At 41.9% G+C, this 271,464-nt stretch overlaps 13 protein-coding genes and 1 long non-coding RNA gene across 27 annotated transcripts; 6 read left to right on the top strand and 8 right to left on the bottom strand.

The window, feature by feature from the left end:
* Nucleotides 1–35,453: 35,453 nt before the first annotated feature.
* Nucleotides 35,454–46,094, bottom strand: LOC124297215 (hemolymph lipopolysaccharide-binding protein-like). Of its 2 annotated transcripts, XM_046747989.1 has the most exons (4): nt 45,871–46,094; nt 45,529–45,607; nt 45,183–45,444; nt 35,454–35,676 (listed from the first exon to the last, which is right to left on the bottom strand). In XM_046747989.1, exons 1-4 carry the CDS (start codon nt 45,992–45,994, stop codon nt 35,536–35,538), a joined length of 606 nt encoding a protein of 201 aa, XP_046603945.1. In that variant the 5' UTR covers nt 45,995–46,094; the 3' UTR covers nt 35,454–35,535. The 2 variants fall into 2 exon arrangements, with proteins under 2 accessions (XP_046603945.1, XP_046603944.1); XM_046747988.1 differs by lacking the exons at nt 45,183–45,444; nt 45,529–45,607; nt 45,871–46,094 and adding exons at nt 36,023–36,101; nt 36,365–36,558 and having other exon boundaries at nt 35,454–35,938.
* Nucleotides 46,095–50,917: 4,823 nt separating this feature from the next.
* On the top strand, nt 50,918–88,470 carry LOC124297214 (obg-like ATPase 1). 3 transcript variants are annotated; one of them, XM_046747985.1, is made up of 12 exons: nt 57,917–58,045; nt 60,411–60,592; nt 67,152–67,212; nt 68,312–68,439; nt 70,397–70,572; nt 72,718–72,795; nt 73,111–73,208; nt 73,730–73,870; nt 76,743–76,839; nt 77,453–77,575; nt 77,662–77,799; nt 88,128–88,470. In XM_046747985.1, the coding sequence occupies exons 2-11, from the start codon at nt 60,412–60,414 to the stop codon at nt 77,770–77,772; spliced, it is 1,194 nt and encodes a 397-aa protein (XP_046603941.1). In that variant the 5' UTR covers nt 57,917–58,045; nt 60,411; the 3' UTR covers nt 77,773–77,799; nt 88,128–88,470. The 3 variants fall into 3 exon arrangements, with proteins under 3 accessions (XP_046603942.1, XP_046603941.1, XP_046603940.1); XM_046747986.1 differs by lacking the exons at nt 57,917–58,045; nt 60,411–60,592; nt 88,128–88,470 and adding exons at nt 50,918–50,922; nt 64,051–66,567 and having other exon boundaries at nt 77,662–78,048; XM_046747984.1 differs by lacking the exon at nt 88,128–88,470 and having other exon boundaries at nt 77,662–78,011.
* Nucleotides 60,804–64,085, top strand: LOC124298289 (adenylate kinase 9-like; the record flags this gene model as incomplete). Its single annotated transcript, XM_046750093.1, has 1 exon — nt 60,804–64,085. A coding segment is annotated over exon 1 (3,282 nt), but the record flags the coding sequence as incomplete, so codon positions are not given.
* Nucleotides 77,797–78,970, bottom strand: LOC124297822 (hemolymph lipopolysaccharide-binding protein-like; the record flags this gene model as incomplete). The annotated part of the gene is made up of 2 exons (XM_046749141.1): nt 77,797–78,770; nt 78,918–78,970. Coding segments are annotated over 2 exons (444 nt in total), but the record flags the coding sequence as incomplete, so codon positions are not given.
* A 34,034-nt stretch (nt 88,471–122,504) lies between the features above and the next one.
* On the bottom strand, nt 122,505–123,143 carry LOC124297821 (hemolymph lipopolysaccharide-binding protein-like). The gene is made up of 2 exons (XM_046749140.1): nt 123,043–123,143; nt 122,505–122,895 (listed from the first exon to the last, which is right to left on the bottom strand). Exons 1-2 carry the CDS (start codon nt 123,141–123,143, stop codon nt 122,505–122,507), a joined length of 492 nt encoding a protein of 163 aa, XP_046605096.1.
* On the bottom strand, nt 122,778–135,518 carry LOC124297820 (uncharacterized). Its single transcript, XM_046749139.1, has 9 exons — nt 135,341–135,518; nt 134,979–135,051; nt 134,464–134,891; nt 133,202–133,421; nt 132,184–132,370; nt 124,220–124,367; nt 123,407–123,561; nt 123,043–123,303; nt 122,778–122,895 (listed from the first exon to the last, which is right to left on the bottom strand). The coding sequence occupies exons 1-8, from the start codon at nt 135,447–135,449 to the stop codon at nt 123,226–123,228; spliced, it is 1,398 nt and encodes a 465-aa protein (XP_046605095.1). The 5' UTR covers nt 135,450–135,518; the 3' UTR covers nt 122,778–122,895; nt 123,043–123,225.
* LOC124297417 (hemolymph lipopolysaccharide-binding protein-like) lies at nt 130,053–131,387 on the bottom strand. 2 transcript variants are annotated; one of them, XM_046748420.1, is made up of 3 exons: nt 131,223–131,387; nt 130,859–131,119; nt 130,053–130,711 (listed from the first exon to the last, which is right to left on the bottom strand). In XM_046748420.1, exons 2-3 carry the CDS (start codon nt 131,011–131,013, stop codon nt 130,276–130,278), a joined length of 591 nt encoding a protein of 196 aa, XP_046604376.1. In that variant the 5' UTR covers nt 131,014–131,119; nt 131,223–131,387; the 3' UTR covers nt 130,053–130,275. The 2 variants fall into 2 exon arrangements, with proteins under 2 accessions (XP_046604376.1, XP_046604374.1); XM_046748418.1 differs by having other exon boundaries at nt 130,859–131,075.
* Nucleotides 135,519–135,986: 468 nt separating the features above from the next.
* LOC124297819 (uncharacterized) lies at nt 135,987–141,056 on the bottom strand. The gene is made up of 7 exons (XM_046749138.1): nt 140,779–141,056; nt 140,505–140,586; nt 140,004–140,400; nt 138,314–138,426; nt 138,126–138,223; nt 136,674–136,929; nt 135,987–136,450 (listed from the first exon to the last, which is right to left on the bottom strand). Exons 1-7 carry the CDS (start codon nt 140,882–140,884, stop codon nt 136,051–136,053), a joined length of 1,452 nt encoding a protein of 483 aa, XP_046605094.1. The 5' UTR covers nt 140,885–141,056; the 3' UTR covers nt 135,987–136,050.
* A 1,393-nt stretch (nt 141,057–142,449) lies between these two features.
* LOC124297818 (uncharacterized) lies at nt 142,450–146,275 on the bottom strand (the record flags this gene model as incomplete). The annotated part of the gene is made up of 5 exons (XM_046749137.1): nt 142,450–142,979; nt 143,128–143,214; nt 143,503–143,672; nt 145,596–145,998; nt 146,103–146,275. Coding segments are annotated over 5 exons (1,233 nt in total), but the record flags the coding sequence as incomplete, so codon positions are not given.
* An 847-nt stretch (nt 146,276–147,122) lies between these two features.
* On the bottom strand, nt 147,123–153,717 carry LOC124298077 (uronyl 2-sulfotransferase-like). The gene is made up of 6 exons (XM_046749659.1): nt 152,479–153,717; nt 151,109–151,318; nt 149,417–149,577; nt 148,945–149,022; nt 147,967–148,127; nt 147,123–147,783 (listed from the first exon to the last, which is right to left on the bottom strand). The coding sequence occupies exons 1-6, from the start codon at nt 152,665–152,667 to the stop codon at nt 147,635–147,637; spliced, it is 948 nt and encodes a 315-aa protein (XP_046605615.1). The 5' UTR covers nt 152,668–153,717; the 3' UTR covers nt 147,123–147,634.
* Nucleotides 153,718–154,831: 1,114 nt separating this feature from the next.
* LOC124297655 (protein kintoun) lies at nt 154,832–159,311 on the top strand. Its single transcript, XM_046748908.1, has 3 exons — nt 154,832–156,654; nt 157,464–157,867; nt 158,040–159,311. Exons 1-3 carry the CDS (start codon nt 154,957–154,959, stop codon nt 158,422–158,424), a joined length of 2,487 nt encoding a protein of 828 aa, XP_046604864.1. The 5' UTR covers nt 154,832–154,956; the 3' UTR covers nt 158,425–159,311.
* Nucleotides 159,312–160,702: 1,391 nt separating this feature from the next.
* On the top strand, nt 160,703–163,852 carry LOC124297649 (uncharacterized). Its single transcript, XR_006906650.1, has 5 exons — nt 160,703–160,933; nt 161,773–161,899; nt 162,089–162,215; nt 162,488–162,573; nt 162,755–163,852. It is a non-coding gene; the product is annotated as an uncharacterized LOC124297649 (long non-coding RNA).
* A 941-nt stretch (nt 163,853–164,793) lies between these two features.
* Nucleotides 164,794–248,115, top strand: LOC124297648 (potassium voltage-gated channel subfamily H member 8). 8 transcript variants are annotated; one of them, XM_046748898.1, is made up of 16 exons: nt 164,794–165,377; nt 194,490–194,600; nt 222,595–222,828; nt 223,902–224,033; nt 225,361–225,488; nt 229,117–229,345; nt 232,716–232,879; nt 235,746–235,959; nt 238,659–238,838; nt 239,562–239,770; nt 241,384–241,633; nt 242,108–242,376; nt 242,469–242,623; nt 243,242–243,407; nt 243,510–243,879; nt 244,181–248,115. In XM_046748898.1, exons 2-16 carry the CDS (start codon nt 194,525–194,527, stop codon nt 244,402–244,404), a joined length of 3,000 nt encoding a protein of 999 aa, XP_046604854.1. In that variant the 5' UTR covers nt 164,794–165,377; nt 194,490–194,524; the 3' UTR covers nt 244,405–248,115. The 8 variants fall into 8 exon arrangements, with proteins under 8 accessions (XP_046604854.1, XP_046604856.1, XP_046604851.1 ...); XM_046748895.1 differs by lacking the exon at nt 164,794–165,377 and adding an exon at nt 178,893–178,909 and having other exon boundaries at nt 239,562–239,761; XM_046748893.1 differs by lacking the exon at nt 164,794–165,377 and adding an exon at nt 178,893–178,909.
* A 780-nt stretch (nt 248,116–248,895) lies between these two features.
* LOC124297645 (syntenin-1-like) lies at nt 248,896–252,050 on the top strand. 3 transcript variants are annotated; one of them, XM_046748887.1, is made up of 8 exons: nt 248,896–249,113; nt 250,040–250,109; nt 250,271–250,471; nt 250,770–250,883; nt 250,983–251,218; nt 251,297–251,450; nt 251,569–251,678; nt 251,750–252,050. In XM_046748887.1, exons 2-8 carry the CDS (start codon nt 250,059–250,061, stop codon nt 251,802–251,804), a joined length of 921 nt encoding a protein of 306 aa, XP_046604843.1. In that variant the 5' UTR covers nt 248,896–249,113; nt 250,040–250,058; the 3' UTR covers nt 251,805–252,050. The 3 variants fall into 3 exon arrangements, with proteins under 3 accessions (XP_046604843.1, XP_046604842.1, XP_046604844.1); XM_046748886.1 differs by having other exon boundaries at nt 248,896–249,177; XM_046748888.1 differs by lacking the exon at nt 248,896–249,113 and adding an exon at nt 249,721–249,741.
* The last annotated feature ends 19,414 nt before the right edge of the window (nt 252,051–271,464 follow it).

Below are 271,464 nucleotides of genomic sequence, written 5' to 3'. Positions count from 1 at the left end.
TGTCCAAGTTATCCTGCAGCGGGTTGTTGCCACGCAGTCACTCGACAGCACGTGTCTGGCGTCAGATATCACAGCGAAGTCCGCCCCCGAGACTTAACGATCTTCGTTATTGAATCCCTCTCCCCGAGGTTACCGCGGCGCGTCACCCTTGCCACATCATTGTGTCAACTTCTTCGTGGCGGACCTCCTTTGCAGAGTGTCACGGGCCATCCGCCCACCGCAAGACTGATCGACCCTAATAGATGCCTGCATAATGAAGCCGGGCTCGTAAGAAACCGAGGACCGATATACCAGGGTACGATCCATCGAACGTCGAGATGCGCCGAGATCGACGTTCGTCTTCGTTACAATTTGTCAGACCCTCTGCAACTGACGATCTTGTCCGACCCGTTCACTCGGAAGAAACTAATCGGCCTCTTTCCAGAGATAAGAGAAGTGCTCGAGGCCGAAACCCGTTTGCAAAGGTATTATCGCTATTATCGACTAGGATAGAAGCGCGCGCCACGGCAAAACGGCGACAAAGGCTGACCACATGCGAAACATCTGGCATTTAACGTGAAAGAGTCGAAAGACGACTGTTTGGAACGAAACACGCCCCCTGTCACGCCTGCAGTGTGCGCACGATGCAAGTACCGGGGAATTTATCGCCGTGCCACTATTGTTGGAACACAAGTAAATACGTCCGATTGTTCACCAATCTAGACTTTAATTGAGAATCAATGAGATCGCTCATGCGGATATACCTATTATCACCCTTGTTTTACGGGGACAAAAAATTAATTTTCGCATTCGCGAATTTCTTCTCGCCGTTTTGTACCGCGCGTCCGCATCGAATCGGAATTACTCGTGTTCGAGAAATTTCTCTAGAGGTGAGGTGAGTTCGCTCTTGGTAATATTTACTGCGAGAATTCTTCCTGGTTAGGATATCGTGAGTGCGAATTCATTGGCGAAGAAGAACTGCAAGCAGAAGTTGGTTTCCGAGCGAATATCCATTGATCGTGATCGCTGGGTGTTAATAACGCGGTAAACGATGGCACAATAAAGAGAGGTGTGCTTATGCGGAGTGGGAACGCTGGTCCATTATGCGTCAATTAAAGGCATTTCGCTCATTGTTTTTCGGGTGCCACCTGCCAGTTTTATTTTCCTCAAACACTGCACGGGCGCGTTTTAGCCCGTTTGATACGTCAAGCGCGTTGAGAGGGACCCTGTACAAGATTCGATCTGACGTTCGCTCGCTTTCACTGCACAATTCTGCAGTCAGCCAGCCTGCGGTTCGAGGTGTGTTTACAAAACGGCCTGATCTCAATAGTGCAACGAGCCCTAACGCACGCGGCAAACTGCAGTGCTAACTGCACTCCGGTTCGCTTCTTACAATTAATTCTCAAGCTCGCATATTGTAGGTACACACAGTACAAGGTCTAAGGCCGATGGTTTACGAACGGAGTTCCGTTGGTCTCCTCCCTCCCCAGCTTTGACCTACGGGGTGGAGATGGAAGCAACTGCCGATCGGCCAGAGGACGAGCTTCTTCGTTCTATCGTCGTCCGTAATGATCGATAATCCGCAGGCTTCCGTGATCGAAGTCCCGAAGAAGACTATTGCAGTGTCATTCGCTGGGCCCCCCAGCTGGTAGGGCAGCTCCGGTCACGACGAGATGGTGCCGACGACCCTTTCACCCGTTTACGCGAACAACGTCATGCGGCGGGGTGTACTATCTCCTCGTCGATGAGAGCTTCACCCCCTTTGTTCGGCACAGGCTGCGCATTGCGCAACACGCGACGCCGAGAGCCAAGAAGGACGAGAGTACGATGTAAAACTAACGCGATTCCCATGGCTTCGGGAGTTTCCGAGATGATGAGGGAGAATTTTACCCTGTTTTCGACTTCGCGAAACTGGGGCACGCATGCGGGGCTCCATTTTTCCGTAAAAACGCGTGTTATGCCTAACACGTCGCACCGTCAACACAGTATATGCGTGATGGTAGCTAGGCTGCAGGAAAACCCACGCCCACAATTGGCATTAAATAACGCGTAACTGTTCCCCGGTCCGTGCAATCCCAGGGGGTATACTTATTCGATTGTTGACTGTATTTTATTGTCCGACGTTTTCCCAGCTACGCGGCACTGGAGCAAATCGCAGTAAACTGCGGAGGGCGGGACTCCCGTCGTCATCGGTGCCACGCAGGCTCCCACGTCGGATGTCACTCGGCCATCATCCGCCCCTGCACGCAGCCCCCGTAAGTCCCCTGGGATTTGTTTACACCAGGGTTCAAGCGGTTTCTGATATGGTTGCGGGATATTGGAAAGCGGCGATGATCCCGCTGGTAACGGAAGGCCCTCGAGAGGTTTGATTTCGGATGTTTGCTGGTCGAACGAGGACTCGGGATCTCAAGGATCCAAGGTACACACTCGACCTTGTTGTTCTGTTTACCCGAAAGTGATCCAGTCACAATGCCCGAGGAGTCGAGTCGCGCTCTCGGTTAGGTGCAAGGCGACAAAACGTTTCGTCCAAAAGAAGTCAATTCACCTTTTCGGGCTTCTGTATCAACCCCATTGTGCCCCGAAGACCCTCCGCGTCGAACAACCATGTCCTGCACATTTTTCACCGTGACATATTAGCCGCGAGAAAGGACCGTGTAATTTGCCCTATTCAGGGTGAATCTCTTCTCGTCACCAGGTGGCAACCTCTATAGAACGGAGGACCAATCACCGCTGGTTATGTGATAATAATTTCCGTATAAGTAAAACAGACAGAATTTCGTCGAGGAGACGAAGACGCCTCGTAAATAGAATAAATTTTTGGACAGCAGAAGAGCCGGCCAGAGTCCCCGTCGCACTTTTCACGACTGTAAGCCTCTTTGACGTGGTTCTCTTTTGATACTTCGCGTGGATCGTGGAGGGTGCAGCTGGTCCCGCTTCGGATCCCTCGGAGCGATTCACACACGGCCTAAACGGTTTTTCAATATTGCGGTCTCGGGCCGTTTCTCGTTGAGGTTGTCGGCCGGTTGAAACCGACCGCACAACAACAGACCCGAAGACGGTTTGGTCCGAGTGCCGATGGTCAGTCGGAGTGTTCGCACGTTGACCAGACGGCTCGCGGTGCATGTGCAGGAAACTAGGAAGTGACGTAAAATCAATGATTGTAATTAGCAGTCGATACACCGGAACAGGAACGGCTGATTACGGTGATCAGTCGCACGCAGAGCTCGCTACGCGCGTAATATGATTCCACGTGGAAAAACTATGGCGGAAAAAAGGGAGATACACGATGAGCGACGTAAAAAATGACCCGCGCGTCTTGATACCCCGGATCAAAAGGGGCCAGAAGGGGGAGGGAACGTATGCGCGTCTGCGCCAACTCGTTCCGTTCCTCCTTCCACCTCTTTCCGTCCGCAACTGTTATTAAGGTGGACACAAAGGGTCCCCATATGGCGACCTCAACGACAACGCGCCTAATATCTGTTATTAGACATTACTCTATGACAATTAAACGTTGGTACCGGGCATTGTTACGGTCCTACTTACATTGCATTATCCGCAACAATGATACGTTTCGGTACGTTGGCCTCGGATGTCGTGAATGCTAGATGCCGTTTCTGGCCGCCCCGACGGTTCATGCAGCGAGCTTTCGAATCGTTCGGCTCGCCATCGCGCATCCGATGGAATCGGAATTACACGCTCTCTATTCAAACCGGAAGCAAAAATTCCTTCGTTCCTTAAAAATCCGCTTTTAACTTTTCGAGCGTTTCGATCCAACCGTCGTGACCCGAATATACGGAGACCGTGCATTGCCAACCCTGCAGTGGTTTTCGCACAAAATTTGCGTGCGGATGACAAGGGTGCAGATGCGAGCTGCGGTCACGGCTTCCGAGAGAGTTAAAGCCGGTCCGAATTTATACACACGCGCATCTGCGATAGCCCGGCTTCGATTCTTCGTACCGGCAACACAGGTGCATTTCAGACTCGCGGCCGCCGCAAGGTCTGGCCATTGAAACCGCAGACTGTTTCGCACTACACGTTATGGCCATAACATGCGCCTCGCAGTCTTCGACGAGTGACCCAATTCCGGAAGAACGGCTTGCGATACGTTATTCTTATCGTCGACCCTCGATATTCTCCAACCTTCCGTACAATGATAAAGGGTAGAAATCGAATCTGAACGCGCGCGCTGCTGCGCGAGAATTTATACGATTTTTGGTATGAAAATTTAGTTCTTTTCCAAGGTACACGCAGCGTAGGGTGGACTTGTCTCGCGGATATAAATAAAGATCGGATTCGGAAGTAAGAAAAGTCTCCGGAGCATGGAGCACGAACTTGTCGTACATTAACTTGGAGAAGTTGAGATAGAAGTTTTACCCACGGTCTGAAATTATTTACAACCCCGCGGTACGTACACTCACCGCAAAACTTTCGACATAAATTTCCGACAACGTCACGCGGCTCTTCACCCCAACTACAGAGGACAAAACCTTGACGGTGAATACGCGGTGCTTCGCACGCACTCGAGCACCCCAAGATTTTGGAAAAACCTGATCATCGGACATGGACGACGTCTGTTTTTCAGAGTCAAAACGTTCGGCAGAAGCTCCCGTATCACGGATAACCGAACATCAAGGTCGAGAAATTTCAGCGCCCGACGTGGAAAGGGACATTTGGCGTTAGATGGACGCTGCTTTCACCCCGGTGAATTCTAATGCAAAATAAATGTCGGGATTACCGGGCGCTCAGCGACATCGACGACGCGCCCACATCCAGGATGATCGCCAAGGCGTACCACCGGGATTTCCCCTGCGAGAGTCGCACCTCGTCGCGATATTTTATTGGGGGCATCTGGTGCGCGGACCCCGCGCTATTCGCAGCTCTTTGCGGCCCCCGCTTTTCGGGTCTTTTCTGGCTTAGGGCGTGGTGGCTCCAGGGTACCGTGGATCGCATTGTCCCGGGTGGTACGCACCTGGGAGTGAGAGGCGCGGATACGCCTCTTCTCGATGGCACATGAGGAGCACATGCACGCAAACGCAACGCGTGACATACCCAGCGGGGCCGGACGAAGGGTGCGTTGCATTGTTCTTTTTTTATTCCCTCAATCATTTCTCTCCTCTCGGTCCTTGCAGTCTTCCACAGTCTGTTACCGACTCGGGGATCTTCTTCGAGCCGCTTCCGGTTCCCTCGACTTATTGTTGCTAGAATAGAAAAGCATAAACCGTACAACGGATGACAGTGGGATCCATCTCTCTCTCGGCGCAGGGAGCCGGGTAATACGTATGTAATTGTTTTTCTCGGCGTTGTTGTTAATGTTCCTATCATCCTTGTCGTATTTCACGTACACATGCAAAGAGCAGGGTATATAGTTATTGTAACAGAGATCTCCGCCGCGTAACGGTAACGCTCATCTCCATTACTGGTTCGTGACGAGAGGCCCACCTTCGCCCAAGGGCAATGCCATTACCCCGCGGTACCGCATCAGCGGTAAAGACGACGCACAATTCCGGTGCGTACACGACGCAGCTCCGCGTGTGTGCGTCTGCGGGTGTTTCGACGTGTGCCGCAGGATATGGGAACCTCGCGGACGCCTCGCACGTCAAGTTCGGCCTCCATACGCCCGGGGGCGGCCAGGGCGTAGGCGATAACGCCCCCAGGTGGGTCAGGGTGGCACCGAGCATTTCTCATCCCACCGCACGTGCATAAATAAAGACTCCGACACCGCCGGGATGAGATACCTACTCGCCTGCAACAATTTCACCGCCGTTCGTATAGGATGATTTGTTACGATTGTTAGCGTCGCGTAGAAGATCCGATGACGAGAAAACGCTATTGCGGACACATCTTTTACCATTTTTTATTTTTTTATTTTTTTTTGTTTGTTTTTCTTTTAAACACATATCGGCAATTTTACCGAAATACATTCTTTCGCCTTGGTTAACAGGTGAAACTTTGTTCGCCATTTTTGAGAATTTTGAAAAAAAGGATTTTTTATTGACAAATAAACGTGGACGATTTCCGAACAAATCGCAGAGACAAATATTTTCGTCCTGCAGAAATGAATGTAATTCTGTAGCTGAATCGTGAGTAGGAATTTGCAAAAATCGGTGCTCACGATAAAAAGTTTAAGAAGCCTCGCGCGTATGCCTGAGCAAATATTGAATGTAAGACGACACGAAATGAACCGTTCTTCGAATCGAATTAGCTTTTGGGTTTCGTGCGGTGCAATTTTCCGCCAATTCCGGAGAGATCCGTCCGTTGGCGACGGGACGAGAGTCGGTGGCCGGCGGTTCTTTGATATCGCGTGTCTGCTGGAGCGGCGAAGTAACTCCGTTTTGCATCTTACGCGAGGTGGTGATGGTGGTGGTTGTTTTATTTCTTTATTATTTGCCAATTTTTTTCAATTTTTTTCTTTTCTTTCCGATTTTACTCTCTTTGTACCTCTCGCGACTTTTTCATTTTTTTCAAGGCCCGGACTTCTCCCGCAGCCCCGGGTGCCCGAACAATGAGTAACTGTAGTCATACACGGCGAGCCTTCGCCAGTCATACCCCGGAGTTGCGGCTGCGGTAGGGCGACCGGTTGAACAGATGGAAGAACGCCCGTCGATACACACGAGTTTGAAAGTGTTTTTCTGAATGCCTTGGCCCACATATGCCTGAAGGAATAATAACACCCGAAGTTTCTCTCCTAGCTATTCGTGCTGCACCGACTTTACACACTACACGGCCGATCGCGTCTTGATTTCTCACGTCGTCCATCCCGCCTCGACTTCCGGCTGCCCCCCAGCCCTCTTTATCTCTCCACCTCCCGGCCCCTCTCTTCTCCTGGCTCTTACGTTTGATACCCCTCAAGGATCCCTCGGCATACCGATGATCTCCGCATCGCGTGGACCAAATTGGTCCGACGTTTTTTCAAACTATGCATAAACCTATACAGGCAATGTAAGTATGCATGTAGATACCTACGCCTCATATCGGCTTACGAACGTTATTCGTGTATTCGCGATTCCCGGTATATTCTCATGGTAATTTTTTTACATAATTTCTGCTTCTCTTTATGTATATCCACACGTATAATATCGTATCTTTATTTCACCAATTTTTTTTCAACCCGGCGTCCTTGTCTAGCGAAATAGGAATCGCGTTCAAACGCAACGGGAAGGATTTGATGAAAAACAACAAGATTACGAATGTATACCTGCACGTATGTCTGGAGGCACGTCGTTAATGCGCGGTAGCCGTTTACTCAAGCTTTGTAACGCGGTACTTTTAGCAGGCCGTTATTATTGCTATTATTATTATTATCATCGTGCGCGTATGTGTATATACCTATATGTAAGAATTAATTCTGACCTACTTTTATGGGCACAAATTCATTTTGCGTGTATTAGCTGGAACCACTACTGGAAATCATTTGAAACGGACCATGTAGGTACCGCGACTTTTTTTCCGGTTATAAAAATGAGGAAGAAATTTCTGGGGCGGCGCGGGGTTAAAAATCTGAACGTGCGAATATCGGAATTTATTTATTTTAAACACCCTAAATGCATAACATAACGCGGCCGCAGGTCTGTCGACCAATTCGTGGGGATGGGAGGCGAGCGCCCGGCTAACAAGGTGTCCATAAAATCATGTTTACAAGGCAGGGGCGATAATGGATGACAAATATTGGCAGATGCTCGACTCGGCGTGTCCCTATATCCTCGGGCAGCATGGCAGCGGATCCTTTATCTCGCTCGGGCCATAACTCCGAGCCCCAAATAGAGAAGAGGAGGACATTTTAGCGGTTTCTTTAGGCCCCGGGGATCATTGTCGAGTTATAAAGGAATGCATAAATCACCCTTCATGTAAATGGCAACAATGATCCGCAGGTCACCGCGACTCGACCGCGCACTTTTCCTACCCTCATCCCTCCCATTTACTCGATTGAATCAGGCTACGGCCTTCTCACAGAGGCGCGACCACAATGCAATGCGATGACAAATCGCTCAGCTCCTTCTACGTGTACGGTGTAGGAAACTCTTACGGAATTTCGTGCGTTTTCAGGTTTCAACCGCGAAATTCGGTCTAGGTACGGCACTTTTTGTCTGAAAAGTTGATTCGGATTTTTAATTCTTGACGAGAGCAAGATGGCGGAGGCTCGTTGGACTCGGGGTGAAATTTCTGTGTGTTATAGGGCCGAAGCGTACGGGCACTTATTTTGGAAATGCCATTCGGAAAGTCAACCTACTGCCGGGGAATATATATATATTACGCATCCCGCGTAAAACCCATCCCGAGGGAAGAGTTATAGGTTCACCGAGCAATAAAATCCGGACACGAGAGAGAGAAAACCCGCCCTCCGGGTCTTGGGCACAAGAAACTGATTTCGGTTTGCGCGCGGTGTTGTTTTATGGTGCGAGCGCTGAGCGCTGTCAAGAGGAAACCAGCCCGCTCTTTCTGCTCCATCTGTGCTTTATGGACCTTTAAAGAATTTACCTCTAAATATTCGTTTATAGATATATGTATATCAGGCGTTAACTAGCCGAACGAGGAGAAAACCGAGACGGTGAAACTGGTTGAGCTCGTTTCTGCGGAAAAAAGAAAAACATTAAAAACCTGCGAGTACGCACAGCTGTTCGCTCCTTCTATTCTCTCCCTCGCGATTTGAATTCCCGTTTCATTTCAAACTCGAAGCGAACTCGCACGACGGAATGAGAATAGCCAAGAGCGGAAAAAATGTTGAAGAATCGTTGCAAAAAACACAGGGAACGATCTCGTCGCCGGAGCGTGTAACGCCGATTTAAGCCTCGACTGGTGCCCGGAGGGTTTCGATAAATTCCTCCCGTCTCGGAGAGGATCCCGAGGGCGTCTTCGCCGAGGAAAGACGGCGCGCAGGTCGAATGTCAGGACGGTGGCTGGGGCGATCATCCCTCAAATGCGAGGAATTTCGGTGCCGGGTATATTTGCCTCGTTGTAAACGGTGTGAACGGGGCTTGACGCCGCTAAAAAGCAATAGCGAAGCGAGAGGAGCATGTGCTCTGGGCGGAACCCAGAGGCGAAGAAGACGTACGGTGCCTCTCGAGTATTTATGGCATATCCGCACTTCGTTTAAACTTCGTATATAGACCCACGTGTCTCTTCGCGCGTGTGCGTCCCGACGCTGCGAACGACGCCGTTTCGGAATGCCCGGGGATCGTTCCTAATAATTGTTTCTGGAAGTGTAAATTGCGCTTATTAACATTTCGTGAATTTTTCCCGGGTACCGAATCAGGAAATCGTACGGGGGAAAAAATAAATCGCTCCATGCGGACGACGGGGATAATTTTTCAATTTTAAATTTACACGCCAAATTTTACTCTACAATATATCCGGTGTTATACCTGCGCACACGGTTCGTAGAATTTATTCTTTTCAATTTTATCTTCAGGATTTTCACTGTGCTTTTTTTTCAACTTTCTTTATAGTTATCGCGCAGGTGTGAAGTTGAACTTTGAGAAAGAAAAAAAAAAACAATAATTTTACTGCCCATGAAAACCGCTCGTATTTTTCATTTACTGCGTCCGCTTCGTTCGTGCGTGTTCGATTTTTTTTTCTTCCAACCTTTTAAAAAGGCGTTCAAATTTTCACGCTTTCCGATCTCCGAAGCGTTTCTTCTTATTCTAGATTTTACCGAGAAAACAGAAGTTTCGAAAGATGTTCAGGTGCCATTCAATTATCACCCATACGCGCGTCCAGCACGCTATTTTCTTCTACTTTGGACCACCCATATCGCCTAGAAACCGTTGATATTACCCTTTGTCACGTATACTTTCACCCTGTTCCTCTATATCTGTAACGTAATCGTAAGTAAAAAATTTTCCACGCTTAGCACCAATTTTTTCATATCATAAAAATTTCCGGTCGATACTCGTAGAGTGAAAGAAAAAAAGTTCCCGAAACATGGCTTGTCGCAATAAGCTGATCGCAGAAAAAAAAAAATCAAAAAAAAAAAATCGTTGAAACAAAAAATTCTACACATATCCGAGCGTTTGCAAGGAGAGTTCGGCATAGGTCGACTGTTTCTACATATCGTCGGGGAGTGTTTTCTTTGAGCATAAGTAAACGAGTGCGCCTTGGTATACCCACGTTGCGAGTGAAGGTGGACGGCCGCTGAGCGTCGAATAGAAAGAGGTGGTCGAGTACAAGCCGCTCGATTATTATAGTGATTAGAAGTGGTTAAGCCGGCGTTGCAAGCTTCTGGGACCGTGTAAGGCCGACCGTGCACCAACCTGAACGAAGCCAACAGTCTTCCTATTCCGTCTCACCCAGGCGACGAGGCACGAGTTCGATCTCTGAATAACGAACTAACGTACACGCGTGGTAAATGTAGCGTACAATTAGCATGATTAATTCAAGTTGTAACATTTGTTATTCCCGTCCTGCGGAGCGGCGGGAGTTGAAGAAAAACGATGACGACAAGGACGCGCGTTGAGGTCGTCGCGACGCATTGCGTCGGGGTCGCGGGACCGAGTCACGAGATATCTTTAGGGGTAGAATTATAATTAGTTCGCTACGGGAAAAGATAAGCCGCAAGTGACGCTGCGTTATTCGATAGCTCGTCAGGTTCATCATGCCGCAGGATGCCGAGTTCTTTCAAGTCGCGCGGCGTCGAACGATTAATCAAACCTGCCGCGGTATTTTCTTTATTCATTTTTATTTTTTATTCTTATTCTTTAATTTTTCATTCAACTTTTTGCCACGTTTTTTGCACACCCATCAAACTGGTACGTGATATAATATACAGGTTCGGTTTAATCAACGGAAGGGATTCACTTGGCGATAAATTGTTTTTTTTTTTTTTTCGTATTCTTTTGACAATTCTTTTTGCCGGCTGTAAGGTGATGCGAAAATTTCAATATCTTGAATAAATTATCCTGATCAATTCGCTACGAATCAGATAAGAAAAATACAGAGGAAGAAAGTACACGTCTACCGTTCGTTCTTGTAACCGTAAACGTGAGCAAACATCGCTGGAGGGATGTTGTGTCGCTTCATACGGTGAAAGGCGTCAAGCGTAGCGGAAATTATACCGATTCAATAACCGATCTTTTGACCGTCGACGATTGACGGACTCTCAGCCAAATTGACGAGGGCACAATGGAATCCGGACGTTCGGAACGAAAGCTGAATGACCTATAAACGAAACTCGTATTGATACAGCATGTGAAACCCATCGGTATACCATTATACACACATGACGCGGAGGTGTAATAAAGAGATCCGCTCGTTCGGGTGAAAAAAAAAAAATATCGGATGAATAAATGAACGCGAATGGATCCGCAAGTTACACCGTGTGTGAGTGAAAATCGTTATTCGCACCGAGAGAAAAATTCGGAATTTCCTTCCTCTTTTGAACAATAATGTATATTTTGATCGAAGAACGAACGGTTTACACAGTGTGAACTAGGTATCCTCATGAAGGATTCAAGCCTATAATTCGAGCCAGGGAATATGAAATAGCGAGTCAAGAGGATATTAAAAAATAGGGAACCAGCGGAGGCGTATTAAACGTCCGTTTGAAACGTTTCCGGTATAAATTATTAAATTCTTATCGCTCGCAGAGCGAGAATATTTCGAGGGGTACTTTTTTTTTCACTAGTTTATTATAAAGAAAAGTTCGGGTGGCGATACAGCCTGAAATTATTCCGTGAGAAAGATCCAGCAGTTCGGAAATCGGCCGGTGTTTTTCCTCTTCTTATCCCACTTTTCACTCCCTTTACCTCAATCCTGGATCAGAAGGACGTTCCGGCCTGTAACCCGACCGATTAAATGATCAAAGTAGATCCGGGTGATCGAGGAACGTAACGCTTTTACAAGAAGCCTGAGCCCGAGACAGAGCTTGGCTAATAAAAAGGGGACGCGGAAAAAGGGAAAGAGAGAGCGAAGAAGGCTCGGAAAAATGTGGAATAAGACACGGAGGAGGGCAACAAAGGGACACCCGAGATGGAGCCGGGCAATTAGTATCAGATATCGGCGGAAATTCACCCTCAAGGTTTCGCGCGCGTACCCACGCAGCCTAGGAAAGGGCCCAAAAGGCTCGCGACCAAGTTTCATTGAGGAGGTCTTTTCTCGATTGACGAAAAGGGCCGATTCACGCGAACCTGGGAGACTCCCTGGATAATATCTCCTGTACTACGAAAGGAGAGAAGAAAGTTTTGTGGTTTTTCCTGATTATTGTTATTTTGCCGGTGCAGCCGCCCCGGGCCTCGGAGGGTTAATAATTGCCCTCCTTTTTCGGGGTTTCGAGATCCACTTCGCCCGTTTTCTGCCCTCTGCTCCCTCTGGTCTGTATCTATGTATCGATACGTCTGTATACTACAACGCGTCATGTGCAGCTCATCCTCTCGTGACTTATACGGTGGCTGATGACTGACGGACTAACAGGTTGTGGACAGACTCGTGGTAAGGCTACTTTCGAAGTAGAGACTTTATGAATCGAAACAGATGCCGGCGGAGTTTGTAGAAAAAATTAGTAGATTAAACCAGTCTTCGAGTCGTCAGACTCACGACTCGCTTATGGCAAGGCGGTATTTAATGCGAAATGAATTTTTGAAAATTTTCAATGTCCGCGAATATTAATCCTTGAAACGCTAGCGCGCTGCGGTAAAATTATCAGGATTTCAAACTCGAAGGTAACAAAAAAAAAAGATCAATTTCTCTTCAACCACTTGCATTTGGTTCGACTGATCAAACCGTATGCTATCGACGCAGAGTTAATTTCCGAACGAATTGGATGCTGATCAATGGTTTCCTTCTGGCTATCCGACGAGGGCACGAATCTACTCTTTTCACATTTGTTTTTCACGATCGGATAACACCGCTGAACAAAAACAAAAATCTTAATTTTTTTATCTGTCACGCATCAAAACAATGGAAAAATGTATCAACACCTCCCTCAAAGTTTACTTTTGTATGTTGGGAGAAATAATAACAATTGAATAATTTCGCTAGCACGAGTCTACAGAAATTTTGTGCCTGGGATTTGTGAACGTGATTATTTTATGTTAAGTAATATCTCGAACGGATGAAAAGTGCTATTTTTCGAAAAAATTAGATTTTGCAGCCAGGAGAGTGCTATCTCAAAATTTAAGAGAATCTACAATTTCAATTATTCAGCTGGTAAAAAACTGAAGCAATATTATTTTTAAATAAAAGTGATTTTAATGTGAAACTGAAGTTTGTTTTATTGTTATTTACAATTCATGTTTAAGAAAATAGGTAATTTTTCTTACAATTCGAAACGTCGTTCTGGTTTCTACAAAAGCAAACTTTATCTAATAAAACTATTTGTTCTTTTCTTAGTTACGCGGAAGAAATCAAAATTTGACATCTAAAACCCAAACTCAAAATTCGCGTTGACCGGTGTAATTGTTATACTTCTCAATTTCTTTATCCGACTACGAGAAGAAGAGCGGGATGGTTCAATTTAGCGTTTACGAGCGCGAGTCCGGGCCGATCACTTTCGGCGTTGTATTATTTATTGAGAATAACGAAGGGCAGAGCCGAGCTTCACGGAGGCAGCTTGGACCACCCCTGGGATTCGAGTGGACTTGAGATTTGCGCGGTCAATAAATATCATTCGTTCCGATACTCCAACCAGCGACGGGCGAACCGGCATACGCATCCCCAGGGGCCGACTGTAACTAAACCGAAGGGATGCTGTTTGCGCCCTTAAGGGTGCGGCCCCCCGGCCCCATGTGTTTGTCTTTCGCTCTCAATGGACCCGACGCGATCTCAACTCCATTTTTTACCCTCGTAAAGCCCTCGCTTCGTCATTAGCTTCGTAAATGATCGCTGGCAACGCAACAAACTTCGTACCTGTGATGTCAAAAATGATACAATAACTTTTTCTCCGATAACTCTTTTTTCAGAAGTTCCTACAGCTGGTTCCTCCAGAATCTATAATCCGTCCGATCGATCCGTCGATTGTAGGAAAGTTTATAAAATCTGTTGAACATTCGGAAATATTAAGAGAGAGAGCAGAGCTGCGGAACAGAGATCATTGAAATAAATCTTCGGTGCCAAGAGCGGACTGTCGATCCGCGTAATAGCCTGAGAGGGAGAAATTGCGGGTTTGTTGCGAGTGGCCGAAAGTCCCGGACAACAATGAGGAGGAGATTGGCTGCCGGATTTCGGCTCCCTAATACTTGAGGTAGTTTCCTGGGAGCGATTGTCCGCTGTGACGGAACTCGGACCGGATCAAATGGCCAGCTCGATATGTGTGCGATCTAGTAGGTCGGAGTCTGCGAGAGATACTTCCGATGGACCAAGGGCTCTTTCCCCTAGAAAGGCAGACCAGTCCAGGACATTGTGGCGGTTCGGAATTAACGCTTGAAATTCGCCTTACGTATTTACTGACAAATTGGCCACGCGATCAAGATCCGGGTGTATAAAATTAAGATCGTTAAGAGGGTTCATTTTACGCCGGAAGTTGGGGAGCGCTATCCATCCGGCGGGAAAATTTCAACTACGTACACAAACTTGACAGTATTGTCGCGGGAATCAAGCTGCAGAGTTCGTATTGTAGACGAATAGGTTGGTCATTTGTTACGATTTTTGAAACTTGGTCTTGATTTAATATCGTAGTCAGGAATGAACGTCTAACACTTTGGATTTTTCCAACGATTGCATTTATATGATCAATCTGGCCGTCTTGTCTTTAGGAATTTGAACGGAATAAGGTGTAAAAAAAATTCTAAACCCGTGTCTAAAATTGACTGACAGGGATTTATGTTGACAATCTTTCTTTGCGCCTGCCTGGAACACTTTACTCAAGTCAAATATAAACGACACTGCACACACGCGATAGGACAGGATATCTGATCTATATTGAGCTTTTCAGGCACGTATGTAGTTTTGACTAATTTAAGAAACACTCCGACGATGATTTGCCAAATTCTCACAATACAGTGCTCGAAAATTGATCTATTTTTTTCAGACGTTTTATCGGTTGTGAAAAAAATTCCGCGGTAAGATTTATAGAATTCGTCGGGTGTTCGCCAAAGCGTCGACCTACTGAATTCGAGAAGCACGAAGTATACCTGTACCCGCAACCTACCGAAAAAACCAATCTGCGGAAATTGGCGCTCCGGTCGAAAAGCGAAGGGTCGGCGGGTTTGGGGAGGGCGCGGATATTGGGGTTTGCTAATCGCCGTTGATCCCGTCGTTAAGAGGGATCCTCGTTAGCGCGAACTCGCAGTTAAATTCGGAGCAGAATTTAACCCCGGTTCCGCAGCGTCGAATCGCCGCAATGGACGAGGAACTCCTTTCCTTTAGATCATATCTCCCGCACTGCTGGCCCTGCAAGCCGAGTACGAGCTGGTTGGAAGTGCGACGCGGAGACGCGGGGCGAGCGGAGACGAGCAGCCCAAAACGTGCAGGGTAATTTGGGCCGAATGGACCACCGGCCGGGTGGATCGCCGCGATTAACATTCCCGAAGCAATTGCACTCGGAGGAACGCCGAGAGAGGCAATTTCTTTGCAGGGCGAAGGAGGCAACGCCCGTCGCTCGCCAGGTGGCAGCACCGAACGACCAGAGTGGCGAGAGGAGAGAGGAGAGAGGAGTGAGGAGGGAGGAGAGGAGCCGAGTAGAGGCGCCGGCGAAACGCGAGGGCGACGTTGGACGGCTATCAAGGTTATTCCGGTTTGCGGCCGCGGCTGAATTCCGATTTGCGATTCGAAACTCGCGAGGCTCGTCGCCTTGGTGTCGCGCGGGCTCATCACGCGAATTACAGACCTCGTCCTCCGGCCCTCGTCATCCTATCTTGCGAATCGAGGGGCGCGTGGGTAGGCGGGGTGCCGCTGACTATACCTCTCCACGCTTCTACGCGACCCTCGCAAGTATCTTATTTGTCTTAGGGATCGTCTTAGGAACCTTTAAGGAACCGCGAATTTCCCAAATGCAAAAATTGTGACACCAAAATTTCGTCGTAGGGTCTGTGTTAAGAATTGTTTCTACGGTTTCTATTTTTTTTCTTTTTTTTTCAACTTATTTGGTGCTGCAATAGGTAAAATTCCAATTTTTAATGGTCTGCTATCCTGTTTATATATTATATTTTTTCTATGCCTACGACATTTCACACTCGGCTATAATAATCCGTAAAGCGACACTGCGAACGGAAATCGTTGATTCTTCGCAAACCATAACGGAGTGTATAAATTTTTTTCGATTATTACTCGCCATTCACCGATTAATCGATCCTCCACGGTACCGTTTGTTCTACACTCTCTTACTACACTGAAGAATAATGAAAAACCTATAACTACATCCTCCATCATATATAGGATCAATTTCGTTATTCCCGTAAAACAAAAATTAAAAAAGAACCGAAAAATCGAATTCCGTTCCCCTGAACACCATCGCAAAATACCTGATAGCCTACGAGGCACAAATCCAACCGCGATCGGTCGCCTCGATGGGTTTTCCTATCTAATCAATTCGTTGACCCGGTGCTAAAGGATCGAGGCATCAAGGGTCGACCGCCGATCGGATCCGTCAGAGGCACGTCGCGACGAAATGACCTGTAGCGGTAACAAAAATCGGCCGTTCCGTACTGGCACGTTCCACGCTGGCGTCGCTTCGGGTGGTTCGACCAAGCCTTTGATCTTGCCGCTCCGGTTGACAGTACCTCACTTGCCCGAAGCCCGAGCCAGCAGCCGCACACCGTTGGATTTATACATCTCTAAAAATCATTACGTTTGTATAATATATACCATATAAGTGCGTAGAATGTGATCTATAACTCTGCTGGATGATCTATTCTATACATATATTCGCCGCGTTCCGCAAGCCTCTTGTTGTTAGCACCGCGAAAAGTAGCGCGAACATTTTCCTCAACATCCTAATCGTGCAGGAAGTGAAGGAGAAAACAACGATCTTTAATCGTGAGAATAAGTAGAAAAAGATATTCTTTTTCTTTTATTTCGAGGGAATCGATAAGAATTATTCGAACAAGGAGAATACGGTGAAACAAGTCTTCTTTCGTTATCAAGCAAAGATAGGTGACTCATCGAAGAATTGTTGATCCTGCCGCGAACGGCACTTATTTTGCTAAAATGAAATGTATGAATAATGACAAATATAAATATTTTCGACCGAATGGATATCCTGTCTCTGTTTACACGGATACCTGCATTGAGTATGCGCAAACATTTGTCACTTTGCGGCAAGAAAATAGAAAACCGTTATATCATACACTATAGGAAAACACGCATAAAAACGATAAAGTTGGGCAATCCAACGTCGTGTACACTGCGTGACGTTTACCGGTAGCACGGGGCTGCGTTATTGCAGTTATTTAGCGAGGAAGAGACGGGGCGGTTTATGGACAGAGTCGCAGGGCCATAATCAGCCGGGCAGTCGAACAATATTATTGCGAATTAACGAAAATGACAAGTATTTGCACCGTGTGCTCGTTCCGCCGGATACGTTTACGTTCTACAGTTCCCGTCTCTGCGTACGTGCAGCCTGTAAAATGACAATTATGCGCGTAATGCGACCCATGGCTATTTATTAGATACGCCTCGGCAACGTCGCTGTGCACGATGTGAAGAATGCAGAAGCGTACGTCACGGATATCAAACCTGCATTGTTGAGCTGTGCAAACTGCGCACGAAATGACGCGGAAAGTTTAACGCTTTACGAATTGTCCAAAGAAATTTTTACAAACATTTCATACACACAAATGTATCCGGAGTTTTTCAGAGACGTCTGACTGTGTAACAAGAGGAAAAACAACAAACAAAATAATAAAGTTACTCAGAGCGACGTGAACGTTGGCCAGTTTCGGACAAGCGTTTATTTTAATTGTCTCTTTAAACTCGTACTTTATCATTTCTGAATTATTCCAGAAAGAAATCTTTATATTTTATGATCTAGAATCGAAATAATCGCACACCTTTGCTTCTATATTTTACTGGAAAATGATAATATACAATGTTTTGCGTATTTGTTGCGTGGATCAGCTTGCGAAACAAGCAATTGATAGCTGCATCGTGTAACTGCGGAGAATCGACGCTGGAAAAAAATAAGCCGGGGTGCCGATGGCTGAAGAAGGTTATCTCTCAAGGCTCGGGTGGAATACATAAGAACCTTTACAGGATTTACCTCAACTTGACTCTGGTGAGGAATTTCTCAACTTTTTCAAACCCGCAGTCTATAATCGTATATGCAAATAGTCACAGAACCAGCGATCGTCTCGCAGTGATCGTGGCTTATTAAGTCGTTCTGTTATTTTCTCCATTCAATCGGAGGAATCTTGATGCCCGCCGGCCCAGGCCTACCTTGACCCCAAAGGATTATTTCAATCTCTTTCTGCTTCTACGTGCGGCAGGCTGAGATCTCGAAGCGCGTTGGCTGTGCTGTTGGAGGTAAAAATGAACGTGAAAAAGTAACGAGGGAAACGATCATCGTGATCGTGTTGTTCCGTTCATTCTCCTCTTGCGTAATTAAAGGCTAACGTTACATACGTTCAAGGCGGATAATAACGATGTTTGTAGAACGTAAAAGGGGAATCCTAATCATCCGTCATCTTATTAATCTTCATGAAAACAGAAAAAAAAACCACGAAGCAAAGTTAGAACCTTATTGTCGTTCCGAAGCGATAAGAAAATCCAACAATTTCGTTCGAGGATCAGGGAAATCGTTATTCTTACTCCCTTCTCACCTGACTTCGACAACCCGTCAAAGTGATTTCATCATCCCGATGTTAACGACTCGAGTCCCGAGCGGTGCGGTTTGCCGTAGTCGAGCAAAAGGCGTTCAGCAATCACGTCTCGACGAGCACCTCACACTGCAGTTTAACCTTTGAGTAAAGCCTTTGATGCGTACGTTACACAAGCCGGTAACCAAACCTGAATCTATACGAGAATCTAGTTAACCGAGGCAGACAGGCAGCGCGGTGTAACGATCTTACGTGTCGGTATGACGAACGGAAAGTGCATCTTGCCCTGCATCTTTGTACGTGTAATAATATGCGCATGAACGTTGCATTTACGGTGCAGGCGCGTATTCCTGGCGCACCTGTTCTTTCAAGTTACTGTTTATGATTTAAATTAAGTCGCTCCGCTGCGCAGAAGAGAGAAAACAAAATTATTGTAACGAAGCGAAAAGCTGGGAGATACGGCGAGGAAGCCTAACGGTTCACTAAACTTTAACGCAGCACGAGCGTGTTTCTGCTTCTACTTCTTTTTCATCTTATTTTCTCTTCATCTCTTGTTTTACCGTCGAAGTTAGCCGTACTTTTTAATTCGTTTCAATCATAAGTGTAATCCAGCGGACACATTGATCGACTAGATCGGATCTACTTAACGCGCCAGATCGAACACGATAAGTGATGATATTAACGTGGCGGATAATTAATCGCTTGACTTGCGTCATTCAATATCTCTCCGTACACACGTATTATATAGATTTTTAATTGACGCTTCTGAGTTCCAGGAGCTGTTTTTCTTGACATCATGATTACACAGAGTGATTTATTTCGCTGTAAACCTTTTCCTTTTTCTTATTCTTGCTTCTTCGATTACGTTTCCAATTCACAGCGTCGCGGTGAAAAAACGTGTTACGTTCCTTCTTCTTACATTTTCTTTTATTCCTTCGTTATTACGACCGTCGTCGTCGTCGTTGTTGTCATTATTGTTGTTTTTCTTTCACCTGATTCAACGCCGCTACACCCCTCGTTCGCATGAATAAAGCGCAGTCAGTTGCACAGCCGGCGAGGTCGTGGCTCGCGCTTTAAGTCTGCCGAAGGCACCCTGTAATTTTGCGGCACCGTTGCTGCAGCACAGTTGCCCGATTGTTTGCGTAAAATATGAAATAATAATAAGCTGTACGAATTTCAGCAAACACGAAGAGTACAAAAGTCCCTGCGACGTGACCATTATTCGCACGCGTTTGTAACAACGAATTCTCGATACCCGCCGCGTTACTCGATGAGGTCTAGTTGCAAGTAAGAGTTTCTACGCCGCAGCTGCGATAACCATAGAAAAAGATAAAATAAAGAAATTCGATGCCGTACGAATGGAATATCGGCGAACTGGATTCACGCGCGTTGTATCAATTCCAGGGTGCGTGAAAGCTCCGCGCAACGTCGAGTGCGTTGCACGGTGAGGCGACACAGACACGCATTAGGGGTGGTGATGCATTGTGACGCCGCGGCCCGTGACGTGGGAATCATTGGGGTGCTGAGAGGGACGTTGACTGAAGTCAGGCGCCCCCCCGCTAATCACAACGTCGCCGGCTCTCAACGCTGACAAATTTCCACCGTCGGTTGGGAGATGATCGATGCGAGTATACATGCGTCGATGGACCGCGCAGCCTGGTGCCGTGTTGATGGAAAATCTCGCCTTCCGGAGTTGAGGTGAAATGCTCAGGGGGCCTGATACACGCGCCGGGTATCGGGGGACCCCGTACATACGTAAATGCCGGGGAAGATCGAACGATATCTGCAGCTCGTTCGCTATTGAAAGGCCTCAATTACCTCTCGTTTGACAGTTTAGATTCTACACGATAAACCGTACGATATAATGTATGGTCGAGTAGGCTTGTTGGCGCGTTACAGAGGCTCAATGGCAAAGCCGGCGCGTGCTTCTCCGTCTTTGGTCTATCGTACCACTTTCATGTTCGCCGTTTTCTTTATACTCTGAGATTAATTTTAATTTAGAACAATGCCGATGTTTATTGAATCGCTTGTAAGTCAATGCTAAGATCTGCGTAAAAGCTGTCGCTTGGTTCCGTGTAGAGCTTTAATCCTTTAACGGTCAAGCCTCTTTCCCATTGAAGTAAATCATTTTTCAAATGAAATTATTCAGTGAAAACTTTATTTAGAGTGCGTTACTATTTGTCAAATTGATTCGTAACTTTCAGATTGAAATTGAAGAAGGTGTTTTGAAAAATAGCTGTTTGGCACATGCAGATAATATGCTACAATGGTAGCTAAATGGTTAAAGGGTAGAAAGACCGAAAATAGTTACCCGCGGTAAATGTTTATATGTAATACCGTCAAGACAGAGCTTTATCTAAACTGCTCGTGAATCCACTCTGTAAGACAACTACGAATTGAACTGTCCCACTGGCGATGTATCGAAATAGTCAATAACTTGACATTTTCAACCGGTAGAATTATTTTATGAAAAAGAAACGGGTTCGCACGCTTAAGCCATCCGATTCTCCATAACCAACAACAAGGAAATCAACGGTCTCTGAATGTAGCATAAACTTCGTTACTGCAACGTTGCCATGAAAACTGATTCGATCAGTGAGTTAATCCCTGCGGATAAAACTTGTGATACGTCGAGTTTATTTTGAGGAACGTGTTTCGCGAGGATATCGCTCGAGTAACGTGAATATAAGGTTCAAAGGTTCGAATAGGTAATAAGCGCGCGTGAGCGAACTTGAACATTGCAGTGTAAAGTTCGCTTCGGAGCATCGAGCCGTAGTTATTTAACGCGCGATGATCCCGGTACGAGTCAATATTGGGCTCGTGAGAGAGATAATGTTGATATTGGATGTTCCGTTCGAAACCCCGCGGGCGGCTCGCGCCTAACTGCCTCCCTTTCATTGTGGGATGTGCGCTGAAGCAAATGCACATTAGCCTGCACCCCAGTGGCTCGGCAAGGTTTCGGGTACGGGTGTCTGGTTGGGTGCCGGAACCGCTTGGTATTTACATATCAAAGTGTCGCCCGGATCTCGACGGGCTACCCTTGTCACCCTGTCGTCCGTTCGTCTTGCAAACCCACCGATCCGAGGACCGATGGGATTTTACGTCGAGGCGAAAAGCCGCTAATGCACACCGCCGACTTTTCCCGCTCGTTCTCAGAGCGAGGATACGCAACGATGTGCGTACGTAGAAGCAGGAAAGAAACGGTTCCGGGCACTTTTGGAACTTTAATCGTACGGTGATTTGTTTTACTTCGTTTGAAGATAAACCGTTTAATCGAAATCGTACGAATGAATAGCTGCACAGTCTACGGCGGATTATTCATTCAATCTGTTTGGACTCGGGGAGTCCTTAACTTGCGGAGGAGCCTCGTCGTACCGTATCAAGCTAAATAATGCGGCTTGTTTCTCCTGCAGTTTAAACGAAATTGGTCTAAATGATAGCCGGGAGTCGAATGGTATCGTTGCATGTCAGAGGGCAATGCCATCGACGTCATTGGACACAGCGTTACTTGCGGTATGAAACGCCGCCGAGCTATCGTTTCACGTATTGCAGGGGTATATATATACCACGTGCACGTAGTTACCACTCGTCAATATCCTCACAATCAGACCTGCTTTTGCCGCAGACCCCATAAACTATGCAACGTGCATTTATGCAGCTAACATCTGATTCACCATCGACGTGGAACACTCGGACTTACCAGACGTACCTGTACTCGGGAAAATTATTCCATCTGGGTATAATCATCCTTCGAACAATTTTACGAATTTAATTAACCTACCGGGGGATCAACAAAGAACGTGAATAGTCATTATCTGTTGGAAGTTCAAATCGGTCGCTCAATCGTGGCGTTATTTTATCGCGCAGATTGCCTTATAAGTTTGATACTCCGATTCAAGCAATTGTTTGTGATATTTCACAGACTGATCCGTGTCTTGATTTCAACGATCCTAACCTCTTTGTGACACAAAACGATGGGTATTGTCTCATATAATAAGAAATACCACCCAATATATTCATATATCACCGATATTTCTTTACATATCGACAATTTTTTTTTCTACATCAAATGCACTGTTTTGAAATAACTATATTACTCCCAATAAATTGAGATATCTTTAAAATAAATTCATCTCCTCCTTCGTGTTGCGTCTTACAATTAGGTTTGATGACCCACCAGTTGGAGTGGAAAGTGTAAACTTGACCTTCGCTCGATCGGCAATTTTTTCATTGCTCAAGGAAATGGGTCGCAATGTACGTAGACCTCTTCCGTACAGTGACAAAAAGGCAAATCCTACCGGAGTGCGTTTAGGTGGAGAATCCAAGGGGTTGACGTGCGTGACTTAGATGACGTCACATTCATGTCAGGTACGAGACCTGAGTCGCAGGTGAGGGGGCGGTACGAAGCCGAGCCAATCGGAATCAGGGGCGGAGTCCGTCCTGAAAACGTGTTTGCCTGATCAGCGCAGGTTACACGTGTACCTCTACCGACATCTATACGTACCTACACTCAATTCGTCAGCGTAATAAAACGAGGAATTTTTCTTCCCCGTTGTGGGAAAAACAACGGGCCAAAAAAAAAAAAAAAAACGAAAACTGCAGTGAAGAAAGAAAAGGGAGAAAAAAATTAGAGGGAAAATAAAAAATGCAAAGGGTTGCTGCGAATGAACTGTAAGCATGCACAACGAAGCTTGAAATCATTTGAGAGAAAAGGAGATAACACGAGTCACGGCAGCTTTTATACTCGCGACTCGTTCCTTGTAAGCTTTTTCGATTAATACCGCTTAAAATGCGCGTGAATTAGCTTAGTTTTATTTTTTTGGTATACGGTAATCTTTTTTGGGGTAAATAAATTATTGAAAAAAAAAAACGACTGAAAAATATCGATCGGAAACCCTAAGAACTTGATCTTGTCATTGATTGAGGTACAATAATATGTCTGAATAATTTTTTTGTATTATAGAGAGATAACCACCGTAAGAATTATGATCGCTGAGCTTATTTAAGCTCAGGGTCGATCAGACGCATCTCTGCACAAAATACGGAGATGTATCCCATTCGTTTGCGCAAAACTGTTTCTGAACGCTGATTTCCGGTGTCGTTATAGCCGCCGTAATACCTGCACAGCCAGTTATAAACTCCGTATCGCGATTCGTGACGTTATTACACAGCTCTTCGGGGACGAAGGCTAGATGACGAATTCAAATTTCGAGGTATGCGGCAAGATAATTTCTTATAGCAATATAATTTTGCCGTGCGGAATACGGTGTTGCAGGGCAGGGGCTGTTCAGCTCGCCTCTCGAGGTGCGGAGTAGCTGGTCCTCCCAGCTGTCCTCCCACCGACCTGAGATTACAATAATTATCATTCTTATTTATCCTTCTCTCCCTTTCCCGCTATTATAGTTAACTCAATCCATCCTCGACGCAATCTCGAGACGCGCAACCCGCCAAGCCGAACTCAGACCACCCCGTAGAGTTGAAATACTCATTATCGGATTCGAGATGACGAGATTCGTCCGGGAAAAATCGCAGGAACTATTTTAGCAAGGCTTAATGCGCAATCGATTTTCTATGCCTGCGCGGTGAGTTTCAATTACTCGCTAATTATAGTCGAGTTGTTCCGTTTCGAGTTGTCTCGAAATCGAGTCAGTCTTCACGTCTGAAAATGTTTTCATAAATTATGTAACTAGCTTAGCGGGATTTTTATGCTTTGGCTCGTTATAAATTAAAGTTGAAACGAAATTTCGAACATTTTTTTTACCGGCGACTGAAATCTGTGAAGTGATCAACGAAAATTCGGGTGATTTTAAAATCATTCTAGCAATTGTATTCTTAAAATTGAAACATTTTTTATTTCAATATTTGGGTCTTGTTACTTTAGAAACTTCCGAATAGAAAAGAAATCAATGAAACTATATACGAATTTTCATAGAATTATCGCGAATGAAAATTTTTTTACGGAAACGTAGAAAAATCTTGCATTCATAAAACTGGACTATTTTGTGGGAAAATATTTGATACACATTCTGTAAAGTGTTAACAGAAAATAGAATATTCTCAAGGGGTGTTTCACGGGAGTAAAAATTGACACCGTGATTACGTATTTCGTGATTATTTACATTTTACAGAGTAATTACGAGAGATTAATTGAGAAATGAATCTCGCATCGATTACGTGATTTCTCACGATTTCTAAGATTTCATACGATTTCTCAAGATTACAAAGAGATTCCTGTAACCGTAAATGCTTTCCCATAAGCACCAATGATCTCTCGTCGATTACTAATGCACAATTTGATTTCAACATTTCCGATTTCATTGCGATCAAGGAGATCAAAAAGCGATATCGGATATTACGGGACGATTTCGAATGACGTTGAGACCCCAATCGGTTCGACGAATCGCCCCTTGTAGATTCTACACGAAATAAAAATTCCCCAACGCGTGTTTCAAACCCGTACGATGTACGCAAGACGAACGACCCGTAAGAATCGAGCGACAAACGGTTTTCCTCGTTGCAGCAACCGCGGTACGTCGTTCGTTGAGCGCGTCGAACCGCGTAACGTATTCCGCACGTAATTTTTTTCCCTCTCTTCTTGTAATCAGATACTTACCTCTAAGCGCGTTCGTTCGTGGAACTCGAAGCAATCGTGTCTCCTGCCCTGCAGAGACCATTCAGTGGGTGCCCAGCTGTTTCCGGTGGGCGTAGACGGGCAAACGGGTTCGCAATTCCTTTCTTTTCTCCTACGGAGAACGCGACTCTGCAGCGCAACCGGTGAAATGCAGCGCAGCGCCGACTCCCAAAGGACTCGAAACCCCAGGATCTGCTCTAGGCCTAGATCCGCGACCAGAGAGCAAAGGGTGCCGCGCCGCGTCGCCCAGGGGCGTAACCGGCGCCCCCTGTTGCGATTTGCCGACGGGGGCCCCTCGGCGCTGGGCGCCCCCCGAATTATCTTACCGGGAGGCATCCGAGCCTCGAGGACGCGTTATTGCTGAGCTCTGGTTTCGTCTCAGCACGCGCTCCGCGGATCGCCCGGTCAGATCCATTATCGGATTTGCGAGGCATTATTCCGTTGTTTGAACCGTATTCAAACCGAATCTCCCAAACGAATTGACTCAATTTATCACGGCAAGGCATTGCGCGTACACATTTTGTTTTGACAAATTATTATGGGCGGTTTCATGCCGCCGTGGAAAGGTAACGAGCATCTGGACGGCGACTGCGATCGATCATAAACGATTTTAACTGTTCTGATCAGACATTTCCGACAAATTTTCTCAGGGTTCTAAAATGGAAAAAAAAATTGTACTAATTTCTTACAAATATGGACATAATTTCAATCAGTCTCATTGCCGGACAATAATTCCTCAAATTCAAGTCTCAACCACACTGCAGCTGATTTCTAACCAACGAACGCCGATTTTTCATCCGACCAAGTGTGCGAAATCTGAAGAATAAATTAAAGCTCGTCCTCGCGAGGATCTGACGAAGTATAATGTATAACTCGCGCAGATGACGGGTTCCCGGTACAAGGAAGAAGAGGAGACCATAAGCTTGGCTCAAGCATCTGTGACGTGTGCCTTGTGGTCGAGACATGCAGTCGGTTGAATTTCAGCGTTGAACATGTGGTGGAAATATTGCCGAAGTCGACACCGATCCTCCAAGATAATTGAATTTCTTGGCAATACCTGACGCGGACGTACATGCGTGCGAATCCATCGAACTATTATACATATAATATGTATGTTTTCTTATGGCTTCGAGGGACAGATGCGACTCGCATATTATTACATGTATACCTACATATACCTACGTTATACATATTTGTGGGGGGGGGGGGGGGGGGGAACTAACTCCGCAAGTTACAAAAGTTCGCGTTTTCGCTTGTGCGCTCGCACAGCTGTGCGGAAAAACACGTTACACACAGGTATTATTACGTTTTGTAGTATAAAGCCTGCTGCAGAAAATTTGTCCGTTCTGAAACAAAATTTTGAACGATTCAGTAGTGTTGTGCAAACTTGATTGCTGTTTTTTAGATAGAATATCGCATACTTTTTTCGATCTCTATTTCAAAATTGTTCGTTATTATCGGTAAAACAGCTTTTTCACTAGAATCAGGTATAATTGTAAAACTGGCTGTGATTCTACTGCATAGGCCTAACGTTTGATCAATTTTTTTACGCATCTGGAAAGTGGTTTGCAAAAATTTAGTGAACTCTGTTTTTTCCGAATTTCCGATTCAGACTAAATGAAAGGGCAAAAAGTGATTCGGGAATTTCCAGCGTAACTGCCATAAAATGAAGGTATTCGAACGTATACGGTCACGAATTAACCGATTCGGGGGAAGAGCGGGCGGTTCGTCGTGAAGATGATCAGAGCGGCGAGGGGACGAGGGGCGAGGAGTCAGGCGCCGGGACGAGGATTGCCAGGGTCATTGTTTCAAACCCTCGCCGCCGACAAAAGGCGGATGAAAGAAAATAGAGAAAATAAAGAAAATAGAGAGCCCGTGGGAGTGGCTGCCCCGGCATTCGGGGAGTCCTGACCTGCCCGGTAGATCCGCGCCGATCCGCAGCAGCGGCGAAGCTTCTCCTCCACGAGGAGATCCTGCAGCGGGGCCGCAATATGCGCTACTTAATACTTGCGGCCAGATTTCCCTTTGTTCAACCGCCTCGTCGCACTCCCGTTGGTCACTTCGGGTCCTTCGGAGGGCGCTGCGGCATCTCGAGTCCTCGGCCATTCGCCCGATCCACGTCCTTCGAGGTCCTCGGTACCTGCAGCCGTTTACCCCAACTCATTAGGCAGTCTTAATGCGCAATTAAATTCAGAACAGGCTTCTCACGTCGGTGTTCCGCGCTTTTCAACCACCTCAAGACTCGCGAGGTTAATGCTGCAGCAACGGCTAGGACAAAATTTTACGACTCTACTTGCGCAGTAATCCTGGAAACTCGTTTTTAATGCTTGTTTCGCTTCAGGGAAGAGCAGAGCTCGTTTGACTTTATTTAAATATTGAACGTTCTTCGAATTAGCGAAATTTGGTCTAAGTCTGACTTATCCGTGGTTGGAATCGTTAGACAGAAGAACGAGAATCGTTCAACAATCATCGGAGAATTTTTAGTCAATGTACGAAAAACGAGTCACGAGTCGATTTGGTTCCCTTATACGAATTTCATCCCAATTTCTCGATCGGTCTCGTCAAGTTTGACCTGCAGTGTTGAAAATTAATTTTGATCTTTTAAAACGGCCCCACACGAAAGGCGAGTATTCCTGCGACATTAAATCCGTTGAATTGATCTTCCCCGTGGCGTGAAGCGAGTGCCTAAAGCCCCGGGATTCGACGATCGCGTGTCACTTTTCTTTTTGACACGGGGCAAAGCTGCAGTGTGCCGAGCGCCGCCTACACACCCCGCCAGGATAATTCCAGCCTTGCCGCACTCTCCCGGAGCTGCACAGGGTGCAGGATAACACGTGCCCCGGGAGTCCTTGGAGCACGCGTCCAGGCGTACCGGGCGTATCGGGAACCTCCCAGTCCTCCGAAGGTCCCCGGGGTCTTGATAGGTGGTCCGGCGTCAGGAGCGGGTTCCAGGACGCGACTCCTCCTCTCGAAGGACCCAAACCCAGCGGCATGTTCGGACGAGATCGGGGCGAAGCGAATGTTTTCATTGACGAGTTTGAGCTTAGATTTACACGCGCGTAATTCGGCAGGTTTTCCCGGTTCGAGGAAGTCAATTATCGACGCGACTCGCTACGGCGACGTTTAACGAAAAAGGCTTCGACATTTGACGGTGATCGATAAGCAATGACGAGAATCGGAGATGACGTTTTCACCGATACGGTCATGATACGGGCCCGGTAAGAGCGGTAGGCGGCCGTTTGTAATAAATTTTAATTAACATAAGGAGCCGGCGGCAGTGAAACGCGTAACAAAGGGATCGGTAGCCAATTGCAGAAGGCATAAACACACACGGCTCATTAGCAGCGGAAGGAACGGATGGCCGGCGATCACTCGGCCTTTATAGTCGGAGGTGGCGGGAACGTGAAACATCCTCCCCTCGGAGGGGCTCAAGATCTTGGTTTACGACTGGCGTTAAACCGGCGAAAACACGTGTGGTCCTTCGCGTTTTTCATCTCCTCCGCACCGCAGCGTTTCCCCGTGTACCATTACCCGCGGCGTGAACGGAATCGCTAATTGCCAAACGAGGCCGCGACTTCGTCTCGTTCTCTCTCCGATCTGCCGCGTACCTACGCGCACCTTCTAGAATTTTTGTGTTATTTCTTTTTTATTTTTTTGCGTCGGCATTGACTGACTCGGTATTCTTATTCCGTTTCCAGCAACTCAGGTGCAGGCATCTAATATCCGAGTCTTGAAGGAAGTTATGGTAATAGAACGGTAAAGGGTCGCGTCCAGAAGCACAGCTGCGGAGAACAAAAACGCGGCGTATCATAACGGAATGGAAGATATAGCTGGCGGTTGAACGAGTCGAGGATTCTTGATTAATAATTGTACCGTAAAAAGATGTAGATCGCGTGGAAAAAGAGACGAGAGCGAAGGAACGTCAAAGAAAGAAAATCAACGGTTCCTGCACCCGTTAACGACGTCGAGACGTTAAACGTCCGCTTTGCCCGGGTCATAGATGAGGCTAGTTAGCGATAGCTGAAGCCGGGTTGTTAAAAATACATGATCCTTGCGAGGCTGATTCGGTGCAAGCGTTATTATGCTAATGGCGGAGATATTCATCACTCGTCTAACTAGATAAGTAGAGACAAAGAAGGATATTGCTCAAAAAATAAGGCGAAGAGGAAGAAGAAAGAAGAAGAGGTGCCCGGTGAATATACATAAGCTCCTCGGGAATTACCGCCCTGTCATTACACACATTGCGCTGCTAGATCCGAATGCACGACGTTGCAGTTGCAGCACGATTTCGACCGATTTGTTAATATCTTATAGGTGCGATGTGCGTCCGTCTTATGGTTTCGCGGCTGCTACACCTGCTCAAAGTTACCACTTCCGAAGGGAATGATTTATTCCAAAGCCAGGGAATACATGCTTCGGCTACCTTCTCATTACTCTCGTCGAACTATGTACCGATTGCTTATGCTGTTTGCCTCTCCACTTAACAAAGAATCCCATCGCGATCCGGCAGCCGAACTGCACACTGCAAGGAAACGGTATTTTCAATACTTTCCGATGCTCTTTGTTGTTCCGGAGTCGCAGATCTCCAAGAAACGTAGACGTGAAAAAAAATATAAAATTTTGATAAGACTTTTTATGAAAAAAAAATAATATGACTCGGCAGCTATTGTAAATTCTTGAGGAGTGACCGTGGTAAAAGATCGGTTGAAATTTGAAACTTGTCTCAGAATTACGCTTAAAAACGAATACGGAGGTATAAAGCTGGGGTTACTTTTTTCTCGAACAACGAGGCATCCCTGCCGTGGTTTTTTCCGTCCTTAACGATATGCCCGTATATGCTAAGCTACAAGGTAAAGTTGCCGAGTCTGGTAATTACACGTTTGTACTGTACCAGTAAAACGTTTCTTTACGCTTTTGCCTATCGAACGTCGATTGAATTTATCGCAAGTAAGAGCTGGCAATTTTGCTGAACGTTACGTACCTGCCCTGCCTCGCAATTAGTTTGCGCAGCCATATTGCGAGCTGGTAATAATTCGACATCGATCCAACGTTTCTACCGCGCATAACTACGCGAATGGGCATCGCAGAGCGGAAGTGAATTGCAGAATACTTTCAGCCGCTGAGAAGCGAGTCGACGAAAAGAAAGCGCGCGGAAAACGTGGATGAATTAAGTCTGCCTGGAGTTGCGAAGAGACAGGGAAACGATGTGAACGATTTTACGGAATTAGTCCAACGAGTGAACAAAAAGTAAAACAGTTCAGCAACGGAAAACCGCTAAGAAGGGGGGGACATAAATATGCGGAGAAAAAGTCTGAGCTGCAATGTTTCGATGAATATTTCAAAGTCTGATAAAAATGGCGGATAACACGAAGGCAGGACCGTGCGGGGTTAAAACGAACGTCTGCACGACAGCAGAAAAGACAAAGTAGTAATCCAATCAGTGTCGAAGGGATGTAATTACATAGCGAAAGGGGTTACCTGGGAGCAATTACTCGCTTGCAATTAATTAAATAATGATATAATTGCGCTCGGAACGCAATTAGCTGATTGATACATGAGATCCCTCGACTATGGCAGGTATATCGAGCAAGAAACGCGAGGGGAATTGTTTCATAGAAATTGCATGCCGTGCGGAAATGTGCAGCACGTTGTACCCGCAGGCAGGGTTGTAATTTATTTCCAATTTGCATTCAATTTCCAGCTTTCTAGATTTTCCGAACTGTGCCGCACGTATACGCTCCGCGCAATTTTATGCATCGAAGCGCTAAGCGGAATTGTCAAACTTAACGATCCCTCGCTAATACCTCAAACCGGCAAAAACAACGCGTCGTGAAAAATGACATGCGCGGTGCGTAAACAATCATCCGCAACGATTCTCAGCAAACAGACCATCGCGGTACTTTTATTTTACCTTTTTTCTTTTTTACGCGGACGATAAATTTCCGAGTCTCCATCGGATCGGTTTACCGTGTCTACGTAATATACGAAGTGCGAAGGGCCGCTTGTTGAGGATTTGGAACATCGGTTATCGCGTGCCGTTACACGATTTCGGGACCGATTTCTTATCGCCGTGCCGATCAGCGACTTTGGCCAAGCCTCTTTTCTCCGGCAAGGATCGCGAGGATGGCTCACCGATGAAGGTGGTGAACCTGTCGCGGCGAGGGGGTTTAGGGGGCGGTTGGTCCCGGCGCCAGCGGGCCCTTTGACGCCGAGCGGCGCTCTTCAGGTAGCCGCAGACGCATTAGTCGCTCTCGCTCCTCGAGGGTTCTCTTCGTTACCGCTCGCTCCCCCGATGCCCCTCGATTCCAGAGCGCGAGCCGCCCCCACGTCTTGTTGAAACTATCTCACACCACGCGAAGAACACGATGAACGAGTTTCCCGGATATGTTATGCGTGTCGATTACGCCGGTGCCAAGGCACCCTACACGATGCGCTGGGAAAGAAAACCATTTATCAGGATTTGGAGCTATCGTTGCTATGGTGGTCATTTTCTACAAATAATAAACTACGGAAGAAAAAGAAATTATGTTAAAATGGTGGAAAATGTCAGTGAGTTTTTAGTGTTGTACTGAAATTCTCGCGTACCTACTGAATTCACTCCTGTAGAATATGCAACCCGAGTTCTTGCGGGTATTTCAAGATGCATTCGAATGCCGCACGGCTGCGGAGCGTCCCATCGTGCGAAATAGCGAAAGGAAGCCGTAGTACTTACGATTGTTTCTAATTTTTTGTCACGAGTTGTTACTCTGTATTGTGATTAATACGGTTTCTCGATTATTCACCTGGCTGGGTTATAAATTTTCCAAATACGGTACGCGACGGAAAATTAGAAAAATAGAAAAACCAGTTTTCTTCTCAACTCTTTAAACGGGTGTATTTGTCCATTAAATGTATTAAATAAGCCGAGTCACCAAAGGATTTCGCCTTGCAGCGGTTCTATTAAATTAATCTCAAGTCGAGAGAATGAATCATTATTTCTGATTAATAATCGTATTCCGGAAAAATGAATCGCATCGTTTCACGATTTTTTCTCTTTCTTTACTTGGCAATGCATGACTTACACGGGCCTACTTGAAATTCGCTAAAAAAAAATAAGAACTGAGCGGAAATCGATTGCGTATATTTTCAAACTACGGAAGAGCGTAACTCCGCGATTCATCATCGCAATTGAGAAGGTAATAAGACTAATTCGGTTTGGATCCTGGTAGAGAGACGAATGGATGAACCGCGATGTTCCTGCACAGCACACGTGTCTCGATCTTGTAGGAGACTTTTTGTGTTATAGTCGTTCGAAAGGAGGCTCCTCTCAAGATGAGCGCCTCTGATCTTGGCGCCGACACAGAGAGCTAAATCATGCCCTCATTATGAAGTAATTAAAACCCATTACTAATGCTATCCTTTATTGGACGCGCGAAGCGACCGCGGCCGACAATGGACTGCCAGTCAAACCCTCGTCTTCGACTAGCTTGCCGGCATGTAGATTCGGGCAGTGCAGCCGAACCTCGCCTAACCCCGGCATGTAATCTAATAACATTACAACGTCCAGTCGTTGCGTAGTGTTATACATTGAACGCCAGGACGAAACCCTCACGCGCCTCAATATCCGCTCTGTGACGAACTACGATGCAGGATCGGATGGATACGCGTTGGAAACAACATTCCGCAGGAACGGCGTTGATTGACTTTCACAAAACTGATGTCAGGCTCCACTCACGGTGTCCACGTTGAATATCCTTGATTCGATTTCGCCGAATCGATGGTGAAGCGATCGACGGTGCGACGATCATAGACTTGCCGAACCGGTGTAAAATGTCAGTTTCATCAAAGGTATCGAATTACCTATGAAACGTCTTCGGAAATTATAACCAGGTGACTTTTTGTTAAATTTTTACCCAATTCAATCGCCGGATCGCTATGAACCGGTTCATCCGCGAACTCGAATAAGCTCGACCGGGATCCTCAGGCGAAAAAAAGCTCGCCGAGCCCGCGCCGGAGGAATTGGAATCCGTGACGAAGTCGACGGCGCCAACGGCTGTTCTAACTCATTACACGATTTTCCGCGCCGCTTCCGTCGCAGACGCGCGGAGCTTTAGGAGAGAAGAGAAAGGAGATGAAGGAGCAACGGTGTCGAGTCGAACTGCCGCAATGCAGAAGTGTGGATGTTCCTAAACACTCGAACAAAGGGCCGGGGAGCCGGTATGTCACGCGCCGCCTTTGTTCGTATCAGATCCTCTGCTTCATCCCCTGTACAAAACCTACCTGGTGATTAATTGCCACGTGTCCTTAGAACTTGGACTGACATTAAACCCCGCGGGGTGTAAACGCAGCGAATTACGGACGTGGACAAGGATTCGGAACCTCGAACTTCACTCGCAAAGCTGCTTGGGATTGATCACGTAGTTGTTGAAATAATGCTTCACCTAATGGATTGTCGAGAAATTGATGGGAATTTCTTTTTTAGCGGATGAATTGGAAGTCTTTGACGACCGAAGATCTCAAGTTTATCTTCCTTGGGTGTCTAGAGCTAATATTTGAGCAGATAGCGAATCGTATTTTCACGTCTACTTTCCGAGGAGGTAGGGAACTATAAAGAAGAAGGGTCTCGGGTGGTGATTAGTCCTACGGCGCTTCAAACCGGCTCAAGGATCATCCCGGGGAACCGATTTCGACGAGGATGATCCGTGGAAGCATGGTACCGGGCTGCGGAGGATAAACAAACAACGTTCATCGATCAACCTAATGGCGGGAACGAATTTTGGCGCCTGAGGGTCAGCTGTCGGTCAGTCAAAATAGCTTCCGAAGTGTCTACTGGAATGTGAAAGAAAAAAGAATTTGAAACCTCTAAATGAGAAAAGTTTCTTCAATTTCAACCACCGTCTGTTGTCTTTGGCGTCTTGCTCTGGGTAAAAAATGGTGAATAATCGATTATGTCTGATCCAGGATTCACCGTTGAAACTCATGGAAGCGGGCTGAAACAATGAGAGAAAAACCACGGGCATTGAGAAAAGTGGTCGTGAGCCGTTGACGGGTACGAGGACGAGACGGAGATCTTATCGGTCTAATGGTCAGAAGCCGTACCCGTAAAGTCAAAAGTCACTTGCCGCTGTGCGTCGGCTTTCTTCTTTGTTGCCGATGAGCGCTACGCCGCCCGGTAGCAGCGTAAAGACGCGAGGAAATCTCAACGCTATCAAATTGATCTTTCTCGGACTCTATTGCCGGAGGAATCAGGCCAACGGAAAGGAAGAGGCTGAAGTTTTTGCGCGATGAAAGCAAGAAAATGCTTTCGATCGTGGCTTATTCGATTCAAAAATCAAAATCGCAAGTCACGGTTAATTCTAGGCGCTCGGGATGATTCTTGATTCTATACCCGATCGTTCTATTCGCTCGACCATTGTGCGAGTATAAACGTAAATTAACATTACGCAAGGTCTGACTGTCGGTATAATTGCCGACTGCTCTAAATTCGTTATTTCCCGAAGTAGGAAACGAGCGGTATACAAGCCAATAACTTTTGAAAGCCGTCATTAAGCCCGTTTGTGAGGCATGAGGAGGAAGCAGATAAACGCAACTGGAGATCAGTATAATCAGTACCGCAGGAGCTTTGGATGATCGTTACACGAATGGAAAACAGTGATTGTTTAACGTGTAGAATTTACAACGGGGTTGAAAATCAGCTCCCACAGAATGAAACAGACGCCTGATGAAGAGCGCGTGGGATGATGGTGGGTTTACACAATATGACGACTGTCATTATCGAGGCAAAAAGTGCGATTGTTAATAGTCGAATGTGCGTTCCGGGATCTGGGGTAAAAAACGTCCGTCGAAAGGCTGGGAGCAGTCCTCTACGGTTATTAATACGAGTTTAAACGAGCAGTGCGGATCACATCGTATCGGTCGTTAACGTCATAATTAACCACGCTGACACAGGCGTGATATTGAGTTGACAAAAACTGGTGGAAATTGCCGGTTGTCGGTGTAAAGAAGAAAGAACCTTTTTTCAGACATTAATACACTAAAACATTTTGTTTTCTACGCTCTATAAAATCAACCAAACTTTTTGGTTGTGTGGAAATAATGTTCGGTCGGATATATATTAACCCTGAAATTTTGTTGATAGGACGAAATTTTATTTATTATTTTTTTCGAGGGTACAAAAATGAATAACCAACTCGTATGTCGCAGCGGCAGGATATATATATACATTATCTTCATTACTTTCATTTGATTTGGGGTTAAGCTTGCAGGTCAATGAATCGGAAGCTCGCATATAAAGCCGAACGGAGTGGTTGCACGGTGATTGTCCAATTGGCCGTTTTTATGGATACATCCGTAGTGTTGCGTACCGTCAACAAAAGGCTCGCCTGGGAACCACTGATTATATCCAGCCTTTTCCAAAGTCTGGTCATGAATGGTGACGTACTGCACGTCTGGTTCGAAGAGACAGTGAAAACCAATGCTGGCAGCATCGGGCCATGGTGTCCCAATAATTGGTTCCGACTTGTTGAAGATCTCCGTCACCATGTTCGCCTCGGCCACGGAGTTTATAATGGCTAAATGACCGCCCTCATCGGCGCAAATCCTACGAGCTTTCGGCCAAACAACCGCGCGAGTGTGAACCTTGTACCCAGAAGCAGCGCCTGACGGGTATCTGATAAAATTACAAAAATGACGGTTATAAAATGTTGAAAAAAATAAAAAGTGTAAGGCTTTGAATCATGCGATGAGCAGTTACATGTAATCGTTTCTTCGGTTCGCTGATTCGCCGCTTCCTCGCCGGATCCACGGCATCGCTGAATTTTCGGTCTTGTAAGCTGTACGGAATGATAAAAATATTATGTATAAAATTATGTTTTAAAAACTAACGTTGAATCTCAGTATAAGGTCCGAAACGTCCAACACCTGAACGTTTCAAATTGCGCAATTAAGGATCCAGATTTCAAGTGGTCCTTCAAGTTTTTCTCATTTTTCGGATAAGCCATTCGACACTGCTTCGCACAGATGTTGACCATTTTTGGACATTTTTCAAATCTAATCACTTGTATACAAGTTTGCATTTCTCGTTTAAAACTCTCACCGATTGTTGGATTATTGTAGACCCAGATGTAGGTGATATTGCAGGACCCTTGTTGGATCAGGGTCAGTGTGAAGCAGAGCAAAACTTGAATGGCTACAGACATAGTAGCCGTTCTTGTGGACATGGAGACACGGTAAAGACTGAAAGTTTCGTCTTCTTCTTCTTCTCTTTACGCAAATAGCTGTTCCCAAACTGTCAGCAAGAGAATTGTAACCGAATTTATAGCTCATCAAACACTCATAATCGCTGGCAATTCCCGCATGAGTTTATCACAAGGCAGCTGCAGGTCACGAGGTTTCGTAATAGTTTGATTATTAATATTTTTGTAATTCTGGGTAGTTCTCTTATCTGTACCGCAATGATGCGGGATATATCTTCGATCGTCACTCCAGACGTTGAAATATTTTTTTCCTCCGAAATTTTTGGTACGATATCATATCTACTTAATTTGTCGTATTCTCTTTACAATATGTAAACAGGAAAATTTTTGAAACGACAAAATTCACCGACACTTGTTATATATGTACGATATAATTTAAATGAAGCACATTTGCCGAAAAAAATTTATTGATCAGGTTCTTTTTCACAAACACAAATATCCTCACCATTGTTTGCACGAACATAGTTGAATCAAATGGACGTAATTGTATGCAGACATTGATTTTTCACTTAAATTTTATTTTTCTTCTCCGTGCTGTCTTTTTTCTTTAAATCAAAAATCAATCGATCGATTTATTCAAATGCCTCCGTGACGTTCTTCTTGATTGTGCGCATGATTTTTGTTATTAAAAAGGAAGAGGCTGAAGTTTTTGCGCGATGAAAGCAAGAAAATGCTTTCGATCGTGGCTTATTCGATTCAAAAATCAAAATCGCAAGTCACGGTTAATTCTAGGCGCTCGGGATGATTCTTGATTCTATACCCGATCGTTCTATTCGCTCGACCATTGTGCGAGTATAAACGTAAATTAACATTACGCAAGGTCTGACTGTCGGTATAATTGCCGACTGCTCTAAATTCGTTATTTCTCGAAGTAGGAAACGAGCGGTATACAAGCCAATAACTTTTGAAAGCCGTCATTAAGCCCGTTTGTGAGGCATGAGGAGGAAGCAGATAAACGCAACTGGAGATCAGTATAATCAGTACCGCAGGAGCTTTGGATGATCGTTACACGAATGGAAAACAGTGATTGTTTAGCGTGTAAAATTTACAACGGGGTTGAAAATCAGCTCCCACAGAATGAAACAGACGCCTGATGAAGAGCGCGTGGGATGATGGTGGGTTTACACAATATGACGACTGTCATTATCGAGGCAAAAAGTGCGATTGTTAATAGTCGAATGTGCGTTCCGGGATCTGGGGTAAAAAACGTCCGTCGAAAGGCTGGGAGCAGTCCTCTACGGTTATTAATACGAGTTTAAACGAGCAGTGCGGATCACATCGTATCGGTTGTTAACGTCATAATTAACCACGCTGACACAGGCGTGAAATTGAGTTGACAAAAACTGGTGGAAATTGCCGGTTGTCGGTGTAAAGATCTCCTTCGCGTTTCCTACACCCGCGGCATCGACTCTACTCACAAGCCATCAACCCGCAGGGTACGTACCGAAGCTGGTGAACTCCGCGACCCGCGACACCAAGAACCGTCGCAATAGGATTGTCGATTAGAGCTGCTGGGCGGATATTAATGCGTTATTAATGCCTCGTCGAATTACCTGCGCTCATGCGCTCTCTGTATGCTTTTATACCTTTCCCAGAGCTCTTTGGATCGTTCCAAGTGTTTGAAGAGTCCGACTAATGACACGCCTCCGCTTCAACTTACTGCTTCATATTCGTTTCTGGCAACACGCGCTCTAATAGCGTCATTCACACGCTCGAAATTATAACCAGCAATGCGGATAATTCAGGGGTATCAAATAAGAGGCGGAGTTTCTTTTCGTTGGTTTTTGTTTCGGTATGTCAATGACGAAACAACGCTGTGTATCTCCTGTGAAGAGACCGAGATTTTTCCAAAACACTTTTAACATAACGGGCGAGTAGTCTGTGAGAGGCAGAAATCAGTTCAGATCTCTCTGCAAAATACACGGGTTTTTATTGAATTCAAACAACCCTGTAGAATGAGAAAGTCGGAATTTACTATTTTCACATGAAACGTTGTAAATTTTCGGCAATATATCTTTGTGAAGCGAATTATACCGTTGGTATAAAATCGAGGTAAATCATATTTTTGACCTTCGTATTCTTTCGCCAATAGTTTGCCCGCTACTGGATACCTGAATATGCGCGTTTCACTTGGCCGACTATCCAAAAAGTTTCTCAAACCGTGGTCTGCACTGAATACGGACTGTAGAACTACGTTGAAATTCAAAAGTGAGATAAATCGCGAAAAGATGATTGTAAAACGAAACCCTAAAAAGTTCAGCATATGAATATATATCTCAGTGCAATAAATTTCGTTCCGCTCGTCCTGAGGCTGAGTTTAAACATGATAAACATCTGTAACACGATGACCATACATCTCGCTTCAATGATTTATGCGGCGGTATCATTCTACGGTGGGTTCAGCATTGAAGAACTGTGTCAAAGAAGAGCGATTATGTGCGAGGGCGAAGGGACCGTTCGTGAATATCTTCGGTACAACCCCTGCAACCGATGAATTATCCCTAGGGATACGGTCCAGATCTTTGGCTCATTCAAGGATCGAAAAGCGAATGCATACATGACCGTAGATTTCTTAGCAAACCTTCCATCCGCGCTTGCGAGCCAACCTCCTCCGGCTCCCCGTTGCACGCGCCATTGTCACAGATTCTCTCGGCCCTTTGAGCCGCGTTCGACCCGTAATTCGAAACTTGAGTAACGCAACGAAGCAAGACCCAGTTAACACCCGAGGGAGCCGGAAGTGATGGAATAATACTGCAGAAAAAATTAAAAACAGGCTTTAGGATGTCGGGTACTTTTCACCCTGCAGTGCTCCAACTCCGCGATATACAGGAATTCAAAGTTTTTGCCGATTTTTCGCCTTATCGTCAAGCCTTCCTGCGATAAGTTTGGCGATCTGTAGTCGCACCGGGTGTTGGGCGAGCGAGTTGATCAAAATGAAAAAAAAATAAATAAATAAATATGCAAACAATCGAAAAATAAACTACGAAACAGAGCGAGGCTATGATTGTTTAGTTGGGGTAAAATAAAATACGAAAAAGAGGAAACCACGGACAGATGCGCTTCCGAATTTGTTTACTACCGAAAATACGGTGGGAAGAAATAGGTGTAAACCATCTGCCGGTTGGAGAGCGGCTCCTGCCGCCGCGCCACAACCTCACAGTTGCAATCAAATATATTTTCAAAACATCGACGAACCTATTCCGTGGTCCTGCTTCGATCAGATATCCTCGTATCGAGCAATGATTGTAGTTATTACGGCCCCCTTCGTTTCCATGAGAATTCAAGTTAGTCGAAGCCTGTTATTTTTGACTATACGCCACGCGCGAGACTCGGCGATGTATCCGTAACTAGCGGGCACAATGCACGTATACCGTTGCGAGAGAAAGAAGTCAACCAATGGTACCGAATTTTCAAAAAAATAATGCTTTCATTTCCGACTAATCGCGAGTCGTGTTAGCTGATTTGTTTGTTCGGTACGTCATTGGCAAGCTTACCGACTTCCGGTGACAAATACGGCGCACGCGTTGCCAATTTTCTCGTAACAACATATGTTTTTGCAAGCTATCCGACTCCGAAAAATGGGAGAAGATAAACAGTCGCGGTTGGTTTCTGGATGGAAATAACCTGGCGAGTCATTAAAAAGAAAGGAAGGAAGGAGGAAACGTAACAACACCCCGCACATGATACATGCACTGACGTTGTCCACTGGTTGTTTCGTAACCCGAAGCCGGCGGAAGGACCTTTGAGGATATCGCGTTTCGGAAAACAAATGGCCAGGACGATTACCTAAGCCGCGTTGGAGTTTACGACCATTTCCTAAAACATCAACGATGCAATGAACAAGAACTTGTCATCGTTCTCGGTTACGTACAGTCGTGTCGTTCGGACAGGGAAGAAGGTCACGATTTAGGAATTCGAGTTAAGCATTCGTCTTTGGCGGCACGATAATTCCACGATGCTGCGACTGAATTTGGACTCGTCAGAATTGGCACGTGGCCATTCGCGCATACATGTGTGCACCACGGTGACATTCCGTTAGGCACAATGAGCCGAATGACGCATCGGTGGGCAAGCCGGCTCTTCGGTTCCTGCCCAGACCAGCCCACAGCCTCCTGTGCATTCGGAGGTTATTCAAGAGTAATAATAAGCCCTGCACCCTTGTACCTTCCAGACGTCGTGTGCCGCTAGGGTGAGATCGGCAGCGGTTCCTTCGAAGGAGCGCCCGAGTTCCGTAACCCCATTACGGACAATCGCTGTTAGCGTCTCCCGGAGGAGGAGCAGCGCCCGTTGAAACCCAGAAGAAGCTCGGGTGACAGGAAGGAGTCCGCGGAGGAAGGTGGCATCGGGTTTCCAGTTTCGCAACGCGCATTTCCGGTCCTCGGGCAACACACCCATCAAAAGTGCGTAGGTTTAATTCTTGCGCAGCGGCTCTCCCTCTTTCTCCCTCCCTCTCTCTCTCTCTTTCTCTCTGTCGCATGCCTAGTCAATCGCAGTCTCAGTCATTATAGGCACTGCACGAGTAGCTCGTGCAGATCTGGGCGTGTACCTAGATCCAAAAAGGGCGAAGAGCCGGGACAGCTGCTGCCAAACCCTCGGCACGCGTTCATAAATGACAAACCAACGCCCGCTCTTGCTAGGCTATTACGGCATCCTTAGACCGCTGCAACGATTCTCGAATTTCATTCGCGAATGCTGCGTCAAGCGTCACTTGTTTCTTTTCCGAAACGCAGTAGCTGTAGGTCATTTCTGTAATAATTTTTAAATATCAACAGGGGTCAGCGTTGCGTGCAGAAACGTTACAAACTTCTCAACAATCCACCAATCGTTCGAAGAATAATTCGTGGTGAAACTGGACCATCCGTTCATCGAGATAACGAAAAACGCTTTCCGATTCCCACGAAACAACGCATAGCTGCGTTATTGGAAGTGGAAGCGAAGCGACGGCCGTCGGCCATTTTGGTACCACACCAGCCCGAGGCCTTCTCCGCATTGCGCCATCTTTTCGAATCCAAGCTGGCATCGCGAAGGATCGAGCGGAGGAGGCAGTCTTAGCTCGTCTAGCCAAGATATGGAAATCCGTGGGTAATAACAGCTCGGAGTGGCAGTCGCAAGGGACGTTGGGCGTGCACGAAACGAACCGGCGGCGAAATGCTAGCGCAGCTCGTTCATGCCGGGAGCCGCGAAGTATTTTCGAGGAAACGTTAGTAGATCCGTGGCTGGTCTCCGCCTGTTCGTATGGAATTAAGAGAGCTCGGCGGACCTATCGTTTATCCCGCATCTCGCCGCCTCATGCAAAATTGCATTTGCCCTCCGGTATTTTTCCCTCCCCCCATAATAACCGAAGGACTGCCGCACCGCAACGTCGAAAACGCCGCGGATTCGTGGTCTCCTAATACGCAGCGCGATTCCCGCGGTGCCTCTTCGGTCTACGCGATAAATGGTCCCGAGTTTTTGGGAATATCCTGGAACTCGTGTATATACATATGTTGCTGGAAATAAAAATATGTAATCAGAGTGGAATTAGGCCGGCTGGATACAGGCTTAGAAATTCGTCGGAGTGCCGCGGAGGAGCAGCCATCGTCTTCTTGGCTCCGCGTACCCGCCTCGAGGAGTATAAAACAAGCCAAGATATCATCGCGAGCTTGTCGAATAAAACTATAAACCAAAGGAAACAATTACCTCGACTGCCTGGCAGATGCGGCTAATGATAAGTGGTCTGACTGGCTCTGCAGCAGCCATCGTCCTTCCTTATTTCCTTCGGCTTATCCTTGCCTGGCTTCGCGTGCTTTCGCTCATATATTCGTCTCTCTAATTTTCTACTTCTTCTTCGTCTGCTTAACTCCGTGGTTTCGTCGCTCTCTTTTATTGCCAGGTATCAACTCCCTGCCTCGTTTTTGATACGTCGGTGCAGACTCGAACGTATCTTTGCAGGCATCTCCTTTAAGTTGCGGCTTCAAACGCCGCAAACTAATCGGTCTATTCCGTTTCTCGTTCCTATCTGACATGCGGCAGCGATCATTCGCACCTCCTTTTCATATCTTTACGACCATCTTTTCTACACTACTTTTGAGCAACCGTTTTACTCGCGAAAAATGCAATCAGCCATTGACCAAGAGGATTCTACAAGCCAAGAAGTGAATGACTAACCTAAACACTGTGAAATTTTGGATCGACGCGAAACAAAATATGATTGATAATACGTATAAAGTTCCAATTTGATATGAGTAATTAACAATTACTGCACTTTGCACACATGAAAAATATTTTCATCGGGGAGTTGCAGTTTCTCAACTGCAGAATTGAACGAAACTGGTACAGACGAAGTGTTCGAAACGAAGGTGACAGGCTATACCAGTGCAAAATTCAGTTGCGTTCCGACGACCGCAGAATGAACAATTCGTAAAAGCTCAATCTTCTTAGGCGGATCGTACAGCGGTAATTATACCTTCGGCAGTTATCGGCAAGGCGCACGCACCGATTATACTCGGCAAGTAAGTAATGTTATAGGTATATTCAAGTAGCTAGAGCTGGGAAAAAGGATCGGAAGAAATTCTCCTTAGCGCTATACGCGTACCTTTGCAGTTAACTGTGCGGACACGGTCGTATGCGGTACCCGCAGCTACTTGGCCGCCTGCCCGTAAGTTAAGGAGGATCTGATCCTTGTGGGCTGCGGATCCTCAAGTACCACGAGATAGACAGGCGGGTGTATATATAGTCGTGAGTTTTTATGACAGGCGTTCTACGTGAAACCGGTAATTACACGCCTGGTAGATTCTGCACTTACACCCATCAAACGATGCATGTAATCAGACATACAAATCCGGACCTTACGTGGCATTACTTGCCTACGTGTAACCACGCGCAATCGCCTTTCGTGTATATTCATGTCTTAAACGAGAAGAAGTCTTTAGTGCCGCACTCATCTCTGCGTGTGGCATCTCGGTTCCGGTGCATGGGCACGTTGGATAACTTGATAAGAATTTCGACGCAGAATGTTGCGGTTAATTCGTTCGCGCCAATTGTACTCGGGCATCTTGTATGTCCTTGTCAACGACAAACCACTGTTAAAATAACCTAGGTGCACTTGGTTGTAAAAAATTATTTCTGAAAATTCGTGCAATCGCGGCAAATCATTTGATTTAGGCATAATCAAAGCTGAATTAATTAACTACGACTAGACAGAAGCTCGATAAGATCTGCAACTGCAATCAGCTCCAGCCACTGAGATCCAACATTTTTATCAGCACTGAAACATGGTATAAGTTAAACATGCTCCAACGACCCGTGATTACAGTATCATATCATGAATATGTGATTGATAACGTGTCATACACGTTTTACACTGTGTAAGAAATATTTTATTTACCCAATTCAAATACGATCGTTTATCACTCTACGATGTCCTAAACTTGTTACAGTTTCCAAGTAAACATGAATCTTTTTTTGATGGGGTATTATGACTTTATATGCTTTTGCACTGACCTATAGTCAGTAGACTTCTAGACCGGAGTTTATAATGCCTATATTCAGAGACCGGATTTCTGGAGTGTAAGTAATGTAAATGGATACATCGTTTCCTAATTGGGTACGGGACTTGAAACTGTTGGCACTCATCGAACCACAATAAACATCAAGCTTAACAGGAATGAAAGAGTAGGGATAGAAAGGAAGCAGAGCCAGTACACCCAGAGAAAACATTTTCCGTTTTTAAGCAGAATCAATTTTTAGACGCATTTTGTAGAAAATTTTCCCATGGAAACACAAAATTAATGAAATAATTCTTCCAAAATTGCAACAGAAAGTAATTGAATACCTACAATATACTTATAAATACGACATCCCGATATTAATTTAGTTAATTTAATGAAATATTACTCTGGTAGATTCGCCTAAATCGCTTCATGCTGTTCATTAAACTATTGCGTAGATAAAGATTGGTAAAATTTACGAAATCACGAGAGCTTACTAATTTATTATCGCTATCCAACGATATTTTACAGCGTACTTCAATAAAAAAAAATTTGATGAACTGGCAAAATACTCTTTGTAACACCATTGAATCAGCCTGTCAATTCACAATGGCATATTTCGTTGTCATTGTTTGACGTGGCACGTAACCCATGTAGCGTAAATTACGATCCAACGATAATGTTTTCAGTCACAATAATCAATCAATCATTTTTCAATCTTTATAAAATGGTTTCACTGTGTAGATCTGATTTCGCAATCGCGACAGAATCTATGGGATTGTGTTGCCAAACCTTTTTTCAGATATAAATACACTAAAACATTTTGTTTTCTACGCTCTATAAAATCAACCAAACTTTTTGGTTGTGTGGAAATAATGTTCGGTCGGATATATATTAACCCTGAAATTTTGTTGCTAGGACGAAATTTTATTTATTATTTTTTTCGAGTGTACAAAAATGAATAACCAACTCGTATGTCGCAGCGGTAGGATATATACATTATCTTCATTATTTTCATTTGATTTGGGGTTAAGCTTGCAGGTCAATGAATCGGAAGCTCGCATATAAAGCCTAACGGAGTGGTTGCACGGTGATTGTCCAATAGGCCGTTTTTATGGATAGATCCGTAGTGTTCCGGAGCGTCAGCGTCAACGGTAGGTTCGCCTGGGAACCACCGATCATATCCAGCCTTTTCCAAAGTCTGGTCATGAATGGTGACGTACTGCACGTCTGGTTCGAAGAGACAGTGAAAACCAATGCTGGCAAAATCGGGCCAAGCTGACCCAATAATTGGTTCCGATTTCTCGAAGATCTCCGACACCATGTTCGCCTCGGCCACGGAGTTTATAATGGCTAAATGACCGCCCTCATCGGCGCAAATCCTACGAGCTTGCGACCAAACAACCGCTTGAGTGTGAACCTTGTACCCAGAAGCAGCGCCTGACGGGTATCTAATAAAATTACAAAAATGACGGTTATAAAACGTTGAAAAAAATACAAAGTGTAAGGCTTTGAATCATGCGATGAGCAGTTACGTGTAATCGTTTCTTCGGTTCGCTGACTCGCCGCTTCCTCGCCGGATCCACGGCATCGCTGAATTTTCGGTCTTGTAAGCTGTACGGAATGATAAAAATATTATGTATAAAATTATGTTTTAAAAACTAACGTTGAATCTCAGTATAAGGTCCGAAACGTCCAACACCTCAACGTTTCAAATTGCGCAATTAAGGATCAAGATTTCAAGTGGTCCTTCAAGTTTTTCTCATTTTTCGGATAAGCCATTCGACACTGCTTCGCACAGATGTTGACCATTTTTGGACATTTTTCAAATCTAATCACTTGTATACAAGTTTGCATTTCTCGTTTAAAACACTCACCGATTGTTGGATTATTGTAGACCCAGATGTAGGTGATATTGCAGGACCCTTGTTGGATCAGGGTCAGTGTGAAGCAGAGCAAAACTTGGATGGCTACAAACATAGTAGCCGTTTTTGTGGACATGGAGACACGGTAAAGACTGAAAGTTTCGTCTTCTTCTTCTTCTCTTTACGCAAATAGCTGTTCCCAAACTGTCAGCGAGAGAATTGTAACCGAATTTATAGCTCATCAAACACTCATAATCGCTGGCAATTCCCGCATGAGTTTATCACAAGGCAGCTGCAGGTCACGAGGTTTCGTAATAGTTTGATTATTAATATTTTTGTAATTCTTGGTAGTTCTCGTATCTGTACCGCAATGATGCGGGATATATCTTTAATCGTCACTCCAGACGTTGAAATATTTTTTTCCTCCGAAATTTTTGGTACGATATCATATCTACTCAATTTGTCGTATTCTCTTTACAATATGTAAACAGGAAAATTTTTGAAACGACAAAATTCACCGACACTTGTTATATATGTACGATATCATTTAAATGAAGCACATTTGCCGAAAAAAATTTATTGATCAGGTTCTTTTTCACAAACACAAATATCCTCACCATTGTTTGCACGAACATAGTTGAATCAAATGGACGTAATTGTATGCAGACAGTGATTTTTCACTTAAATTTTATTTTTCTTCTCCGTGCTGTCTTTTTTCTTTAAATCAAAAATCAATCGATCGATTTATTCAAATGCCTCCGTGACGTTCTTCTTGATTGTGCGCATGATTTTTGTTATTAAAAAATTTTAATACGCGAGAATGTACAAAATGTATATACAAATCAACAAAAATCATGAAGTAGAAAGAAATAAGCTCATATTTTATATTAGCTGGATCAGATACACATATATGAATTATGCAGATCATATTGTCAAATATCTGTTTGGCTGGGAATGCGAAAGCTGCAGGTGAAAAAGCAGCTATAAAAAGAGTGCTGCTCAATGCTCCTTGCAAGCGATATCGTACTTCACCCCTGGATTTTTTCCCCATTTCTCATGATTCTGATCGGGGTAATTGAGGGAACGATATTTTTATGGAAAAATATGGTACGAGGGGTACGATGGAGCGGGCCGTGATTGAGGTAGGTGCATTAGGCTGATGAGGGCTTTCGTAAGGAGTAAACCTGGTAGCTCGACGACCCCGTGATTAGAGCCTCATGCTTATGCCGTGACCCGTACCCGACCTAGAACGCTGTTGCAATTTCAATACCGCCGGAAACACGATCTTCAACGCTAAAAGTACAGAGAGCGTGCTGCGATTCAACCCCCATTCCTTTGCGCCAAGTTGGTGAAACTTCCCAAGAATGCCAAAGAAGCTTGATTCGGACGAGTCAAAGAAGGGCTCATCTGCGAGATATCGTAACACAGTGTGTAATTTGAAAACGAAAATCGTACCGAAGGTGTTCGAAAAAACACAGTAAGGCATTTCACGTCCTGCTGATTTTCTCAGCTCGAGGACAGAGAAGTACATGAGTCGATCAAGCGTGAAAAACCGATGTGAAAAGTTGGAATATCTGTACAAGGTACGTAATCGCCGTCTGACCGAGCTGCAGGGGATTCTTGGTTGTGTGGCAAGAAAAATACCCGCAGAGATGTATCCGGCGTTTGCGTTGAACAGGGCATTACGTATGCGCACGCCGACGCCATTTTGGTTCGACCATTTTTGCCGATCAAATCTTAATTGTTGGCTGCCGGCTGTCTAAAGGGGCGTGGTTAACCACCGAGCCACGCGATGCACCGCGAACGCATCGACTCTCTTTCTCTCCTCTCTTCTCCTCTCTTCTCCTCTCTTCTCCTCTCTTCTCCTCTCCACACCGTTCCTGTCTACGACGCCGCGGCTCCGACTCGCGTTTCGATTTCTTTTCCATCCTGCTTCGCGGCTACCCTGCATGTACGTACCTACCTACCTTGTTCACGTTATTCCATTCACCCTGTGTACAGGGTGGTCTTTTTTAAGCAGTGTTGTTTTCACCCCGTGTCGTACATAGGAACGCAGGGATTGTAAACCAGTGCATCCATTTTCCATGAAATGTTAAAGCAATGCTGTTAACTGACCAATTGAATCACTGTACTGATCTCTTTGCTTTTCGATTTTTCGATTGGACCATATTGACGAATTCGAAAGACTAAAAACGATTTTTATATGACCTGGTCGAAATTTAGCGCCTATATTTGACCCTGCAAAGGTTCGTATAAACTTACTTTGAAGGAAACTGAACCTAGAAATCCTACATTGACCCTCTAACTCTTGAAAATTGACGTACAAACCTTACATCCAACTTCCAACTCTTAAAAATTAAAGTATCAGAGTCTATTTTAACGCTCTCAGAATACGATTGAACCTATATTTTGACGTTTTTCATTCTACAGTTCCTCCATTGGACCTGTAACTCCTCCTCTACGGATATATTATTACAGCGACATGCAAGTGTTCACAGCAAACAATCCAATGGCTATTCTATTCATTGGGATTTTCGTTCGATTTTATAAGTTTTAATCGTATTTTTTGTTTTTTATTTTTGTATTTCAATCAAAATCGAGGGAATTTATCCTCGGAGTAGAGTTTTGACCGTTAAGGGAGGGTTTCAAACAAGCAGGTGTAACCCTACCTCTGAAGATATAAAGAACGTTCTAAACAGACCCTACTTTGAGCCTAAACGTGGTAAGTCGGCAAATTTCGGAGATTTAAGTAAGGCCTAATATTGCATTGAAATAGAAGATACTTTACTATCTGTAAGCCCTCCGTAGGAACTCCCACGTAGGGTTTGAAGTAGACGCTAAATTTCGACTCGGGTGGACTCAGACTACTACAAGTGACTTCCAGTCGCTTTAAGCCTGCTATCAACAAGTCACTTCCAATGACTTGAAAATTTCAAACGCCCACAGATATAATACTTCAAAGCAGTTTAAATCTCTTGAAGTAAATTTATATGTCACATGTAACTGGAGGTGCAACATTCAACATGAATTTACAAAGCTTGACGTAGGTAATATGAAAGATAACTCCAATCATCTTCATGCAACTGGGTTTGGAGTGTAACTCGGGCTCCGATCAAAGTCGAATATCAAAAAAAAAAAACATATATATGTATATATATATATATATGTATATATTTATCTAAAATTCCAATTACAGAAAAGAACTTAAACCTTAAAAATGACGAAAGGAAACTAAGTAGTCATAATTTCCAATTTGAATAAAAATTCCACGCTCATTTTCCATGCTCCTACACTCTTTCGTATACTCTATAAAAATGATCACCCCGTATAAAATACGGCTGTACAAGTTGCCTGCGTGATATGGTAATGTAACGTAGAAGAGAAATATATGTATACCTATGTAATACCTATAAATAATATATCTATATGCATTTGGTAGAGGCGAGTAATTGGGGAGAAGCGCGGTAGTCGCTGCACTTATCCTCTGCATGCCTCTGCACGTATACGGAAGGTGCTCACTACCTCCGACGCGAAGGCACGCACATATATGCACGCGTAAAAATTTAAATACCGAAAAATATAGGTCCATGAAACCGAGCGTGAGTCGTCCAGACGCCGCCGGTGCATCCTGGTGTCTAGACTCAATCGTGCTGCGTTACCATCAACCCTTCTTACCACATACCCACCTCTCTCCAGCATCTCTATAATCTCTTTAGGTACACACGGGAAGGCTGGGACCACTTTTTCTCACTGTTAACGAAGGCTGAAATCTTAACGGTAATGCTGAAAAAAGTATTCGCCAATTCTTAAAACGCGATTATTTTTATTTGCAACCTCTCGTATATATGCGTGCACTGCATTTGCCTTCCGAGGATGGTTCCAATTTTTTCTCACGATATTTCCAACGGGTTATTAGAACTAATAATTACGATCGGTCTGGGAAAAGTAAGTAGTTATGTTATGAAATGGGTAATTCAGAGCAGTGATATACATTTCGCGTGTTAGGTGAACATTGCATGTAAATCATGTCGACTTGCGTTCTAATATGAGGCGACAGTAAATTCTGACGGTATTAAGGGGGTATTCTAGTGTAGAAATTTGAAAAAATCGATTTTTTTTTTTTTTATATTTTCAAAGCTTAACCTTTTAAGAATGTGTCCTTGAAAGGACAAGTCAAAATTTCAATTATTTTCAGAGATATAGCTATTTTAGTGACACGTCTTCAATACTGGCTCGGCTGGAACGAATACTTTAAACGCGTTTTTCTCAAAACTACATTTTTCAAAACGGTTGCCATGATTTCTCAAGTTCTATTGAACCGATTTACTTGAAATTTGGTGAGAATCTTCTCAATACATGTCTCTATCGCACGAACCATTATTATAACGAAATAATAATTTTTACTATTTTTAAAAAATTCAGAAACGTCCAAAAAAGTCAAAAAAAACGTATTATTTTTTTCGGACAGCCGTAATTTGGCAAAAAAAAATTTTTTTTCGACTTTTTTTTGGTTAGTACGATAGCTGCATTTATGTAGATTAATAATCTTTTTTTTTTTTTTTTTCTGATGACCACAAGGGTAGAAATCGTGGCGACGAGGATACTGCCTTTTGTTTTCCCCTTCCACTTCAAGGACGCATAATTCCATGAAAATTTATTTTTTTGTTTTTAAATTCATTTTGTGTGCTCTTAATATATAAATATATAAATGATAAAAAAATGGATAGTAAAAATATCAATAGCTTTTATTTTATTCACCGTCAAAAAATGCTCGAAATTCGGGCCTCTAGACTAGAATACCCCCTTAATACGTGTCACTTGCGCCATAGACGCATACAACATTACGGTGCTCACCACTGTTATAGTTGTAACAGCATACTTTCTTAGCCGTGCATAATATTCCGGTTTGGTATTAGGTCTGAGATAATTAATTGGCTGTGAGACAGAAGCTCGATAAGACCATTTTTTATCAGCACTGGACCACGATAGATGTTACACGTGTGCCAACGGCCCGTAATTGCAGTTTCGTTTCGTAATATTACGGAATGTTAGATGTGCTATTCCGTGCGTTGTAGATACGCGTTCTACACTGAACGAGAAATATTGTAGTCACAAACGATACGTTACATTGAAGACGATTTATCTTGACCTTGGAGATTTGTTGATTAATGTTATTCTTGGATATGAAGGTCACAACTCAAAACACTTTTTTATCGTGTTAACGTTTCGGCCCTGGTGGGGGCCCTCCTCAAAACATTTTATTTAATGTAGTGATATGAATGTTTTATTTAATGTAACGATACGTTACATTATTCGATCCAATTACGATCCCTTATCGCTTCGCGATATTCTAAACATCCTGCAGCCGTTGCGTCAAACTTCAATATTTATTTGAAAGGAAATTATAGTCTCACATGCTTTTGTACTGCAACGTTATACATTCGTCGGAACTTGTAATAAAGTATACATCCTGAGACCGGATTTCTGGGGTGTAAGTAATATAAATGGCTCCATCGTTCCTTAATTGGCTGCAGGACTCGAAATTGCATGCAACTGTCATCGAACTACAAAGGATACAAAGCTTAACGAGAACGAATGACAGCCGGTACAAGAATCAACATTGAATTAGCACGTCGCCGACGTAGTCGCCGTTGGGGAATCGGTAAAAATTGGAGATTTCTTCTACTTCTTCTCACGCAATTAACTGTTCCCGAACTGTCAATAAGAGAATTGGAACTTAGTCCGCGGCTCATTAGCTACTCATAATCGCTCGTAATTCCCTCAGATCCTTATCGCAAAGCACCTGGTTTCGTAATAATTTGATTATGACTATTCAGCAAGTATTGAAAACTTTATCTTTATACTACGGAGATGCGATTCTACTTAGATTACCACTGCAGCCGTTAAAAATTGTTTTCAAACAAAAAATTTTCCCTACACTACAGCGACATACTTTGTCGTATGTCCTTTATAAATTTCTAACAGGAAATTTCACGAGTACTCATTATATTTTACGATTTTTTTTTTTTTACTGCAGAATTGTAAGCTGCAATTGACTACAAAAATTGAGACTTGAGAATAATTAGCCTCATCTTTTACGTCAGGGAAATCGGTTACACATGCAAATATGAATGCAGAGCGTATTAAGTATCCGTTGGGCCAGGGATGCGAGGGCTGCAGGTAAAAAGACAGCTCTACAAAAAGAGCTCCTGCTGTTCGTCGCGTAGGTAAGCCGCAGCAAGACGCAGTTCATAGCCTCAACACGTATGCATTAATTACGAACGATCAGTTTCGTATATTATAATTATTTTACATACGGTAGTTTTGAACACAGGTTAATAATCGCTCGTTAATGGGGCCTATAATTACAACAGCACGGCGTTCATTGAATTACGCGTCGTTATTTCATTCATTAGTACATACCTAACAGTCACACAATATCACATGCACGAAACGCATATTAAATTCAAGTTGTTGTTACACGACAAGTTCTTCATTGCGAATATGGACTAAGACATGACCCGTTTTCGGTAGGTGAAAAGGAGATCAAATACGTGCCTTTACCGCGAAGCTGCCAACTTGGCGAGATAACATAGTGAAAAATAAATGGCATAGCATTTCAAGGCGGTGGGTTGGTACCGTTTGTAATGAGCAGGAATTAAGGGAAGCTTTCGAGAGTGAGCGGGGTGACGGGAAGCTCGTATGAAGCTATTTAACTCAGGTATTCACCGATGCCAACAATTAGCTTGCGCTTAATGCGACGACCGGTGCAATCAGGCCGGTATAAGGTAGGTACGAACTACAAACGTGCGCCGAGGAGAGTTGCAGCCTCCTCCTTTTATATATACATAAACTTTATACCTACCGACCCATCTACCCGCCTGTGCACCTCGCCTTCCTCAGCTTCTCACGTAATGACACGTATTACTCTGATTGGTAACAATTGGTAAGAATTGACGGGCGGAACCGCCGCACCGCGCCATTCTACCCGCGCACTCTTCAAGGAGGTTACGCCACTCTGCTCGCGTTGTTTATGACCTCATCTCAAACCACATCGTTCCACCTTTTCATTTTCCTCAAACGATCCTGTAGCGGATGTAAATATATATTTAACGCCAACTGCGAATACGTGAAGTATTAAATATGCCTACTACCGTTTGTACGGGTGCGTGTGCTGCGAATTTCAGGATTACACGATCGACGCTTTTAACTATCGAAGGATTCGTAAGCATCCAAAACGATCTGTCTTTGATTATAAATTAAATATAAAGTGTATTAGAAAATTATTAATAAGAAAATTCCCACGTACGCACGCTTTCCGCGGTTAGATTTTCAAAGCGTAGTTAGTCTTCGGCTGACTCGAGGTTACCATGGAAACGTACATCGAGTACCTACCTGTAGATAAATAGCCGTTGAAAGACCATGCGGAAGAGTGAATGAACGGTTGTTGATGGATCGTTATAACGCGCGCAAGAGTCTGAAAGAGAGGCGCAGATCTTCACCTGCAATTACTACTATAATTGAGGATGGTTAATTGAAAAGCGACTAAACTCGCGGTAAATGGTTCTAATAGCGATGTGTCAGCGCTCCAGAGTACTAAGTAGAGCTCGGGGAAGAAGCGATGGACGATGGTTAGCCCTTGGCACCCCGGCCAGTGTACGTGCTGCACGGTTCGAATGAGCGTTTTATAATCTTTCATTTTCATCGTAAAAAGTCCAACAATGGACGAAACGAGATGCGCATGCGGAATTACGGTTTACGGGCGAGTAATGGACCTGATGGACCATTAAAGTCGAGGCATGCCCTATAACGTATCCCGACTTACTCACGAGTTATTATAATATCGTTATACCCATTCTAAACTTTCAGCGTGCACTCAAAACCGTCCCTCTACCATTACTTGTACCAGTTCTAACAGCCGAGCTGCAAATCTTCATTTCTGTAACTTCGGTTCGCTTCAACCATTCGCGTGCGATAATAAGCTTCACTATTTATTCACTTTTCTCGGCGGTGCAATTTAATTCCGCTTCGCAATAAACCCGCTCATGCCCTTAAACAGAGGCGAGTTCTCAACGGAAATTAGAACGAGTCAGTCTATAACTGTTGTGGAAAATTCAAAATCTGCCAGCTACCATGGATATTATTACCCTTTGAAAATTTTTCTGAACATAACTCTGAAGCCGAGGTCTTCGGACGGTATCTGTTACGTTCCGTATGGTGCGGATGGTATTATAGTCCTAGTATGAAATTTGTTACAAAAAAAAAATTAATATGTTTATTCAAAATGCTGAACAGACTTCTTTACGCGTAATTTGAAATTTCTGCAAAGTGTAATAATCGCGCCGCGGATGAAGTTTGGTTCAGGCAAGAACATTTTTGTCATTTGGCAAAGGACATTTCATCAGGGTGAAAACCGATTTTTATTTATGAAAACGACCGCACATGCAGCGTGGCGGAATGCTTGGGTAAATAAATTCTGATAGTAACGCGGTGCGCATATGACGTATGTAAACTCGAGGATGCGAGAGATTATAGCAAGGCAAACCGTCAATCGAGTGTATATCTAATTTGGCGGAAATCTCTATAATCCATCCTCTCCTAATATCGTTTTAATCAAAATTATCGACGAAAAAGGAAGACACCAAGGGAGTATATTACGAGGAGCTCCGCGGCATCGCGGCGTTCAATACAAACCCCGCAGGACGGACATAATACACTTGTTCGAAGCCCACGCTAGCAGCATGGCTGTCTCGTGACGTCACACCAGTGCGGGATGGGTTTGCGGTCTCAAAATTACAATATCGTTAAAACGGCCGAGTCGAACGCGTATGGGACCGACGGGCTCTTCGCCATAGAATAATAGCCTCGTGATTATATGCATTATCTGGACCTAGATTGGTACGAAGCGTAATCAAATAATTGAAATAACCACACGCTACAAATACCAAGACGACTGGCGCGATTTCGTCTGAGCCCGTTTGACGATCCGCACCATTTTCATACCCACGTATCGACTATCGCGTGTTATACCTACGTATACGCAAGCTGTGTGCCACCCACATACGGCATTCAGAACCGGACCTACGTTTCTTCAATTTCAGCCCTCGCACGTCGCGAGCGACTTCGTACATCTCTTGATAATTCGTGCATTAATAATACAGGACTGCGATAACAAAATTGTTGAAAATTTTATAAAACGAGCCAATCGTTCTACAATCTTAAAAAAATTCTGTCTTCAAGCGGTACTTTTCTGAAATTAACTCGTAAATTAACTGCAGTTAAACACCCTTAAAATATTTAAATTGTCGATGCGAAACAGGCAACTTTATTATTGAGCGTGCCCAAAATTCCACCGTCCACCAATACCAGTGTGATTATTCAGTTTTCACGGAAAACTCGCTTCAATCAATTTCTCGACTCGAATCAATTATTTGACATTCAAACTTTCAGAGCTTTCATCGGAAAATTTCCACGAGCATCCCATACAAGTGTATCCACGTACCCAAGCCTGAACAGATTGCAGGGGATCGTGTCCCTTTACCGTGACTCGTGAATGGAACTCACTGGCTGATATTATCCGTCGAGAACCGGGGTTATTCAAGCTCACACGGCGCCTGGTTATAATTTCAAATTCAAGTCAGGATTCAGAGGTTACATAATTGACGCGGGGATTACGGCATCGGGCCATGGTGGATCCAATGTGTGGTTCCACCGTACGTTACGTTCCATTCCGTTCCGTTCCGCAGAGCTCCGAATTGGAGATTTTTGGTCGGCGGAGGGGTGTAACAGAGGAGGGTGGGGAAGGATGAGAAGAAGAAGAAGAAGAAGACGGAGGCTGCGATTACCGATCCTCTCGTCGAGCTCCTATCTCCTATCCTCCGCACATCGGGGTGCGCGGCGTCTTCCATCCTTCCATAACCGTAATAGGTAGGTATAATTGAGCTTGTGTGGGAACTCGGAGCGCCATGCCGGCCTGCAGTGGCCTCATAATTCGAAGGATAATATTAAAATTACCTCGGAAATGAAATAAAAGAATGCAGAGCTCATCGCATCGTCGCGGCGTCTGCGGCGTCTGCAGCGTCGTTGGCGCCGAGGATCGTCCGTGGATCGAGGAACTTCAAACGGAACAAGAGACGGGACCATCGCTCTGCGGCTGAGATCGACCCTCCCGATAGAGACGAAAGACACGTTAAAGTCTCCGTCCCCTCCACCCACGTCTCCCTGGCGAACAACAAATCGAATAAAATTAACATACGTTAACGCGCAATTATCCCACACTCCTGCGCATCTTCGCTCTCGCAGGACCCGGAACACATCCTGTTGCGACCTCACCTCACAATAGGCACACCGACTGCAGCTGATCGTATTCAGACGTCGGTCGTATAACGTGCACGTGATCTGAAATTACAAACTTTTCACATCGCCGCGAGTTTATTACACACATGCTTGATGCCGAAAAATGAGGGAAAATATATGATTCAAAATTTATTTCGAGAGATGTCGGTTCGTTCATTCAGGAAACACTTGGTGTATAGTTTTTTATCTCTTATTGTTACACACATGGCTTGTACTTTGCGCAGCTGGTTTCGATGATCGAGGTACCGATAAATCACACGACGCACGGAGACGCAGGGAGTTCGATCAGAGATTCGATATTATCTCAGGATCTTTGGCGGAAACATGTGTCTGATGGGTGGCACGTGTGTGCAGTCACTGATCCATGAATAAAGGCTTGTTACACAGGTCTCGGATACAGATCCAAGCATATTGTAGGCGCAGGTATAACCTGCAGGATTTACCAGCGGTGATCGACGGACACGACGACTTAACGCCGTATTTGGTAAGGACCGTAATGTATTCATAATATGTCGCTGAGATATCATGTACCTTGTACCTTGTAACGACAGCTCTTGCTGCGATATTCCATTATATATGTATATGTGTATATATATATATATATATATATATATATGTATGTACGGTCTGCTCGTCGAGCATCGCTTCGCGTATAATTCTGACGTCGAGCAACACTCCATATGCATAACTGCTGGTCATCCTACGAGTATCACGACGTGTGCCTCTACAAACCATACAGGCACAAGTCCTCGCGTCTCTCCGTATGGGTTTATGATAATATATCCATGTACTTCCTGCAGGGGTTTTTAGGAGAAACAAAGACACCGGTGTTTGGTGGTGAGTTACTTTTTTCTACGATCTCATGTATTTCAAAGCTTTTATTTCCGTTATTCAACAATAACTTAATGGTTAATCTCAATTTCAGATTATTCATATTGCAGTGTAGAAGATAGAAATAAATGCTTTCATTGTCGCACGAATCAAACGTGAGTATGTATATTTTTTTCATTTAATATTTTACCTGTCTATGAAAATTTAGGATTCTGTTAATTTTCTACGAGTATGTCTATAAATCCAGCTTAATCAAACTAATTTTCATAAAATTTCTGTGAAAGATCGATAAAGCTTGCTCCGAAAGTTCGTATTTTAAAAAATCAAAAAGAACAGATTTCGCTCCATTTAGAAATTAACTTGTCGAAAACGGTTCTCACCAAAACCTCAAAATGAATACGAAGATATCTGAATTAAGTCTACTGCAACTGCAGTTACTAAAATATCCTTACGATATTTCGTTTTATATTTTATACAAAATACACGACAGATTCGCAAGATGAAAGTTGATAACTAAGTGAGTGAAAAAAAAAAAATCAAATTGCATGTTATTGCATTGTATTTTTACTGTCTTGAAAAAACGATCTACAATTTTCCAACGTTGGAAAATAAAAGTGTTTTTGCACAAGTATGTAAAATTCACGCGCAAAGCTACAGCGAATTTCCTCAGAGATACATATATCTTTCCCAAACAACCGTCCGTAAATATATTTGGTAGAGCAGCAGCGACGCGAGCAATGAAACTCCTAGAATACCGAAAAGGGTTCCCGCGGGTTTATATTTAAACACATTCACGGCGCGGGTCGCCTGCGTTCCTCGGTCGATAAGGCAGCTCGAGTTACCCGCGGGAGCGTCCTGCTCGACTGGTAGTGACGTCACCTCGAGCCTATCGTTTCTCCGGATGAAAATATTCTGTCTGCCGACGTGCGGCACGTTGTGCGCGAGGGCTGCATTCACAACACAGTTACAGAAACGCCGGCTGTCTGGTACCCCGTGTCAGGTAATATCTAATTCCTCTTATCAATTCACACTCGGCGAAGTCCTTTTCTTTTCTCCCCGGGGCCGTTGACCCGGCGTTAAAATTCGCGGTCGAATAATTAACCCCAAAAATATCCGCGAGTCGTGCCTGCGAGCAGCTGAGGCTGCGACAGGCCGAAATTAGTTTCGATAGGTTTTCCAGCTGTCTGAAATTCGCAACGAACGAATTTTCGCTTGCTGAAAAAAAAAAGAAGGGGCGTCCCTCTAACTCTCGTATCTCAAACCGAGCCACATTCGCTGCGTTAATTGGCAATTGTTAGGTTAGGTTAGGGCTAGGTTAGGTTTTCGACGCTCTTGCTGGACCCGCACCACGTCGCTTCGGACAATGGTTTAGTAGATTGTCGCCAGGCGGCAGCACTGTACAGCTCCTTGATTTCCCGCTCGTCGTTCCAACTTTCAAACTTGAAAAATCCCCCACGAAATAATCTTGCATATGAAATTTATTGCAGGTATAATTATTACACGTGAGCTCGTTTTCATGTTAGATTCGTATTTACCGGTTTACTTTAATTTATATCCGATTGAATTATGTATTCTGCTTTTTCTTGCGAAAATATAATGATTGAATATTATTCGACAGAAAAAGAACGCGTATATTTTTATTTTGTTCAAAATTTACGAACAGAGATCTTACCTCTACGAAACTTAATTATCGAGATTTTTGTAAATTCGCAATACATAGTTTGAGTATTGTGTTTTAATTCGTATTGATTAGATAATTCATTAGTTATGAATCCTCAATTGTGTAAAAAAAAAGAAATTAATTAATGTACCAAATATTCTTGAAAATCAATTCTAATTCACTTGAAATGTATAAAAATTGAAGCTGATTTATTTGTTGCAGTCTTCAATCTTACTTTCCTTTAAGAAGTTGCGGTATTATTTCGAATTTTATGGAATATAAAAATAGCATAGTTATGTAGTATACTTATTCCGTGTTTAAAATAATATTTTTACCATCACCGACTCTCAGAAACCTGAAAATATCTATTACGTGTGAATTCTTACCAACTTTTAGTAAACACGAATTACATCCCATTGTGAATTCTCCTTCTTATGACGAGCAACATATTGAAGGTATGAATTTTATAATTTTGCAAAAAGATTTCGAACAATTCATCTATTTGAAATTTCCATATAACGGCTATTCGAAATATTCACCCTTCCAAGTCTTGACTTGCATACACATAGAGAGATATTTAGCTGAATTTACAAAAAAGGCAAGGAAAATGATTTGGCTATTCGAAAACATGTCATTCGATTCAATTGAAAAGGAATGCAAATAAGAATTTATATTATTCAGCCAGCCACATTTATTCGAATAAACAGAATACATTCTTCGTCACATTTTATCACCACATATGTTACATTCAACAATTTTTGGTTTTTTTTTTTTTATCATCTTTGTGTGTATACAGTATGGAACCCACTCGGGTAACCATTATAATAATTGGTAAATTTCGTTGGTAACTCGCTGCTGGGCGGGTACAGAGCTAAAAGAGTAAAAAACAATAAATAAATGGACAAGCGAACGGTCCACACGCCGATCCGTTCTTCCTCGAGCCGCGGGATCCTCGGGGTGTAGCGGCTGCGAGAAGATCGAATATCGCGGTTAGACGAAAACGGCGTCGTCGCGATCGTCGAGAATCATCGGCGTATACCTACGTGTAGGTGTGCGTTCCTGCAACGGCGACGAGCGTCGCGGCGGAGGCGGATTGGCGGCCTGAGGCTGGGTTGCGGATGTGCGGCGTGATGCCGGTGATTCGCGAGTAGCGTGGTGCCCAGTAATCGGGTACCCGCCCGCCATATTCCGCCCCTCTAATGCCGAGGACCCCTTTGGGGCCGATTTCCTCCGCGTCGCCCTCCCCGCGTGCCATCGTTTCATCGGGTTTCAGATGGAATGATGGAGTCGAGTTGGTGCCTCCAAGAACGCGGCTGCAATCTCACGTAAACACAGCAATTCGTTGATGCTGCGCCCGCATTAATATAATTATTTACCGCGAGCTATATAGCATCGCGCGCATTATCCACCGCTGACGCTCTCCGCGTGTATATATACGCGATCATTTACATGTCCCGTCCGAAGCTCCAGAGAAATATAAGCGACGACGGGGACGCGGCCTGCCTGCCTGCCAAGCTGCCCCCGGCGGGGCAAACGGATTCTGAATGCCGGCCGACTACCACGGAAACCATTTCTGACTTCGTACAATTGGCCGTAATGACAAGCGGGCGCCTCGAGCGGCCTCGTTGCGGAAACCGGCGATGCAAGCTCAGCGCGAATAACTCGAATTAAATCGAAGCAATCCTTTATACTGTTTCCTTTACAGAATGGCACCGAAGAAGGTTGAGGAACCGGAAAAGAAGCCGTTGATCGGCCGCGTCGGCACCAATCTCAAGGTCGGCATAGTCGGGATACCCAATGTCGGGAAGTCTACCTTCTTCAACGTTCTTACCAAGAGTCAAGCCGCCGCTGAAAACTTCCCATTCTGCACGATTGACCCAAATGAAAATAAGTATTCATTTTTCACAGTCATTATTGTAATTCACGTTTTCGCATAAGTATATGACCAATTATACTGACCTTCTTACTCGCCTCGTAACAAGCGAATGAACACTTTTCGTCGATTTTTTTTCGACCATTATCTGTTTATTCCTGATTTCAAACCACAACTGATCATCGCCTGTCACTTGATTGAAATTATCTCAACCTAAAATACCGAATGTGCGACACGGAATTAGAACGGCTTAAACTTTGCGCGAAGCCCTCGACTAGGGAGGGTGAAAAGTTCGCGGTGAGCACGTCCGTCATCACAAAGCGAAAATACCTCGAGCACGTCAAAGGCTACCCTCCTCGTGTCAAGAGTTCGCCGTCATGGCCACCGCCAAATCCGAGGATTTTCCCGAAGGCCAACATGTACTACGCTTTCAACGAGGACACCAATCCGTTCACTCGCGTTTCTGGGTTCATGGAAACAGTTTGTAATTGCTTGGGGCGTGGTGAGGTTCAGCCTCACTTTCCGCCGCCACTGGATCCGTTCTCTGATCGTGATCCTTACTCGGAAGAGGAAGCCAGGTGCAAGCAGCTGCTCACCGAGCCCGTCTGCTTTGCGATTTTCGGAAAGCCGCGCCTTAACAGTACTAAACTGGCCAAGATGATCGCGAAGTTCTGGAACTGCGTCCTGATATCACCCGAGTGCCTTCTCAGGGAGGAAATCGAGGCGAACACCGACAAAGGGCGCTGGATCAAGCAGGTGTTAAGAGTTGGACGTAGCGTCGGACCGGAAGTTGTGATGAATTTGGTCGAGTCGAGGCTCAAAGAAAGAGACATCATGCACCGAGGATATGTCGTCGAGGGACTTCCTCTGATTCCGAACGATCCCGACCTCGACTATGCCGCCTATCCAAACCCATCATCCGTTCAAATTCCGTTCACCCCGACGAAACAGGCCTCTTTCGTCTCGGCGAAAGTCGACAGCGAGAAGAGCGAAGTCGACGACAGCTTGGGCAGTGAGTTGGAAGAGGAAATAAGCGAGATTGCGGAGGAGGAACTTCCGGAGAATGAAGAAGACCTCACTTCGGACAGCTCGAGAAGCTACGATCTTGCAAGGAATCCGTTCGCCACCGAGTCTCTGCGCATGATACTGCGCGACGATTATCAATGGGACATCGGGAACCAGATACGGGATATCTTTAGCACCTGGCCATTAAAGCCTGGTGTTGTTATATACGTTGTGTGTCCGGATCCCGACGTGATTCAGAGACGTGGTCAGTTCAGGGTGGATCCTTACTCGGGCGACACAATCGACACCGGGCTTTGGGAAGCGAGAGAAAATTGGAAAGGTCCGTCCTCCGGATCGGACGATGAAGAGATGATTGAGCTCGAGCGAGAAATTGCGAGTGAGCAAGCGCTCATTCATGAGGATCTGAAGAAGCATCTGGTAACGCGATTGTCGGATATGCGATCGAACGTCGAAGTCCAGTGTAGGATTTTTGAGCAGTACGCTTTGCCCTGCATAGAGAGATTCGTTCTCGCCCACAATCCTCAGCACGTGATTCGTGTCGATGGTCGCACTTCGGCCTCGCGCATGTTCCAAGTAGTTCGAGTCAGACTGCGGACTTTGCAGTTGCCCAGGGTTATCTTGCCGAAAAAGATGTTCGACGTGGATGAGCGCGATTCGGTGGTTGGTGGCGAAGAGACTCCGCAGTCCTCGAACGACAATGAATTCGAAGGAAAAGACAAGCAGGAAGTCTTTCAACAGCTGCGATACAAAGGCGTGGTAGCGTCAAGGTTCCGCTGGACGTTGTCCAAGTGGAAATTCACGTGCCCCGTCGCTCTTTCCAAGGGCCGGAGAATCGAAGGAAGTCCCGCAAACGCGGTTCGGTTTATGAACAAGATGTACTTCATGTCGAGCCCCGAAGCAGCGAGAACGTTCGTTGAAAACCCGCGACCCTTCTTGCTACCACCTAATCCGAAACCGGTATGCAAGATTTTTGTCTACGGTCAGAAACAATCGGGAAAAACAAGTCTTTCCGAGTTCTTGGCGCAAATCTATGGAGGAAAGTTACTCGATCCACAGGCTATAGAAAATCGCGAGATGGATCATCGGAGAAATTCGCTTATCCGGAAAGCTGTTGACGAAATATGCGGCGAGGTCATCGACGAGGTAAATGAAAATCTAGAGAACGAAAGGGATGAACGAGAAGTTGCGAGAATCGCGGCTTTGAGAGGTTGGTGCACGGAAGCTCAATTGGTGGCTGGAAGGCTGCTTCAACTTCTTAAAAATAAATCTGCCAAAGAAGATTACGAACACGAAAAAGATCTTGCAGAGATGCGGGACGAGATTGCCAAGTATAATCTTACTTCTCTGCTCACGGACTTCGAACTCTGCCAACGAGTAGTGGGAGATAAAAATATTCTAATGGACTTTGCGCCGACGGCATTGATTTACATGGAACCTCCGATACGTGAATTGGACGAATACGATCCGGAAGTTGCTGCAATTTTGGTGGAGCGAACTGAAAAAGTTCGTCAAGAGAAAGTCGAGCTCGCTGTCGAAGACGTTGGCAAATTAATCGCAGCCAACATAAACGCTGCACAAACTGCGCCCAATTTTTTAGGTTTGGCGGAATCCGGCTGGGTGGTTGACGGAATGAACGCAAATGTTGAGCTGCTTGAAAAAGTGCTAGAAAAAGGCGTGGAAGTTGAAGAAATTATCGTTCTTCACGAGGCTCAGCCGTACGAGTACTTGATTAAAAAATGGCGTCAGAATTATCGGGACGAGATTGCCAAACAGAGGCTTACGGAAGCTGAGAGTGAGCTGGGAGAAGAAGGAGACCAAGAACGAAAATCTGAAATCTCTGGAGATGTTGATAAGCTAGATGACACAGAAGGAGATTTTGAAGGTCAACCTTCAGAAAGTTCCATTACAGTGAATTCGGAAGATCGAGAACTAACCGAATACATCGATGCCCTGAAACAGTTCGATTCAATCTGGGAGATAATGAGGGAAAAACTACTGGAGAAGGGCTTAAGAATTATAGATGTGAAACTGTCTGCCACGATAAATGTAGAAAGTTACGTGAAACAAGAAATTGACGATCATTATCGATTCGAAGCGACCGTTATGACCGACGAAGAGAAAGACAGAGAAGCTGAAGAGGCAAACCTCGTTGAAGTGTCCTCAGATGTCGAGGAACTCGCGGAGGAGGAAGAGGAAATAGCGGAAAAACCATCAGAGCAAAAAGACAACCGCCGATTGGGTGACACTGGAGTTTTTTGTCCTGTCGCGCTGCGCAAGCATAACGTATTATGGAAAGGAAAAGACGAATTCAGTGCCATGTTCATGGACAAAATTTATCTGCTCTCGAGCCAAGCGGCTCTCAACGAATTCGTGAATCAGCCTCGTGATTTTGTCCCATGTCGAAGGCCCATGGAACCAGTTCCCTTGCCTAGAGTTTCAATCGTAGGACCACTTGGATCTGGAAAGTCTACGCTGAGCAACGCAATCAGTAGCAATTACGGAATGGCGCATATAGATTTCGAGAAACGCTTAGATCGGTACATGCAAGAGCGCCGTATCCCGTTGGTGAAAAGGAGACCGGAGGACGTCGTTGCGCTCGACGATAAAGGTTTGCCATTGGTAAAAGAACCTGAAGGAGATGTGGAACTCCCGGAAGACCTAGGAGATCAACGCTACAATTGTGACAGAGCAACTATTCAGGCATTCGTACGGAAGTACTTGAAAGAGGGAGCAGTTCTTCCAAAAAGAATGCTGAAAGAATGCTTGACGGATTTATTTGAACCACCTTATCGGTGGACTGGCCTTATCTTCGACAATTTTCCCGCTAGCTCTTACGACGCGGATGCTGCTTTGAGTAATTTTGCAGTTCCGGAAATCGTCGTTGAGCTCGTATGCAGTCCCGATGAAGCGCGATCGAGAACAACCTCGAAATTGTACAAAGCTTGGAAAATGAAGCAGGATGAAAGAAAAGCTAACGAGAAGGTGAGATTCGAGAATGAAATGGAAAAAGTTACTAAACTGAGAGAAAAGTGGGTGTTGAAAATGCTGAAAGCTCGCAGAAAGCTCAGGCGCAATCGATTGCTGATCGACCCTGGAAACGGACAAGATGACGAAAGTGGAGACAGCAGAGAAATTGAAGAGCAGGTCTCAACTTCTGACGCGGATATCGATTCTACGGACGACCCCTATGACTCCAGTGATTCGAGCGACTCGGAAGTCGACAAGACTCAAGCTGAAATTGATCGAGCAGAATTCCAGGAGAAATCTCATGCAAGATACAAAGACCCGGTGAAATTTGAGGATTGGGAGCATCCTGCCACTGTTAGAGAGCGGATACGGCGGGAGGTCGACGAAGACTACGAGTTCAGCAGTCAAAAATTGGCAGCAGCTAAATCAGTATTCGAGGAAGAGTCGATACCGTGGATAGAAGTCGACGCTGAGCAAAGCCAGGCCGAAGTCTTGATGACGGTGCTGAAGATTCTGGACCCCTACGTCTTTCGAAATGCTTCATTTTTGGAAAGAGTCGAGGAGGTCGACGTAGAAACTGCCGAAAAGCTGTTGGACAGTGGGTACTACTTTCTGAGCTCATTTGGCAAGTTTTGTCCGGTCCAAATGTTCGAGAATAAAATACCCTTCCAGATGTTTTTGCCTCTCGAGGCAGCCCATCAGATATACCCAGTCCTACATCGTCAATACATCTACTTTCTGGCGGGAAAAGAAAGACTAACCGCCTTCATTGAACACCCGTTGAAATATCTTAACCAGGACTCATGCACGCCCCTGATTCCGGCTAGAATCGCAGTCATTGGCCCTCCGAAATGCGGCAAAACAACAATCGCCAACCGCTTTGCTCGCACATACGGAATGAAGGCGATAACTAGAGGCCAGGTGCTTCGACATACGTTGAAAAATTTTTCTTGGACCGAACTAGCGACGCTGACCAGCGCCCATCTTCGAGGTGGCCACACTGCCCTCGACGAGTCCATCGCTCGATGCGTAGAACTCGACTCCATTGATCCTCGCGGTATTTCCCAGGGCTATATTCTCGACGGTTTTCCCGAGAACCAATCGGAAGCCGAGGAGCTCGCCTTCCTCGGCATCCAGCCGATGATCGTGGTCGACCTGAAGGCTGACCTGGACTTCTGCCTGCGCTGTTTGGCGGCGGATTCCAACGCTCGAACAAAGCCTCCGACCTTTTCGCCCTGCTACTTGTCTCACCAGTACGAAGAGTGGCAGGCAGGAGCTGCAGACTATCGTTGCTGGCTGAAAAAATTCTCTCAAAACGTAGTCACCCTCGATGCCACTGCCCAAAAACTCGCGGTATGGATCCGCGCAGACCGTGAAGTTTGCCGGAGGTTTTCGAGCATAAAAAAATACTTTCGGGAAGCTGACTACGACACGGCTCACTCCCTCACCCACTTGTGCGTCTCTCTTTACGAGTTCAGAGAGAGGCAGAGCCGGTACGAGTCCTACTGCCCGGTGTGTCTGGGCCGCGATAATGTCCTCACGTTTTCTGGTACCCCGCCAAATCACGAGGGCATGGTGCAGTTCCGGTCGCATTACTACTGGGTGTGCGATATTCACTTGGCGGCCTTCCTGGCCAACGCTTCGGCAATCCTTTCCTCGATTCAAGACGTTGTCTTGCCCCAATCTCGCCCCGAGATCGTCGACGAAGAGATCGACGTGAACCACGCTTGCTGGGCGAAGAGACTCAAGGTTTCCGGCTTCTGCCCGGTTACCTACCTCGACAGTCTTCCGGACCGGCGAGTTTTCCCAGGCCTGAACACGCTTGGCGTTGTGTTCAAGGAAGACCTGTACCTATTCTGCTCCACGGAATGTCGCGGAAAATTTATAACCCAGCCGACGAAGTACGCGGATGTTCAGATCAACTTCACGCGCACATTTCCGCCGATAAATATCAACGCTTTGCCCAATCTCGGCTTCCTCGAACAGACTGTCGCCGAACTCGTAATCCGCGCCGTTAACGAAGTCGGCGTTATACGAGTCAAGCTACCGGGAATGACCCCGGAAGTTACGGCAGCTGTTTACATCGGCGTATACCTGAAAATCTACAACACCAAAAGTGATTTGGACGAGGTCGCCGTTTACGAGGAAACCTTGCGGCGGATGAACGCTAGGCGTCATCTCCTTCAAGTCGCTGTTAGAAATGCGAAAAAGATCGTCAACCCCCATGTGACCATTCCCGCCGAGGACAGACTTCCCAAGCGCAGATTTCGATCAGTTTCTCATCGATCGGTTTCGTCGCTTGGCTCCAATCAGTTTCGCCGCAGATCTTCAACTCAGTTTCTCACCGTGGAGCAAATCAAACGCATCTCAAGCCTCAGACAGTCCTCAGTGTGAAGTAATTGGTAGTACTTTACGAATTGCGTATATATGTAAAGTGCGCTGTTCGATTACTTCTGAGTTTGTTGACTCGAATTTCGTTTGGTTCAAATATTTTTTTTTTTTTTTTCATTCCCTCAACCCTTTATTTGTATGTTTTTTATAATGCAGAGTGTGTCTAACCATGTCATTTTGTTCAAGCACGTCGTGTACCGGTTCCGGATGCGCGTTTCGACTACTTGTGCGAGTACTTCAAGCCTCCGAGGTTAGTAAACGAGTTTCAAGGTTACGACTCGAAATATCTCATCGATAAAACGCACAGGGAATAATTCTTATTTGGGGAGAATAAAAAGCTCTCTCTTGTCGAGGAAACCATTCGGAATAAATAGGGAAATTTCCATATGTCTCGCTCTTTATACGAACGACTACGTCGCAGCAGCAGCAGCAGCGACCAGGAAACGTGATCTGCAATGCAGATCAGCGCCCCGTTTTGCCAGTGAAATACCGAGGCACCCTATTCCATCCCTCGTAGAAACTTGTCAGACATTCTGGTTTTCGTAGATTTAACTTATTTTTAGTTTCAGGATTTCTAGATCACGATATTTAAAAAGTACAAAAACAAGCTCAGTTCAGTCGCTTCGGTACTTCGTATCACGGGTTGTGTACAGGATTGATCATCCAATGATACCTAATAGCAAAAAGTTGCACCTCCCGCATACGCGTGAGAAAATAACTCAAAAATATCTACATGAGCTCAGAAAGTGCAGCGTAACAAAATGCAGCTAGTAATTTTCAGTTCACTGAGTCCATTCAAGTCGCAGCAGTTGATCCGCGAAGATTCTACATGCAAAATAACGCGATTGTCATTCAGGGCGGATGTGGGACGCATGGGGGCATTGCGGGGATACATCTACAGTCTGTACGTACCCAGTTCAGAATACGGGGGGCATAACCACCCCGCACACCAAGAAGCGCGACGTGTAACGTTTGACAGCGCTCCGGAGGCACGTGTCGCCTGCGAAGTCGCCAGACTGTTATGAAAGCCCGCTAATGTAGCCTCTGTGCCCCTGCACGCCTCTCTTCAAAGACTAATTGTTTAATGAGGGCGAGATTAGCATTTAAATACAGCTCATTGTCACGGGGGTCGCGCATTCTCTCCCTTCCCATGCTCCCCCGTTTTCATTTATCCATCTCTCTCCCTACCTTGTCTGTACGCAGATCGCGCGTGCCCCTTTGATCCCGATTCGTACCCACAAAGCGACGCGAATACTTGGAGTAAATCTCCAGTTCCACGGAGCGCACGGGTCGAATCACCTCTGACAAATCTAACCACTCAATTCTCGCCTTTTGTTACACCATTTCAGCAAGGTTCCGGGGTTCCTCAACGTCGTCGACATCGCCGGACTAGTTAAGGGCGCCGCCGAAGGCCAGGGGCTCGGAAATGCTTTTCTGTCCCACATCAGCGCCTGTGACGCCATATTTCATCTTTGTCGTGAGTCAAACTTTCCTTTAATACGATAATATTCGAGCCTTCGGAATTGCTTCGAAGCCAGATCCATCTCACGAATCTTATTCACAAAAACTAGCAAGAACTAGGCCTTTGATCCTCTTTCGTCCCAAATCTCTTTGCGAACAACAACACTCAGCTGTAATTACCGCATGAACGGGTATCGATAATTATTGAAATTTAGCGAAGATTGCTTACATCATCTCTGGCGCATGTGACGGAAAAAAGGAAGCAGCTGCTTTACGAAAAACGTAACTCAGAGGTAGATGCGTCGCGTGGCGTATCAGCACAATGGTATCAATATACCGTCACGACAAGTTTCTTTATATTTAATGATTTGTCGCGTACGCCCCCGCGAACCTGCTGCAGTCTGCAGCCTGCAATTTTCGGCTGGTAAATGTTTGATGTGAATACTTCTACGCGGGTGTACCTGTAAGTATAGTCGGTACATGTACGAGGTATCGGTCCCGGAGTCCAACTGTAATAATTTTCCATAAAACCCCCCAATCGGCGAAAGAAATTGTATAAAAATGTTCAAGACTGATGGATTCGTATTAGCTGATATCTCCAACTCCAACCTTATACAGGAAATACCAATGCCGCTCGGTATTGTCTTCGTGACTCTGCAGGGTCCCAGTCGGAGAAACACGGAAGACTGATTGTAAGAATATGAACTAAGTACCCTTGTCGCGCTGCCATATGAATGTCCGAACGTTTTCCGGTCGTCCAAGTCAGTCATTACCTACCCTGCTAGGAGACGTCTGACGTAACGTGTGTTCGGCTTTTTCGATGAATGATGCACGAGACCTATCAGCGATCGGTATTGCGTACATGCATCACTCCGCGTTTGTCTCGCTTCGATTACCGTTGTCCGCTGTAATTCTTTTTCTTTTCTTTCACTTATTATCTTTAAAAGCTTCTTTGATTTTCACTTCAACGCCAGTAGAAAAGCGGGTTGGAGTGCTAACGCACAATATACAGTTTACTCACAGCGTATTTTCACCTCCTCCTGAGACTCGAACGACATGCATAAGCTACATGAAGACCGAAACAAACGCGCGATAAGGATCGAAACTAGGCTCGGTCTGTCGTGAATTCCGAGCAGCGGCCATTAATTCCCTCAGCATCCATTACCGTTGGTACAGGGAAGATCGTACCGGTACGCAGGCATGAAGTCTCGTAATAAACGGCACACCCATTCGATTAGCATATAATACGAGCGCTCGGGTCCGCAGCGTTTGATCGGCCGATTGTATAGTTCGAGTTCGAGGCGTTTTATTAATCCGCGTCGCCGTTCAACATCGCGAAAGAAATTGGCGTGGTACGGGGAACGAGGTAAGAATGATCAGCGGCATGCTTGCATTATGTATAGTTGTGTGATTGCTTTTTATCTAATAAAAACCCCGGCGATTTGCCCCTTTGACTGTGGTGATTATTCAGCAATTTGTTGGCGCAATAGTCTATCGCCCGGTATTATACATCGGGAATCATTTACACCTCGCAGGCTGTTGGTAATTTTTGCGGTCAATCTTCGTCGCGGAAAACGGTCATCGTTCGAACAAAAAATCCGTATAATTGAATATGCCAATGATATGCCAAGAAAGGCCAATGGAGAGTAGGAGCAGAAACCGTGCACCTCGGGCTTCTGAATATCCAACGTACCTAACTGCATCCCCAACTTTGTATCGTCGAGGGTTTTCAAATAATAATGCGGCCATCGACTGAACCGTTTCTGTCCCCTTCGCCACGGCTCCGTCGTCCCCTGTCTTCTTATCTTCGCGTGCAACTCGTTTGGCAGAAAAAGTCACCGGTGTACCTACTGCGATATTCATTGCGGTTGTTACGGAAAGTTGACTTTTCGCGTGCGCAATATGCCGAGTTACGTACCGCATGCGCCACGCGAAACCGACGTTCTTTTAACATCCGTTTTAATTTCATACAGGAGCCTTCGAGGACGATGACGTAACCCACATCGAAGGCGAGGTCAACCCTGTCAGAGATCTTGAGATCATCAGCGAGGAACTCAGGCTCAAGGACGTCGAGTTCCTCAATGCCCATCTCGAGAAACTTGAGAAATTGGTTGTTCGGGGTAACGACAAGAAACTGAAGCCCGAATACGTAAGTGCGAAGAAAAATAATGTTGTAGAATTTTGCAGTTCTCTTTCAACTTTTGCATTCCTTTCAACGTTCCGTAAAAAAAGGTCCTTCCAATTTCATTGGCGAAAATTTCTGTCCAAGTTCGTGGATTGTTTTGGAGAGATTTTTCGACCTGGGGGAAAAATTAGTCCCGTCATCGTAACCGGCGGTTGTACGGAAATGAATCGGCGAAGGAAAAAGACCGAAGAATAAAATGTGTAATTTTATTTATTTATTTTTTTTCCTCTCTCCTCCTTTTTCTTATTTTTCTGCGATACGTGTACAAGACATCCGCGACGTACGTACCGACACACCACCGCTGTTCTTCACGAGCCGAAGAAATGAAATAGGAAAGTCAAACATCGATTTGTTAAATCGATGTGTTCACGACGGGGAGCGTGACTTGCGGACACCTCGAGTGAAGCTAGCTCGAAGATAATGTGAGTTCGAACAAGACCCCGTGCTGTGATTGAGCCGAGCCTCAGCTGCTCCGCGGTCTATTATCGCCCCGTAAGAATTCCGAAACGCCATCACGTCCCATCTGATTGATCATTTTTCCTCTCTTATTTCGAGTTTTCATTCAACCCGAGGTATATACCGCACGGGGCATATAATGTGACGGCGGACAAATCAGTTATTCAATTTATCACCCTGAGGATGAGTCAGTCCCGCCGATCGAACGCCGCAAAGACCTGCGTGGAGAGCCGACCTTATCTCGCCTGAATTGCTATTCCGCAAACGATTGAGGATAAACGATCGCGATGCTCTTCGCCGCGCATCGATCTTTGGGATGCACTTCGCGAAGCGCGTTTTACTTCCCTGTGCAGCAGATGTTACAACGATCCAGTGTTTGAATAATACGTCCTTTGGCGAGATTGTCTCGAGGCGGTGGAAAAGCCTCTCGAAACATTTAATTTTCGTATACCGTCAACGACTCCTGATGATACCCCTCATCTCGTAGATCCAGCGAATGGATCGATTCGCCGACAAATTGCACGCGGTTCTGCTTCGTCGTCGGTGGTTCGTGCCTGCTGAACTTTATCGCATCCTGGACCATTCCATACGCTGCAACAAATCCGGTGAAGCGTGATTAATAGGGATGAAATAACGGCCGGACAACTGAACGGCAACTCCCAGTACAAAGTCGGCATTCCGGATTGCTCGAACTATTACCAAAGTACCGAACAATCCCGAGCGATTATTGTCGAGAACGAAAAATTTGCAAATTTACGTCAACATTTGTACGATTTCCCCCGTTTGTTTTTTGGAACAAAATCTTCGAACTTGAGAATCATTCGGAGCTTCGATTCGTCGATTCAACGTTGTTGAAACGGAGTAGCGATTATTCGACGGCTGTAAAGATTGTTTCGGTGTAAGTGATCCGTGCTCAGGCAATTTCCGGAGTAACCAATTATCCGGAGTGGCTTGCGTCGGCGTGCAGTTGGAGAAATTTACCGACACAGATAGCAATCAGGCATGTTCTGGTTTGCGCGGATGCACTGCCGGAGTTACAGGGTATAAGGTTACAGAAGGTGTGGAGTGTTTGAAAAACTCTCAGCGGATTGCGCCGGAGCGCGAGCCGCGTTCTAAACTACCGGAGTTTCTCGGTAAAGGGTGATCGGCTGTTTTAGCTCTTCGATTGATTTCTTCTGGGAAACTATCCGCACTGGCCCCGTTCCCGACCCTTTGTCTTTGCCATTCGATGATCAAAGACAAGAGTCGAGTTTGCCTTAGGTTCGATTTTCCCCGCTGGTCATTTCGCGGCCGCGTTACTTTATCGCCGAGCAATTCACACGCGACGGATGCACAACTCGCTTTGGAACAAACATTGGAAGCGGTTTAACCGACGGACGGACCTCCGGCAACATTTTTTCCCTGTAACGTTTACACGAAGCCTTATACGCAGGTGGGAAAAAAATTCGCAGTAAAACGCACCTCGGTTTGTTATGGTTTCGCCGATGGCTGATGGAGCAACGATCATCGCCGGAACAACGAAAAGCTTCGAGATGTGCAATATACTGCCTTCCGTTATCATATCCGCCTAATTCAAACATTATTCTCTCAAGCATTCGAATTCTTCGTACACTGTCATCGATTTAATGACGAGATTATATTTTATCCTTCCAGGATACCCTCCTCAAGGTCAAATCCATTCTGGTTGACGAGAAAAAGCACATCAGATTTGCCGATTGGAGTGCAAATGACGTAAGTTTTTTATATTCGTGAATTTTTCAAGCCATTGAGAGCTGCTCCAAATTTGCACCGTTTTATTGTTTTGAATCCGCAAGCTTAAACAAACTTTTGCTACTTATTCCAAGTAAATAGTTAGTGTACTGAAGTTTCGCGAAAGTAGTTCGATACAGCGATTGTTACGAACCAATGGAATCAGATTATATTAGTGTTAAAGACAATCGGCTGACTCAGTGAAAATTGAGACTCAATTGCTGAGTTGGGAAAAAATGTCCCTTCACGCACGTCAATATCAATTGAAATTAAATGTGATACGGTTGATAATTGTAGATTGAAGTGCTGAACAAGTATCTCTTCCTAACGTCGAAGCCGGTAATCTACCTGGTGAACCTTTCCGAAAAGGATTACATCCGCAAGAAGAACAAGTGGTGAGTGAATTCGGAGTTTGTGTTTTACAGTATCGAACCTTACCCTACACCCAATATTCAGCCAGAAGTCCGTGCACGATGTATTTTCGATTTGCTCTGAAGAGGAGATAAGATCCAGGAATCAAATCGCGCATTCGTCGGTGTTCCGATGTGTGTAGTAATAAAAGTAGTAGGATACCGCCTGTGTAAAGGTATGTGTACACGGTCGCGCATTACCGTATCAATTATTCAGTCACGATTTATAGGTATCCGGTTGAGATAATGCCGTGGGAATTGACAGTTGAAAATTAAACGTTCTGTGTATGTCGCGTGGCGCGATTGTCGCAGGCCAATCAGTTCGGCGATTTCGATTTTGATTTCTCGTATCACGACGACGACGACAACAGCGCTACTTTAATACAGTCGACTTCCTCACATTTACAGCAATTTCATTTCCACTTCTCTTTTGTGATTTCGGAATTTTCCCAACGATCAAGCTTGTTCGCGATGTAATCGGACCGCGTTTCTTTTCCCCTTTACAGGCTAATCAAGATCAAAGAATGGGTCGATAAAAACGACCCCGGTTCCGCTCTGATCCCGTTCAGCGGTGTGTTCGAGAACAAGATCTTTGACATGGAGGATGAGGAGCGCGCCAAGTACTTCGAGGAGCACAAAGCAACCAGGTGAGTAGTCCTCGTTTAATCACCAAGATTCGAAAAAAAAAGAAAAGAAAAAGAAACTACGACGACGACGTGGAAAAGTTTTTTGGCCCACGAAAGAGCCGCGATTAGTCGGTTACGGCCGATCGGTATTCAACGTTGCGAATTCCCTCTCGACCAAGATGACTAAATCAATTGCGACCCGAGGCTCTGGGGCTGCTAAATACGTACGTGAGGCCGGACGAGCGGGTCGTAAATGGAGTAAATTCGCGCTTTCTCACCGCTCAATAATCCCCCGAGTTGGAAGAGAGATTTCGCGAGGTCCCAACCCCGGCGAGACTGGGCCGCAGCCTCGGTAATAACGGAGGACTTTTCCTTACCGGAGACCTAGACTTATCCCTTTCTCGCCGGCGTCCCCTATGGAACTATAAAAGTATAACTATACGGCCGTTAGTCTTGGCTCGCTCATTATATTTTTACGAACGGCTATTCAAATTCTTTCAAAATTGCGCAAAAACACCAGTCGTGTATAATCTTGCACCGTGGACTAGCTATTTTGGTCACTCTTAGCCACGGGGGTTCCCGTAATGTCCGACCTCCCAACTACGGATTTTGTGCCCAATTTCTATCCTCCGTTTCAACCGCTTTTCATTACCTTCTCTACCCTCTCAAACCTTCCTGGTATTATTTGTTACCCTCTTACAAATTGTTCGTCGTTTTACGATGTCCTGAGGCAACGGTAACAACAACAACAACAACAACAACATCAACAAGCCCCGTGCACGTTGGCCTAATTTCACGAAGGCTGCCTCGTCCGGAATCAGTGCAAGCAAATTAATGCCGCCGTGAGCTAATTTTTTAAGAGAAAAATCACCCGTGACTTCGTCTTTCGCCCATCAAACCACAATCGGTGGTTCTGGTTGTACGAAAACTTTGATTTGTCTGGATTGGAGATAGGCCAAATTGTTTATCGTATATACAATGATTTACAGCTACTTCGGTCATTGTACTTGGTAATTTTCAAGACTCGTATATTGAAATAGCGAATTTAATTCTATGAGAATGTTGTTCCGTTTATTTAATCCGTGCTTTTTGTTTCGTCTATTGACAACCGCACCGTTTCCACGTTGAATTTTTCATCGCGAAGACTACGTGGACGCAAACACGCGCGCAGGGTTGAGAACCTGTAATTTTGCAATGATTTTGCATCGTTTTCAGAAGCGTATTAGGCCGATTGGTTATCAACTAGCTCGCATGATTCTAGTGCCAAGTGAGTCACGCCCCTTTCCAAATCTCTGCCAACCACGGGTAACCGGTATTTTACCGATTACTTTTTCATCAATGCGGTCTCTAACGCTTAACCAGCATCGGCGCTTTCATATTTCTGCTCCTATTGAAATTGTGTAGTTGTTCTAAAACGCGTTCGTATCGCCGCGCCTCTAATTGCTCGACGAATTCCAACTTGCACAGAATTCAACAGCCTTGTACAGTATTCAGTATTCAGATGACATTTCTGAAATTCTTTCGCCGGCGATGAAAGTCTTTTCAACGATTAAATGCAATTTTTTGTTCCCAATTTTACAGCGGAGAAGTAACGCCGGATCAGAAGTCTGTTAATTTGTTTTTCGAAATCTTAATGTTGCGTGATTTAATCCTTTTAGGTTCACACATTCCTCAGGGTGATGCGGAATGATATCTCATGACGTGTACCGTAGTATCGTCATTTCGTCGCTGGCTGCGTCCCTTTCGGCTGGTGAATATAATGATTGCCGTTGAATAAATGTAATTACGCGATATAGGATCGAATAGAAAGAATTAGAAGCCACATTGGAAAATCATAGCGTGGTACGAAGCTGGATCCTCGGCCCTCGACTGTATTAGCGATGACATAACGTCCCCTAATGTGTGTTATTTCATGAAATGACGAGAGTGAAACCGATGCCTGAACGGCATCTCTTCCCTCGCCCCGCCGCGTTCTCCCAACGGGGGAATTGGTGTCTATGATTACAGGGCTCTCTTGATTTATTAAAAAAATCACATCGCAACCTCGTCGCGTCGCGTCGGGTTCTCTTGTGACAAGCAAAAAATAAAAAAAATAAATTAATAAAAATAACAGATAAAAAAAGAAACGGGTCGCTGTCGCATGAAGTTAGGGTAGAATACCTCCCAATAAAAAGTAAAAGTATTCTACTCCGTCGTCGATATCGTCGAACCGTCGACGCGATAAGTGAGCTGCGATCCTCAAGAGCCAAAAAATAATTCCCCTCGATGCGGGGCATCAGCCGCGGCGGCGGCGGCGGCGGCGGAATAACCGGCAATCAGAGGGCGGGTCGCCACGATTTTATTTCCAGGTCACAAATCGCTGGATTTAAAGAATGGTCTTCGAATGATAAAATTGGGCCGCTCGTTTCGTCCGGCTTTATGTGTATTCCATGAAGTCTGGGGCTCCGTTCGCTACAGAATACACCTTCTAGGCGCTGCAGGTACCCCGTCATTAGGAAATATTTGGCTCGAGACAATCACGTTTCGTCGACCTCGTATCTTTCCTTCCTCGCTTCCCCGCTCTCTCTCTCTCCCTCTCTCTTTCTCTCTTCCATTTTTGCTCATCTCATAGTTTACGTACACCTCTGTCATTTAAATTATTCGTTTCTTAGCTAAACTAATTGAAATGCGTAACGATCATTCGTCATTTGACCCCAGAGCCGACGTTCTTTATACTTCATCGCTTGTAACGTATCATCAAAAATTGCATTAATATTTGTATATTTATAGGTATAATATATAGTTATATTTATCCATCTGAAATTTTCTTATCCATTTTTATTTTAAAAGAACAACATTTTTTAAATGGGAATTCTTCACTTGTAAAGTAATTTTCTTATTTGTGTGTTTGCAGTGCGTTGGACAAGATTATCGTTCAAGGATACAAGGCGTTGCAGCTTCAGTATTTCTTCACCGCTGGTCACGACGAAGTCAAGGCTTGGACAATCCCGGTAAGATGTGGTTAGATATTTAATTCGCATAAGTCTTTAACGACATTAAGTACAGTACCAGGATGAAGAATATCGTCAAGGGATGAATTTGCCGGCGAGCAATGAACCTCGCAAACAGCGTGTTTCAGTTTTTTCCTTAGCCAATTTTTCCTGGTTCTCCACGTTTCTGCTCACCTAACGACTTGCAGTTATTCAAAATATTCTTTTTTTGAGTATCAATGCTTATTTTTACGACGATTGCTAGAAATTAATCCAGCAATTTCTTATCGATGTATTGACTTATTCAAATCCTACCCTGAACCTTCAACTATGAAGGGTGTTTCGGAAGCGCTCTGCATTAGCCACATGAAGACCTTACGCTGGTAAGTATGCCGGATACCGATGCAAGCTTGCCTTCTCCTCACCATGCGTAGATGGCTGAGTCCGGTACAGGCAATGATGCCAATCGTTGATCCTGAGGAACAGAGTTGTTTCATTGGTAAAGCAGTTTTCCACCCGTTGAGATTCGGCGCGGTGTTTAAATTTAGCCTAAGAACCAGCTCGTCGTTGGCTCATAGAATCGCCGAACGAATTTTCATGCGCTATGCTATGTTCGCCTGAATTGGAATTTCAGAAAGGAGCGAAAGCGCCACAAGCTGCCGGAAGAATTCACACGGATTTCGAAAAAGGTTTCATCATGGCTGAGGTTATGAAATTTGACGACTTCAAAAACGAGGGGTCGGAAGCCGCGGTCAAGGTACGCTGGTATTTTTGCAATTCTTCTACACGGAGTCGCTTAACGATATCTCCAGAATTTTTCTTACTCGTCTGTACCATTTTCAGGCGGCTGGAAAGTACAGGCAACAGGGTCGAAACTACGTCGTAGAAGACGGGGACATAATCTTCTTCAAGTTTAATGCAGGCGCGGGGCTGAAAGACGCCAAGAAGAAGTGATGGCGCGCCTTTTTTGCACCGCTGCTGGTTCACCTCTACGCCAGAGTTGATCTTTTTTACAGCGCCCACAGTCGCGATTATGCGAATCGTTGGCTGATCGACTCGATCATGAGATTAGTTTGAGAATGCATTTTTAATTCTGTTATGCGCGAGGTTCAATTTTTCTTCACGCATAAGTGCGAGGTATCCATTGAAATTTTTTATCACGCCGAGGTAATATTTTGATCGATATTCTAACCAGCTAGCGGCAATCCTCTACGCTCCAGATAACGGATAAGCGTAATCCAAGTTGAAAAAAGGATCAGCATTTGTTTGTACTTTTCTGTATTTATTTCGAAATCGTTAAATAAATTAATGCTATCGAATTTTATTCATCGTTACAACGACTTCTTTCGTACATTATACTCGAATCGCTTTACAAAATTGACCATTTATTTCCACTTGAGTTTCTAGCAATATATACCATTGTTCTATATATAATATCAACGAATAAGAGTAACGCTGAATTATGTACTACTTTTCTGGCTTAGCATATTACGAAATTTAATAATCGTTATGAAACTTAATAATCGGAATTTGGGGCAGTTGCCGCATGAACAGATCCTTTCTATACATAGACCTGGGGGTAACGTATCTCACATACGTAGCTGAAGGCCTGTTTGCAATCCCGATCGTCAAACTTGCCATCTTTTTTAACGGCTAAACAATGTTCGTTACTCCCCGCATTGTTTGGCTCTCCTCTTTCCCACATGCTGTATCCTGCTTTATATATCGATTCATCTTCTATGGTTACGAATTCATCCTCGTTAAACAAGTCGTGGGCACCGATCCAAATCGTTTCTATGTCTGCTGTATCGACGAGTTCACGGATGACTTGAGCCTCTTCCACGGAGTTAATGATTGCCAAGTGACCACCTTCATCTTGACAATTATGCCGAGCCGAATTCCAAGAGGCTGCTTCGATGTGCAGCTTGTGAGCGCCGATGCCAGATGTGTATCTGCAATAATTACTGTAAAATATTCGACCCATTTCTAATACCAAGATTCAACATACGGCCGCATCTGGTGCAGAAAAGCGACCGAACTAACACAAAGTTGTCCACCGGAGCGCGAGCAATTTCTGCAGGTACGGAAAATTTACTTACATGTAATTATTGCGTCTAGCGCGAAGCGAGATCAGCTGGTCAATGTGAACTAATACCTCAGAAAATACTGACTACAATCAGTCCCAATGAGCGAAAAAATATCATGTATACATGATGTCGAATGCGTTTCTTTTTAGAGCGACGGAAATTAATCGAGCCAATCAATAAACGATACGAAAATGTCGACAAGTTACTAACTTGTAATCGGGGCGTTTTACATTCTTCTCTGATAATCCCATCTCTCCGCGTCGGCGATTTATTTCTGGGACCAATACTGAATTTTGGTTCCCCTGGAACGGCTGTGTCTTATCCAAGGTCTGGTCGATGGCTGGTATTGCTATTGAATTATCAGATCCAGTAACGGTCGGTTGAATATTTGTTCCGGAGCCGAGGAAATACACTTGTCCGTAAACGATCAGCGATAATACCGGAGACATGATGATCCTGGATTCAACTGAGTAGAAATCCAATTATTCGCGGTGGCGGCAGTCATGCGAATATTACATACTTGTGATGTTAGGTTGGAATAATATATGTATACAATGTCAGATAATGAGTGAAAAAATCAGTTCAATAGTAACCGCGATTTTTAGGTAAATAAACGTGGGATTTTCAATATATGTTATATATGGGGTAATCCATGTCAAATTTACCCCCTTTGTCACTCACCATTTTTGATTCGTTCCGCGATTTTTTATACGATTCTACCATCTAAAAAAGGCACTCTTGAATTTTTTCAAATTTTTTTCGCCAACAGTATTTTTTTTAAATATTATTCAAATCCATTTCGAAATCAGTCTTTTTTAAAAATCTGAAAAAATTCTGAAAAATCAAGTTTCTCATTCCGATCATACCGACACCTGGCCGATGATGGGCCGATTTTTTCTTCTATTTTTTTTTAGCACTTTAAACATTTTCAACAAACGAAACTCTATGTTGCAACGTTACGAAAAATCTTTAAAGATTCTGAAAAATCGAGTCTTTTATTTCAAAATTTTTTTAAAGATTTTTTATAACTTTTCAAGATGGTGCTTTGTTTGTTGAAAATTTTTAAAGTGCTAAAAAAATAGAAGAGAAAATTGGCCCATTATCGGCCAGGTGTCGGTATGATCGGAATGAGAAACTTGATTATTCAGAATTTTTTCAGATTTTTGAAAATGACCAATTTCGAAATGGATTTGAATAATATTAAAAAAAAACCGTTAGCGAAAAAAATTTGAAAAAATTCAAGAGTGCCTTTTTTAGATGGTAGAATCGTATAAAAATCGCGGAACGAATCAAAAATGGTGAGTGACAAAGGGAGTAAATTTGACATGGAATGCCCTATGTATATATGTGAGACAGATCAAACTACGTGAACTGAATGAATCTATTATGTACGCAAAATAACATAAACTAAGAAACGAATATGACAGAAAGTTTTCGTCTCTTGAGCACCCGATGTAAGAATGTATGTAGATGAATGTTTACATGTTGGGAGATGTAATTTGAAAAATTGGTGATTTCGAAAAATTAGGCTAGGTGGTCTAGCGGAGTAAGGCTTCGGTCAAGCATCTCTAGATACCAGGTTCGATTTCTGGCTCCGTCGTTAATTTTTCGAAATCACCAATTTTTCAAATTTACATCTCCCAGAAGAATATAACCTACGTCGCTTCTCCACTTAAGACACACGCTCGCCGTACGATCGCCGAACGACTAATTGGCCCACACTGGCCCCTCTAACGCTCGAGACGCATATATAGTCGCTGCGAGCACTCACACACATGCGACTCACCCACCCACACCGTTCGCAAGCACATGCTAATTTTATTTTTTTTTTTTTTTTTTATTTTGCGTTCCTACACCCGGCCGTCCTGCTCACACTTATTCACCCCCGAATGTAGATTCTCTGGAACATCTTCTTCGTCGTTATCGTCGTACTTTGACGAAGGCTTAATGTGATAAGCCGCGATTGCCTTCGTGCGCACCTACTCTCTGCACGAGATAACATTCGTTGCGCAACACCTTCGATATCTCGTATGGTCCGAGATATTTCGCCGCAAACTTTAACCCTGGTCCTTGCTGCGTTCTTTTTATCGCGACGATATCTCCCTCGCGATATGCTCGCGCTTTCTTGCGCTTTCGATTGTATCCTCGTCTATTTTTTTCCTGGATCCGCTGGAGACGATCTTTCGCGTGTTCTCGAATCTCGTCTCGCTCCTCTTGAAAAATCGTCACGAATTCTTGTTCGACTAAGTCGCCCAACGATTCATTTGTTCATGAAATTTTCAATTTTCAAATTGTGATTTTAATTTTATTTTAACAGCTCAATTAATATTGACCAATTGACGCAGGTGCGAAAACACCGACGTCAAACCGAAAAACCCGCGTCTGCTCTAACGCTGCAACGCTAAAGACATAGACAGAGACAGGGGCTACAGATTTAAAAAAATAACAACTGCAACCCCTTTTCTCCTAATACGGAGCCCCTTTTTTATACACACAGTCAGATAATAGATGAACATCCTTGTTACATTTTGGGACAAAGACATCCACCAGCGTGGTGTTTTCAGGAACGGATCGCTATGTTTAATTTTATGCCATAGTCCGAAACCAGGCCATTGCGCAATGTAGAAGCACAACGAGCAAAATACATATCGTAAAAGTATGAGGATATATTTGTGAAATTATGTCATTTCATATTATTTTCCTCGTATTTCACTGCAGAGCATTTCGGATTACCCGTGATGTCAGAGGTCACCAACCTTACGACATCCAGGCAATTACCGGCCTGCTTACGTACTCAATAATAATGAAATACGTAGATAAGCACATCGCAAATATTGAATCTCACGTATAACGTCGTATTGAATTCAATTTACATATGTTTCACTCGTAAATCGGGAATGAGGGTACAAGGGAAATTACTGTTCGATTTTCACTTTTTTTGTTGCACGTACAGTAATGTTGGTTAATAAGTTCCTAATGGCACACAATTGTTTTGCGATCAAAGCTGGAACGAGTTTCCGTTCCAATAAAATTTTATGTGCCAATAACTAGCGATGCAAGTGACAGGAGAAACAAACGATGTATTGCTCATGGACATGTAAAATTTTTATACAAAGAAAACTGGTCTCAGTTTTGATTCCACAAAAATTAACGAGTCACTGGAAATCTCTTGATGAAGAACACGGTACGTACGTTAGTAAAAGAATGATCAGGTGGAAATTAGTTAACTTCGTCGAATTATCGCTTTAACAGAGGATGCCCCACACTTGTATTTATTATTCATTTGTAATACAATTACATAAGCCATTTACTTAAACGATCAAACGAACTTACCTGTTGTGAAGTTCGATCGTAATTATATGTAGAGTCTCGTTTTCGAGATTACATCGTAGTACCGTCTACTTCACGTTAGTGTGTCACGAATATTCAGAGCTTATAAAAAAAAAAGAGAGAGCGCCTGGCCCCCTGGCGCTGCGGTTGTTCCTTCTCCAAGTCATATTGTTTAAAGTACTCCATAAGGATTGAAAATAATAAAACAAACACATTTCAATAAATAAAGGGGGAGGGAATGATGGAAACGAACGGAGATAAAACGTTCAATGGGTGGGATGTAATCATCTCAAACGAGACTCTACATATAATTACGATCGAACTTCACAACAGGTAAGTTCGTTTGATCGTTTAATTATATTACGAGTCTCGTTTTCGAGATTACATCGTAGATGTTCAGAGAAAAAATTATTTTATTATTTTCTAAACAGCCTCAGGCAACAAAAAACGTAACTTTTATCGAGACCAGTGGTCTCTCGAGAACAAGAATCAGCGGTTTTTTATTCGCTTACTTCGATTCTAACAAAATGTAATTAATGATATCTTATGCATTAACTTATAAATATTATGAGAACACGGTTGCTGCAAAGTCTTTTCTGCCCGATTTAATCGGCCGATTATAATACTCTGCAAATACCTGCGAGTCCTTTGACCAGCCCGCGGTATTTCTTATCGCGCTAATATCCAACCCCTTTGCCAAGGCAGCCGACGTAGACGCGTGCCTTGTACTGTGCGCCGTGAACTCAAGTCCTATGCCGCTCTTTGCCAACACTGACCGGATCCAACGACTTATTGTCTGGGTACTCGCCGATTTGAAGGGTTTTCTCGAAGTGATCAGTACGTTACTGCAATCGCCTCTGAGTGGTTTTGTTATTTCCAAATATCTCTTCAACGTGCTCGCTATGCACAGTCTAGGCTGTTCGCGAAAGTACGGCAATAACAAAAGTGGCCGGAAAGCCCCTGGTCTCGACGTTTTAATGATGTCCGAGATCCTTATCTCGAAGCCCTGTGCCGAGTGAGAAATATTGTCAAGTCTCATGAGCGAGAAAGTTTGCACTCGATGAGCCGTACCTAAAGCTAACAGCGTAACTAATCTCTCTGACAATTGTTGATTGTTTAATGATTAGAGAGGATATAAGTTCGCAATGTACGTAAGTACGATGCCGACGTCCCATGTTTCGTCGTATCGAGGTTTCGTTGGTCTAAGCCGAAAAATCCCTTTAAAAAATCTACCGATAATCCGATCGTTAGTCATGTCGGTCGTCGATATTAACGAGATCGCCGATCGCGTCGCGTTTAATGTGCCATAGGTGGCTCCTGAACCGTATCTCATTTGCAGAAATTCGAGAATGCGGTTCGCGCTCGCTTTGTAAATGTCTGTTTCCGTCTCTCGACAGAAATTCGCCCATAGCTTAATAGGTCCTGAGTACTGCTTCCATGTACTCTCGGCGAGAGAAGCCAACAACGTCTCGATCACTGAGTCCGAGAATTTCTTGCGGCGGTAAGATTCGCCGACAATTTCCCGGCAATCAAAGCCAGTGATTTCTGTAATGGATGCTGGAGAGACCTACAAGGAGACAATAAAAGCCATTTAGCGGGAGCGAAGATCATCGGTTTCTCTACGAGAAGGTCCATAAATATAGGGAACCATGGTTGCGAAGGCCAATTCGGCACTATCGCAATCCCACATGCGCGATCTGCGATAACTTTTCGAAGGAACCTGAGTACCAATGCGAACGGTGGAAATGCATAAAAATACTCCGATTTCCAGTTGATCGTGAACGCGTCAATATCTAAGGCATCAGGATCTCTGTGCCACGAACAATAAGCTTGACATTTCGCGTTAATCCTGGATGCAAACAGGTCCAATTTTGGTTTGCCAAATTCCGAAATTACTTTCTCGTATGCCCAACTCGACAGTTCCCATTCCGTGTCTATATTCTTTATCCTCGACTCCCTATCGGCCTCGACGTTTTCCTTGGACGCTATGTAAGATGCGAAAATCCAAATTTTCCTACACTCGCACCATTGCCAAATCTCTTTTGCTATCCCGTGAAGTGCGGCATATTGAACTCCTCCCATTCGATTCACATATGCAATAGCTGTCGTATTATCGATTCTTAGTAAAATTTCGCAATCGTACAATTCGCTTGCAAAACATTTAAGGGCCATAAAGACGGCAATTAGTTCGAGTTGGTTAATGTGCAGCCCCCTTTCGGTGTCACTCCAAAAACCGTGTGTGCCTTCATTACAACAATACGCGCCCCAGCCCGTTTTTGACGCGTCCGAGTAAATCTCCTTAATAAATCGAAAACTTCTTATCGGACCAAATGACGTTGTAATATTTTGTTTCCACCAATCGAATTCGATCTGCAAATCTGCGGATAATTCGAGCTGTGCATCGTAATCCCCCCCGCTGACTAACAGGGCGAAGAACTTTTCTCGTTCGAATCTCTTGGTGTATAACCATCCATACTCAATTGCGCGACAACAGTCGACTAACTTCCCGATGAGGTGAGCGAATTCCCGAATTGTACAAAACTTGCGATGGCTAAAGTCGTCGATCACGGCTACCATTTTCTTCCACTTGATTTCCGGTAGCTCCAATCTCATTTTTCGAGAGTTAATAACGAATCCTAAAAAAGTGCAATCTTTCTTGGGAATCAAGCTACTTTTTTGATAATTCACTATAAACCCTAGTGACTGCAGTTCTTTAATAGTGACTTCTACGTTTGTGCGACACGCGTTAAGATTCGAGCCGATGCAGAGGATATCGTCTAAGTAAATTGTCGAGATGAATCCTTTCCCTCGTAAATAATTCACTACCGGTTTTAGGATTTTTGTAAAAATATACGGCGCTGTGCATAGACCGAACGGGAGGCATACAAATTCGTACATTATATCCCCGAAAATGAATCTCAAATATTTCCGGCTTTCCACGTGCATAGATACCAAAAAATACGCATCTTGTAAATCTATGTTACACATAAAATCACCTCGCGAGATTAGTTTCGTCGCAGTTCTAATGTCCTCTAACTTGAAATGCTGCGTGACTATAAAGTTATTGAGCTTTTTCAAGTTTAACACGAATCTCATTTTTCCGTTTGATTTTGGTACTAAGAAATACGACGAAATAAATTGTCCCGGGCATGGCAAGCAGGGTCTGACTGCGCCCAGATCTAACAATTTGGCGATCGCCAGTTTCATATGTTCAAGCTCAATCCCAGAATTGAATTTTTGCTGAGGAGGCGGAAGAGATTGGTGTACTGACTGGTCAAATTCAATTTTGTACCCTCTTACACAGTTTAAAATGAATCGATCCCGCGTGATCTTTTCCCATTGTGGGAGAAACTTTTGCAGCCGCCCCGCTGCTTTATTTGTCTCGTTTCGTGGCTGACTCGAAGAGCGATGACGCTACTTCTGCGTTTAACACTGGCGCTTCCAAGCGACAATTGCCTGTTCGCGCATACTTTGACAACAACTCCTCTAGGTCGTCTTTCTTGAGTCCTTCGGCTATCCATTTTTCCCAATTTTGTGCCAAAGTTGAGTTTAGCTGTAATTCTGGCGCACCAGATTTTTCAAGGGCACCCAGGATACGCAGTGTCTCTTCGTCGAAAGCCTGTGCTGCGTCCTCTGTAGCCTGACTCTCAGCATCCGCTGGAGTTTGTCCTTCGGTATCTCGCGATGGATCAACCGATGCGACGGGGAGAACATTTCCCCCATTGTTGTCGTTCGTTGGTGACAAGCCTGCAATGGATTAACCTGCGATAAAGACAGCCTCTCGTATTTATTACGCAAACGAGTCTCATTTCGCAGCAGCCTCGTGATTGACAAAATTACTCTATCTTTGATCGGATAATGCCGTCGAGTTACGCGACCGTAACCTTGGGCTATCTGCCGATTCCTCCATACAGGGGAATCGTACAGTTCGACTCTAAGAAAATACTCTGAGAGATTTCCTTCGTACGGCCTTGGCCGCCGAGTCATGTGGCCATGATAAATGCGGAATATGCAATAATCATTCATTTTTGCGAATAACATTCACAATCGACTCAAGGCAGAACTCTGAGAGTCTGCCTTCGTACGGACAAAACCGCCGAGTCTATGGCCCGCTATTTCCGCGAGCGACACCCGCTCAAACCTTTTTAGGTTTTGTTCGACCCGAGACAATTTCTGTGAACTTGTCTCCGTACGGCAAAGCCGCCCGGTCTACGGAAATAACGAAAGAAAAACAGAAGAAAATACCTTGACGACTTGTCGATGCCTCCTGATTGCCAGCAATTGTTTGCATAACCTCGCGTCTCGGGCTACTCGAGGTCGTATCTGAAGAGCTATCAGGCATCGCATCAACTATCTTCTTCAACTTTTTAAAGAACTTCTCGCTCTTATTCTCCTTATTCTTCTTCCTCTTGTGTGATTTTCCCATGATTTTTCTTGATTAATAAACTGGAACAATGCTCTAAACGTGCTACACTTTTACGCACGAAAAACGTTATGGCTTGGAGAAGGAACAACCGCAGCGCCAGGGGGCCAGGCGCTCTCTCTTTTTTTTTTATAAGCTCTGAATATTCGTGACACACTAACGTGGAGTAGACGGTACTACGGTGTAATCTCGAAAACGAGACTCGTAATATAATTATATTTATACATGTTCTGGGAAGTATTGATAAGTGTTACCTACTGTTTATGTACCGGAGTATATAGCGTGAGAAACTTTGACGCAAAAGTACAGATTTTTAATTCAAATATTGATACTGGTAAATTATCGAACAACCAACTAGTACAATGGTAAAGAAAAAAAAAAACATGAAAATCCAAGCGAATATGAATATGTATTCGCATAGTCCTCAGCAGAACTATTGACAGTGAAAACTCACGTATAATCGTCTCGACTAAACATGTTCATCGCTAACCTTTGACTTGAAATGGCTTGAGTGTAATACGGTGTGATTAACTCGATTTACAAAATACTGTCATCATTCATCATTTGAGACCGCGATGAATCAATGGCATCAAAATGTTACTCAGAGTCATGTGATTTGTGAGTATGAAGTGTTTATTCAAAGTACGTTTTTGGAACAAGCTTCCTTTAATAACTATTATTGTATAATCATGGCTGAAATCTAGCCAATTCTCATATATTAGTAGCTATAGACTTTCATTGTTTGCGAATGAAGATCAGTCACTTTCGGTTCAGATCGTTGTCAATACGCTGGCAGCTCGCATACAAAACCAATTGGAACATCGCAACCAATATCGTTAAGTCCCCCATTTTTGTCCAAGGATCCACAATTTTCCGGCTTTCCGCCGTGTCTATTATCTGGTTGTCCAGGCGCCCATTGCGTGAATCCAGCTTTCGCCAACGTCTGACCGTGAATTGTAACGTATTGACCTTCGCGATAAAGGTCGTGAAACCCAATGCCAGCAAACTGTGGTAGAGGTGATCCAATGATTGCCGGCGACTTCTTGTACAGCTGAGTTACCGCATTTGCTTCGGCTGCGGAGTGAAAGATAGCCAAGTGACCGCCTTCCTCTTCGCAAGTGATTCGAGCTTCGTTCCATAGAACCGCTCGCGTGTGAACTTTGTAGCCACCGATACCCGACGTGTACCTGTGTGAAGCGTAAAAAGAATATCAGGATTATTCAGACACGGTGGCTTTTTTCGTGAAAATTTCTTAATTATTTGATCAACGTTCGAAAGCACGCAAGCTCACGTGTAGTCATCTCTTCTGGTGACTGGGCCGGCGAGCAATGAGCCTCGCGAGCAGCGTGTTTCAGTTTTTTCCTCAGCCAATTTTTCCTGGTTCTCCACGTTTCTGCTCACCTAACGACTTGCAGTTATTCAAAATATTCAAGAACAAGTGATGGCGCGCCTTTTTTGCACCGCTGCTGGTTCACCTCTACGCCAGAGTTGATCTTTTTTACAGCGCCCACAGTCGCGATTATGCGAATCGTTGGCTGATCGGCTCGATCATGAGATTAGTTTGAGAATGCATTTTTAATTCTGTTATGCGCGAGGTTCAATTTTTCTTCACGCATAAGTGCGAGGTATCCATTAAAATTTTTTATCACGCCGAGGTAATATTTTGATCGATATTCTAACCAGCTAGCGGCAATCCTCTACGCTCCAGATAACGGATAAGCGTAATCCAAGTTGAAAAAAGGATTAGCATTTGTTTGTACTTTTCTGTATTTATTTCGAAATCGTTAAATAAATTAATGCTATCGAATTTTATTCATCGTTACAACGACTTCTTTCGTACATTATACTCGAATCGCTTTACAAAATTGACCATTTATTTCCACTTGAGTTTCTAGCAATATATACCATTGTTCTATATATAATATCAACGAATAAGAGTAACGCTGAATTATGTACTACTTTTCTGGCTTAGCATATTACGAAATTTAATAATCGTTATGAAACTTAATAATCGGAATTTGGGGCAGTTGCCGCATGAACAGATCCTTTCTATACATAGACCTGGGGGTAACGTATCTCACATACGTAGCTGAAGGCCTGTTTGCAATCCCGATCGTCAAACTTGCCATCTTTTTTAACGGCTAAACAATGTTCGTTACTCCCCTCATTGTTTGGCTCTCCTCTTTCCCACATGCTGTATCCTGCTTTATATATCGATTCATCTTCTATGGTTACGAATTCATCCTCGTTAAACAAGTCGTGGGCACCGATCCAAATCGTTTCTATGTCTGCTGTATCGACGAGTTTACGGATGACTTGAGCCTCTTCCATGGAGTTAATGATTGCCAAGTGACCACCTTCATCTTGACAATTACGCCGAGCCGAATTCCAAGAGGCTGCTTCGATGTGCAGCTTGTGAGCGCCGATGCCAGATGTGTATCTGCAATAATTACTGTAAAATATTCGACCCATTTCTAATACCAAGATTCAACATACGGCCGCATCTGGTGCAGAAAAGCGACCGAACTAACACAAAGTTGTCCACCGGAGCGCGAGCAATTTCTGCAGGTACGGAAAATTTACTTACATGTAATTATTGCGTCTAGCGCGAAGCGAGATCAGCTGGTCAATGTGAACTAATACCTCAGAAAATACTGACTACAATCAGTCCCAATGAGCGAAAAAATATCATGTATACATGATGTCGAATGCGTTTCTTTTTAGAGCGACGGAAATTAATCGAGCCAATCAATAAACGATACGAAAATGTCGACAAGTTACTAACTTGTAATCGGGGCGTTTTACATTCTTCTCTGATAATCCCATCTCTCCGCGTCGGCGATTTATTTCTGGGACCAATACTGAATTTTGGTTCCCCTGGAACGGCTGTGTCTTATCCAAGGTCTGGTCGATGGCTGGTATTGCTATTGAATTATCAGATCCAGTAACGGTCGGTTGAATATTTGTTCCGGAGCCGAGGAAATACACTTGTCCGTAAACGATCAGCGATAATACCGGAGACATGATGATCCTGGATTCAACTGAGTAGAAATCCAATTATTCGCGGTGGCGGCAGTCATGCGAATATTACATACTTGTGATGTTAGGTTGGAATAATATATGTATACAATGTCAGATAATGAGTGAAAAAATCAGTTCAATAGTAACCGCGATTTTTAGGTAAATAAACGTGGGATTTTCAATATATGTTATATATGGGGTAATCCATGTCAAATTTACCCCCTTTGTCACTCACCATTTTTGATTCGTTCCGCGATTTTTTATACGATTCTACCATCTAAAAAAGGCACTCTTGAATTTTTTCAAATTTTTTTCGCCAACAGTATTTTTTTTAAATATTATTCAAATCCATTTCGAAATCAGTCTTTTTTAAAAATCTGAAAAAATTCTGAAAAATCAAGTTTCTCATTCCGATCATACCGACACCTGGCCGATGATGGGCCGATTTTTTCTTCTATTTTTTTTTAGCACTTTAAACATTTTCAACAAACGAAACTCTATGTTGCAACGTTACGAAAAATCTTTAAAGATTCTGAAAAATCGAGTCTTTTATTTCAAAATTTTTTTAAAGATTTTTTATAACTTTTCAAGATGGCGCTTTGTTTGTTGAAAATTTTTAAAGTGCTAAAAAAATAGAAGAGAAAATTGGCCCATTATCGGCCAGGTGTCGGTATGATCGGAATGAGAAACTTGATTATTCAGAATTTTTTCAGATTTTTGAAAATGACCAATTTCGAAATGGATTTGAATAATATTAAAAAAAAACCGTTAGCGAAAAAAATTTGAAAAAATTCAAGAGTGCCTTTTTTAGATGGTAGAATCGTATAAAAATCGCGGAACGAATCAAAAATGGTGAGTGACAAAGGGAGTAAATTTGACATGGAATGCCCTATGTATATATGTGAGACAGATCAAACTACGTGAACTGAATGAATCTATTATGTACGCAAAATAACATAAACTAAGAAACGAATATGACAGAAAGTTTTCGTCTCTTGAGCACCCGATGTAAGAATGTATGTAGATGAATGTTTACATGTTGGGAGATGTAATTTGAAAAATTGGTGATTTCGAAAAATTAGGCTAGGTGGTCTAGCGGAGTAAGGCTTCGGTCAAGCATCTCTAGATACCAGGTTCGATTCCTGGCTCCGTCGTTAATTTTTCGAAATCACCAATTTTTCAAATTTACATCTCCCAGAAGAATATAACCTACGTCGCTTCTCCACTTAAGACACACGCTCGCCGTACGATCGCCGAACGACTAACTGGCCCACACTGGCCCCTCTAACGCTCGAGACGCATATATAGTCGCTGCGAGCACTCACACACATGCGACTCACCCACCCACACCGTTCGCAAGCACATGCTAATTTTTTTTTTTTTTTTATTTTGCGTTCCTACACCCGGCCGTCCTGCTCACACTTATTCACCCCCGAATGTAGATTCTCTGGAACATCTTCTTCGTCGTTATCGTCGTACTTTGACGAAGGCTTAATGTGATAAGCCGCGATTGACATTTGTCGCGGGCCTTCGTGCGCACCTACTCTCTGCACGAGATAACATTCGTTGCGCAACACCTTCGATATCTCGTATGGTCCGAGATATTTCGCCGCAAACTTTAACCCTGGTCCTTGCTGCGTTCTTTTTATCGCGACGATATCTCCCTCGCGATATGCTCGCGCTTTCTTGCGCTTTCGATTGTATCCTCGTCTATTTTTTTCCTGGATCCGCTGGAGACGATCTTTCGCGTGTTCTCGAATCTCGTCTCGCTCCTCTTGAAAAATCGTCACGAATTCTTGTTCGACTAAGTCGCCCAACGATTCATTTGTTCATGAAATTTTCAATTTTCAAATTGTGATTTTAATTTTTTTTTAACAGCTCAATTAATATTGACCAATTGACGCAGGTGCGAAAACACCGACGTCAAACCGAAAAACCCGCGTCTGCTCTAACGCTGCAACGCTAAAGACATAGACAGAGACAGGGGCTACAGATTTAAAAAAATAACAACTGCAACCCCTTTTCTCCTAATACGGAGCCCCTTTTTTATACACACAGTCAGATAATAGATGAACATCCTTGTTACATTTTGGGACAAAGACATCCACCAGCGTGGTGTTTTCAGGAACGGATCGCTATGTTTAATTTTATGCCATAGTCCGAAACCAGGCCATTGCGCAATGTAGAAGCACAACGAGCAAAATACATATCGTAAAAGTATGAGGATATATTTGTGAAATCATGTCATTTCATATTATTTTCCTCGTATTTCACTGCAGAGCATTTCGGATTACCCGTGATGTCAGAGGTCACCAACCTTACGACATCCAGGCAATTACCGGCCTGCTTACGTACTCAATAATAATGAAATACGTAGATAAGCACATCGCAAATATTGAATCTCACGTATAACGTCGTATTGAATTCAATTTACACATGTTTCACTCGTAAATCGGGAATGAGGGTACAAGGGAAATTACTGTTCGATTTTCACTTTTTTTGTTGCACGTACAGTAATGTTGGTTAATAAGTTCCTAATGGCACACAATTGTTTTGCGATCAAAGCTGGAACGAGTTTCCGTTCCAATAAAATTTTATGTGCCAATAACTAGCGATGCAAGTGACAGGAGAAACAAACGATGTATTGCTCATGGACATGTAAAATTTTTATACAAAGAAAACTGGTCTCAGTTTTGATTCCACAAAAATTAACGAGTCACTGGAAATCTCTTGATGAAGAACACGGTACGTACGTTAGTAAAAGAATGATCAGGTGGAAATTAGTTAACTTCGTCGAATTATCGCTTTAACAGAGGATGCCCCACACTTGTATTTATTATTCATTTGTAATACAATTATATAAGCCATTTACTTAAACGATCAAACGAACTTACCTGTTGTGAAGTTCGATCGTAATTATATTGTTACAACGGGGGGAAATTACGAAAGATCTAAGAGAAACAAAGGGTTCTCTGTGCGATTTAAGCGAACGCCAAGCCAAAGAAGTCTCACGAACAAGGAATATTAAGAAAGAAAATAGATGTATTTGGACACAAGCTCTCTTTTTAAAGTCTAGAGACTGACTGTTTTTACAATAATATTTATTGACCAGCAACCCTATTCATTTTAAAGACATAAGAGGTTTATAAACGTCTTTTATCTATGATGACTACTAGATCATTTAAAAGGGGACAAAACGGGTGATTTCACCCTTTATAACATTACTCCCCCTCGAGGAAAAGAGTCGACCCGACTCGGAAAAGATAAACAATTACAAAAAAATGTGATCTAGCAGTCAGTGCTCGAAGGTGAGTTGGAGCTGTGGCTCTAAAAATTTAAGAACTCCCTTTTTTACTATCTGGCATTTGCCCACAGTCTCAAGGTAAACCACAGAAAACCTTGAGCAGATAGTTGAGCGTTAAATAATCTCAAAAATTTATGTGCCATGTTTTATAAAGGTTAGTGTTAAGGGTGAGTTAGTGAGTTCTTCATGAATTTGAAGACATCAAAATCATCCGGATCGTCGCCGAAAAGAAAATTCAATCCTCTTCAGGGAAAATAGTCCGGTGAATCAAATACAGATGAGTACGACGAGGCGGGAAACCTCGGGAAAACTCTGAGTCCTAGACAACGTAAAAGCTGATTCCCTCCGAGAACCGGCACAGGAAACAGGAAAAAAGAATGGGTGACTGAATCCAAAACTTCTTCAAAAACAGCACACCCTAGAGTTTGGAGGACAAATGTGAGTGGTGGTATAACAATTAAAATTCACCAAGTGAATTTAGGAGAATACACGAATAAAATAAATTAAATATGTAGTCAAAAGAAAAGGAACGATCTTATCTGAATATCCGGAGAACCCAGGCTAAGACCGGACAAACAGTACAGTTGGGGGTAACATCGGGAACAGCCAAAGACGGCAGATTCGTCGGGAAAAATCTATAAAAACTCAAAGAAACTGACATGTGGGTTAGAAAAAATAAGAGAGGATCGACCAAACGCTCACTACTTCATTCAAGCGCAGAACCGAAACACTCTTCAAGCCAAAGAAATCGATGTATCAAAATTTCTCGAATCGAACAACATCGAACTAACCTTAACCTGTCAACGAACTTTTTAACCTTCAGAGAGCTACTGAAACGATGCTCTTGACAGATAAGGAGCTAAACGATCCAGATGAACGACTTTAGATTTCGAACGAGGGGAACGTCTAATTCTAAAAACAACGTCGTTAATCCGGTCAACAATAAAATAAGGACCTTCCCAATTACTTTGGAGTTTGGGACAACGCCCTTGTTGCCGACGAGGTTGAAATAACCAAACGGAATCTCCCTTCTCAAATTTTAAATTTCTAGCTCTAATATCATAACGATCCTTAGTCTTATCAGAGACCATACGAATTCTTTCCCTAGCGAATTCATGAACCTCGTCCAATTTTTGACGGAAAACGGAATTAAAATACACTTGGGACGAAGTCACGGAAGGATTGACGCCCTTTTCTAAATCTGACGGAAGTCGAAGATCCCGACCAGTCAACATCATAGCTGGAGAAAAACCGGTAGTATCGTGAATTGCAGAACGATACGATAAAAGAAATAAGGGAATCCACTCATCCCAATCTTTCTGATCCTGATCAACGAAAGAAGAAAGATAACGAAGAAGCGTCCTATTCAATCTTTCTACCATTCCATTAGACTGCGGATGCAAAGCGGTGGTACGAGTTTTTCTAATCCCTAAAATTTGAAGGAACTCCTTCATCAAATTCGACTCAAAATTTCGACCCTGATCTGTGTGTAATTCAAGAGGAGCTCCGTAACGACAGACGAATTCTCGAACGAAAGCTCGAGCAACGGTGCTAGCTTCTTGATTCGGAATTGGGACTACTTCTAACCACTTTGTAAAATAATCTGCTATCACCAGGGCATAGCGATTTCCTGACTTAGAAAGAGGAAGAGGGCCTAGGATATCCATTGCGACTCTTTCAAATGGAGCTCCTACGTTATATATTTGAAGAGAGCTCTTCCCTTTTTCACGAGGTCCCTTCTTGGCTAAACAAACCGTGCAAGTTCTGCACCAATTTTCAACGTCAGCTCGGCAGTGAGCCCAAAAATACCTTTCTCTGATCCTACCTAAAGTCTTATTAGAAGCGAAATGACCACCGACAGGTGAATCATGAAAGCTTGACAAAATCTCGGTTATCTTTTCTCTAGGAACCAGAAGCTGCCAACGAACCGACCTGGAGTCAGGTGATTCCCATTTCCTATAAAGCAACTGATCGAGGAGAAACAAGGAGTCCCACTGCGCCCAGTAAATTTTCAAAGACTGACTCATAGAAGATATTTCTTCCCACTGAGGCCTGACTCCTGTGGATTTCCAATTCCGAACTAAGAGAAGATCTGAATCTTTCCCCTGAGCGATAATCCAGTCTTCTTTATTTTCAACGAGAGAAATTTGACGAACGTTAAGCGAGGGATCTAGCTGTTTATTTAAACGAGAGCACTGTTTGCAATCGTCCCCGCACGGACGACGAGAAAGTGCATCAGCATTACCATGCAGAACTCCGGGACGGTGTTTAATTTCGAAGTCATATTGACCTAACCTCTCCAACCATCGAGCTACTTGGCCTTCAGGTGATTTGAACGAAAGAAGCCAAGTTAAGGAAGCATTGTCTGTCCGAATCAAAAATTTCCTTCCATAAAGATAATGATGAAAATGGCAAATAGATTTTACCATCGCTAATAATTCCCTACGGGTAACACAATAATTGCGTTCCGGTTTAGACAAAACCCGACTGAAATAACTAATAACGCGCTCTTGATTATCCTGAATTTGAGACAAAACCCCACCTATACCACAGAGAGAAGCGTCAGAATCTACGATGAATTGAGAATCGGTGATGGAATAAGCTAATATCGGTGACGAAGTTAATAATTTTTTAAGGAGAACAAAGGCTCCTTCGCATTCGGGAGTCCAATCGAAAACAACTTTAATTCCTGTAAGAGCATGGAGGGGTCTCGCTATAGAAGCAAAGCCCTTAACGAAACGTCTGTAATAAGTACAAAGTCCTAAGAAACTTTGAACCTTTGCTTTTGAATCGGGACGAGGCCAATTCAAGACCTTTTCTATTTTAGAAGGATCTGTCTTAACACCTTCCGCTGAAACGACGTGTCCGAGAAAAGATACTTCCTTTTTGAAAAAATGACATTTTTTGGGACTCATTTTTAGACCAGCTTGGAATAAACGACTAAAAACCTGCTTAAGATTTTCCAATTCCTCATCAAAAGTCTTACCAAACACAATGATGTCATCGAGATAAACTAAACAAATCTTGCCAGTCAGACCTTGAAGGGTGAATTCCATCACTCTTTCGAAGGTAGCTGGTGCATTACAAAGGCCAAAAGGCATAACTTTAAATTGCCAAAGTCCACCTAAACCTGTGACAAAAGCTGTTTTCGCTTTGTCTAACGGATTCATTTCGACTTGCCAATAACCACTCTGTAAATCAATCGTAGAGAACCAACGGGCACCAGAAATTAAATCAAGGGTATCTCCTATCTGAGGAAGCGGATACGCATCTTTCTTAGTGATCTCATTCAACTTCCTATAATCTATACAAAACCTCTTTGAACCATCTTTTTTATTGACCAAGACAATGGGAGAAGCCCACGGACTAGAAGACGGCTCTATAACATCTGCTGTTCTCATATCCTCTACTAATTTTTCAACTTCCCTGCGACCATTTAAAGGAAGCCGTCTAGCTGCCTGTTTAATCGGAGCGTTATTCCCTACATCTATCGAATGCTTAGCTATGGTACATCTCCCGATGTCGGCAGAGTCCTTAGCAAAAGTCTCTTTGAAATCGTTAAAAAGGCAAACGAGACTGTTAGTCTGAGCGATATCTAAATCTTTAGAAGACCTAGTAAAGAGTTCCGTGAGATAAGAAGGAACGACTAATGAGTCCGAAACATGTTCTAAAACGCGCAAAGACGAGAGGGTTTCTTTCTGTTCAGAAGAGTTAATAAACCTAGACGTTTCGAGGTTGATTTTACGGTAACCAGAACAGAGAGTCGAATCGCCGGTAGAAATGACGCAGTTGTGAGCGGAAAGAAAATCTACGCCTAAAATGCCTTCATCTTCTATATCAGCTACTAGAACTTCATGTGGGGATTGAACACAATCCGCTACTGTTACCTGCACGACCATCTTACCTACGACAGGAGTAATTGCTCCGGTAGCAGTGCGAATAGACGCAGAAGGATTAATTGAAGCAAGAGACGAAATCATATCTGGACGAACAACGGAAATTTCGGCTCCAGTATCTATCACCCACAAACAACTTAGTCCGTTAACGGAACCTTTAGCATATAGGCCGGTACGACGCAGGCCTCTAACCACGAACTGTGAAGCAATAGGGCTGAGGAACTTGGAAGAAACCGATGATATCCGCCCTTTCGAAACATCGGTAGCTAGTTTCCCGAATTCTGAGGAACAGAAGGTTGCGCTGACCAAACTGGATTAGAGGTAGCCCTCTTGGAAGCATTTTTGCGCCACGAATCTTCCGCAGTCTTCAACTGACGGTCGAGTTTAAAACAATTCTTCGCGATATGTCCTCTTACGCCGCAAAACTGGCACTCTGAGACAGGCCGATTGGAGTTTGATCTATTGTAACGAGAGAAACCACTATTTTTCCTTCCTGGAAGAGAATCTGAGCTAGGCTGATTGACTGAAGGACGGGACGAAGAATTTTCTGAAGGTTCAGCTTGGCTCAATCGATGAAGTTGACGCGAACCTAAATCCGCCTCGTTTATGGCTTCTAATTCTAAGCCTTTAATAATTGCTTCATGTAGAGAAGTTGGAGCTGCGAGCCTCAGATGATACCGAAGCTCCGGATTCCGAATTGCATTAATGAATTTCGCCCGAGCTATCTGATCTCTAGCCTTTTCTGTACAATCAGTAAGGGAATGTCGAGCGAGACGTTCGATGTCATTTCCGAGAGAGGCTAAATCTTCCTTGGGCCCTTGACGTCTATTTTCAAACTGAGTAAAATAAAGTTTGGAAAGATGTTCTTCGCCAAACCGGAGTTTAAGAGCCGCACAAATGCTGTCGAAATTTTCAGAATCCGAATCTGAAAGCGAACCAAGAACTACCAAAGCCGGACCGGACAAAGAAGCTGTCAAATTAGCTGCTTTCTGGGACGGATTCCAACCATTAACCTTACTAATCATGTTAAACTGACGTTCGTATAGACTCCAAGCAGACGAACCGTCATACGAACCGGGCTTCAAATTCGATTGTTTCGAGGGCAACTCTACAATACTCGCGGAAGGTACAGAGACCTGATTGAGTCCGAACGAGCTCTGAGTCTGCGGAGGGAGAACATTGACAGTTCCGCGTGATTTTAAAAAGGCCAAGAACTCTGACTGAATATCTACGCTAGGATGAGACGACGTGACAGGAGGCTCAACTACTTCCGAAATATCACGTGACGGAACATCGTGGCATCGCGGAAAAGAGCTAACCTGAGCTTGTCGCGAGACATGAACAGGTGGAAAATTTTTAGCAACAGGGGGAATTTCGCCTCCCCCATAAATAGCGTCAGACCTTGATTGATCCGGAATTGAATGAATGGAGGTCCTCCTTGCCGGAACCGGGACTGAAGGAAGAGAAGTCCTTCTACCTGGAGATGGGACTGGGCGTATCGGGAATTCCTGCGGTCGCTCCTGAAGCTTCTGCACACCTTGCAGGATCCCGATCAACGCCTGGGACACGATTTCTTGTTGTTGACGCTGTTGCGAGAGGAGTTCGTGCAGAAGATTCTGCTGTTCTTGTTGCTGCTGTTGTAGCAGTTGTTGATGTTGTTGTTGCTGTTGTTGATGTTGTTGTTGCTGTTGTTGATGTTGTTCTTGCTGCTGAATCTGACGCATCAGCAAATCTTGGTTTCCCTGGATGAGCTCTGCCAAGAGAGCTAATTGGGGCTGGGGCTGAACCTCAGCTTCCGAACGACGAGAAACGGGAGGAAACGCCGGTTCAGGAGAACGCTGGCACGATGAAACGCGTCCGGCAGCTCGTCGCTCCGCGCGTGATGCTCTCGTCAGAGGAGATCTTTGCATTTTTTTTTGTATACTTCTTTACACTCAAAATCCACTCAAATGGCACAGAAGAGATCCCGCTTCTGACACCAATGTTACAACGGGGGGAAATTACGAAAGATCTAAGAGAAACAAAGGGTTCTCTGTGCGATTTAAGCGAACGCCAAGCCAAAGAAGTCTCACGAACAAGGAATATTAAGAAAGAAAATAGATGTATTTGGACACAAGCTCTCTTTTTAAAGTCTAGAGACTGACTGTTTTTACAATAATATTTATTGACCAGCAACCCTATTCATTTTAAAGACATAAGAGGTTTATAAACGTCTTTTATCTATGATGACTACTAGATCATTTAAAAGGGGACAAAACGGGTGATTTCACCCTTTATAACAATATGTAGAGTCTCGTTTTCGAGATTACATCGTAGTACCGTCTACTTCACGTTAGTGTGTCACGAATATTCAGAGCTTATAAAAAAAAAAGAGAGAGCGCCTGGCCCCCTGGCGCTGCGGTTGTTCCTTCTCCAAGTCATATTGTTTAAAGTACTCCATAAGGATTGAAAATAATAAAACAAACACATTTCAATAAATAAAGGGGGAGGGAATGATGGAAACGAACGGAGATAAAACGTTCAATGGGTGGGATGTAATCATCTCAAACGAGACTCTACATATAATTACGATCGAACTTCACAACAGGTAAGTTCGTTTGATCGTTTAATTATATTACGAGTCTCGTTTTCGAGATTACATCGTAGATGTTCAGAGAAAAAATTATTTTATTATTTTCTAAACAGCCTCAGGCAACAAAAAACGTAACTTTTATCGAGACCAGTGGTCTCTCGAGAACAAGAATCAGCGGTTTTTTATTCGCTTACTTCGATTCTAACAAAATGTAATTAATGATATCTTATGCATTAACTTATAAATATTATGAGAACACGGTTGCTGCAAAGTCTTTTCTGCCCGATTTAATCGGCCGATTATAATACTCTGCAAATACCTGCGAGTCCTTTGACCAGCCCGCGGTATTTCTTATCGCGCTAATATCCAACCCCTTTGCCAAGGCAGCCGACGTAGACGCGTGCCTTGTACTGTGCGCCGTGAACTCAAGTCCTATGCCGCTCTTTGCCAACACTGACCGGATCCAACGACTTATTGTCTGGGTACTCGCCGATTTGAAGGGTTTTCTCGAAGTGATCAGTACGTTACTGCAATCGCCTCTGAGTGGTTTTGTTATTTCCAAATATCTCTTCAACGTGCTCGCTATGCACAGTCTAGGCTGTTCGCGAAAGTACGGCAATAACAAAAGTGGCCGGAAAGCCCCTGGTCTCGACGTTTTAATGATGTCCGAGATCCTTATCTCGAAGCCCTGTGCCGAGTGAGAAATATTGTCAAGTCTCATGAGCGAGAAAGTTTGCACTCGATGAGCCGTACCTAAAGCTAACAGCGTAACTAATCTCTCTGACAATTGTTGATTGTTTAATGATTAGAGAGGATATAAGTTCGCAATGTACGTAAGTACGATGCCGACGTCCCATGTTTCGTCGTATCGAGGTTTCGTTGGTCTAAGCCGAAAAATCCCTTTAAAAAATCTACCGATAATCCGATCGTTAGTCATGTCGGTCGTCGATATTAACGAGATCGCCGATCGCGTCGCGTTTAATGTGCCATAGGTGGCTCCTGAACCGTATCTCATTTGCAGAAATTCGAGAATGCGGTTCGCGCTCGCTTTGTAAATGTCTGTTTCCGTCTCTCGACAGAAATTCGCCCATAGCTTAATAGGTCCTGAGTACTGCTTCCATGTACTCTCGGCGAGAGAAGCCAACAACGTCTCGATCACTGAGTCCGAGAATTTCTTGCGGCGGTAAGATTCGCCGACAATTTCCCGGCAATCAAAGCCAGTGATTTCTGTAATGGATGCTGGAGAGACCTACAAGGAGACAATAAAAGCCATTTAGCGGGAGCGAAGATCATCGGTTTCTCTACGAGAAGGTCCATAAATATAGGGAACCATGGTTGCGAAGGCCAATTCGGCACTATCGCAATCCCACATGCGCGATCTGCGATAACTTTTCGAAGGAACCTGAGTACCAATGCGAACGGTGGAAATGCATAAAAATACTCCGATTTCCAGTTGATCGTGAACGCGTCAATATCTAAGGCATCAGGATCTCTGTGCCACGAACAATAAGCTTGACATTTCGCGTTAATCCTGGATGCAAACAGGTCCAATTTTGGTTTGCCAAATTCCGAAATTACTTTCTCGTATGCCCAACTCGACAGTTCCCATTCCGTGTCTATATTCTTTATCCTCGACTCCCTATCGGCCTCGACGTTTTCCTTGGACGCTATGTAAGATGCGAAAATCCAAATTTTCCTACACTCGCACCATTGCCAAATCTCTTTTGCTATCCCGTGAAGTGCGGCATATTGAACTCCTCCCATTCGATTCACATATGCAATAGCTGTCGTATTATCGATTCTTAGTAAAATTTCGCAATCGTACAATTCGCTTGCAAAACATTTAAGGGCCATAAAGACGGCAATTAGTTCGAGTTGGTTAATGTGCAGCCCCCTTTCGGTGTCACTCCAAAAACCGTGTGTGCCTTCATTACAACAATACGCGCCCCAGCCCGTTTTTGACGCGTCCGAGTAAATCTCCTTAATAAATCGAAAACTTCTTATCGGACCAAATGACGTTGTAATATTTTGTTTCCACCAATCGAATTCGATCTGCAAATCTGCGGATAATTCGAGCTGTGCATCGTAATCCCCCCCGCTGACTAACAGGGCGAAGAACTTTTCTCGTTCGAATCTCTTGGTGTATAACCATCCATACTCAATTGCGCGACAACAGTCGACTAACTTCCCGATGAGGTGAGCGAATTCCCGAATTGTACAAAACTTGCGATGGCTAAAGTCGTCGATCACGGCTACCATTTTCTTCCACTTGATTTCCGGTAGCTCCAATCTCATTTTTCGAGAGTTAATAACGAATCCTAAAAAAGTGCAATCTTTCTTGGGAATCAAGCTACTTTTTTGATAATTCACTATAAACCCTAGTGACTGCAGTTCTTTAATAGTGACTTCTACGTTTGTGCGACACGCGTTAAGATTCGAGCCGATGCAGAGGATATCGTCTAAGTAAATTGTCGAGATGAATCCTTTCCCTCGTAAATAATTCACTACCGGTTTTAGGATTTTTGTAAAAATATACGGCGCTGTGCATAGACCGAACGGGAGGCATACAAATTCGTACATTATATCCCCGAAAATGAATCTCAAATATTTCCGGCTTTCCACGTGCATAGATACCAAAAAATACGCATCTTGTAAATCTATGTTACACATAAAATCACCTCGCGAGATTAGTTTCGTCGCAGTTCTAATGTCCTCTAACTTGAAATGCTGCGTGACTATAAAGTTATTGAGCTTTTTCAAGTTTAACACGAATCTCATTTTTCCGTTTGATTTTGGTACTAAGAAATACGACGAAATAAATTGTCCCGGGCATGGCAAGCAGGGTCTGACTGCGCCCAGATCTAACAATTTGGCGATCGCCAGTTTCATATGTTCAAGCTCAATCCCAGAATTGAATTTTTGCTGAGGAGGCGGAAGAGATTGGTGTACTGACTGGTCAAATTCAATTTTGTACCCTCTTACACAGTTTAAAATGAATCGATCCCGCGTGATCTTTTCCCATTGTGGGAGAAACTTTTGCAGCCGCCCCGCTGCTTTATTTGTCTCGTTTCGTGGCTGACTCGAAGAGCGATGACGCTACTTCTGCGTTTAACACTGGCGCTTCCAAGCGACAATTGCCTGTTCGCGCATACTTTGACAACAACTCCTCTAGGTCGTCTTTCTTGAGTCCTTCGGCTATCCATTTTTCCCAATTTTGTGCCAAAGTTGAGTTTAGCTGTAATTCTGGCGCACCAGATTTTTCAAGGGCACCCAGGATACGCAGTGTCTCTTCGTCGAAAGCCTGTGCTGCGTCCTCTGTAGCCTGACTCTCAGCATCCGCTGGAGTTTGTCCTTCGGTATCTCGCGATGGATCAACCGATGCGACGGGGAGAACATTTCCCCCATTGTTGTCGTTCGTTGGTGACAAGCCTGCAATGGATTAACCTGCGATAAAGACAGCCTCTCGTATTTATTACGCAAACGAGTCTCATTTCGCAGCAGCCTCGTGATTGACAAAATTACTCTATCTTTGATCGGATAATGCCGTCGAGTTACGCGACCGTAACCTTGGGCTATCTGCCGATTCCTCCATACAGGGGAATCGTACAGTTCGACTCTAAGAAAATACTCTGAGAGATTTCCTTCGTACGGCCTTGGCCGCCGAGTCATGTGGCCATGATAAATGCGGAATATGCAATAATCATTCATTTTTGCGAATAACATTCACAATCGACTCAAGGCAGAACTCTGAGAGTCTGCCTTCGTACGGACAAAACCGCCGAGTCTATGGCCCGCTATTTCCGCGAGCGACACCCGCTCAAACCTTTTTAGGTTTTGTTCGACCCGAGACAATTTCTGTGAACTTGTCTCCGTACGGCAAAGCCGCCCGGTCTACGGAAATAACGAAAGAAAAACAGAAGAAAATACCTTGACGACTTGTCGATGCCTCCTGATTGCCAGCAATTGTTTGCATAACCTCGCGTCTCGGGCTACTCGAGGTCGTATCTGAAGAGCTATCAGGCATCGCATCAACTATCTTCTTCAACTTTTTAAAGAACTTCTCGCTCTTATTCTCCTTATTCTTCTTCCTCTTGTGTGATTTTCCCATGATTTTTCTTGATTAATAAACTGGAACAATGCTCTAAACGTGCTACACTTTTACGCACGAAAAACGTTATGGCTTGGAGAAGGAACAACCGCAGCGCCAGGGGGCCAGGCGCTCTCTCTTTTTTTTTTATAAGCTCTGAATATTCGTGACACACTAACGTGGAGTAGACGGTACTACGGTGTAATCTCGAAAACGAGACTCGTAATATAATTATATTTATACATGTTCTGGGAAGTATTGATAAGTGTTACCTACTGTTTATGTACCGGAGTATATAGCGTGAGAAACTTTGACGCAAAAGTACAGATTTTTAATTCAAATATTGATACTGGTAAATTATCGAACAACCAACTAGTACAATGGTAAAGAAAAAAAAAAACATGAAAATCCAAGCGAATATGAATATGTATTCGCATAGTCCTCAGCAGAACTATTGACAGTGAAAACTCACGTATAATCGTCTCGACTAAACATGTTCATCGCTAACCTTTGACTTGAAATGGCTTGAGTGTAATACGGTGTGATTAACTCGATTTACAAAATACTGTCATCATTCATCATTTGAGACCGCGATGAATCAATGGCATCAAAATGTTACTCAGAGTCATGTGATTTGTGAGTATGAAGTGTTTATTCAAAGTACGTTTTTGGAACAAGCTTCCTTTAATAACTATTATTGTATAATCATGGCTGAAATCTAGCCAATTCTCATATATTAGTAGCTATAGACTTTCATTGTTTGCGAATGAAGATCAGTCACTTTCGGTTCAGATCGTTGTCAATACGCTGGCAGCTCGCATACAAAACCAATTGGAACATCGCAACCAATATCGTTAAGTCCCCCATTTTTGTCCAAGGATCCACAATTTTCCGGCTTTCCGCCGTGTCTATTATCTGGTTGTCCAGGCGCCCATTGCGTGAATCCAGCTTTCGCCAACGTCTGACCGTGAATTGTAACGTATTGACCTTCGCGATAAAGGTCGTGAAACCCAATGCCAGCAAACTGTGGTAGAGGTGATCCAATGATTGCCGGCGACTTCTTGTACAGCTGAGTTACCGCATTTGCTTCGGCTGCGGAGTGAAAGATAGCCAAGTGACCGCCTTCCTCTTCGCAAGTGATTCGAGCTTCGTTCCATAGAACCGCTCGCGTGTGAACTTTGTAGCCACCGATACCCGACGTGTACCTGTGTGAAGCGTAAAAAGAATATCAGGATTATTCAGACACGGTGGCTTTTTTCGTGAAAATTTCTTAATTATTTGATCAACGTTCGAAAGCACGCAAGCTCACGTGTAGTCATCTCTTCTGGTGACTGGGCCGGCGAGCAATGAGCCTCGCGAGCAGCGTGTTTCAGTTTTTTCCTCAGCCAATTTTTCCTGGTTCTCCACGTTTCTGCTCACCTAACGACTTGCAGTTATTCAAAATATTCAAGAACAAGTGATGGCGCGCCTTTTTTGCACCGCTGCTGGTTCACCTCTACGCCAGAGTTGATCTTTTTTACAGCGCCCACAGTCGCGATTATGCGAATCGTTGGCTGATCGGCTCGATCATGAGATTAGTTTGAGAATGCATTTTTAATTCTGTTATGCGCGAGGTTCAATTTTTCTTCACGCATAAGTGCGAGGTATCCATTAAAATTTTTTATCACGCCGAGGTAATATTTTGATCGATATTCTAACCAGCTAGCGGCAATCCTCTACGCTCCAGATAACGGATAAGCGTAATCCAAGTTGAAAAAAGGATTAGCATTTGTTTGTACTTTTCTGTATTTATTTCGAAATCGTTAAATAAATTAATGCTATCGAATTTTATTCATCGTTACAACGACTTCTTTCGTACATTATACTCGAATCGCTTTACAAAATTGACCATTTATTTCCACTTGAGTTTCTAGCAATATATACCATTGTTCTATATATAATATCAACGAATAAGAGTAACGCTGAATTATGTACTACTTTTCTGGCTTAGCATATTACGAAATTTAATAATCGTTATGAAACTTAATAATCGGAATTTGGGGCAGTTGCCGCATGAACAGATCCTTTCTATACATAGACCTGGGGGTAACGTATCTCACATACGTAGCTGTAGGCCAGTTTGCAATTCCGATCGTCAAGCTTGCCATCTTTTTTAACGGCTAAACAATGTTCGTTACTCCCCTCATTGTTTGGCTCTCCTCTTTCCCACATGCTGTATCCTGCTTTATATATCGATTCATCTTCTATGGTTACGAATTCATCCTCGTTAAACAAGTCGTGGGCACCGATCCAAATCGTTTCTATGTCTGCTGTATCGACGAGTTTACGGATGACTTGAGCCTCTTCCATGGAGTTAATGATTGCCAAGTGACCACCTTCATCTTGACAATTACGCCGAGCCGAATTCCAAGAGGCTGCTTCGATGTGCAGCTTGTGAGCGCCGATGCCAGATGTGTATCTGCAATAATTACTGTAAAATATTCGACCCATTTCTAATACCAAGATTCAACATACGGCCGCATCTGGTGCAGAAAAGCGACCGAACTAACACAAAGTTGTCCACCGGAGCGCGAGCAATTTCTGCAGGTACGGAAAATTTACTTACATGTAATTATTGCGTCTAGCGCGAAGCGAGATCAGCTGGTCAATGTGAACTAATACCTCAGAAAATACTGACTACAATCAGTCCCAATGAGCGAAAAAATATCATGTATACATGATGTCGAATGCGTTTCTTTTTAGAGCGACGGAAATTAATCGAGCCAATCAATAAACGATACGAAAATGTCGACAAGTTACTAACTTGTAATCGGGGCGTTTTACATTCTTCTCTGATAATCCCATCTCTCCGCGTCGGCGATTTATTTCTGGGACCAATACTGAATTTTGGTTCCCCTGGAACGGCTGTGTCTTATCCAAGGTCTGGTCGATGGCTGGTATTGCTATTGAATTATCAGATCCAGTAACGGTCGGTTGAATATTTGTTCCGGAGCCGAGGAAATACACTTGTCCGTAAACGATCAGCGATAATACCGGAGACATGATGATCCTGGATTCAACTGAGTAGAAATCCAATTATTCGCGGTGGCGGCAGTCATGCGAATATTACATACTTGTGATGTTAGGTTGGAATAATATATGTATACAATGTCAGATAATGAGTGAAAAAATCAGTTCAATAGTAACCGCGATTTTTAGGTAAATAAACGTGGGATTTTCAATATATGTTATATATGGGGTAATCCATGTCAAATTTACCCCCTTTGTCACTCACCATTTTTGATTCGTTCCGCGATTTTTTATACGATTCTACCATCTAAAAAAGGCACTCTTGAATTTTTTCAAATTTTTTTCGCCAACAGTATTTTTTTTAAATATTATTCAAATCCATTTCGAAATCAGTCTTTTTTAAAAATCTGAAAAAATTCTGAAAAATCAAGTTTCTCATTCCGATCATACCGACACCTGGCCGATGATGGGCCGATTTTTTCTTCTATTTTTTTTTAGCACTTTAAACATTTTCAACAAACGAAACTCTATGTTGCAACGTTACGAAAAATCTTTAAAGATTCTGAAAAATCGAGTCTTTTATTTCAAAATTTTTTTAAAGATTTTTTATAACTTTTCAAGATGGTGCTTTGTTTGTTGAAAATTTTTAAAGTGCTAAAAAAATAGAAGAGAAAATTGGCCCATTATCGGCCAGGTGTCGGTATGATCGGAATGAGAAACTTGATTATTCAGAATTTTTTCAGATTTTTGAAAATGACCAATTTCGAAATGGATTTGAATAATATTAAAAAAAAAACCGTTAGCGAAAAAAATTTGAAAAAATTCAAGAGTGCCTTTTTTAGATGGTAGAATCGTATAAAAATCGCGGAACGAATCAAAAATGGTGAGTGACAAAGGGAGTAAATTTGACATGGAATGCCCTATGTATATATGTGAGACAGATCAAACTACGTGAACTGAATGAATCTATTATGTACGCAAAATAACATAAACTAAGAAACGAATATGACAGAAAGTTTTCGTCTCTTGAGCACCCGATGTAAGAATGTATGTAGATGAATGTTTACATGTTGGGAGATGTAATTTGAAAAATTGGTGATTTCGAAAAATTAGGCTAGGTGGTCTAGCGGAGTAAGGCTTCGGTCAAGCATCTCTAGATACCAGGTTCGATTCCTGGCTCCGTCGTTAATTTTTCGAAATCACCAATTTTTCAAATTTACATCTCCCAGAAGAATATAACCTACGTCGCTTCTCCACTTAAGACACACGCTCGCCGTACGATCGCCGAACGACTAACTGGCCCACACTGGCCCCTCTAACGCTCGAGACGCATATATAGTCGCTGCGAGCACTCACACACATGCGACTCACCCACCCACACCGTTCGCAAGCACATGCTAATTTTTTTTTTTTTTTTATTTTGCGTTCCTACACCCGGCCGTCCTGCTCACACTTATTCACCCCCGAATGTAGATTCTCTGGAACATCTTCTTCGTCGTTATCGTCGTACTTTGACGAAGGCTTAATGTGATAAGCCGCGATTGACATTTGTCGCGGGCCTTCGTGCGCACCTACTCTCTGCACGAGATAACATTCGTTGCGCAACACCTTCGATATCTCGTATGGTCCGAGATATTTCGCCGCAAACTTTAACCCTGGTCCTTGCTGCGTTCTTTTTATCGCGACGATATCTCCCTCGCGATATGCTCGCGCTTTCTTGCGCTTTCGATTGTATCCTCGTCTATTTTTTTCCTGGATCCGCTGGAGACGATCTTTCGCGTGTTCTCGAATCTCGTCTCGCTCCTCTTGAAAAATCGTCACGAATTCTTGTTCGACTAAGTCGCCCAACGATTCATTTGTTCATGAAATTTTCAATTTTCAAATTGTGATTTTAATTTTTTTTTAACAGCTCAATTAATATTGACCAATTGACGCAGGTGCGAAAACACCGACGTCAAACCGAAAAACCCGCGTCTGCTCTAACGCTGCAACGCTAAAGACATAGACAGAGACAGGGGCTACAGATTTAAAAAAATAACAACTGCAACCCCTTTTCTCCTAATACGGAGCCCCTTTTTTATACACACAGTCAGATAATAGATGAACATCCTTGTTACATTTTGGGACAAAGACATCCACCAGCGTGGTGTTTTCAGGAACGGATCGCTATGTTTAATTTTACGCCATAGTCCGAAACCAGGCCATTGCGCAATGTAGAAGCACAACGAGCAAAATACATATCGTAAAAGTATGAGGATATATTTGTGAAATCATGTCATTTCATATTATTTTCCTCGTATTTCACTGCAGAGCATTTCGGATTACCCGTGATGTCAGAGGTCACCAACCTTACGACATCCAGGCAATTACCGGCCTGCTTACGTACTCAATAATAATGAAATACGTAGATAAGCACATCGCAAATATTGAATCTCACGTATAACGTCGTATTGAATTCAATTTACACATGTTTCACTCGTAAATCGGGAATGAGGGTACAAGGGAAATTACTGTTCGATTTTCACTTTTTTTGTTGCACGTACAGTAATGTTGGTTAATAAGTTCCTAATGGCACACAATTGTTTTGCGATCAAAGCTGGAACGAGTTTCCGTTCCAATAAAATTTTATGTGCCAATAACTAGCGATGCAAGTGACAGGAGAAACAAACGATGTATTGCTCATGGACATGTAAAATTTTTATACAAAGAAAACTGGTCTCAGTTTTGATTCCACAAAAATTAACGAGTCACTGGAAATCTCTTGATGAAGAACACGGTACGTACGTTAGTAAAAGAATGATCAGGTGGAAATTAGTTAACTTCGTCGAATTATCGCTTTAACAGAGGATGCCCCACACTTGTATTTATTATTCATTTGTAATACAATTATATAAGCCATTTACTTAAACGATCAAACGAACTTACCTGTTGTGAAGTTCGATCGTAATTATATTGTTACAACGGGGGGAAATTACGAAAGATCTAAGAGAAACAAAGGGTTCTCTGTGCGATTTAAGCGAACGCCAAGCCAAAGAAGTCTCACGAACAAGGAATATTAAGAAAGAAAATAGATGTATTTGGACACAAGCTCTCTTTTTAAAGTCTAGAGACTGACTGTTTTTACAATAATATTTATTGACCAGCAACCCTATTCATTTTAAAGACATAAGAGGTTTATAAACGTCTTTTATCTATGATGACTACTAGATCATTTAAAAGGGGACAAAACGGGTGATTTCACCCTTTATAACATTACTCCCCCTCGAGGAAAAGAGTCGACCCGACTCGGAAAAGATAAACAATTACAAAAAAATGTGATCTAGCAGTCAGTGCTCGAAGGTGAGTTGGAGCTGTGGCTCTAAAAATTTAAGAACTCCCTTTTTTACTATCTGGCATTTGCCCACAGTCTCAAGGTAAACCACAGAAAACCTTGAGCAGATAGTTGAGCGTTAAATAATCTCAAAAATTTATGTGCCATGTTTTATAAAGGTTAGTGTTAAGGGTGAGTTAGTGAGTTCTTCATGAATTTGAAGACATCAAAATCATCCGGATCGTCGCCGAAAAGAAAATTCAATCCTCTTCAGGGAAAATAGTCCGGTGAATCAAATACAGATGAGTACGACGAGGCGGGAAACCTCGGGAAAACTCTGAGTCCTAGACAACGTAAAAGCTGATTCCCTCCGAGAACCGGCACAGGAAACAGGAAAAAAGAATGGGTGACTGAATCCAAAACTTCTTCAAAAACAGCACACCCTAGAGTTTGGAGGACAAATGTGAGTGGTGGTATAACAATTAAAATTCACCAAGTGAATTTAGGAGAATACACGAATAAAATAAATTAAATATGTAGTCAAAAGAAAAGGAACGATCTTATCTGAATATCCGGAGAACCCAGGCTAAGACCGGACAAACAGTACAGTTGGGGGTAACATCGGGAACAGCCAAAGACGGCAGATTCGTCGGGAAAAATCTATAAAAACTCAAAGAAACTGACATGTGGGTTAGAAAAAATAAGAGAGGATCGACCAAACGCTCACTACTTCATTCAAGCGCAGAACCGAAACACTCTTCAAGCCAAAGAAATCGATGTATCAAAATTTCTCGAATCGAACAACATCGAACTAACCTTAACCTGTCAACGAACTTTTTAACCTTCAGAGAGCTACTGAAACGATGCTCTTGACAGATAAGGAGCTAAACGATCCAGATGAACGACTTTAGATTTCGAACGAGGGGAACGTCTAATTCTAAAAACAACGTCGTTAATCCGGTCAACAATAAAATAAGGACCTTCCCAATTACTTTGGAGTTTGGGACAACGCCCTTGTTGCCGACGAGGTTGAAATAACCAAACGGAATCTCCCTTCTCAAATTTTAAATTTCTAGCTCTAATATCATAACGATCCTTAGTCTTATCAGAGACCATACGAATTCTTTCCCTAGCGAATTCATGAACCTCGTCCAATTTTTGACGGAAAACGGAATTAAAATACACTTGGGACGAAGTCACGGAAGGATTGACGCCCTTTTCTAAATCTGACGGAAGTCGAAGATCCCGACCAGTCAACATCATAGCTGGAGAAAAACCGGTAGTATCGTGAATTGCAGAACGATACGATAAAAGAAATAAGGGAATCCACTCATCCCAATCTTTCTGATCCTGATCAACGAAAGAAGAAAGATAACGAAGAAGCGTCCTATTCAATCTTTCTACCATTCCATTAGACTGCGGATGCAAAGCGGTGGTACGAGTTTTTCTAATCCCTAAAATTTGAAGGAACTCCTTCATCAAATTCGACTCAAAATTTCGACCCTGATCTGTGTGTAATTCAAGAGGAGCTCCGTAACGACAGACGAATTCTCGAACGAAAGCTCGAGCAACGGTGCTAGCTTCTTGATTCGGAATTGGGACTACTTCTAACCACTTTGTAAAATAATCTGCTATCACCAGGGCATAGCGATTTCCTGACTTAGAAAGAGGAAGAGGGCCTAGGATATCCATTGCGACTCTTTCAAATGGAGCTCCTACGTTATATATTTGAAGAGAGCTCTTCCCTTTTTCACGAGGTCCCTTCTTGGCTAAACAAACCGTGCAAGTTCTGCACCAATTTTCAACGTCAGCTCGGCAGTGAGCCCAAAAATACCTTTCTCTGATCCTACCTAAAGTCTTATTAGAAGCGAAATGACCACCGACAGGTGAATCATGAAAGCTTGACAAAATCTCGGTTATCTTTTCTCTAGGAACCAGAAGCTGCCAACGAACCGACCTGGAGTCAGGTGATTCCCATTTCCTATAAAGCAACTGATCGAGGAGAAACAAGGAGTCCCACTGCGCCCAGTAAATTTTCAAAGACTGACTCATAGAAGATATTTCTTCCCACTGAGGCCTGACTCCTGTGGATTTCCAATTCCGAACTAAGAGAAGATCTGAATCTTTCCCCTGAGCGATAATCCAGTCTTCTTTATTTTCAACGAGAGAAATTTGACGAACGTTAAGCGAGGGATCTAGCTGTTTATTTAAACGAGAGCACTGTTTGCAATCGTCCCCGCACGGACGACGAGAAAGTGCATCAGCATTACCATGCAGAACTCCGGGACGGTGTTTAATTTCGAAGTCATATTGACCTAACCTCTCCAACCATCGAGCTACTTGGCCTTCAGGTGATTTGAACGAAAGAAGCCAAGTTAAGGAAGCATTGTCTGTCCGAATCAAAAATTTCCTTCCATAAAGATAATGATGAAAATGGCAAATAGATTTTACCATCGCTAATAATTCCCTACGGGTAACACAATAATTGCGTTCCGGTTTAGACAAAACCCGACTGAAATAACTAATAACGCGCTCTTGATTATCCTGAATTTGAGACAAAACCCCACCTATACCACAGAGAGAAGCGTCAGAATCTACGATGAATTGAGAATCGGTGATGGAATAAGCTAATATCGGTGACGAAGTTAATAATTTTTTAAGGAGAACAAAGGCTCCTTCGCATTCGGGAGTCCAATCGAAAACAACTTTAATTCCTGTAAGAGCATGGAGGGGTCTCGCTATAGAAGCAAAGCCCTTAACGAAACGTCTGTAATAAGTACAAAGTCCTAAGAAACTTTGAACCTTTGCTTTTGAATCGGGACGAGGCCAATTCAAGACCTTTTCTATTTTAGAAGGATCTGTCTTAACACCTTCCGCTGAAACGACGTGTCCGAGAAAAGATACTTCCTTTTTGAAAAAATGACATTTTTTGGGACTCATTTTTAGACCAGCTTGGAATAAACGACTAAAAACCTGCTTAAGATTTTCCAATTCCTCATCAAAAGTCTTACCAAACACAATGATGTCATCGAGATAAACTAAACAAATCTTGCCAGTCAGACCTTGAAGGGTGAATTCCATCACTCTTTCGAAGGTAGCTGGTGCATTACAAAGGCCAAAAGGCATAACTTTAAATTGCCAAAGTCCACCTAAACCTGTGACAAAAGCTGTTTTCGCTTTGTCTAACGGATTCATTTCGACTTGCCAATAACCACTCTGTAAATCAATCGTAGAGAACCAACGGGCACCAGAAATTAAATCAAGGGTATCTCCTATCTGAGGAAGCGGATACGCATCTTTCTTAGTGATCTCATTCAACTTCCTATAATCTATACAAAACCTCTTTGAACCATCTTTTTTATTGACCAAGACAATGGGAGAAGCCCACGGACTAGAAGACGGCTCTATAACATCTGCTGTTCTCATATCCTCTACTAATTTTTCAACTTCCCTGCGACCATTTAAAGGAAGCCGTCTAGCTGCCTGTTTAATCGGAGCGTTATTCCCTACATCTATCGAATGCTTAGCTATGGTACATCTCCCGATGTCGGCAGAGTCCTTAGCAAAAGTCTCTTTGAAATCGTTAAAAAGGCAAACGAGACTGTTAGTCTGAGCGATATCTAAATCTTTAGAAGACCTAGTAAAGAGTTCCGTGAGATAAGAAGGAACGACTAATGAGTCCGAAACATGTTCTAAAACGCGCAAAGACGAGAGGGTTTCTTTCTGTTCAGAAGAGTTAATAAACCTAGACGTTTCGAGGTTGATTTTACGGTAACCAGAACAGAGAGTCGAATCGCCGGTAGAAATGACGCAGTTGTGAGCGGAAAGAAAATCTACGCCTAAAATGCCTTCATCTTCTATATCAGCTACTAGAACTTCATGTGGGGATTGAACACAATCCGCTACTGTTACCTGCACGACCATCTTACCTACGACAGGAGTAATTGCTCCGGTAGCAGTGCGAATAGACGCAGAAGGATTAATTGAAGCAAGAGACGAAATCATATCTGGACGAACAACGGAAATTTCGGCTCCAGTATCTATCACCCACAAACAACTTAGTCCGTTAACGGAACCTTTAGCATATAGGCCGGTACGACGCAGGCCTCTAACCACGAACTGTGAAGCAATAGGGCTGAGGAACTTGGAAGAAACCGATGATATCCGCCCTTTCGAAACATCGGTAGCTAGTTTCCCGAATTCTGAGGAACAGAAGGTTGCGCTGACCAAACTGGATTAGAGGTAGCCCTCTTGGAAGCATTTTTGCGCCACGAATCTTCCGCAGTCTTCAACTGACGGTCGAGTTTAAAACAATTCTTCGCGATATGTCCTCTTACGCCGCAAAACTGGCACTCTGAGACAGGCCGATTGGAGTTTGATCTATTGTAACGAGAGAAACCACTATTTTTCCTTCCTGGAAGAGAATCTGAGCTAGGCTGATTGACTGAAGGACGGGACGAAGAATTTTCTGAAGGTTCAGCTTGGCTCAATCGATGAAGTTGACGCGAACCTAAATCCGCCTCGTTTATGGCTTCTAATTCTAAGCCTTTAATAATTGCTTCATGTAGAGAAGTTGGAGCTGCGAGCCTCAGATGATACCGAAGCTCCGGATTCCGAATTGCATTAATGAATTTCGCCCGAGCTATCTGATCTCTAGCCTTTTCTGTACAATCAGTAAGGGAATGTCGAGCGAGACGTTCGATGTCATTTCCGAGAGAGGCTAAATCTTCCTTGGGCCCTTGACGTCTATTTTCAAACTGAGTAAAATAAAGTTTGGAAAGATGTTCTTCGCCAAACCGGAGTTTAAGAGCCGCACAAATGCTGTCGAAATTTTCAGAATCCGAATCTGAAAGCGAACCAAGAACTACCAAAGCCGGACCGGACAAAGAAGCTGTCAAATTAGCTGCTTTCTGGGACGGATTCCAACCATTAACCTTACTAATCATGTTAAACTGACGTTCGTATAGACTCCAAGCAGACGAACCGTCATACGAACCGGGCTTCAAATTCGATTGTTTCGAGGGCAACTCTACAATACTCGCGGAAGGTACAGAGACCTGATTGAGTCCGAACGAGCTCTGAGTCTGCGGAGGGAGAACATTGACAGTTCCGCGTGATTTTAAAAAGGCCAAGAACTCTGACTGAATATCTACGCTAGGATGAGACGACGTGACAGGAGGCTCAACTACTTCCGAAATATCACGTGACGGAACATCGTGGCATCGCGGAAAAGAGCTAACCTGAGCTTGTCGCGAGACATGAACAGGTGGAAAATTTTTAGCAACAGGGGGAATTTCGCCTCCCCCATAAATAGCGTCAGACCTTGATTGATCCGGAATTGAATGAATGGAGGTCCTCCTTGCCGGAACCGGGACTGAAGGAAGAGAAGTCCTTCTACCTGGAGATGGGACTGGGCGTATCGGGAATTCCTGCGGTCGCTCCTGAAGCTTCTGCACACCTTGCAGGATCCCGATCAACGCCTGGGACACGATTTCTTGTTGTTGACGCTGTTGCGAGAGGAGTTCGTGCAGAAGATTCTGCTGTTCTTGTTGCTGCTGTTGTAGCAGTTGTTGATGTTGTTGTTGCTGTTGTTGATGTTGTTGTTGCTGTTGTTGATGTTGTTCTTGCTGCTGAATCTGACGCATCAGCAAATCTTGGTTTCCCTGGATGAGCTCTGCCAAGAGAGCTAATTGGGGCTGGGGCTGAACCTCAGCTTCCGAACGACGAGAAACGGGAGGAAACGCCGGTTCAGGAGAACGCTGGCACGATGAAACGCGTCCGGCAGCTCGTCGCTCCGCGCGTGATGCTCTCGTCAGAGGAGATCTTTGCATTTTTTTTTGTATACTTCTTTACACTCAAAATCCACTCAAATGGCACAGAAGAGATCCCGCTTCTGACACCAATGTTACAACGGGGGGAAATTACGAAAGATCTAAGAGAAACAAAGGGTTCTCTGTGCGATTTAAGCGAACGCCAAGCCAAAGAAGTCTCACGAACAAGGAATATTAAGAAAGAAAATAGATGTATTTGGACACAAGCTCTCTTTTTAAAGTCTAGAGACTGACTGTTTTTACAATAATATTTATTGACCAGCAACCCTATTCATTTTAAAGACATAAGAGGTTTATAAACGTCTTTTATCTATGATGACTACTAGATCATTTAAAAGGGGACAAAACGGGTGATTTCACCCTTTATAACAATATGTAGAGTCTCGTTTTCGAGATTACATCGTAGTACCGTCTACTTCACGTTAGTGTGTCACGAATATTCAGAGCTTATAAAAAAAAAAGAGAGAGCGCCTGGCCCCCTGGCGCTGCGGTTGTTCCTTCTCCAAGTCATATTGTTTAAAGTACTCCATAAGGATTGAAAATAATAAAACAAACACATTTCAATAAATAAAGGGGGAGGGAATGATGGAAACGAACGGAGATAAAACGTTCAATGGGTGGGATGTAATCATCTCAAACGAGACTCTACATATAATTACGATCGAACTTCACAACAGGTAAGTTCGTTTGATCGTTTAATTATATTACGAGTCTCGTTTTCGAGATTACATCGTAGATGTTCAGAGAAAAAATTATTTTATTATTTTCTAAACAGCCTCAGGCAACAAAAAACGTAACTTTTATCGAGACCAGTGGTCTCTCGAGAACAAGAATCAGCGGTTTTTTATTCGCTTACTTCGATTCTAACAAAATGTAATTAATGATATCTTATGCATTAACTTATAAATATTATGAGAACACGGTTGCTGCAAAGTCTTTTCTGCCCGATTTAATCGGCCGATTATAATACTCTGCAAATACCTGCGAGTCCTTTGACCAGCCCGCGGTATTTCTTATCGCGCTAATATCCAACCCCTTTGCCAAGGCAGCCGACGTAGACGCGTGCCTTGTACTGTGCGCCGTGAACTCAAGTCCTATGCCGCTCTTTGCCAACACTGACCGGATCCAACGACTTATTGTCTGGGTACTCGCCGATTTGAAGGGTTTTCTCGAAGTGATCAGTACGTTACTGCAATCGCCTCTGAGTGGTTTTGTTATTTCCAAATATCTCTTCAACGTGCTCGCTATGCACAGTCTAGGCTGTTCGCGAAAGTACGGCAATAACAAAAGTGGCCGGAAAGCCCCTGGTCTCGACGTTTTAATGATGTCCGAGATCCTTATCTCGAAGCCCTGTGCCGAGTGAGAAATATTGTCAAGTCTCATGAGCGAGAAAGTTTGCACTCGATGAGCCGTACCTAAAGCTAACAGCGTAACTAATCTCTCTGACAATTGTTGATTGTTTAATGATTAGAGAGGATATAAGTTCGCAATGTACGTAAGTACGATGCCGACGTCCCATGTTTCGTCGTATCGAGGTTTCGTTGGTCTAAGCCGAAAAATCCCTTTAAAAAATCTACCGATAATCCGATCGTTAGTCATGTCGGTCGTCGATATTAACGAGATCGCCGATCGCGTCGCGTTTAATGTGCCATAGGTGGCTCCTGAACCGTATCTCATTTGCAGAAATTCGAGAATGCGGTTCGCGCTCGCTTTGTAAATGTCTGTTTCCGTCTCTCGACAGAAATTCGCCCATAGCTTAATAGGTCCTGAGTACTGCTTCCATGTACTCTCGGCGAGAGAAGCCAACAACGTCTCGATCACTGAGTCCGAGAATTTCTTGCGGCGGTAAGATTCGCCGACAATTTCCCGGCAATCAAAGCCAGTGATTTCTGTAATGGATGCTGGAGAGACCTACAAGGAGACAATAAAAGCCATTTAGCGGGAGCGAAGATCATCGGTTTCTCTACGAGAAGGTCCATAAATATAGGGAACCATGGTTGCGAAGGCCAATTCGGCACTATCGCAATCCCACATGCGCGATCTGCGATAACTTTTCGAAGGAACCTGAGTACCAATGCGAACGGTGGAAATGCATAAAAATACTCCGATTTCCAGTTGATCGTGAACGCGTCAATATCTAAGGCATCAGGATCTCTGTGCCACGAACAATAAGCTTGACATTTCGCGTTAATCCTGGATGCAAACAGGTCCAATTTTGGTTTGCCAAATTCCGAAATTACTTTCTCGTATGCCCAACTCGACAGTTCCCATTCCGTGTCTATATTCTTTATCCTCGACTCCCTATCGGCCTCGACGTTTTCCTTGGACGCTATGTAAGATGCGAAAATCCAAATTTTCCTACACTCGCACCATTGCCAAATCTCTTTTGCTATCCCGTGAAGTGCGGCATATTGAACTCCTCCCATTCGATTCACATATGCAATAGCTGTCGTATTATCGATTCTTAGTAAAATTTCGCAATCGTACAATTCGCTTGCAAAACATTTAAGGGCCATAAAGACGGCAATTAGTTCGAGTTGGTTAATGTGCAGCCCCCTTTCGGTGTCACTCCAAAAACCGTGTGTGCCTTCATTACAACAATACGCGCCCCAGCCCGTTTTTGACGCGTCCGAGTAAATCTCCTTAATAAATCGAAAACTTCTTATCGGACCAAATGACGTTGTAATATTTTGTTTCCACCAATCGAATTCGATCTGCAAATCTGCGGATAATTCGAGCTGTGCATCGTAATCCCCCCCGCTGACTAACAGGGCGAAGAACTTTTCTCGTTCGAATCTCTTGGTGTATAACCATCCATACTCAATTGCGCGACAACAGTCGACTAACTTCCCGATGAGGTGAGCGAATTCCCGAATTGTACAAAACTTGCGATGGCTAAAGTCGTCGATCACGGCTACCATTTTCTTCCTCTTGATTTCCGGTAGCTCCAATCTCATTTTTCGAGAGTTAATAACGAATCCTAAAAAAGTGCAATCTTTCTTGGGAATCAAGCTACTTTTTTGATAATTCACTATAAACCCTAGTGACTGCAGTTCTTTAATAGTGACTTCTACGTTTGTGCGACACGCGTTAAGATTCGAGCCGATGCAGAGGATATCGTCTAAGTAAATTGTCGAGATGAATCCTTTCCCTCGTAAATAATTCACTACCGGTTTTAGGATTTTTGTAAAAATATACGGCGCTGTGCATAGACCGAACGGGAGGCATACAAATTCGTACATTATATCCCCGAAAATGAATCTCAAATATTTCCGGCTTTCCACGTGCATAGATACCAAAAAATACGCATCTTGTAAATCTATGTTACACATAAAATCACCTCGCGAGATTAGTTTCGTCGCAGTTCTAATGTCCTCTAACTTGAAATGCTGCGTGACTATAAAGTTATTGAGCTTTTTCAAGTTTAACACGAATCTCATTTTTCCGTTTGATTTTGGTACTAAGAAATACGACGAAATAAATTGTCCCGGGCATGGCAAGCAGGGTCTGACTGCGCCCAGATCTAACAATTTGGCGATCGCCAGTTTCATATGTTCAAGCTCAATCCCAGAATTGAATTTTTGCTGAGGAGGCGGAAGAGATTGGTGTACTGACTGGTCAAATTCAATTTTGTACCCTCTTACACAGTTTAAAATGAATCGATCCCGCGTGATCTTTTCCCATTGTGGGAGAAACTTTTGCAGCCGCCCCGCTGCTTTATTTGTCTCGTTTCGTGGCTGACTCGAAGAGCGATGACGCTACTTCTGCGTTTAACACTGGCGCTTCCAAGCGACAATTGCCTGTTCGCGCATACTTTGACAACAACTCCTCTAGGTCGTCTTTCTTGAGTCCTTCGGCTATCCATTTTTCCCAATTTTGTGCCAAAGTTGAGTTTAGCTGTAATTCTGGCGCACCAGATTTTTCAAGGGCACCCAGGATACGCAGTGTCTCTTCGTCGAAAGCCTGTGCTGCGTCCTCTGTAGCCTGACTCTCAGCATCCGCTGGAGTTTGTCCTTCGGTATCTCGCGATGGATCAACCGATGCGACGGGGAGAACATTTCCCCCATTGTTGTCGTTCGTTGGTGACAAGCCTGCAATGGATTAACCTGCGATAAAGACAGCCTCTCGTATTTATTACGCAAACGAGTCTCATTTCGCAGCAGCCTCGTGATTGACAAAATTACTCTATCTTTGATCGGATAATGCCGTCGAGTTACGCGACCGTAACCTTGGGCTATCTGCCGATTCCTCCATACAGGGGAATCGTACAGTTCGACTCTAAGAAAATACTCTGAGAGATTTCCTTCGTACGGCCTTGGCCGCCGAGTCATGTGGCCATGATAAATGCGGAATATGCAATAATCATTCATTTTTGCGAATAACATTCACAATCGACTCAAGGCAGAACTCTGAGAGTCTGCCTTCGTACGGACAAAACCGCCGAGTCTATGGCCCGCTATTTCCGCGAGCGACACCCGCTCAAACCTTTTTAGGTTTTGTTCGACCCGAGACAATTTCTGTGAACTTGTCTCCGTACGGCAAAGCCGCCCGGTCTACGGAAATAACGAAAGAAAAACAGAAGAAAATACCTTGACGACTTGTCGATGCCTCCTGATTGCCAGCAATTGTTTGCATAACCTCGCGTCTCGGGCTACTCGAGGTCGTATCTGAAGAGCTATCAGGCATCGCATCAACTATCTTCTTCAACTTTTTAAAGAACTTCTCGCTCTTATTCTCCTTATTCTTCTTCCTCTTGTGTGATTTTCCCATGATTTTTCTTGATTAATAAACTGGAACAATGCTCTAAACGTGCTACACTTTTACGCACGAAAAACGTTATGGCTTGGAGAAGGAACAACCGCAGCGCCAGGGGGCCAGGCGCTCTCTCTTTTTTTTTTATAAGCTCTGAATATTCGTGACACACTAACGTGGAGTAGACGGTACTACGGTGTAATCTCGAAAACGAGACTCGTAATATAATTATATTTATACATGTTCTGGGAAGTATTGATAAGTGTTACCTACTGTTTATGTACCGGAGTATATAGCGTGAGAAACTTTGACGCAAAAGTACAGATTTTTAATTCAAATATTGATACTGGTAAATTATCGAACAACCAACTAGTACAATGGTAAAGAAAAAAAAAAACATGAAAATCCAAGCGAATATGAATATGTATTCGCATAGTCCTCAGCAGAACTATTGACAGTGAAAACTCACGTATAATCGTCTCGACTAAACATGTTCATCGCTAACCTTTGACTTGAAATGGCTTGAGTGTAATACGGTGTGATTAACTCGATTTACAAAATACTGTCATCATTCATCATTTGAGACCGCGATGAATCAATGGCATCAAAATGTTACTCAGAGTCATGTGATTTGTGAGTATGAAGTGTTTATTCAAAGTACGTTTTTGGAACAAGCTTCCTTTAATAACTATTATTGTATAATCATGGCTGAAATCTAGCCAATTCTCATATATTAGTAGCTATAGACTTTCATTGTTTGCGAATGAAGATCAGTCACTTTCGGTTCAGATCGTTGTCAATACGCTGGCAGCTCGCATACAAAACCAATTGGAACATCGCAACCAATATCGTTAAGTCCCCCATTTTTGTCCAAGGATCCACAATTTTCCGGCTTTCCGCCGTGTCTATTATCTGGTTGTCCAGGCGCCCATTGCGTGAATCCAGCTTTCGCCAACGTCTGACCGTGAATTGTAACGTATTGACCTTCGCGATAAAGGTCGTGAAACCCAATGCCAGCAAACTGTGGTAGAGGTGATCCAATGATTGCCGGCGACTTCTTGTACAGCTGAGTTACCGCATTTGCTTCGGCTGCGGAGTGAAAGATAGCCAAGTGACCGCCTTCCTCTTCGCAAGTGATTCGAGCTTCGTTCCATAGAACCGCTCGCGTGTGAACTTTGTAGCCACCGATACCCGACGTGTACCTGTGTGAAGCGTAAAAAGAATATCAGGATTATTCAGACACGGTGGCTTTTTTCGTGAAAATTTCTTAATTATTTGATCAACGTTCGAAAGCACGCAAGCTCACGTGTAGTCATCTCTTCTGGTGACTGGGCCGGCGAGCAATGAGCCTCGCGAGCAGCGTGTTTCAGTTTTTTCCTCAGCCAATTTTTCCTGGTTCTCCACGTTTCTGCTCACCTAACGACTTGCAGTTATTCAAAATATTCAAGAACAAGTGATGGCGCGCCTTTTTTGCACCGCTGCTGGTTCACCTCTACGCCAGAGTTGATCTTTTTTACAGCGCCCACAGTCGCGATTATGCGAATCGTTGGCTGATCGGCTCGATCATGAGATTAGTTTGAGAATGCATTTTTAATTCTGTTATGCGCGAGGTTCAATTTTTCTTCACGCATAAGTGCGAGGTATCCATTAAAATTTTTTATCACGCCGAGGTAATATTTTGATCGATATTCTAACCAGCTAGCGGCAATCCTCTACGCTCCAGATAACGGATAAGCGTAATCCAAGTTGAAAAAAGGATTAGCATTTGTTTGTACTTTTCTGTATTTATTTCGAAATCGTTAAATAAATTAATGCTATCGAATTTTATTCATCGTTACAACGACTTCTTTCGTACATTATACTCGAATCGCTTTACAAAATTGACCATTTATTTCCACTTGAGTTTCTAGCAATATATACCATTGTTCTATATATAATATCAACGAATAAGAGTAACGCTGAATTATGTACTACTTTTCTGGCTTAGCATATTACGAAATTTAATAATCGTTATGAAACTTAATAATCGGAATTTGGGGCAGTTGCCGCATGAACAGATCCTTTCTATACATAGACCTGGGGGTAACGTATCTCACATACGTAGCTGAAGGCCTGTTTGCAATCCCGATCGTCAAACTTGCCATCTTTTTTAACGGCTAAACAATGTTCGTTACTCCCCGCATTGTTTGGCTCTCCTCTTTCCCACATGCTGTATCCTGCTTTATATATCGATTCATCTTCTATGGTTACGAATTCATCCTCGTTAAACAAGTCGTGGGCACCGATCCAAATCGTTTCTATGTCTGCTGTATCGACGAGTTTACGGATGACTTGAGCCTCTTCCATGGAGTTAATGATTGCCAAGTGACCACCTTCATCTTGACAATTATGCCGAGCCGAATTCCAAGAGGCTGCTTCGATGTGCAGCTTGTGAGCGCCGATGCCAGATGTGTATCTGCAATAATTACTGTAAAATATTCGACCCATTTCTAATACCAAGATTCAACATACGGCCGCATCTGGTGCAGAAAAGCGACCGAACTAACACAAAGTTGTCCACCGGAGCGCGAGCAATTTCTGCAGGTACGGAAAATTTACTTACATGTAATTATTGCGTCTAGCGCGAAGCGAGATCAGCTGGTCAACGATGCTGGTTGAAGTCAGGTTTAGTCCGGGAACTACTGACGATTGGTTGTTGTGCATTGTGCCGAAAAAATTAACCGTCCCGAGTACAACGAAAGTCAGTGCGGACGCCATGTTTCCAGTAACCGAATGCAGCCTTGGGCTATCGAGAGAGACGTTCTTGGCGGTCTAAATCACTATGGATAACGAGATCATCACCTTGACCCGTGACCACGTGACACTTTATTTTTGCACCCGAAACATATACGGTTTAGCCAATTATAATCCACTACTTTTCATAAAAATTAAGGAATGAAGTTGACGCCAAGAAAAAATTTTCATACGCATACGATGATGCTCCTAATCCAGGCTTCTCTCGCAAACGAAGCTGCAATATTGATTGACGCAATTCTGGTCGCCGAGTTTACCGGTTGTCTTGTCCCTGGATCCACAACGCTCAGTTCCGTCCTCGTTGGGTTCACCCGCAATGACTGAAAAGCTAGACGAACTGTATCATGCTAATGCAAAAGGAAACTTTGATCCCTAGTTACTGTGTGGTATACAGAAACACGTAACGATAGAAGTGGCTATTATCAACATGAACGTGACCCTGCATTCCCCGTTATCATATGCAAACAATGTGGAATTTATTCTTGGATGCAAAGAAAGTTGTTACAGATATCGTTGTACAGCAGAAGGGTCAGAGAAACCGAAACGATTTGGGATCGTTGATACAATCAAACATGGGTCGGATGTCCTGAAAATATTTTTCAAATACTCAATTCTTACTACGAAATATAGAAAACAGTTTTTCGTTTCAGCGAAGTTTTTTTATTTTATTATTTTACATTTACATTGATAGGTACGAAAATTTCAGCATTTTGCATGTTAATACGCGTATTACAAGATATCAAAATTGTAGAAAAATCTCAAATTAGGTGTTACTTTCAAATGCATATAATAGTATACAAAACGATTACGTAACCACATGATCTAACCTTCAGTGAATTAATATTGCCGATAGTACATCATTTCTGATATAGATTCGTAATGTGGATAATAATATCAATATCCGATAGTGCGAGGTAGCGAAGCTTAGCACAACTCGCAAATGAAGCTGGTAATCGCAGCGTCGCAATTTTGGTCGTTTAATTTACCGTCTCTTATGTAGATCGATCCACAACGCTCATTTCCCCTGTCGTTGTTAGGTTCGCCATGTTGCCATTCGCTGAATCCTGCCTCAAGCAGGGATTGACCTTCGATCGTCACCCACTGGTTTTTCTTGTACAAATCATGAAAACCAATGTGAGCTTGGGCAGGGTCATTGCTACCTATCACAGAACCCGCTTTTGCCAGAAGTTCAACAACGAGTTTCGATTCAGCCTGAGAGTTGATGATGGCTAAATGGGCTCCCTCGTCTCGACATTTCGCCCAAGCGTCCGACCAAGAAGCCACTTGAGTGTGAACCTTATGAGCACCAATTCCCGGCGTGTAGCTACAGATAATAGGAATCAATCATGGTGAGTGAGTCATCAGATACAGATAAATAAGTTGTCGGGAAAAATTTTTACTCTCCAAGGGCCACATGCCACTGATATTCCAAAATTTTTGATCGACGTGAAGCTTTAACTGCAAACAAAGCTTCACAAAATAAATATTCACGATCAGTTCTTTTGAAACTATGTTGTTCATTTCGTTCGGAAATATTTCTTTGAATAACGTCGAACATTGGCGTTCTTAAAAAAGCCATTACTCGGCGTCAACTTTTACTCAGGAAAATTTGAAATAGTTCCGTAACTTCCTGCAAGTTATTGCGTGGAGAAAAAAATACGCTATACGATTTTGCTTCGAATGATTTAATGTAATTGAGAATGCTCACCTATATTTACATTGAAAAAAGTTGATGATTCGGGAAAATTTTGTTCCAGAAGAAACTTTGGTATTAAACTTCAATGTTCTTCAATAATTATATTGTATCTCTTTTATTTTAATCGATCTTCGGAAATTAATGACATATTCTAATAGTTAATCGTGAGGTTGCAAATTGGATAATAACTTTTGTTCCTCGTGCTACCAGGATAGCTGTATAAAATCATTTCAGATTATGATAAAAAGAATTTTGTGGTGCATAGTAGATTTTAAAGAACAACAATGTTTTACGTTATTTGAACTAATACCTCAGAAAATACTGACTACAATCAGTCCCAATGAGCGAAAAAATATCATGTATACATGATGTCGAATGCGTTTCTTTTTAGAGCGACGGAAATTAATCGAGCCAATCAATAAACAATACGAAAATGTCGATAAGTTACTAACGTGTAATCGGGGCGTTTTACATTCTTCTCTGATAATCCCATCTCTCCGCATCGGCGATTTATTTCTGGGACCAATACTGAATTTTGGTTCCCCTGGAACGGCTGTGTCTTATCCAAGGTCTGGTCGATGGCTGGTATTGCTGTTGAATTATCAGATCCAATAACGGTCGGTCGAATATTTGTTCCGAAGCCGAGGAAATACACTTGTCCGTAAACGATCAGCGATAATACCGGAGACATGATGATCCTGGATTCAACTGAGTAGAAATCCAATTATTCGCGGTGGCGGCAGTCATGCGAATATTACATACTTGTGATGTTAGGTTGGAATAATATATGTATACAATGTCAGATAATGAGTGAAAAAATCAGTTCAATAGTAACCGCGATTTTTAGGTAAATAAACGTGGGATTTTCAATATATGTTATACATGGGGCATTCCATGTCAAATTTACCCCCTTTGTCACTCACCATTTTTGATTCGTTCCGCGATTTTTTATACGATTCTACCATCTAAAAAAGGCACTCTCGAAGTTTTTCAAATTTTTTTCGTCAACAGTATTTTTTTTAAATATTATTCAAATCCATTTCGAAATCAGTCTTTTTTAAAAATCTGAAAAAATTCTGAAAAATGAAGTTTCTCATTCCGATCATACCGACACCTGGCCGATGATGGGCCGATTTTTTCTTCTATTTTTTTTTTAGTACTTCAAACATTTTCAACAAACGAAACTCTATGTTGCAACGTTACGAAAAATCTTTAAAAATTCTAAAAAATCGAGCCTTTCAATTCAAAATTTTTTCAAAGATTTTTCATAACTTTTCAAGACGGCGCTTTGTTTGTTGAAAATTTTTGAAGTGCTAGAAAAACAGAAGAAAAAATCGGCCCGTCATCGGCCAGGTGTCGGTATGATCGGAATGAGAAACTTGATTATTCAGAATCTTTTCAGATTTTTAAAAACGACCGATTTCGAAATGGATTTGAATAATATTAAAAAAAAAAAACGGCCAGCGAAAAAAATTGGAAAAAATTCAAAAGTCCCTTTTTTAGATGGTAGAATCGTATAAAAAATCGCGGAACGAATCAAAAATGGTGAGTGACAAAGGGGGTAAATTTGACATGGAATGCCCTATATATATATGTGAGACAGATCAAACTACGTGAACTGAATGAATCTATTATGTACGCAAAATAACATAAACCAAGAAACGAATATGACGGAAAGTTTTCGTCTCTTGAGCACCCGATGTAAGAATGTATGTAGATGAATGTTTACATGTTGGGAGATGTAATTTGAAAAATTGGTGATTTCGAAAAATTAGGCTAGGTGGTCTAGCGGAGTGAGGCTTCGGTCAAGCATCTCTAGATACCAGGTTCGATTCCTGGCTCCGTCGTTATTATTTCGAAATCACCAATTTTTCAAATTTACATCTCCCAAAAGAATATAACCTACGTCGCTTCTCCACATAAGACACACGCTCGCCGTACGATCGCCGAACGACTAACTGGCCCACACTGGCCCCTCTAACGCTCGAGACGCATATATAGTCGCTGCGAGCACTCACACACATGCGACTCACCCACCCACACCGTTCGCAAGCACATGCTAATTTCTTTTTTTTTTTTGCGTTTCTACACCCGGCCGTCCTGCTCACACTTATTCACCCCCGAATGTAGATTCTCAGGAACATCTTCTTCGTCGTTATCGTCGTACTTTGACGAATGCTTAATGTGATAAGCCGCGATTGACATTTGTCGCGGGCCTTCGTGCGCACCTACTCTCTGCACGAGATAACATTCGTTGCGCAACACCTTCGATATCTCGTATGGTCCGAGATATTTCGCCGCAAACTTGAACCCTGGTCCTTGCTGCGTTCTTTTTATCGCAACGATATCTCCCTCGCGATATGCTCGCGCTTTCTTGCGCTTTCGATTGTATCCTCGTTTATTTTTTTCCTGGATCCGCTGGAGACGATCTTTCGCGTGTTCTCGAATCTCGTCTCGCGCCTCTTGAAAAATCGTCACGAATTCTTGTTCGACTAATTCGCCCAACGATTCATTTGTTCATGAAATTTTCAATTTTCAAATTGTGATTTTAATTTTATTTTAACAGCTCAATTAATATTGACCAATTGACGCAGGTGCGAAAACACCGACGTCAAACCGAAAGACCCGCGTCTGCTCTAACGCTGCAACGCTAAAGACATAGACAGAGACAGGGGCTACAGATTTAAAAAAATAACAACTGCAACCCCTTTTCTCCTACTACGGAGCCCCTTTTTTATACACACAGTCAGATAATAGATAAACATCCTTGTTACATTTTGGGACAAAGACATCCACCAGCGTGGTGTTTTCAGGAACGGATCGCTATGTTTAATTTCATGCCATATTCCGAAACCAGGCCATTGCGCAATGTAGAAGCACAACGAGAAAAATACATATCGTAAAAGTATGAGGATATATTTGTGAAATTATGTTATTTCATATTTTTTTCCTCGTATTTCACTGCAGAGCATTTCGGATTACCCGTGATGTCAGAGGTCACCAACCTTACGACATCCAGGAAATTACCGGCCTGCTTACGTTCTCAATAATAATGAAATACGTAGATAAGCACATCGCAAATATTGAATCTCACGTATAACGTCGTAGTGAATTCAATTTACACATGTTTCACTCGTAAATCGGGAATGAGGGTACAAGGGAAATTACTGTTCGATTTTCACTTTCTTTGTTGCACGTACAGTAATGTTTATTAATAGGTTCCTAATGGCACACAATTGTTTTGCGATCAAAGCTGGAACGAGTTTCCGTTCCAATAAAATTTTATGTGCCAATAACTAGCGATGCAAGTGACAGGAGAAACAAACGATATATTGCTCATGGACATGTAAAATTTTTATACAAAGAAAACTGGTCTCAGTTTTGATTCCACAAAAATTAACGAGTCACTGGGAATCTCTTGATGAAGAACACGGTACGTACGTTAGTAAAAGAATGATCAGGTGGAAATTAGTTAATTTCGTCGAATTATCGCTTTAACAGAGGATGCCCCACACTTGTATTTATTATTCATTTGTAATACAATTACATAAGCCATTTACTTATATTTATACATGTTTTGGGAAGTATTGATAAGTGTTACCTAGTGTTTATGTACCGGAGTATATAGCGTGAGAAACTTTGACGCAAAAGTACAGATTTTTAATTCAAATATTGATACTGGTAAATTATCGAACAACCAACTAGTACAATAGTGAAGAAAAAAAAACATGAAAATCCGAGCGAATATGAATATGTATTCGCATAGTCCTCAGCAGAACTATTGACAGTGAAAACTCACGTATAGTCGTCTCGACTAAACATGTTCATCGCTAAACTTTGACTTGAAATGACTTGAGTGTAATACGGTATGATTAACTCGATTTACAAAATACTGTCATCATTCATCATTTGAGACCGCGATGAATCAATGGCATCAAAATGTTACTCAGTCATGTGATTTGTGAGTATGAAGTGTTTATTCAAAGTACATTTTTGGAACAAGCTTCCTTTAATAACTATTATTGTATAATCATGGCTGAAATCTAGCCAATTCTCATATATTAGTAGCTATAGACTTTCATTGTTTGCGAATGAAGATCAGTCACTTTCGGTTCAGATCGTTGTCAATACGCTGGCAGCTCGCATACAAAACCAATTGGAACATCGCAACCAATATCGTTAAGTCCCCCATTTTTGTCCAAGGATCCACAATTTTCCGGCTTTCCGTCGTATATATTATCTGGTTGTCCAGGAGCCCATTGCGTGAATCCAGCTTTCGCCAACGTCTGACCGTGAATTGTAACGTATTGACCTTCGCGATAAAGGTCGTGAAACCCAATGCCAGCAAACTGTGGTAGAGGTGATCCAATGATTGCCGGCGACTTCTTGTACAGCTGAGTTTCCGCATTTGCTTCGGCTGCGGAGTTAAGGATAGCCAAGTGCCCGCCTTCCTCTTCGCAAGTGATTCGAGCTTCGTTCCATAGAACCGCTGGCGTGTGAACTTTGTAGCCACCGATACCCGACGTGTACCTGTGTGAAGCGTAAAAAGAATATCAGGATTATTCAGACACGGTGGCTTTTTTCGTGAAAATTTCTTAATTATTTGATCAACGTTCGAAAGCACGCAAGCTCACGTGTAGTCATCTCTTCTGGTGACTGGGCCGGCGAGCAATGAGCCTCGCAAGCAGCGTGTTTCAGTTTTTTCCTCAGCCAATTTTTCCTGGTTCTCCACGTTTCTGCTCACCTAACGACTTGCAGTTATTCAAAATATTCAAGAACAAGTGATGGCGCGCCTTTTTTGCACCGCCGCTGGTTCACCTCTACGCCAGAGTTGATCTTTTTTACAGCGCCCACAGTCGCGATTATGCGAATCGTTGGCTGATCGGCTCGATCATGAGATTAGTTTGAGAATGCATTTTTAATTCTGTTATGCGCGAGGTTCAATTTTTCTTCACGCATAAGTGCGAAGTATCCATTGAAATTTTTTATCACGCCGAGGTAATATTTTGATCGATATTCTAACCAGCTAGCGGCAATCCTCTACGCTCCAGATAACGGATAAGCGTAATCCAAGTTGAAAAAAGGATTAGCATTTGTTTGTACTTTTCTGTATTTATTTCGAAATCGTTAAATAAATTAATGCTATCGAATTTTTTTCATCGTTACAACGACTTCTTTCGTACATTATACTCGAATCGCTTTACAAAATTGATGATTTATTTCCACTTGAGTTTCTAGCAATATATACCATGTTCTATGTATGATATCAACGAATAAGAGTAACGCTGAATTATGTACTATTTTTCTGGTTTAGCATATTACGAAATTTAGTAATCGTTATGAAACTTAATAATCGGAATTTGGGGCAGTTGCCGCATAAACAGATCCTTTCTTTACATAGACCTGGGGGTAACGTATCTCACATACGTAGCTGAAGGCCTGTTTGCAATCCCGATCGTCAAGCTTGCCATTTTTTCTAATGGCTACACAATGTTCCTTATTCCCCACATTGTTTGGCTCTCCTCTTTCCCACATGCTGTATCCTGCTTTATATATCGATTGATTTTCTATGGTTACGAATTCACCCTCGTTAAACAAGTCGTGGGCACCGATCCAAATCGTTTTTATGTTTGCTGTATCGACGAGTTTACTGATGACTTGAGCCTCTTCCACGGAGTTAATGATTGCCAAGTGACCACCTTCATCTTGACAATTACGCCGAGCCGAATTCCAAGAGGCTGCTTCGATGTGCAGCTTGTGAGCGCCGATGCCAGATGTGTATCTGCAATAATTACTGTAAAATATTCGACCCATTTCTAATACCAAGATTCAACATACGGCCGCATCTGGTGCAAAAAAGCGACCGAACTAACACAAAGTTGTCCACCGGAGCGCGAGCAATTTCTGCAGGTACGGAAAATTTACTTACATGTAATTATTGCGTCTAGCGCGAAGCGTGATCAGCTGGTCAACGATGCTGGTTGAAGTCAGGTTTAGTCCGGGAACTACTGACGATTGGTTGTTGTGCATTGTGCCGAAAAAATTAACCGTCCCGAGTACAACGAAAGTCAGTGCGGACGCCATGTTTCCAGTAACCGAATGCAGCCTTGGGCTATCGAGAGAGACGTTCTTGGCGGTCTAAATCACTATGGATAACGAGATCATCACCTAGACCCGTGACCACGTGACACTTTATTTTTGCACCCGAAACATATACGCTTCAGCCAATTATAATCCACTATTTTTCATAAAAATTAAGGAATGAAGTTTACGCCAATAAAAAATTTTCATACGCATACGATGATGCTCCTAATCCAGGCTTCTCTCGCAAACGAAGCTGCAATATTGATTGACGCAATTCTGGTCGCTGAGTTTACCGGTTGTCCTGTCCCTGGATCCACAACGCTCAGTTCCGTCCTCGTTGGGTTCACCCGCAATGACTAAAAAGCTAGAAGAACTGTATCATGCTAATGCAAAAGGAAACTTTGATCCCTAGTTACTGTGTGGTATACAGAAACACGTAACGATAGAAGTGGCTATTATCAACATGAACGTGACCCTGCATTCCCCGTTATCATATGCAAACAATGTGGAATTTATTCTTGGATGCAAAGAAAGTTGTTACAGATATCGTTGTACAGCAGAACGGTCAGAGAAACCGAAACGATTTGGGATCGTTGATACAATCAAACATGGGTCGGATGTCCTGAAAATATTTTTCAAATACTCAATTCTTACTACGAAATATAGAAAACAGTTTTTCGTTTCAGCGAAATTTTTTTATTTTATTATTTTACATTTACATTGATAGGTAGGAAAATTTCAGCATTTTGCATGTCAATACGCGTATTACAAGATATGAAAATTGTAGAAAAATCTCAAATTAGGTGTTACTTTCAAATGCATATAATAGTATACAAAACGATTACGTAACCACATGATCTAACCTTCAGTGACTTAATATTACCAATAGTACATCATTTGTAATATAGATTCGTAATGTGGATAATAATATCAATATCCGATAGTGCGAGGTAGCGAAGTTTGGCGTAACTCGCAAACGAAGTTGGTAATCTTAGAGGCGCAATTTTGGTCGTTTAATTTACCGTCTCTTGTGTCGATCGATCCACAACGCTCATTTCCATCCTTGTTGTTAGGTTCGCCCGGGTGCCATTCGCTGAATCCTGCCTCAAGCAGGGATTGACCTTCGATCGTCACCCACTGGTTTTTCTTGTACAAATCATGAAAACCAATGTGAGCATGGTTCGGGTCAATACCTTTCACAACACCCGCTTTTGCCAGAAGTTCAACAACGAGTTTCGATTCAGCCTGAGAATTGATGATGGCTAAATGGGCTCCCTCGTCTCGACATTTCGCCCAAGCGTCCGACCAAGAAGCCGCTTGAGTGTGAACCTTATGAGCACCGATTCCCGGCGTGTAGCTACAGATAATAGGAATCAATCATGGTGAGTGAGTCATCAGATACAGATAAATAAGTTGTCGAGAAAAATTTTTACTCTCCAAGGGCCACATGCCACTGATATTCCAAAATTTTTGATCCACGTGAAGCTTTAACTGCAAACAAAGCTTCACAAAATAAATATTCACGATCAGTTCTTTTGAAACTATGTTGTTCATTTCGTTCCGAAATATTTCTTTGAATAACGTCAAACATTGGCGTTCTTAAAAAAGCCATTACTCGGCGTCAACTTTTACTCAGGAAAATTTGAAATAATTCCATAACTTCCTGCAAGTTATTGCGTGGAGAAAAAAATACGCTATACGATTTTGCTTCGAATGATTTAATGTAATTGAGAATGCTCACCTATATTTACATTGAAAAAAGTTGATGATTCGGGAAAATTTTGTTCCAGAAGAAACTTTGGTATTAAACTTCAATGTACTTCAATAATTATATTGTATCTCTTTTATTTTAATCGATCTTCGGAAATTAACAACATATTCTAATAGTTAATCGTGAGGTTGCAAATTGGATAATAACTTTTGTTCCTCGTGCTACCAGGATAGCTGTATAAAATCATTTCAGATTATGATAAAAAGAATTTTGTGGTGCATAGTAGATTTTAAAGAACAACAATGTTTTACGTTATTTGAACTAATACCTCAGAAAATACTAACTACAATCAGTCCCAATGAGCGAAAAAATATCTTGTTTTGCGAGATCTTATTTATATGAATGTGTACGTGCCAATAAAAAAAAAAAAAAACGTAGTTTCATTGATAAATTCCCTTAAGGGATGAACTTTCTTACGTATAGTCATCCCGCTTAGTAAGATCGTTGGTTGGTATCGAGGCGAAATTAGGTGCTACCGCTCCAGCGTTAAACGCTGGGGTGAGGAAATACGCTTGCCCAAAAACTAACAACTGTAGCGCGGACGACATTGTGTTCTTTCTTGAGGTATGCGATCGACTGCAGAAGCCGAAACGAGAGACGGTATGATGAGACTTGTAATCAGACCATTTTAAATAACCTTATCCCCTTGACTGTAACGCGCAGTTAATCTCTATACGTCATTGCAATAAAGTTCACCTCGGCGACAAATATGATTGACCTCCTCGCAATTAAATTTCCTAATGTTGATGGTTCTTGTCTTGCAGTGGGTTTTTCAACAAAAACATCAGCTCGGATGAAGCTGTATTGAATACCACCGATGTGATTAAAGCTCAGTCGACTTGAGCCTACAATACTCGTTATCGCATGCAAACAGCGTGAAAGTTATTTGCGGATACAAAGAAGGATATAACCGTAATTTTTGCGTAGAACTTCAACTACACAGTCAAGAATTTTTTCACTCATGAAACTAATCGTTAAACTTACCACGAATATCCATCTGATCATAATTAATACCTGGCTTGAACGATCGAAAAAACCTTCAAAGATTTGAGCTCGTTAGAATAATTCGAATAAAGAATTGGGGTCATTGTTGTATTTTTCATGGACTTTTTGTGGCAAGATGGTTTATATATAATTTTTATATTTGCAACTGTATTAAATTGTCGTTTAGTGTGGGTACAGTCCATCTAATTGGCTGGTGATTGGAGTTATACACTTTTCATTTTATATTCTTTCACATTGGCATAATTTAGTATAATCCTTTTTTTCCACCACGTGGTAGAATTCTAAAAAAATGACAGCCATGCAAAATATAATTAAATCCACAATCACCGGTCACTTAAACCTTAAGCGTAGATGAATCCTTAAATTTTTCTCACACATTTATTTAACTATTTTTTCTTTACAACTATCTGCCTTCAAATTTTGAGATTATACAAGCTAACAATCGTTATCTAAATATGTATTCGCGAATATTTTAACTGATTTGGAATGTCTCGCACAATAATCGCAACTTTATCATCAATTGTACATTACAAGTACGTTTTTTACATCATGTCTTACACAGGTGAGTCCGATTACATTATCGGATTCAATTTCTGACATTTTCTTAGCATACATTGAAAGACTGCCCATTATCATATGATATAGATGTCTTAACGTTTGATGAATTTTACATTATGCTGCAATGCTGTGGACTGTATCTCGAGCCGCCGGAACTTCGCATATAAACCCAAATAGTTGACCTTTGCACGGGAGGTCATTGAGACATCCATTATCGTGTATCCCTCCACAATTTTGATTATTATTCAAATTGTTGGGTTGATTAGTGTCCCAGAGGTCGTATCCAGCCTTTTCCAACGACTCTCCGTGAATAGTTACGTACTCACCCTCCCGGTAAAGGTCGTGAAAACCAATGAACGCATCGTTCGGAAATCCTGAGCCCGTAATCCGATCTGCTTTTTTAAAGACCAGAGAGACGGCATCTGCTTCAGCGACGCTGTTAATGACGGCCAAGTGACCGCCTTCTTCTTGACAGATTAGCCGTGCCTCAACCCAAGTTGTTGCTCGCGTATGAAGCTTGTAGCCACCCAAACCGTGTACGTACCTGCCGATAATGATTTTGACGACGTTTGTAACAGAAATTATGCCCAACTTGAAATTGAATAATCGTGAACCTTCCTATTCGACTTACGTGTAGTCGTCCCGTTTCTTGGATGATGATTGACCGCGTACCAGACAAGGGGCTGTGTCATTTGCAGTCTGCACTGAAACCAAATAAAGCGATAAGTCACCCCAAGAAATTACAGTGGACAAAATCTGAACCCGACCGCCGTATTAAGGAACTGTGTATAATATCTGATCACGTACAGATTATACGTATATACACCTTAACCGACCATAAACGTTTATCTGGCAAATAGATTTTGCTTGTTGCGTATAGGTATAACAAAGTAGTCATTTTTCCAACTTCAAAATTGTAAAATAAGCTTTCGCGAAGACTTTACAAAGTTCAAATGACAGAAACTCACATAATGTTCAACCAAAACTACTCACAAGGTATGGCAACCAATAGGGCTCCGTTAGTCGTGGCATCCACCTGTAATTGTTTCACCGTTGCCGCCAGTGCGAGGAATATGGCTCCAATTACAACAATACTTGCCATATTTTATTGAGTGGTCACTCGGACGCTTCGATGCGGTAGACTGACACGTCTGCTTAGCTGGGTTCTATGCTTTGGAATAATTTTGTGTCAAGTGATATTGTGGGGATCATATCTTTCATTTAACTTCGGTAGTAAGAATGGAAGAAACCGCAACGCAACTGCCTGCGTGCAGCAGTCTTCACCCCAGCGCCCAGAGTCAATACATCTTGTTGTTATAAAGTTGATAAAAATTCACATACCTTCGTACATATAATTTTCTTAAATACCATTCGCCGACAGGAATAGCGCTGTAACTGGAGTAGATAACCAGACAAATGGCATACCAAATGTAAATGTATAACACATCGCAAAACAAATATATCGCGACTGCGGGTTATTTTTTCCGGCTTATTATCAGTTTAAACGTTCGGTGTAAGCAAAACCAGAGATTTATACTTGCATCAATTTTAGACCCAAAGAACGTCAATATATCATTTCTGGACGACAGGCATCGATATTTGATTTGTCATTTGGATCAGGGACATAGAGACTCATTCGCCAAATAAACATTTATGCATGTATCAAATATTTATTCACATCGAATTCCAATGAAAAATGAATTTTAATTAACATCCGGCGATTCGCAAACGAAGGCAGCAGATTGCGTACAACGGATGTCATTGAGCCGGCCGTTTTTGTACACTGATCCGCAATCTTCATTGTTGGCATTGTTGGGTTCTCCGTTCCCCCACTCATAGAAACCGACCGTTGCCAGGGATTTGCCGTCGATGGTAACGAATTCGCCTTCTTCGTAGAGGTCATGAAATCCGATATGGGCGTAGTTCGAGTCTTCCGAACCAAAGTGAGGACCGGATTTCGTGAAAAGATTACCGATCACTTCCGCTTCCCTGGCTGAGTTCACAATAGCGAGGTGTGCACCTTCGCTTTCGCACACTTTTCTAGCCTCGTTCCAAGTGGCTGCTTTCGTGTGAAACTTGTGCCCACCGATACCTGGCGTGTAACTGTGGTAACAGTGAAAAAATTTGTAATCAGAGGAATCTAATTTGCTCCAAAACTTATGGGCGGCTGCTCAATTCATTCTGCTGTATCAGAACAATGGCGGTGTGCTTTTGGTCGTAATTGGAAACGTATGTATACATGATGTCGAATGCGTTTCTTTTTAGAGCGACGGAAATTAATCGAGCCAATCAATAAACAATACGAAAATGTCGATAAGTTACTAACGTGTAATCGGGGCGTTTTACATTCTTCTCTGATAATCCCATCTCTCCGCATCGGCGATTTATTTCTGGGACCAATACTGAATTTTGGTTCCCCTGGAACGGCTGTGTCTTATCCAAGGTCTGGTCGATGGCTGGTATTGCTGTTGAATTATCAGATCCAATAACGGTCGGTCGAATATTTGTTCCGAAGCCGAGGAAATACACTTGTCCGTAAACGATCAGCGATAATACCGGAGACATGATGATCCTGGATTCAACTGAGTAGAAATCCAATTATTCGCGGTGGCGGCAGTCATGCGAATATTACATACTTGTGATGTTAGGTTGGAATAATATATGTATACAATGTCAGATAATGAGTGAAAAAATCAGTTCAATAGTAACCGCGATTTTTAGGTAAATAAACGTGGGATTTTCAATATATGTTATACATGGGGCATTCCATGTCAAATTTACCCCCTTTGTCACTCACCATTTTTGATTCGTTCCGCGATTTTTTATACGATTCTACCATCTAAAAAAGGCACTCTCGAAGTTTTTCAAATTTTTTTCGTCAACAGTATTTTTTTTAAATATTATTCAAATCCATTTCGAAATCAGTCTTTTTTAAAAATCTGAAAAAATTCTGAAAAATGAAGTTTCTCATTCCGATCATACCGACACCTGGCCGATGATGGGCCGATTTTTTCTTCTATTTTTTTTTTAGTACTTCAAACATTTTCAACAAACGAAACTCTATGTTGCAACGTTACGAAAAATCTTTAAAAATTCTAAAAAATCGAGCCTTTCAATTCAAAATTTTTTCAAAGATTTTTCATAACTTTTCAAGACGGCGCTTTGTTTGTTGAAAATTTTTGAAGTGCTAGAAAAACAGAAGAAAAAATCGGCCCGTCATCGGCCAGGTGTCGGTATGATCGGAATGAGAAACTTGATTATTCAGAATCTTTTCAGATTTTTAAAAACGACCGATTTCGAAATGGATTTGAATAATATTTAAAAAAAAAACGGTTAGCGAAAAAAAATTGAAAAAATTCAAAAGTGCCTTTTTTAGATGGTAGAATCGTATAAAAATTGCGGAACGAATCAAAAATGGTGAGTGACAAAGGGAGTAAATTTGACATGGAATGCCCTATGTATATATGTGAGACAGATCAAACTACGTGAACTGAATGAATCTATTATGTACGCAAAATAACATAAACCAAGAAACGAATATGACAGAAAGTTTTCGTCTCTTGAGCACCCGATGTAAGAATGTATGTAGATGAATGTTTACATGTTGGGAGATGTAATTTGAAAAATTGGTGATTTCGAAAAATTAAGCTAGGTGGTCTAGCGGAGTGAGGCTTCGGTCAAGCATCTCTAGATACCAGGTTCGATTCCTGGCTCCGTCGTTAATATTTCGAAATCACCAATTTTTCAAATTTACATCTCCCAAAAGAATATAACCTACGTCGGTTCTCCACATAAGACACACGCTCGCCGTACGATCGCCGAACGACTAACTGGCCCACACTGGCCCCTCTAACGCTCGAGACGCATATATAGTCGCTGCGAGCACTCACACACATGCGACTCACCCACCCACACCGTTCGCAAGCACATGCTAATTTTTTTTTTTTTTTTATTTTGCGTTCCTACACCCGGCCGTCCTGCTCACACTTATTCACCCCCGAATGTAGATTCTCTGGAACATCTTCTTCGTCGTTATCGTCGTACTTTGACGAAGGCTTAATGTGATAAGCCGCGATTGCCTTCGTGCGCACCTACTCTCTGCACGAGATAACATTCGTTGCGCAACACCTTCGATATCTCGTATGGTCCGAGATATTTCGCCGCAAACTTTAACCCTGGTCCTTGCTGCGTTCTTTTTATCGCGACGATATCTCCCTCGCGATATGCTCGCGCTTTCTTGCGCTTTCGATTGTATCCTCGTCTATTTTTTTCCTGGATCCGCTGGAGACGATCTTTCGCGTGTTCTCGAATCTCGTCTCGCTCCTCTTGAAAAATCGTCACGAATTCTTGTTCGACTAAGTCGCCCAACGATTCATTTGTTCATGAAATTTTCAATTTTCAAATTGTGATTTTAATTTTATTTTAACAGCTCAATTAATATTGACCAATTGACGCAGGTGCGAAAACACCGACGTCAAACCGAAAAACCCGCGTCTGCTCTAACGCTGTCAGAGGTCACCAACCTTACGACATCCAGGAAATTACCGGCCTGCTTACGTACTCAATAATAATGAAATACGTAGATAAGCACATCGCAAATATTGAATCTCACGTATAACGTCGTATTGAATTCTATTTACACATGTTTCACTCGTAAATCGGGAATGAGGGTACAAGGGAAATTACTGTTCGATTTTCACTTTTTTTGTTGCACGTACAGTAATGTTGGTTAATAGGTTCCTAATGGCACAAAATTGTTTTGCGATCAAAGCTGGAACGAGTTTCCGTTCCAATAAAATTTTATGTGCCAATAACTAGCGATGCAAGTGACAGGAGAAACAAACGATATATTGCTCATGGACATGTAAAATTTTTGATACAAAGAAAACTGGTCTCAGTTTTGATTCCACAAAAATTAACGAGTCACTGGAAATCTCTTGATGAAGAACACGGTACGTACGTTAGTAAAAGAATGATCAGGTGGAAATTAGTTAACTTCGTCGAATTATCGCTTTAACAGAGGATGCCCCACACTTGTATTTATTATTCATTTGTAATACAATTACATAAGCCATTTACTTATATTTATACATGTTTTGGGAAGTATAGATAAGTGTTACCTACTGTTTATGTACCGGAGTATATAGCGTGAGAAACTTTGACGCAAAAGTACAGATTTTTAATTCAAATATTGATACTGGTAAATTATCGAACAACCAACTAGTACAATGGTAAAGAAAAAAAAAAACATGAAAATCCAAGCGAATATGAATATGTATTCGCATAGTCCTCAGCAGAACTATTGACAGTGAAAACTCACGTATAATCGTCTCGACTAAACATGTTCATCGCTAACCTTTGACTTGAAATGGCTTGAGTGTAATACGGTGTGATTAACTCGATTTACAAAATACTGTCATCATTCATCATTTGAGACCGCGATGAATCAATGGCATCAAAATGTTACTCAGAGTCATGTGATTTGTGAGTATGAAGTGTTTATTCAAAGTACATTTTTGGAACAAGCTTCCTTTAATAACTATTATTGTATAATCATGGCTGAAATCTAGCCAATTCTCATATATTAGTAGCTATAGACTTTCATTGTTTGCGAATGAAGATCAGTCACTTTCGGTTCAGATCGTTGTCAATAGGCTGGCAGCTCGCATACAAAACCAATTGGAACATCGCAACCAATATCGTTAAGTCCCCCATTTTTGTCCAAGGATCCACAATTTTCCGGCTTTCCGCCGTGTCTATTATCTGGTTGTCCAGGCGCCCATTGCGTGAATCCAGCTTTCGCCAACGTCTGACCGTGAATTGTAACGTATTGACCTTCGCGATAAAGGTCGTGAAACCCAATGCCAGCAAACTGTGGTAGAGGTGATCCAATGATTGCCGGCGACTTCTTGTACAGCTGAGTTACCGCATTTGCTTCGGCTACGGAGTTAAATATAGCCAAATGCCCGCCTTCCTCTTCGCAAGTGATTCGAGCTTCGTTCCATAGAACCGCTCGCGTGTGAACTTTGTAGCCACCGATACCCGACGTGTACCTGTGTGAAGCGTAAAAAGAATATCAGGATTATTCAGACACGGTGGCTTTTTTCGTGAAAATTTCTTAATTATTTGATCAACGTTCAAAAGCACGCAAGCTCACGTGTAGTCATCTCTTTTGGTGACTGATTGGCCTCGCAGTAAACACGGCGGCGATGCGGGCAGATTCGCGTTATAAGCTGCGTCTGAAAATGACAGTACGAAGAAGCTGAACGATTGGCCACTTTCTAGATTTATAAACGTTCCGAGAGTAAATTGACACGTGTTGGCGAGGTATTACACGTAAAAGCCACGAGTCGTACATCAGGTGACGCGTATTGATCAACCAGCTTGTGCACCATGAAAATGAAATACAATCACTCTACAGAATTACTGACCGTATGGTGAACGTAAAAAGTTTATATTGACGTTAGGACATTGCGGCTGCGCCAGTATCAATGTGATACAAGGCAATACTTGAATCAAAAAAAGGATGACCGCCATGGATGATACTCAGTCGATGTTCAATCACTGATCTCAAAGTCTTTTAATTCACTGACAGTTTGAACGGAGGAGGCTATAATAACGAAAGCTTCAACAACGCTTCAAGACTATTCCAACCAGTAACTCATTACGATCACTGAAACTCCCGATTAGGTGTTTTATCATTGACGTCTTTGCCATTTGTCTTTGACCCGAATCGCTTGCCGTTGCAGATACTTTCCCTGCCGTTATCAATCGAGAATGTAATTAATAAGTATATTGATTCGCTTATAATCAGAGTAAATGCTTCTGACCACTATAAAATTCATGGACGAGATCAGACACGTCTAACAATAGATTTAATTTTTCTCACCATACCATTAACCCCGAAATACATGTTTAGTAACACTTTATTAGCTATAATTTTTTAGCACAAATACGAAATAGTAAACAACCACTGACCATTATGCTCGTACACAGAAGCAACGGATTCTTCACCGAATACACAAACATACCCTTGTACGAGGCATGGCTGATTCGGGGAATACCCAGAATTTATCCGAGTGTACAGTATCCAATTGACATTTTGACCCTCGGTTTAACCCAAAGTTTTCGCCGCTGTTTGTACAGTTTTTATCCTGAAATGCCTCCGTTCATTGTCGTACTAACCTTTGAGTTGTGTAAAATAGCTGATAGCAAATGTCACACGTCAGATGTAAGACTTCTGCTGCACAGCCGTAATCCGGTTGCCAGCAATGAATATATAACGGATGCATAATGCTGTATAACATATTGTAACGGGAAATTGAAATAGGCGCTATTTTCTCTGGATTCTAGGACTTTGAAAAATGTATCAAAAAGGGGATATCGATCTAATACGTGTTCTCAAAAATAGTAGCGTCTATCACTATGGTAATCGTTATTTAACTCTGTAAGACTCAAAAGGTCATTTTTTCTCAGGGAGTATTTCTGATTTTTTTTCATACATCATAACGCGCCTGTATTTAGATACACGTTTTGACTTTTCATGTTTCTTGACAATAAGCAATTGGAACATTTGGACAAAACACAGGTAATGAAGTGAAAAATTCTAAGACGACAGTTAATCAAGACCCATGGAACACTTACGCGTAATCATAGGGTGCGAGAGGAGATTCGATTGCTTCTGTCAGTCTCTGCATTTTGTCTTATTCAGATACGTTAATAACGTGGTGGAGGTCGTAATAATATCTACATATTTCCCAAACCCGAAAGCTTTGATGAGTGAAAGTTTGAAAAATAACCAGGCAATTTCTATCGCAAGCTTGCATAACGTTGGCGAGGAGCAACATGACGCAATCTTAAAGTTTTGTTTGCTCGACGTTGACATTTTTACCCCCTTATTGATTATGCCGTATTTGATATCAAACTATTCAGTAAAATGAAACAATTGATGCGAAAAAACCATCCGCGTAATAAATAAATCTCATACTGTGCTGTTTTTAGGAACTTCTTTTATCATTAGTGGAGCTGACGCAGGAATGGAGCATATAGTACAACGGTTGTATACGAGCATAAGTCGATTACAACGGATCGTTACACGTAAATTTGTTTGAGACCAAATCGTTTTATTTACCACCTTTACATCATTCGCTTCAGTAGCAATTCTAATATATTTATGACTGTTGATCTTACACCGTCAAATATTGAAGACTGATCTCCTGCTCGGTGTTTTTTTCAGTTGATCGGCAGCTCACATACGAAGCGCCTTGCACTATCGCAATTAACGTCAAGGAGTTGAGCATATACGTCTGAGGCCCCGCAATTTTCATTATTGTAGCGGTTGTTGGGCTCGCCGGGCGCCCATTCATTGAAGCCAGCCTTCACCAAAGTCTGACCGTCGATAGTTACAAAGTGGCCCTCTTCGTCAAAATCATGAATTCCAACGCTGAAGAAATGTGAGTGAAGAGGCCCAGCAGCTTGCTCCGCTTTTCTAAAAAGCTCAGTAACTTTATTCGCCTCGGCGCGGGAGTTAAGGATTACTAAATGACCGCCCTCCTCCTCGCAAGTCGTTCGACCCTTTTTCCATGAAACCGGTCGCAAGTGAACTTTATAAGCACCAAATCCCGGAACGTACCTGCGTGTGTTGGGTATTCAGAAAACTATACGGATGCTTTCATGCATTAACAATGAGACTTCTTAAGATGAGTGCACCGGTGCACGTACTCATAAAATAAAATATTGACATATAAACATGAGATCGTCTGTTGGGAGTGAAAACTCACGTATAGTTACTTTCGGTGGTAACCGACTGATTCCGTTCCTGGTGGAGTGGCAGCGACGTGTTAAGCGAATCCAAGACAATAACTGTTGCAAAATGTCAAGATATCAGTAAGGTAAGTGGCCTTTGAAAATACTGAATTAGCCACTGCAAATATACGGGGCCGTTTTAATGCGCGTCAGATTTCATAAATATCTGTTGGTTGTAGAGTTGGCGAGTGCCAAAATCATCCATAGGTACACCCGCAGATCGGAGATACAAATATATCGTACCCCTGATCATCAGACGTGCCAGGACTGATAGAAAAACCCTGAGTTTCGGAACTTTTGTTTGACGTGAAAGTAAGTAGCAACATAGTCCTAACGAAAATCACTCACTCATTGTCGGTTGATAAAGCCAGACTACAACAGGATTAGTTGATGCAGGTTGTTGTGTCATCGTCAGTGTAATACACAACGATATTTGGAGTGCAACGAAGATGATCGCCATTGCTGGTATCCAGATGTATCGGAGAGTGTAACTGATCTTGACACCTTTCTTGAGCCTCGACTAGACGAATCAAAGTTTCAACGATGTTCCGGTGTTGACAACTATTTCATAATCTGATCTTGTTATTTCCAGCCATGTTTTAATATAAAATTCCGAGTATTTTATCTCTCAAATTTATCATTCACCTTCGACCTTAATGAAGGCTGCTTTCGTCTGTAAGATCGACGCAAGCCACTAAATAATCTTGTCTTTTCCGCCTCAGGTTGGTGCGTAGGAAGGCTCAGTTGGGGTGAAAGAATCATGCGATACCACGATGGCGTGAACTCAGGGCCCCATTGGCTGAAATATCGCGTAAAGATTTCTGACCGACTCTCAGTGCTGTTTTCTTTAGATGTAACTGGTTTGCAATTCAAACGTCATCTTTGCGATTTCGTCGTATCGTTTGGAAATCCCAGTTAGCTCATATTCCGTATATAGTACGTAATTGGGTACAAACTTCTAGGGTGCGCAGGGGCTATCAAGACAAGCATTCTGAATTCGGGCACCCGTGATCGGAACTCATTCTAACGGCTCTGGAGGGCTTTGAAGGATTTGGTACCTCGCGCTTGTTCGTGGTGTAATGAATGAGCTGTGATCACTTTCGATCCAACGTTGTATTCGGGCGTAAACAATATCGCAGTATTTTTCTATGAAATTAACAAAACGCTCTACGTAAAAACTTTTACCATTCACCTGAATATACGAATGCCTTACCACGAACGACAGAATCATTCTGCAACGTATGCTGTACGTCAGGGCACAATTCCGGATTCGAGCGGAGAAAGGAGATTGACATCTCTGCTAATTACGCAATATTCGCATCAATTTTGAGAACGTAAGCACTGAGATATAACTGGATCACTTCGAGCAATGACATCATAAAAATGTCGCTAAGCCGACCTCTGAACTCGAGAATCTACGGTGTTACGGAAGCGGATTACATTAATTAACAAGGATGGCAGCCACTGGAGACTTGAATAATTGTTCGTTGAATATTTTTATTCCGTAGCGATGTTACGTAGTTTCATTCAACCGATACAATACTTCCATCTCTCGGTGAGCAGCAGCAGTGACTGGAAATTTTGTCCAAAAATTACCAGACGTGCCTGTAAAATTAAAATTTTTAATGTATCAAAAATCTTGACTTGAATATTTTCGAGATTCTCTGATTTACAAAAGTTTTTACATATCATGTTTGCGGTAACAAGCTTGAGTACAAGGATGCAAGAAAATTATTCGTAACGTGATGAAAATTCCATTATCAAAAACTTCGCGTCCCGGGAGTAAGTCACTCGGTGGGAGTTGTAGGAAATATTCTCATATAATATGTCTATCATATCTTGATGACACAGATTTCTACAATGCTCTGGGGACAGAAGTGTTCTTCAGGATCCCAATTTACATACGCCCTCTCCTTTAGAGCTTTGTCGTGGACAGTCGCGGACTGTTCATTTTGGTATAAGTTGTAAAACCCTGGATGAACGTACGACGGATCTTTCATGACAATAAAATAATCAATAATGAAAACGACTGAGGCTAGCGAGGACGGAGGCAAAACACTCACCGCGGTGGTGAGGGGCCTTAGATAATTAATCGTCCATCTCCGAGCGGTGAAATAAATATGTTCATCGCTAACCTTTGACTTGAAATGGCTCGAGTCTAATACGGTACGATAAAATCGATTTACAAAATACTGTCATCATTCATCGTTTGAAACCGTAATGAATCAATGGCGTGAAAATATCACTCAGAGTCAAGTGATTTTTAAGTATGAAGTGTTTATTCAAAGTACATTTTTGGACCACGTACCTCCTCATAACTGTTATTGTATAATCGTGTTTAAAATCTACCCAGTTCTCACGTAGTAGTATCATAAACTTTCAATCATTAACGCTACATTATCTGTGAATAAAGATCAGTCACTTTCGGTTCAGATCGTTATCAATACGTTGGCAGCTCGCACACAAAACCAATTGGAATATTGCAACTAATATCATTAAGTCCCCCAGTTTTGCCCAAGGCTCCGCAATTTTCCGGCTTGCCTCTGTACGAATTGTTTGGTTCTCGAGCCCGCCATTGTGTGAATCCAGCTTCCGCCAACGTCTGACCGTGAATTGTAACGTATTGACCTTCGCGATAAAGGTCGTGAAATCCAATGCCAACAAATTCTGGTAGAGGTGATCCAATGATTGCCGGCGACTTCTTGTACAGCTGAGTTACCGCATTTGCTTCGGCTGCGGAGTTAAGGATAGCCAAATGCCCGCCTTCCTCTTCGCAAGTGGTTCGAGCTTCGTTCCATAGAACCGCTCGCGTGTGAACTTTGTAGCCACCGATACCCGACGTGTACCTGTGTGAAGCGTAAAAAGAATATCAGGATTATTCAGACACGGTGGCTTTTTTCGTGAAAATTTCTTAATTATTTGATCAACGTTCAAAAGCACGCAAGCTCACGTGTAGTCATCTCTTTTGGTGACTGATTGGCCTCGCAGTAAACACGGCGGCGATGCGGGCAGATTCGCGTTATAAGCTGCGTCTGAAAATGACAGTACGAAGAAGCTGAACGATTGGCCACTTTCTAGATTTATAAACGTTCCGAGAGTAAATTGACACGTGTTGGCGAGGTATTACACGTAAAAACCACGAGTCGTACATCACGTGACGCGTATTGATCAACCAGCTTGTGCACCATTAAAATGAAATACATTAACTCTACAGAATTACTCACCGTATGGTTGATACAAAATGTTTATATTGACGTTAGGATATTGCGGCTGCGCCAGTATCAATGTGATACAAGGCAATACTTGAATCAAAAAAAAGATGACCGCCATGGATGATACTCAGTCGATGTTCAATCACTGATCTCAAAGTCTTTTAATTCACTGACAGTTTGGACGGAGGAGGCTATAATAATGAAAGTTTCAACAACGCGTCAAGACTATACTAACCAATAACTTATAATGATCGTTGAAACTCCCATTTAGGTTTCTCATCCACTCGAATCGCCAGTAAATGAGACTTCTTGAGAATTCTTCATCATTTGCCTTTGACTTGAATAACTTGCCGTTGAAAATACTTTCCCTGCCATCACCAATCGAGAATGTAATTAATAAGTATAGTCCTTCGCTTATAATTAAAGTAAATGTTTCTGGCCACTATAAGAATCATGGACTTCGAAATACATATTAATAACGCTTTGTTCGCTATAATTCTTGATAACAAATACCAAATGGTAAACAATCATTGACCATAATGCCGGTAGGAATTTTACCAGTTCTTTCGACAAACTTCAACATAGTTTCGCGACACAACATGGGTAAACTTGCTTAGTGCACAAACAAGATGCAGTAACCTACTGTTCATCAGTTATGCGCTGAATTATTATGTTTATAGGCGTACAATTAAATCAGACGGAAAATTTTCGAAATGGTTTGTTCTTGCCACAATAAGAAATAATTAATTTTACTTCAATTTGTTTTCAGAACCTTTTATTTTACATAAAAAATATCACAAAACTCACGAGCATTTGGGGTTACACAGCATTTAGTCGTTATAAATGAGTTATGCGCATCTTGTAGATATACGTGAAAGTGAAAGATGAGCTACAAGCGCATTCAGTCTCATAATATTTGTCGAGCTGGAACCGACGATCAGATATACTTTTTCTAACCTTATGACAACGGGATCCAATGAAACCCGAGTTTCATCGAATGATGCGTTTATGCAGTGTTGAAAATTCATTGGCCGTCACCTCAGTCGTTTTCATTAATCTAAATAATGATCATCGTATCGTGGCTGTGACGAAACTAAGGAATGTTATCTCCTCTCCACTCTTCTATGACCCTACATTCCTTTCAAACACAAACTTTCCAGTTTCGAGTCATTTTACACCGATCGATTGAATTCTTCCACTGCTTTTTCGGCACAATCATTTACGTCTTTTTTCAATCTTCTAAATAAACCTGGATTTCTTCAAAACGACTTCAACCATTGCCGCATTTCGGACAAAGCAGCCGCGATTTCAGCCACAGATAAAATTCAACTTCCTTTGCCAGTGGTCCGATCAGAAGTTTCCCCTCCAATGCAGCCTGTATTTTCGATTTCCATGGTACGTCAGTCTTTCTTTTTACCTCTGAAAAGATGAGAAAAATTAATTCCTTTATTGAACTGACTCTCGCAAATTGCACAACAACAAAGGGTCAAAAAAAAAATATCGTATAAATGCACGACTTTGCTTTTTATTGCTTTCAACCGTCGTACGTGGAACGGAATAACGCGGCAGATGCTTAGGAATAATTAGACAATGTTAACTCACGCAATTCTGAATAAACATCCGTGGCTCCCTTGAAGAAGTAGGAGAAGCTACGTTCAAGAGTTTTCAGCGTAGGTCCGATATACTCGAGCAGTCCAACGACAGGATACCACCGTTCAACATTGGCTTGAGCTTCGGCCATTGCCCATGTGCGATTTTCGCTTCTGAAAATAATCGTATGTGAATCAGAGAAGCTACCACACCCATGGACAGTTCGTAACTCGATCCAGACACTGATGCGAGGAAAGAAAGCGGTTCGTGCGGCTACGAAATCGCGAAAGACACCCTGCAGCGTGATTGAAAATGTCATGGGAATGGGGTCGCAAATATTGAACTTGATCCATTGTTCATGTAACCGGGAACTGAGGCCTGACTCAGAACCACTTCTTGCTTATTACGCAACAGCGAAGGATGAAAGAGAATCTCGTGAAACGCAGGACGATTCGTGGGTAGGTGCCTACGGTGCTTGGACAGTGATTGCGAAGGTATAGCACTTTGAGAAACGCGACCATCTGGTTATTCTCACGGGTACGGTTTACGTAACGGTTTATTTGACACTATAACTTCAGTCTCGAGGTTCATCCGCAACAAAGCCATAGGCACGTGAACGCACAATTTATACCCAACCAATAAGTCGTTTTTCGTGGTACTAATCAAACTTTATTTCAGTTCGTGTACACGATTTCATTCGGTTTATTAAATTATTCACCTTGAAACGACAGTGGAGGGAGAGACTACAGAGTGTAAGTGAAAGTATCATGACTCAAAGCGAAACTGGAGATAACGCGGAGTCTCCAGTGAGATATAAGGAAGCTGATACTGTTCAAACCGGAAGTGATCAAGGTAGGCTAAAAGTGTTGGAGGGTTTCAGTTCGCGTGTAAAATGATTCGTAAGGTCTGCAGAAGGGTATGGATGAGTTTATCGATTACTATAAAACTTTTGCAATTGACGTAATAAATAAAGAATGTCTATATATTTACGTGCATCGTGGATCCTGTCCACAAAAATGGGCGATTGCTCCACAATATCTTAACTCAGCAGCGTCATCCTTCTGAAATCTGTAAGTGCGAATAGGAGTTACATCCGAAATAGAAGTGAAACGTTTGGTTGGTAATAGTAGCATGCCGCATATGCTTTATCCGACATAAGTTTAAGGTATGTATTTGAAATGTGCTAGTAGTAATCACGTGGATAGTCCACGCATTCTACACAAAGTAAGACGATAAATTAAAGATCAATATTCAAGATTAAGCCGTGAAAGTCATAGAATTACTATTCTTCGTGTTATTTTTTCACATTTGTAAATGGAACCAGGCATTCGTCTTTTCTCCAATAGACGACTCGTTGATGTGACGAAATGGAATGATTAGACGTTGCCAAAGGCGGTGAGATCGCGTTTTATTTTGTTTTTTCTTTCATCTCGGTCACAATTAGGTTCAAGATCAGCCGTACCTTCGCAGTACTTTAGGGTCGAGTGGGTCCCTGACCATGGAGATATAAGTCGGAGCCTGCCGTCCGAAGGCCGAGAAGTTGAGGAATCTGACGTCAGCGTCAAAGGTCAACGGAACAGCCTCTTGCCTGATGATGGTGGTGATATCTTCGACGAGAAGCTCCTGAGAATATCATCGGTTGCACAATTAGAACTTGCCGACACTTTTTACAGCCTTGATCGACGAGAAGTATACAATACAGATACGTACGAAACATCGTGACGTGAATAATCAATTGCTTCGAAGGAGAATCACCTCGCAATTACATGACTCCCATCGTATACGCGTGAATGTAAAATGTCAGGGTGGCATACCGATTGGTGGGTATATAAATGACTTCTGAACGATGATAAAAATTCAAGGTCGTTTATAAACGTATTTAATAACTCAATAATCGTTCCAAGACGAAGTCGATAGTACGACAAATATACTGCAGGTTTATTAAGTCGACATTCGAGTTGAACAACCAACCGGCTTATGGTAATTGGAGCCTATTCACATGAAAATACCATTCCTCGAGCAGCTTCTAAACATGCCGCATTGAGTTATCGTCTGCAGGTTGTTTGTGAAAGTAAAAATTGAAAGATCTAGGCAAGCGATTCTCGAGAAATATCCTGCAGCTCCAGCTTTCGTAACAGAAAGGATCATTCGCACGCTTCAAATGGTACCTGGACCATCAGATATGCCAACCGAGAAATCTATGAAACTAACTAGTCTGACCGTATGTGGCAACTGCAACGCGCTATCGCGATCAGCTTTCCCTCTTCAAGTACTGACCAGTAACCGTTACTGGGAATAGCTAACTCAATAATGATCTGAGTTTGTTATACTTTACTGTACAGGTAGGTGAAAATACAAGAGCATTTACGATTATGGTTTATATACTGTGATTCAAATTAATCGCATCAGATTTTTACACATTTAAAAAGGCCGTTTGATCTTATGGCATTTGCGGTATCTTTTATTTATATTAGAAATCTTCTTTTTTTTTTATTAAAACTGGTATCTGCGTAGATGTGTGTTTCCGATCTATACGGAATCAAAATTGTCACCTTAACGTTAAATCACATCACTTAAGCTGCAGGAGTAACGATCGAATTGAGGGGCAGATTTAATCCAGTCAAACAATGTTGGACTAATCAGAATTGAAATTTGAATCAGCGGTAAACTTGACCTTGCTAAGTATCCGTATATTTAATGATATACCGAAGATGCGAATGCTGGCGGTAAAATCACACGTTGCGTAACAGATAAATTATATTATATACCTATACGAAATAACGCCTAGGTATAAATGTGCTGATAATAATCACGTATAAAGCGTCTGTTAAAAAACTTCGTCCTTACATGTACTCGTTGCCCTTGTAAGATTTCCATGCGTGTCAAATAATCTTCGTGTTTAACGGATAATTTCAATTATGGTACAAGCATGCGATATCGTTTCGAGCATCATACACAATGGCATGGAAAAAAGGCATGAAAAAGCCATTAAATTCCCGCATGTCTAGAGGACAAATTTAACGAAAATGGTGAAAAATATAATCACGACTATGCTTAGTTAACTTTTCATTGAAGTAGGCATTTTTTATGCTAATATCCGTCTTCCCGAAGTAACTGGACTGTCGCAAATTGACTATCAGCCGATCTGACTCACCTGCTGAAGCGTAGTGAGGAGATTATCGTCCCCGGAAGGCAGCCTGATGTGCTTAAAAGCGTTTCGTCCTTGAAGTCGTTGCAAAATGAGAACCAAAAGTTCCGATCCAGCACCTAAAATCCGCGTTAACATCAGCGTGTTCTCACTCATTTCTGGGATACTTCGACGACCTCCCAGCTCGGCTAAAGACGGGGTCACGTGTCGATGTGCCTGGAAACGAATGTGCAGTTTGACAGAGCATATTATGCAATCGGCATACCATGCGCGTAGATGGAGGCACGTATGTCAAAAGGAGGAAAGCCTTAACCTGGATTACGAAATGAAATTTTTTGTATGCTGTTCGCGTTTGAATATGTGGTTTATAAAACATGACGAATCGGAATGTGAATAGAAAGAAACCGCTCTTTTTTTTATTTGAAAAATGTGTTTTCGATACTCACTATTTTTAATCATCTAGGAATTTAAACGCTTCAATGCATGCATGCGATCTAATGACAAGAACTAATGGGTTTTTTATTTCAAGGTGCATAAGTAATTTGAAGTACAATCAGAAACTCCACCGACAATCAATTCCAGAAGAGAATGCATGGAGTGCTGTACCTACATCGAGTTGCGTGTAAATGAATTTCTCACGTGCTCCATGATGCGCTTTTCACATTCTTGTGCAACATCTCTAAGAGCTTCTGAATCAAGTGAGATAATTGAATGGCGTAATACTTCGGTTTGAAACCATGCGTGAGTAAATATAACGTATAAACGTTAATACGATTCGCGCACCAATGCAGAAGTGACGCGCAAATTTTGCATGACGAAATCCGCCCGTTTTCGCGAATTAACATTCTCTCTACCATTCATGATTCCTTTGAAGAAACTTCGGTAATAACATACAGGTCTATGTATTGTTTATGATCTTAAGTGAAATTTATACCGCAAGTCTGTTAACACCAATGTCACGCTCTCTAATCTTGACAGTTGCATTATTTCTAAGCACGCACTAGTTAGTCTAGAAGACAGCACATCTGTATTTTTTATTCACTTCGTACTGAACTTTTATGCAAAGCAATTTAAACGATACAGGAAAATTGTCTTACCCAATTCAGGAATAAATTGCACGAACCTCACCAATATCACATTACAAGTACCAATGCATGCAGAGAAATAGTCGAACGTTGCAAACCAAAATGAAATGTGTCAATAATTTATAATCATACGGCAGCAGTTTGTATATGATTCATTAATTCTTTTTTCACCTCAATTTGTAACGTTCATTTCAGAAGAATGATTCTGTATTTCAACTTATTACCTAATTTGAATAGAAATCTGCGAGTACCACAATCTGAACAGGAAAGTTTAATTAAAATTATACCCACCTGAGAATAATCCCTCCTCGAATTATTGATCTGCAGGCTTGACGAGTATCTGTCGGCATCTGTCGTCATCGGGAGGCTAACCTTTGAAGATAAGTGTTCCGGCTGCATAATTGCCTTATTAAATACAATGAAAGCCACGGTGAGACAAGCAATCAGGCTCGTTAGCAAATTAGTGTTGGAGCGACGCATCCTCGGAAATTTATTCTTACTCTTGATCACTCGTTTACTCGTTTACATGACTCGGGATACTATAATCAATCGACGTACACAATGTTGCGGATGCAGACGAAAACTGCAGTGCAAAAGGCACCGAACTGCTACTGATTTTCAACGTTTGAGTCTGCCGCGCGACTGGAGAGAATGCCAGTGGGTCACAGACTTCTCAGTCAGCAATCCCCACATCCTCCGCATTATGGACCTGACCCTCCGCCCCCACCTTCTTCCTCCGTAAGATCGGAAATCCTTACGTGATTTATACTTACGCCAAACTGTTCTGAACGCACGATAATTCATAATCATGTATTTTTTCCTTCACTGCGGCACCGTGAAGTTCGTATGAGTTGTGAAAAATTTATGGGTCTAATGACGGGCGTTCATTTTCACTTTCATTTATTTGAGAACGAATGACCATGGTACCTATGAATTTTTCAAAACTTATGTAACGTAATAATTGATCGAGAAAATTGTTCGTGATTATATTTCGATTTTACTTCTACTTAATAAATACCACGTCAAAAAATCATATATTCAAATGAACGTCGAATAATTAATGTACGTTGCCACAACCGATGCTGAATTTCTTATTTAATTTTTGCAAATTTCAGCTTTGAGCAGAATAAATTCAATCGTAACATAGTGCTCTCGTGCCCGGCAGTTGCGAAAACGACTCATTGTTAGTCGCAAAGATGCCCCGAGGGCAATTTCATAATCGGATTACCATCGACATTACGTTTGGGTACAAAGGATGATAGGTTATTAATTTTAGAGAGGAAAGGTGATGTGACCTCAGCAGAAAATAAAAGAGGGAATGTTCGATTTAAGAAGTACCTTTGTATACATGCGCATGTTATTGCTTTACTACAGTGGAAACTTTCGAATTGATAATCCTTCGGGTAACGTAACGTGGTCAGAAACAACAAAAAATAATTAATACACGAATTTCTGTGCATGAACTTTACGTGACTACAGTTTCACCCTCGATGCAGCGAATTTTACGATTGTAACTATCTTCAATTTCGATAACGAAACACCCAATTATTACGGTCAGTCATCGTATACAATTTACATACGATAAACGTCAGAAAAAAATAATTACATAACTACCGAAACCTTGTTGCAGGCATTAAGAACATGTTTGGTTTGTATAGCGTATGCATGTAGAGAACATTTATTATTTGTCATAATTTTTACACCAATTTAATTAAATTGCATTCAATTTGTTTAGATCCAGATCAAATTTCAAGTATCAAGATCGCATTTACAGAAAAATTCAACGTGACTGAAATTTACCGTACAAATAAATGATTAGCATTTGCTTCTTTTCTTAACTTAAATGTAATATAGTTCAGTAATTTTGTAAGTGGCTTTGCCCATTTATTTTACGTACACTAAGAAAAATTTCATGTGTCATAGTAACTAGAAAAATAAAGTAAAACAGTTATCGTTGAAAAAAAACAGTCGCTACTGTCGATACTTTTTGGGTAATTGCAATGCAAAATCAGTGTGTTCGGTTTACTCTACTTTTTTAGTTAAATAAGGCTTTAACATCAACTTATCGCAGCACAAGCATTAAATTTTCGAAACAGTTACAAGAAAATATAGTAGCAGTGATCGTAATGGGAAAGAATAGTAACGGATACTAGACTTTCTGTTAACAGTTACAAAACTAATTTTCATTTTGTACCTAGAATATTTATACTATATTTTTCGATTGTGGTGAAAAGTGAAAATAATTAAGGACTGAGCTGCAACCGGAACTATAAATTTCTCTCACTGTAATCTTCGTTTCCTTTTATAGACAGCTATTGTAGAATCGGTATTCCAGATAACCCTGTTCGTTCTCGACTGTATATTATTATACCGTATAACGCATTCGTCAGCTACAGGAGCGACGATAAGCTGCCGACGTTGCTCTTTGTGGAAAATCGCTGACAGCGAAAAGTGGTGCAAGTTGACGGACGCAATTCAGCAAATAAAATAATCGCGAAGTATGAGAGAATTTGTTCGCGCATCGAGCCGTAAATGTCGGCGGCGCGTTCGCGTCCCGCTCGCGTTTAAAAATCATCGGCTAGTTCGTATAAATTCCACCAGCCGGCCGGCAGAGCTGCGCACATCTGTATGGTCCACGTGGTTATTTGCGCAAGGATTGGATGGAAACTTCTGGGTTGTATTCTCTATTATATATATAGATATATGCTTATGCACCAGTGGCTAAATTAATTAAAGGCACCGAACCCAAACACTAGTATCTACTGGAAGATGGCCGTGTACAACTCGCGATTAAAAAAGAACTGGGAGGATTTGGACGTGACGAAGGAAGAGCTAGAGACGATAACCGACTGTCTTAAGAAAGAGGAGTTCCGGAAACTCCTGTTCGATTACGCAGAGGAGGTGACGAACCCCGAGAACAAGAAACTGTACCAGTCGGAGATCGCGCAGCTGGAGAGAGAGAGAGGCGTAGACGTGACGTTCGTTAACCCTGAGCCGGGTTACGTAATAAAAACAAGCGTCGACGGGTGCAGGAAGTGCTTTGTAAACATAAGCCAAAGCTCGAGTGTCGGCAAGCCTTCGAGCCGGCCGACCTGCGAGGGTGGTAGCCGGGGTTTGCAGTGGTCCATTCCCCACACCTTGGCTCCCCCCCGCGATGACCTCGACAAGAAGAGCGCCCGGTGCGTCGTCTTCGACGTGGTGTTCCACCCGGACACCCTGCACTTGGCCAGCAAGAATTCCAAGTTCCGGGAGACCGTTAATCAGACGGCGTTGGACGGTGTCGAGAGCAGTTTTAAAGTTAAGCTAGACCGGAACAACATCAAGTTCCCCAAGATGAGCTTCAAGGGTGTCAGCCAGCCGACGGTGATCAGAAAGAAGTCGGAGCGGCCGGCGGTGCCCTCGGACGTTGACCTTGAGCCGGAGATCTACCAGAAGCTGATGACCAGCTACGACGAGAGCCGTGAGGAGCAGCTTCGAGCCATGGACAAACCGGCCGAGCGGCGGTCGCCTTCGACTAAATATTTCAACGAGAGAAGGAGCACGGAGAGCGAGTGCTCCGCGTACACCACGCCAAAGTTCGTCGTCAAGCATCAGGACAGCGTCGATATACAAGACTTTCATAATCACAAAAATGCCAGACTCCATAAAGCTATTCCCAAGAAACTTGTCGTTGAAATCGACCTTCCCCTTCTTAAAAGCGCCGGCGACGCCACCCTTGATGTTCAAGAACGGCTGGTAATGCTGAAGAGCGAGAAACCCGCTAAATACCAGCTTCAACTCCCCCTGCCGTACAGTGTCGATCCAGACAACGGCGGCGCAAAATTTGACCCTAAAAACAAGAAGCTCACTGTCACTCTGCCTGTTCTCAGGGGCGTCGTTCCGCTCTGTGACAACAGGGAGGACAGTGGAGTCGACAGTGATCATGGCAGCCCTTTGGCAGACTCTGGCGATGATGAAGGAGCCGAGAAAAAGGCACTGGTTACCGTTATCGACAGGGAAAGTGCGTTTGGTGAATGTGAGGAAGATACCGCGCTAAGAACTAGTAACCAAAGCGTACCTGACGAGCCGGCGTTCATGAACCCTGATGTCAAATATTCCCTTCCTGCCTTTAGCTGTAATTGTTATGATAAAACTCTTGCTTTTACTATCCACCTCAAAAATGTTGATCCTGATTCGATACGGCATAAAATGCTGAAAGAGAATTCGGGCGTTCATGTGCTTCTTACCTCGGTCGGAGCTGGATTTTTTCCCGTTTATTATTCTATGTGCTTTAAGACTGGGCGAGAATCTATTCGTCCCGAATCACTGGTCATAGAGCCTTGGGATAACAATGTTGTCATTACCGTCGCCTTGGAAGATTGCAGGGAAGACGTGAGCAAGTACTTCGTTGGAATTGACGAGGAGTTTATGGAACTCAGGGAACTATTCGCCCCTGTTTCCCTCCAAAATAAACTCAATGAACTTATGGTAACATTTATTTATTATGCTCATCATACTTTTCTCTTCCTATCGAAAACCGATTTGATCCTCTGCGGTCAAAGCGGTCTGTGTAAATTAGGTGAGCCACGTGCTACTTTTCATCAAATTTGTCACTGTCCATAACATATTTTATTCAACGCTTGGCATACTTTATTAAAACGCTTTATTCGCACACATTTTGAAATAATGGTCTAGGTATTACTTGACACTTTTTCAATCATTACAAATTGTTTATTATTCAGAATTTTCTATTTTGTAACACGTGTATTACAGTCTGATTCAGCATACTTGCAAAAAAAACGAGGATAGCATTGTTTGTTTTGATTTCGGCGTGACCCAGTCTTTTCGCGTAATAGATTATTTATTATCTCGCTCAATTTTACACAGCACGTATGTGTATTTAACAGCACATGGAGGTAATCCAATGTTGCATCAGTCTAGCACTGATAATACTTATCTTATCGATTGAAATACCTTTTGACGTGTATATACAAAGTCCTATTCACCCTCACCAGTACGTCATGTTCAATTCTCTGTAAAATAAGAATTTCTTTCTTGATTTTTTCATTTTATAATTGTGCATTATCAATCTACCTGAGCTAACAATCTTGCACAAGCCATTGCGAAATTATTACTGAAATTGTACAAGAAGATATGCTTTGATTATTATGAAACTTGAATGCAGTAATAGTTTCTACATATCTTACATATACCAGTAAGGATTGAGTTTGACTTCCCTGATAATAGCCTGAAACTGAACAATTGTGAATTGAAATTGACATTCTTTTCCTCTTCAGATTCAGCCTTGTCTGCAAACAAATAAGAAGATTGAAGTTATGGGAGAAGGCGATGACATTGTGATTAATATAACGCCAAATCAGTTGGACTCAGACGATGAGGCAGAGCGCGAAGATACAGACTCTTCACGATACGACGATCATAGATCGATATCAGAAAGTAGTGGTGATGAATTAGGAAATATTCCTGGTCCTGCGGGCAGGTCCAAGGGTATACTAAAGTCCCGTCGTAATTATGGCTTTACACGTTCGGTTTCCGAATCGAGCGTAGACGATAGCGCTATGCTTGCTTCTTCTATAGACTTCCATTCCGACTCAATTCCAGAAATAAATTCTGAGTCTGGAAGTTCGAGTTTGAAGAAGACAGTTCGTTTTAATGATGTTGTCGCTCGCCAGTTATACAGGTAATCTTTTGCCAGTCTTTTAACGTATTCTTGTCCCTTTTTTTTTCTCTTCCCTTTCCTTGAACTTGTATTCTTGGCTTTGTTCCATCAAACTTTTTTTATAGCACTGAAGCATCACAATATCTTTGAATAAATAAATTTTGGTGAATCAGGAACCTACAAATTTTTACAGATCCAACTCAAGTATCCTAGGACAGCGTAAGAAGAACCAGCGTAAATTACGCAATAAGAAACGTGCGCACGATCGTAGAACTAGTGAAAGTGAAAACTCCGAGAGCGAGGAGCGTGCGGAAAAGTACAAAATTAGCCCTAAAAATACCCCGGTGGAAAATAGCGTCCATGAAAATGTGAAGCCAATATTAAATTACGATAAATCGATGGTACACAAAAAATCTGAGCACATCGATATAGAAAATCAAAAAAATCACAACTCTCATTCCAGTAAACGAAACGATGAGAGTACAGAGAAAAATCATTGGAATGATGATAATGAAAATGGTACAAACGCTGTTACAGAAGTCTTTAAGAACGATTTAATTTTTGATCTTGATATTTAATTTATTCCGATTAATGCAATTCCATTTGATGGCTGGTTCTGAATAATTTATAATATTTGTATACCTTAGTTCAAAGAGATCAATCGAGAGTAGATACCTGATCCATGAGATAATAGGGAAGAATACGGTTTTCGATTTCAATGGCGATAAGTAAGAGCAAGAGACAAGTTGAACAGTGGGGAGGAAAAAGTAACACAAATTTTCTCACACGTTCGAGTACAAGATTTCTGAGAGATGAATTATTACTATTATTTTCACGTACGTCTTGTATAGCTCACTAACGACTGCTAGGCTAGGTTTGAGATATATTGATAAAGTTTTAAATGCAACATGCATACACACGTACTAAATATTATGCAATCAATCGTACTATTTTATAGAGTGAAAATTTCTAATCGTTTATTGATTTTTACACGAATTTATACACTTTCATACTAATCGGGAGGTAATGTTCACTCACCATTGATTTGTATAAAAATATTATACTTAATTAAATTGTAGACAATATACAAAGTATAAAGTGAGATCATTAGAGATTCGGCAATATCGGTTAATTGTAAGTAAAATCAGAAACGGTACAGGCAAAATTTGATGAACTTTGCTCAATAGACAAATACAGTCTTTTTGGCTACATATCGAATTTTAAACTTTACAACCGTATTCAACCTTATAATAGTACTGCGGGATAGACAATAGTATTTTACACGCTAAATTAATTATTTCTACATGCACGGGATCAATGAAAAATTCATTGGTCAATATATATTATACCTGGTATTATAAATACGAAAGAAAATTATATATTATGATTTAAAAGGATATTTTGTTCCCAGTGTAATAATCCATGAGAAGAAAATGGGTAATAAACAGTTATGTTATGCAAATAAGGGTTACCTGAATCTTGTATCATTCAAATGCACAGCACAAGAGCGTACAGGGTAACAATATTCTGCAATTAAGAATAGAATTGAACAAAGACAATGACAAAATTTAATGTGCGATTGATTAGACTAATTTCGAATGTTGAACGATGCAACTGACGACCGTTCCACAGTTATAATCGCTCGGATCGCAGTTGTCTGAGTTGAGTGGTTTCCGAGATTCAAATTAACGCCTGACGCGGCGTGTAAAGGCAACCCTACAAACATGTTTCCTGCACCATTAGCTGCACGCATAAATGTCGCGTAGCTGGATCGTAAGGATTAGTAACAACAAATGTCGTCGACAATGTGTCGGCGAGATTGCGAAAAGTCACCAGGCTATGCAAAATTCGCAAGATACTATTATGAAAGCTACACATCCAAATAGCAGTATCTGCAAATCTACATGCATGGTATAGCGGGATGTACAGACATGTTAACGATAACTTATATGAGTTTCGAATCTGTGATCAAACATTGTGAAAAGAAGGGCTGAGGTTTTTTTTTGATTTTCACCTATTTTTACGCAAATTCTATGCGGCAAAAAGTCGTCAGAGAATTTAGTCTACCCCTGACACTGTTTGCTACGGCGACTCTCTAAACATCTTATCGGTCGAGTTTTGTTTCCTAGGATCGTGCAGCGTCAGGCCGGATTTTCGCGGACGTCAAATTGACGCGACGACAACTTGACACGGCACACTGATCTCTACAATAACAAGATCAGTGACACGGCAGCGCTAATCGTAAGACGTTGGCAGCTGAAAGACGCTCATGAAAATGGGCACGACGCAACAGCAAAACGCCGCGCGTCGAAAATCACGTAGTTATGTTAGTGCATCTCAATAACATTTTTATTCGAAGATTTAAAAATCTGAGATTGTTAATTGGGAGTGTGAAGAGATGGACAAAATGAGGAAACGAGACGCAGTAGCTGATGGTGTATTTAATTAGGACTGCGCGTAATCGATTCCTCTCCCAAAATTACTTCGATATAGTGCATCAAAGAACTGATCTAAGTATTTTTCAAAAGCGGCCAAATTTCAACTGAAAAAGTCCAATGGGGTTAACCAGCCTTTTTTTGTTTCCGATTTGCAGAACTCTGAAACCTTTCGCTTCAAATCATTTTGCAGGAATCTCTTTACACTGATTGGACCCCCAGGAATGTCTGAATATATTTCCGATCAACGTATTTTATTCGGTTGAAAGTTACCAGAAAATCCCATTCGACGCCTAATGCCACGTGCAAGGGCAATTTTTCGAATATTTGACCGCATGGTGCGCAACTTGCATGGCATTTCCGACCGGTCGAGAATTGCTTCTGAGCGCAGCGTGAAGTCAGTCGCTCCCGAGCAGCCGTAGCGAAGTCACGTAAGCCGTAAGTCAAGAATTCAAATCCTCATGGACAGGCTTCGACTATTTGGGACATGGCCAAACACTAATATTTTATGGTTAAAAAAAAGGCTGTGTAACGTTATTCGATCAGTGCATTCCCACGTGAAACTCGCTGTGGATAATATACAAACGGCATGCAGCGTATTGCCGGCAGAAGAACCGAGTTACTGAAATGAAAACAGCCGGGGACATCGAAGGTGAGTTTCGTGTATAAAATTTTCATTCTTTGGTGCAACTTCAGCTTCTAGCGATTTCGATTCTCGAGTCGCTGTGTCGGGTGTCGTTTGTTATTGTTTGTGCGGTTGACTTTCGTTAAGTGCGTAGTTGCATTGTTAGCAAGTTTAACTGACGATGAGTCTGTTTAGGCAGCCAAATACAACACGAAAAGTTCGAATGGACTTGGAATCGAGTGTAATTATTACGCTGCAAATTTTTAGACTTCAGTTTTCTTTCTAACATTCTGGAAAAACGGGCCTCGCGGAAAGTGACCTTCGTGCGAGTTGCATCTCTCACGTGGACACACGTTTGGGAAATGATAATATTATTACGTGGTTGATTTTGGCGTTGTTTCTTACGTGACAACAAGCTGTAAGCGATTGCACAAGAAAGATTCTCGATTTGGTAATCCTTTATTACATTTTAACAAAAGTTAATGCAACACGGCGTTATTAATCGTTTCGAAATTTCGAGTGAATCCAGATCGTCAACTGTTAATGATTCCTCATACCTATCATGTATGCATATTTTGTTAGCTCACCTGATTGCAGAAACAAACTGCAATAGCGTTGATTGGCATCAGATATTACCTGAATTGAATGGCCCTCTCTATAAATCTTGGTAGACGTCACTGAATAGATATAAAAGATAAAACAATCCTAATCATTTCTCATTTATTAATGTAACCAATAAGATTTTCCAAAGCTTGGAATATAATACAATACTTATAAACCAAAATTGCATATGTTTAAAAATTGAGTATACGGCTCTTGAAATAGATCAAATATTAACAAAATGTTGTTCTTTTACCTGATTACAGAATTGAACTACTGCAAGAATGATCGAGGTTAATGAGTATCCGCATTAAGTGACTCGAAGTAATATATGTTGGAAAACAAAATGCAGAAGTTTAGCAGGTCACAATTTTATGAAAGACTAGAAAACAGGTACACATTTAAGATTATTCTTGATTATGCCTTTGGACGACTTTCAATCTGAGAACTTTATCAATTAGTTGAAATTGATTCGTTTTGAGTCCTTCATTATATTTAAAAACAACAGTAATTTTTCAACGTCATGTATATTAATTATGCAAAACAAGTACTTATAAAATGTTATTTTGTACCTGTTAACAGGGATACAACGTATTGCAGCACTATCAACCACATTTAGCGATGATCTGAATGACGTAACCCAATCAATCGATCTCTGACAACAAACTGAAAATTAAACCACCCGCCATGCAGTGAATAAAACTAAAAGGTAAATTCAACATGAATTTTAATTATCATGTCCCTTTTGATTGGAAATGATTTTAGATGGTAGCTGCTCACTAATTTTATTACGTATTTATTCAATATCTGTGCGTATTTTATTACTCCTCTGGTATTAATTTCAGCACTTCATTTATAAATCAATCAGAAACCACTGAAATATCGTGCAAATAACTTATTTTGGCGCAAATGGTCTGTAGTGACATGAAATCTGATCCAATTACATTGTGCGAGTAATATTTATTTACATTCTTATTGTAGTATGAAAAGTGTGTCACCACCATACAAACTGAGATGCTACGGCAACATCATGCTATACATGTAAAGTGTGGAGCAGCCCGAAGGAGGTAAGAAAACTTATTTTAATCATTGCTTAATAATTCAATGTGTGGTACATTTGATACCTAATTTTTGTCATTGCGTAACTTGTGGTGAAAAAATATGGAAGTAGACAACAGTAATAATTCATCTGAGAACTGAAAATCCAGTTTGCTAAATTAATTCGAGCTTTCTTTTCCGCTTTTTCAGAGCTAAGCAGAGACATCCGAGTAACTTCTCCATTACTCAGCAACGTTGGTGAGTTTGCATGCGTTTGGGTTACTGGTGTATTTCCCTGGGACTCCTCCATAACGTGGCGTGGCGGTAACAATTGTTACACAAATCTTCGATATCTTAGCTTCATGGATAGGCTCATTCATGATCGCAACGGTGCTTGACTTTAAGTTAGATCGATTTCTATTTATGTTGCAGTTGAATTATTTTACCATAGTCATTCAAAGTTAGAAATTTTGCACGTTGCTAAAAGTGGAATGAGCATCGCGACAGGTCACCATCACTTACTCAGCATTCGCGAAAACCAACTGTGTTTAGCTTGTACCGATATAATTACCTACCTATGTTTGAATTTTCTCATGATGTCGTTTAAGTGGTGGATATACCTGAGGTTTAAACATATTCCAACAATTGTTTAATCGATAGCAATTCAAAGTCTGGCAGAATGTAACCTAATTAAATTGCATGATATATCTTGAATCATTTTCGATTTCTTAGTACTCAGCAGCTATCGAATAACAACAGGCTTAGCTCGCTTAGAAAAATGCTAATTAGCATACAGGATGTTTTTAATCCATCTTACAAAAGGTTGATGTACCGATAGTCAGCAAGCGGTTAATAAAATACTATTTTCGCTGACTATGGTACAAAAACATTTTGCTCCCCACAGGTAACCAATGAAAAAGTAAGTCACAGTGACCACGGCGCAAATGAGGAAGAATGATGTGTGTTGGAAAGATTGGATAATCGTTTAGAGCGAATATAGGTAATCGGGTAGGTAGGTGGTCGTTGTGGGATCCGTCGCGAGTTTGATGCAGATGTGCGTGTGAATCTCTTTTCACGATTTCCGTTGGGTTGTTCCGTTGGTAATCAGGCGAGGGTAGGAAGGTCGCGATGTGCCGCGATGTTACTAACTTTTGTAACCCACAGCGTCAAATGATCACAGTGATTTTTTTTCAGAAACACGTAAAATACTCGAGTATAAGAGTCTTCGAACTATTACTGAGCTTTTAAATTCCAACGTGGTTCAATTTCCCATTTCTTGTCGCTCTGCTATCATTTTGCAGTTGTTATTCAATTCGATTATTTGGTCATTATCGGTAATTATTTTATTCAACTGATTTCTGTGATCGTCTGAATGGGCAAAACGCATCTCTGAACCATCTATCGCGTTCCGTGGTACGCTGGATGGGGAGAAATGCTGAGCCCGAAGACTTCGCGTCGAAGAGGACCACCGACCGTCACGCCACACAATAATGCATGTCCTCCAACCTTCCTCCCGGACTTGACTCGCATCTCAGAACAACAATTCGCATCGCAATGTGTCGGATTCAAAAAGACGCAGATGCGGATTGGGTTTCTACAGAATTTTGCGACAAGTCCTAGATACTTAAGGTTTTTTGACAAGTTAATCGGTCGCGCCTTTTTGCGCGTAGATTAATCACAGGAATCGGACGCGCCTTTTGCGCGACGATTGATAAACAGGATGGCGACAGACCGGGAAAACCGGGAATAGTCGGGGAGTTTTATCCATCGGGAAAAGTCAGAGAATTCTGAATATTTGGTCGGGAAAAATCGAGAAATTATATTTTATCAAAGTTGTCGCCACCCTCAAAATCCGAATCGATCGATCGCATTTCTTGCTTAGCAATTTCGCAAACGGTATATGAAAATGTCAAGCACTCTCCATGTTTTAAGTCTTCAGCTTTCCAATCAATTTTTTTACTAACTGAATTTTCGAGTCTAAATTGACCGCACCTTTTGCGCGTTGACTCGATACCTTTTGCTTCTGAGAGAAAGCGTGGCATTTGCAAGTCAGCGAACGATTGACGAGGATATAAATCGCGGAGTGTATAGTGATATTGAAGAATCTTGTCGTAAGTACTTATAAAACATATATGACAATGAGCTGTACAAATGTATTTTTTTACTGATTGTCTTGTCTTTTGTTTCAGGGCAACGGGATATTTTTTTTATTCGAGATTACCGACAAATATTGAGTCTTCGCTCGAACAAAATATTTATTTTAATAATTCTAGGTAGAAAATAGATTTTGATTCCAAAAATGTATGACTTTTTCTTCAATCATAGAAATGATGGAGCAGAAAACTGCTTTCGTGAACCTTGGTGTTCGACTCGACATTGTCGGTGCACACAATTTTGCCATTGTGCTATTCGTAACTTCGTCTGTTTTAGCTAATCAAATCTTCCATCTGTTTCAGCTAACCAAACCTTGTGTCGATTACAGCTAATCAAATCTTTTGTCTGTTCCAGCTAATCAAATCTTTTGTATTGCCATCGAAACTTTTTTTATTAACATCCGAAGCGATTTCTGTCATGATTCCGGAATCGTCAGTAAAGCCTTCATAAATCCTGCTAAAATTGAATGGAAATGTGTAAAATTACTGATCGGAGAATTATCTCACTTCTGGCGGCTTGGCAGAGTATCTTTTTTTGGGGTGAAATATTTCCCTGATCAGCAATTTTTCATGCTTCTTAGCACGCGGCTGATTCGAAACTTGAAAATGACCAGAGTCGTCTTGTACCTTGAATTGCCTATAAATAGGAGTCCCCTGATGCACATCCACGAAAACGCATGGTATGTATTCCATTTTTTCCATTCACAAACTTGTTTCAATTCCGCTGAAATGACATTTTGGGAAATTCCCTTTGAAACTGATCATTCTTTGAGACGACATGCTGGGTGCAGGGTATTGAATTTGGATATCAAATCAATTGAACCGTTAAGAAAGTAGCGTATTGAAATAATTGGATATCAAACCGACCGTAGCCCGCAAGTAGACTTTGATTACCGCTTTCGGATTGATTTTCTGTTAACTGAATATCCATATCCCGCCGGCAAAACGAAGGTTAGAGGAGAGCTGAAGGGCAGGGGGAAATTACAGAATTCTGTTATCCCGACTCAATTTAACATTGAGATCTTGTAAGATGGGTCGATTAGTGCAAAGCAATAGAATTACCACTGGATCCACAGCCAGAAGAAAGATTAGCTCAGGGTTAACCACCCATATAGGTATGTCTTCAGTCAACGACACTGGTGCGATTATTTTATTCGTCGAGTAAAATCAGATTCCGCCTTGAGTAGAGATGCACATATAGAAGTTAAACAATGTTTTGCAGTGAATGTTGAGCAATAAAGTTTTTTTATTTCTTTATTCGTGCCACAACACAACAACAGTTGATGTGTCCGATTTGTTTTATTTTAACCACTACACCGGCATTTCGTTATGGTAAGCGTGCTCTGTATTATCCACCGCTAGCGTGACGAATAAGTACGACAGAGTACGAGTCGGTAATCGAACGGCTCTTACCATCCAGTTACGTCGAAAATTAGTTCTAAAAACCTATTCCAAACAAGAGAGCGCTACGAAATTGGGGACACAACAAACACGAGCATAGGCTCTCTCAGGTTTCTCTTCATCCAGGGCTTGCATGTATCGTTGACTAAACATTACTAAATAGGCTAAATAGTCAGCTAAATGGGACAGTTTCAAGCTCGCTATGAAGCGGAGCTTCGGTACAAAAGTTTCCTACCATTACCGATTTGATTAACGTTACTGGCACCACGAACGAGTCGGTAATAGTAGGGCACTTCATAACCCCCGGATCCGTCGTACCCTCTTGCTTGCTTGAAAAGAATAACCACGTCTGGCTGTATTAACCAATCTTCAGGCAACGCATGCGGTATAATTGGTATAAAGAAAGTAATCAAGCTTGACATTAACGCTACCGAACCGTTTGTTTTAAGAATTCAGCACATCTAAATAAATTGACGGAATTTCACAGGACAATATTTTCGATTGTATATTGTCGAATTTCCTTTGAACAAATCAACTGTAGTCTGAAATTGCTTGAGTTAACTCGATCTGAAAAAACTTTTTTCAAAATACAATCCATGCATCATCGCGATACAACGTGAAATAAAAAATGACTAGTGCGTCACAAGCTACCCCGTGGCGCAAAGTGTAGAATTTGATACACATTACAGGTGTTGCGTAACAAAACTAACCATGTGCGTGTTGTGCGTACATTAGCATACATGGAGGTATGGGTGCCTAATAAACTCGTTTAAAATAAAATGCAATCGATATCACCTGATCAATTTTCACTCAATCATATCGCACCTTCAGCGTGTAAGCCCGAGAATCGCATTGAAAATGCGATATTTTTAATATGGCTTCAAAATACCTTTATCCGAGTTTTGAAGTATTTCAGCCGTAATCGTTCGCGACTATTTGCGCAAATGATAATTTTCGGCAAAGAAAATCAGCTCATTATAATAATATACATATATAATTGTAAATATTACAGAAATAGGCATTGTTTCTGGAATTTATAATACCTTGGTAATATTCAATCTGCTCCAAGGTACACTTGACTTTTTAAAAGATTCAAAATTTCTGCATCGTCACGTTTTACTACAACTCGAGATTAAATGGCACTCAATTATTGTCACTTTTTATTTATCTATAATATCCACGGAGCAGTGAGTGTGTTAGCCAACGTGAGAAGTCTAAATGTAATACGTTGCGGATTAATCATAATTTTTATTCCGGAAAACCTAGAGATACATCGTTAAATTTTTCACGTCAATCAAATTGAGCTAGGACAACCGGGTTACAGTTGAGTTCCTGTATAGTTATATCAAGTCCATCACATTCCAAGCTTATTCGGCAAGGGTCTGATCAGAGTCGGGTTAGGGTTTAATTCCGGCATCCCTAAGACAATAACCTGTCGATAAACTAAACAGGTCAATATAACGGGGCGCAGATGGGCAACTTCTGCATGGGTTATTCCTCGGGGATCGAGAAATCCTTGTTTAAACCCACAGAAATGATTTCCATTTTCCACTGAATAGATACGGTCGCTGGATACCTCGTCAAAGAAAATAACAGTCATTTTATAACTCCCATTGTCTATATATAGAAATTAACCACGCATAACCGAAACGATATTACAGGGCTCGGGGTTTGACATCGCAGCTGTAGGTCTATAAATCATGTGTCAAAGAAATACGGACGTCAGAATTCAGACGGTAATTTTCCGAACCAGGCGGCAAAATATGAAACCCGAAAGTGGAACAAGCACGTGAGAATCCATCCAGCGATAGGCCGGGCACCCGCGGTCTGGTGCAGCCAGGTGGTGCCGGGCGGAGATACATCGATCCCTCTTGGGGGTCGTTACCCTCGCCCTCGTGGTTGTGGGTTACCCCGTTCGACGTTGGTCAGGTTTTTCAGCGCCAGCCGTACGTTGGCCAGGATTCAATAGCTGCCTTGTCGTCGCTGTTTGCGATTTTGAGCACGCGGCGGGCGCTGATCGGACCCAGAGAAAATCCCTTTTCCTGCAGCTGTGAAACTTCACCGTCCAAGACGTTGCGTTATATGAGTTTCGGTATCTGTTGTCCAACTTTGGATATAATCTGGCCGAAATTATTACTTGAAAAATTATTGCTCGAGGAATTCTCTGCGGATCATTCGGTAAAGTATTTTATACCAGCAATGAACTCGAATTGAGACTTTGTAACACGGCAGCGAAAATATGCATGGAAATTCTCTGCGATAGATCCTTTGCATTTTTATGACTATATGAAAAAATTCTTTCCAGACTTGTGAAGGAAAATTCCTCTCCTCGGATTCTTCGGAAAAATGTTCAACTGGATACTTATATTATACGTATGTTGTACCTAGGAATCGTCGAATTATGTTCTCATAATACGCGCTTGATTTATACTTGGAAAACTTTTTACCCCGACCGGGCGCATAATCTTGATTACCGATCAGTGGTTATTCAGGTTACCCATATTACTACGAGCACGGGTTGATCTGCACCGAAGAATAAAGTAAAAATGTGAATATTCTTTCTTCGGGCTTTGGTTTATGTTAGACATAAAAATGATTGACGGTTCAGTCTCACGCACTCCGCGCATCAATCACTTCGGTTTACGCAAATTTCGGTAAACAAATCTAGAAATAATGAAATAATGCTCGTTTGAAAAGATCTCGCGGTCTCTTCTATCTCCCGGTTTTCATGCAAATTATACCACACCCTCTTTATGCATAAATATCTAATCGTTTTCCGATTAACGTGCTTGGAAAATCCTTCCAAAAACCACACAAGTTCTGCCCTCAATTTTGACTCTGGATCTTAGAAACCCAGCGAATGACGAGTAAACCCAAATTCACGTGGACCAAACAATTGACGAAAAAGTCTCATCGATGCCTGTGGATTCGTGAACGAAAATTAACGCGTCCCAGCTAGAATAGAGCAATCTCATCTCCCGCATGGGTGACTATCATTGCCTTAGGTGAAAATGCCCCCGTTACGAAGTTCGATAATTTGTTTCATCATGGTTTCCAGTTCCCGTGCCTCGAGCCCGACGTTATTATAATTATGCATTCGTGCAATCCTCACGCGCGATCAAATATTCCTGAAATTTGAGAACATGTGGTTGACATTCCGAATTCCCCGCGGGCTTACGCCTTACGTATTATCTCATGCCCCGGAGGTTGCTCGGCATCGCAGAGTTCCCGGACCGACCAAACGACCCCTAAATTAAGAAAGCACGAGCATCGCGATTGAAATTTGGGCAAAAAAAAAAAAAAAAAGTTCGTCCCAATCGTCGCATACCGTACGTTCAACTCCAAAAATCGAGTCACGCAACGATCATTCAACGAGAATTCGCTATCGATGGAATCAATTGACTCTGTGGAGTCTCGAGGTTCGAGGTATGTACCTTGTGGAAAGTTTGGCCGCCGAAATATGCGTGAATCGATCCTCCTCCCCCTCCTCCTTCTCCTCCTTCTCGCGGGTTTGGCGAAAGAGGGGGGCAGAGAGGAGGAGGGGCGGAGAGAATTGGAACAAGACGAAGCGGCATTGTAGAAATGAGAATAAGAAGGATGACAGAAGGTGAATGGAGTCTCATTAAAAAGCGATGTCTACTACTAAGAGAGCTGCGTACCAGGCCGAGGCGTCGCGTCGGGTCGGGGCTGCAATCCACCCGCTACAACTTTTGCAGGTCGATAAGTCGTCCACCCCCGCGAGTCTCGAACCTTCCGGGGCGAGAGTCCACGCGTCGACGTTACCTGACGGCGTCTACGTAGGTGTGGAATGCATCTATGCACGGATTCTATGAAAGTGTACAGGCGCACGTCACGACACGACACGGCACGACACGTCGCAGCATTGCGGCACAGTTTTCCCCGGCTTCTGCAGGCGTAGCTGATCGTGACTGGGGCACCGGTATCGGGTCAAACCGGGGCAACGCCACCGATAAGAATCGCAAGCGTCGTGCAGCCGATTTAACGAACCCGGAAGAATATTGCAAATCGTTGCTGCGGCATTCGACCCGCGTGCAGCCGAGTTCCGCTCTTATCGCTTTTCCGCAACTTCCTCTATACGGGGTTGAATTTCAGCTTGGGAAGACTCGGTTATCTTTCGATTTACGGAGGCTTCAACGCGATGCACGGACAACTGAAAAGTACTCCGACATCAGAGCTGTGGCGCCGGAAAACAATTAAAACCGCTGTAAGGAACCCCCCGCTTTCATTGTAATGCTCGAGGAGAAGGAAAACGAGTTTCTGGCTTTCGTAAAACTCTTGACTACGTATTATGAAATTTCATTTATCACAGTAATTGGTTCGCCGCTCTTCGGTATGTAAAATACAACACATATCACGATTATTATGCAATTAAAAGCAACGACAGAATGTACCGACAAATTTCTGTACCAATCAAAAACTCGGCAACCATGCATGAAAACGATGAGTCTTGAAAATTTCCAATTTCCCAATATCTTACATAATTCGAAAAGGTTGCGTCGCTGTAATTAATGATGATGAATTATATTCAGACTTTGTATACCATAAAGTGAACTTATGCTTTTGAATACAATTTAGTTAAGCGCAAGCTGTTGGCGATAATGCAAATTAATTTGTGGTAAATCGTATCCAACGAAGCCGAATAACAAACAACACTGGAATCAATTACATACTAATAATCGCGTGTTTGATCATCCTCGCGAAATTATAAAGCTAGAAGGCCGGAATTCTAGCGATTCGTGTGATTAGCAAACAAGCGGGAGAATCGATGATCGCATTTGCCGAAGTGAGGAAAGTTCGCTGGCATATTGAAATTTGTGTTACGCGCATAATTTTACGGTCCGCTATTCAAACTGCAGATGGGAAATACCCTCGAATGTTGAAATATTCGCCGTTATCGACTTTCATCGGAACTCTTCTGCGCTCCTCCTTCTTCCTTTCCATTTATATTGCAACCAGTTTAGATAAAAAGTCATTACGGCAATCCCAGTGGCAGCTGCACTCCACCGACATTAGAGTTATTTCAGATCCGACCTTTCCGCTCTCATCCCCCGGTTGTCCCTACAAGAAAAGGAGTTGCGATTTATCTCGGTGATTTTATCTCAGAGAAATTTATCCCGTGCGTTCTTCTATTGTTCTTCTACTTGGTGCTATTCGCTCTTGGTAAACACACACACACACACACACACTCTGTAGGGGAATCCTAGGAGCTTTTGAGAGTGCTTGGTTAGAGGAAGCACTCCGAGTCCATCTCATACCGAGAAACTCGTCAATTAATTGAGACCACTTCAGACTTCAATTGATACAGGGAAAGGTGCAAACTTGAGAAATCGAACGAAATCCTATCTCCGGAAAATGGGAGAGTTCGTTTGATCTGGGGGAGAGTTCAATGGGTACATAGTTTCAATCTTTCGTCGTTGTATTAGGTGCTGGAATTAATTAGTGGCATTTTTTTCATGTCAACAGATGTGTGAGATGTTACGAATTAATTCCAACACCTAATAACATAAGTCATGGATATCGCTCGTTGTCCAGTTTCAGTGAAGATTCATCATCCAATTTCTAAAGCTCCCGGAAACGAAGCCAATTCCATTAGTCTTGGAAAGAAATCAACTTTTGCATCTCTTGAAACCCGGAAAATACATTCAAAGAGTTTTCGCATGAGAAAGATCGTCGCGGAATTTTCCTGTCGAAAAAGCTATCCATTTGCTACACCAAACAAACAAAAATACACAAACGATGATATACCGAAATCTAGACTGTAAAATTACCATCAACTTATGCCTGCCATACTTGCGACATTTGCAATGTAAAAAATCGAGAGTTCCGCTCTATTTATTTCCACCTTGATTGTTCTGTCTATCTTAGCAGCCATTTAATTTTTTAATCCGCTGAGGAGATGGGTTGTTTTTCTTCAGTAGGTATTTATTCCACGAAGTAGCCTGAGAGTTAAACTTTTTTCCCTTAAATCCTGCTCCTTGTCTATTTGTTAAACTGTATTTAAAAAAGTAAATAATCTTGCAAAGGTGAGGGTGTATTTCCGGCTGTATCCCTGTTAACATCCATCCTCCCCCAACCTGCTTGACGATGGTAGATAAGCCACCTTAGGGTACAAGCTAAACACAAGTCTTTTTCACATGGCATTGTATAGCACATTTTATCGCGGTACCCCGCAACGGATGTGCGCTTGGCAGTTAAATTAGCCTGCAAATGTCGTCACGAAATATATTAAGGTGTACAGATGCCGTGTTATCGGTATCTTTTCTCCGGATTCTACAAGTCAAGCTTAATCCGAGGTAGTTTAGTGTTTTCAGTTTCCTCTTTTTGCCAAGTGAAGCCGTTGCTCTCGCATTGCGTGGGACAGAAACAAGTCCATCGCATCCCGGATTCCATTCGACGATTAAACAAAGCAAGATTTTTTCATTGTGACTCGCGGAGTACGGTTTTCTTTATCGATTTCCAAGCGGAATAAGAGAGGTTTAAAAAGAGGAGAAAAAAATTACTCCTGTCGTTGGGAAAAAGGGAATGAAAATCCGCGGGCAGATTCGCGATGCTTCGGATCAGTCCCTCCAAAATGGCTGCCGTTACGAATCCCTTGATCGTCGTTCGCGGTTATCCACGTACCCCCAAAATCCGATTAAGGTGTAATGCACACCCATTACATTGTTCTACATTATATCTATATATTGCATTAATTTATTAAATTGAATCTGGGTCTCGTTGCGATGCTAAGACGACGGTGTACCCGCCTACCGAACTTCCAAAGCTTTGAGTATATTGGCATATCGTCGCTAATTCAAACGAACGTTGACACCATCGACGGGGAGATGACTTATGTAGTGGACTTCTCAGGACGATAAAAGCGGTGCTGTAGCTGATATCCAATATGTATATATATAATATTGTATACACCTTACGAAGATACTTCCAAGAGTCGCTTTTAGATTTTTCGTTGAGAAATAACGTGGAAAAGTTTTTCCACTTCGGCGAAATGGAGGAAATGAAACTTTTCAACCTTCTTGAAACGACTCGTGGGTTAACGGGATGAACTCGAGACGGATTTCGCAAAGGAAAATGCACTCTCTCTGTGACCGCGCGAATCGCGACGAAGCTCGAATGTAAATGAGCTCACATCTCATGTCAGCATACACACGTTATTTTTACATGCTTCTTTTTTGCGGTACACGCCGAGCCGGTTAGATTTATACAACAGACAATAAATGAGAGGAATATTTTAGAGCGGCGGAAAAGCGCCGTATTCCTACATCATCAGTACGCCCTGTACCTAAAAACCAACCCCTCGAGCCTTTGCGTTTTCACGGTTTGTAATCACTTTGCTTTGCTTTACTTTTCATCCACGTCAAACGGAGAGCAGAAGCTCGTGGTCGGCATACAGAGACTCACGTGCATGCCTGTTGTGAGTTTTCGGACTAACCAAAGGCACTTCGTTTCTCTACTTCTGCCAAATTCCACTTTGAAAATATCAAAGCTATAGGACACTCTGGATTTCGTTCTTAGTACGATTTATTCTTATGCATACTTGACCGATCTGAAAATAAGAAAAGGATTTTCAATTTTATTCAACTCTTGTTCAAATTACATTGAAATTCGTCTTGGATTTTGTTCGGATCAGATAGAAAACTGCTGAACTGTGAAAATATTCAATCTTATTTTGTTTGGAACCGTCTACTGGCTTCAGGTCACGCCAATGTGACTTTGAAAAATCGGGAGATTATGCAGGCGTGATCTCGGGGACCAGGGAGTGGGCGCACAATAAAATAAGATTCATTTTATTGAGCTCAAGGATCAAAGCTTCGAATCTCGTCGGCTCTAAATGTCCGTGGGTGTCGGTAGTCTAGCCCCGACAGATAAAGAACCTTTCAAAGCCGGCAGAGAGGATGTGGAGAGTAAGGGAGTGGCAAGAAAACGCCAGAGTACATCATCATTCCGTTCTTTCACCGTTGAAGCATTTTTTCTTACATGGAAAAAAACAATAAGCTGGATCCGCAAGCATATATGTAGTCGAGCAACAAATTTTCTTGTTGTGACTACACTAATACGATTTGCTGCTCCAGCGAACTTTTGTTCCGTGAATCGCTTTACTTCTCCATCGACGTACGCTTTCTTAGTAAATGATAAGATGGGAGATAAACCTCCTATATAGCCGACTAGCCTGTGGTCGAAAAATTTCACTCATACTTCCGAGGTGTTTTTGTTTACAAGAAAATTCAACGTTAACCACTGATGTTAACACTTCTTAAGCGGGCTTACGTATCACAGTTAATAAAAAATTCACGGCGATCATCTTCCTATTTTTTTTCACCTTTCAGTACGAAATACACGTCACGAACAATTCGCAGATAGTGATCGTGACTAAGTTGGGAAAACTGGAAAGTGGAAAATGAAAAATGGAAAATAATCCGCGGCACCTCAGCGGCCTTTGAGGTGCAGGGAGGTGTGCCGTGATTTTAAAATTCATCCAATTGTGCTCGGATTCTGAACGCTTCGGCGAACATCCGCATTCCGTTTCTAAATTAGAGGCATGGAATATCAGCCGGGTATTATCCTGCAGAAGCGGCAGACTCGGAACCCGGTTTCCAAGTCAATTTGCATATCTACTCGTGTAACATTCAGTCGATCGAGGAAAGAAAAACCGTTCAGAGCTTTCGGAACTAGCCACAGTCAAGCTTTCACGATTTTACAATTGAACGTACGCGAGAGTTGTTTCGGTCCCTGATCATCGATTCCACGTTCGGAAGTACGGATAGCCGTTCAAATAGACGTACGAATCACCGTCCAGGCTGCTACGCTGTATAACGTATTTCGGAGCTTTGAGCTTACGCGGCATAGTCTAATAGCGGGTGAAAGGGGCAGCTGTGTCGTATTCGATTACTCCTTGTAATGGGATTTTCGAAACTTTCCGCACGTACGGTTCGGCCAGTCATGCACAAAGTCCTTTTAGCATCGCAAACGTGTCTAATGGTCCATTTGTATAACCGTTCGCGACCCTCGCACCTTAATGCCTAGACCTCGGATGTGTCCGTGTCCTACTCTCGTTACTTTCGGTACGACAATCAATTGGGATCGGAGACTTTGCAGCAGCGCCTGGAGGTAACACATTGCTGCAGAGGGGCAAAATTCTCTGTTATAGGATACGGGTAGATGGGAAATGTGACAAAGTAGACAAATTGGGGTGATCAGTCTGGAAATTAAATTTATAAACATCAATTCATTTTATTTATACCCTTAGAAACATGTATGTACAACCTAACAAAACAATGCTCGCGGAAGAGTATCTTTGACATTTAATATTGAAAGGTTGCTCTCGGAATTTGATTCTTTTTCATTTAAATCGCATGAAGATGTCATTTTATTTACTTTTTCTTTTTTTTTTATTACTGCTCAGTCGCATTTGATATAAACTTGATCTCGAAGGAATTTTGTCAAGAATTAAAATTGGTGAATCCCGTAGCTCAAACAATTTAAAAGTTGTAAGCCTCGCAAGTGAATTTTGTGTGAAAATTTATCTTTCAACATCTTGAGCAAAAGTTACATATATATGTATATATAATTGACTTAATGAGCAAAATTCAAGTGACAATCTCTTGAGAAATTTAACTTTCCACCAAATACCTCCAGGATCAAGTACGTGTCATTAAATATGACCGAGTGGTAGCAATTAAAAACGGAGACATCTTCACTCGCGTGTAATTCAAGTGGGAAGACTTAGAATTTCGAGAGCGATTTGGCGAGGGTATTTTTCTTTTATTCCGCTTTGCAAAATGAGTCTCTCGGTTGGAGGTGGATAAAAATATTGTTTCCAAACGAAACACCATATCGCGAGTAAACCGTTATTCGCTCCGCCTACTCGTACACGTGTGAACATACATTGAAGGCAACAAATTTGGTAACAGCATCCCGCAACTTCTTCCCCCTAAATTAGCATGCCTCCAAGATGGTCAGCTCGCAGCTGTCAGTTCTGGTCCCAATTACATTCCGCCGTCCGCAGCTCCGTTAAATTCCGCGCCCCATTATCACGCAGCCAAGAAAATTGGCAACCCTTCCCGAAGCGCACGTACGACCACCAACTCCGAGTAAAATCGGGGGCGAAATTCCCGTCACGCAAAGTGAAACGAAACTTTCGTCACGGTTGACAAGATCACTTTTCCTTCCTTACGCATCCGTCGTTTTATTTTCTGCTAAAAATAAATGAACATTCATTTGCACGGATGAATTACTCCGGCAAACACACTTCGGGGATGAGTAAATATTCAACCGAGCTATAGCTGTTTAATACCGGAGCGGAATTTTGTTCACCCTCAAATATCGCGGATCTACGGAACCGGGGGAAAAACGGAGCCGGTAATCCGGCGGGGAAGAAAACCACCAGAATTTGTAGCATCCTGGATTTGCAAATGGAAAGGGGCACCTGCTGTTAGATCCATCGGGTTTCCGGCTACCCGAAAAACGATTCTTGGATAGAAATTGTACGCTAAGGGCTGCGGCTTGGGCCGTTGATTTTATCTCCTATTTCGAAAGGCCTTCGAAATTCACTCGAAAACAATCCCATCACCACCGTCCGGATCTACGGATAAACTCTGACGGTATCAGTGTCAGTAGGTTGCCCGAGCACCCGGGGTGGCTGACGGGCCCCATTTTCGATGACACGAGCATCCCTTGCCGCAGGCTGAACGCTCTTGTAATCGATATTCGTCGACTCTGTTCGGTCCCGAGTCAAAACCCCCGAGTCTGTGTCACCCTTTGTCCATCTATTCATATCTGTGTCACTCGATGCATGGATGATGTTGCTGGTGCTACGCTGCGGCAGCTCGGTTTATGGCGGAAAAAAAATTTGCATTCCATTTTACTCCGTAGATTATACATATACCAGCAGCAGAGTCCACTAATTGTATGAGTTATGCTGCGAATCAAGCGATTATTGCTTGGAAATTAGACGTATAATTTTCCCTGAGTTACTCGAGAATCATCTTTGTACGGTATAATTGCCCATCAAAGAAGTTGTGTCAAATTTCTGAATCAAGTTACGAAGAGGGTATACGATTTGTATTACGGAGGTGTATACTTTCCAATTTATTCGGATTATTGCACTGGTTTCTCGTTTTCATCCTACACTTTTACGAAATTATTTAGATTCGCGTGTGAGAATTTTTGATTATGTTAAGAATCTATGATCAAGTATCAGAGAAAAACTTTGCAACGTTTAAAGCTTTCAAGTAATGTTGAAATCAATCAGTTTCGAAAGATGCTCCAGGTGCTAAAATTTCTCTCGCGAGTATTTTCATTTCTCTCGTTTATGTTTTTGAACGAAGGAGGATCGTTTTTACACAGAAATCACTTCTACAGAGCAAATGTTGTTGCAATTTATTACCTTATGTGAAACGCGAAGCTCGTTGACCGTGTTTTTATGTCGGTATACGGTGTAAGTCTTCGTTTCAACTCGTGATTCATTCGCATATTATTTTATTTCATTCTGTTTTTGTTTTAATTTTTTTTTTTTCTTGAAATGTTTCTTCTTTTTTCCTCTCTCTCTCTCTCTCTCTTTTAAACCTTTTTTGCTGCTTCGCAGTAAGTTCATTTAAACGAGGTTAAACTCGAGCAAACGGGACCGATCAAAGAAATGAAAATAACGCGGTCGTACCATAGCAATTCCTCCGCTCTCTCAAGCGGGTTGATTTTTTTTCCTCTTGAAGCGATATCAAGAAGGTCGAAAATCTTGTGCCAAAAATCAACCTCTATATGAGCTGAACGCTTGAGAAATTCCACTTCACAAATGGGCTGCGCTTAATTAAAGAACTATAACATTCCATTTGTAATTAGTTTAATTAGAGGGATCATCGCTTGGCCGTATGATCATTCCTCTGCAAAATTGTAATTAAAACTCCTCGAGGTACGTTAAGCTGTTTTCATTGATAATCTCTTCTCTCGAATTTACGCTTTCTTTGAATTATTCTTGTGTTACAGTAACGAAGGTGTGTTTATTCAGTTCACCGTTACTTTAAGCTGAACCGACAAATGTTGAGATAAATAATTTCGCGCGTATTGGCTAACGCGCATGAAAAATATGCTCGTAATTAATCCCACGAACCGAAAATCTCAATTTCCTCTGTATATGTATACTATATACCCTACCTATGTATATGGCCGAGTTTGAAATCTGCCTGTTTCAGTCGTCGATGCAAATTTCTGCGCTACGTTATATTAAGGCTTCTACTTCACAGTTTGAACAAGTTTGCGGGAAGTTAACGAGTACATTCCGTATTCCGCCAGTACGCCGCGTAATTAGTTTACCCATTTCTTCCGCCAGAACTACATCATTGTTAGCACTTTTTTCTTTTCGTTTTTTTTTTTCAGAACTCACTCAACTGGCAACTAAAGCCTTGTTCGTGATCGATTGCCGAAATTTGTCGATAACCGTTTCACCGTCCAAGATTCCAAGGGTCTTATCTTGATTTTTGGAATTCGTATCATGCTTCGATTAGATTAACGACGAGTCACGGAAACGGGAGGCGTAACGAAAGCGTGAGAATGATGATTAATCACGCTGCCACGCTTCGCCATTATATCACGTTTTCCAACATAAAGAGCTGTTTTGCCAAGATCCACGAACAGGCCGCGTCCGTCACTCTTCTCGTATGTTTTTTACGACGAGCATCTTCGCGGCGCTATAAATAGCGGTTAAATAAGCTTGATACACTTATTGTCAGTGTCATCGACGACCAGTGCAGAAGAGTGATTTACCAACACCTCCTCATGGTATCGGGATCGAAAGGCAGTAAGTCTTGAACCCATCAAATACCGGCCTAAATTTATTAACGTTTGCCTTTTGAAACGTCGGTCACGCTTCCGGAAAACTAAGAGATTCGGAAAAGACCCATTTTCAACGGGTTGCAACACACCGAGCTCCAACATTTTCTCAGCCTCTAAAAGCGTCTCAGAAACGCGTGGCGCCGCTTTGACGCTGTGCATGTGATTCTGGTCAGTGTCTTTCACGTCGAAGTCGATCTTACCCCGACAAAGATAAGCGAACGCCTAGCTAGTCAAGCTACAACGGTGAAAAAATGGCACATATTATATTACAAACCCACAATTCAATCTCGTCGCTAAACAAAACGATACGCCTGTGTGTAACACATATATTCACGTATCCCACGGATCGGGGAAAACAATACGAGTCACGCTTGCTTCGTTACGTACAACGAAACTCGTTTCGAAATAATTTTTGGCAAATTTTTAAGCAAACGCGATGTCATTTAACAAAGGATTTTTCGCGGCGAAAAATTTATTCGTCGAAATTCGAGTACATCGAAACCCTTGTTAATGTTGAACGGATATATTATACAGTGAAAACAAAAACCAGCTGGTTCTGGAAAAAAAGTGCGAAGAAAATAGAAAAGTAACGTACGTAATTCAGGCTTATACAGTAAAATGAAAATTCGATCTTTTCACAGTCAAAAGATCCATCCATTTTTGTTGTTGATCAAATTATTGAGGAATATCGAGGAATTTACCAATTCCCGTGCATCTTCAATTTTTGCACTCCGCCTTCTGGCTTCTCTAAACACATGCATCGGAATAATTACTCAAATTATACACGACGTAGGCTGCGGTGCAGCCATGAGAGAGACGAAAGACAGACACGCGAATTTCGTCGTCGACCTCGCTCGACTCTCTTGGATTTGCGGTTTCCGTCGGTATTGGACGTTGCATTACCGTCGCAAGCAGACGTCCGCGGATTGTTCGGGGTCAGCGTTTTGTCGTCTTGACACCGAATGGAATAATTCACTCGGTGAGATGGTAATTCGATATCTCACGAGTTGATTCCGGAAGTGACATAATATCGAGTTTCGTTGTTAATTCACGGTGCGCGATGCACTCTTTCTCTCTCTCTCTCTCCGACAAATCTAACACGAAGCGGATCATCCGCAGAGATAGGGAGGCAGTTCTGCGTAGTATTGGTCAGTTATTCTTGGACAGACAACGTTCTATTCCTGTCCAGCAAATTCCTGGAAATAGCATGACTCGCTCAGCCTGAGGCCAAAAGTGCAATGGTCGCCGGGAGAGAAAGAGAGAGAGAGAGAGAGAGAGTGACTGCATCGAGATAAATATAATGTAGTACTGTAAGGGTGTAGGAAGAAACGGCTCGGGATGATTATTATCTACCCCTTTTCAATATCGCCTCGGGCTCTGAGATATCGCACAGCGGTTTCAATACCGCGACGATCTGTAACATACGGGAATAAAAATGCTCGTGACAAACTCGCTCGTCGTCAAAAAAAAACACACGACGAAATGTTCTCCTCGGGTTTCCTGATGTGTGAAAAAGTGGCGGATTCAGATTCAACCGGTATAAATTCCGACGACGGTAAAATTCAAGCAATTCACTCTGATTTATAGCGAATTCAAATCTTCCTCTTTCCCTCTTTCTCTATTTCTCACTTTCTCTCATACAGATACACGCTCCTGTACATATGTATATGGGAAATTGAATATCAGGTCAATAACTCGCTGTTTTTCTCTTCCCTTGTACGATGTTAGACCGTTTGTTGAAATTTTTAAATACATGCCTCCTCGAAGCCCCGTTATATTTGTATATTACCAATTGATTAATGACAGTGAAGTCGAGGTATCACGTTGTTCCACGTGGTTGACCCGGTAGCATTTCTGTATTGTGCGCCAGTCTGTAACATCCGATGGCAAGTACCGCGGGGGTGGATTAATCCCTTACACGGCGTTATACCGCTGTATAGAAACCTGAATAAGCTCACAGGAGAAAAATAATCCCTGCCCTGCCATTTTCACTCTCGAGGATGAATTGATTATTCGCATTATATAGGGGAAGGGGGGGCAAAACGGGGTACTTAAGAAAATACTAAAATTTGGTGAACGTGAGTATGTTAAATTTTCTTTTTTTTAGTTGCAAACAACGTAAATAATGTCAATTTTCAATTTCCAGTAAGAAAAAATTTTTCATTTTCGCGGGTTAAATGGGGTACCCCTAAAAAAAGTAATTTTTTTTTTTTAAGTAAATAAAATGTGTGTAATAATTACTTTTTAAATTAACGTTAGTAATAAAATTTACTCTCAACATAATTTAAAAAAAGTTTTTTCTTGTTATTTCCATTTCTTTTATTTGTATTTTTTCGCAAAACGTATAAAAATGTTTTTTTTTTAGCTTTTAATAGTGCAAAATGATGCTAGATGTCATTTTTGACCATTTACGAAATTTTATCGAAAAAAGAAATTTTTACGAAATATTTGGGGTACCCAATTTTGCCCGCCTACCCCGTTTTGCACCCCCGCCCCCCTTCCCCTATTTGCAATTAAGGAGGTCGTCTCTCGTGTGACGGCTGTTTATTTCAAGGTTTTTTGAGTAACTTTTTAAAACCAATCATTGAAACAAAAACTTCTCATAATTTTCACGCTATATTTAGTGACGTATAAACGATCTTTTTAAATTTTTTGGCGACCAAATAGTGAATATAACTTAATGTATACGGCGCGACAAGAACGTATGTAAAAACAAGTGTAGACCTAATATCTCAAGAAGCATTAAACCGATCCTGCCCAAATTCTTACAGCCTCTTTATTATACCTATACTAATCGCGAGAACTAGGATAATCATTATAGCTTTGATAGTTTTTATTTTACAAGCTGAACAAATGGAACAAAAATGCAAATTTCAAAGTTTTCTTAAAAAACAGAAACCAACTAAGCAGTCATGATTATCCTAGTTCACGCGATTAGTATAGGTATAATAATGAGGCTGTGAAAATTTGAGCAGAATCGGTCTAGTGCTTTTCGAAATATCATGTCTACACTTTTTTTTTACATACAATCCTATCGGGCAGTATACATTACGTTATATTCAATATTTCGTCTCCAAAAAATTCACAAAGTTTATTTAAACGTCAATAAGTATAGTGTGAATATTATGAGAAATTTTATTTCAACGATTTGTCTTAAAAAAAAGACCCAAAAAACCCTGAAAAAAACATCCTTCACACCAGACAACCCCCTTAACGCGTCGAAGCGAAATACATCGGCGAGTGACTTGACTTGAGTGACGAGTCGGCTAATCACCGGTAGGCGAATCACAAGCCGATAGCTCTGTTTGCCTTAGGTCGAGAAGGCATTAGGCGACCGACCTGTAAACAAGCTTAAAACCAGAGATTGACGCTTTGTTTCCAAGTTGTATAATTCTCACGCATAGAGTCTTCGGTGTAGGCCAGCTCGCCGTCGAGGTGATCAGTTATACCCATACGTACACCAGGTTTTGATTTATAGTGTCCGCAAAGTTTGGCAATCGACCACCTGACACGTTTCTATAGATTAATTTGCCCGGTTAATCTCGCTGTCTATCAATCGTGAGCTAGGTGCAATGGATTAAACGCGGCGAGGTGAAATCTGTCTTCTCAGTGGTTGCCAATTAACTGAATTGTCACTGACACGCGACGTCCTATTTAACGCCGATTCATCTGCCGATATGAGCGAAACAGATTCACGTTCGCGATGAGTGTTGAGCTGAAAAGAAAAACGGTAACGTCGTAAGTTTCTAAAAACCGCCGAAGAATCTCACGGCTAATTTTCCGAACATGAATTTTAGTTTTTTTTGTTGAAATCGTCACAATATGTATAATTCAGAGCTCAAGTGGCCACGAAATATTTCTTCGATACTTTTCTGGTATAATATCTCGCGATAAGTTGAGTCGCGATTCTGACCATTGAAATGTGTCGAACTTTGCAAGAAAATCTTCGCTACGATTCTGGCCGAGATGAAGATAGGCAAGGAATCGCGTGATCCTGCATAAATACTTGCCATTTTATCCGAGCGAAATCTTGTGGACAGTTTTCGGGAGATTTTAAGTTATTGGAAAATTGTTCCTTCTTTTCTTTTCTTTTTTTCTTTTTTTTATATATATTTGACAATTCTCCTCCGATGCTGGCGTAAAGTAGAACGTGAACCGAACCGGCACACGTATGAGGCCGAGGCGTATCTTTCGGTCGATACAAGCTTAAAATGCTGCTCGTGGTCGTTTTCAGAGTCCGCCGTAAAAGCGTGAAAATACGATGCAAAAGCACCCGGGATAAAACTCATCGGTTATTATCTCGAGCTGCCGAGTATAACGAATGTTCCGGCGGCTAATTGAGCGACATTGATTCGTCTCACTCTTCTTTTCTTCGATTTCCGTCGAACCTTGGTGGAATTAATCACGGCTTAACAACCCATTAAGATCGAAACCACAAATTAACCGGTTGACAAAAAATCGACTTTCATAGCAAAGCCTTGGTTAAGTGATCCCGCGATTAGAGCTACAAATTCACGATAATCTTTTGTTAATTCTTTAGCAAGCGAACAATTATACGGCTCAATTTGCTGTCTACATCACCGTTACAATTTCCGAATCTATAATATACTTATAGATCTGCATCTGTGGCCGCGAAAAAGATGGGAGCTTACTAAGCTTTACTCCCCTTCGGAATAACTTTTTTTATATCCGAACCCCATGTAATAATCGATACAGTCAACCACTCCCTCTCACTCTCTCCAGAGCCACCCTCGGTATTCCGGTTAAACCCTTTCGTGCGTAAAATTATTGTACACCATGTTTAGCATGCGTACGGTAATAGTTGATAAATTTTGAAATCACTGCAGGTTCATGACTCATCGGTCCGATTGTAATTATTCAGTGAGTAGAAAGCGGAGGACGGAAAATATAAAGCAGTATCAAAGTCTCTTCAGCTTAGCGAACAGTCGCTGTACCGGAAATATAATTGAATATGGAAATTTTTTCGTAAAATCTACACACTGAGATGAAAATCTCGTTCATTCAAATAACATTCGTTTCAAACGAAGAAAAAACATGTTTGTACGTAACCCTAACAGACATTTATTTATATCACCACTATTGATTTATTTGAACTTCGTTATTGACGATAAATAAATATTTAGTAGCAAGAAATCGTTGTACCAAATAGATATTTTATTTACGGCGAATAAATATTTCTTTTAATTGAAACAATATTATATTCAAGTCGTTCCGATTAAATAATTCTTCTGGCAACAGTTTTTTGTTTTTCTTTTTTCCTTTTTAATTAATAAACCATTTTTCTGAGTGCAATATTCCTCTGCAAATTAATCCGATTTGAGCCGTTTGTGTTACGATTTTCCATTATTTTACATTACAATCCTCTGTTGACGTGACTGAAGAATATATATATTTCTATACACTCAAAGTAATTTTTTTTTTTTTTATTGTTTTTCTCTCATCAATTTATTATTACACATACAGACGATCGGCTTATCTACCGAACAGATAAGCGATAAATCCCAACGAAACAAAAGGAAATAAATAACTGGTCAGTTGTGAGAACAAAAACTTGGAAAGGAATAGCCAAATGCTCGAACGACGAAGCTAAGTCTTGTCCCATGAACACACGAACTATACTATCCCTTTTCGATCCTCTTAAGCTGAATTATTAATTCGCCCTGCGTTTAACCGCCCGTGGGAAACCGCCATTGCACGGCGTCTCGTTTGAGGGCAGAGAACCGGGCAGGGATGAAAGGGCTTGAACTCCTCCTCGGGTGTTTTGCTAATCGAAATCGCCTCGCGAACGTAGATGCAGCGTCCGGTTATCGTCGCGTCGCCGGAGTCCCGCCCTGGTCCTTTGACCTCTGCAGGAAGAATCGGCCGCGGGTCGCCGGGCGCCCTCGGGCTTGCTTATAGCCTCCCCTTGGATCGCCACCCTCCTCGGTTTTCCACATGTTGCGCGTGCCTCGCGGGGCGCAAGTCTGCCAGGAGTGCCCGGGACATCAGGAGGATAGAGACCGGCAGCTCTCCCCTCGTCGCTCTCTCGGTTAGTTACGCGGGTGCCGCAGCGAATGGCGTACCTCGCAAACTTTTACCTCGAACACCCGATATACGCGTTATATCTGTCAAAACGGGGCAGCGATTATCTCGGTTTGTTTTACCAACGCCGCTAGTTTTTAACACCGAGTCCGAAAGTAGCGCGCGCGGTGTATAAATTGAGATATAAATCATCCGACGCGAGTGCGCGCGGTTTACAGTTTACTTTTTTTCATCGATAACGAAGTATTGAATATAAATTGCTAGGGAAGAAACAAAGTAAACAATTTGTTGTCCTTTCGTTGGTTCAAACAACCGTTGTAACAATCAGTTGAGTGCGTCGTGCCGACAGGTGTATGATAAGTGCTGGACCGACATGCTGGACCAGTGAGATTTCTCGATCCTTTGAAAAGGTTCGTATGCATATGTACAATGTACGTGACTATGTCGCTACGTCGCCATACTACTTGTTGATGAGATTCCCCCAGTCCGAGACTCCGCAGGATCACTAACGTTTAAGTCGGGGGAGAGATAAATCGACGAATATAATTCTCACATTCATGCGCCAGAACTCTCCCTTGAAAACGAATTATAATAACGGCCTCTTATTGAACACGTACCGTCGACTTTTCGTTCACTCTTACGGCCTCGAATGAATAAATTATGTGAAGATTAAGCTAGTAACGTTACTGTAACGATGGACGTGTAGCAAAAATCACTAATTCGCGTCTTTGTAACTTAACGAAATTTAGCAAAGCATTTTAAACAAAATATACACTAATTTTGAAAAGCCAACACTCCTTGAAAGTCATCTTAAAATTACCAATCGTGATTTTTTCTCCAGTACAGCGTACAGAGTTACATTATCTTCCGTTGATTTTGCGAAAGATTCTCAGTCCACTCCTTGCCAGTATTCTAGTGTTCGCAATTTATTGAAAAACTACGAGAAGACGGAGGGAAAGAAACGCAAAATTGGCAAAAATATGTTGTACTACGTACACGCAAGGATTCCGGGAACTGCAAAGTGCAGTAGTGCAAAATATCGCAAGTGTGTAATTTCGTGTAGGAATTTACGCCCGGGTTGAACGCTAAAGACGTTGTACTGCACGGTGGGGCTTCTGTACAGCGGCGGTTCTCTATTTTTATTTTTATATATGTAATTTGGGACAAGAGTGTAAGACTAATAAAGAGCGGGCGAGGAGCTTGCGTCCGGATCAGTTGTGCCGCGGCTTTCGTGCGAAATGGAACTTTTCAAGTGCAATACGCGATTTTAGCCGTTTGGCATCCGCACGCTTCTCTCTCTCTCTCTCTCTCTCTGTAACATATATATCCCGTATTCCCGGTCTAATTTCGACCGATGAAATTACGCTTGGTTGGATGCACGCACGTCGCAACCCTCCCCCTCCCCTCCCTCTGTTGTGTCGTTGAAATCCGGCAGCGATAAGATAACGCCGTGGATGTAATCGGTCGGTCGAATAAAGTGCCGGTTATCGATTGACTTTCGATTTTTCTTGGTGGTTTTCCCCCTGAAATTTATTTTTTCACTTTTTTCTTTCTCCACTTTTACGCGAAATATCTGCACACATGTCAGATATCTATACATATATATGCTCGCAACTTGACGGCGATAACGAACGGATCGTTAGCGCGCAGGATGAACGATAAATTCTCACTTTACTCCGGGCGTTATCCGATAGTGCAGCGTACGTCGTCCTGTCGACGGAAGGAATCCCGAGAGATTTGCGATTGAAAACTTTGAGGATTAGGAGCCGGGGTCAGGATACAGTGCCGAGATAAACGAGGGGAAATGTTCGTGCGAAAACACGGTGAGTCGAATTTTTTCGCCAATTACACCTAACCCTGCAGAGGAAAGTTCAATTTTAATGGGAATAAACCGGTTGGATAATTTGTTTGTTCACAACAACCCATTTTTTATTATGGTTCGTAATAAATTTTTATCCAATGAAACAAAATTTTCCTCCTCATGCCAGGTAAATTGTTTGATAAGTTCACATTCAAACATAATTTTTTTGCTCATATCAAACGTCGAACAATTATTTACTCAGTGTAAATCGCGTGATTTTTACCGCATATTACGGAAAATGCATTTGGGCCCGTTTTTATCGCCTCACATCGATCGTACCTATCATTTCTCCAGTACGTATATAAGTAAAATATATATTGCGGGTCTATTTTTTCCCGCGAAATTTCATCGTCAACCGAAACTCGGAATCCACGGCTCGTGTCTCCAGCTTTGTCCATTCCTTTGTCAAACGGCGACGTTTTGAACGCTTTGCCAAGGCTAAAAAGAACCGAGCAGATGTGGAGCACCTGTTAAAACCGCGGGATCTAGACTATACGCGAGGCCCCGAGGCGAGAAAGACGAGACAGGATCCCAGGTGCGAAATTCTAGGGTCTGAGTGCTTTTTGGCAAAAATTTATCGCCCACCTTCGCTCAGCCGAACCCCATGCTTTAAAGTATCGATCCGCTTTTTGTCGGATGAACCAGCTACGATCGCTTTGTCGTAACTGATGGATCACCCTATAAGACGTAATATAATGCGCGTGAGATATTTTTCTTGAAAGTTTTACTCAATTTTTACCAACCCCCTTCAATCATCCGTAAACTACAACCTCATCTTCGGTGAATTTTTTCGTCTCTATTCAACGGGATTCGGGATTTATAATAAATGCACGTTCAATCAGGTTCTCTATGCACTGTAAGGTATAACTGTTTTTGGTAAGATTGAGATTTTTGAATGTGGAAAATTAAAGTGATACGTTTTCATTTATTGATTGTAGAGCAAGTCGTTGTAAGAATTAAAATTCACCCTTCTCTGATTCGATTTGTTTGATTATATTATCCAAGTCTTTGGAAACGATATTTCTGTAATGACTACGTTAAGAAAATAAATATTGATAGAAATTTAATCGATTGATTTTCGTTACTTTTTTGCACTTGTCTTGGCATTCCGTGAATTGTTAAATAGTAAAAAGATTGTTCTACTACGCGCAGACGCGAAGATAGATTAGAAAAATGTGAACCCAATATCGTACAATTTTTTGCGTAAATATTTAAGGCTTAAACCTCTCATCCTTATCGTGCAGGTAAAAGCTTACGGGTATCTGGAGCTCAGAGGATTACTACTACTTTTCACCGCGTGGTTAATGGAAAACATGGGACAAAAAACTAGGGTAATTAGTTACTTGACCATGCCGAGGATTAATATTCCACAAATTCGAGTCGTATTTTTATTTATTTTTTTTTTTCGCCGTACGTGACCTCAATTTGAAAAAAAATAATCTCTATATTTTCCCGAGGTAAAATCTATTTGTGGAATAATATTTTGCTTTAAATTTTTTCATCGTTAATCGAAGGAGAAATTCCTTTGACAGTAATAGGTTTCCCACGTTATATGTAGATGTTGCAATTTTTTTTAAAAAATATTTTGACATGTTTTTCCCATCACGCGCTCGCGTTTCGTAATAAATTCAATTTTCTTCATCGTAGCAACAATTTCCTATCAACGAGAACAACAATTAATTTCATTTTTTGCACAGTTATAATAAAAAATGCGACGACATATTTTCGTAAAAAAATTTATACTGTTCGTAAATATTGTTGAATCAAAGAAAGGCGAGCAGAAATTCTGTTTGCACTCTGCAGGTACCGCCAGATGAGAACGAATAATTTGTTTTCTTCAAATATCGGAGTGCCTCCAACTATGCGCGTATGTCAACGTGTCGCTGATCTTCTCACACGATCATACCTCAAAGGATCATCGAACCGCTGAGACAGACGGGGAATATTTTGTTATGAAAATATAGTCTCGAGAAATCCACTATATCACACAGCAAACGTATTATACGAATGCTCTTTGACAGCGTCTGTAGGACAAACTCGATCACGACAAGTTGGCACAAAAATCACTCTAAGGTCTCTGAGTCAATTAAATGCACACGCACTGCTTCGTGTTTCCCTCGATTCATCTTCCTACAACCGTTGTCGATCTAATCTAATTGTTGCTAATTCAATCTCTCGTTACACGCGAATTGAAAATTATTATTCGACAAAAGGTATCTACAGCGTAATGATTTTCTTTTCGTTGAAATGGGATTTCAAATTATGTTGAAAAAAAGCGTAAATGTAATTTTAACAGCTTTTTTTCCACTTTTCCTTCTTCAAAGTCAATTTACAGATAAACCTACAAACGTGCTAATTCAGAATCTGCGTATCCAAATTCGTATTCCGCTTAATATTTTCGTCAATCTGTACGATATTTCTATCCACACGGCTTAGAGTGTAGTTCTTTCATGAAAGGAGACAGGTATTAGGCCTGGCCAGAAACCTCGAGATTGGATTTTCTGCAATTTCTTACGGGATCTGCCGATTTCAGCAACGGCAAACTTGCAAGACTTTTCGAGATCAGTTTTCCACGGATAGTTGTACCTAGTTATATCCCGGCTGTCTACGCGTCTTGCATCGTCGTTTCTAGACTGCAGGGACTAACGGACGAGTAATCCGCAAAGGTATCAAAGTTTTTACTACGTAGGATGCGATACATCACGGAGTAGAAAGGGATCGGGATTCGAAACTTTTCTCATCGCCTATCACTGTTCCGAAGTTTTTACACTGCGAACAAACGTTTCGCCGCGCATCCCGTTCGCGAAAATGCACTGCGTGGGAAAACGGTTATAAGTGTAATGTTAATAACAGTAATGACAGTTACGTCAATCGTCAACTCGGAAAATTATCGGTGAAAAGCGAGATGAGAGTTATCGCGAACTCGGTGATTTAACGGAGCTGCTGTATACGGATCGCTGGCCCCAATCCAAGTCGAGACGCGGTTGGCTTCGCAATTCGAAAGATCACGCGAGCTTTTCTCTACACGTCCGTGATTCGACTTGATTCACGATGATCGTTTAAAAAATTCCCTCCGCATCTCTCGGCTCTTCGTTTTGTCAAATCAAACGTCTGTTTACGGCTGACCCAACATGGCTGACCTAAATTTACTGTCGCTACTTCGCATCGAAATATATCCAACCGGTCCATAAAAACCTAGCTTAAGGCACCTGTTTGGATTGAAGGAACGCATTACGTTGCAAAGAAAAATTTGGACATTTATACTCAGCTTTTATTGATATATATTCTCAACGCAGTACTTTCGGAAATTGAATCAGAGATCGTCGAATGTCGAAGAATTGCATTCCTTGAACTATGTATCTATATAAAAAAAAGGATAGTTTTTTCAACGCTACTGAAATTAAAATATTTTCCGCATGACCGTGCGTGTATTCGATCCAAGCCATCCAAATGGTTAATTTTTTTACCTGCGGGATTGAAACAAGTTTGCCAAGTCGAGTGGGTGGCCTCGTTTGTTTTGGGCTAAAAATATGTCTAGTAAAAATTTGACGTTTGACGGTGAAAACGGTGATGCGATCACATGCGGGCTCACTGCCATATCAACAAAAGTATGTAGATTGTTGACTTGTTGACGGTTTATCAATATGCAAATACGGTAGAACAGATATAAAGATGCATGCGAGTTCATTTTACGCAGTGTTGTTTATTTTTCCTCCTCTTATAAATAACCCATTCAATAAATAAGCGTAATAATCGTTAAAGGTTTTTACGAGAGCAAGCCTTTCGAATAACATTTCACAACGATCGTAAAATATTATATTTTCATCGCCCACCAAGCTCTTTCCAATTTCTCTTTTTTTCGTCACCTCGTTCTAGCAACGTTCTGTATCAACTTTTCTCGGCCTCCTCCAAACTTCGACTGGCAGATTATCCGCATACAGCGTTTCAATTAACGCCCTGCGATATAAGCGCACCGCATTGTATCCACGCGGTGGAAGAAACAGCGTCGAGCCTTGAATGGGTCGAACAAAGTCTCGGAACACAATGTAACGCGTACGGAACAAACAACCCACATCTGTGTACCGTCTTGTTCACGTTCGCGCTGCCCATCGTCTGCAGACGTTCTTCCTGACAGTAGCGGGTATTGTGCACAGCCAGATCTCCGAGACGTTTCATGTTCCGGCAGATTTCATTCGGACGCCCACAGGATTTCGGTTAAGTGAACTAGCGATAATAATCAAGACGCGCAATCAAGGCTGCAATTATTTCCTACGACCAACAACCTCGATATGATGATACGTGAGCTGTTCTGTTTGTGTATTCTAAAATTCGTAATTAATATTTATTGTAATTCAGGATGCGTCTTAAATTGGAGTTTGTTCAAGGCGCGAGTGATGCTATAAGTCGCTGATGTGACAAGCGAGATTTTGCTTGTTCAACAAGTCAAACATTTCATTAATCAAATGCAGGCCTCGCATCATCCGGGAATTCAAAACGTGTAACGTAACGCAGCGCGTCAATTACGCCGAGGTAAACTCGGAATAGTGGGAATATTCGTCGAGGGTTCCCTGTCAAAATGATAACGCATCCGCTTCGTCCGCACGGGTAACGAAATGAATCGATATAGTGACGAACGCGTACGTTAACGTTACGGTGGGAAAACGGGATTTCGGTCCGATGGGTTGTATCTGAAAAAGCTTTTGCCGAGAATATCTACTGCAGCCTTATCCGATTCTCCGCACCGACCCCAATTCATCATTTGGAATCAACATTTCGTTCGCCAATTTCCGATGTATATCTATTTCTTTTTTTTTTCTTTTTTTTTTTTTTCTCGCCAATTTCCTCGCGCAGCAAAATACGAAGCATCATCGAATATCGCTGCTTCTTGTCATCCATTCGACAAAATCATTATCTCTGCAAGCTGCTCTACGCGTATCGGAAGCATTCCCATTTATAACATGTGACGTAAGTTTCGGAATGATTGATTAACGCAACGCTCGCAGTTTCTGGGCATCAATACGAGCTATAGATTTTCGTCAAGGTAAGATTTATTTCAGGGCCACGGTTTGATCGTGCGTAAATATAATTGTTTATATGCTGTAAATTATCGCCTGTACTACTATCCGTGTGTTTGTGTTTTGCATTTGCACTTTTATATTCACAAACGGCCGAGCAGAATATACCGGAGAACTTACGATCTGTGCTGCAGAAAAAACGAGCTAAAGTTTCTTCCCCCTTTTTTAACGCGCTATTTATTGTCCTTGTTAAACACGCTCAAAGAAAGTATCATAACGCGTGCGTTTTCAGCGAGGGATATTCCTTCAGGGAGAGAGGTTTATTTAAAACCCGGTAGAGAACTCTGCAGAGGAGGATAAAATACGTAGATGTTTTAGGTATAGATTACATGTTTGGAAATTGCAGATCTTGCGGAAACACGTTTCTCCTTCGCGTAATAATATTTTGATTCGCCACCGTCTGAGTCGAGCCTCCAAAGAATTCCAATTCGTTGTTACAACGACCGCGGTTATACAACACTGCGATTATTTCGATGGTCGCAAGACGAGTCGATGATTCGCTTCGTGATATCACTCGAAATTCATTTGGCGGAAAAAACTTGGTCATTTTTCGATCATTGGCACTAAAAACGATCGGCGCACTGCCGGAAGTTTAAAGACTGGTTAGTCCGGAGAAGAGGATTTACCTACTAATCGTAAATAATTCCGCTCGTGGTCTCAGTACTGCAATGATAATTAACTCTGGAATATGGTAATTCAAAGGCCGTATAAACCCAGTGCGGATATCACGGTTAATTTCGCGATGTCGCGGATATTCAACGGCATGCACGCTACATTCACCGTCCTCGGAGATTAACGATAAGCTTCAATTTAAGACGCGCTAATACGAAGTTGGAAACAAGGGATGATGGCTGTCCCGACATTGCCAACCTTGCGGATAACGCCTATTATCCATTCATCTCCATAAATTTCGAGCGTTAAAACTTGACGAAAACACCTTATCAACGAATTTACAATCAGCGGCTGTGCGTACGTTACGTTAAAATTAGATCGCGCAAAAGAGGCACACTTAATTCGTTTAAAATTTTTGACGCCCTGCCAAGTGGTCGGCGATGCTCGTGAATCGTCCGGAATACAACAACCGGAGCTTCGAATTAAACACGTGCTCAGGCAATGCGTGACGCGATGTTAAGTGATGCGAAAAAGCTTCATTCATTTTTAGTGAGATCGATATATCGCATGACGGTTTATTTCAGACCTCTGTTGATATTTGCGCCGAATCAAATATGCGGTCACGGATCAATGGCCTGCCTCTTGCCTGAATGTCGCTGATTCTTTCGCTGCTTTATTCATACCTGCAAATTCTAATGGTACGCATTCACCGATAACAGTCAATTTTCACCGATTTGCGTTCAGAGATGACCAAATCAATGATCGAGCCAAAGCAATATTGTTACTCTTGCGCTTGATGTTTTAAACATCCGAAATTTTCGCACAATCTTCGTTCGAAAATTTCAAAACTCCGCAACTGACAACGATTTTTACGCGACAAATTTTTCGTTCTTTGAACAAATTATTTCTCTGCGATGAATCAAGCTGCCCGAACATCACAGAGTTTGTGAAAGAGTAATAAAATCCCCGGCAAATCCAACTCATATGAAATTACCGAAATTCATGGTAGCTGGTTTACTTTACAAATGGGTTAAAAAAAAAAAAAAAAAAAAATTGTCATTAAGTCTGAGTGGCGGGATGTTTTTCACCCGTTATAAATTTCGCAGCCGGAACGTTACGGCGTCGCCGCATCTCGTCGTAATTGATGTATAATAATATTGTAGTAGCCGTTACACGCACGATAGTTAAGGCATGCATATTATAAACGCAAATTTTTTCGAAGAACAGGTTTATACGTTACGGCGCGAGTTTCTTGCCTATAATATTTACATTAGGATGAATTAGATGGTACGAAGAATGCGTCGGTGTGCGGTAAACCAAGAAAAGGAAACAAGAAAAAAATGTCTGTAAGAAACAAAAAAAAAAAAAGAAAAGAAAAAGGAAAGAGAGTAAAAAAAATCTACCCACTCTTCTTAACGTCAGCGTTTTTCACTCGCAGACGTTTGAATCCGCTTAAAAGTTCCCGATGATTATCAACAGGGCCAGCAGCAGAGTAACAGTTACAACGGAACGGCTGGAAGTCGGAGATTTCTTTTAATCCCCACAGTTTCAACTAACAAAATTAATCCTTAATTAACGGCCGAGAACGAGATATTTTATTTTCTTATATTACGTATTTCCCCCACCCGTATAATTGTCAACAATTTTGCACAATCGAAGATTCAAGCAGACGTGTGTGAATTAAAGCCCCTTACGCGATTTTCACGACCTGGGAAGTGCTGATTCTTATTTCTTCTTTCACCCTACATTCGTATTGTATAACGCGTCGCCTGTTGCGCGAGGATCGACGGATGTCCCAGCGTATAAAGGCGAGAGAAGACGTTTGACGAATTTCCGATCGATCCACTTCTTCCATCTTTAACATCCCACTTTTTTTCCGGCGAAAAATACCGCTGAATGTGGGCGGAAATGAGAGGAGGGGGAACTTTTTATTCGAAGGAAAATTTCTGTTTCAGGTGCAGGCGCCTCACGGCGCGGCGGGGCGGCCCCAATGCCGGCCAGGAAGGGCCTCCTCGCCCCCCAGAATACTTTTCTTGACACCATCGCGACACGCTTCGATGGGACTCGTGAGTAATTTTTCTTCTTGTCAGTTATTCGAACGCGGATTTGGCACTCCGATGGATTTTCAATGCCCCGGAAACGTTGCTCCGCATTTTGCACGCATAATAGCTCTAATTTTTAGACGGCTATGCGGAATACGGATAAGATTTGTAATCCGAAGACCAGCTTCAATTTCCCGCAATTTAAATCAAATTCACCGATCTACACTGAGAAGTGAAATGTGATTGTTGAATCGATCGAATACCATTTTTTTGCAACTTTGGAACGTTACATTTAATTCAACCACGTTACGGTATGAATATCGATTAGAACAATCAACGCATACGTAATTTGACTCTTTCGCTGAGGGATATTCAAATTAGTCAATCAAACATGTCGCTCTGCATAACTGTATGATAGAAAGAATTCCGTCAAGTCGATGACGCGTTGTTTTTCCTAGTTTCACCCACCGAAATAAAAGTTCTTGTTAAAAATATATGGAGTAGAAGTTTGGAAATTAGGATTCCTGACTTGTCGTTTTACGGATCACGTTTAGTTTCTTTCATCTCTGTTTCCCCATAATTGCGGTCTGCAGAGCTCGAATGTTTTTGCAGAAAAGGAATGTCTGGAAGTTTGTCAAGATTTGAGTGGACTTAACGGCTTTCATTCGAGCAAAGAAAGAAGAGCGTCTTTTTTTTCAAGAGAACAAATGAAGAACCGAATTCACGCGAGTAAAGGATGCTCGATATATTTTCATCCAAACTCGACCACCCTCTGATCTTTGACTAGCTTTGATGGTTCTTCTTGTATTTCAGCACAGCTCGAGCATTTAGACCTACTCGCGGTTTGCCAAAGAACAAACTTTTGAAGATCTGTGCCATTGATCTTGAAGTTCGTCGAAACGTCGACTTTTTTCAGATCTGAATATTCTGTAAAAACAAGAACTCACCAGTCTTGAAACCAGACGTTCGCGTCTCGATGAATCGCATATTTTCTTCCAGATTCGAAAATATAACTCGATTTTGCGAGTAATCAATGATTGCGAAACACGTCGCCGGGCAGGCTTTAAAACCTATTCGTCTCATGGTTAGGTTGGTTATAAAAGAGGCATGGCAAAAAGTACTGAGAATAAAACCAGCCAGCGCAGTTGCAAAAAAAATGATTCACGAGGGAAATACCGTGTACGGAGATATTGTAAAATAGTCCGGGAACGATATTGCGGTAATTAATTACATCTGGGCGGGTTGACGTTTGCCTGTAAGTGCCGAGAGTGGTATAGGTACGACGGTATTGATCAACCCAGGGGTTGAATAACGAGTAGACGGTAATTGTTTTTCACCTGTCACCCTGAAACCGCAAGTTTTTCATCTTACGGATACTGTTGGACGACTCGCATCGACGGGCCAAAGCAGCTTAAGAGGATAAATAGGTAATCGTGTAGTGGCTGAGCAATCAAGTTTGGGGGTGGGATCGACGATTAAATCCGATCGGAGAGAAGCGGGGGTGGAAAGATGGCGAAAGGAACGAAAGGCGAAACTCAATTTCTGCGGGAAAAATGATGGACATCCGACGGTTGTTTTACTTGCTCGTCATGCGTGATGGTCAGAGATGAGGTTAGTCAATTATCAAAAGTGGCAAATAAGATATTTAGAACGCAGTTATAATTGCAACGAAACATGGAATAACCGCAAAGAGATGTTAAGCAGGTATGTTTTCCTTGTTAAAATACCAACCTCGTTAGTATTTTCCTTTGGGTGTTTTTATTTATCGTTTGTCATCCACTTTTCATACCGATAAATCATTCACGTGACAAAAGAAAACATTTGAAAATAAATTTCATTCTCCTTGAATGTTATTTGATATGTGGGTGGTTGGAAATGCTTGTGAATATAAATAGGAGAGTCTTTGAACGATAATTTCAAAAGGAAACGATCAAAGCCTGAGAGCCAATCGATATACTCGAAGGTTTGCGGAGGGATCGGTGTAATCAGATTACAAACGCTATCGATATTACACATGTACCTACTCGTGAATCGTCTACACGCGGCGTATTTGAGTATTTCTCTTTGTATTAAATTTTTCCAAGTCGAATAATAATAATAATGATAATAATGACAATATGCAAAGCACGCCGGTTTCCCCTCGGCTTTTATTCTTCTGTACATAATTTTGTTTTTCGAGTGTCGCTGCGGTCTATAATCGCAAGTTGGCTTACTTTGTAACTTAACGTTCTTTTTATAACGGGAAGCGAAAGAACTCCGACATGCAAATTTGATCCTTTATCTCAGCCCTCTAACGTCTTTCCTTTATTCGCTTATAATTTCTAAAGTCCACCCGCAATTTCGTTCCGTTTCTCGAAAACTCAAACGATTCAAGTTCACGTCACGCTTCCATTGGAACAAGAAGCAATATACGACACTTAAGGTTATGTAGTACTACAACCTTTGCCGACCGAGCAAGCTCACCTTTTTCTTCCCATATCAAATAAACAGTCGAACGAAAAGGGTTCAAACTTTGACGGTGCGTCGCTCTTTAGCAACGGTATTCAGGAAAGTTACACATATTCCGAGAGTCGTAAAAAAAATGTGTCGTTTTTTGACGCGTGTTACTCTATTCCCGCATTTCCCGCATTTCAGGGGACAAAAAGTGCATGTCTGAGGTACTTTGCACGATTCCGGAAAGAATGCAGAGTACTACATGACCCTAAAAGCAGAATAACACGCAACGTGACTGTCTCGTAATTTCGTAAAGTTACGCAAACTTATATCTGAGGGATTAAAACTCCAGAAGCGAATTGCGGTCTGTTTAATTAACGGACGACTCGCGGTCTTCCTTTGTGAACACTAGTTAAATCAGTGAGTGCCCAGACGGTCTGCGATCGGCATTTTGTGGTCCAGAAACGTTTTGTTTCCCGACTCCCGTGACCGGAGCGTTCTTCGACCATCCGCCGGGTATTTTCCTGTCGGTAGCCTTATCCCCGCGAAATTGTCGAGTCCCTGAATGCGAATTCCCTGGCTGCTTCCGTCTTCCAACCGACCGGCGAGTACTGTCTTTCATCTGGCCGCGGCTTAAGGAGACTCTCGAGGGTTCACGGAGGTTCGAAGAATGGCGGTGACTCGGAGAGCTTGCGACCCGCTCGTACACCGTAATCAGCCCTGAGACAAAGCGCCTTATTATTCATACTTTCCGTAAGCCGTCATTCGACTTTCGAAATGATTTCCAGGATCAAACGCTCCCGCTTTATCAGTCGAACCTGATTCCCACGAAGCTGCAGCATCGCTTTAATTACCTGTAATGACTGATTTTGAACATCCCAAAGTTTGACTAAATTTAGTTGAGGCAAAAAAAAAAAAAGGATAGAACAAAAAAACGACTTACTTGGAATGTATCGACTCTTTCTTTCCCATTCTTTGAGTTCCTTTTTTACTTTCACGCCTTTTTCCGACCATGGAAAATGAAATACGGTCGGTATTAGCTTCTGGCAGAGCTAAGCTAACCCGGCTCAGAACCCGACTTCATCTGTGAATCAACTGGAATATAAAAGCGTTGTGTCTCGGACGGTTTCAAGCTTGACGTCTTCTTTTGTCGGTTCTAATCCCTCATCGAGTTTTCTTATCGGGTCGACTTTTTCTCGGCACTGTAGTTACTCGCGCCGTTGTGACAATTCAGAACAATTTCTATCAATATAGTCAACTGATTCACATTTTTCGTTGATTCTTCACCTGGGGACTTGAGATAAGAACGTTGCGGTGAGATCGACGAGCGTTTGAAGCTTGCAACTGATCCTGAAGGATTGAAAAAATCGGTCTCTCGAAAACGCAAGAAATAAACCATCGAAATACTTTCGCAATGAGTTTTCACGCTCTTCCTACTTTTACCATTGAAGAGTGTGTAAAATGTTTTTTAATCTTCGTAAAATCCGCCGACGAAAACGTTACGTAAACTTTTCCCGGTAATTACTGGCTTGGTACATTAACCGCAAGGATACGCTTCATATATCGATTCCCAGCGGGAACCCAAACGACTAACCGACGTTACGTGGAGCTAATGAAATCTTGAGGCTTCCTGAAGGTAAAACCGTATCTGGATGTTATCTGGAAAGATGAAACCTAACTACGATCTACGTGGGAATCATTTACATCTATCATTGTATTTGCAGGTGAAAGAATTTTTACGCGGTCATAGAACATGAGCCCCGAAATTCAATTGCTTATCCATCATTCTTCAGCACGGTCGTTTTAGAAATTTGAGTCAACGGCTGATTTCAATTCTCACCACCGCTCGCAATGTCGGTCATAAATTCATCAGATTCAGCCATTCAATTTACGTACAAAAATAGTCGTGAGAAGAACTCGACCGTAATTCATGAAATATGAAAGATTGTTTGAAAACGAATTACTGTAAAGATGAACCCGTATTGCCCGAAACCGAGGTCGTTAATCGTCTCTGTAACTACCTCCGTGAACCATCGAGTATATATTTTCATCCGCCGCGGAATTATCTTATTGGCTTTTGGTATACCGTCGTGATTAATGTGCCGAGCCATAATACGGCTATACCAAAACGTATATAATGCTAAGGTGAGACTTAATGAGGGTCCCGCTATTATATCACTTGAATTTCATTGCTCGGTATAATCCGGCCAACCCAGCTCTACGTGTAACGCATTACTTTCGGCCATTGGACGTGGCTGAACGGCAATCAAACGGCCGACGAATCAGTTCCGCGTTAATCGAAAAAGTATCAAGCAAACGGCTGCTATCACTGTAATTTTTTTTTAATCAATCCTGCAAGCTAGGAATCATTTCTTTTTAATCTATACCGAATCCATTCGCTTTTTGTCGTCGGTATATGTTACAGCCGGTACAGCGTTATTCAAAGTCGTTGATATCAGGCTTTTACGGAGTTGATGCAGCATCCCATCGATCAATTGCACTCCCCTAATGATATCGGAGCTTTTCCATACCGCTATTCATCACTGTCCAGACTCTCGTATAAATTGAAGGTATCAACTGTTACATGCATGCACATGCCAGCAGCGAATTAAAAATCGATAGAAGAAACGCGAGAAATAAAAATTACTCGTTACGATACGAAAGAGAGTAAAGGATAAGAAACGGAGAGAGGAACGGCAAGGGGGAGGGGGAGTCAAACTTCTGCGGACCGTCGAAGACGCCCTCTGATCTCTCGCGACGAATCAAACTGGCAGAAAGATCCGAGTCCAAGATACTCTCTGATTGCCAAATCGCATTTACTTGAAGAATCGGGGTCGCTGACGGAGGTTCGCAAGAAAAAAAAAAGGGGAATGCAGAGGCCTCTCGTTCTTGCCCGGAGTCTCGAAGAATATAAATCTCGACTGACAAGGTGACACGTCCGTTAAGGTTGACGATTCACCCACGCGTATAGCGAGGTATCTTTTGCTCGTATCCGGGGTCAGGATTCAGCATCCCCGAGGAGCCATTTCGTCTTGGAAGGTGAATTTACAACGAGGAATCTCGTGTTTCTCGGAGTACGCTGTGTATTCGCCGGACGGTCTCAACGAGAAAAGTTTCATTTTCTACGGTTAGGGAACGTTCATAAACTACTACATAAGTGGTTCATTTAGGCGGAGTGGAGGATCGGGGCGGGGGAGCTGACAAAAAGCTACTTAGGGACCACATGAGCCGCAGGGGGGTAATAAGGGGAGGCCGTATGTGTAATATACTTATTTTTGTATATATATATATAATAGTAGATTTAAGTAAAATGTGACAAATAATTATTAATATAATAAATTTAAAAGTACTCAAAAGCTACGAGCCACTTGGGGGGGGGGGGGGAGTTTCGGTAGGATTCATGGACGTAGGGAGGGGGCTAAAATGTAGTGAAAATAAAACGACGCGGTTTATGAAAGTTCCCTTATTGTAATTGAAAATTTTGGTAAAAATTTGATACATGTAACTATTCAGTGGGATTACAGTTGTCGATATTACTTACAGAGTCTCGTTATTTCAACCACAATGCAGCTGTTTGTTTAGCTGACTGCAACCTTTTCAGTTAAATAAGGCTCTAACATCAATCAATACACTGTTGCGCCAACATCAAATTATGATAATAGTTCTAAGAAAATATAGTACTACTTACGGTAACAAAAAATAATAGCAAGTATATGATATCTATTTGATTTTCTGATTATGGATACAAAACTCAAGTTCATTTTCGACCCTGCAGATCCATATTTTTTGATAATAGTAAAAAATGGAAGGAGTTAAGGACTGTTTAAGTAGCCTGCATACAACTGGAAATTTCACTCGACAGATCATGGTTAGAATTCAATTATTCCCAACCGCGCGATCAATCCAGCCATGCGTTAGGATCAGGGTACAGATGCTCAACGAGATGGAGAAAATTGAATTGAAACAAATGGGATGTAGATAAAAATGTTTTGTGGCTGGATCGAGATAAGTAACGAACCTGCGCGGCGTCGAGTCGTATATCGAGTTCACTGATGATTTGAAAAGAATCGATGCTGAGATTGATTTCAACAAACGCACCAGGCAACGATTCGTCCCTTGTGAATTTTTCACAATGAGAGGGGGAAAAAAAATCTTCAATAGCAACGATTATTTCACTTTTACGAATCTAGCTGCCAGTCGAGATAACGGCGCGTTAATGGCTGGGAGGAAATTTTATCAAAAAGAAACGACATCATACGTATGATCACATACGTGTATATAAATATGTGTGTGCACGAATAACCCCACGTACATTTATTCTACATACCTTACGCTTTCAGTCACATTTCGGAGGGTGACAATTCTTCCAGCCGTCTCTCGCGTCACGTAAACTTTCGTTGCGTGTTACCAACGCGTGTTCAAACTTGTTGAGGGTTCATTAAATTTGTTTGATACTTTCGACACTTGGAATTTAGAAGCTGTATTGCCGCTCTGAAATTCCCCATACCGCACGCCCAACTCTTCCGAAACGGGGAAAAACGTACCTCCCTCGTATGTATACGATACGATAAAATATACCTGCTTCGTAATAAAATGTTTTTGTTTAGAAACAAAATAAAAATAAATAAATAAATAAATAAATACATTCACACAAACTTCTGTTCCAACTTATTTTTCGACAGATCATAAATAAATAAATACTATTTCGGGATCTCTTAAGCCCTGTATGTCGGTGTCACAAATTTTCAATCGATACACGGATCCTTGCGAAGCAGAAAAGATTTTTAGTCAAACTGAAATTTATAATTATCGGGGGAACAGCGAGACGAAATTCTTTCGCAGCGAGGAAATTTATCTGCAATCGAGTAATGCGAAATTGTTGGAATTTCATTTCGTACCGTTGGAGAGAAAAATCTTTTAAAGTGAGCGAGACTTTTATTATTCACTGAAAGCTCTTAATTAACCGACTTGACGAATGAGTTATACATGTGTTGGTATACGACTATCCTCCGTAAGTCTGCCGACGATGCCGCGCGAATGGACGAAGCGTGCCGCGAATATGCGAGCATAATTAGAAACGCGCGTGTCTGTACATTCGGAGAAGGTTGGAACCCTGAGAATCGAGGAATTTCTCTGCTTTCAAGTAATTGTTGCTCTCAGATATCGTGCCCGCGGAACATGCACCCACTGCATAAGCACTGCATCCCTGCACCGTCATGACCTACCCCACGGGCGAATCGATACACTTCGGGATGCGCGCTTTCGTCAGAATTGCTATTACTGGGGGTTGAAACGGTCGTAGAGACGATGAATATGCCGGAAATATAGAACGCGCCTAGGATTAGGAAGGTTTGATGGCCAAAAATCGATACTGCGTGTGTATAAAATGATCATGACGAGGTATTCCTGCACTTAGGATTTATTGAATTATCATATTCGTAAACTTATGCGAAGACCTCTTTGAAAATACAAAAATAGACCATACTGGATTTGCAAACTTGAGCTTAATTAGATGTCGATGCTGCGTTTCGAATGGCTTGAAATTTTTTTTTAAATTTAGTAGATTTGTTCCACTTTCCTTCACCGCTGCTTATTTTAATCGAAATACTATTTTCTGCAAAGCCACTGCAACAAAGTTTCTTTTTTTTTTTTTTTTTTATTTTGCGGCAAAATTAATTATTTGACGATGCCGATATATTAAAAAAGACTTTCGGTAACTCTGTGACAAATAGTCTTTAAACGGAATTAATCATCTTACAATGAAAGTGAATTTGAACTGCTCTGAACAATACTCTTTTTTCGACAACAGAAATTCCGACGGATAAAATTGTTTGGTAAATTGACGCTTTGAAATCTGCCACAAAAAACTCACACGGTATAGAACACTGAAGTACATGGAAAAAAAAAACTACGATGGGATTCGTTTTTGTAATAAATTTCTCTACGTTGTTCGCGCGTTTCTTGAATCCAGAGCCAATTCCCCCCTGATTCTGCAGGGTATTTCATCCGGTATGACTGAATGGGGCTACAGGTGTGGGCGGGTGTTATTTCCGCTGTTTATTGGTATCTTATTACCGCGTGGGACCCGTGCGTATGTCCAGACTATTAAAAATCGAATAGATCCCGTGAAACGAGCCTCCCGAGTGCAGTCAATCGCGCAAGTACTCCGAGTGATTGGAAGGATGTCAAGATCGAGCGGGTTTGATCGGCAACATCAAGAGTTTAATCGGCACTTACTCGATCGGCGCGTTTGTCTCCTGAGGAATATTCGGCTATCGAAACGCGGTCCCAATAAATCGGCCTTGTAAAGCCGATGACGCAATGTTAACATTCCCTTCAGCGTTCGCAGAAATAATCTTTGGTCTTCGATCGGCTCTTTACGGAGCTGCAGAGGGAGGATCGAGGCGTGCAGACTGTCTGCGGACTTAGATTTGGCGGATTTCATTAGAAAGGCGATCGCGATTCGCACCCCTCGCCAATATTCTCCGATAATATTACGGAGCACCTGTTGCCAACCGAGAGTGTAGCCAAGTCTGGAGAATCCTCTGGGGGATTGGGAATATATCGTATTGCGAGTAGCTTTATTCGCGACCAGAATTCGGGTGAAAAAGTAGGAGCGGCGGAGCCGTCGGCCTATATTTTATACGGTGAAGCCTTTGAATGACAGCGGTCTGCTGAATTTTTCTGCCTGTGTATGCAATTCGCGATTAAACGACGAGAGTGATTCTCCGAACCAGCCGTGAGGGGTTGCGGTATGATCAAATTTACTCGCTGTATTCGCTTTTTCGTTCTCCATTTTTGCCCGCTCTTTTTTACCCCTCTTGCCAAAAAATCAGCCAGAGCACCTTCGGCCCGCGGGGGGTTTCGTGCTTGTGCTTTTTATTTTCATCTTATTTCTTCGTCTCCCTTTTTCGACGATATTCGCCGGCGCAAAGACGCTGCGGCATGAAAAACACATTAGGCACGGTAATGTGGAGAAGAGGAAAAAAAAAAAACAACCGTTCTAATCTAAAGAGTGTATAACGTATATATGGTAATTTTATCCGACTCCTCTGTTTTCTGGATTGGCTCAGACGTATTCGAAAGCGTTTCGACGGCTGAGAAACTTTGTATAGATATACGTTTACAAGGTATAACGATTTGCCAGATAAAGATCCGATTGCTCGCGCTTCAGACTGGATTCATCCCCTAAATTTGAAGCCACCTAAGCAGCGCAGCTCCGACAACTAAATTACCCACCGAATCTTAATCGCTTCGGTCACTTTGCCGCACCGGGATCTATTATTTTTAATTGTCAAAGGGGCGACTATTCGATTATTACACGTCCGAATCAAATGCCATCGTGGAATTACGACTGTAGATTAAGCTGTATAAAGCGCCAATCGTATCACGCGCATTCGCGAAGCTTTCCGACTTTTCCGACGATTCTCAGCTTCCTTCAAGCACTTCGTTCTATTTACCGGTCTGTTCCAGTAAATTGAAAAACCGGACTCTCCGCCGCTGCAATTTGAGCGAATGAAACGCATTCTATTTCACCTGCTTGTGGGCGCAGGTCATAACTAAGTACGATGAAATCGTATTCGCGATATGTGATGCACATAAACGAGTTTACGAGCGTCGTTTACGGCTCCCGTCTCCTTTCTCTGCGGCTCTGATTCGTCGATTTATTATTTCTCACCCGTCTGCACGCCTTCGCTGGTGTAATAGCTGCTTCTGTTATATTACGCAGCTTTCAAGAGCTGATTTCAAACGTGTGTAATAAATGACCTGTAGCATTTGAGCGGGGGGAGGGGGATTTAATTTTCAGATTTCAAAGTCATTTTTGAGGGAAATCGAAACGCGTCGTTGAATAATAAGACCGGGGATGAATCCGTTCTACCGGATTATCTCTGACTGGAATAACTTTAACCGGCGTTATTATAACCAGGGATTTATACCCCAGGCTCATCAGCTTTCGCAATTTCAAGTTTGATTGTTTGTCGAGCCTTATTTCTCGTACCCAGTCATTTATCCCGAGTCCGCGCCGAGTTTGAGCATGAAAAACGAAGCTTAATGGTAGGCGATGAAAATTCGCGAAAAATCGCCGGTCATCCTTATAATTTCCGAGCGCACCGGACTCCTGTCAACACTTGATCCCTCCGCGGAAACAGGACGATTTGTCAATTGCGGTGTAAAATTCCTGTGATGAAACATTTTTTCGCGGTGTTGCAACACGCGCAACGATACAATAACAAAAACAGCAACCCTTTTTTCAGGACAAAAAACACTCCGCCGGCAATGGTTTACACAGCCTTTGAAATCAACCCTCGTCTCTTCAACCTCTCACCTCCTCACTAGTACGACTTCTGCCCTCGAGGCGTGTAACGTGGACCTGGATCGTTCAACGAATCCTCGGATGGTCAGCTACCGGCATCAATATTTGTTGAGTTTGTTTGATACTCGTTCCTTTCTCTCCCTCGTCATTTATCCACTGAATCAAGTCTAGCCAATTCTTGTATGCAGGTGGCGGCGGGGGTCGGATTCACACGAGCGGAAACATCTAGAATTTCTTATCCACACATGTCTGCTACTTTTGTTTTTACACCATTCGCAATCAGTTGTACAATAAGGAGGCGGGCGTTTTTTTTTTCGCTTTGGGAAAGTGGCGAATTGGCGCGCAATGTAGTTGTGGAAACAGAAAATATTTTTATTCCAATTATCCGACATACGAGCAATAGCTGAATTAATTGGCCGTACGCGATTAGAACGAAAAAAATGTCCCGGCAGGTTCACTAATATTTTTGGGTTGATGTAACCGTTTTTTTTTTTTATGTATTATTTAATGAAAGAAAAAGTACAAAATACAATTTGTACAAAAATTCCGAAATATAACAAATATCATAAATATAAAGTGCATCTGTTGTGACGGTATGTTTATTTAAATTTTTCTAATCCTGTACCGTCTGAATCAAAAGCCAGAAAAACGACGGAAAAAAACGGTTTAAAAAATCTCCAGCTATCTTATTTGCGTCAGCGAGAATAAACGCGAACGAAACAACTTTCTCACCGTACATCCAAATGTATATAATATGTTTTTCAACGATATTTCTCCCTTCCTTTAACTCAAAATTCAGACAGTACGGTCCATTCGTCCTTAAATTCATATCTTGCTGCCTGCTTGAACGAATTTCGCTTTTAGAGGACCCTTTAACATGCAGCAAGAGTCACCCTTAACGTTTCTTGCCCCCGAATCCTCGTTTTACTGGTCCAGTAACATCTGCCAGCCCGAAAAGATTCTGCAGGTTTTCCTCTCGCCCCTCTCTTGTTTATCGTGAGTTTCATTTTCGCGGAATTTCTCGTCTGGAAAGCGACGTCGTACGTGTTTACATACACGAGCAGCTCTGTTATTTCTACAGAGTGAAAATCCGGAGTCCTTGATCACGATCTCGAGTGAGAAATGAGCAAGCATTGAAGAATTACCTTTCGACTAAAGCTCTCCAGGCTTTCTGAAAATCATTCCGGTTCAACGATGATTAGGAACTGCTGCGTGCTGGTCGTCTGCTGAAATTATCCCTGCACAAGGGAATTTTTACTTCTGTTTCATCGACGTTTAGATCAGCAATTAGACATTTTTTTATCACATTTATTAACTTGATCGCAGATCAATACAGCATCGCACAGATTCTATGCATTCGAACCGACAGTTTCAAAGTATCACGAATACCCAAGGGCGACGTTTTTCTGAAAAATGGTAAATTGCAGTCTAGACTTAATCGTCATTCAACGGGTCCGTCGTGTTGTAACGAGTATTCATTCTGGTTGGCCGCAAATCCAGATGAAGTTTTCATCGCTAAACGTATTTAATGCGGTGGCGCAGTTAGACGGCGGTAATTCAATCAGCGAGTGACTTAAAGCTTGCGGGCTTAAAATCATGTAACGAAGAATTATTTTCAGAGGTAGCGTACATCTCTCTCTTGCGGCATCCAGAGCAAGCAAAAGCTGCAGCTTTTTTCTTACGTACAGCATCGCGTGTCTCAAGTTGGCTCCCGACTTACGTGACGTACGTAACGAGTAAAGTTCCTCGACTTTGTTGAGGTCTCGCAAAGTTCAGACCCTGTTGAGGATTTCGTTTCATCATTTACACGCGTCAGTGCAGAGCTAAACTAATTGCGGTATTTTTCAAAGAAGCCGAAACGCCGTTTCCTCGGAATGACGGACACTTCGATTTATTTTACATCAACAACGTTCGTCAAGATGATTTGTGGAGATCGATGGCTGGTCGGAAGCTGGAACGTATCTATAACTCGATATATTATACATCTTCATTGAAATTTAAACAGAAACGAATTGTTACTCTTTATGGGTCGTAAAATATTTTCATCTATCCAAACAGACGTTAGCTTTTTTAACCTCGGCTTTGAAACTGACATATTTTTATTACCAACTAAAGGTTTACTCTACTACAGACTACGCGAAACCGCCACGACTCTACAATCTGCGTCATAAAATACATCAAAAAAAGTATCACTATTCTGCTTCCTTTCGCTAAACGATATAAATAGTCCGATTTTTTCAACGGCTAACTCTTACAATGAGAGTGTATTTTTCGTCAATTTGGCGGATTTGCCTACGATCTATTCGAAAAGGTGAGATTTCTACACAGCCGTTTCTGTGTCTGCGGTATGTTGACGAAGTAAAATATCTATTTTCCTCGAGATAAATTGACGTAAAAATTCACGATCAGCTATAGAAGCTGTAACAGCATGGTTGAAAGATCATTATTCACTCGAGTTCACTGGCTGTATAACAAAGACTAGAAGTCAGGGAAAGTGAGACGCGCGTAATTCTACCTTTCAAAATGGCGATTAAAACGAGAATCTATAAATAGCCCGCGGCTAAAAGGGTAGGCGAGGAGGAATGATTTAATTAGTACTTAGGTTGTGGTTTTGGGGTCGTACACGAGCAGCGGGCATGTGGAAATTGCAATGTTGACTCTGCGAGCTGCATCGTGTCGGATAAACTTTACTCAAGGTAGTTAACCGAATGCGTGCAACGTATAACCAGCTCGCAGAGCTGTCTCGAGATCAAATTCAATATTTACTTTCGCTGCAGTCAGCGTATATAGTCAGCTGAGTAACTTTATTCGTTCAACTACAAACCCTGTGCAGCAGCAGTCCAGCCAACCGTAGTCAACGTAATTGGTAATGTGAAATTGAAACACACCCACTCGTTGTCGTCGTGCGATCTTATATAGATCAAATATATTCTCATTCGAAATTTCAACGTTCGGGGATCACCATCGCTTCGTACGTTCACCTGCAAATTACAATTTTCATCCTCTGTTCGACCAGAATCCTGCAGGCTGTAGCTCTTCATTGTCTACGTTTTTCGCAAGCTTTTTTTGCTGTGTTTTTTTTTTTTTTATTTTTATCCCAAAGAAGAGATGAGAAAAAAACTCCCGCATATTTTGCGAAAGAAAGATTGCACGGCAGGATTGAGAACTCGGCAAAATACAGCGTATAATTTAACTGCTCCTGAAAAAGTAATTTATTTGCAAAAAAATTTTACAACGCGCATCAGCCTATCGACTAATTTCTATTCTTATACTCCTCTGATCTCCTGAAATTTTACTTCATTCACGCTTATCCCGTAAAGGTAGACGTCACCTGCAGACGAATGCAAACTCGAAGTCTCGAGACTGTCAGAATTCTGCTTTAGAAAGACTTTGCGATTATTCTTTTCACTTGTATGCCCTGCAGGCTTGATACCCCGGGGTTGATATTGTCCACATGACCAGCAACTAGACATTGCGGTAACAACCGTCAACCCTCGAAGACTTTACCTACTAGAACCTCTATCACCCCCTCCACCTACGGGAACAGCACGCAAAATTACCCCATGTAATGAAATTCACTAGTGCGGCTTGCCTACGGTTAGGTAACCATGACAACCCTGACGTCGCTGCACTTTTCCGCCAAGAATTTCGCAAGGCCACGAAAGCCCGAGCTTGACGTAATGAACAGAGCTTGATGGAACAGCTCAATCGACAGGTTGAGCTTTGGAATCCACGTGCACGAGTGCGTGAGGCGCCTAATGGAAATTCGGGGAAATTCGGGGAAATTCAAAAAGGGAAGGTGAGAAGGCCGAACGAATGGAACCGTTGCGTCATCTCGCGACCCGATCTTTGACGGTCCCAAAATGTTGTTCTTCCTTTTTCTCCTTACTGAATTATCTAGGACAACATACGGTCCTTCGTTATGCTTTTCACGTGCAAAAGTTGCTCAATATTTTCAATATGCATACGTTTCATCAGAGACTAGAATGTGAGAAATTTTTTTTCGGATCCAAAATTAACTCCCACGCTGCACAGTTTGTGATCTGTCGGGGTCTTTTTGAACCCGTTGTGCAGCGGCAGGTTTAAAAACTGCCTACCAATGCACCTTATAGTTTGGAGGTAGAAATTTATCGCACACACGTAGATCCCTTCGTTACACGTGGCCCGTTAATTGTTTGCAAATGACATACATTGTTGACTCGTAATATGTATCCAGCGGATGGTAGGATGGAAAATCCGGCTAGCATTCCCAGTTTCATTTACAGGTATTGTAAAGAATGATACGAAGAGATATGCGTCCTACATTTTTTAAATAATATTTGATTTATTTATAATTTCTGCAAAATATAAACATCTTTGTCCGAAAGATATTTTAGAATTTGAGTTAAAGATGCTTTCATTTGGAAAAATTATAATGAAATTTTATTTTATTTTAAAAATGCGACTCAAGAATCCGAGCGCCTTTTAGAGTTGAATCGACAAAAGAAAAATCATGGACCGAATCTAATAGGTCGAGGGTCAGACCCAGGTCGAATCGGTATGGAATGCCTCACACATGCCTCTACGTATATGCACATACATTATACATACAGTATGTACGAGGCAGCGGATGTCACGCGTGCCTAACAGTCTCTCAGCCGCCGATCTCGTCACGCCTGTTGATCAAACCAACCCCCTTTACTCTCCGAAGGTCGGACACGTAGGCACGCCTCGGCGTTTCTCTTCAGCCGGCGAATGTCACGCGCAGCCCTTGTAATCTATCCGTGCCGTTTCCAATGCCAATGATCGGGGTGGAACATCTACCTACATTCTATTCCACTCAGCAAGGGCGTTCCCAATGTCGATGATACTATTATATTACAATATACGTGGGTATCGCGGTGAGACTCGCACCGAGTACCAGGTGAAACATCGTCCCTCGTCCTTCGTCCTTCGTTCTGCAGGCCGCGGTACACGTGCTCTCGGTTTGCGGCGACTGGAAATCACGTCCTGGACGAATGATGAGTGGAAAAAGGCAATAGTTGTGAGGAAGAAAATTGCGCTACGTCTTGTCGCGTATTGTCTGTGCTTACACGGCGATCTCTTTGTTAATCATACACTGAGAGAAAATTTTTAGTTCCGGTTACCGCTCAGTCCTTGACTATTTTCATTTTTTACCACAATCGACAAAATATCGTTCTAGGTAGAAAAAGAAAATCAGTTTTGTGGCCGTTACCAGAAAGTCTAGTATCCGTTACTATTCTTTCTCATTATCATCACTGTTACTGTATTTTCTTGTGACTGTTCCGAAAATTTAATGCTTGTGCAACAATAAATTGATGTTAAAACCTTATTTAACTAAAAGAAGTAGATTAAACCTCAGAAACTGATTTTGCGTTGCAATTGCCAAAAAAAGATCGACAATAGCGCAAAATAATTACGCGTACCTCGTTTTTCGTAATTTCAACAATATTCAAACAGTTTTTTTTAACGATACGTTTTTTACCGAATTTTTCTAGTTACAAATAAGAAATGAAATTTTTCTCAGTGTATTATAATTAAATAACCTACTCTGTTTTTCATTCATCATTTAGGCACCAATAAAGAACAGGTGAAACAGACTTGGTACAATTATTAAATCGAGTGAAAATGACGATTGAATAAATATACGTTTTTGCGCACATGAGAAGAAAAAGAGACTCGAGCATGTCCCAGTTGAATTAGCCTCCGTTCGTCAAGTCCAGGTTACACTCAATTTCTACCTTGAATATACGTTGATATACGTACGTCTATACGTGCAAAATGGATCTGCAAACGGCAGAGGGCCTGATTAATTCCCGTGATTACGAGGATCAAGTTACACGTGACGAATCCGCGCCGCTGCACGCATCGTGATATTTTGCAATCCTGGCGAAAGGTACGGGGATAATGTATTCAACTATTCATCTCCTCCCCGGGTATTGTTCTAATCTACCGGCGAATAATTTCACGATTTGAAATTGTGCATTTACGCGATTTATGCAGGTAATTTCGCAGTTCTGTATAACCTACGTTTCGAACTAAGTTGTAAACGAAGTTTGAGATTCAACCGATTAGCAAGGACTTTTGCATGAGAAAAGTTTTTAATTAAGATTCAAGTTGTTTGTGCTGTAAATATAAAGTCTATGTATATAGGGCATTAAAGCGTAGTCTGAAGATGTTTTACAGTTTTAGAGTTTTGCAACTAGAGAAAAATAAATTAGACAGAAAGGAATCGCGTGACATCTTTATTAAAAACTATGTTGACTCGATTGCAAGGTGCAGCTGTAGGAGAAAGTCGAGAGAGAAAATTTTCAGCCATTTCAGCTCTGTTGGTGCAAAATACAAACTCGTGCTAAAACTTCACAGAGTTAAATATTGTACTCGACTTCGAATTTCGCTCACAACTGGATAATCCAACCGTGCGAAGCATGCCGTTTGAAAATTGTCCGATGTAATAAACATTACTGTATACGCGTATGCAATGTGCAGTAAAACTTGAACGGAATTGTGAGACGTGGATTATCTACGAGTATTTCAGTGATGGCCGTGGCAGGGAGAATATATCAAAATCTCGTACGGCACCGCGAAAGCTCGTAACTGTATTTAACTAGTCGTTGAAATTTACTTGCGACAAAGTTCTCTCTCAGCTTTCGCTGCTGTATTAAATGGTCGTAAAAGACTGAAACAGCACAGCCATCAACGTACCGAATATTACACCCGACTCGATATTCTTGTGCAATTTCCCCACACGGCAAAGGTGTGTGGGATAAATAATCCGATTAACCGTAATTATAACATTGTGATCGTCGTTGGCGTTTCGTACGAATTATTTAACCAAATGTAAACTCGAATAATGAAAGTTGATGATTTTCAGGTTCAACCGCAGTACGGTTCAAACGCGTATCTTAATCAATTTTGAAACTAAATTACGTCAAGCGGTTGAACGCGCTTTTAAACGAAATTAGTTTCCGTCATTGAACTATACAAGTTGTGACTGTAGAATTTTAATCAATTGTAGAAATCAACGGAAACAACAAGGCGGCGCACTGAATCAATTTATCAATTATTCTAAAGAGGAGAGTCGCCAAGACGCTTTTCTACCTACGACTTCGCGGTGCAGCCATTGTGTAGTATCGTTTATCGAATCGGCTTTTTCTTCTCTCCTTCAATTTTTGCTGACCAGCTTTATTTCGTCAATCGATCATTTTTCACCGCGGTACGTTCCGTTATTGAATTTTCATTAATCACTCGTCGAACAACGGCAGACAATATTTATATACACTTTCACCCTCCGGTGAATGATTTCTTCATTATGCAATATCTACCGCCTATACTCGACGACAAGCTGCTACTGCTTTATTGGCAGACAGTTGCAATTTATTTCCAACTCGCGCCCACGTTAATTTCGAAACGAGCCGTCGCAACGCTCTGTTACAATGACAGAATGATGCTTGAAATTCGCGGGATAAGGTTTGGAGGAAAGTGGATAATACATACCTACACGAGGGTTTGATTTAAATTTGGGTCGTGAAATGGGAGGGTCCGACCGACTCGCGTGTTTCGACAATTTAAGAAAACAGTTCCGTTCACGAATTGAATTGAGAAATTCCCTGGCTGGTAACTGCAAATTCGGCGGAATCGACGTTTGCCGATCGGGCTGAAAATTCTAGAAGACAAATTACGCGTGATGTGCTTTCGAGCCAGACGACGTTTGTACCTGATCGCTGGATGGTGGAAAATTGCTGAGTCGAAGAGCTCGACATTACGGCGGCAGCTGTGTCAGGTCGTCGTTTTTATCTGATACCGATTTTTACTACCGAAGAACATCTGCGTGTTCTCTTCGCAGATATGTCGTCATCGCAGATATTCGAAATGATTTCACGAACTCAACGTGGTTAAAATTTTATTGATAATTATGATTGAATATCGGTAATGTCATATGAATTTCCAGGTTTTCAAGGATTAATTGATCGGAGTATTAGCGGGATGCTCGGCTATTTTCCGGGTCGGTTTTGCACCCGAAAGTAATTAAACGCAAGGGGGAGAGGGAGCGCAATTATGAACCAAATGACCGGAATACCGGAAGCGCTGAAAGTGAGCTCCACAAAGCTGAAACTGATGGATGACAGTCCACGACAGATATGAAAGTCCGTTGCGGGCTGTAGGTACTGTTAATTGTAAATTGGACCTGTGGGTAAAATAAAATCACTTGCAATCAGTCAGATGACGCAATGTCTCGAGCTTATTGATTTACGTGAATTGTTGAAAGAATAGATTAATCGTGATTAATGATTGCGACTGAAAATTATAAGTGATGAGGGGGAAAAAAAATCGAGAAGAACAGACAAATCACCATGAAATTTTATTTTTTACTTTTTGCAAACACTTTTTTTATACACCTTTTTCGACGCAGTGAGGAAAAAAATTTGATGAATATGGATAAAAAATTAGCGATCGGCAGAGCCTGCAAGGCTGTATCGTAAAAATTGGGAGAGAAAAAAATCACTACGCTGTTACTTCAGCCCGAGTTTTACTTGAGTTTGTAAAGTCAACAGTGGGAGGGAAGCGCGTATTTAAAAGGGAAGCAGAAATTGCGTTTGAGGGCTGACAGAGCTGTTACGTACCTGTATAAAATGTATAGACCTGATATAAAAAATGAAAGGAAATGAGAAACTTACGTCTCTGTTTTTGCTCCGCAAATATTCTACTTCAAATGGCTCGCCAAGCTACGGCCTCACGGTCCGTCAGGAATTCGATTAATTAACTCAATTAAACTGTATAGCTGTCCATCATTTTATGATAACTATTCATGTATGCATAAGCGTCAAAAATCAATTAATAAACGTAGCTTCAACACACGTCATACGTCATGAATTATCAATTATTTTTCTTCCTCGTCACAAATTTAGGACACTAATTTCATACCTCGCTGTCAGGGTACCCCGTTAATTATCCAATTAGAGTGGAATTCAGTAATAACAATGATTACGAAGTCGTATTTTTCCCCTTCACAATTTACTTTGGTCGTCAGTTTTACACCGAGGGCCCATCTGCTGTTAAACTTTGCTCAATTTTCGCACGTCAAGGAATTCGTCAAAAGGTAGTTATTTATTTCTTATCAAAAGTTTTAACGCGCGTCGTGCGAAATGGCATGGAAATTTTTGGATAATTTGAAACGAGCGTGAAATATTGCGAAATAGTTGCAAATAAAATTCTGTGTAACTAATTTGTCGGAGAAAATTCGGCTGTATCAGGTAATAAAAATGAGCGATGTAAAAGCCCGCGAAGATTTGCGATTTATAAATACTCCATTACGGGCAAACAAGAAAGTTTGACAAGGTAATAACAACTTTTGATTTTATATTATAAACTCGGAGATTATTCACGAGAATATCGCCCAGCAATCCTGCCAAGCCGCCAAAGTACAAGAGGCGGTGATTCGTCTCTGTAATTAAATGCCGGTTTACAAAGTGTACAAGGGAATTGCCGTGAGCAATACCAAAGCTATTTATACTATGCCTCGAAACATTAACAATGCCGCGCGTGTTTGCCGAAGGAATAATACCTTAAGATCTTGAAGGTTTCGCGTCTGGATTCAGGGTGATTTTCCGAAACCAAAACAGCGGACGTTGTGTGTCCCAAATATTTTTTCGCCTCTTAATTCTCGTTATGTATTCCGGTTGAAGGATCTGTCGTCTTGCAATTAGTCGGCCGGACGTAATTCAGCCGGGAACAAAGGAATAATTGTCCTTCGTGAAATTTAATCCCTGGGTTGAAATTATATACCTGGTAAGAAAATACGTGGATTAGCTTGGAGAGTTCCTTGCCGGTAATCTGAATAATCAAACTTCTCTTAAGACTAATTTTCTCATCGCCAGCTACCCATGCCTATTTGCCTTTTGAAAATTTCACACCCAGGTTGACACGATTATAAACTGATTGGTAACGTATCGGGCGAAAAATCATTACGTATACATAGGCTTAATTTTTAATCTCACACCGTTGCCTCGAAATCGTCTCTTCCTTCTACATTCCGTACATGTATCAAGGTTGAGCTTCCGCGAATTGTTCCATCAATTTGTAATTAGCAATGTTTTTCCTTTCATCTTGTTTTATAAGAGGATCCGCACCAGCAAAATCCGATTCGTGTACAATCAAAGCTCAAGCTTGATACAAAGGGTGTTTCACTCAAAGAATCCTGGTGTCAATATCATTCGAAATGATTTCGTGATTTTCGAAATTACACTGAAATCAGAAATATTGAAATAAAATTCTGCATTAGCAGTCCTTGGTAGTCATGAGAAGTCGTTTTGGATTGCAGAAATTGCGAGAAACCATTTAATAAAAGTAAAATTTTTTGTCAAGTAATCTCTCGTAATCAACCTATAAAATGTAAGCAATAATGAAATATTGTAACGATGGCAATTTTTCCTCAGTGAAAGACATCTAGCTCAGTTTGATAGTTCCAAGTTTCATCGTATTTATTTATTTATTTTCTTCTTTCACCACCCGGCTTATCCCGACTTTCATTACGTTTTCGAAGCTTCTTTCCTCTGCTCGCCTTTCTTTTTCGCAGACGCGTCGTTCGCGAGCTAATCACTGTTCATTTACAGCCAAGGTCTGCCGAGTTTAATACTCGACTTTTATCACAGCCATTTCGCAAGAGAAAAACGAATCACGCAGTCAGCTTTAGTGTGCACAAAACAGCTTGAGCTAAATTCGCACTTTGCCGGTACGTACAGGCCGTGTTTTTCCTGAGCTTTTCGCTCGCCCTTGACATTTTCTAGAGGCTCAATTTACTGACCGGCAAAAAACCACTCCTTGTACTTTGAATCGCTTAATTCCAGACTTGAACAGTTCCGCGTGTAGGTGTCGACCGTTCAACGTTCAACATCTCGCGTTGCCGGGAGGTAAATTGCCCGAGGGATAACGACACGAGCAAACACTTAACCGCCTAACGTCTATCGATTGATCGAAAGCAGCGTTCAGCCAAAGCCGAGATGATAGGTCAGAGTGCGATCTTAAGCCGTGGAATGCGGTTCTGCTTCGGCACTGCTACATCATCGTCATTATCGTCGGAGATTATGTAATGACATCGGCAGATTGGAGCATCGAAGTCGCGAGCGTTGCAGCCAACCCTTGACACCCCGAGTGCAAGCCTCGATTCTGTCACTCCTCAAACGATTTTTCATTAGTTTCATCTCTCAGACCCGCGTGAGCGACGGACAAAAAAACTGGTCGATAAATAAATGGAAGGTCAGGATTTCCGAGACCCAAATTTCAAACTGACAGTGACACAACTCGGAGGGGTGAAATTTTCATTCAACTCTGTGCGAGGGTGTCGAAAATGCGTGCAAACTCTCGCGTCTCCGGAGGAATGTAAATGAACGGTTGACTCCGAAGGTACGCTACGTATTTTGCAATTGCATTGTCTGCAACTAGGGAGAGTGCAACAGCAAATTTATCTCCCCACAGAGATATCTACATACTTTAGACTTAACAGGTGGAACAATACGATGCAACACCCGTTTCCCTTCACGTGGGCACATATATACCGACAACTTTTCACTTGGTTGGACAGGTAAATTATACGAGCTGAATTGCGATGAAGGAAATTGAAGCGTATCGTTTCGTAGATGTTTAAACGATTTCGAGATTCGGGAGATAGCTGAATTTATTGAATTTAGCTGAGGTATTGGGAAATTTTATCGAGTTATTATTTTTCTCGACTTGTTTTTTCGTCTTTCCGAGTTTCTCCCCGACCTTAATTATAGGAACGCTCGCTGTTCGCTACTGCAGGTAATTGGAGTTGAACATTTTTTTATAACTGAAAACGTGGCTCGTCAGAAACTTTCAGATGCTTGCTAGCACTTTAAAATAAACCGGAAGCCATTTGTCGGATAAGGTCAAACTTCCAATTCCGAAGGCGTTTGAACAAGGCTCGTTAACTCTGGTTTTGTAACGCTATTTTCGCGATCCACGTAAGAGGCACGGATTTTTTGCCGAGTCATTCGATCCACGATATGGCTTCCCAAAAAGAAAAAGGAACGTTACAAGCAGACGGATCCCTTGGTCCGGAATTCCCTTGTTAGTAATGAGATTAAAAAAGTAAAGGACATGTCTGTGAAATTTTGAAAAAATGAAATAAAAATAATAATACGTATATGAAACCACTGCGCCCTTGTTGTACGTGACAACGAATGAAAATTGATCCTGCAAGTAAAATTATCGAAGGCTTAATATTTTTTCGAGGTACAGTTTTCCCCGAGCGTATTCGCGGCGCAAAAATCCGATTTTTCACCCCTTCGGATTTCGGACTACATTCATTGGCCTCGGCTGAAAGCAGACCGAAGTTATATACGTTGTTTAATAAGAGGTACAACAAACGTAACATAATCTTACCTCCATTTAAAAGTTTCCGTGTACAACCGGCGAAGTGATTATCGGAAGGCTAAAGAGAAACAGAGTTGTGAAAGAGAGTATATTATAATACAAAATAAGCGGCTAACTTAGCTTTACGATGTAACTTTTTCCAAAGTAAAGTAATTTTGACAATAATTAGTTTCAGAAGCAAAGATTTAACGGAGTTCTATTATTGGTGAAAATTGTCGTGAAACATAATTTGTACGCATTTTTTATCAAATAATACCCGCGGTGACTTTCCCAGCATTTTTCCGCGAGACGGAAACAATAAACTCTGCAGAATAGCCAATCTGCTGGAAAATTGTATCAGTTGGATATGTAAAAAATACGTCCCACTGCAGCGTTTAAATCGCAAGCTACGAAAAGCGTTAAGCTCAAATAATTACCAGACATGGGATTTTTCAGAATTTTAATTTCAATGTCAAAGCCAGCTTAAAATCTGGTCGTCTTATCGCCTTTATTTACGCACTTCGGCGTTGCGTTGGCCTGAAAACGCAACCCGCATGCGCGATTCGTATCGATTACCGCCTCACACCGTCGACGAGATCGGATCTGTCCAATCGGTTTCGGTGCAGATTCGCTCTCGAATAATTTCGACATATTGTTATACATATCTTCTTTTCTCACTTCTTTTTTTTTTTTTTTTGGATTTTTCTCGTGTAAAACAAATATAGTGCTTGTAGGTAAACGTGCGAACGGCTTATCTGCACGACGAATAACGCATAGTGCGGCTGCGTTGAATAAAAAAAAATACAAATATCAAATTTTTTTTATCTGTGACCGCGAACCAGCGTGTTTCACGTCAAAGATATATACATTGCTCCAAATAGTTTCACTCGGCGATACATCATACTTATGAGATAAACTCTAACGGTGTTTAAACACATGCGTACACAGGAAGTTCTATCGCGTATGATGAATTGCATTTACCTTGCGTAACAAAATGAGAGCGTGCGATTTATTAAATACGATGGGTAAAATGATCGAAACCTAATTCGAGGAATTCATTCACCCTCATTTCCCGCCCGATTCGACGTCAAATCGATGAAAATCGAGGTATTTCTTTCGATATATGTATATTTTTTTCAATCACCTAGCCATGATCTATAAATAGGTATATGCTATGCGGAACAGCAGCATCCCCGCTGCTTATACAGAGCTTTACACTTTAACAGAGGTTGACAGCTAGAGCCGGTGCTTGTGATGTTAGCACGGAAATAGTCGTGGGTGTATTTTGATTCATCGTTATTTCAAGACTGTTTACGGCTGTTAACTTTTATCAAAACAGTTCGTAAAAGAACACTCGACCCTCCCGCAGCTGTTAGTAGGTTATACCGTAAGAACTGTCGACGCCGGCAAACTCTCCGTTGTTGAGATTTATGAACTTGCTCTCGATATCGAAATTTTCCCCGGCTCTCAGGATTTGCAAAAAACTTTTTACCTACGTACACCGCATAATTGCATTCTGCGTGCGCACGGTTTTACACTCGCTCAAAATTCCTCTCGCAAACTTGTTTTTCTTCATATTTTACTTTTGATCACCTTTTATGTAATAAGAAATGTATTGGTTTCGCAATCAGTTGAAAATCGCTTTCTATAATTCCAACGAATCTTTACGTTTTTAGAAAACTAGCAGTCCGGATGTCTGTCTGGAAAAAATCTGAAACTTACAGAATTTTACAACCAAATTACAGGCGTCAAAAATTGTCATATTCTTTCAATTTGAACTTACGATTCTAACGGGAATTAATCGATTTTCAATGTTTTACCGACAAAACTATACTTTTTCCTCTTTCTTGCATTTTTTTTATAAAGGAACGATTAGGTTTTTCCGAGTTTATTTATTTCATTTACACAGTTTTCATAATTTTTTTGTTTGCCAAAAAATTTTCTTGTTTTTTTTTTACTTATCTTTCAATACTTCTTCGTACGGCTGCCACGTCCTGTCAGTTTCTGATTTTTAATTCAACCGTTTTCGATATCATCGCGGAAGCCTGTCGGACAGATTGACAGGCTTTTGCCTTTTCACGGTGATGAAAAGTATCGCGAAAAAAACTGTTATTCCGTCTTATTTCCTCTCGTCTACGTGGCAAAGTGGAAAAGTTTTGTTTTGCCGAATTTCGGTTTATATGCCTCGAAACAAGGAATTTTAATATATTCTAGACGACACAAGTTTCGTAATACATGAAAGCTTAAAGATGAAAAGGCGAGTAAAGTCGGAAAATTCATAACCCTACTCGAGTTGAATAACGGTAGGTAATAAAAGTACGAAACTTTGCAGACTTTTGGGTCTCACATCTCATAGATCTTGCGTAAGTATACCTAAATTGAATTCTCAAGCCGTTCAAGCGTTCTGATGATAAACTTCTGGCTTAGCAAAGATCCCGATTTTTTTTTACCTCTGCGTTTCCGCAAAACGCGCGAGTGAAAAATCTTTGCGGAGGAGAAAAATTTTTTTGCCGGAAAATTCCCGCGGTTCCGATTCATCAATCGTCAAACGTTCCGACTCGAAAATCTTTCATGTAACTAATCCCCGCCCATTTTCTTTCACGGTGGTTCTAGACTAAACTGTGGGACAAGTAAGCGAGGTATAAACTCGCGGACCAGAGATCAAGATTCAACGGTAAAATATGGAGTAAGAAAATCGCAGCTGCTCCTGGCTTCGCAACAAATCATCACGAGGAATGCTTCGGCCATTGTCTGACGCGTCCGAGCTTTCAGCTTGGTCTGGTTACGCGTTGCTCGGAGGCAAGGGTCAGTCCCATACGAACCTTGACCTTTTGTTTGAACAAAGTGTGCGAGGAAAACCGGGGACAAAATCGGTTAAGCTGTAACCGTCCGATCATCCGGCGACAAAGGCGGCAGAAAGGAGTCGGAATCGCTCCTTTTCAACGTGACGATATATAGTCTTGATAATTGTAGATCCGAAGGGGTTCGTTCGTTCGCTTCCGTGACTCTGATGGGAAATTAGGTACGGGTGAAAAAGCTCGGAGCAATTTTTCAGGGCAGAGGGCGTGGCGTCGTTGGGACTTTTGCCCGGAACCGGTGCTGATCAATTTTTCCGATCAGTTCCTGCACGTGCGTTTCCGAATCCGGCATTGATGGCTCATTTTAAGAAAAGCAACACCGTTTGTAGGCGGAAATATTGCATCCGAGTTTTTTCGAGATAATTAGCACACTTTGATTACGGAGATTCTCGGAGAGCATTCAGAGCAGGCTTTTAGAAAAAGTTTTTAAAAGATGTAAAATAACCATCCATCAACATCGGGTTGTGAAGAAAATTTAACGAAACTTTTCTCGAGTCTTCCGCAGTCTCTCTGTGAGAGCTTTTTGACGATTTATCACGCCGAAGAAATCCTTGACCGTTTCTATCGCTTCTTTCGAAGCTGCAGCGATTACGGAAATGCTTTTTTTTCACATTCTCTGGAACTTCTTCCTGTCTACGGAATACCTTAAAAAATTATCTGAGAACTTCTGAGAAGTTTCACAAGTTTTACGAAGATCAGGAAAAAAAAGTAGAGTCCTTTTCTGAAATTTTTCGTCGCTAAGCCTCGTTGATTCGTGAATGATCGAGGATAGGTTAAAAGTAACGCGATTTTGCCGTTTTCTTTTCCCATATTAATCCATCATCTGCACATGTATGCAGAAAGTGTGTAAAAAGTTTATTTCAATTTGTAGGAGTCCGTACCAACTCTCCAAATATATAATATATATCGACAAAACATTTGACCATTTCGAGGTAGACTTTAAGCTGGGTTAAATTCTGTTAATTCGCCAACTTCTCGTCAATGAATGCCTTCGGGAATAAAAGTTTAATTAGAGCCTCACGTAACTGACATTTCATCTGCCACTCTCCCGCAATCAACGCTAATCAACTCTATCGCCGCTACATTTTGTTTGTCTCGACTTTGCCATTCAAGAACGGACAATTTACAGCAGGAACGAGTACATTCGTTCCAAAGGCCATTGATCATAGTACTATGAAGAGGAAATAATCTCCCGAGCCAGATTTCCGCTACCCAAAACCATAACTCAACGGTTTCTCCTCTCGTATTTCCCCAATTTGGTCCACATGTCATCCGACAAGTCACGTAATGGAGCAATTATTTATGTCACGTGAATATATCCCAGAAATCTGCTATCTCGTCTCGGTAACAGAGGGTCTTATCCGTTTCTCGAGTCAACTATCCACACAAAATGGTGTTAGAGACAAGTGAAAAAAAGACGAAAAGAAAAATTTACCCGAGATAAGAGAGTTATACGCACTGCGGAATTATTCCAGGACGCATGTCGGCAGGTTGAAATCCAATCCTTGTTCCCGTCATGCGGTTTGCAGTAATTGATCGAACATCGCAAAGCCACCGTCGCTGTGAAAGCGATCCTATCTGGCGTTCCGTTTACACGCTTCATACACGCGTACATGCACGGCGAGCTGGTATTAAGTAATAAAATGAAACTTTATTTGCGAGTGATTTTTGCGAACGAAAAACAATATTCCTCGCCCTGGCTTTAACGTGGTTTTCCAGCCGGGCATTCACACACACACACATGCGCACGTATATAAATATATATATACGGTATAATATCGTTAAGCTCGTGGAAATGTATTCCTAGACCGTTCACTGATTGGAGATGCAATTATCACTGGACTTTCGTAAAGGTATACGTATAATACACGTGTTTCCAATTGAAGGGTGATTCGACTAATCGAATACGAAAGGGTGTCGAATAGACGGAATTAACAGCGGTATTACTCCTTCTATTCATCCCGAGAAAAGTGTAGTGAATCGATTAATTGAGTTATCGAATGAAAATTTGTAAAAGCACGTTGTATATTTTTCATTTCAGACAGCAACTTCGTCCTGGGAAATGCTCAAGTTCCCTCGATCTATCCGATCGTTTACTGTTCGGATGGATTCTGTGACTTGACGGGTTTCGCGCGCGCCCAAATCATGCAGAAGGGCTGCGCGTGCAAATTTCTCTATGGACCAGACACGACGGAGGAGGAGAAGGCGATGATCGACAAGAGTCTCGAGAGCAAAACTGAGCTCAAGATGGAGGTTGTATTCTACAAGAAAACCGGTAAGCAAACATGCCGGAAAATCGCTTCCGACAACTGTTGAGTGTGCGAAATTTTTAGTACGATGTAGAAATTATTGATTTTCGATCATTAGAAACTACGGTCGCAGAAGAACAGGCGAGATTCCGATTGGACATCGGTAGATGACATATATGTTCACACCGCGGTCTTCGTTAATTAATCCCGCAGTGCAGCGTAACGAATAATTGGCTCTATTCACGACTGTCGGTCATTTTCCACGGTATCGATAATCCTTGACTCGGAAAACAAATCCCTTCGAGTAGTTTCATGCCGATAACCAATGATTACAGTGTACGTGCATGTAATCGCATATACGTAAGTCGGGAATATATATTTCGGTTCAGTTAATTTTGCAAACATCTGCAGGGATATTGGAAGCTGAGCCCAAGTGGAGTTTTCCATCCGCGATTCTTTTGCTCTTGTTTCTTCTCCTGATCTTTTTCGCTTCATCCACTCAACCCAATTTCCAAGTTCACGCGGCTCGAGGCACTCTTCGAGTTTCATTCAAGATGGAAAACTTATCCGCGTTACATCGCGCGCTGAAAACTTCGCTGTGGATTTTTTACCTCAATGGAATATTTTTCAACGCTGCTTTAGCTCATCCCGGGTTATTGCAATTACCCATTTAATACAGTGAGCTATGTCATTGTTAGATGTTCGAGGCAAGAGAACTCATTAAAATTCAATTGCCGGGACAATTGTGCCTAAGGAGATATTCGTCTGCGAAATATTTGAATTTACGACGTACGCAAGGTTCTTACAAATTCGAATCCTTTTTCGGCGGTTTTCAGTTAATTCTCAACAATTCAATTACTTTGCATCATTTCAGTTAATTTTCATCGACACAGGTGAATTAGAATTAATTCACAAACCTATTGACACATCAATTCATCGAGTTATTTTCCCGGCATACTAAATGGAGAATTGTAAATAAATTCTTGTTTATAACTTCGATATTATATGGCTTGAAATTTTTATCGCATCGTCTCCGTTGGTTCTTCTTTCTACAAGCTTCGGCAGCAATTGTGAGAATAAATTGGTATTGAATGTGCAGGGAAGCCGTTTAACTGCCTCCTCGACATCGTGCCTATAAAGAACGAGAAAGGAGACGTCGTCCTCTTTCTCGCATCGCACAAGGATATTACAGACGCGAAAAATCTTCAGCCCTGTGAGTTGTACGATAGTGGTGAGTTTGCACTAACGCTTTGCTTATTACACGATTTTATTACAAAAATATAACAGCGAACGTGAAGAACGAAGATAGAAGAACAAGAACTTTTCTTCTCGATCCTTCGCAATATGCCGGATGATTACTCATCAGGTGAATTCGATTTGTCGGTTTGGATTATTTGACTCGCACGATGCCAGCAAGCAATTAGCACCGATTTAAAACTTATTGCGACACATTAACACGTTTGAAAATGCATAATTGTAACGTAAAATAATAGAAGTGAGATTTTTTTTCCTTTTTCTACTCACTGTAAAATTCGAACGTACACTCGTTTATTTCACGTTGATTCAAATCGTTTGGCTTGTTTTTTCCGAGCAATGAACGCAACTGTTTAAAGTTCGTGTTTATAGATGTTTTATAGCCCTAGTTAGAAATTCACGTAGTAAATCATCGCGCTAATCGAATTCGGGGAGGGCTGAACTCGAAGCGTTTTAGACGAATAATTGAACTTCCGTAAACTACTGAAGTAGCCGAAGTTTCAGGCGCAAACAAAATTTAATTCACCCTGTTTTCACTCGCTTGCAAAACAAAACACGGCCCACAAAAATTGAGAGTTTTCGACCCAGTTCAACCATTTCAACAGTTGTAACGCATTGCTGTGACGGAAGTTGAAAATAACCCCGCAATGAATAAAGATTGTGGCGATGAGCTTACGATTTTCTTCTCGACTAATATAAAAATATGTATCGCGTGTAACCAAAGTATAATCGCTGGTTAATTCGCACACGGATTTAATAAACCCGTGATTCGCATCACGCACAATTCGTGTATCACAGTATGTAGGATATTTGTGTAATCGCTGTCACATAAGCGGATTAATACCGTTCACTTATCGGAGTGTTGGAAAGCAATTAACGTATTCATCCCGGCTGATAGAGTAGCCTGAAACGAGAACCGGTTGACTATGAGTTTCTACCCATTACGCACCACCCATATAGTATATCATCTATGTATATTCACGTGTCGGTCGACGGACAATTAATTAAAACTTGGACCGTTTTCCACGCCCTTCGTAACAAGCTTCAGCGATCCTCTCCAAATTGCTCCCGAGATTTCTCATCGTATCGGGTATTTCAATGATTAGGATCTCGGAATTTGAGAGGTTGTCACTGATTTCTCATTCGTTGCTACGCGGAAATTCATTTCTTTGCCTCGTCGAAGACGATAATTGTCGACGACTATTTTGCACAACGCACTCCTAGATTTTTCTACATAGACGCAGACTTCGGTAAGACAGTGAAAAATACGACGCAGAATAATTTTCTAATTTCGTCGATTTAAGATGCGAATGGTAACCTGGATCCGGAAGCCCCTCCGGCTAATTATGGACGAAGACGGAGTCGAGCAGTTCTCTATCAACTCTCGGGCCATTACAAACAGGACAACAAACACAAGCTGAAAATAAACAACGTGAGTATTTAGCTTTTTCCTCGTGCGACATTAAAATCGGAGCAATAATACGCAATGTGGCACGGCACAAAGTCAAATCATTGTTGAAATAGTAATAATCTGTTTTACGGTTTACCAAATCGATCAAATCTGTGAGCCAATGAGAATACTTTTAATCTTTCGAATGTAAATAATAAAATAAATGCAAATTCTGAACCGTTTAGTTTTTGCGTCAGTTGAAATATTTACAATCTTCTTTTTGTTTCATCTCATATATTTGTCACATGTTGGTTGAAATTATATCAAAAGAATATTCAAGTATTTATACTATTTTTGTAATCATTTAAAAGTTTCACAAAAATTATGGTCATCGGTTACCAAACCAGTACTGAAGTATTTCATTAGTATTTCATTCCACATTGCTGCAGTTTTTTTTATTTCGTTTTGAGTTCTATAATTTCATCAACGTGTAGTTGGAAAAGCGAGAACAGATCAAATCGAATTACACACACATACGTACTTAACAGAACGAACACTCAAGTATCGTTTGTTATCGAGTTTCAAAGCTAAAAAATAAAGGAGCGAGCTATAAAAAATTCATCGATTGGTGAGCTTGTGCGAGCTTAGATCAAGTGGTGAATATCTATTTCTAAGCACTCGATACACGTTGCCGAGTATCTCCTTGATTCTAAAACACGAGTTAAATTTCCTCCATTTTCGCCAGATATTGCTTTGAGTTAATTGCAGGGGAACTCGCAATCACTCGCGATATTTCTCATGCAAATTCACTCCCTGCATAAACACGAACAAAACCCTGCATGCGAACTCGACGGGCTTCTAAGCACTCTCGGAAACTCTGCAGCACTCCGAAACGCGAATGACTTTTGTGCCATACAGTTCGCTAATACTCGCCGTACCTAGGAGGTTGTAATCCAATTGAAATTTCAACTACTTCCGCCTACTGTAACGTAATGCTTGATGAATATTTTAAAAAGTATCCTCCTTCTGACATTTTACCCATATAAATACTTATAGATACATGCCGATGTATACGCGAGCAAAATTCAGTTCTCGCTTATCGAATTTCTCTCTTATTTTCGGTTCACTTGAAAATTTTACTGAACATAGTTCAAGTTGTGAAAAAAACTTTCTATAATTTTCATCCGAACGTTTCTTTTTTCTTTTTGTGTTCGACGGCGGTAAATTGTTCAAAAAAATGTGGTTGTAAATATGAAAAGTTTTTTTTTTTTTTTTTTTATTAATTCACTTACGAGTTCCGAGGGTAATAAACATTTATTTACCGCAGGAAATACACAGGTACATAGCGTGAATTACGCGTCGTATTATCTCGAATAGATTGTTTTTCATTTCACCCTTGATTAAACCACTCGACAAGCATGTATATATATTATTGTAAATATACATCGTCGGCAAATAGCTGTGCGTGTCTGTGCAGAGCCGCGAACAAAGAGAATATAGTATATATTTTCAGTGGGACGAAAATTTATTCGTCCAATTGTATATAAAAGTCTTTTTTTTTCCGGACGCCGTTGGTTGTAAAATTCTTGTTGACCTGACATTCATTGACAGCTTCCACCGTGCGGCAGATGAACGAAACGAGCAATCAAACTGACCTTGAGAATCAGTATACAAGTTGATCTCGTTCTTTAAACAAACTGGAGAGTTTTATAACCAAAAGTCAAAAAGTTGTACAAACAATTGAATTAATTTGCCTTAGTCTGGGTTCAATTCCTAACTACATAAATTTATGAAAATTTTCGAATTGTTCAACTTACGTTTTACTTAACGAAAGAAAACAAATTTCTCAGCCAGTGACGGTAAAAAAAAATCAATCATCCACGACAATTATGGGATCCATATTGATGTACGAAGCACGTCTCAAAAAGCTGACATTATTATTTAGGCATCTCATGTGTCACAAGTGAAAATATATTCCTATACACACACATACACACACGCATACACATGCAGTCTTGTTACATTAGTTTGCTGGCGTCCTTTGAAGTATAATTTTAGGTAAAGGACAAAATCTACGTGAAACGCCGAATTCCATATACACACGCACGTATACATATACATATATATATATACATAAGTATACGTATACAGCTAAAGGTACATTATGGCTAAAGTCAGTCAAAGCAAAAGATCTTACCTCGCATGAGGATACGAAATTAAGGAACGCGTATATCTTTCCACAAAGGCCTTTGAAACTTGACAGAAATATAGTCCAGTTATTGCTTCATGTGTTACACATAATATATGTGTATGAACTTGTGATATTTGTCGACAGATATTTAAATGTTATGGAAAAATTGGTGATCACCCTATTTAACCGAACATTTTTAATAGCAATCCGATTATTGAAAATTTAACGTGATTTTATATAAAATTTATGTTCAAATTATGCATCTGAGTAAATTTCGCATCAACTGATGTAAAGTTATACCTGCAAGAGTGATTTGGGTTGAACATTACGCTAAGCTCTTCCCCCCCCCCCCCGTACGTGAGATATTTTATCAACCCTGCTGATATGCAGACAGCACAGAATCAGTGTCCATAATTAGCCGGCTGTCTTACTTTCAACTCAAAGGTACCGAGATTCCAAACGATTGAAGCTTTGAAAGTTCTATCAAAAAACGACTGACAAGCATATTTCGAAAAGTATGTTCAACTCGATGGGGAATTATCAGTCGCATGGACGTAAATTTCTTTTGCTTTGATCTACTTGAATCGGAAATATAATTCTCGCATCCGATTCATATCGCGGAAATTTAATTTCTTCTCCCCAAATTACAAAGATGCAAGTTTCTAACGGAATTTGTCTTCGCATTTGAGGCCCGATCTTTTAACGTTCGAGGCGTAATTTCAACGATTATATCGTATGGAACGGCCGTTCTCCCGTAATTTCTGGGATGGGTATAAACCCTAATCCCAAGGGAAATAAGGACGTGTTACAACTTTGACGTAAAACACGGTTAAACTTCCGTTTTAACAACGCAACTCTCTCTGCCTCTACCCATTTATGAAGAATCCGACGTGTTCCTTGGATGATATTTTTAGCTGATTTTTTCCTAATTCTTTTTTGTTTATCTTGTTTCTTTTTTTTCATTCAATTTTTTCATATCTTTGATATTCTTTTGTAACCGTCCCTTGTTTTTCACGTTACTTTATCGTTTACCTTACCGGTTTTTTTTTTTGCTTCTGATCCTTGTAACGTATTCGAATCCCGTCTGTTATCGGTATAGATAATGTTTTAAAATCATAATATCACGAGTACATTCCGGTATGAAATAACAATATAAATTAAAACGGGAGAGTTCGTTTCGAAGTAAATACACATCAATATACAATTGTACATTTAACGAGGGACATCGGACTTGGCAAAATAATTTTTTGCGACACGCAGATCACGGAATATTCATGAATAAATTGTCTGCAAACGATGTACAAATATTATTGGTAGAGTTTATATTTAATATTTTGTAAGTCCCTTTTGATTACTGTTTTTTAAAGTTATCGACTTGATTATAAAATTTTTATAACATTTCAAATCACGCGTTGTGATCGAAATTTCGTGTCAAGAAACGGGAAAGATTTTTCATAAATATACGTTTGTTGTTTACAGACACTTCTTCATTCCACTGCCGCCCCGCTTCCGGAGTACAAAACGTCGGCAATAAAAAAATCAAGATTTATACTGAGTCATTACGGTGGATTCAAGTCCTGCTGGGATTGGCTTATCCTGATCGCAACTTTCTACGTGGCGATTGTCGTTCCGTATAACGCGAGCTTCGTCAACACGGACAGGCCAACGATGGTCAGCGACGTCGTCGTCGAAGCTCTCTTCATTATCGGTGAGTATTCGACGCACAATAATCGCGCCCCTCGATTTTAAAGTCTAATTCCGAGCCAGCTCTGTACGCGCTTCGTTTTCCGGATGTCTGTTTGCGCGTGTAATCGATCGCCGGCATTGTGAAAAATTCCGGAAAATTGAACAGCGGGGTTCCGATAAATCGGAAATTCGATTGAGGGAATGAATTACGCGGGGATTTGCGATATCGAATTTTCAAAAACGCGAAAATTCATTTTATGCAATAGATTTGTAAACGTAGAAAGTCAAAGTGCAGAAAAGTCGGAAGGTAGAAAATAAAAGCATACAATTGTCAGAATTCTAAAGATAATTTTATGCCTTGTGTTTTCGTACTTAATTGTTCTTATGCACGTTTTGAAATCCCACGGAATAAGTTTTCGCAATTTTGAAAATTCTGTATCGCGACCCTTCCGTTTATTCATCTCTAAAAATTTTCACTTCCAATTCTATGCGAGAAGTTTTCGTCGGCCGTTTTGCAGAATCTCTTCTTCTCCGTCATCTTCGTTAGCTACCTCAGGGGCTATTTCCTGCTTAAGAGCGAGTGAATTATTATGTATACCGGAGATGATGGCCGTTGTGGGAAGTCGAAGTCGCGCTCCGCGATGACAAGTCGGCCGTGTGATCGAGCAAGTATTTGATCATCGATCACAGGGAAGGTGTACGAAGTGTCGGTTGAACGGATACCAATAAAGCGAAAGAATATCGCGGGCAAACAACCGGAAGCCTGATACACGGTGTAGACCTAGGCTATATTTATAAGCAGCCGAGATGAAGAGGGCTGCAATGGGGAAATAAACCCGTAAGACTATGAGCGTAAACGAAAGAAAATTAAAGAAAAGAAACGAGCATGCTCATCCATCTGCAGCCTGTCGTTGATCAATTTACTTTTACACCTTGCAACTTTTTATCAACAACCAAAATTATAAATAAATTCGCGTCAAGTAATCTGATTTTTTTGCAAACAGAACGAAATATATCTTCACGCATCGGCTGACAAATAAAAATTATACAACAGCTCCGTTGATTATTAGGAATAAATTATTGTCTTGTTATAGATTTGGAAGATGGAGATAATTTTTATATTCATATTTTAACCTGGCAGATGATTTCATTTCACGCCATATTTATGCATAACAAAATTAATTTATCCAGACTTATGACAGTCAACATTTTTTATTATGTTTGGTCAAATTTTTTTATTTTTTTTTTTTTTTTCTTCAATTAACGTTTCGCTTAGGCTAGATATTTATTGTACAGAATAATTAATTCATGCGCCTAAAGGGTGATTAGGCATAAACAAAAACAGCTTTGTACGGTTGTATTCTTTTTTACCAGCTTTTGTAAAATTTCGCCAGCGATAATCGCGCTCGGCAGTATTCAAGGAGGAGGAAAAAAGTCTGACGCAGCCAAGTTTTTTGTACGAGAATTCATAATTTTCCGTCTGTTTTCGAGCAGCAGAACGAACGTTACATTCGAAAATTTCTGAACATTTCACGTAACATATATCCATAGAATGTGTACATAATACCTTGTATATTGTACTTTCTTCACGGTTATAATACAAGATTACAAGCTATTCGTGAGGTGAGACAGACGTGGAATTCGCCGGAGCCCAATTTGCTAAAAGCGAGAAAATTCATTCCTGTTAGCGTGGCGTAGGTATTATTTCGCAAACAGAAAATTCCAACCGTTTGTAAAAACTCGGCTCTGCGCAGACTTCGTATCTCGATTTAAAGGTGTATTACGTACAAACGGAGGTCGTAACTCGTCATATTTGTCAGCCGAATCGTTTCTCGTCAACCGCGTACCCTCGAGAAGGGAAAAACTCGGGGAAAAAGAAAACGCTTTTTTCATCAGATCAAATCATGCAAAAACTTGGCGCGGTTTTTCTTTTCTGCAAGTGCCGTTTGAATAAAGTATCACGTGTGTTGTTACAAGGACCGGATCAGACACTGCAGACCGTGTTCGTCATGGGTGGGTAGGAAAAGCAAGGCGTAGTTCTTGTGCATGCATGTGTGTGTGTGTGTGTGTGTATGCTAGCGTATTATACTCGAGGAGGAAAGTAAGCGTGACTTCCGACCTGGGACGGGATTGGCAAAACACTTTTGTGATTCGACACTAGGTGGGCAATCTCTTAAGAACCGCAGACCCTGCGGGTGTTCCGAACCCCTCTGAAAACCGACCGACGACGATGTATGACGCATGTCGGGTGTACCGGGGTAAATTCCGGCCCGAAACGAGGACATCCGAGGGGGGAAGAAAGGGGATAAGATGGAAAATCAAATGTGGAACGCGGGACGAATTGGGTGACTTTTAATCCGTGCATATTCTGCATCCATCTGCATCTGCGGTACTGCAGATTATGCGTGCGAATCGTGTCGAGCCACTCTGTACAACATTATATGTATATATGTATATGTGTATTATGTTTATTCCGAAAGCGTTGAGACTTTTCATTGCACCGCGCCACTCGAGGGAATATTTCACTACACCCTTTGTCGTCTGTAGTTTTTTTATCATATATTTTTTTCATTCTATTCCTTTTGCAATTCTTTTGCCATGCGGTTTTCAGACGATTCGCGAATGTCGGTCGCGTCATTTTCATTACGTTAATGTTCTCGCCCGTTCAACGCACACTCGGAGAACCTGATTCATCCCCATGCTTTGCACCTTTTGCGTCATATTATAATATTCGCTTTGACTTTTGTTAACAACCTAGGTTGTTTTTTTTTTATACGGTAGGTACTCTTTACTAATTTCGTATCGCCGTTGTAGAACCTTCAATTCAATTGAGGATTAATTTTCGGGCCAACTTCTAACATTAATTCAAATTCATACCGGGACCCTTTATGATGACATCACCGCCTAGCTCAAGGATAGATTAGAAAGTTTGGATCAGGTTAAAGGAACAAAGCAACGCTGATACTGGGGAACCAGACAAAACACGCCCGCCTCAAAAAGAGGAGACCTTCTCTGCCTGTTAATAAAGCAAAGTTGGTCGCTTTTCCAAGAGATGCTATCACTTTGAGTTCCACATCGCAGTTGGTGCGAAAAATTTATTAGAAACAAAAAAAAAAATACCGTAGACACGAAATAAGATTGAGAATAAGTCGGATGCTGAACGAATCGTAGTTTTGACAATTTTACGACCACGTTAATTGTGAAGAAAATTTACAGCCACGACGTAATTTTACTTCGTATAAGAACCTCGGATGAACATTTTGTTTTTGAACTATTGTACACGCAGTACACTCCCAATATTGTGCCCAGATATCCTTTAGAATGTTGGATAACAATTGGTGTGAGCTTTTGCAAGCTCGGGGCGCAAGACTGACGGATTACTTCCATTTCAGACATAATCCTGAACTTCAGAACGACTTACGTCAGTCGGAAGGGCGAAGTAGTCAGCAGCAGTAAGAGCATCGCTTTGAACTACTTGAAAAGCTGGTTCCTAGTCGACCTGGTGGCAGCCCTGCCGTTCGACCTCCTCTACGCGTCCGACCTTTACAGTGGTGAGGTCAGTGTTTGTGCTTGAAATTCCGCATAAAATATACCCCGATTTTTCCACCCGAAATTTGAAACTACACACGAGACTCGAGTTATCGGACGGTTAATTTCAATTTTTGCTGTAGTGATTACAGAACTGAAACATGCAGGTATAATTGCAACGAGAACTATACATGCTTGTTGATTTATTTTCTACATGCGTAAATATTGACGCACATATTTGCACGTTGAATTTTAAGTTAGTTATTACAACCGAAGTTGTTCGAAAATGTTGAAACGGGACGCTGTGTGAGTTTCGTCCTAAATCCATAGACCCGAAGTTTCATTAAATACGAGAAACGGGAGCAGATTTAAACAATTCTATGACCGGCTTAAGAAAACTAACCCCACGACGGGTAATATTGACGGTATGTGATTTTTTGATTTTTTTTCTTTCTCTTTGTGTTATAAAAAACTTGTCTGCAGAAGACTGATCGGTGCAAAAAGAACCGAGAATAAAAATTGTTCGTGCTTTTCAATAGATAAAGCTATTATAAACCTTGTATTACGGTTTCTGGTCGAGGGTTGTGGGAGTAAATTCACGTCTCGACGATATTCCCGCTCGATAATTTCATGCGGAATATACAGCGAATGTCGCGTACCGTCTACGCCTTGAAAGGAAATGTGTGAAGATGAGTGGATCTGAAGCACGTATTTTCAAAATATTTCTCTATCTCTCTCTCTCGCTTTTCCGGCTCACCTTTCCGGTTTCTGTCTTATTTACTAAATATTTTAGGTACTTCGTGCCAGGAGAGAATTGTCAAATACCCGTAATGAATATTGTAAAACGGATAGACGACTATACTTGTAAATGGGCCAGTCACCAAAGCGAGCTTAAATCCGACACTTCTTGCTCCGGAAAAATAATGGAAAGAGATAAGAAAATCAGAATGAGCTTATTATGCCAAAAAATACAAATTCTCAACGTATCAGCGAATTTGCTTTTAATTTACCGATGCGTGAATTGTGAGGGAGGGTGAAGTGAACTATGGAAATTCATTTGGACGCCAGTCTGTTGCATGGAAAAAATTTTATCATTGTGACAAAAATTTGAGAAAATAATATATTGTCGAATATTTACGCTTCAATCGGGTAGCCGAGTCGCAGGCTTTATTCAATAAATACGAAATTCGATATACGATCGGGAATTACGTTGCCTAGGTGACTCGGCGAACGGAGTCTGCGAAAGGCGACGCTGGTATCCGTGATCACCCACAAGTTTCACCGTTTCTTCGCATCCGGTTCTTGTGTACAATGGCGTGCAGAGTTATTTAGGGAATTCAGCGAAGTTTTGGAGGAACTTATTAAACCTCAGCAAGATTCACGTCATAAAAACCTCGTTGTGAAATTTATTGATGCTATTAAATACGAATACCTTCGAAGGAAATCGTACACCAAGTAAAATTTCGAATATTTCCTGTTCGTATTCAGTCTGCAGACTTGAACTTCTAACGAAGAATTTGTACACGAAAATTTTGATCTTCAAATTTAGAACTTCAACGAAAGAAAAAAAATACCGGTAGTATTTTGCAATAGAATCTGCAGTAGCAATTACAGTGAAATTACTGAGTTCTGAATTTAAGTCAAAAGTTTACGTAAATTCTACTAAAAAATATTGGTAGCAGAACAGTCACGGCAATCGATGTAACATGTATAACATTGGTTTTTTTTTCGGTAATTATATCCCAAAGTATCGAGACCGTGGGCGTTGGCGTCTGAGCTCTGTCTCTCTCTCTCTGCAAACGAGAAGAAAGTGAAAACGCAGACGTGACTTTTGGCGCAAATAGTGAAACCGAGATTAAATCTTCAATCCATGCGTTACTGATCGTATACCCACGTAATCCGACGAGCATCTGCGCCACCCACGTCAGTATCAACCCTTGATCATATTCATGGCTCCGTTATTCTGCCAGACTGCTGCCGGAGGGTGAAACGTTTTTCACCGTCCTTACGGGTTGCGTATTGACGCGTTAAAGAGCCTGGTTACCCGAAAATCGATACTTTACGTTAATGTTATTTAATACGCGACAGCGTAGATTGGATATTTATCAAATTACTGTTTTAGTAAGCTGTAATAATGTCTTTTAAATTACAAAAATAGAAAATACTGGAATTATCCCTCAGCAACAGGTTTGACTTGTATCCTACGTTTTGAATCGCTTCAAAATTGTGAAAAAAACTATTAGATTGTTTTCGACAAATTCAAAGCAAGAGTTTTTTTTTTATCGTATTGGCATCGTTAAATATTTAATTTGACGACACTGCGTTCGTATTGATCATGATGAACTAATATTGAATTGACCACTGGACAGTAAACAACAAAAATCTGTTTCAGTGGCATTGTATTAGAAAAAATACTTTTCTGACAATGAATGAAGTAAATCATCGAAGTGTAAAAGCGAATGTATCTTCTAGATTTTATAACCATTTCCAAGCGATTTGAAATGTGATATAAATGCATCTAAGCGTCCGTTTATCCGTCCTCTATTTATATCATCTACTTTTGTATTTTCAAAGAGATGTTCGCAGCTCACGAATATAACAATTTGATAAGTACTCAATGTACTAATAATCCCGCACCGAAATTGATAAACAGTATCGATTTTTGGCGAATTAACGTCCTCAACACGATTCCTTTGCACGCGTAAGTAAAATCAATCTCGAAAGAAGACTTTCATATTGAAGTAAACTTCATAGAAGTTAGTGGATGAGCTTTTGATGCAGATACCCTCTTTCTCAAAATACTGGAAAAATCTCCCCCGTCACATTCTCCACGTCGTTACACTTTAACATAGTATTGTGAATACACGACGTCGCTAACAGTGTTTGATTATCAGGATTCGGGCCACAGTCACATTCACCTAGTCAAGTTAACCAGACTGCTAAGGTTGGCTCGTCTGCTACAAAAGATGGACAGGTACTCGCAATACAGCGCGATGATCCTGACCCTCCTGATGTTGTCTTTCACCCTGGTGGCCCATTGGCTCGCCTGCATCTGGTACGTTATCGCCGAGAAGGAGAGACTCCGGAACGACAGGGAATGGGATCTCGGTAAGTTGTGTCCTCATTAAATCCCCAGGATTGCTTTTAAATTATCTCACTTTAAATTACGACCTGCATAAACACCTTGCATAATCTTTCTCGCAGGTATTTTATTTTTCACCTCTCTTTATCCAACCTACCCAGCCCAGGAAAAAGTCTCTGGAACTGGATTCGATTATTCGCTAGAGTCTGGAAAGATTATTTTACTCGATTTTGAGAACACGCGGCATCGACTGGAAACATTTCCCTTTACAGTAGCGGTGAAGACGGTTTGACTGCAGACCGGGCAAAATGATAGTTCGGCGGGGTGTTAGGCTCACGGGAGGAAAGGGGGTCGGATTGAATTGGCTGGGAAAACTCGAGAGCTGAGTAAAGATACTTTCGTTCTATCCAATTGTTGGATGGATCAGTTTTCGGGTGGATTTCGAAGGGCGGGAGAGGAAGGGAGGGTGGGAAGAAAGGTTGAGTTTCAAAAATTTCCTTCTCAAACAACCCCGCAACTCGTTAATGAACTTTGTCCATGCCATTTTATACAACGTAATGCGATCTTGCTCGATATTTTTCTCACCACAAACGACCCCGTCTCAGGGAGTTGTAGATTTCAGGCCGCCGTGGCACAAAGGAAATACCCTCCCACTACTTCGACGACGCGTATCGCGTATGGAATGCACGTTACGCGTATGTGTGTGCGCGAAACTTGCGACACGTCAATCAGCGAAGTGCCACGATGTAACGTCGCGGTTTCGTCTCTCGAGTTTCAGGAATACATTTTTTCGTTTATTAAAAATACCCACTCTTGAGACCGTATCCAAGGTTCATTCGCAGCTTTCGGAGCTGAAAATACGTGAATATTGTATCATACGGGTGAATGTGAAATTGAGGTAAGCGAAAACGTATGAAAATTTTTTGTTCCCTTCCCCCGTCAAATGATTTCCAATTGGGTCCGTTAAGAAACCTTCCGATCAAGAAATTCGTTGTGCATCGCTGTATTACGACGGATATATGTATTGTAGAAATTGCCTGAGAATTATCGGCTTTCACCGCAGACGGAAACTTCGAATCTATTGCCGATTGTAGTGATTCGCGCTGCACATGCGAAAAGCTCTCGGAACTGCTTCAATATTAAGTTCTACTCGTTTGCCTTGCCTTCGTCTTCGTCGTCGTCGTCGCCTTGACGTGAAATTGTTAAATCCTGAATTTAAAAAGACGGATTGACGTAAGAATATCTTTCGCGGATCCCTTTCTGCGGGTTTCAACCGCTGCAGGCTACAATTTAAACTCGGCGTTCGCGTTAACCTTTATCAATATTTACACTTTTGATCCTCCGCGAGGAAACGGAAGCTCTAAAATGCAAATGGGCGCTGCTCGGCTTGAAATAGCTTATACACAGCCTCACGAATAACCGTTCAACGGGGAAAATCACCGCTGACCGCGGAAAGCACTTTAAGTCCAGACTTGTTTGGTTCGAGCCGAAGCCAAGAAGAATATGTGACAAAGTTGGCGCGCCTAGTTTCTCAAAACACGCGTTCACTCGATCGGTCAGCTTTCAAAATAATTCCATTCAGTGGAAAACGGAAAATCGCAAATTCGCAAATTGCGCAATGCCGTGCAAGCGGTGGATTCGGAAGATCGTTACATCAGAGCTTGAGGCAAAGCCGTCCTGAATGGTTGGGCTTCGCCGGCATTGTATTACGATTGTGCAGGGACTTGGACGTACCATTAATCCGGAACCTCGAAGCATCTGAGCTCGGTTTCTCCAAGACGCAAAACCAGGCACCATTGTACGGTTGACGTACGTTGAAATCCGCTCGTTAATATTGATTCTGTCAGTATCCGCCTCCCTTTCTCCAATTCAATGAATCCAACTTCGTTCCGTTCTCCTCTACGCACTTCCTCAGAGGCGGAAACACGTCTGGTCAGCTCTTCCCGCGTACCGGGTCAAACCTGTAGAAGTTTGCTCTCTCCGAACTCTCGGGGGACCCGCAAGCGACAATGGCCGAAAAGGCCGAAAAGCCCGAACGCTCGTCGACCCGGAGGATAAAACTACCCTCTCTAATCTCCGAAAAGATGAAAAGGTTGAAAGTGTCTAATTGGCGGTTCGAGTCTAGAATCCCGCACCCAGGAAAATCCAATCCTCGTTTCTTCTGCCGCAAGAATTTAGGTTACAAATATTACTGACCTCACGATAATAACGAACGTGACGTAGCAGCTTTTCAACGTTTAAGTGGTGCGCAAAAACGCAGGAACACGAATAACGCCGCTCAGGCTTCTATGATGACGTCATGCTGACAAATCGTATCTTGACGATGACGATGGCGATGACGATGGTGATGATAGTAACGATTATTGTGGTTGTGCGAAAGCTCAAATGCTACACGTAGTTTGGAGGTGGATGATAATAATTACATCGCGCATTATGCCGTGCGCAGTGATCGGCAGGAATTATGCATACGAGGATAATTGATTAAATTAGAAACTCGCGTGTGGAACCGAACCACCACGTTGGTTGCCAGCGATGGAGATATCGGCGTGTGTGTTTCCCTGCATGCTTTTCACCTGCGCGAGTGTATACGTGTACGGTATACGTACAGTATATCAGCAACGTTGTGTAATGCGCGGCATTATCGAATATGGAGAGGGTGCGCTAATGGACCGCGTCAAAGCGAGCAGCCTTGTATTTTACTTGGTCAAATTTAATTGTTTTGCAGGCTGGATCCACACCCTGGCTGACAGGCTCAAGATATCCGTCCAGAATGTCACTCATTCGGAAAGCTACATTACGGCGTTGTACTTCGCTTGCAGCAGCCTGACATCCGTTGGCTTTGGTAACGTCTCTGCGAACACGTCGTCCGAAAAGATATTCTCCATCTGCATCATGCTCATCGGAGGTTCGTCAATTCTTCCATTTAATCAATTCGTGTAATACAGCATTGCGGCTGTATGGAAGGAGAATCGGAAGAAAAAACGAAAACTGTTGAATCGAGGTGAAAAAGAAACGTAACATTCACGAAGGATCTTTTTATAATATTTTTCACTTCGATTAGGAACGTAAAAAATTATCACCGTGTCGTACCGTCATTCAAATGTATATTTAAACTGTTTTTGGAAAAGTTTTTGGGTTTAGTAATTTTTCTTACCATTTATAGAGTAGGATAGCGATAGAGATTGCGAACTTTTTGAACAAAAGGGTAAGAAAGTTTGATTCTGAAATTTAAACTTTAAATCTATACTCGCTTTCTACGTCATTTGGAACAGTTTCGTAGTTTGGCGTAGAAAATTTTCCCCAGGTTCGTAGGCGTAATTGAATAACAAGAACGCCAAGCTATCTGTAATAAATGAATTCGATATCAGTATCGAATCGTCAAACTTTTCGTCCCGCGATTGAACAGGTTTTGAATTATAAATGGGACGGTTAAGAAAGTTGCGAAAATACATTATCTTAGCTGATGATAAAAGGAGGACGGCAATATTTGAAAGGCGGAAAGGCCGCGATAGATTTACAGGTGTGTTGGAGGTTTGCCCAGAGTTTACGAAGCGATGAATTTTCGCCACGTCGCTTATATATATATACGTACTCGTCAATTATCATTGATGAGGTAACTTATTTTCAGCTCTGATGCACGCGGTTGTATTCGGGAACGTAACCGCCATAATACAGCGGATGTATTCTCGTCGTTCTCTTTATCAGACCAAATGGAGGGACCTGAAGGACTTTTTGGCACTGCATCAGATACCGGACGAACTGAAACAGCGAATGCAAGATTATTTTCAGACAATGTGGTCTTTGAACCACGGCATCGACATTCACGAGGTGAGGGAGGTGTGTAACGCGTAATGTCATCGTGTACCTAATCGCACTCTATGTCGTACCCTGTCGTTTGTCATTTGTTATTTCTGCATCTGGAGCGAAGCTCGGACTCGTCTGCGAGCCGACATCTGAACAAACAGAGTCAACGGAGAGCGATCAACTATCTGGAACCGAAAGCCTGTAATAACCCCGACTGCCTTCGAGGCTTTGCGAACGCACGTAAATCCGTTTGAATATGGAACAGTGAATACGATCGACAATTACTCGCCGTCCTAGTTTTCACCCGACAACTAAAGTTTATCCTTTATTTTTTCATCTTGTTTTACTGCTGTTTCACTACTTCTTCATTTCTTTTTAGTTTTCTATCGTCAGTTTATTGTCACTCAACGGGATCGCGATATAGTTTCTTTTCTATTTTCTATAAATAAACGAAGCACGTAGTTGTTAAAAATGAATTTTTTCAACTCTCGTTACTTCTGGTTTTCTCGTTATACACTTTGCCCGTTATATTTACACTCGCTTTTCGAAATCACGACTCAATAAAATCCGGAAATATTTTCACGAACGTTTTACTGTGCTTCGGATGTCAGTAATAATTGCCTGCTTTGTTCGTTATTAAATCCTCTGTTTAGCTGATCCCTGCTCTAAGCTTATCTTTATTAGACAAAATAACTTGAAATATTTTACAATATAACCGATATCTGTATAATTTTTCATGTAACTCATCATTCACATTTAACCATCGCATTATCCGTGAAACATGCGCTAAATGTTTAGCTAACACTGTATAGACATTTAATATCTGCTTCAGTTGTGGAATCGTAAAATTTGAAAGCTTTTTTTGATTTGCAGATATTAAGAACTGCGGAGGCTGAAATAGAGAACAATCTATTTCCCGACTTTGCTTTCTGAATATTCATACGTAGCCATGGTGCTTGGTAATCATTCATATTCATGTTTATTTATTATATTTTATTTCAGAGCAGTTATGAGAAGACGCGGCAAAAATTTATGCAAATTGATTATCGGATAAGAACAAGTAGTTTTACACTATAGTATTGAAAAATGGAAAACTCCATACGATCGAAAAATTTGAAACTCAACCGAAACAACAAATACTCATTCTTTATTTCGCAATTCACGTATCGCTTTGATCGCTTTTTTATTTCCCACATTTTTGTTTATCCCCCTGATTACGATGCAAAATATCTGCATTAACAACAAGTAACAAAATTTCTTGGTCCAACGATGAGAATGACCGCGTAAAAACGGAAGCTGTAGTTCCAGACTTTTCCATCTAACCAACAGCAGACTTGACATATAACTAACGATGCGGCTGACAGTTTGACCGCGCGGTAGTTTGACTTTCGTTGGTAACATTTCTCGCGGTTTGACGGGCTTAAAGTAAAAGTTACGCAGAACAACGGGCTGCTGGTTATTAGCATCCGACTAAAGTACATTACCGGTTGTTGTTGATACGACGAAACGTCGTATGAATCGCCGTGAATTTAAAGGAAACAAATGACCGATAGCGGCACGAAGGCACGTGGCTTTAGAGGCTGAAAATAGTTGGACGTAGGAAAAAAAAAAAAAAAAAAAAAATGGTCGATGATGATAATCCACAGACGCTGAAGGAGTTTCCCGAAGAGCTCAGAGGCGACGTTTCCATGCATCTTCATCGGGAGATTCTCAGCCTCCCGATATTTGAAGCTGCGTCTCAGGGGTGCTTGAAGCTCCTTTCCCTTCATATTCGCAGCAACTTCTGCGCTCCGGGTGAATTCCTCATTCACAAAGGCGACGCTCTCTCCTACATATACTATCTCTGCAACGGGTCGATGGAAGTTGTTCAGAACAGTATGGTTGTTGCGATTTTGGGTGAGTGCCATCACCAGCTAGTCCATTATTATACAAGCTTCGCCGAAATCGAACCCCCTCATAGGTTCAACAATCCTTGACAATGTCCTCCCAAGATTAGACAATATCATACCACAGCTGACACAATTAAATTTAGCGTCATCTCGTGAATCTTGAGTCACAATGAGTTTCTCTATCTTATGAAATATTCTGCTCGAAACGAAAAATTAGCTTCGGCTTGCAACGAGAGGAAAAAAAAAAAAAAAAAACTTACACAGGATCAATATCAAGGTAAGCCCTGGTGAAAATTTTTTTTTTTCTTGACAATCTTTGAAACACAGAATTGTTACGTAACGAAATTTTACCGAGAAACACAAGTAAGAAAAAAAAAACAAACCAAAGCAACATTCTTTTCCAAGGATGTCACCCAGGTGTGAACGTCGTAATAAATTGAAATAAGAGTGAAAATTGGATGAGCTGCGACGTGATTTTCAGGGAAAGGAGACCTCGTCGGCTGCGACATAAGCATACACCTTCACACTGGAAGTAACGGGGGTGGAACGGGAGGCGGAGGATCCGCGCCAGTCGACGTGGTGGTAAAATCAAGCTGCGACGTGAAAGCACTCACCTACTGTGACCTGAAGTGCATAAACATGCAAGGCCTGGTTGATGTTCTCCGCTTGTACCCGGAATATCAGCATCAATTCGCCAACGATATTCAGCATGACTTGACCTACAACCTTCGCGAGGGTTACGAGGCAGAGGTCAGTTACTTGACCTATTTTGGGTTTAATTTTCGATCAACGAAAAACCGAAAACCAAAAAAGATAAAAAACGTGTTTCTCGCGTTATTCAGCAAGAGTGTGACATGAACGGTGTTACCTCAATGACGCTTCCGTCCATCAGCGAGGACGACGAAAACATTCCTGAGGAAGGCGAGACCTCGCCCCTCTCACCACCCAACAAATCTCCTCTTCACGCAGCTTCAAGTCCCAGACACGCCAAGCTCAGGTAAACCCATCGTGTATTCGATCGATTCTTGCATTATTATTTTTCCTTTTTCTTGTTTTCTAAAACCGTGTTACCGTCGTTGAAAAGCAGTTCTTTGAAACGTAAAACATAAACTCACAAGGCAAGTACGTACTCGAGGTGTGGATCACCGATTTTCTTCGTTCCGTGATATATTGTGGTAGGTCAATAGGCGTTTAGCACATATATTTTCACATCATATTTCGATTGACTAAGAGGTAAAAACTACCCCTGAATTATCCCGCAGAAAGTAGGAGATGCAACCTCTGAGGTTAAAAACATTGCGGATATAGTATCGCCTGTTGATAGGAAATAATGTTTAATTGATTTTATTAAAAAAAATTCAGATTTTCGAGAGTAAGCCTTAGAAGTGGTTTTTACCCCTTAAACGGCTGAATTGGTTTTTAAACAAAGGAAAAAAAAAAAAAACAATACGTGTGTAATATTTATTCATATTGTAATATATTATGAAACTGTAGAATGATGAAAATCAGCGAGGTGTTTTCCTTCCCTTTCCTTGTCAGTCGTGGAAAAATCCACTTATAAAATAAGGAATTTAAATAACTTTCGTCACTCTATCCGCACGCCCTCGAAATTCAGGGACGAATACAAAGAGAGCCGGAGAGCGACGAGAAGCGTGCTTGTTCGAGGAAGGCCGGCGATCATGGCGCAGGAATCGGTCGAGGACCACATCCGAGGATCGGTAGAAAGGCTGGACTCTCAGGTGTCGACCCTTCATCAGGACGTCGCGACTCTGAGCTACGAGGTGATTATAACGTGGAAGCAGGCAACCTCTGGAAACATTCAATTCCGTTCCACTTCCGCTTTCGCTTCCCTTGATAACAAGAGTTCCCGCCTTCGTTCGCAGGTGCGAAACGCTATTCAGGCGCTCCAGATGTTCGCCAGCTCCCCCCAGAGCAATCCGAATCTCCCGGCTCCCTCGGGACGCGGGAGCGGCTTCCTCGCCAGGAGCTCGTCGCATCCTCCCGACGCCCTTTGCTGGGATCCACCTCGGCTGGCCAACGCCGTGACACAGACCGACTGGCCGGTCGACCTCTTCGAGGCCTGGGTCCTTGCCAATTCGCATCGGGCCCTCAGGATCCTGGGACTCAATCCGGAGCTCATTCTCAGACCTTCTCCACGCTCGCCGACGCCATCACCGTCCTCGCCGCCTCCGCCGCCCTACGAACCTCTTTCTCCTCATGCCATTTCTTCGCCACAGTCGCCCCAGTCACCAGGTAAATTCCAAAACGTGTAAAGATGGGTTTTCAGGATTCTTGCGTGTGAAGTTAGACTTCCAAATACATATGATAGAGAAAAATCGCCTAGTCAGTCGGAAGCAATATTTTTAATTATTCTTATTTCAAGTCTTTTATATTGAGTTCCGGTGACATTAATTCGGGTTGTAAACTGTAGGGTGATCATGAAATGGGAAACAAAAAAAAGAAACGAAGAAATTTCACAATTAGCACTGTTATATGTACGTGTTGTGAACTATGGGACATTTAAGGGTTGTTTGTATATTTGTCGTTACTTTAGGGAACAATAATTACACAATGAACAACAACCAAGAAAGAAGCGAGGAACCCTCGACAGCGACGGCATGTCAACCACCTTCGACGTGCTGGGATCACCGCAGTAAATTATCGCACCGTTTCAGTGCCGGCGACGCAGACAATAGTTCCCAGTTATTTCAGGCATTTAACACCCTCCATCGTCTCCCTGAGTCACGTTCGCTGAAATTTGACCCCTTTGACAGTTGAGCAAAAGCCGAGCGTCGCTTCTGGGACAAAGCTCAGTGATGAGAGGCCGGCCTTTGGAGAGGCTGCAGCGCGGTACCCGAGGAGATCATTATGACTAGGAGGCGGAGTGAAAGGCTGTGAGATTAATCGTTTTGTGCCGAGAACTTGAACGGAACTGCAACGAGGAAATACGGGAAGATATTGACCGGCTGCTCTTCTGAATTGAGCAAATTAAAACGAGACCTTGTCGTACCAAGAGGAAATATTTCGAGATGTATCCCAAAGGCTCGATCTATGATACATGGAATACGGAAAACGTGTATGCTTCATTTTCGCGATAAAATTATTACTTGCGACTGAAATTTTTGTCGCAAGTTTAAAATAAAAATAAACCGCGTTATCGTCTAATCCCAGTCTTGATTAGGGTAGTATGAAAAAAAATCAACACGTTGTGATCTCTGAATATGAAATATGTATTCTGATGAATTAGCAAATTTTCGGCAATCCACATTACAAGATGACAGGGTGATGTCCCATTATTGATTATGCAGAAAGAAATGGACGTGTACATATGTATGTATGTACATGCTCTTTTCCTTCCAAACTGGCATTTCGACCTTCCGAAAAGCAATGGGGAATCCAAGTTTTCCGTTGGATACCTGTGGAATAAATCTCGACAGTATTAATTTTACTTTCTTGCCCAAAGAGACAGCCGGATACAGAAATGTATAATAAAAAACAATAGTAGGAATTATGAAATTTTTAAGCATATCCCGTGGCCGTGTATCTATCCATCTGTGAGTATACCTTAACTGATTAAGTAATGAAAATATAATTATATATGTATATTGTCATAGTAGTGCCTAACTACCAAAAGGAGAAGGAAAAAAAAAAACAAATTTGACACAAAGTTCTGTTCGTCTGAACAGAACAACAAATGCAATCATTTTGTTAAGTAAGTGTTAGTAATAATGATAATGATAAAATGATAGTGATAAGCTGTTGTTAAGTCGTATACATATATATTTATATCTTATTCTAGTCAATAAATAAGATCGATATGTATCATTACAGTTATTGTCATGTGAAGATTACGTGTGCTAGTTTACGCATATGTTTTCAGTCCAAAATGGAGCAGAAAAAACTTCAAATTGAAATAGGTGTGAGCCGCAACACAGCAACAGACAACCGTACATCGCTGATATGCAATTAATTACCTCACGTGAATACTTTTTCTTTGTGGAAAGTTTACGCATCATTCGCACATACGTCTAATAATCTGTGAGGTAAATTGAAAAGATAGTGCTAGCAAATTGTGATTGATATGCGCGGTAAAATTATCGCATATAACGTTTTTTTGTATAGTGTATAGTGTGATTAGTTATTATCAATATATTATCATTCCATTGCGTGTTTTGTTTTCGACACTTTCTTTTCGTACGTCAGTACCGAATTATTTGAGACAATAGAAAAATCAATACGAAATCAATCGACTGGAACTTTTTGTTATTAAAATAAAAATTTCAGCGAACATGAAAATTTCATTTTTGAAATGGAATTTTATTCTGATAACCGATTATCTCTGAGTAGTTCAGAAATCTTTTATCGTAAATCTCTGGCTCCGTCTACTGACCGGCAGAATCCTCAGAAACGTAAAAACAGTCGTACTATACAGTTATTGTCAATAAATGCACAATCTGAAAGTATTCGAAGCCATAAGCTGTTACTTATCAAACATTCACCTGGTGACCAATAAATATACACCGACAGATCATACCTTTATGTAACAGTTTCGATATATTGACTTATCACTGCATTGTAGATAGAAAAACCATACGAAATAAAAATTAGCTAGATATTATATAACATTATATTATACAATATAATGTCTTGAATTATAACCGTAAGAAAGGTAATTATTAATTGTAAGTATATCTCAAACGCTATGTTTGGTGTTTTGTAAATATATTTAAAACGTGTGATATAACGGCACGGCTTTGGCCATGCACAATTCTATTTCTTCAATTGATATATCGTCGCTGTAAAATGTGAAAATTTGGCTTCGAGGGGAATTTTAAGAAAATATCGAGCTGGAAAATGTTGTTCAAATGTTGGCTCGTTTAATTTCGAATCACCATATTGTACAAAAATACGAGCCATATCAAAAATGGGTGAAAAAATTAGAGTCGGCGTTTGTGTTAAATAGTTTTGATAAAATGAGATGAGGGGAAAAATTATATATTCACATATCGTAACGATGACAAGTTTAATCTCGTTGATTACACGTATCGCGTTAATTTTAGGAATAATTCTTACTTGTGAACCAGTTTTTCATAAATTACAGTGAGTATGTAGCTGTTTTATAAATATTTCATATATTTTGTTATACTATTTCTATGCTCTCTACGTTACGATCGAATGGAAAGACATTCGAATAAAATTATTTATCTATCTATAACATCTATTATACGCTCACGTACCTATAATATAATTAACAACAAAAAAAGTAAGAATCAATTAATTTGTAGCGTTTGCTACATATACACGATATATTCATACGTACACGTATATGTATATAAACATGCAAGTTCACACGTCTCGTCGAAAGGTGAAGAAATCTTGTGTGCAAAAATTCACCCGAAAATTATACTTATGCCACATGATGTAACGCTTGCATCAATTTGATTCTCACGCTTTTTATCGCCACACACCCTAGTCTACCGTTATACACAGATCTCGTCACGATTCACTGCTATCATTAGAAATTCTTAATTAAAGGCGATAAGTGGAAAAATAAAAATATATTCGACGATGCCTGACTATTGCGAGTCATCTGTGACACGCGAGATGGTGAACGCAGAGCGCGAAATCAAATTACGTGATGAATTTGAAATAGTTTCATTCGCGGTGTCACACTGATTCGTAACTCTCATGTAAGTCATGAATTTTTGCCTGTATCCTGGTGTAATAGACTAGTTAGAGAACCCAACGTCGTAGAGAAGCAATAAATGGAAAATCTGGTCCACGTTGATAAAGAATGGATTCAAATTAAAAACGTGTATATGCGTTGAGCGAAGTCGCTGTCGACTCTTCGAATTTGAAACAGGTCCTTTTAATGTAAACCATTGATCCGTCGATTCGTGATTATACGTAGTCACGCCTGAATGACGAATATTATGGATTTGAAACATGTTTTTAATGAAGAAATTGTTAGGCAAAATTTATATTTACAAGTGCAGGTCACTCAATTATTGTATAATTATATAACTATCATTATAAGAGTCTAATCTCCATCTTCGGCAAATCTTCACATCACATACGTATTAGTAAAGGTCACGGGTTTGGAGACACTGATTAGCATATAAATTCTATTTCTGAAATACAAATATTACATCGTTGTTTTCTTTTTGTAGATTCCATTTCTTCGGATTATCACAAAGCACATAACTCCATCATTTCTAACTTGTAATAATCCCACTGAACTCGTGCTGAATTGTATTGAATAGAATTTTCCCTGTATTTCGTGAAGTGTATGAAGTAGTAAAATTTGCCGAAAGCTGGCTGATCGAGTACTCTTGGTGCGGGAATTCTGAAAGACATAGGCTGTAAATATTCATATCTGTTTACTATATACGTTATCTACGCTATGTTGATAGTTTATACTTATTCTTTGATCAATGAATAAATAACAAATGAAACAATAACACGTAATAACGACTATTTGAATTCAACGCGCAAGCTGCGTACAAACATTCATATTATTATTCTGATACCGCGACGTGATGATGTAGCAAGTAGTACAGAAATACCGACTTATCGATTCTTGAGATTTGCTTTTATCCATCCGATGACACTGGAAATTTCATAAAACATGTAATACTGAATTAATATCTTAATCTTAAATCACTTTTCGTAACCGCTTATTGTTATAACATACCTATATAAACTATAATTTCCAAATTCTGCGACTTCAAAACGTTTACAACTGTACGTTCGAGCCGGTAACTGTTGCCCCTTTTCTCACATTTTATCATTAACGATCCACCCACGCGCTGCAACTACGTCATATTGCAACGGTAATAAGTGCATCGGTGTTAATAACCTCGAGAGGAATTCGTAATACCGGAATACGGAGTACAAGCCCGTGAAAAAGAACAAAATGTCATACATTGGTCGGTAGCAAAATATCCTCTCCTAAACTTTTAACATTTTATTTTAATCGCCAATAAGTACAAATAGAGCCCCGGTTCTATCGTGTAAAGAAGGCAACAAGGAAGTTGCGAAACCGATGTTCGGATGAATCGATCAGGGAATTCCCAAAAGTGAGTGTCGTGTTTTTCCACTTCCTTGAACGAAGTTTCACCGCCTGAGGGCAGCACGTTGCACGATTCGCTTGACGTTATTCGAATGCGTACACGTACTGCCCTCACTTTTCATATTTCCCGCCATCCAAGCATTCTCACTGGTTGACTAAACTTTGCAAACCAGTCAGAATGCTCGGATGGCGGGAAATGGGAATAGTAAAAAAGCGTAATAAAGCCCGTTGTGCGTGAGACAAGCGTGACAAGTGATAGGGTTTGGCAGTGCGCTCAGAGTTCTTTATTCGATAGTCTGCTTTTGTATCGTGCGGCATATTCTCGACCACATTCCGACATTCAGAGTAAGGCGGTTAGTTGAAACCGTTAAAACTTTGCTTTCCGTGCCGCGAGGGTGTGACTCTGTGAATTAAAGTGCGATATTTATAGAAGAAAGGAAGAATCAGGGCTCGTCCACGTTTCGTTGCAGATCACGCATGTGAGTTGAACAACGTTTACTGTTCCTGGAACGCCTTTGACAAAGAGAATCTAATATCTGTAACACTACGAGATATTCCTCGCTGCATGGTCTCTATCCCGACCTTCGCTTAACCTTTGAATTAGGATCAATGAAAGTATAAAGCGTTTGAAACCGCAGGCTGCACAACCACCTACGTGTTTATTATGTGTTTAAAATTTATCCTAAGCTTCTGCTCTACATTTTTGTCAACGGTATTTCTAAGGAAATCATTTATCGTCATTTCCTCCTTCTTTCCTCCAAATAATTCTTGAAGAATACTGAATTATTGGGAAAGTCGAAACTGAGGTATCGGTTTTTATGACCGAACGAATCTTATTTCCGTACAGTAAATAAACTACGTATAATGTGATTAAGCCGAAAGCATGTAGAGTGAGATAAGAGCCTTCGATAAGCTCAACATTTTTCTTCGCACAGTACTACTTTACATTCAGACGAGAACTTTGTTCTCGGTCAGCAATCGATAGTGCGAGTCATCTGAGAAGCAGAATTTCCTCCTTTATAAAAAAAATCTCACTGTAGTTCGTACGTATTTTATCTTTTCTCTATACATTTCTGATCTGAAGTTTCACCACTTTGCTCCACTCAAACAGCACAATCGATAGAAATTTTTATGTTTAATTATGCTCTGAAACGCAGTTTTGTTCTTTAATTCTATAGGCAAAAATAATATTAACACTATCCAAATTTTATGTACAATACTGTTAGCAACACTATCGAACTTTTTTATCTGAGTCATAACGATAAGCTTTGTAGGCAAGTACGTGACAATACCACATCTGATAAAGCACTAATTAAGAGAGTTATATTTTACTAATTACAGAGTGAACCTTAAAAGCAAAATGTCGCTGTATCCGTCCCTGGAGGATATGAAGGTTGATCGCATGATCAAGGTAGGTGAATGCACCCTGTACCTCCTCAATATGTCACATACTGTGTATAGTCTCTTTTCCATGCCTTGTAATAATTCATGTGTCTTTGGTAATCAATACTTCTATGTAACTTCTACCCATCCTACCTAGACCGACTGACTCCTCCATCTCTCTGTCTCTAGGCTCAACTTCTAGCGGATCAACATTACATTCCGCATCCGCCTCAGGTGCCACAAAATCCTCTCCCACAGGCAGCTAGTTGTCCTTCAGCTCCGGAGCATCACATTCTTTATCCAGCTCTTGGCGATTATATGGGATTGGAACTTAGTGAAGATGTGATAGCTGCCAATATGCCTGAGTATGCAGTTGTCAATCGACAGTCGGTATGCAATTCAAACTTTTTATGCTTCAAGTTTTTTTTAAAGCGAGATTCCTACCGAGATACTTGATTATTCGACAAAAATAAATTCACAAAAATTAATTTGATATAAGCAAGCTTGTATTATACAATACCAGAAAATGTTTTTAAATGACATCAAATTTCTCTGTTATCATATGAAATTTGTAAGAGTTTAGAAATTTGCGATATATTGTGTCAATTTTATTTTAACCCTTTGTAAGTTCCTGCCTGAATTGAATGAGCAGCAATTAGCTTTAAACTAACTTTTTATTTTTTTACAGACTGCCTTGGCACCGCAAGCTCCATCAACTGGAAGCTTATCTGGTATGATTGCTCCCCTGTCCGGAAATTCTTTGGGTCTGCAGAGAGCACACGTCACCAATGGCATTCGAGAGGTATATCGATTACTTTCATTACTAATTAAACTTCTGGTATTCAGACCAACCAAAAAACATACAATAATGTAATCAACTTGATTGTATGTTTTCTCGCAGCTGACTCTTTGCAAGGACAAAGATGGGAAAATCGGCATGAGAGTACACTCTGTGAATAACGGAGTGTTTGTTTGCCTCGTGAGTCCAAACTCTCCGGCATCTATGGCAGGTCTACGTTTTGGCGATCAAGTATTGGAAATAAACGGAGTCACTGTGGCTGGTTACTCCATGGATCAGGCGCATAAGCTGTTGCGCAAAGCTCCTAATAATGGTATCAAAGTCATAGTTAGAGATAGGTAATATGCTCATTTTTCAACCTGTTCGTATTTTTCCAGCCAGAATTAGTTTGAAATAAATTTAATCTGTTATTTTAGACCATTTGAAAGGACAATCACATTGCACAAGGACAGCGTTGGCCATATCGGCTTCCAATTCAAAAATGGAAAAATCACTACATTGGTGAAGGACTCTTCAGCTGCTAGAAATGGGCTATTGACTGACCATCAACTGCTTGAAGTTAATGGCAAGGTAAACTTTGAGAAGCTTTGTTGAAAGTAATATATGATGCTTTGAATTACTTTTTTCATACACAGTTGTTCATCGAATCAGTTGCCCTAACTTGTAACTAAATTTGATGTATTTTCAGAACGTGATTGGGTTGAAGGACAAAGAAATTGGTGCTGAAATTGAAAATGGTGGTGATATCATAACTATCACAATTATTCCTTCCTACATTTACGAGCACATGATAAAAAAGTACGTCAATTTTTACTTAAACTTTTCATTTCCTACAATATTCTGCACAAAAATTTTCTTTCTCCTTACAGAATGTCCGGCAGCTTATTGAAATCGGGAATGGATCACTCCATTCCTACTGCTTAAAGGACGGCAGTGGTGATTCGAGACCATATTTTTCCACTTTCAATTAAATCTAACCCAAGTATATAATCAAGCGATAAGAAACACGTCATATTTACTTGAATTCATTATTATCATATAACCGCTGGTTATTGAGTTATCTTTTGCCATTCACTGTAATGATGGTCAACTGAAAATATGAATTGCATTGGTAAGGAATCAGCGAATGGTAACGAAGGCGTTTAACTTTGTGAATCAACGAAATTCGTTCCAAACAAAATAATTTAAATAAACAAACCTTAGACTGTAGAATTATCTTATACGATGGCTTGATACGCAGGAAATCATTAGATTTCTGGATCGGCATCGCCGAACAACGTTGCCTTAGTTATTGCACTGTCATTAATGTGCCAATTGACACCACTACCTTAATTTTTTTTACGTTATAGAGAACTTAGAAGTATTCAATTATAAACGAAAAACGAAAGAGAATATCGTATTCGTATTATTCGTTGATCTTTTGAACGGGAGATTAATGAAAATGTGTACGCGAAGAGACTGAAAAGTGCATCATATAATACAGCGTTCAATAACTCACGAAGTCAATCAATAATTATATTGATTTTCGAAGTAATTAGTTGCTGACCTGCGCAAACGTGATACCTTCATGTTTAGTTTTCATCTTTTCAATATTGGTTTTCTAAGACTCGTTACAGTTTCCATTTCATAGGTTTCAATTTACCGGGATATTCCTTTTGGAACTTAAAAATAGATATTTTTCCTCGCAGCCGAATTTCATATCGTGATAAAAAATACCATTTAATGTATGCTTGTTATTAGTGTAATATCCGTTCCAGTTTTAAAGTAACAACATCTGAACATTCAGACTATATATATACATAAACTTAATGTAACGATCAAATATTTTATTACTGAACATGTAGAGGAAAGAAAACAGTTAGTATATGGTAGCGTTAGAATTTTTTTAAAGTCATCAAATAGAAAATACATTGTTTATATAATTTGTTACTCGCTATTTCTCTAGTGCCATCTATTACCTAATCGAGGTAAATGAAAATATAGTATATATGTTATACACACAAGACACGCTCACACACGGTATATATTTATAACGTAGCGTAGAAATATGTATTTTGAACAATCAAATCCAATCCACGTAAGTTTATTCTAATATATAGTCGTGTCTTGATAAGATAATTAAGATATATATATAATGCATTTAATGTACGTGATTTTTTGTAATACGCGATTCTGAACGTTATATTATAAATAAAAATTGCATAACAAGCCGGCGCGTTCTATTCGAAACTCACGTAAATGATCGAGAAAGGCCCTTTTAGACACCAGCATTATTGGACACCGAAAATAATCGGAATCTATATTGGTCCCGGGAATTAATTCACACAGCCGGATCGTACACCAGCGATGTTGCGGAAACGGTCCATGAGCCTCCAAAGATTGAATACTCGTAAATGTATTCAAATGCTCGATTAGAACCTAAATTATCAGATGAGGAAAAGTAATGGTGAACTCCCATTATCAGACTTATCGTGGAAAACGAGAGACTCTTCTATTCGAAGTGGAAACTTCAGCATTTCTTTTCCATGTCTGATCAGGCTGTGTCCAATCGGGGCTGTGCCGAATAAATCTTGGTGTCCAATCGTTGCTAGTCCACTAAATCTCATGTCCAATATAACTTTCGATTATTTTTTATGTCCAAACGGGGTTCACCCAAATGATCTATAATTATAATTGAACGATGAATCAAGTGGAATTTATTTTTCGTAACGGGTAGATTTGTAGCAGTAATAGCGTTGTGGCAGTATTTCGAAATCAGCCTTGGAATGAGAAATTCTATGGTGAAACTAATCAGACATAGTACGATGCATCCGCAGTAAATATAAAATATACTTCGAATTTTGTAAGCGCTTTGTGTTTCTGAAAACTCGTCCGGATTTTTGGAACTTAGGATGTTTTTAGCGTTCGTTTCGCCGAGATCCCAATATTCCATAATACCGGCTTCCGCCAGGCGTAAAATTATGTTGTCAATTGGTTCCCGAAGGTACGATTTGTTACTAAAAGCCATAACGACGGGATATCTCAGCACGCAATCGCCGAATGTGTGAAAACGCAATGATTCGTGATCTCTGATGATCTCCTGCTTCTCGTAATTCACGTAAGAAGCTCGAGTTAGCAGAGCATAATTCGCATCGTACTTCAGCTTCTGCGAAATATTCGTATCGTTATTATCAACCGTAAATCGTTCGATCATTATAGGGGTGATCGCGCTCTCGTTGACTTGATCCTTGAGAACTTGAAACTCATCGAATGTACCTCCGACCACTAAATTTTCATTTATTATTCCTTCCTCGTCGACAACCTGCTGCGTGCCTCTGTCCGTGGCCAAAATCGAGGCTAATGAACTTTTGTAAGCCGTCGTCATCACTGTCGCGTAAAACAGATAGACTAAGAGCATGACTCTACCTCCCGTTGATAATGACTCATGGTGTACGGGATTTCCAAAGTGAGTTTGGATGACGTCGAGAAGTATTGCGCCAAATCCGGGCCTTGATCGTTTATCTGAGAACATAATGGTATTACGGTGTCCTGAGAAGAATCTTTCACAATATTGTAAGAAACGAGACATTCAATATTGTTAATCGATAATTGGTCATACTCATTTCACTCATCGTCAGTTGCATGAAAATAAGCGAGTATTATTCGATTTACCAGCTAAACGACAGTTACTGAAATGATATTTAGAAAGTTTGATCCTTCAATGGTATTTTCTTGCTGATTTTTGGTAATTTAAAAAATTGGAATGATTGTACGTTGACACATTTTATTTATAATTTTTAAAAAACCGAATAACTCACCACTTTTTGCCACCCAGATATTTTGATGAGCGTGTTCGGTGGCACAGCTGATGATGAATATGAGGCCAACCCAGATCCAGACGTTCCAAGAAAATTCGACCAAAACGGTATCATTCTGCCATCTTATCATGCGGGGAACAGCCCAGACAACGCATTCCTCATCGTACGGTACAGACATAGTAACTGCACCTCGAAGATAGTTCGTCGGACGTAATCGCCCGATACCAATCTCCGAAGTTCCAACAACAACGTCCCACGAGACGGCGATTTTTTTCGAAAATCCCGTTCGTTGCGCCATGGCTGGGTACTTCAGTGCCAAGGTGAAGTTGAGTTTATCAGCGAGTACTAAAAGTAATTGACCTTCTCGACCCCCGATTATGGTCAACGAACCGTTGAAGTTATTTTTTATTACCATTTTGGGTTGGAAGATCGTTGTGGTAACGTGAACCGGACATCGGTTAAAATTTTGTCGCTGCTGGTCTACATTTTTGCCAGCTCTGTCAAAACCGAAATCTTCTTGCCAAACGGTTTTCAGACGAATGGTCAGCGAGCACTTTGGCGTAAAGAAATCACCGTAAAGTTTTACCACCCCGTCGTTGACGTGTGCAAACTCGATGTATCTGATGGTGTCTTGAACAGGCAAATGGAACATCAACCAGATCTTGTGCCTCTCAACGATTCCGTTGAAGACAAATAAAACTCTGCACTCCCTGCAGCGTGACAGAACGTCATAATTTTGGTAGTACGTCTGTTTGTTCAAATTTGCTAGGAAAAATACGACCAAGCTTCCCGGGCTGAGTTCTCGTGGATAACGAAATTCTTCAGATTCTGTATAGATCACGCACGGATAGCTGTCTAGCAATGGTCGAGTTTGTTCTACGTGACTGGAAGTCGCTCCAAGGATCGTGATGTGCCGAGTCTCGTATACTTTCAAGAACACCTCTTTGAAATCTTTAAAAAATCTCTTGAGAACAGCATCAGTTCTACAGTTTGACGGAATCACCTTTTTCAACAAAGGATATCGCTCCGAATTCACTCCCTGGCAAAGTACAAAGTAAAAGCACAGACTTTTCATCACCGAGATATACATCGTGAATTATTCGTGATCTAAACAATTGGGATTTAGGTTTCAGTGCCAGTAGAAACCAAAACCTGTTTTTCGTAATTGTACTTCTCCTAATAACACACTTGGGATGAAATCATCTTGAAATTATTCAACGTTGCAGTTATACTGATAATCGACGCGAAAGAGCTTACTTATCATCACTTTGCAATCGTAGTTAAGCAGTTATTCACCCCATTCAGTGTCGAATGCATAAAAAACCGTCTTTTATTGTAGCTCTGAGCTGTGCCCGTTACATTCGATATGTGAGGCTTCATCTAGTTGCCAACATCACGTCAACTAGTTCTACTTCAGCCAGAATAACATTCCCAAACCCAAAGGCGAGGTCGTTAATGAAACTCTCAAGGGATGTCATACCCTTCTCACAGTGGCAGAGAACTTGGAAACGTGATGTGCCATAATAATTCATCGATCGCGAACTAATCACGCCTCAACTGGTACTTCATCGCGAAAATTATTGATCGAATCTGATGTTATTCTTTCTTCGACATCGAACAACTTGACTTGATGACTCCTAGCCAACATTTTAACACGAGAAAACACCACCGATAATTTTGAAATAATATAATAGAAGCCTTCGTTTCGTGCGTTAACATCACGTGTGGGATAATGATGAATTTTATTGTTGCGTACGATCTTCTTTCCGAAGGAACATAGACGTCTTAATGTTTCACATTTTAGCGCGCATGTTTATTATAACACACGCAACCTGAACGTTATGTTATAAATAAAAATTGAAGTAATAACCGTTGCGTTGTGTCCGAAACTCAAGTAAATAATCTATAGTTGAAAGATGAATTTAATGGAATTTGTTTTTCATTGTAGGCACGTCGACTGTAGTGGTAGCGTTGTGACGGTATTTCGAAATCAACCTTGGAACGAGTAATTCCACGATGAAACTAATGAGACATAATAGGATGCATCCGCAGTAAATGTAAAATATGCTTCGAATTTTGTAAGCGCTTTGTGTTTCTGAAAACCCTTCCGAATGCTTGGAATTTAGTATGTTTTTAGCGTTCGTTTCACCGCGATCCCAATATTCCATAATACCGGCTTCCGCCAGGTGTAGAACTATATCGTCAATTGGTTCCCGAAGGTATGACTTGTTGCTGAAAATCATAATCACGGGATACGTCAGCACGCAATCACCGAACGTGTGAAAGCGCAATGATTCGTGATCTCTGATGATCTGCTGCTTCTCGTAATTCACGTAAGATGCTCGAGCTAGGATAGCATAATTGTCGTCGTACTTCAACTTGTGCGAAATATTCGTATCGTTATTATCAATCACGAATCGGTTCATCATTATCGGAGTGATCGCGCTCTCGTTTCCTTGCTCGTTGACAATCGCGAACTCATCGAATGTACCTCCAACCGCTAAATTTGCGGCAATTATTCCTTCCTCGTCGACAACCTGCTGCGTGCCTTTGTCGGTGGCCAAAATCGAGGCTAATGAACTTTTGTAAGCCGTCGTCATTACGGTCGCGTAAGCCATATAGACTAAGAGCATGAATCTACCTCCTGTCGACGATGATTCGTATTGCACGGCATTCCCAAAGTGAGTTTGGATGACGTCGAGAAGTATCGCGCCAAATCCTGGCTTTGATCGTTTATCTGAGAACAGAATGGTATTACGGTATTCTGAGAAGAATCTTTCACAATATTGTAAGGAACGAGACATTCAATATATTCAATATTGTTAATCGATAATTGATGATATTCAATTGCATGAAAGTAACCAAGTACCATTTACCAGAAAAATGATAGTTGACATTTGCTTCCAAATTGATCATTGGTTTCATCTAATTTGATGTCAATCAATCACATCTGATACCTTTTCTGAGAGAGACACTTTACATCAAACTAACGATGAACTTCACACTTAATCGTGACTGGCGTGTTTTTTATATGAATAATGGTCAGTAGTGATACAGTAACAAACTGAAATGAGTTTCTAAAGGTTTCAAGCAATATTCATATTTGTGAGGAGTGCAATTGAACATGTATTAGTACATTTTACCTGCAACTCACTAATAATGGTTTCCTTGTTCTGAAGAGTAACCAACTCACCACTTCTTGCCACCCAGATGTTTTGATGCGCGTGTTCGGTGGCGCAGCTGATGATGAATATGAGGCCAACCCAGATCCAGACGTTCCAAGAAAATTCGACCAAAACGGTATCATTCTGCCACTCTATTATACGGGGAACAGTCCAGACAACGCATTCCTCGTCGTACGGCATGGAAATAGTTAGTAAACGTAGAAGATCCTTCGTCGGGCGTAATCGCCCGATACCAAACTCCGAGGTTCCAACAGCAACGTCGTACGTGATGCCCATTTTTTTCGAATATCCCGTCCGGTTGGCCATGACTGGGTATTTCAGTGCCAAAGTGAAGTTAAGTTTATCAGCGAGTACTGAAAGTAGTTCACCTTCTCGACCTCCGATTATAGTCAGCGTACTATTGATGTTACTTTTAACGACCATTTTAGGTGGAAAATTCGTCGTGGTAACGTGAACTGGACAACCGTTGAAATTTCGTAATTGCTGGTCCAAATTTTTGCCAGCTCCGTCGAAGCCGGAATCTTTGTTCCAAACGGTCTTCAGATGAATGGTCAGCGAGCACTTTGGCGTGAAAAAATCACCATAAAGTTTAACCGCCCCGTTGTCCACGTACGCAAACTCAATGTATCTGATGGCGTCTCGAAATGACAAATGGAACATCATCCAGATCTTGTCCCTCTCAACGATTCCGTCGAAGACAAATAAAACTCTGCACTCGCTGCAGCGTGACAGAACGACATAATTTTGGTAGTATGTCTGTTTGTTTAATTCTGCTAAGAAAAATACGACCAAGCTTCCCGAGCTAAATTCTCGTGGATAACGAAATTCTTCAGGCTCTGTATAGATCACGTGCGGATAGCTTTCTAGCAATGGTCGAGCTTGTTCTACGTGACTGGACGTCCCTCCAAGGATCGTAACATGCCGAGGGTCGTATACTCTCAAGAAGACCTCTTTGAAATCTTTAAAAAATCTCTTGAGAACACTGTCAGTTCTACCGTCTGCCGGAGTTTCCTTTTTCAATGAAAGATACCGCGTCGAATTCACTCCCTGGCAAAGTAAAAAGTAAAAGCACAGACTTTTCATCACCGAGATATACATTGTGAATTATTCTTGATCTAAACAATTCAGATTTTGGTTTCATTTGGTTGGTTACCAATCGAAACTAAAACTTTTCTGGTTGTTAGCTGAGCCCGTTACATTCGATGTCTGAGGCATTATCTAGTTGCCGACATCACGTAGTCAACTAGCTCTACTTCAGCCACACCTGACGCACCTGAATCACATTCCCAAAATCAAAGGCCAGGTCAGTAATAATGAAATACCCAAGGGAACTCGTAGACCACCCACCTTAGCAGAGGACTTATAAACATGATGTGCCATAATATTCCATCGATCGCGATCCATTCTCGCCAGTTAAATTTCGCGTTAGAAAATATTCCGGTCATTTTGAAACAATAGAATAGAAAGCGTGGTTTCGTGCATTAGCATAATCAATGAGAGTATATTGGATTTCCTTCTTCGTAAGAATTTTCTATTGAAATGAACGTTCGAATCTCAACCCTTGGCTGACACCGTGGGGTCCCAGACGACACCACTCTCATCCATGAACCGATGATACTCATTCTAAACCAATGGTGGAAAAATTCTTAAAAAAATTTATATTATTTCAATTTCTTTCGGGTTGTTACGGGGAAGATCATGTAGACTTCGATGAGCGCCAGCCAAGGTGTTATTCGACTGTTTTAGGGTTCGTACACGACTATTAAGCACTTACGTACGACTACTCCCAATGCAGGAAACGATAGAAGAAGGAAGGGATCTGTTTTAATGGAAGTAGACGATTTAAATTGTATAGTTGGTTTATTATTAATGATCAAGTAATTGAATTCCAACTGCGGTCAATGTAATCGAGTCAACTTCCAGCGCGAATGTTTTGTAATCGGATTATTCTAATTCCCAAAGTGAACGCATTAAGTCACACAAGTACATAGTTTGAAAAATTCAGTCCGTGCATCACAAATTTTAACGAGTAATTCAATGCAGAACGTCAAGAGACAAACGGCTACGCAGCAACAATAAAATATCGATATATTACGGAACTTGTTTGAACCGAAATTATCTGAATACTTTTCTGCACTTTTCCGCCTCAGTATCTTGTCGGTGTTAGTTTCGTCGGTATCCCAATGGTGCATGATACCGGATTCAAAAAGACGTTGGATCAGATTATTTATCGGCTCACGGAGAAACCGTCCATCCCGGAAAACAATGACCGTAGGATGATACAATACGCAACTATCAAAAATGTGAAAATTAACTAAATCGTTAGTCTTTACGAACAATTGTCTCCAGTATTTGAAAGCAGAGCGTCGTCCTAAGAACGCAAAGTCCTGATTAACTATCAGCCGGTTCCAATTTTCAGTAACGTTATTGTTAACTATGAATCGCTTGACCAGCTGCGCCGTTAGCTCGGATTCGTCGGCTTGGTCCTTAAGTATTTGATAATCGTAAAGCGATCCGCCAACTGTAAGGTTTGCTTCAATTATACCCTGAACGTCAACGATACTTGGCTCATCTTTGTCCGTCGCTAAAATCGAAGCCAATGAAGTCTTGTACGCCGTTGTCATGACCAACGCGTAGCTCAAATGAATTATCAGCATCACTTTTCCCAGCGTAGCGTACGGTGGACGGGTTGCAGGGTTTCCCAGGTGAACCGAGAAGGCCTCGAGAATACTTGCCACAAGTCCAGGGTAGCGACGGTTCCCTGAGGACAACGAATCAGGTCAAAAATGCAAGCTAACCTAGCACAAACTATTTCTACCTCCATGTTTGTAGGCAGTTTCAGAGCAATTTCGATTTACCATTTCTGAACAATTTTGTGTTTCGGTTCACGTACGAGAGGACACAAGTGACGACGAATTCCAGACCGACCAGTATCCACACATCCCAAGAAAATTCCACGAACAAGATGTCCGTCGAAGATTTCACCACGCGAGGAACGCCCCACGTCACACAATCGTCGTCGTATGGCACAGAGATTTCAACCAACCGGAAGAGATCGGCAGTTGGACGTAATTGTCCTATACCAATCTCAGCATTTCCACTATCCACGTCTTTGACGATTGCTGTTTTTGGGGAATACTTTATACGGTCCGTTTCGGACGGATATTTCAAGGCCAAGGTGAAATTCAGGAATTTTGCGAGTTCCAAGAGCAGACTTCCTTCTCGTCCGCTCACTATGGTAAGTGAGCCATTTTTGCTTTCTTTCAATACTAGCTTTGGGAAAAAATTTACAGTGCTAACGGAAACTGGACGTCCGTTGAGGTTGCGTAAGCCGTAAGGCAGGACGTCGGTTCCTTCGAAACCGATGCCTGGTTTCCACACATCGAGTAATCGAACGTCCGGAGTGATGCGATTTGTTGCGAGGTGACCGGTGTACAGCCGAATGACGTCGTTTTCGAATTGGGCCAGTTTTACGTATGGCAAGTTATGGCGAAGGGCGAGAGTTGATACGAATTGGATATCGACGGCATGGGTGGTGACTCTGCAGCCAGACACGAAGAGAACATTGCAATTTCTGCATTGTGGGATGATTTTTACGTACTTTTTCAACTCAGTGTCTTCCAAATCTTGGAGATAGAAGATAAGGCTGCTTCCCGAGCTGAAAGACTTCGAGTCTTTGAATTCTTTGACATCCGTACAAGTAATGAACGGATAATTTTTTAGCAACGGTTCAGCCGCTATCAAATTCTCGGTAGATTCACCGACCACCGTGATTTGTCGCGGATCTTGTGTTCGCAAATACGTCTTTTCGTAGTCAGCGTAAAATTTGTCAAAAACGTTGTTCATCGTACAGTTCAATGACGTGGTATTTTTTATAAACAAGTTTAGCCTCGAATGCACTTGATTGCAGAGCAAAAAGTAAAGGAATATGTTTGTTAGTGGTGAAAACAGCATACTGGTCTTATCTCAGACGCGAAAAACAAGAGTTTGTTAATTATTTTGCACCGTGTTATCGGGGTGTTCGCTGAATCTAAACGACAACCTTTCGTTATCTGACGAGGTAAAAGTCAAATGCGTAGCTTTTAAACTGTTGTTATCTCGATATGTCATCACTCGGATTTACATTGTGACATCGATGACAACGAACGGATTCGATAACTTTCGTCGCGCCTTGGTTAAGGACGACTCATTACGTTTCAGTCGTGAACCGCTATCGTATTTTCGAATTTTGAGACAAGAAATGCGTGTTGTTTCCTACCCATCAATTTCAACCTATTTCTGTGTAGTTGACAACCTGGACTCGAATTCTTTCATCTCCAACAAATGTCGAATCTAATGAAGAATCTTTCATGGAATCCAATTCTGCATGTTGACATCGTTAAAAATACGGCAACTAATGTTTCATTAGACTTAAAAAATCTCTTATAAATGTCTATTCACAAAAATTTGCGTACGCTTAAAAAAAACCGATACAATTATTCCACGGCGTCCTGACTCATTAATGAGTTGCACGAGCTGTCGGCGTTATTGTAGGTAGGTGAAATGTTGACAGGTTGACAGGTAAATTAGCACACATGTACTGCTTGAACCAACTCAGTGCTGCGTCACGTTTCTTAACGAGCAACGCGAACCATATTATCATTTATTCCGTTAGTACGGATGTCCCGCAGAGCAGAGAGTGTCTCTGCAAACATATCTGACTCGCAACATGTCGCAATTCACAATTTAAATGTTGAATTTGGTTGAAGAATCAATCTGAATTGCAATTTTTGTATACACCGTGATTTCACGGCCGATAGAACACACGAGCTATTGATTACATCGAAATTGCACATCATTGATTTACTGTATACCAGGTAATAACCGTAATGCGGTTAACGCTACAAAGTTACGCTGAACGGGAGCATAGCAATTGATCTAAAAGCTTTTTTTACCATCCTATACTTTGCACTCGTAAAGAAAACTCGTCAACCCATCAAGTGAGAAACTGCTATTCCACACTGTTGTACTTACATACAGAAAAGTGGGCCTACGATTCTATAAATTTTTCTTATTACTGTTTGAAAATCAATACTGAAAACACGCGCATTTTTATCTTCCGTTTTACACGTTGCGTTGCGTTAAGAAACGACCACTCGTGAATAGCGCATCTGCTAATAGGTATTTGCCCACACAACCCGTGGATCAATAAATTGCAATTCCCAATTTACCTTGCAACGAGTCTCGGAATGATTAACTCCAGAAGGAAAATCACGAGGCACAGGGTGACGCAAGCAGAGTAAAAAATGAATATTTTACCAAATTTGTACACCTCTCGCGATTCGTGATACTGAACGCGATTCTCACTGGTCAACGTCTTGTGCGGCTTAATTTCATCGAGATCCCATTTAATCGGGAGACCGGATTCGGTCAACCTCATTATCACATTATCTATCGGTTTCTGGAGGACCGATTTCTTCCTGTATACGATCACCGTGTGATGAGACAATACGCAACCATCGATGTAGTCAAAGGTGTCCGGCTTTCTGTCGATGACAGCCAGGTATTTTTGATACATCAGAGATGAACGCCGGGTGAGAAACGCGTAATTGCCATCGTGCTTCAGTTTGTGCCAAGTTACCGTGTCGTTATTGTTGACTTCAAACCGATTCATCAACGTCGGGATTAGCTTGCTGTCGTTAGATTGATCCTTGAGGATGTTAAAATCGTACAGTGAACCTCCGACGGTTAAATTCGCCTTAATTATTCCCTCGGCGTTGACGATCGTTGGTCTAGCCCCATCCGTTGCCAAAGTCGCCGCCAATGATGTTCTGTACGCAGTTGTCATTACGATTACGTAGTAGAGATATACTATCAACAGGAACCTTCCACTCGCGGTAGAAAACACATAGACGACGGGGTTTCCCAAGTGAATCGCAACCACGTCGAAGAAAATTGTAATGAATCCGCGTTTCTTTATTTTCGTATGATCTAGAACAAAAGAGAGGCACGCAATCGATTAATCAACACGTGCAGGGAATCATCTGTTTTTCACCATAAGTAAGCTACCATTTTACCATTTACCATTTCTCGACATATTCATACTATGATGAATGCATCCGATGATACATCGAACGGTAAATACAAGACATATCCAAGTCCATACCGTTGGAGAAAATTCTGTCGACAAGATGTCATTTGGGTAACTCATCACTCGTGGAACGCCCCATGTTATGCATTCGTCATCGTATGGTACAGAAATTGCAACTGTGTCCAAGAGAAAATTTGTCGGACGTAATCGACCGATTCCGATATCGGCTATTCCAGTTGCCACGTCGTTGACGATCGACATTTTTCGCGAATACGTTTCACGATCAACCTCGGATGGATATCTCAGTGATACGGTAAAATTCAGTTTCTCGGCAAGTGCCAGGATCATGTCGCCGTCCCTTCCACCGTCGATTGTAAGCGAGCCGTTTTCGTTACTCGAGATCATCATTTTAGGTTTGAAAATCAAGGAGCTCACGTGAACCAGACATCCGTTCATGTTGCGTAATTGGAAGGCCCATTTGTCGATGTTGCCCAAATCAATTCCGGGCCGCCAGACCGTGATCAAACGAACTTCCGTTGAACAGTTTTTTGAAACAAACTTCGAGTAGAGCTCTACGAAGTTGTCGCCGAGATGTGCAAATCCCGCGTATATTACGTTGCGTTCGGAGGCCATATTCAGGATGAACTGAATTTCTTTTATCTCGGCAACGTGATCGGACATAAAAAGAACGTTGCAATTTTCGCAGAGTGATAAAATTTGAACGTTTTCTTCGAAAGTCTCTTTTCTCATATCGTTGAGAAAGATTATGACGAAATTTCCGTCACTGAATTCCTCTGAGTACCTAAATTCCTTTGAATTCGTACAAATGATGCAAGAATAGCTGTTGAATAATGATTGTACTCGAATTATGTCGTTGGTCGAAGCTGAGACGATCATAACGTGCCGTGGCGCGTGTTTTTCTAAGTACTCACTTTTCAATCTGACGATAAATTTCTCAATAACATTGTTGTAGTTGGTTTTTGGTAAGATTTGACTTTCCAGAAATACATAACGCGATGAACTTACGCGATGACAGAATAAAAAGTAGAGGCACAATTTCTTTATGATCCAGAAACGCTGCATGGCAAAGTACTTAGAATTCTTTCTGTTCGGGCTTTCTTATCAATTTTTTATTCGAAGTCTGTTTATAAACTTGTTTCGACTCAACTGAACCCTTCTATCGAAAAACAAGAATGTATTTTAAGTTCTGGTAATCGAACGTTCGCTGCAGCTACTCTTTTCAATGGTTGTCGCTACTATACTACTTTTATCTTGAAATTACACAAGGTGTTTGTTTACCTTGATGATCGATCTGAAAGCTTCTTCAATACCAATTCACAGTCATAAAGGCAGCTCATTACGCATACGGTATCGGTGAATAAACTGTTATTGTTCCTATTTGTGAATACTGCGAAGACAAGTTGTCCTCATTTCTCGACTTCCACATATCGTTTTGCCGTCCTCTCCTTAAAGCTTTTTGATACTATATCCAAAGGTTACGTATTTTTCGATTGATGTGTAATATCAAAAGGCCTTAGTTAATGTATCGAAATATTTGCGTTACAAGATTTCAATCATAATAAATTCGAAAAACTGTCGTAATGGTTTGTGGCATTTTCCAAATTTCTTATCTTATATATTTCGCCATTTTACAAATTTGGTATATCTCAGGTGTTTCAGTAGTAAAGGAAACTGACAAAGGCTTAAATGCTATGAATTACTCGATACTGGTATTAAATTGCAGAATTTAGGCACACGAGGATAGAAATGAAAAGGTGACTTCATCAGGTGCAGGCTTAAGTTTATTCGTGAAAATTCATATACCAGATTTCATAATCTTGAACATGCGTAATGCGAATCACTCAAAGTAAGACGATTATTATAACAAGTAACATAGGTTGAAAAAATAACATTATCGTGTTTTTTCAATTACAGAGGTATCACTAAGGAAAATAAAAATTCTCTGGGCACAACTGAATAACGGTTGACAGGCTGTTGCAATCTATATGATCACATAAGAAAAATCTCCAAAGCTTGCAAAGCTAACCATGGATTTTGTGCTGTATCTTTTCCTACATGAGCTTTGGAACGAGAAGCTCCATCAGAAAAACAACGAAACACAATGCAAGACAAACCGTATAAAAAGTGATTACGTAATGAAATTTCTGTTGAATACGCTCGTCATAATCCCAGTTGGATTGTGTTCTTGACGTTGATATCCTATCGGAGACGTAATCAGACGGGTAATCGAAAACTTCCAAGCTGCCAGAGCTGAGCAATTCCCCAATCGTTTTGTCAACAGGGTCAAGAAGGAAAGACCCTTCCGGATAAGCCATCACTACGTTATAGTTCAAAACGCATTCGTTTAAGATGTCGAAACCAACGGGTTCCTGAGCTCGGATAGCTTGCTGCCTGGCGTGAACAAGGGTGGATTTTCGGGCGAGGTAAGCAAAGTCATGATCGAACCTCAGTCGATGCAGCGCTTCGGATTCGTTGCGATAAAATCTGTACCTCTTGACGAGTTCAGAGCTCGATTTGTTATCGATGTCTAACTGGTCGACGAGGATTTTGTAGTGATAGTAGGAACCTCCGAACGTAAGATTCGCCGCAATTATTCCGCTGGAGTCGGTGATGGCCGGGTAACCTGTCGACGTCGCCAAAATCGAACCCAGGCAAGCTCTGTAAGCGGTTGTGACGACCATCCCGTACCACACAGATGACATCAAAACCAATCTAGCCCCAGCTGAATCGGTCAAATAGATCCCTGGATTCCCCAGTTTGATTGCCAGTACATCGAGGAAGACCTGCATAAATCCCACGCGCTTCGGCTTGGCTAGGAAAGAGAAGAGATAAGTATCATATACTCGTTTACTGTGCTCGAAGGTGTTTCGTGCATCTAGTAAAATTTCTTTCACCCTTAATCGCCTTGTTCATAGAGACGTATGCGACACCGCAGGTCAGGGAAAACACCAACCAGATCACAGCCCAAAGTTCCCAACTGAATTCGGTCAAAATGATGTTTTCCGCATTGATGACAATGTGTGGAACGCCCCAAGTTAGGCACTCCACATCGTGTGGTACCGAAAGTTTAATCGGACTGTTAAGGTAAGCTGTGGGGTGCAATCGAACGGCGGCAAATCCAATGGCTCCGGAAGCAACAGCTTCGGTGATAGCTGACTTCCGAGAGTAGTTGGAGTCATCCATCCTTACGGACGGCTGAGTTATCACAAGGGTGAAGTTAAGTCTCTTCGCGATGTGCAACAGCAGCATGCCGTCTCGACCACCGATCACGGTCGATGAACCGTTTCTATCCTCACTTATCACCATTTTTGGTAGGTAGGTGAAGGTGCCTACCGAGATTGGGCATCCGTAGAAATCTTTTATGTTGGTCAGCCAAGATTCGACCTTTGTTAATTCAGTACCAGGTCGCCAAACCGTAGCTAATCTCACTGCCAGAGAACAATTTCTTTCGATGTTACGCTGATAAAACTTGACGGCCTCATCGCCGATGTGTGCCAATTCACAGTTAAATAAGCGTTGGCGCATAGCTTCTTCAAAAAAATTTGACACCTCGTTAGCTTCGGTGATTCTTTTGACTATAAACAGAAATCTACATTCGATTCCACAACCTGACAGAGTTTCTACGTACTTCGCGATCGCGTCCGGATTCAAACTGTCGAGAAAAATTAGTTTCAAATTTCCGAAAGTAAATTTAGACAAGCTGGTGCACTTTTTCAACTCCGTGCACAATACAGACGGAAAATAATCTCCAAACAGTGATCGATTTTCATCCAGATCGTTAATGGATGCCCCTACAATCGTCACGTGTCTCGCGCCACTGTTTTGATAATACACCTTACTTAATTGGACGAGAAATTCTTTGAGCAAAATGTCAACCTTGCTTTGAGGTGACGCGTGATGATTTTCAGTGAACTTATCATACAGTGACGAATTGACGCGTTGACTGAAAAATATTAATAGAAAGAATAACTTTGATATCGCCCAAAAATGCATGGCAGATTTTTTTCCCGTATTCCACATATTATTCATTTATTGTAATGATGAAACTTTGCAGATTTACCATTTCATACTCTGACACGAATTGTTTCTATAAAAGCACTGAACTTGATTTGTAACCGGCTGAATTCCAAAACCGAATGTCAGCCCGTCGATCCGTTATGCAAACTACATATTTCCTATCTCGACGTCTTTATAACTCTGCAACTTTGTTATTACGAAATTATAGTCTGCCAACCCATGAAAATGCCCTGAAAGCTTTTTAGCAACTGCCTAGCACTTTTGCAGTCATGACAGTGAGTCGTAACGCCAGAGACAGAAAACCATGTATCCGATGGATAATCTTGCTTCTGCACTTTTACGAAATTAGCGAGTCAGAAAGCAATATGGATTTTCTACGCAGCATTATAGTATGGGGTGTAACAGTGTGCAAAACTAAATTCTTGAATAGGTAAACGGCGTCAAAAATTCGCCGATTCGGGTAAAATAATTTTAACGTCTTTTTGCCAATCAAAATCTTTTGTATTAATTTTTATACATGTCCAGAGATTAGGGTCTTGAAATGAGGAGCTCCGTCAAAAAAATCGGGATGCACAAGGCGATGCAGCTATTGTTGAAAACTAGAAAAAAGTTGAAGAATTTGTGAGATACACGTTCTTCAAAATACTCCGTGGTCCTTTTGTCATCCAATACTTTCGATAACAGTTTTGAACGTAACAATTTTACGCCCTCGATCCCATCGACACAAGCACCAGAGCTGCATTCGGGTAAATTCCAACAAGGTTCCCGAACGTTCAAAGGTGGCCAGTCGCACTTCCATGGAGCAATTTATTGGACACATTTTGTTCCAGGGTTCAAATGAAGATCAAGAATAACCCTGACGATTCGATGGGATGGAAAGAAGTCATGGAATTTTTCACACTGCGAGAGAATACCAACGTTTTTTCTGAACACGTCTTTGCTCAAGTCGTCCAAAAAGACCACCACAAAATTCCCAGTACCGAACCACTGAGAATAGCCGCATATTTCCGTGTGGTCCAGATGTAAACTGGTTAGATTTCAAATAATGGCTGGACTTGTTGTAGTTGATCAATGGATGCCCTGACAACCGGGACATGCCGAAGAGCGTGTCATTGGAAAAAAGTCTTTTTCAGTTTAAAAAAAAATTTGCCTTAGTATATTGTCAGAGTTGTCAAAGAATGGCGTCTGATTTTTTTGTAAACGCTATTCCTGATAGACTTACTTCTCGATAAAATCATTATTGAAACACAATATTGTTATTGTCCGTGGAAACCGCGTACTTTACATTACGAATGTTGAGAATTTAGTTTCTTGACTTGGAACAGAAAACACGAGTGTAAAGTAAGAAACTTGAGTGAGCTGCGAATATTGTCGGTACGTGCAGTGAAGCTAAATGTTATCGGTACGTAAACAAGTACATTGATTTGCTTTCACGTACTATACTGACCTCAATTAATTTGTCATTGCGAGATTATACTCACTGTAGCATTATATATTTTCGCAAAGGGATGCATTTAATTTCGTGAAAACATTTGATATACGTAACTAAATGTGTATAAAAGAAGCGCGATTATGACAGAAAGGACGTTTTTATTATTATTGTTACAGGTATACCTGGAATGGAATAGTGAATTAATGAAATACTCGTAAGGAGGTTGATTCTGCACGTGATAGTTGGTTTCAGAAAGAACATAAATAATTGCAGTCGCACATGTGATAAATTCAGTCTTTCTGGGCGAACGACATGGATTAATGGTTGAGTACAGTAACGCGCATGTACTTTGAGAATCGATATTGAAAGTAGGTAAGCGCAGGAGAAGAAAAATGTTCGACAATCGCACTGCAATTTTATACTTTCAACATATCGACGTTAATTCCGTAGCTGGTTCATTGATTTGAATTTCCAAATCAAGATCTCTATCACGAAAACTAAGCAACAAACCCAAATACAGGTTGTATAAACCAAAAACAGATATTGAAATTTGTAAATTGCACGAATTTCGAAGTACATTTGGGCACCTCGCCGCTTTAATATTCTCTCAGAATCATGCTCGTCGGGATCCCAATGATTCAAAATGCCAGATTCTGTCAACCTTCGAATCACGGTGTTAACTGACTTGCGAAGGACGGATTTTTTCTGCAAAGCGACAACCGGGTGATAAGCCAACACGCAATTGTTGAACACGTCGAAAGTTACGGATTCTTGAGTCTTGGCGATCGTCTGTCTCAACCAATTCAACGCCGATCTCCTCGCGAGGAAAGCATAATTGTTATCGACCCTCGTGAGTTGATCCCAAATTCCCGAATCGTTATTGTCTACAACAAAGCGTTCGATGAGTCGCTGGGTTATTACACTGTCGTTTTCTTGATCCTTGAGAATTTTGTAATCGTAAAGTGAACCAATGACGGTGAGATTCGCCTTAATTATCCCATCGACATCCACGATCACCGAGGAACCTCCATCCGTCGCTAAAATTGATGCCAACGACGCTTTATACGCTGTTGTTATGACCATTGCGTAGTACAGATAGATGATCAAAACGCACCTTCCTCCCGTTGAAAAGGATACGTGGTTTATCGGATTCCCAAGGTGGAGTGTCAGGGCGTCGAATAAAACCTTGAAGAATCCCACGTGCCTTCGTTTAACTGAAATCCAAACGCCATTTGAGAGCGTCAGCGAGGATTTCGGTTTTATTGGACTCCACAAATGTTGTTGGACACCTCATTGAGAGACGATGATTGCTTACCGTTTTCAGATAAAACGATGTTCCGATGGACGTATCCAAGCACCCAACTGGCCACGAAGACCACTCCAACAGCAGCCCACACTGTCCCGGAAAATTCCATGAACACGATGTCGTCCTTCCAACTCAGTACACGAGGAACTCCCCAAGTTATGCATTCGTCGTCGTAGGCGGCAGAAACTGCAATCCTGTTCTGCATTTCGTTCGTCGGACGCAACCGGCCGATGCCAATTTCGGTAGTACCATTAACAACGTCGTTTATGATAGCTACTTTTCGGGAGTACTTCATGCGATCAGCCATCGATGGATGTCTCAACGCTATGGTGAAGTTCAGTTTGTCGGCAAGTGTCAGGAGCAGCTTACCTTCACGTCCGCCAACAATGATCAGCGAACCATTTTCGCTCTCTCTGATCATCATTTTTGGCGTGAACGTCAAAGAGCTTACGGAGACTGGACACCCGTTTAGGTCGTTCAATTTGAAGGCCCAGGTGTTCATCTGCCCCAAGTCCATCCCGGGTCTCCAAACTCTGGTTAATCGAGCTTCCGTAGAACAGTTCTTGGTCACGAAACGACTGTAGAGCTCAACGACGTCCTTCGCGAGCTGTGCGAATTCAGTGTATGGCATATTATGCTCATGAGCCCAGATGAAAATCGACCGAATATTATTAACCGGCATGATCGTGCTGGATACGAAGAGGACGTGGCATGTTTGACACCGTGAGAGAATATCGACGTTCTTTCGGAACTTCT

The sequence above is a fragment of the Neodiprion virginianus genome, chromosome 2 (genome assembly GCF_021901495.1).
Source record: "Neodiprion virginianus isolate iyNeoVirg1 chromosome 2, iyNeoVirg1.1, whole genome shotgun sequence".
NCBI lineage: Eukaryota > Metazoa > Arthropoda > Insecta > Hymenoptera > Diprionidae > Neodiprion > Neodiprion virginianus.
Note: the sequence above shows the minus strand (reverse complement) of the source record. Positions and strands in the feature narration are given on the sequence as shown.

Excerpts from the sequence above, each read along its gene's own strand:
- LOC124297215 (XM_046747989.1), bottom strand. The coding sequence starts at position 45,994 with ATGTCCACAAAAACGGCTACTATGTTTGTAGCCATCCAAGTTTTGCTC. Across the intron at positions 45,608-45,870 it reads CTACAATAATCCAACAATCG|CTTACAAGACCGAAAATTCA; the intron begins GTGAGTGTTTTA and ends CATTCCGTACAG. Across the intron at positions 45,445-45,528 it reads AACCGAAGAAACGATTACAC|ATACCCGTCAGGCGCTGCTT; the intron begins GTAACTGCTCAT and ends TAATTTTATTAG.
- LOC124297214 (XM_046747986.1), top strand. The coding sequence starts at position 64,107 with ATGGCGCATATAGATTTCGAGAAACGCTTAGATCGGTACATGCAAGAG. Across the intron at positions 73,209-73,729 it reads ATCCGCAAGAAGAACAAGTG|GCTAATCAAGATCAAAGAAT; the intron begins GTGAGTGAATTC and ends TCCCCTTTACAG. Across the intron at positions 77,576-77,661 it reads GGTCGGAAGCCGCGGTCAAG|GCGGCTGGAAAGTACAGGCA; the intron begins GTACGCTGGTAT and ends TACCATTTTCAG.
- LOC124297821 (XM_046749140.1), bottom strand. The coding sequence starts at position 123,143 with ATGCACAACAACCAATCGTCAGTAGTTCCCGGACTAAACCTGACTTCA. Across the intron at positions 122,896-123,042 it reads GCTAGACGCAATAATTACAT|ATACACATCTGGCATCGGCG; the intron begins GTAAGTAAATTT and ends TAATTATTGCAG.
- LOC124297417 (XM_046748420.1), bottom strand. The coding sequence starts at position 131,013 with ATGGCGTCCGCACTGACTTTCGTTGTACTCGGGACGGTTAATTTTTTC. Across the intron at positions 130,712-130,858 it reads GCTAGACGCAATAATTACAT|ATACACATCTGGCATCGGCG; the intron begins GTAAGTAAATTT and ends TAATTATTGCAG.
- LOC124297820 (XM_046749139.1), bottom strand. The coding sequence starts at position 135,449 with ATGGCAAGTATTGTTGTAATTGGAGCCATATTCCTCGCACTGGCGGCA. Across the intron at positions 123,562-124,219 it reads ATCGATCTACATAAGAGACG|CTTTTCAGTCATTGCGGGTG; the intron begins GTAAATTAAACG and ends CAGTTCGTCTAG. Across the intron at positions 123,304-123,406 it reads TTAGGAGCATCATCGTATGC|TGTCACGTGGTCACGGGTCA; the intron begins GTATGAAAATTT and ends GCAAAAATAAAG.
- LOC124297819 (XM_046749138.1), bottom strand. The coding sequence starts at position 140,884 with ATGGCGGTCATCCTTTTTTTGATTCAAGTATTGCCTTGTATCACATTG. Across the intron at positions 140,401-140,504 it reads ACCAAAAGAGATGACTACAC|GTACACGTCGGGTATCGGTG; the intron begins GTGAGCTTGCGT and ends CGCTTCACACAG. Across the intron at positions 136,930-138,125 it reads GTCTTATGTGGAGAACCGAC|TTGAATCCAGGATCATCATG; the intron begins GTAGGTTATATT and ends ATTTCTACTCAG.
- LOC124298077 (XM_046749659.1), bottom strand. The coding sequence starts at position 152,667 with ATGCGTCGCTCCAACACTAATTTGCTAACGAGCCTGATTGCTTGTCTC. Across the intron at positions 151,319-152,478 it reads CGAGGAGGGATTATTCTCAG|GCACATCGACACGTGACCCC; the intron begins GTGGGTATAATT and ends ATTCGTTTCCAG. Across the intron at positions 148,128-148,944 it reads GGACAGGATCCACGATGCAC|AAGCGAAAATCGCACATGGG; the intron begins GTAAATATATAG and ends GATTATTTTCAG.
- LOC124297655 (XM_046748908.1), top strand. The coding sequence starts at position 154,957 with ATGGCCGTGTACAACTCGCGATTAAAAAAGAACTGGGAGGATTTGGAC. Across the intron at positions 156,655-157,463 it reads ATAAACTCAATGAACTTATG|ATTCAGCCTTGTCTGCAAAC; the intron begins GTAACATTTATT and ends TTTCCTCTTCAG. Across the intron at positions 157,868-158,039 it reads GTCGCTCGCCAGTTATACAG|ATCCAACTCAAGTATCCTAG; the intron begins GTAATCTTTTGC and ends AAATTTTTACAG.
- LOC124297648 (XM_046748894.1), top strand. Across the intron at positions 224,034-225,360 it reads CTGTGAGTTGTACGATAGTG|ATGCGAATGGTAACCTGGAT; the intron begins GTGAGTTTGCAC and ends CGTCGATTTAAG. Across the intron at positions 242,624-243,241 it reads CCCAGACACGCCAAGCTCAG|GGACGAATACAAAGAGAGCC; the intron begins GTAAACCCATCG and ends CTCGAAATTCAG.
- LOC124297645 (XM_046748887.1), top strand. The coding sequence starts at position 250,059 with ATGTCGCTGTATCCGTCCCTGGAGGATATGAAGGTTGATCGCATGATC. Across the intron at positions 250,884-250,982 it reads TCACCAATGGCATTCGAGAG|CTGACTCTTTGCAAGGACAA; the intron begins GTATATCGATTA and ends GTTTTCTCGCAG. Across the intron at positions 251,679-251,749 it reads TACGAGCACATGATAAAAAA|AATGTCCGGCAGCTTATTGA; the intron begins GTACGTCAATTT and ends TTCTCCTTACAG.